At 51.0% G+C, this 279511-nt stretch overlaps 1 protein-coding gene, 1 long non-coding RNA gene and 1 pseudogene across 2 annotated transcripts; 2 read left to right on the plus strand and 1 right to left on the minus strand.

The window, feature by feature from the left end:
- The first annotated feature begins 1233 nt into the window (after window positions 1-1233).
- LOC133262204 (DNA polymerase iota-like) lies at window positions 1234-8763 on the plus strand (annotated as a pseudogene).
- A 39151-nt stretch (window positions 8764-47914) lies between these two features.
- Window positions 47915-209615, plus strand: LOC133262203 (uncharacterized). Its single transcript, XR_009741244.1, has 3 exons — window positions 47915-48037; window positions 49381-49494; window positions 209496-209615. It is a non-coding gene; the product is annotated as an uncharacterized LOC133262203 (long non-coding RNA).
- Window positions 209616-210016: 401 nt separating this feature from the next.
- LOC133262205 (serine/threonine-protein kinase pim-1-like) lies at window positions 210017-212676 on the minus strand. The gene is given in 8 exon segments (XM_061441164.1): window positions 210017-210080; window positions 210082-210172; window positions 210412-210588; window positions 210796-211162; window positions 211417-211467; window positions 211552-211653; window positions 211753-212020; window positions 212612-212676. Coding segments are annotated over 8 exon segments (1185 nt in total).
- Window positions 212677-279511: the final 66835 nt, after the last annotated feature.

Below are 279511 nucleotides of genomic sequence, written 5' to 3' on the forward strand. Positions count from 1 at the left end.
GGAGCAGCCCGTGTTTTCTTCGCTGACGGGGACCCGCTTGGCGAGCCGGAGGGGGGTCGGGGGGGGGGCGAAGGGGGGGGGCGAGGGCGCAGTCGCAGAGCGTCAGGCTGCCGAACGCTGCCCCTCCCTCCGCCCACCTGCTCCTGGGCGGTGCCGCTGTCTGGGGACTGGGGCCGCACCCAAGGCGCGGCGGGTCCGGAACGGCAGCGCGAAGGGAGGGGGAGGGGGAGGGGCAGCGGGAGGGGAGGAGGGGAGGGGCGTGCACCTGGCTCGCTCTCTCTCTCTCTCTGCGTCTGTTATGTATGCGCCGCTGGGGGGGGGGGTGGTGTTATAAAAATTTCGCCTTGACCATGATCTGATTTAATTAATTTTTAATTACAATTGATTAATACCGAGAGGCAATAAGCAAGCAGCGCTGGGTACGCCGGGGGGTCTCCGCTCCTCCCAAGACGCACACCGACATTTCTGGGGTACAGTCTCTTATACTCCTCGGTCTTGGGTTTCAGCCAATCCTGTCGTCTCCTTCACCCGAATATCGACGTGGGTCCTTTTCATTGTTCTCCTCCTGTTGCTGGGGTCTTGTCTTCGGGTGAAGAAACTTCTTAAAAGAGTTATTGAATTCCTTGGTAATGCAGTAACGGGGGATGTCTATCACAAGCTTAACCACCATCTTAGTCCCCCTAAATTCCATTTCTTATACAGTTAATACACAAGTTTCACCTCATCCTGTGACAGGATGGATCTCTCGATTACCTAACCCCCTTAAGGCATTCAAGCGCTTAAACAAAGTACCCCTTTAATTAGCAAAACGTTTTAGACATTCAAGTAGTTAAACGAAGTACCCCTTAAAGTAACAAAGCGTTTTGATTAAGAAGGATTATTCCTTTGTTTCTTCTTTTTCATCGTTGTACTGACAGGAAAATCTAATCCTTCTTCTACGTTCTACACACGAGGCGACGATTTCAAGGATTTCGGATTCCACCCAAAGCGCAACGATGACGAGGACTCCTAAGTCGCTGACACGATCCGTTCCTATAGATCTCACAGGGGGGGGGGGAGGAGGCGGGGGGGCGGGGGCGGGGGGCGGGGGGGGGTTGCTCCGCGAAGAGCGGGCGGGGCGGGGCGGCGCGGCGCGGCGCGGTGCAGCGCGGCATCGGCAGACCCGCAGGTGCGCCGGCTAGTGTGTTACAGTGTATCCCACGCTCGAGCGCGGGAGCTTGTAAGGGGAACGCGATGTTCGGTCCTCCCGGCCACCGCCCCTGCGGTAATCTGAGCATTTACTTGAGCGCGGACACTTTCTGTTACCGACTGCGTTTCTGTCTCGGTACGTCCCGGCGCAGAGGTGCCTTAGCGGCCGGCGTCTGTCTCTCGCTTGGGCTTGCCTAGGGCCCGGTGGTGGGGACGGGGTGGCCCGTGTCTCTGTTTCTTGGAGCTGTCCCTGCCGGGAGCTCCTGCTCTCTGCCCGACTCTGCTCCCTCTCGGTAGTCCTAGAGGCAAGGCGGCTTTTCCTTGCCGGCCAGGGGTTCTTGCTTCCCCCTCAGCTTCCTCGAGCACCTTGGGGAGCTCCCAGGCAGGCTGAGCGCTGACCGACCCTGGCAGGTGGAGGAGTCCCTGCCCCGGCACACGGCCCCTGGACTGCAGGGACCCTGCTCGCCAGGACACCGCTGGGCACCCCTGGCTGCACACCCACGTTCACACCCTGCAGCCAGCCCCGGAACGAGGGACCTGCCTTGTCCTCTCACTCCCGTGCTGCAGAGGCAAGCCCTGCTCTGCAGCACATCCTCCTCCTTACCTAAACAAGAGAAACTGGGGGGGGGGGGGGGGGGGGGGTGTGGTGGTGGAATGTATCAAAGACTGGCAATTAGAGTGACCACGGGAACTAGAGTAGGTAATTAAGAGTGACCTGTCCCTGACTGGTATTTGGAAGATGTTGGAACTGGCAAGGAACAAGGACGGCGGAACCGGAAAGGATGTCGATAGGAAAATCTGGTAGACCTTTCACCTGATGTAATCGCAAGGCAAACACAGAAGTGCTTGGCTAATTGCTTGGAAGCATATAAATATCGTGTCATCTGTTCAATAAACGATGATCCAGCTTGCACTCTACGTCTGGGTCCGTGCCTCCGTCCTCACACACGAGAACATCACTAGTGGGGTACCCTGTTTGGATGGTCACCAAGAGCAACATAATCCTCCCTTCTACCCTCAACCACGCTATCTTCATCTCTTCTCCGAAGTTTCAGACACATTTCCCCAAAACCACAACCAGAAGAACGTCTTTGCAATCTCTTCCCAGCCCGTTGCGGAGGGAGGAGGCTGGGGGAGGCGCCTCGGAGCGGGGTGGGGGGAGGAGGTGGTGGGCGCCGCGGCATCTGCAGAACCCCCGGGTGCCTCGGCTGCTGTATTTCAGCGCGTCCTGGGTTCAGCAGTCGCAGCCTATTTTCTCAGTAGCTGGTGCAGTGCCAGTGTCCGTCCGTCCCGTCCCGTCCCGTCCCGTCCCGTCTAAACAGAGAAACCAAGAGCCCTCCTGACATATCCCAATGACTGTCCGAGGCAGCAGCTTGAGGAGATCCTTCCAGGAGCTGCAGCTGCATTGCCCTGCACCCAGAGCCTTATCGCGCACGGCTCGGAACGTTTCTCCTGCAGAGACCTCTCGGCATCCTCCACTGCCGAGTGCCTTTAAGCTCTCCGAGGCTCGCAGGTCTCCCCCTGTGTGCCTGCAGGCAGTGCCCCAGCCCCGCTCCTGGGCAGAGAGGTCTCTGCAGCTCTGCCCGCTTGCCAGCATCTATCTACGTCCCAGGAGCCTGGCCCAGCTCAGCAGCAGCAGACGCCCAGCCCAAGGTGGCTCTGCCTCTGCCCCGCTGGGCTCCCTCCGGGGCTCCCTGGGGCTCCAGGGGAACACCACGGGAAAGAGCCTAAAGCCAGCACTGTTGTTCCTTCCCTCAGGTGGCAGACGCACTGCCTTCCTGCAGTGCCATTTCTCTGATGAGGGACAGAGCTGAGTCGAAAAAACTTTTCTTGGAATTGCACAATCGTTCAATTTGGAAAGGACCCTTGAGAACATTGCCAACCATTAACCTGTGCCTAACAACTCCACACACCATGAGAACACGTGGGGTACCCTGTTTGGATGGTCAGCAAGAGCAACCAGTGAATTTTACAATTTTACATCCTACCGTAATTTCAGAAACCTCCTTGCATAGACTGAAACACATTTAATAACTGAGTAAACCAACCAAACATTTCCCTCAAGTTATAACTGGAATTCAGCACTATGTTTGGAGGCAGAGACAAGAGGTGACCACACCACTCTGTGAGAAGGGTGGATTGAGGGAGACCCCTGCTCATGTTTCTCCTAGAACACGGGAGTAGAAAATGAAATATTACTTTTAATAACGTACATTCCAATTACCACTGAAGATATGGAAGAAGATGCTAAAGCCCAACAGGTTTTACCAGGAAGAACAAAAGTTCCCTCCTGTGCTGTTTCCTTTCCCAGCCCATGGATACTTTCCTCAGTAACTGGAAGGGTAATCTGTGTGTCTACTGCACATGAACAATTTTTTGGTGGTAGATCTGCAGTCAGATTTATCTCCAACCGAACCATGTACCAAGGAAACGCAATTTTCAGCTGTACCTGCAGTGCCCTGCTAGGAACTGCACAGCTGGTGACTCCAGAAATAGCTGGGACCTCTTCTCCCAAGGAATCCACCAGTGACAGGAAGGAAAAACACTTCTCTGTGACACCAGGGGTCACTGCTTCAGCTGAGCTCTATTCCCTTTTCAGAATCACGCCAACCAACTGCACAGTAGTTTTATCAAAAAAGCTTTTATCAAAACGTGACTTCCCTGGAACACTTCAGTTGTAGAGGCAGTAAATTTATGTACTGGGGTGGGAGGGACCTTAAAGCTCATCCAGTTCCAACCCCTGCCACAGGCAGGGACACCTTCCACTAGAGCAGCTTGCTCCAAGCCCGTGTCCAACCTGGCCTTGAATAGTGCCAGGGATGGGGCAGCCATAGCTTCTCTGGGCACCCTGTGCCAGGGCCTCAGCACAGGGGAGAACTTCTGCCTATGAGCTCATTTCGGTCTCCCATCTCCATGTTTAAAGCCATTCCCCCTGTCCTGTCCCTATAGGCCCTTGTAAAAAGCCCCTCTCCAGATTTCATGTAGGCCCTGTTTAGGTATGGGCTTAGTAAGGTCTCCCTGGAGCTTCTTCTCCAGGCTGGACACCCCTAGCTCAAAGACAAAGCCCCACTGACACAAAGTCTGTGGTTGACAAGTTGCATAGATACGTAAGTACCAGGGGATGAAAACTGACATGCCATTGAAGATAGCAATGTCAAGTGTAGACGTGCTCTGTCATGGACCTACACTTGGAGCCCTTTGCAGAGGACAGCAGGTATTGTATGGCTGTTGAAACAGTCACCAGCTAACTCAGAGCATCCTTGGGCTTCCTGAGGCTCCAGGGGAGCACCATGGGAAACAGCCTGAAGCAAGCACTGATGCTTCCTCCCTCAGCTGGGAGGCACACTGCCTTCCTGCAGTGTCATTTCTCTGATGAGAGACAGCTTGGTCTAAACAAGATTTTGTAGAATCATGGAACCATTTAGGTTGGAAAAGACCCTTAACATCGAGTCCACCATTAGCCCAACGCTGGCAAGTCAACACATTAACCATGTGCCTTAGAATTTGAATACCTCCAGGGGTGGTGACACAACCACTTCAGCAGGCAGCCTGTTTCTTGTCCCCTCATCAGACAGGACAGGCAGGCCAGGACGGGCTGGGATCTCCTTTACCCCTGCTGCAGGATGGGATTCAGCCTGGTTAGCTGAGGCATCTCACCCTGGGACTGTAGCCGTGGGGCTGGAAGGGGACTCACCTCCCTCCCATGAACACCACAAACCCACACAAGGTCTCACTTCCTCGAAAGGTGAAAATGTACCCATACATAGATGATGTCTTAATCAGAGGAGGTTGCCCCAAAGAACTGCAGCAACAGCAGTGTGGCAAGCACTGTGGTGCAGAAGTTGAAGTTCCACCTAAGGAATGACAGAAACCAAGCAGAAACCAGTCAAATCGGGGGGTACTTGGTGGATAGCAGCAGTGCAGTGATTGCTGCAGATACCTTCAGAAAAACAGAAAAAGAGCAGATGCCCCAGACTAGGAAGGAATTACAACAGCTTATGGGTCCTCCAGGATACTGGAGGAAACATGGACCTGGAGCTCCATCTATAGGGAGCCGTCAACCTCTTGGAATCAGTTCTCCCTCTTATCCTGGGTTGTCTTCTCCTCCTAGAGCTCCTGCGGGAATATTGTCCATTGGTGGAAAGACTTGGTTTGGATGAGAACTTCCTGGATATCACGGATGTGGTGGAGAAATGTGTAGGCCGCTTCCATCCAAGTGGATGGGCTGGGATCCGTGTCTCAGGCCATGTCTACAAGCACCAAGGTGAGTAGCCCGATCCACCTTGGCTTCAGAATAGCCAGAGAAGTGGACTTGGGAAAGTCCAGGTATCCTGGAATCATGGAATAGCTTGGAAAGGACCTTCAGGATCCATGGAGGCATCAGAGTGGCTTCAGTGCGCAAAGGGGCTCTGGAAAGGGCTTTGGATGAGGAGCTGGAGGGATGGGACCATGGGAAGCTTGGGATGGGATCTTGGGAAGTTCTTGGGATGGGATCTTGGGAAGTTCTTCCCCATGAAGCTGGTGGCACAATGGGGATCTTGGGAAGTTCTTGGGATGGGATCTTGGGAAGTTCTTCCCCATGAGGCTGGTGGGACAATGGGAATCTTGGGAAGTTCTTGGGATGGGATCTGGGGAAGTTTGTCCCCATGAGGCTGGTGGGACAATGGGAATCTTGGGAAGTTCTTGGGATGGGATCTGGGGAAGTTTGTCCCCATGAAGGTGGTGGGGCCATGGGAATCTTGGGAAGTTCTTGGGATGAGATCTTGGGAAGTTCTTCCCCGTGAGGCTGGTGGGACGATAGCATCTTGGGAAGTTCTTGGGATAGGATCTTGGGAAGTTCGTCCCCATGAGTCTGGTGGGACAGTGGGAGGTGGGAGATATCCCATCCCCAAGGCCAAGCTGGAGCAACCTGCTCCAGTGCAAGGTGGCCCTGGATGCACTTTAAGCTCCATCCATCCCATTCCATGATCTAGGAATGTGCTTCCACTTGATCCAGGAAACCAAACCCTCCTGCAGGACCGGAATGCCACCCCCTCACCACCACCCCCTGAAAAATCCATGGAATTTGGTTGACTCCCCACATCCTCCCCACTTCCTTCTCCTTCCCAGCCATCAACATGCAGGATCCAACCCATCGGAAGCTCGCCGTTGGATCCCAAGTGATGGAAGAGCTCCGGGAATGCCTTTACTCCACGTTGGGCCTCAGCAGCAGTGCTGGGGTGGCCACCACCAAGCTCTTGGCCAAGGTGGTCTCTGGGACCTTCAAGCCCAACCAACAAACCCTGCTTCTGCCTCACAGCACCCAGGAGCTGCTGAGGAACCTGGGACCCATCCGGAAGGTGCCAGGTAGGTTCTGGGGTCCCATCCAGGTGGGTGCTGGGGGCCCATCCAGAAGGTGCCAGGTAGGTGATGGGTCCCATCCAGGTAGGTGCTGGGGTCACATCCAGGAGGTGCCAGGTAGGTGCTGGGGTCCCATCCAGGTGGGTGCTGGGGGCCCATCTGGAAGGTGCCAGGTAGGTGATGGGTCCCATCCAGGTAGGTGCTGGGGTCCCATCCAGAAGGTGCAAGGTAGGTGCTGGGGTCACATCCAGGAGGTGCCAGGTAGGTGCTGGGGTCCCATCCAGGTGGGTGCTGGGGTCCCATCCAGAAGGTGCCAGGTAGGTGCTGGGTCCCATCCAGAAGGTGCCAGGTAGGTGCTGGGTCCCATCCACAAGGTGCCAGGTAGGTGCTGGGGTCCCATCCAGGTAGGCACTGGGGTCCCATCCAGAAGGTGCCAGGTAGGTGCTGGGGTCCCATCCAGGTAGGTGCTGTGGTCCCATCCAGAAGGTGCAAGGTAGGTGCTGGGGTCACATCCAGGAGGTGCCAGGTAGGTGCTGGGGTCCCATCCAGAAGGTGCCAGGTAGGTGCTGGGGTCCCATCCAGGTAGGTGCTGGGCACCACAGGGAATTCATTCTTGCATTAGACCCAATGCTTGCGGTTTCCTTTAGGAGGCCGGAAGGGCTGGGTTGAGTTGAAGGCACCACCAGTATGGATGGGTCGTCTCCCACTTCCCATTATCCCATCATTCCCACAAGCAAGAACTCCCTCAGCTCCCATCCCAAGGACCCCTCGGATAGGATAATGCCATTCCCATGTCCGTATCCTGACAGGCATCGGCTCCAGGACCGCGGAACGACTGGAAGCGTTGGGTGTGAAAACCGTGGTGGATCTCCAAAGGTTTTCCATCTACTGGCTTGGAGAAGGAGCTGGGAATTGCGCTTGCTCAACGGATCCGGAAGCTCAGCTATGGGCAGGATGAGGCCCCTGTGACACCATCAGGACCTCCTCAGGTAGGAGAATTCCTTTAAGGAATTCTCAAGGAAGTCCTTCCAGAAGGTTCTGAAGCTCCATGTGTCCACGATTCATTCCATATCTCCCTGCTTCTATTCCTCTTGGGAATCTGGGATAGAATCCAAGTGATGCGATTCCTTCTGCTCTTGGTCCTTTAGTGATGAAGATTCCTTCTGGAGGTGCTTCTCAGAGGCGGAAGTCCAGGAGAAACTGCGAACGATGCTTCCAAGCCTCTTGGAAAGGTGATTGTCTCCAGAGCTCTTCCCGGTGGAATCATGTTCCTCATGGAATGGCTTGGAAAGGGCCTTCTCCATGGAGTAAAGAGGGATATATGGGGGGGTTCATGGTGGCCTTGAAGGTCTTGTCCAAGCTCCCGATCCCATGATCCAGTGATCCATGATCCAATGCTGTGGCAGCTGCCATAGACTTGGAATAGCACTTATTCCTTGGTGCTCCATAGAATCCGCCAGGATGGCAGGCATAAGGTTGAACATCCGCCGCTTCTCCTCATCGGGAAAGGGGTTCCATCGGGAATGCTGTCAGAGCCCTATCCCACCGCATCTCCTTCCCAAATTTGGGAAGGTAAGCTTGGAATGGTCCACTTTGTGCTGCTACAATGGGATGCCTTTCTCCAATCCCATTATTTAAGGTCATCCCATTCTCAGCTCTTTAAGCTTTGGGAATCTTTTCCATTCCTTGATCCCAAGAAAAGGGGGGATCTTTGGAAGCTCTTCCCTATGGGGCTGCTGGGACAATGGAATGGGCTGGAAGAAGCTCCGGCCTCCTTTGCCTTTGCTTCATCTGCTCCATGCCCTTATGTTGAGGCTACCAGGACATGGATGGAGCATCCATGTGGGAATATCCATGAGGGCTGGAATCATCTCCCATTGGAATCGGGCTTAGGCGGACATAGAAGACATTGAGACCAGGATGCTCCAAACTTTACCCTTTCCTACTCAACTCGCTGTTATTCCATGCGTTCCTTGGGATCTGATCCCTGTTTCCCAAGGGTTTTCCCATCTTGTAGATCCCGGGAGCCTCCTCTCGCCCTTGGGGAGCATCCTAATGAAGCTCCTGCGGAAGATGATCCCGACGGAGCTCCCGTTCCACCTCACCCTCCTCAACATCTGCTTCTCCAGCCTCCAGGAGCTTCCCACCAGGAAGGGCTCCATTGGCTTCTACCTCAAGGGCAAGGGCCCAGCACCCCCTTCTGGCCAAGGAGGGAGTGGCAAGGTGTTTGTCTAGGGTGCTTATGGGTGCTATGGGTGCTGGGGTTCTATGGGTGCTGAGGGTTCTATGAGTGCTGTGGGTGCTAGGGTTCTGTGCATGTTGTGGGTGCTGAGGGTTCTGTGAGTGCTGTGGGTGCTAGGGGTGTTGTGAGTGCAAGGGTTCTGTGCGTGTTATGGGTGCTGGGGGTGCTGTAGCTGCTGGGGGTGCTGTGTTTGCTATGGCTGCTATGGGTGCTGGGAGTGTTGCTGGGGGTGTTATGAGTGCTGGGGGTGCTATGGGTGCTGGGGGTTCTGCAAGTGCTGGAGGTGTGGGTGGTGGTGGTGGTGGGGGTGTTACGGATGCTGTGCATGTTATGGGTGCTTGGGGTTCTATGGGTGTTGGGGGGTCTGGGAGTTCTAGGGGTGCTGGAGTTCTGTGGGTGCTGGGGGTGCTATGAGTGCTATGGGTACCGTGGGTGTTTTGGGTGCTGGGGGTGCTGTGGTTGCTATGAGTGCTATGGGTGCTCGGGGTGCTGTGTTTGGTATGGGTGTTATGAGTTCTTGGGATTCTGTGGGTGCTGGGGGTGCTATGCTTGCTGGGGGTTCTATGGGTGCTGGGGCTGGTATGGTTGCTGGGGGTCCTATGGGTGCTGGGGATGCTATGGGGGTGCTGTGGTTTCTATGGGTGCTGTGGGTGCTGGGGTTGCTATGGTGGTTGGGGTTCTATGGGTGTTGGGGATGCTGTGGGTGCTATGGGCATTGTTGGTGTTGTGGGTGCTGGCGGTGGTGTGCGTGCTATGGGTGCCTAGAGTTCTGGGGGTGCTGTGGGTGCTGAGGTGCTGCGGGTGCTGAGGGGTGCTATGTGTGCTGGGGGTGGTGGGGGTGCCTTCGGTGCTGGGAGTTCCGTGGGTGCTGAAGGTGTTGGGGGCACTGTGGATGCTGTGATTGCTATGGGTGCTGGGGTTCTGTGTGTGCTATGGGTGCTGGGAGTGCTGTGGTTGCTGTGGGTGCTGGAGTTCTATGGGTGCTATGAGTGCTGTGGGAGCCCTCTCCTGGCCTTTGTCCGCCTGGAGCAGGCTCCAAGGTGCCCTTGGCTGTGGCTCAGGCCGTGGCTGCTCCCTGGTTAGTGACCCCCAGGCTGCTCCTGCTTTGATCTCTGCTCTTTCCATAGGAAGCTGCAGCTTCCCAAGGGAAGGGGAGCGCCTCTTGCAGTGGAATTCCCAACATCAGGAAGCTTCCCCAGGGAGAGGAAAGCCCACAAAGACCCAGAGCAATTCCCTCTTTTCCTTCTATTGCCCAGGAAGTCCTTCCGGAAGCGCTTCAACAAGAACTCCCTTCGCAGCTGGAATTCCATGCTGGGAATGTTCTGGCTCAGCCCTCAGTGCCTTTTCCCAAAGAGATCCAAAACCCTTCCCAAAATCCAACAGGATTAAGCAGTGCTGCTTGCCCTGCAGGGTGTAGTAACTCTGTAGGAGCAACCCAGGCCTCTGAGTACCCCAGCAGGACATGGATCAGGATGGAGAAAGAGCCTCCAGAAGTTGGGATGATCCCGAGTGGGTCATGTGCTTCCAGCTGGGATAAGGAGGCCCCTGCAGCAGCATCGATGGAGCAAACCCATAGTAAAGACGTAGTAATTCCTCCTGATGTGGATACAGAGACCTTCTATGAGCTCCCTGTGGATGTGCAACGGGAATTGTTGGCCCAATGGAAGAGTGGATCCCAAGGGATGGATAAACCCTTGGGAAAGCCGAAGGCAAGGAAAAGGAGGAGGATGGAAGCGCCCTGCGGCTCCAACAGCTTGTAGAGATACCTTAAACCCCGGGGAGAAGGGGTCGGAAGGAGGGAAGCAGCTCTCGGAAGCGTTTTACGCCTGGAATGGGGTCAGAGTAAAGGGGATGCTCCAACTCCAGACATTCCCTTCCCAAAGAGGCCATAACCACAGTGTAAGCCTGTAGTAACCCCAGTGTAAACCTGTAAAAACCCCGCTGTAAACCTGTAGTAATCCCATTGTAAACCTGTAGTAACCCCATCCCAAAGCATTCCCCATGGCGTTCAGAGCGGGCGTTCCTGCCTCATTCCCACCCGGAGCAAAGCAGGAGTTGCTGTTTAACGCTTCCGCTTGGTGTGGATCCACCTCAACCCCAATGTAAATCCATTTCTCCTTGGATAGTGGATCCAAGGGGTTGAGAAGTGAATTCAAGGGCAAATTCCACGTGGATGCAGGGCTTGGGATGCTGCTTCTCTCCTTAAAGCACCTCAAGGCCATGGAATGCAAGGGATTACAAGAGATGGGAAAGCATCCTCTGGATGGGAATTCCTAAAGGTAAGGGTTACTCCAAGGTGGGTGAGTTACGCGCTCTTTACGCATCCTTTACCACCAGCCCTGGGGCTCGGAGCAGTGGGGTCGGAGGTGAGGACCCGTTAGGGTTTAGGTGCTGGTATGCCATGGGTGATTCCCATGGATCCAGGGAAGCCGTCAGTGGCTCCCGGTTGGAATCCCAAGGTATCCCATAGGTGATGCCCATGGCTGCAGGGCCCCGAGGAGCTCCCATCGCCACCCTGGAGGGAGGGCGCCGCCGCGGGGCATGATGGGAGTTGTGGTCCTCCTTAGCGCTGCAGCCAATGCCGCGCCTACATCTTCCCTAGTACCCTGCGCTTCGCCGCCATTCCGCCGCGAAGAACACTGGGAGTTGTAGGCTTGCTAGAGCCAGCTGTAAAACTGCGCCTACAACTCCCGTGAGGTACTGCGCGCAGGCTCTAGCCGACCGCGGGGCATGCCGGGAGTTGTAGTCCTCCCTAGCGGTGCAGTCTGCTAAGCCTACAGCTCCCAGGATGTCGTGCGCGCCGGCCGCCGTTCCGCAGCGGGGCATGATGGGAATCCTAGTCCTTGTTGGCGCAGCTCAATGCTGCGCCTACAACTCCCAGCATGCTCTGCGCGGCGCCATTTTGTGGCGGAGCGCGGCCCCTTCAAACACGCTCCGCGGGTTGAGGTGAGAGCTGTGGGGATGGAGGCGGATTCCCGGCGGGATGGGAATGGGGCGGGATGAGGCCCCTTTAAAGAGGTGCATTCTATGTGGTGACCGTGTCTTGTGAGGGAAAGGGGAGGGATAATGGCGGCCTGGTGGGGGGTAATGGCGGGGGGGAGGGTGGGAGGGTTGGTGACTATGTGGGGCTGATAGTGATGATGTGAAGCTGATGGTGACGATGTGGGGCTGATGAGGATGTGGGGCTGATGAGGATGTGGGGCTGATGGTGATGATGTGGGGCTGATGGTGATGATGTGGGGCTGATGGTGATGATGTGGGGCTCATGGTGACGATGTGGGGTGATGCGGATGATGTGAGGCTGATGCTGATGCTGTGGGGCTGATGGTGATGTGGGGATGATGGGGATGTGGGGCTGATGCTGATGATGTGGGGTGATGCAGATGATGTGAGGCTGATGCTGATGATGTGAGGCTGATGGTGATGCTGTGGGGCTGATGTTGATATGGGGCTCATGCTGTTGATATGGGGCTCATGCTGTTGATGTGGGGCTCATGCTGTTGATGTGGGGCTGATGGGGATGATGTGGGGCTGGTGCGGGGCTGCTGATGCTGATGCGGGGCTGATGGTGACGATGCGGGGCTGATGGTGATGATGTGGGGCTGATGGTGACGATGTGGGGCTGATGGTGACGATGTGGGGCTGATGCTGCTGTGGGGCTTATGTGGGGTTGATGGTGCTGAACATCCTCTCCTATATCCTTCCCCCCCTCCCCCCCATTCCCACTGTTATTCCAAATCCCATCTCTTCATTCCCTGCCTTGTGCTTCCCTTTGGATCCCAATGGTCATCCCAAAGGGACCCATCCTGCTTCATGTAATAGATGCTGAGTAACCCCTTTAGTGTACGTTATTCCTTGTCCTTTCCTTGTAGATGCATGGGGAAGATTCGCACATGGATCATGGCTGGAAAACCTGGATCAGCCCCTGCATCCCTGGTGTCCTCCCTCTTTACTCCCTGGAGCAGCCGTTGTTCCCAGCCCTGTTCCATCCTTTACAAGGAGCATCCCTACAGCTCCGCATCAGAAGCCTTGGAAGCCTACATTGAGGACTTCAACCTGAGCTAAGCATCTCCCTGTGGAAGAATGGGGAAGATCTGCATCCATGGGAGCATTCCTAAGGGAATCAGGCTTCCCAAGCGCTGTGCCAAGGAAAAACAAGGTAGTGATTGCTCCTTTTCCCCCCTCTTCTTCCCTTTCCGTTTTCCCTTTTCCTTTCACTTTTCCCTCTTCCCTTTTCCCTTTCCCTTTTTCCTTTCCCTTTCCCTTTTTCTTCTTCCTTTCCCTTTCCTTTTCCTTTTCCCTTTCCCTTCCCTTTTCCCTTTTCCTTTTCCCTTTTCCCCTTTCCCCAGTAGTCCATGCACTAAGGAATGATCTCGTTCTCCCTGTCTCTGTGTATATGTGGATGTAAGTATGTAAGAGTGATGATATATTGAAAATGTGGGATCTGAGCATGACGTGAATAGTATGGAATAAGGGGGGGATACTGTCCTGGGTTCAGCAGTAGCAGTCATTTTTCTCCTCCTTGGTAGCTGGTGCAGTGCTGTGTTTTGACGTTCGGCCTGGGAACAGAGCTGATAACAATGATGTTTTGGTCTGGCCAAGGACTTTGTGAGCTTCATGCTCTGCCAGGGAGGAGGGGAAGCCAGGAGGAAGCAGAGACAGGACACCTGACCCAAACTGACCAAAGAGGTATTCCATACCACAGCACGTCATGCCCAGGAGGTAACTGAGAGTTACCCGAAAGGGCTGGGAGACTGCGGGGTTGGACAACGTATCAGTCAGTGCTTGGTTGGGCGAGGTGGGGTGAGTTATCGGTCAGCGGGTGGTGAGGTGATGTATTCTCTTTCCTTGTTACTTCCTTTATCATTATTATTATTGGTGGTAGCAGTAGTGATTTGTGTTATACCTTAGTTACTAAACTGTTCTTATCTCAACCCGTGGGAGTTACATTCTTTTCATTCTCCTCCCCATCCCTCCAGGAGCGGGGGGGAGGAAAACGGGGGGAGTGAGAGAGCGACTGCATGATTTATGGCTGACTGGGTTTAAACCATGACACAGGGAAACAGCTTTAGCATCACACATCAATGATAAATGGTAGGGGGGAGTCCCAGGGAAGCCTCTCCACCCTAATGGCACATTGGAGCCAGACTCTTGTTTCATTGCAGCCATTGGAGTAGAAACAAGATGTCCTGCAAAGGGCTAAAGCAAGACAGCCGTTGTTTGAGCTTATCTCAGCTTATGTATGCATTAAGGATATACCTATCAAACAGGTGCCAAGAAGGACTTATCATCATTTGCATAGTCATTATCATGTCACACAATTCAAGAATGACAAATTGCATTTAGATACAATAACATTTTACGACACACAAAGATGTACTCCAGATCTTGAGAACTGATCCTCAGGGCCAGGAAACGTCTGCACTGCAGTGTTTCCTTCTGTGACCACCCCTTGAATCCCCCAGACACACCTTTTACCCTGGTCACCATCGCACACAGCGCTGATTCAGCGCGGCAGGGGTTCCGCAGTCCCTGCTCTGTCTGGGGCTGTGCCCATCTCCTTGCCTGGGTTGCCCACAGCAGTGGTTCAGGACTGGGGCAGTTCTCAGGCAAACTCTCTTGGGCTGCACACACACGGTGTGCACAGGATACACAAGGTGGGGGGATCAGATCTTTACCTGATGTGAAGGGGCAGTGAACAGCTCTCCTCAAGGAGCTGCCTGCTCTTGGCATCCCTGCACCAAAAGCTCATGACCTGGGTTCAGCCTCCTGAGAGCCCAGCCCTGGTGGGGCACAATGGTTCTGCCGCCATCCCCAGCCTGCCCAGCCCCTGCCCCAGCGTGGGCTCCAGCCCTGCCTGCGCTTCCCCTGCTGGGTCAGGTCCGTCTTCCCGTGCCCTCCTGGCACAGCCCAGCCCACCTCACCCCACTGCATCCCTGCTGTACCCCCTGCCCACCCTACTCCATCCCAACCCACAGCCCTGACCCCACCACTGCATCCCTGCTCCTGACCCCCTGTCCCCAGCTCAATCCCACCCCACATCCCTGCCCTTCCCATGCAATCCCTGCCACAGCACCGCTCACCCCACTTCTGCCTGGCTCCATCCTCCTTGATCCTGGCTCCATCCCAATTTAATCCTGGTTTGAACATGGCTCCATCCCACACCATCCCACTCGATACCATGGTGGCAGGGTAGGGAGAGGGGAAGCTGGAGCCGAAGGTTCCTGCCAAGAAACACCAAGTGCTGGAGCTCACCTGCGTCTGCCCCGGGAGCAGGGTCAGGCCCCACAGCTCTGCTCCTGCCAGCGCTGCCGAGCCCTGCACTCACTCGATGGTGCCATCGGAGCGCCCCACACAGCGCAGCACGGGCTGGGCCGTTGCTCTGGCTCCGGCAGAGGCACAACTGCCTCGGGAAGCTGCCAGCGAGCAACGAGAGCTGAGAAGCGGCTGCAGAAGGGCTCTGCTGTGGGGCTGAAAGCCAAGGGTGGTGCAGGGAAAGGAAAGGAAAGGGAAGGAGAGACTGCAGGGCCTCAGCTGTTGGGCTTCCTTCAGAGGAGGTGGCGGTGCTGTTCTCCAGGCCTGACCTGCCCTCAGGGGGCTGCAGGGGCCTCTGCCGAGGCCAGCAGCAGAGACAGGATGTTCTGCACAAATGTCTGCACCTGATCCTGGGCCTGACTCGGTGCTGAGAGCTCTTCTGCAGCCAAATGGGGATCGTGTTTTACAGTCACACAGTCACAGCCTGGTTTGCGGTGGAAGGGACCTTAAAGCTCACCCAGCCCCAACCCCTGGGTGCCCAGTGGCCATGGGCACGATGCTGCCGCCATCACAAAGCCTTGGCGGTCGCTGTGGATTTGCCCATCGTGACGGGGCCTCCAAGGTGAGCGTGGGCTATTTAAGGAGGGAGAGCCTTGCAGTAACCGGTGCAGAAGAGACCCCTCCCTCGGGAGGCTGCATCTCCTGGGGCTGTCCTGCGCATCCAGGTCTGTGTTCTTTGACTTTGCAATCCTGTTTTAGTGTTGGCTTGAAACACATTGTGGGCGCAAAGCAGGAGCCTTCTGTGTGCAGGAGCTGCTGGTGTCAGAGGAGATGAGAAGGTGTCAGGGCCCACCAGGCTTAAAAGCATTTATATTAGTGTGTATAATTTGTAATGATAATACATATGTTACCGTTAAAGTCATTCAGAAAAACTAAGACACACACACACGCACATATATATGTCTGAGCCCGTAATGCTGTGGCAGTTCTGTAAAGTCCACTTGCCAGTAGTCTTGTGGACAGTTGCCTTTGTTGTTCCAGGTGGGGGGCCTCTTAGCATCGTAAACAAGGTTCACACTTCTTTATAACACTTTTATAATTCCAGTCATTTGCATACTCAGAACTTGGAGCTTTAAAGCCTCAGTCATTGATTCTGTTCCCCCTTGTGTTGCCTGGTGGTTTTCTTCTCATAAGCGGTTGGGCAGCTATTACTTGCCTGTTTGGTGTAACCCACCATCCTTCATCGTGTTTCTTGGCTCCTATGACTAGGTAATTTTCCATCCTCTGTTTGATAACTTGGAACTTCATTATCCAAGCTCTGATACTGGTGAGGCAATATTAATGAAAGGTCCCCACCCACAGCTTCTTTGGCTGCTTTGTCAGCAATGTCATTACCGATATTCACTGGAGTGTTATCAAACTGATGTGCCTTAAAAGCAAATTTTGACTTTCTGACAATTTCAGAAGTCTCAGTAGCACCACCAGCTCAGCTTTCTGTGCTGATGTGTTGGGGGAGGAGGAATGCAGGGCTTTAGTGTCTGTTATGTTTGGTTTAGCTCTATTATGTTAAGGTCTGTAAACAGTTGTGAGTCAGCACTCCTGCTTCTGGATCTGTTGTCAAAACCGCTGCTGGTTCTAAAGGTTTGATACTTTCAACTCTACGTCCTCTTGTCATAGAAGCGCAGCCTGCCTGGGGAAAGCCACTGACTACTTTTCTGTTCCAGGATGGTTATTAGCATGTGAAGTACAAATACAGACCATTTTTGTCCCAGTGTATTCGATATTTTTTTTCTGTTAGAGGCTCTAGTCCTTTTCTTGCTTCCAGTTTTATAGGATACTGTTTCTGTCTTAGCAGTGTGATGTTTGGTTTTAGAAGAATAGTTACTGCTGCTGCATCTCGTGATTGTCCTGGTGCTCTGGCAGCCCATACTTGCAGATATACCCACTTCCTCTGGGATATCCGGCTCAGTACCTGGTTTCTGTAACATAAAAACTCGGGCCTCCACAGCCTTTTCATCAGGAACATGTACCTGAATTTTCTTTCTTTAACCCTAATTGCTGCATGTAATTTACTCAGTATATCTCTATCCAATAACAGCACAGGCCACTCAGGCATGCAAAGGAATTTATGGGTCAACATCTGTTTGCCAGTTTCTCAAATGCAAAGGAAGGCCGGGTTCCTGTCCACCTGGGGCACCAGTGCCTGAAGCTGTTTGTTTGCTTAATTGCCCTTTACAAGTATTTATAACAGAATAAGTAGTTTCTCTTTCTACAAGAACTTTTACCTTCTCATTCCCCAACCTAACTGTAGCCAGGGGCGCTGCTGGGGTGGGATTCAAATCTTCCCCGCTCCTCCTCAGTCTTCATCTAAAGTAATAATTCTTTTTGCCTGTCCTGACATTCCACTAAATCTCCGGTGTTTATTTTGATTCTGAGGGCATTTTCCCTTTGAGTGCAACCTGTGGAGTCTGTTCACAAACCTTTCCATGTAATCCTTGTTTCCTCTCCTCCCTTTCTTGGGGGATAGCTACAAGCAGCAATTTTTCTCTCTTTTCTTTCCCCTACAGATTCCAGTTTTACTCTGGAGCTTATCTTATGCTCCCGCATATATATTAACAAATTCCTAGTTGAAACCTGACACACTATAACCCACAAAACACAATATTGTATTATATTAATAATTATATTAATTCTATCAATAATATATATATTAATAATCAGGGACTGAAAGCCCTCCCCAGTACCACTGAACCATTTGAACCATTGCAGAGAACTTTCACCAGAGCAATATTGGTCCGATTGTGATAAGTCTCCAAAGCCACATCCATTATTTTTACCAACTCACGTTGGTCCTCCCCCTTAAGCTTTTGTACCTTTTTCCTTATGTCTTCCACAGATTGACTTTTTGTTAACTGGCCTAACTCTTTCCTTCCTTCCTCCGATTCAGGATCTATGTTAGTATATTTATGCATCACGTCTTTTAATCTTCCCATGAATCCAGCAGTTGATTCATTTACATCTTGCTTTATTTCATGTAGCTTAGACCAGCTCACTGCCTTGGGGACCGCATTCCTAGTACTGACTAAAATCTACCTCCGATATTGTTTCAAAGCTTGCCTGTCCCAGTTAGGATAGGGGGTAGGAATGTGAAGATTCACTGTACCTATCGCTGTGCCTGCTGTTATTTGTTGCTGTACTGCGGTCCGAGCCGTACGAATAATCATATTTCTGTCAACACTCTTGAAAGCAGGATGTGTAATTACCAGCCACTTGTTTCCAACTCTTCAAATCTATAATGGTAAAGGGAATCTTCATCATGAGCAGACCATCATTACGCACCGCTTGTCTTAAAGGTACAATCACAGTTTCCCCTCATTTTCCCCTAGTTTGCCTTGCTGTAAGGCAAAATCCTTCAGCGCGACCCCCCTATATCTCAGGTGCCTGTGCTGGTGCTTGTGCTTGATTCTCATTGTCAGCACCTTCAGCCCCATTATTCACAGTACCCCTTCTCCAGGGGCCTACCATCAAATTGAAATCCTCCTCCACATTCCTCAAATGTTTAGTGCATAACTGCCCTGTGGTGCACAAAGACCAATAGCATTTAAGCAAATTTTACTGTCTTTCTCCAAGGACAATACTGACAGGTCCTGGAGTGCAAAATGAAAATTGCAATCCTTTTGCTGTTCCAGATGATATCTCAAAGTGAAAAACATTTCTGCATAAGCTACTTCATCCCACTTTCCTTCTCGTCTCAAGAATAACATGTGACAGTATTCTACCAGAGTCTCCTGAGTAACCGAACCCCTCGGAGGTCCACGACTTTGTTCCAGTCTCCCGAGTGACTGAACTACGCAGGGGTTCACCGATTTGTTTCCAGTGTTGTGAAATGCAACCCAGTGGGGTTTTCCTCAAACCCCCCTTTGGAGGCAGTGGTACCCATGATCCTGACCTCCACCAAATACCAAAGTCCAGACAACCAAAACTATTCTGCCTTTTACCCACCGCGCAGGGCGTCCCTCTCTGCCTTATGTGGAAAGGGACCAAAAAGAATGCCTTTTTAAAGAAATTAAATTGGGGTCTCCCCGAGGTCCCGCGTTGGTCCTTCAGGCAAACTCCCCCGATGCCAGCGTGAAGGTCCCAGGGACTCCCCGGATCCATGGGAAACACGGCTGAGTGTCCCTGTTCAGGCGCCAAATTGTTACCCTAAAAGTCGGTCAGAGAAACTCTCTAAGGCTCAATTTGGACTTTCAGAAAGCAGCATTCTTTATTGCAGCGCTGGGCGCACACGAGTCCTTTCACAAAGGTGAGCACACCTGGTACTTGCCGACAGCAGCTCTGTATTTAACATACTCATGCATATTCACAGCTTTTCCAGCAACTAGTTCTAATATTTGCATCCTAATTATGCATGCGCTTTCTTGCTGAGTGGGGTCTTTGGTGGGCACCGATAGTCTTCCTCACTGTGTTTACTGAATGACCTCAGTGCTTGCTCAAGCTCGCAAGGTCCTAGTGCCCAGTTAGCAGTTGCTATGTCCTTGCTTCTGCTGTTCCAGTCTTGCCCCACGCTGGCCACCGCTCTGCTGTCTTGAAGGCTGGCATCCGTGGTCTTATTTACTGTCTCCTTAGGTGTTACCAGTCCCATGATGTTCCTTCCCCCATCAGCCAAACCTTCCTTCTCTCTACATGTTAGTAAGGTAGAACAATTTGGCCTATTCTCCTATGCCAAAGGCACACACACTGTTGTTAGTGTAAGATTTAAGGTTACAACGCAGTGACCACAGGGACACGCTGGGGACATGGGGACATGGTGACCGTAGGGACATGGTGGGTCACGTGGAGACCATGGGGACACAGACATCACAGTGACCATGGGGACATGGGGACCACAGGGGTGGCTGATTCTGGAACACCCCATGTTAAGGTGTGCAAGGCCACAGAACCGCTGCATCAACCCTGCACGGTGGCTCCAGGGTTTGTGGGGAGCTTCCAACCTCTGCCTGGGAGTCCCTGTTCCAGAGGCACCCACAGTTCCTCTGGTTGCTGCAGCCCTGGCTTGTCTTGGGAAGTGGAGCAGTTACTTGGTGTGAAGGGTTTCAAGGCTGCCTGGGCAGGCAGGGGGGCTGGTGCTGGCCTCAGGGCTGAGCTCCCATCCCCTGGTCAGGCAGCAGGGCTGGTGCTGGCCTCGGGGCTGAGCTCCCAGCCCCCTGGGTGGTGTTTTGGCTGGGATAGAATTAATTCTCTACCCTGTAGCTGGTGCAGTGCTGTGTTCTGGCTTTATTGTGGCAATTAACACTGGTAACACACTGATTGTTCAGTTGTTGCTCAGTAGCACTTACCCTGATCAAGGACTTTTCAGTCTCTCATGCTCTGCAGTGAGGAGGGGCACAAGAAGCTGGGAGAAGGCAGACAGGACACCTGACCCAGACTAGCCAAAGGGGTATTCCATCCCACAGCACGTCATGTCCAGTATAGAAACTACAGGGAATCACCCAGAAGGGATGGGATTGGGTCAGGCTGGGTATCGCTCAGTGGGTGCTGAGCAATTACATCGGGCGTCACTGCTGGTTAGCATTTTCCTTTCCCCTGTTTAGTTTTATGCTCTGTCCCTTTTAAACCACAACAGTTCTACAGGAGCAAAGTTTGCTGTACAGCTCTTAATAGTGATTTTAGTGATGGAAGATTTTACCTTTTCTGTTGTTGCTCCAGGTTTGGTTTTTCACTTATTTTCATGACTTTGTTCTTGTTTTTTTAAAGAGCTCTGGCTGGTGGGTGAGTTATTTCTCTCTTCATAATTCCTGCAGGTTTCTAACCCGTGCCTTGCTCCTTCAGCTGCTGATTGCCAGGTTTTCCATGTGGGTCCTTCCCTCCGTGTGTGTCCTGTGCCTGTCCCGGGTCCGCAGCGTTCTGTCCGCAGCCTGGCGGAGGTGCGGAGCGGTTCCTGCTCCTCAGCTCCCTGTGGCCGTAGTTGTGGTCACTGCTGTTTCCCTGCCATGGACAGATTCTCAACCTGCAGCTGAGGGTCGTTTTCCACAGGGTGGTCTTGTCTGGAGCTGGGGCACGGGGAGCTGGCCCAGACGGTCTGCACTGTCGGGTTGGGCCGTGGGACCGCATGTTGAATCGGTGGGATTTGTGCTCACAGTTAATAGTGCACAGTGTAGGGAACACAGGAATCTGGTTTGTTTTTCATGTGGATTGAAATAAAAGGAAGCACTTGATGGGATGGAGCCATCCCTTTATTGTGGGGTTGCGGGATGAAGAATGCTGCGAGCGTGCAGGGGAGCACAGTGTGGCTGGCTGCAGGGCCTGGAGGTTTTTCTCCCACTGAGACTGAGTCTGCGGCTCTGGCAGCAGAGAGCAGAGGCTGGTCCCCCCGCGGTGACTCCCGGAGCACCCCTGGGTGCCCAGTGCCATAGGCACAATGCTGCTGCCATCACAAAGCTGTGGCAGTCGCTGTGGAGACGCCCATTGTGATGGGGCCCCCACGGTGAGCGTGGGCTCTTTAAGGAGCGAGAGCCCTGCAGTAACCAGTGCAGAGGAGAGCCCTCCTTCGGGAGGCTGCATCTGCCGTGGCTGCCCTGCGCATCCAGGTCCGTGTTCTTTGACTTTGCAGTCCTGTTTTAGTGTTGGCTTGAAACACATTGTGGGTGCGTGCTGTGAAGGGAGGAGAAGCTGTCAGGAGATGAGCTGGTGCCATCCCAGCTGTAGGAGCAGGGGATGGGTGAGGAGGAGGCACTGGGTTTGTTCATGTGCTTGGAGCTCAGCTCTGCCTGAAGAGGTGCTGGGGGCGAAGCAGGAGCCTTCTGTGTGCAGGAGCTGCTGGTGTCAGAGGTGCTGAGAAGGTGTCGGGGCAGGAGCAGCCCCTGGGCAGTGCAGCTGCTGGTGCTGTCATTGGGAGCTCAGTACAAGGGGACCTGCCTGGCTCCTGCAATGCCCACGCAAGCCCACCGGGCATTGCGCGAGGTGGGAAGGAGCTGATGGGCTCTGGGCACACGTGCGCAATCCTGACTGGGGCAATGCCCGTGGGAGCCCCTGTGCTCCCCCAGCAACAGGGCCAGGACAGGAGCTGTTTCTGGGCCTCCCCTGCCCTTGGCAAGCACTGCCCCAGCCCCAGCCAGGACAGGGTCAGTGTTGAAACCCAGCCGGGAACTCAGCACCAGCAGCCGCTCGCTCAGCACCTGGGTGGGATGGGGAGGAGAATGGGAACAACGTAAAACCTGCGGGTGGAGATGAGAACAGATCAGGAACTGAAATCAAGTACAATACTGTAATATTAATAATAATACCAACAACACAAATAGTAATTATTATTGTTATTATTATTACTATTATTGGTAGTATTATTATTATTATGGGTCCCCCCAGATCTCCAGTTCCCCCTCCCCAGTGATCTGTAGGGTGGTTTCTGGTGGCTATAGCCCCTGTTTGAGGGCTCTGGTGGTCCCCAAATTACTCTCCCCCCCCGAGTTTGGGGACCTCCCCATGAGCACCCAAATTCCTCCCATTCACCTCCATTGGCCAACATGGGGCACCAAAGAGAGACACAGGGTGCCCTGGGACAGATGTACCCTTATTTTGGGACATGGAGGGGTCCCCCAAATCCCTTCACCCCCCTGGGGAGTTTTGGGGAGAAGCCCAGAATCCCCCCTGAGCCTCCAAATCCCTTCTGAACACCCAGGCTCTCTTCCTCCAACACATCTCCACCATTGGGGAACATGGGGCACCAAGGAGAGACTCGGGGTGCCGTGGGATGGATGTACACGACCATGTTGTGGAACATGGGGGGGTCTCCCAAATTACTGTGCTCGCTATGGGGATTTTTGGAGACCACCCATGAACCCTGAAATCTCCCATGAACCCCTAAATACCTCTGAAGCCCCAGGTTCCTCACATTTATGCAAAGGGACCACATGGGGCATCCAGTGATGCCCCAGGCAGCCTGGGACAGATATACTGTCCATTTTCAGGAGATGGGGGGTACCCCAAATCTGTGCACCCCCGGGACAGTCTTGGGGACCTCCCTGAACCCCAAAACTCCCCTGAATCCCCAAATCTTCCTCTGAACCCTCAAATTCCCTGCACTTACTGCCATGGGGAAGCACAGGGCATCTGGCGAGACTCAGGGTACTGAGGGACAAAGGTGCCTCTACTGAGGGACATGGGGGTCCCCCAGATTCCTGCCCCCTGGGAGCTTTGGCCCCTGCACCCCCCCGCAGAGGTGTCCCCGCAGTCACTGCAGGAGCTGCGGCAGCACGAGGCCAACGTGAAGCTGCTGCAGCAGCAGCGCTGGGACCTGAAGGAGCTGCACAAGAAGCACCTCCAGAGCCTCTTGGCTCTGCACAAGCACCTGGCAGCCAGGTGGGACCCCAGAACCCGGCACCCCCGAATCTGGCACCCCCTGCACCCCAAAATCCCAGCAGGGAGCCCCAAATCCCCCAAACCCAAACCCTGCAGCTCCAAATCCACCCCGGCTCAGTGCAGCGGCCAGAAGCCTCCTGAGAAAGGGGTGCTCTGAAAAGTGGGGTCCCCCCAGCACCTGCCCTGGGGTTCCCCAAAATGCTCTGAGACCTCAAATACACTGGGGGGACCCCAACATTGCTTTGGATGTTTCCAGGGCCCTTTGGTGAGGGGCAGTGTGGTTTTGGGGTGCCCCTTTATTGGGGTGACACTTTTGGAGGGTCCACTCCCTCTGGCCCACTGAATTCACTACTGAACACAAAGCAGTCGTGGTGCCCTCAAAATCCTGGGGTAACCCCAAAAGACTAGCAGGCAGGACCCCCAAATGGGGGGCCTGTAGCACCCGCAAAGTGAACTGCACTCTGCCATCACCAGAGGCCCCCCCAAATGAACCCAGAGACCCAAAATCCTGGAAGTCCCTCACCAAACAACCCTGCCCCAAACTGTGAGTGCCCCAAAAATCTGCTCCCCCCCCCCCCAAGCCACCCAGCCCCAAATTGTTCTTTGTTGCTCCCAAACCACACCTTATGGGGCACCCCAACGCCACCTCCCCCTCTGGCATCAGGGAGTTGGGGGGGAGGGTGGCCCCAGAGTAGCAGGGTGCCTAATTTGGGGTGTCCCCCCCAAAAGACCACCCCCAAGTAGGTCACGTGGGGGATGAGCAGGAGTACCTGCAGCAGGTACTGGAAGCTCTGTGAGGGACTGTGAAGGACTGCGAGGACTGGGAGCACCTGCAGCAGGTAGTGGGAGCACTGGGAGGGATTGGGAGTTGGGCACAGCCTCAAGCGGGAAGATGTGTGGCAGGGACTGGGAGCACTGGGATATTGAAACCCCAGCAGTATCTGGGGCCATAGTGGCCTATATTGGTCTGTACTGGTGCAAACTGGTCTGTACTGCTCCATACTGGGATGTGTAAATTTGCGGAAAACCCCAAGTTGGGTGTGAGTGTTGATCTGCTGGTTTCTACTTGGTTTCTGGCAGTGCTCAGATGGAACTTTGACATCATGTAGTGCTTCCCACACTGCTGGTGCTGCTTCCCCTGCCTCTGTGGGGGAATCTCCTCTGATTAAGACATCATCTACATAATGGTACATTTTCACCTTCTGAGGAAGTGAGACCTTGTGTGAGTTTGTGGTGGTCATGAGAGGGAGCTGAGTCCCCTTCCACCCCCAGGGCTACAATCCCAGGATGAGATGCCTCAACTGACCAGGGTGAATCCCTTCCTTCAGCAGGGGTAAAGGAGATCCCAGCCTGTCCTGGCCTGCCTGTCCTGTCTGATGAGGGGACAAGAAACAGGCTGCCTGCTGAAGTGGTTGTGTCACCACCCCTGGAGGTATTCAAAACACATTCTGAACAAGGGACATGGTTAATGTGTTGACTTGCCAGTGTTCGGTTAATGGTGAACTCGATGTTCTTAAGGGTCTTTTCCAACCTAAACGATTCCATGATTCTACAAAATCTTGTTGTTTAGACCAAACTGTCTCATCAGAGAAATGACACTGCAGGGAGGCAGTGTGTTTGCAGTCTGAGGGAGGGAACATCAGTGCTTGCTTCAGACTGTTTCCCATGGGGTTCACCTGGAGCCCCAGGGAGCCCAAGGATGCTCTGAGTTAGCTGGTGACTGGATGTGCTTCAGCAGCCATACACTGCCTGCTGTCCTCTGCAAAGGGATCCTAGTGTAGATCATGACAGACCATGTCTGTCTTTGCTGCTTTACAGCTGTTTTTCTTTCCCACTTGTGATGTTGCTGTCTTCAATGACGTGTTAGTTTTCATCCCCTGCTACTTCAGTATCTGCCCACCTTGTCTGACCCACAGACTTTTCGTCAGTGGGGATCTGTCATTGTCTTTGAGCTGGGGGTGTTCAGCCTGGAGAAGAGAAGGCTCCAGGGAGACCTTACTAAGCCCATACCTAAACAGGGCCTACATGAAACCTGGAGAGGGGCTTTCTACAAGGGCCTGTAGGGGCAGGACACGGGGAATGGCTTTAACCTGACAGAAGGGAGACTGAGATGAGCTCTTAGGCAGAAGCTCTTTCCTGTGAGGGTGCTGAGGCGTTGTGAGGGTGCTGAGGCGCTGGCACAGGGTGCCCAGAGAAGCTGTGGCTGCCCCATCCCTGGCAGTGTTCAAGGCTGGGTTGGACACAGGGGCTTAGAGCAAGCTGCTCTAGTGAAAGGTGTCTCTGCTTGTGGCAGGGGTTGGAGCTGGAGGAGCTCTAAGGTCCCTTCCACCCCTGTACATAAATACTTAGTGCCTCTACAACTGAAGTGTTCTAGGGAGGTCAGGTTTTGATAAAAGCTACTGGTGTGCTGAATGCGCAGTGGGTTGGTGTGATTCTGAACAGGGATTAGAGCTCAGCTGAAGCAGTGACCCCTGGTGTCACAGAGAAGAGCTTGTGTTTCCTTCCTGTCACGGGTGGATTTGTTGGGAGAAGAGGTCCCAGCTATTTCTGGAGTCCCCAGCTGTGCAGTTCCTAGCAGGGCACTGCAGGTACAGCTGAAAATTGCCTGCCTGTTTCCTTGGTACATGGTTCAGTTGCTTGGAAGGCAAATCTGACTCTAGGGCTCTAACAGCAAAAGGAATTGTTCACCTTCATGTGCAGTAGACGCACAGATCACTTGCTGTGTCACGTGCACTTGTCAGTTATTGAGGAAACTATGTATGGGCTGGGAAAGGAAACAGCACAGGAGGGAATTCTTAGTTAATTGTTGTTCTTCCTGTTAAAACCTGTTGGGCTTTAGCATCTTGTTCCGTATCTTCAATGGCAATAGGAATGTATTTTAGGTATTAAAGATAATATTTCATTTTCTACTCCCTGTGTTCTTGGATGTCGTGGTTTAAACCCAGTCAGGTAATTCGTTCGCTCACTTCCCCCCCTTTCTTGCCCTCCCCCTGCTCTCGGAGGGACGGAGAGGAGAATCGAAAAGAATGCAACTCCCACGGGTTGAGATAAGAACAGTTTAGTAACTAAGGTATAACACAAATCACTACTGCTACCACCAATGATAATAATGGTAAAGGAAATAACAAGGGAACAGAATACAACACCTCACCACCCGCTGACCGATAACTCGCCCCCCAAGCCCGACCAAGCTCCGACCGATACCTCCTCCAACCCTGCAGTCTCCCAGCCCTTCCGGCTAACTCCCAGTTACATCCTGGGCATGACGTGCTGTGGTATGGAATAGCTCTTTGGTCAGTTTGGGTCAGGTGTCCTGTCTCTGCTTCCTCCTGGCTTCCCCTCCTCCCTGGCAGAGCATGAGGCTCACAAAGTCCTTGGCCAAACCAAAACATCATTGTTATCAGCTCCGTTCCCAAGCCGAAAGTCAAAACACTGCACTGCACCAGCTACCAAGAAGGAGAAAAAATGACTGCTACTGCTGAACCCAGGACATTATCCACCCCTTATTCCATACCATTCACGTCATGCTCAGATCCCACATTTTCAATATACCATCACTCTTATCTTAGTGCATGGACAAGTCCCTATAAAGCTGCTGAGTCCATCTGGTCCATGTCAGGCTCCATCTCTTGTAACAGTCTTCCAGAGCAGGAGAGACTGTGTGCAGTGTTCACACTCATGAATAACCTGGGCAATAGTGTCCATTGTCAAGTCCACCCCTCGATCATGAGTCCATCTCTGTGTTGCATCTCTGCTCTGATGGCCTGAAGTGCCATGGGCCCACCAGGCTTAAAATAATTCACTGTCCCCTTCAGCAGTTTCTGCAGCTTGTTGCTGGGGACTCCATACAGCTGCCTTCCATCTCCAATGCTTCCAAAGCACTGGAGGGGCCCAGTGGACTAGATACTTGCCCATACTGTCCCACACACCCTGCCACTCATGACTCTCCAGCCTTGGGGAAAATCTCTTGGTCCCCCTATATTGTTGTCTAACCCCAGACAAGACCCAAACCTGACTCTGCTTAACTTTTGAGATCAGACAAAATGGTTGTGGGTAGAACACAGTCTGTGTGTGTGCCAACATGCTGATCCCCATCACGATCAGCAGGCAGGTCCCAAGGGTACCCAAAGGCCATTCAGAGCCTTCAGAACTCTCAAACCATGCTGCTGTACTTGTCACTGGGGCTGGTGTAGCTGCTGTACTTGTCGCTGGGGCTGGTGTAGCCGCTGTGCTTGCCGGCTCTCCCACCGCCAGCTTCTCTTTTCCTGAGTCCAGCTCTTCCTCCTCTGCCTTGCTGGGAAATGCTGCGTGGTCTCCTGCGTCCTCCTGGGGCTCGGCGGGCGGCTTCCGGGGGATGCTCTCGGCCGTCGCGGAGCTGGGCTCCGTCGCGGAGCTGGGCTCTTCCGCGGGGCTGGGCTCCTCCGCGGGGCTGGGCTCCTCCGCGGGGCTCGGCTCCTCCGCCGCCTTATCCCGCTGCTCGGCAGCCGCTTCCTTCTGCTCCTCGACCGCCCCGACCTCCTCCACCGGCAGCCGGCCCCGCGCGGCCTCCGGCCCCGCTCCCGCCGCCGCTTGGTCCCCGGGGCCGCTCTCCCGGGCCGGTTCGGCTGCCGCCGGCTCCCGGGGCCGCTCCCCCTCGGCTCCCCGCAGCCTCACGAAGATGGAGAGTAGGGTGAGGGCCAGGACGGTGAAGAGCAGCCGGACGGCCAGGTACAAGTCCACGGCCACGTCCGTCCCGCCCTGCTGCTGGAGCCCACCTGTATTACAAGCCATTGCCATAAAGCACAGTGAGACAAGAACCTTAGCCCAGGCCCCACACTTGATAAACACCAACACAGCAAATACCGGCTCTACGTAAGTTACAACGGTCTGAAGCTGTGAGATCAAGAAGAACAACTCTGATACCCAATAAATCAGCATTGTGACGAGTGACTATTAATCCAGTCAAATCTGTCGTTATCTCAACCCTTCGTGCCCCACGTTGGGCGCCAAAAAAGAACTGTCGTGGTTTAAACCCAGTCAGGTAATTCGTTCGCTCACTTCCCCCCCTTTCTTGCCCTCCCCCTGCTCTCGGAGGGACGGAGAGGAGAATCGAAAAGAATGCAACTCCCACGGGTTGAGATAAGAACAGTTTAGTAACTAAGGTATAACACAAATCACTACTGCTACCACCAATGATAATAATGGTAAAGGAAATAACAAGGGAACAGAATACAACACCTCACCACCCGCTGACCGATAACTCGCCCCCCAAGCCCGACCAAGCTCCGACCGATACCTCCTCCAACCCTGCAGTCTCCCAGCCCTTCCGGCTAACTCCCAGTTACATCCTGGGCATGATGTGCTGTGGTATGGAATAGCTCTTTGGTCAGTTTGGGTCAGGTGTCCTGTCTCTGCTTCCTCCTGGCTTCCCCTCCTCCCTGGCAGAGCATGAGGCTCACAAAGTCCTTGGCCAAACCAAAACATCATTGTTATCAGCTCCGTTCCCAAGCCGAAAGTCAAAACACTGCACTGCACCAGCTACCAAGAAGGAGAAAAAATGACTGCTACTGCTGAACCCAGGACATTGGAGAAAGAGCAAAAAGGGTCTCCCTCAATCCATCCTTCCCACAAAGTGGTGTGGTCATCTCTTGTCTCTGTGCTTCCAAACAGAGTAGTGCTGAATCACAGTTATAAATTGAGGGAAATGGTTGGTTTACTCAGTTGTAAACAGTTTCTTAAATGTGTTTTAGTCCCATGATCTATGCAAGGAGGTTTCTGCAATAACGCAACTTGTCCAGCTGATTTCCATGCTCTAATGTAGAGCAGAATATTTAACAAGAAACAGAACAGAATAGAAATGAGTGAAATTATGGTAGATTGTAAAAGTCAGCTTGGTTCCAGTTGCTGTTGGTGACCTTCCAGACAGGGTATCCCACAAGGATGTTGTCATGGTCAGCGTGTGGACTTGTTTGGCACAGGTTAATGGTTGGACTCGATGTTCTCAAGGGTCTTTTCAAATGAAATGATTCTGTGATTCTAAGAAAAGTTGATTTTTAGCCTTAACTCTGTCTCTCATCAGAGAAATGACACTGCAGGAAGGCAATGTGTCTGCCAGCTGAAGCAGGGAACATCAGGGCTTGCTTCAGGCTGTTTCACTTTGGTTGGTTTTTCCTCCCCTGTCTCAGGAGACTGGTCCCCCTGGGATGGCATCTTTGCTGCCTCTCGTCACCCTGTCACTGGCATTTGGGACCCCGGTCAGTGGGACCCCCAAGGCATGTTATGAAAATTCTCTTCCCCCCTAGCTACTAGATCAACCAGTCTTTCAAGTATGAATAGGTCTTTTATTTATATATGTGTGTACATATATGTACACTGTAATGTGATGAGGTAGTGGATTTTTCCTGCAAGCTTCAGCCTGGAACTAGGACTTTTCTTTGGGGTATCTTAGAGCTGTCTGTGAAGGAGAAAGGGTATTGCAGCACAGCAGAAATGATCCAGAATCCCAGCCTCTCCAGCATGTCTTTGAAACCCTCCCACTGTCACGCACACCATTCATCAGTATCTCCTGCAGAACAGGCTCCAGGGACATCTGCATCAATAGACAAGAGTAGCATGAGCACCTGGCAGAGTTTGACCAGGACTAGTAATTGGCAGTGAGGGTGCTAGTGCTTGGTCCAAGTGTGTGGTACATGACCGTTTGAAGGGTGTGAGAACCCTGTGTAAAACCACATTTGGGGTTCCCCATGTGACTGGGACACCCTTGTAATTCTCTGCTTTGCATCCCAGGCTCTGGGCGCAGTGGGCACGGGCCACTTGTGGATTGTGGTGGCAGTTCTTCAAGGCAGATGGGACACAGCCGACTGCCTGAGCCAGCGTCTTCCCAGAACCTGTGCCCCAGTGATCTGCACTGCGGGCTGGGGGTGAGTTCACCTGCAGACCCTGTGCTGTCAGGGAAGTAAGTTCTCCATACCTATACTGTGCTATCAGGGAAGTAGGTTCTCCATACCTATGCTGTGCTGTTGTGTGCTGTGCTACGCTGTGCTGTGCTGTGCTGTGCTATGCTACTCCATTTTAATCCCTGCACTGACCATTAGGCAAATGAGTGTGTTATTTGCCTGATATGTCAGATGGTTTTTCAGCTCCAGAATAAATTTTAAGGACACACAATGGTTCCAAGTGGAAACAGGATTTAATTTCATTTATTTCATTTAATTTAATTTCATTTTAAGAATATATTCCTCATGTTGAGAGTAGTGTGATAGTGGCAGACTCTTGCCCGGAGAAGCTGTGGCTGCTCCATCCCTGGCAGTGCTCCACCCGAGGTTGGACACAGGGGCTTGGAGTAAGCTGCTCTAGTGGAAGGTGTCCTTGCTCGTGGCAGGGGTTGGAGCTAGATGAGCTTTAAGGTCCCTTCCAGCCCAACCCAGTCTGGGATTCCATAATTCTCTACTTTGCGAATGTTGGTCACCCTCCACTGGCTGTAGGTGGCCGTGATGCCCTGTTCCATGGGCCAGGTTGAGCTGTGACCCTTCGCATGCTCCACCTCAGGACCAAAGGCACTGAAGAAGAGCAGCTTGTGAGGGACCTCCCCGACCCGGCTGGGCAGAAGCTGGTCCCCCCACAGCGACTCCCGGAGCACCCCTGGGTGCCCAGTGGCCATGGGCACGATGCTGCCACCATCACTAAGCTGTGGCAGTCACTGTGGGGCCCCCACGGTGAGCGTGGGCTCTTTAAGGAGCGAGAGCCCTGCAGTAACCAGTGCAGAGGAGAGCCCTCCTTCGGGAGGCTGCATCTCCCGGGGCTGCCCTGCGCATCCAGGTCCGTGTTCTTTGATTTTGCAATCCTGTTTTAGTGTTGGCTTGAAACACATTGTGGGTGCCTGCTGTGAAGGGAGGAGAAGCTGTCAGGAGATGAGCTGGTGCCATCCCAGCTGTAGGAGCAGGGGATGGGTGAGGAGGAGGCACTGGCCTTGTTCATGTGCTTGGAGTTCAGCTTTGCCTGCAGAGGTGCTGGGGGAAAAGCAGGAGCCTTCTGCGTGGAGGAGCTGCTGGTGTCAGAGGTGCTGAGAAGGTGTCGGGGCAGGAGAACTTCCATCTCCCTGTCAGAGCCTGGAGAAGCACAAGGGTCACCCCAGCTCCCAGAAACACCCGCTTAGTTGCATTCCCTGCCCCGGGCAAAGGGATGAGCTCATCACCAGCATTCTTATAGGTAAGATTTATGGGGAACCCTGCAGCTTCACCCCAAAAACATCTCTGGTGTTTATTTTGATTCTGAGGGCATTTTCCCTTTGAGTGCAACCTGTGGAGTCTGTTCACAAACCTTTCCATGTAATCCTTGTTTCCTCTCCTCCCTTTCTTGGGGGATAGCTACAGGCAGCAATTTTTCTCTCTTTTCTTTCCCCTAAAGATTCCAGTTTAACTCTGGAGCTTATCTTATGCTCCCGCATATATATTAACAAATTCCTAGTTGAAACCTGACACACTATAACCCACAAAACACAATATTGTATTATATTAATAATTGTATTAATTCTATCAATAATATATATATTAATAATCAGGGACTGAAAGCCCTCCCCAGTACCACTGAACCATTTGAACCATTGCAGAGGACTTGCACCAGAGCAATATTGGTCCGATTGTGGTAAGTCTCCAAAGCCACGTCCATTATTTTTACCAACTCACGTTGGTCCTCCCCCTTAAGCTTTTGTACCTTTTTCCTTATGTCTTCCACGGATTGACTTTTTGTTAACTGGCCTAACTCTTTCCTTCCTTCCTCCGATTCAGGATCTATATTAGTATATTTATGCATCACGTCTTTTAATCTTCCCGTGAATCCAGCAGGTGATTCATTTACATCTTGCTTTATTTCATGTAGCTTAGACCAGCTCACTGCCTTGGGGACCGCATTCCTAGTACTGACTAAAATCTACCTCCGATATTGTTTCAAAGCTTGCCTGTCCCAGTTAGGATAGGGGGTAGGAATGTGAAGATTCACTGTACCTATCGCTGTGCCTGCTGTTATTTGTTGCTGTACTGCGGTCCGAGCCGTACGAATAATCATATTTCTGTCAACACTCTCGAAAGCAGGATGTGTAATTACCAGCCACTTATTGCCAGCTATTCAAATCTATAGTGGTAAAGGGGACCTTCACCATGAGCAGACCATCATTACGCAACCCCGTATCTCTGGTGCCTGTGCTGGTGCTTGTGCTTGATTCTCATTTTCAGCACCTTCAGCCCCATTATCCACAATACCTCTTCTCCAGGGGGCTGCCCTCAAATCCATATCCTCCTCCACATTCCTCAGATGTTTAGTGCCCTATGGTGCAAGAAGGGCAACAGCGTTTAAGCAGATTTCACTGTCTTTCTCCAAGGACAACACTGACAGGTCCTGGAGTGCAAAATGAAAACTGCAATCCTTTTGCCGTTCCAGATGATATCTCAAAATGAAAACCATTTCTGCATAAGCTATTTCATCCCACCTTCCTTCTTGTCTCAAGAATAACATCCAGCAGTGATGGCAGTATTTTAGCAGAGTCTCCTGAGTAACCGAACCCCTCAGGGGTCCACCGCTTTGTTCCAAGGCCTCCCGAGTGACCGAATCCCCCGGGGCTTCACCGATTTGTTTCCAGTGTTGTGAAATGCAGCCCAGTGGGGATTTCTTCAACCCCCCTGTGGAGGCAGTGGTCCTGACCTCCACCCAGATTGCTGCAAAATGCAACCCAGTGGGGACCTTTCCAGGATCTCCCCCCTTGGAGGCAGTGGTACCCATGACCCTGACCTCCACCAAATACTGAAGTCCAGACAACCAAAACCAAACTACCATTGCCTGTGGGGAGAGGCTGGGGGAGCTGGGCTTGTCCAGTCCGGTGAAGGGAAGGCTGATGGGCACCTGAGATCTTGGGAAGGAAAGGCTGTTGGGGACTGGCTGCCTGTACCGGCAAGGAGGACATGGAGAATACAGAGCCAGGCTCCTCACCATGGTGCCTGGTGGGAGGACAAAAGGCAATGGGGGATAGTGACAGAGGAGAGGTTCAGGACTTAAGGAAACCTTGTTCCCGTGTGCTCAGGCAAGCGCTGCGTCAGGTCCCCCAGAGAGGCTGTGCAGTCTCTGGCCTTGGGGATTGCCAACTCGGCCTGGACCAAGCCTTGAACCACGAGCTCTGATCCTGTTCCTGACAGGTGGACTTGAGACCTCCCATTCCTCTGGAGCCCTCCCTTAGAGGACCTTGCTGAGGGATATTCACTGCTGAACTGACACTGTGCCAGCTGCCTGCAACTACTTGAAATGTGGCTTCAGAGATGACGGAGGTTTTCATGCTAGCGGGAACAGAAGGAAACCTCCACAAAAACTTTCATTCCCAGGATTTCAGGCTTTAATCCTAACGAGCTCCCTCTCAGCTCCGTCACGCCGCCCTCTTGTCTCCTTCCCCTTCTCCCTCCTCACGCCGCCATCTTCGCTCCTTCCCTGCCTTTCAAGCGGGAGCACACCCCATTGGCTGCCCGCTGCCGCTACTCCAGCTCCCATTGGCTGCCCCTCCCTAAGGCCCACCCTCGCCGCGGTCTGAATGACGGCGGGGCGGTGCTACCGAGTTGATAAAAGGGGGCGGCCGCGGTGCGGCCCTGCGCAGTGCAGTGAGGGTGCCACAGGCGGTAAGGGGGGGACCGAGCGCTTCAACCCCTTTTTTAACCCTAAATTCACCCTTTTAAACCCAATTCTGACTTCTTCTAACCTCTCTGAAGGGTTTTGAAGGGTTTGGGGCGTTTTGTCCCCGTTTAAATGAGTTTAAGTCTCGTTATATCGCGTTGAATTGATGATCTGTGGGGTTTAATTCATGTTGGATGGGGTTTAATTTGCGTTATGGAGAGTTGAATTCACGTTATATCGGGTTTAAGTTGCTTTCTGTCGGCTTTTACCGGCTTTATATCGAGTTTAAGTCACTTTATATCAATTCTAAGTCACTTTATATCGGGTTGTATTCATTCTATATCGAGTTTAATTTCTTTTATATCGACTTTTCCTCATTTTACACTCTTTCCCCCTCATTTAATCCCCTTTTGTCCCGTTTATTCGGCTTTCTTCACTTCTTTACTAACTTTGGATCGCTTTTGATTCGCTTTTAATTCAATTTATGCCGGATTTAATGGCTTCGATTCGGATTTATTCGGTTTTAATCTCTTCTTAATGGCTTTTATCCGCTATTTATTCACTTAAATAGTTTTTAACACACTTCTAACCGGGTTTTAATTCAGTTTTTAATCACATTCGTTTCAGTGGCGTTTTAGTCCCTTTTATGTGTATTTATTAAAATTTGTTAGCTTTTAATCATTTCTATTCACTTTTCAGTCAGTTTAATTCCATTTTATTTGCTTTAAGTCGTTATTTATTCATATTTATTAACGGAAATTCGATTTTAATCCACCCCTAATCCGTTCACATTGAATTTTAATCCATTCCAGTCCGCTTTTAATTCATTTTTCTTCAAGTCGGACTTTGTCCCTTTTTGTTCGTACTCACTTTCATTCGAGTTTTATTGCGGATTATTCGTATTTATATTTATCAGGTTTTTAGTAATTTTATCAACTGTAACTCGCTTTTAATTCCCTTTTATACGTTTTAATTTGAATTATTTTTTATTCATTTTAAGACTTTTAAATCGCTTTTCGCGTTTTTAGTTCATTTTAATTCACTTTTCATTTTATTTTTACTTCTAATTGGTTTTAAACAGCTTTTAATTCGTTTTAATTCACTTAATTCTAATCGGTTTTAATCCTCGTTTAATTCTCTATTACCCATTTTAATCGGTTTTAATCCACTTTTAATTCGTTTTAATCCAGGTTTTATTCATTTTAATCGTTTTTAATCCACTTTTATTTCGTTTTAATTCATTTTAATCGGTTCTAATCCACGTTTAATTTTCTATTACCCATTTTAATCGTCTTTAATCCACTTTTAATTCGTTCTAATTCATTTTAATCGGTTTTAATCCACTTTCAGTTCGTTTTAATCCAGTTTTAATTAATTTTAAACAGTTTGAATCCCCTTTTAATCCGTTTCCACCCGTTTTAATCTCCTGTTAACCCGTTCGATCGCGTTTTAACCCCAAACCAGCGCCCCCCCTTTCCTGCCAGCTTTTCCCGCGCTCCTTGGCCCCGCCCACCGCCGCCATGTTTTACTGCCCGGCTGTGCTCCAGCGCCACACGGGCTGCTTCGGCACCATCTGGTAACCACGGCAACGGGGTGAGGGGGAGCGTGGCTTCACCCGCGGGCCAATCAGATCGCGCCTCTCGCTCCGCTGCCGCCCTCTGATAGGCTGGCGGCCACGTGCAGCTCCCGCGTGCTGCCGCGGGAGTATCTCAGTGTGGACGTGCCGCGGCTTTGGTAACTGGGGGGGGGGGGGGGGGGGGGCGTGGCCTCAATTGGGGGGCGTGGCTACGGTGTGCGACCGCCCTCCGCCATTGGCTGCCGTCGTTGCAGCGCGGCGATGCGGGGCTAATGTGGGGCAATTAGGTGCTAATAAAAGTTAATTAGGGTTTAATATAGGGTAGTTAGGTGCTGGGGGCGGATGGGGCTCTGTAGGGTGGCTGTGTGGGTTATGGGGCCCGATAGGGTGGCTGTGGGGGTTATGGGGCTCTATAGGTTGGCTATGGGGGTTATGGGACTCTATAGGGTGGCTATGGAGGGTTATGGGGCTCTATAGGGTGGCTGTGGGGGGTTATGGGGCTCTATAGGGTGGCCATGTGTGTTATGGGGTTCTAAAGGGAGGCTATGGAGAGTTATGGGGATCTATAGTGTGGCTGGGGGGGGCTTATAGGGCTCTATAGGGTTGCTGGGGGGGGTTATGCGCCTGTATAGGGTGGCTATGGAGGGTTATGGGCCTCTATAGGGTGGCTGTGGGGGGTTATGGGGCTCTATAGGATGGCTGTGGGGTGTTATGGGGCTCCATAGGGTGGCTGTGGGGGTTTATGGGGCTCTATAGGGTCGCTATGGAGGGTTATTGGCCTTCATAGGTTGGCTATGGGGGTTATGGGGCTCTAAAGGTTAGTTATAGGGCTCTGTAGGGTGGCCATGAGCATTATGGGGTTCTGTAGGGTGGCTATGGAGGGTTATGGGGCTCCATAGGGTGGCTGTTGGGGCTTATGGGGCTCCATAGGGTGGCTATGGGGGTTATGGGGCTTCATAGGGTGGTTGTTGGGGTTTATTGGGCTCTATTGGGTGGCTATGGGGATTATGGGGCTCTGTAGGGTGGCTATGGAGGTTTGCGGGGCTCTATAGGGTGGCTGTGGAGGGTTATGGTGCTCTATAGGGTAGCTGTGGGGGGTTATGGGGCTCTGTAGGGTGGCTATGGAGGGTTGTGGGGCTCTATAGGAAGGCTGTGGAGAGTTATGGTGCTCTATAGGGTGGCTGTGGGGGGTTATGGGGCTCTATAGGGTGGCTGTTGGGGCTTATAGGGCTCTGTAGGGTAGCTGTGGGGGGTTATGGGGCTCCCTGTGGTGACTATGGGGGTTATGGGGGTCTATAGGGTGGCTGTGTAGGGTTATGAGCCTCTATAGGGTGGCTGTGGGGGGTTATGGGGCTCTATACGGTTGGCTGTGGGGGGTTATGGGGCTCTATATGGTGGCTATGGAGGGTTATGGAGCTCTATAGGGTGGCTGTAGTGGGTTATGGGTTTCTATAGGGTGGCTAGGGAGGGTTAGGGGGCTCTTTAGGATGGCTGTGGAGGGTTATGGGGCTTTATAGGGTAGCTGTGGGGGTTATGGGGCTCTGTACGGTGGCTGTAGGGCTCTGTAGAGTGGCTATGGAGGGTTGTGGGGCTCTGTAGAGTGGCTATGGAGGGTTGTGGGGCTCTATAGAGTGGCTATGGAGGGTTATGGGGCTGTATAGGGTGGCTGTGAGAGGTTATGAGACTGTAGGGTGGCTATGGGTGGTTATGTGGCTCTATAGGGTGGCGGTGGGGGGTTATGGGGCTCTGTAGGTAGGCTATGGGATTTATGGGGCTCTGTAGGGTGGCTGTGGGGAGTTATGGGGCTCTGTAGGGTGGCCATGAGCGTTATGGGGCTCTATAGGGTGGTTATGGTGGGTTATGGGGCTCTGTAGGGTAGCTGTGGAGGGTTTTGGGGCTCCATATGGTGGCTATGGGGGGTTATGGGGCTCTATAGGGTGGCTGTGTGGGGTTATGGGCCTTTATAGGGTGGCTGTGGGTGGTTATGGGGCTCTACAGGGTGGCTACGGAGGGTTGCGGGGCTCTATAGGGTGGCTTTGGAGGGCTGTGGGGCTCTATAGGGAAGCTATGGAGGGTTATGGTGTCCTATAGGGTAGCTGTGGGGGGTTATGGGGCTCCCTATGGTGGCTGTGGGGGGTTATAGGTCTCAATAGGGTGCCTATGGAGGGTTTTGGGCCTCTACAGGGTGGCTATGGAGGGTTGTGGGGCTCTGTAGGGTGGCTGTGGAGGGTTATGGGGCTCTATAGGGTGGTTGTGGGGCGTTATGGGGCTCTCTAGGGTGGCCATGTGCATTTTAGGGCTCTATAGGGAGGCTATGGAGGGTTATGGGCCTCCATAGGGTGTCTGTAGGGGGTTATGTGGTTCTATATAGTGGCTGTGGGGGGTTAATTGGGCTGTATAGGGTGGCTGTGGGGCTCTATAGAGTGGTTATGGAGGGTTATGGGATTCTATAATGTCGCTGTGGGGGGTTATGGGGCTCTGTAGGGTGGCTGTGGGGGGTTATGGGGCTCTATAGGGTGGCTATGGGGATTATAGTGCTCTATAGGTATGCTGTGGGGGTTTATGGGGCTCTGTAGGGTGGCCATGGGCATTATGGGGTTCTGTAGGGTGACTGTGGGGGTTTATTGGGCTCTATTGGGTGGCTATGGGGATTATGGGGCTCCATAGGGTGGCTGTCGGGGGCTATGGGGCTCCATAGGGTGGCTATGGGGGCTACGGGGCTTCATAGGGTGGCTGTGGTGGTTTATTTTGGTCTATTTGGTGGCTGTGGGGGATTATGGGGCTCTGCAGGCTGGCTATGGGGGTTGTGGGGCTCTATAGGGTGGCTATGGGGGTCTATGGGATTCTGTAGCGTGGCTATGGAGGGTTATGGGGCTTTATAGGGTGGCTGTGGGGGTTATGGGGCTCTATAGGGTGGCTATGGGGGGTTATGGGTCTCTGTAGGGGTGCTATGAGGGGTTATGTGGCTCTATAGGGTGGCTATGGAGGGTTATGGGGCTTTATAGGGTGGCTGTGGGGGTTATGGTGCTCTATAGGGTAGCTGTGGGGGGTTATGGGGCTTCCTATGGTGGCTATGGGGGGTTATGGGCCTGTATAGGGTGGCTGTGGGGGTTTATGGGCCTGTATATGGTGGCTATGGAGGGTTATGGGGCTCTATAGGGTGGCTATGGGGTGTTATGGGGCTCCATAGGGTGGCTGTGGGTGGCTATGGGGCTCTGTAGGGTGGCTATGGGGCTCTATAGAGTGGCTATGGAGGGTTATGGGGTCTTTAGGGTTGCTGTGGGGGGTTATGGGGCTCTATAGGGTGGCTGTGGGGGGTTATGGTGATCTGTAGGTAGGCTATGGGGCGTTATGGGGCTCTGTAAGTTAGGTACGGGGTCTGTAGGGTGGCCTTGGGCATTATGGGGTTCATTAAGGTGGCTATGGGGGTTTACTCAGCTCTATAGGGTGGCTATGGGGATTATGGCGCTCTATAGGGTCGGGGGTTATGGGTTTCCATGGGGTGGCTATGGGGGTTATGGGGCTTCATAGCGTGGCTGTTGGGGTTTATTGGGCTCTATAGGGTGGGTGTGGCGGTTATGGGGCTCTACAGGGTGGCTATGGAGGGTTATGGGGCTTTATAGGTTGGCTATGGGGTGTTAATGGGCTCTGTAGGGTGGCTGTGGGCATTATGGGGTTCTGTAGGTTAGTTATGGGGCTCCGTAGGGTGGCCATGGACATTATGGGCTTCTGTGGAGTAGGTGTGGGGGGTTATGGGGCTCTATAGGGTGACTGTCGAGGATTATGGGGCTCCTTAGGGTTGCTCTGGGGGTCATGGGGCTTCATAGGGTGGCTGTGGGCATTTGTTGGGCTCTGTAGGGTGGCTATGTAGGGTTGTGGGGCTCTATCGGGTGGCTGTGGGGGATTATGGGGCTCTCTTGTGTGGCCATGTGCGTTATGGGGCTCTATGGGGCGGCTATGGAGGGTTATGGGGCTCTATAGTGTGGCTGTGGGGGCTTATAGGGCTCTATAGGGTAGCTGTGGAGGGTTATGGGGCTCCATATTGTGGCTGGGGGGCGGTTATGGGCGTCTGTAGGGTGGCTGTGGTGGTTATGGGGCTCTATAGGGTGGCTATGGGGCTCTATAGAGTGGCTATGGAGGGTTATAGTGGTGTATAGGGTGGCTGTGGGGGGTTATGGGGTTCTCTAGGGTGGCTGTGGAGGTTTATGGGGCTTTATAGGTAGGCTATGGGGGTTATGGGGCTCTATAGGTTAGTTATGGGGCTCTGTAGGGTAGCCATGGGCATTATGGGGTTCTGTAGGGTGGCTGTGGAGGGTTATGGGGCTCTCTAGGTTGGCTGTTGATGTTTATTGGGCTCTATAGGGAGGCTATGGGGATTATGGGGCTCTATAGGGTGGCTGTGGAGGGTTATGGGGCTCTCTAGGTTGGCTGTTGATGTTTATTGGGCTCTATAGGGAGGCTATGGGGATTATGGGGCTCTGTGGGGTGGCTGTTGGAGTTATGGGCCTCTATAGGGTGGCTGTGGAGGGTTATGGGGCTCTCTAGTGTGGCTGTCGGGGGTTATGGGGCTCCATAGGTTGGCTATGGGGGTTATGGGGCTTTAGAGGGTGGCTGTTGTGTTTATTTTTCACATAGGGTGGCTATGGGGATTATTGGGCTCTATAGGGTGGCTGTGGGGGGTTGTGGGGCTCTATAGGGTGGCTATGGAGGGTTATGGGGCTTTATAGGTTGGCTGTGGTGTTATGGGTTTCAGTAGGGTGGCTGTGGGGGTTATGGGGCTCTGTAGGGTGGCTGTCGGGGATTATGGGGCTCCATAGGGTGGCTATGGGGGTTATGTGGTTTCATAGCTTGGCTGTGGGGGTTTATTGGGCTCTATAGGGTGGCTGTGGGGATTATGGGGCTCTGTAGGTTGGCTATGGAGCACTATAGGGTGGCTATGGAGGGTTGTGGGGCTCTATAGGTTGGCTATGGGGGGTTAGGGGGCTCCATAGTGTGGCTGTGGGGGGTTATGGGGCTCTATCGGGTGGCCATGTGCATTATGGGCCTCTATATGGTGGCTATCGAGGGTTATGGGTCTCTGTAATGTGGCTGTGTGGGCTTTTAGGGCTCTAGAGGGTTGCTGTGGAGGGTTATGGGGCTTCCTATGATGGCTATGGGGGCTTTTAGGGCTCTAGAGGGTTGCTGTGGAGGGTTATTGGGCTCCCTATGGTGGCTATGGGGGGTTATGGGCCTCTATAGTGTGGCTGGGGGGGGTTATGGGGTTTTATATGGTGGCTGTGGTAGGTTATTGGGCTCTATAGGGTGGCTGTGGGGGGTTATGGGGCTTTATAGGGTGGCTATGGTTGGTTATGGGGTTCTATAGGGTGGCTGTGTGGGTTATGGGGCTTCATTGGGTGTCTATGGGGGTTTATTGGGCTCTATAGGGTGGCTGTGGGGATTATAGAATCATAGAATAGTTCAGGTTGGAAAGGACCTTAAGATCATCCAGTTCCAACCTCCCTGCCATGGGCAGGGACACCTCACACTAAACCATGGCACCCACGGCCTCTTCCAACCTGGTCTTGAACACTGCCAGGGATGGAGCATTCACAGCTTCCCTGGGCAACCCATTCCAGTGCCTCAGCACCCTCACAGGAAAGAATTTCCTCCTTATATCCAATCTAACTTCCCCTGTTTAAGTTTTAACCCATTACCCCTTGTCCTGTCACTACAGTTCCTAATGAAGAGTCCCTCCCCAGCATCCCTATAGGCCCCCTTCAGATACTGGAAGCTGCTCTGAGGTCTCCACACAGCCTTCTCTTCTCCAGGCTGAACAGCCCAAACTTTCTCAGCCTGTCTTCATACGGGAGGTGCTCCAGCCCCTGATCATCCTCGTGGCCTCCTCTGGACTTGTTCCAACAGTTCCATGTCCTTTTTATGTTGAGGACACCAGAACTGCACACAATGCTCCAGCTGAGGTCTCACAAGAGCAGAGTAGAGGGGCAGGATCACTTCCTTCGACCTGGTGGTCACGCTCCTTTTGGTGCAGTCCAGGATACGATTGGCTTTCTGGGCTGCAAGCGCACACTGAAGCCGGCTCATGTTCATTTTCATCAGCCAACACCCTGGGATGCAACTTGTTACTGGACTCCAGCCGGACATTGAGCCATTGACCACAACTCTTTGCGTGCGGCCATCCAGACAGTTCTTTTCTCATCAGCCAACACCCCCAAGTCCTTCTCTGCAGAGCTGCTCTGAATCTCTTCTCTGTCCAACCTGTAGCTGTGCCTGGGATTGCTCCCACCCAGATGTAGGACCTTGCACTTGGCATGGTTGGCATCAGCCTACCTCACAAGTGTGTTGAGGTCCCTCTGGGTGGTATTCCTTCCCTCCAGGGTATCAACCGAACCACACAGCTCGGTGTCATCTGCAAACTTGCTGAGGGTGCACTCAATCCCACTGTCCATGTCAGCGACGAAGATGTTAAACAAGACCGGTCCCAACACCGATCCCTGAGGGACACCACTCGTTACTGGTCTCCAGCTGGACATTGAGCCATTGACCACAACTCTTTGTGTGCGGCCATCCAGCCAGTTCTTTATCCACCGAGTGGTCCATCCATCAAATTGATGTCTCTCCAATTTAGAGACAAGGATGTCATGAGGGACAGTGTTGAACGCTTTGCACAAGTCCAGGTAGACGACATCAGCTGCTCTACCCCTGTCCATCAGTTCCGTAGCCCCATCATAGAAGGCCACCAAATAGGTCAGGCAGGATTTCCCCCTAGTGAAACCCTGCTGGCTGTCACCAAGCACCAAGTTTAATTCTAACTGAGCCTTAGCTTTCCTAACCTGGTCCCTAGCTTCCCAGACAACATCCCTGTACTCTTCCCATGCCACCTGTCCTTGCTTCCACTTATTATAAGCCTCTTTTTTCAATTAAATTTTCCTCAGGAGCTCCTCATCCATCCAAGGAGGTCTCCTGGACCTCCTGCACTTCCTTCTGGTTGGGATGCAACACTCCTGAGCTTGCAGCAGGTGATCCTTGAATATCAACCAAGAGAGGGCCCCCCTGCCCTCTAGGGCTATATCCTATGGAACCTTACTAAGCAGGTTCCTGAAGAGGCTAAAGTCTGCTCTTTTGAAGTCCAGGGCAGTGAGCTTGCTGCATGCTGTCCTCACTGTCCTGAGGATCTCAAATTTGACCATCTCATGATCGCTGCATCCAAGGCTTGCCTGGAGCATCACATTTCCAATGAGCCCTTCCCTGTTGGTGAGCACGAGGTCAAGCATGGCACCTCTCCTTGTTGGCTCCTCTATTAGTTGCAGAAGGAAGTTTTCTTCCACACAATCGAGGAACCTGCTGGATTGCTTGTGCTGGGCTGTACCGTCCTTCCAACAGATGTCAGGGTGGTTGAAGTCACCCATGAGAACAAGGGCCTGTGAGCGTGAGGCTTTTCCTATCTGCCTATAGAGTGCTTCATCCGCAGGTTCTCCTTGATCAGGCGGTCTGTAACAGATCTCCACAGTAATGTCTCCCATAGCTATATTCCCTTTAACCCTGACCCACAGACTCTCTGTTAACTGCTCACCTGTCCCCAGACAGAGTTCCATACTCTCCAGCCTATCCCTAAGATAAAGGGCAACTCCCCCTCCCCGCCTGCCAGGCCTGTCTTTCCTAAAGAGCCTGTAACCTTCCATTCCAGCATTCCAGTGATAGGAGCCATCCCACCAGGTTTCTGTGATTCCCATTATATCATACCCCGTAGATGTGCACACATCCCTAATTCCTCTTCTTTGTTCCCCATGCTCCGGGCATTTGTATAGAGGCATTTGAGTCGAGCTCCACATGAAGCCGACTCATTGGCTGGAGTGGCTGGGATATCTCTACATTGCTCCAGGCATTTATTATAGGTTCTGGCAACTGACTGGGAGTGTTGGGATGGAATGATGCCCCCCTCCCCCAACACATCTAGTTTAAAGCCTCCTTGACCAGTCTGGCAAGCCTCCTACCAAAACTGCTCTTTCCCTTCTTTATCCAGACCAGCCCCCACTAGACCTGGCCTACAAACTTGGGTCCCGTGTTCAAGACACCCAAACCCCTGACTATGACACCACCCTTTTAAGCAGTTATTAACCTGGCTAATCCTCCTGGCTTTTTTTAGGTCCTCCCCTGTACCTTGGAGAATTGACAAAAAGACTGCCTGGGCTCCAGAGCCCCTAACCACCTCCCCCAGGGCTCTGTAGTCCTTCTTTATGTTCCTCAGGCTACTACTGTCTATATCCCTAGCACCCACATGTATCACCAGAAGTGGGTAATAGTCCATGGGACTTACTAGAGCAGGCAGCCTCTCTGCCACACCCCTGGTCCGTGCCCCCGGTAGGCAACACACCTCCCTTGAGATGGGGTCAGGCCAACAGACGAGTGCTTCTGTCCCTTTCAGTGTAGAGTCCCCTACTACTACGACCCGCTGCTTTTTCCTGGCAGCACCAGTAGAGATCTTCTTTACCAGTGCATCAGCCGGCTGTTTCTGGCTCGAGTGCGTTTCCTCATTAGTCCCCTGCAGGACAGCAGAGCGGTTCTGCGTGGGGACAGGGGATTTAGGGGGAAGCCCCTTGCTTTAGATTGTCCTTTTCCTTCTTTTTTTGTTGTTTTTTTTTGTCACTAATTCCCAGCTTCCCGGGTTAATGGCCTCCTTCTTTCATGAAGTAGAGGTGACGCTCGAGGCCCCTGCACAGTTTGGGCCGGGAGCAAGCATTCCTGCTTCCTCTCAGCTTCCCTGACATCTCGCAGTCTATTAACAGCATCCCTCAGCTCAGCCACCTCCTGCAGGAGGACGTCCACCAGGGAGCACCGAGTGCAGCCTTCCCCATTGTGCACCCTCCCCTCAGGAGACCAGCGCAGGCACTCTCTACACTCCGAGCTCTGCACTGCAGCCTCCCCTCTCATCGGCTCTTCTGGGTGCCTACGCTGCCAGCGCCGGGGCAGGCAGAGCAGAGCCCCCAGACGGGGCCCTGGTCATACGACGAGTGCTCACCATCCCGCTCGCCTGCCCACGCAAACTGCCTCGACCCGCTCCTGGTCGCTCGTGCTCCCTGGGGCAGGTTTTTACCCACTGAGGGCTGGTGCCACTGCTTCAGGCTCTGTCCCCTGTGAGTCCCTGCTGGCGTCAGCTGAGCTGCCGGCTCCCGGGCAGGTCCTGTTGAGGACTCAAGGCTCCCTCGGTGGCTCTCGCCGCTCTGAGTTGAGGCTCCTGGACGCTGATCTCCCCCTGCTCCAGTGTTGAAGGCATCCTCTCTCGAGCTACTCGCCTCACCTGGGGCTCTGTAGGTTGGCTATGGAGGGTTATGGGGCTTTATAGGTTGGCTATGGGGTTATGGGGCTCTATAGGGTGGCTGTGGGGGTTATGGGGCTTCATAGGGTGGATGTGGGGGTTTATTGGGCTCTATAGGATAGCTATGGGGATTATGGGGCTCTGTAGGTTGACTATGGAGGGTTGTGGGGCTCTATAGGTTGGCTCTGGGGGGCTATGGGGCTCCATAGGGTGGCTGTGGGGGGTTATGGGGCTCCATTTAGTGGCTCTGGGGGGTTATGGGCCTCTATAGGGTGGCTGTGGGGGGTTATGGGGTTTTATAGGGTGGCTGTGGGGGGTTATTGGGCTCTATCGGGTGGCTGTGGGGGGTTATGGGGCTTTATAGGGGGGCTGGGGGGGTTATGGGGCTCTGTAGGGTGGCTATGGGGTTCTATAGAGTGGCTATGGAGGGTTATGGGGCTCTACAGAGTGGCTGTGGAGGGTTATGGGGCTCTATAGGGTGGCTATGGGGGTTATGGTGCTCTATAGGTTAATTATGGGGCTCTGTAGGGTGTCCATGGGCATTATGGGGTTCTGTAGGGTGGCTGTGGGTGGTTATGGGGCTCTCCCGTGTGTCTGTCGGGGGTTATCCGGCTTCATAGGGTGGCTGTGGGGGTTTATTGGGCTCTATAGGGTGGCTGTGGAGGTTATGGGGCTCTGTAGGGTAGCTATGGAGGGTTATGGGGCTCTCTAGGGTGGTTGTTGGGGGTTATGGGGTTCCATAGGGTGGCTGTGGGGGTTTATTGGGCTCTATAGGTTGGCTGTGGGGGTTATGGTCCTCTATAGGGTGGCTCTGGAGGGTTATGGGCCTCTATAGGGTGGGCCTGGGCGTTACGGGTTTCTATAGGGTGGCTATGGGGTTTATGGGGCTCTCTAGGGTGGTTGTCGGGGGTTATGGGGCTTCATAGGGTGGCTGTGGGGATTTTTGGGGCTCTGTTGGTTGGCTGTTGGGATTATGGGGCTCTATAGGGTGGCTGTGGGGCTCTTTGGGGTTCCTATCGGTCTCTGTGGGGCTGAGACTGCTGTGGGTCACCCCTCAGAAGAGGCCGCACTCGTTCTGGAATGGCTGCACCGGGTCCAGGCCCCCCCCGCCCCATATGGAGCCCTATAGAGCCCCCGTAGAGACCTTACAGAGCCCCATAGAGCTCCCTGGAGACCTATAGACCCCCGTAGAGACTTGTAGAGCCCCATAGAGATCCTTAGAGCCCCCATAGAGACTCCATGGAGACCCTTAGGGCCCCTATAGATACCCCATAGAGCCCCCCGAGAGACTCCATAGTGCCCCATAGACCCTTAGAGACCCCACAGAGACCCTTAGAGGCCGTATAGAGACCCCATAGGGCCCCCATAGGTACCCCATAGAGACCCATAGAGAACATAAAAGGCTGCCCCATAGGGACCCCGTCGATATCTGTAGCAACCCATGGACCCCTATAGAGACCCCATAGAGCCCCACAGAGTGCCTCATAGCCACCCCATAGCCCCCTGTGTTCAGCCTGCAGGTGCTGGTGGATGCCTAGGCCCAGATGCTGGAGCTGCAACTGGCCCCGGACCCCTTCTTTGGGGTTATGGGGATGGAGCTGCCGAGCCCCATAGTCCTGCCCCAGGTACTGCCCCATAGAGCCTGCGCCATAGCGCTGCCCCAGGTACTGCCCCATGGAGCCTCCCTAATAGCACTGCCCAGGTACTACCCCATAGATCCTGCCGCTTAGCACTGCCCTAAGTACTGCCCCATAGAGTCTGACCCATGGATCCTGCCCCAGGTACTGCCACATAGAGCCTGCCCCATAGCACTGCCACAGGTACTGCCCCATAGATCCCACTGTATAGATCCTGCCCCATCAATCCCTGCCGTATAGATCCCACCCCATAGTGCCTGCTTTAATGCCCACCCCAGCCCCACAGATTGTCCCCTTCAGCCCTAGATCTCTCTCCTTTCAGCCTCATAGATGCCCCATTGAGCCCCATAGATCTCAGTCCCACAGATCCCCCTTTTAGCCCCACAGCTTCCCCCTTCAGCCCCATAGGTCCCCATTTACCCGCATCAGGTAAAGATCTGATCCCCCTACCTTGTGTGTCCCGTGCACACCGTGTGTGTGCAGCCCAAGAGAGTTTGCCTGAGAACTGCCCCAGTCCTGAACCACTGCTGTGGGCAACCCAGGCAAGGAGATGGGCACAGCCCCAGACAGAGCAGGGACTGCGGAACCCCTGCCGTGCTGAATCAGCGCTGTGTGCGATGGTGACCAGGGTAAAAGGTGTGTCTGGGGGATTCAAGGGGTGGTCACAGAAGGAAACACTGCAGTGCAGACGTTTCCTGGCCCTGAGGATCAGTTCCCAAGATCTGGAGTACATCTTTGTGTGCTGTAAAATGTTACTGTATCTAAATGCAATTTGTCATTCTTGAATTGTGTGACATGGTAATGACTATGGAAATGATGAAAAGTCAGGTTTGGCACCCGTTTGATAGGTATATCCTTAATGCATACATAAGCTGAGATAAGCTCAAACAACGGCTGTCTTGCTTTAGTCCTTTGCAGGACATCTTGTTTCTATTCAGGTGGCTGCAATGAAACGAGGCTGGCTCCAATGTGCCATCAGGGTGCAGAGGCTTCCCTGGGACTCCCTCCTGCCATGCATCATTGATGTGTGATGCTAAAGCTGTTTGCATAGAGCACATGGGAACCAGACCTGAGCAAGGAAGGTCAAAGTGAAGTGAAAGCAGCAGAGCTCATCTCAAGCTTTGTTCACAGTTCTGCAACAGGAGCATAAGTGGAAATTGGGATGGTTGTTAGGACCTTGCTCCTTTCCGATGTGAAAATTGTGCAATGAGGAATAACACTTTAAAGAATCTGGTGTTCTCTCTTGTAAGAGAAACAAATGAATCCAGGAATCCCATTCAAAGACCGTATCTCTCAGTGCATTGTTCTGCTCAGAAACATTATTGTCTGCGTTTTTGTTTTTCTTCTTTCCAGAGCTCTGTGGAGAAAGTGGTGGCTGGCTCTGTCTCCGTTCCTCAGGTGGTCCCATTTGGAATCCCTCTTCCAGGGAAGGCTAACCATGAAGGAGATACAAATGCTCTTGTAGAAATGAAATCAGGTCTGAGTAAGAGCTCTGAATCCAGGTAAAAACTTCTGTGTTCATGTGGAACATTGAGCCTCCAGACTTTGTTTGCATTTCATGATGATTTTTATGAGGGTGCATTTCATTAAGGAACTTAGAAAATTAACCACCATGTTTAAATACACCAACTCGACTTGCACTGAATTCTATGCATTCAAACAGTATTGCTGACATATGAGCTGTCTCATACATGGCAGCAGTCTCGATTGTTTTCAAGATCAAGTTCATAAGCCGTTGCATTTTGCTTTGACTGCAAAAACCAGTGTATGAAAGTACAGTATATTTGGTTAATTTCTCATCCACGTCCCCTTGTGCATCATTGGCCTTCACCCACAGCCCAGAGAGCTGGGCTTCCTCAGCCTGGAGAAGAAAAGGCTCCTTAAGGGGGGAGACCTCAGAGCAGCTCCCAGAGCCTAAAGGGGCTGCAGGAAACCTGGAGAAGGGCTTTGCACAAGGGCCTGTAGGGGCAGGACAAGGGGAATGGCTTGAACCTGCCAGAGGGGAGACTGAGATGAGCTCTTAGGCAGCAGTTCTTCCCTGTGAGGGTGCTGAGGCGCTGGCACAGGGTGCCCAGAGAAGCTGTGGCTGCCCCATCCCTGGCAGTGCTCAAGGCCAGGTTGGACACAGGGGCTTGGAGCAAGCTGCTCCAGTGGAAGGTGTCCCTGCCCATGGCAGGGGTTGGAACTGGATGAGCTTTAAAGTCCTTTCCAACACAAACCAGTCTGGGATTCTGTGACTTTGTTCAATACCTTTAGCACTGGATGTAATTCTTAAATGATGAGCAAAATGAACCATAGGTTCCTTCAAGTGCCAGATATGTTAGTAAGGCTAAGACTGGAAAAGTAAATTGTGTTTTCTTGGCAGTGTCAGGAAACCTGACCAAATTCAGGTTCCTCTTCATGCTGCAACAACAACCACTGCATCTTCAGGACCTGCGCATGCACCTTGTTCCAGTGCTAACTAGTGCGGTTAGTTAGTAATTACTGCTTGAGTCATAGCTATAGAATCATGCCTCAAACTTTGAACAGTGGCAGGCGTGGGCATATATGTAAGAGCACCACATTTGTACAGTGGTGCCTGTAACTGTCTTCTCTCTGGCTTTTTAATGTTACTGAAAACTAACTTAGTACCTTTCTGGCCTAGTTTTAGTTGTCAGTAACGTCACTCTTTCCAGTTGTCTTCCTGTTTTCTCAATAGCCTTTGAGCTGTAAGGATCGGTACCAGCAGCTGTGGCTATCAGCTTCAATGTTTCTAGTGACTTTGCTGCTTCAGACTCTAACCAGGAAAATACTGAAAACCTCTTGAGAGCCTTAATGACATGATGTGATGTGGCTTTTTCCTCAGATGGCACCATATCTTGAATGCAGACATCTGCTGCCAGTGACTACACCCGCTTGCATTGGATGGGAGTCACCAATAGCTCCACAGATGCAGCCCCAAACCAACATCTGCATAAAGGTAATTGAGAATAAATCTAACAAAAGAGCACTTTACCTCCATGCATGCATGTTTCTAACAGGTGACTTCTGTAAAAATAGTTTGATCCAGCTTGGGTTGCTCTAATTGCATTGTGAGAGCTTTAAGGGTTAGTAGGATTCAAACCACCTTGACTAGAAATAAGCATTAAAGGTAAACCGTGTAAGCTGAGGAAGGCATCTTGAAGAGCAAAGGAGTCAGTTGTGTGAAAGACAGGACACGTGCACTTGTGTTCAGTAGGGAGGTATTCTGTGATTCTGTCATTTACAGCCTTAATATTACTGATCATTTTAAGTTTCTTAAATATGTCCTCATTACTCTGCTTCCCTCAGTTGATTGTAAGTGCTTGGCACAGATGGGCTGGCAGGACTGGGGCAGTGGGGAGATGCCCAAAAGGCTCAAGCGCCCCAGTAGTGAGTGATCCAAAAGTGCTGGTGGGCCTAACTAGACAAAATCTGCCCTCCAGAATGCTCCTTACCCAAGGGTATTGGCCCAGGTAGAGGCTGTCCTTCACCCTTGCAGTCAGGGGAAAGGGTGTGAGAAGGAGTGAACTGATACTGCATGTCCACAACTGGTAGATTATAGGCACTGCCGCAGACTGGTGTTTTCTGGCAGTCCTGATGCAGGTGCAAAGGCAGGCCTGAACTATTTGGTGGCAACCATGAAAACAGCAGACTCATGATTCTCAGCTCTGGTGGAATCTGGCTTGTGAGATACAGTGACTGTGCATGGGCACCCTCATGGGGATAAGAACCGTTTTCCTTGCAGACACTGGACTTGCTGCTTTGTGTGAGTGCAGTGGCTAAGCAAACTGGCACTAGTCTATAGAAACATCTGGAGGTATTGATGCTGCATCTGCTGAGGGAACTGTACCGTAGTTTAAAATGAATTGTCAGCAGGATCCATGGATTTGTGATGGACAGGCACTATGGCCTAACTAGCACCTGAAGCCCACGGCACAGACTTGAAGGATCTCTTCTATCTGCAGGGGTGAATAAGCACAGCACTTTGTAAGATCAAGTCCTCTTCTTATTAGTGTTGTTGACAGTTTGCAGATACCATGTGAAATGCATTCTTTCTCTACTTAAAAGGGAATTTGTCAGGCCTGTGGCACAGGAAATCTTCACCATAAACACTGTGTGACTTGTGCAAGCAAGCTGCTTGAAGCACAGATGCTGAGGCTTCTTCCATCAGTCACAGTAGGGTTAATCAAATCAAAGCACAACATTCTTTTTCTCTGGAAAACTGAAGTCATAGCCCTGTGTCCCTGTTATAAAAGCAGAGATGCCCTCCCTCATGGGCTATTCAAGGCCCGTACTCCCACAGATCATCCATCACAAACGTCCAGCTAAACAGAAGCTTACGTTTGAGTTTCTCCTGTGGAATTCAGGATTGTTTGTGCCATTATGAAAGCTGAGAAGGCTCTTAGAAAATGGGTAGTCTTGGCTCCAAGGGAGTTTTTTTGTGTTCAGATTATTTTCTATTGCAGTAGAAAACTTGAGTGTCTACATCAGGAAGGCAATTTTTGTGGTTTTCAATTATTTTGTGAAAATATTTTTTCATACTATTCTTTTAATCTCCATTTGCATCTCCATCTCTACGTGCATACAGCTCCTCTACTTGGATTTGGCTGTGAGCGTGTAATGGATGGGAACCTCGCTGAGAATTGATTCCCTCTCATGACTAAGAGACATAACAGTGTGATTTTGTCACAGTGTGTTTCGCAGAGTGCATATGTATATGTTCATGGTGACTGTTTGTCAGAAAGAGGCAGGAAACCATGAGGGTGCAGCTGTTTTAAGAGCTTCCCACTTGGGCAGGCCGGGGCGCCTGGCCAATGCTCTGGGTGTGGCCAACACTGAGATGATGAGAAACTGCACGGCCCCACGAGTAAACAGTGACAGCTGGCATAAAGCCCCTTGTGTTTCTAAGGGCATAAAAGCAGGAGCCTCTTGGAGCCAAATCTGAGGCCTCACCTGTGGGTGGATGCGCCTTGTAGGAACTTTCCCTGTAACCTGCTCCCAGCATCAGCTGCAACAGGGCTTTCCAGCTGAAGTGTGGGCCTGGAGGATGGTTGGGTTCTGACTGCTGATGTGTTTCTTCAGTCTCTGTTCTCTCTATGCAGTACTGACGTGGTGCATTGCCAGTTGTCCTCTGTACTTTACTTATATTTTTATACACAATTTGTATTATTTTACTTATTTACTATACAGGGATATCTGCCCACTTTGCTTTAGTGTGCTTGTTTCATCCACTGCATGATACATAGCTAGGGTGTGATCGTTTTGTTGAGTACCCTGCCTGTCAGCAGAACACTTGTGTACCCAGCAACCTCCCTGCCTCTCTTACAGACACCAGGTCCTGCTGCTTTCCACAAGGTGGAGCTGGACATCTACGGAAAAGGACCTACCATGTATGTACACGACGGAACCAAAAGCAGCCTTGGAGGAGACAAAGCAGGGAAGCCAGGGCCAGCAGACTACCGCCCAGGAAAGGTAAGGCAGCCTGCCCACCTCTCCTCCTCTGCTTCGCAACTACCAGCCTTTGAGCATCCCCACCTTCTGTTGGGGCTTCTGAGAGCACACGACCACCTTAGCGCAGTGACCAGTCACAGGACAGCAGGCGTGCTCTCCTGTCTTGGCCCAAAGCTGAGCAGAGGGAGGCCAAGGAACACATCTTTGCCTCTCCACTAGCTCAGCTGTTAATTAATCTCAGCTATAAACATCATGCAGGCATGGGCTTAACTTTATTGATGTTTGCACATAGACCTGCAACAAAATAAAGTGATTGAAATTGAGTGAAGTTTCTGTCAAGTGACAGCAAAACATAAAATAAAGCAGTGTGAGGAGGGGCATCTGTAGCAAGGATGGATTTTATTGTTTAAGTGAAAATCGGATGTTATGGGCCAGTGGTGCCCTGTGGCAGCTTCTCACAGCTGCAGCTAAATGACAGCTGACACAAAGGGCTGTGAGCAGCTGTAGCCTGTTAGGAGCAAGTGGAAGTGAAGCCAGAGTTAGTGTATGTAAGGAATGGAAGGAGAGCAAAGACAACTCCTAATTCAAGGGTATTGCCAAAGGTTAATGTTGCTAATTCAGGCTGTGGCTGATGACAAAGGCCGTGGAAGCAGTCCTGGCTCAGCTGGAGGAGTTCACCGTTGATTGCTCACATGCATGGTGTGTTTGGGTCACTCCCAATGCTGTCTCTTGTAAAGCCAGTTTGCTTCAGATGTCAAAGGGAGGAATAGCAGAAATGTATGAGGACTTGAAAGGTGAACAGTGGAAGGGAGCTCAAATTATCTACCTGTGAAAAGGATGAAAAGGTAAATATTAAGATAACAAAAGATCCAAGTGATCTGAGTTTTTTTTCTTTCTCCACCTGTGTTTCTCTGAGAAAATAATATGCTCCCCAACATAGAGCTTTCAAAGAAGTGTGTTGGTTAACCGGTGCGTGGAACCAGCTGTGGAGTGTGGCAGACATGCAGATATGACTAGCATAAGCAACTGTGATTGCTCAGAGACCTTACTGTTTCTGTTGAGTCATTCTTCTGGGTACTGTGGACCCAGGTGTAGCAGGGATGCTTTATCAGAAATGAGTTGATATGAATCCACCCTACCAGTAGTTCAGTTTTATTAGAAATGAAGGTCACTGAACATTGGCTGGTCAAGGGAATATTAGCCTCGAACTTGTCCAGACCTTGAGAAAACTTCATAAGTAGTGATCACATTCTTGCCTGGTTCATCTTTGCATGACTGTACTGAACTCCCCAGCTGCAGGTCTGTCCATAAATTGCCCCCTGAGCTTTCTGTGATAATGAAATCAACACTTTAAATGTGGACTTTTTAACCATAACCTACTGATGTTGTCAGATCTGATACTCATACACAAAGTGGTTAGGACTTATCCTCTATTAATGGAAGTTTTTCCAAAATGTTTTGCTGGGTTTCTAGTGTAAGGAAAGCAATAGAAAACACTGTTGGCATATATTGCCCCTGCTCTGCAGCCCGTTGAACCCCGAGGCAACTCTTACATGTCAACAGCAATAGAAATTACTACTAGAAAAACAGCACTAAGGGCCAGGTACTGGTGTAGGAAACCCCCTTGCTTCCAGAAACTGGTGATGTTTTTTCAAAATTTTTACAGTTTTCAGCAAATGATTTATCAGATGCCACAAGTTTAGGAATAATAGTAAGGTAAATGTGAATTACTGGATCAGAGAACCTGGAGTGTCTTGCAGGGCATGGAGAACTTTAATTTTACATCCAAAAGGGATAGGAAGTTTTATATTTATTTTTCTTGAACTTTGATACAAATTGTTATTGTTACAGAGCTTTTTTCCGGATCATATGATACCTTTTCCAAGTGAGACCCATGCAGCTGTAAGCCACTCTGGGATATTACAGGTGTGTAATCTTTGAATGAAGATGAGCCAGCATAGCTTAGAATTTCTTATTGCCTGTTTTTTTTTTTTTGAGAGCATAATTCTTTGCCACTGTTGGATCTGTTCCTAGGTTATGAATATCTCAAAATATGGTTAATATTTTTTTCCTCATGAGATATGAAGTGGTGTGTCCCTGCCAGACAGTTACTGTATGACCGCAGTTGGGAACTTACGCATTCTTTCAGAATCACGGAGTGTCAAAACAGAAGATGAAGTAGAAATGGTTAATGCCTTTCTTGGGTATTTCAGGTGAAAGACCCTGTTTCCTTAAAAAGGTGGAGTGCTGCAGTACTTGGCATATAGTTAACAGCAGGCATTGGTAGGATAATGAGGAAATGGTAATGTGATACAACCGGCTATAAAAAAAGGCTTAAAAGGTTAAACTTAATGAGTAGAAAATTCAGACTGACTAGTGTGATTTGTTAGCTGGAAGGCTACTGTAGCCTTTGGGAAAAAATAAAAAACGGTAGATCACTCAGTGTTAGTCATCTTTAAGTGGACACAAGATTTTAACTTACAGTGGGAATAGATTCACAGAATGACCATATCAGGGATCATCGTCTTACTTCCCAAAGGGGTGAAAAATGAGTAATAAAGGTGGAAACATACTCATCACTCTTGCTTGCTTGTCACTAGAAAAATTAATAGAAGAACTTTCACTGGTCTTAAGACAACAAGCCTATGTGTGAGTTTTGGGGATAAAGACTGGAAAGGCAACATAAGAACACAAGATTTTAAAGGTAAAACTAAAATATTAAAGCTAGGTTGTTGAGCGTTTTTTTTAAATCATATAATAAATTCTACTCTAGCATCTGCCAGTAAAGGAAAAACATTGAACAACCAATTCTCAAGACATTCCTCTGTATTAAAAAGTTATATTCTCATAAAAATGGATATTTAGTCAGGAGGTTAAGCTAACCCCAAATGGATTAAAAATGTTTCAAATTAAATATAATTGACACATACAGAACTAGATTCTGTAAATAATTTTTACAAACCTAAATAAAAAGAATGAATTTCTACAGATGCTGCATATCTAATGAAAATTGGTTCACTTTTGCTACCCAAATATCAAGTAGATTTTGCAGTGTACCATAAACATTTGATTTAGATGCTCTTGCCCATATACGATATACAGCGAATGTGCAGAGCTTGTGGGTAAGATTAAGAATCATTCTAAATAGGCAGTGGTTACACCCCGTTTTGATAGATGGAAAAATCTGTTGTGAATGCTCCTCTGTTGCTGTTTTATGGTGCATTGTCTGTTTAATTGTATTTTGTTCAATAAGACTTAGGAGGCATGAGGCAGAGAATACCTTTGTGAATTGTGCAGTCCTCACGCACGTTTCAGCAGAAGCTGTTGGGTCAGTTGTTTACAGCCAGTCGCTATATCCTTGGAGACTTTCGTTAAGACAAGTTAACAGTCGTGGTTATTATTTGTGATGTGCTTGGTCAAGTATCAAGGGAGACATTAGTTTTAACAACTCAGTGCTTACAAGTGATTAAAAAATCACTTCTGATACTTTCATAGTTTTTTGTGGATTGAGCGGTGAGCGAGTAAAATATTTTTCAAGTATGTTTTTCTTGACTTTCATTGAAAGTGAGTATTTTGGCTGATGGCTTTAAGTCAGAACATCTGAATAGCCTCAGAACAAAAAAACAGTTTAACTGTCTGCTATCCATTTAGCATGTGCTAAGTGAAATTGCTAGGTCTGACCTATATCAAATGTGTGTGCCGAAGAGCGGTTTGACCTATAGCCTAAAAACAAAGTGTGACACTATTAGAATTAGAAGCCATATTTATTAGAATATGGTTTCTCTGAGACGGCACTGTGTATACATGTCTAGTGGTAGGCGGTGTGGGTCATCTGGAAGACTTGCTGTAGGCTATCGTTGCAAATCCGGTGCTTAAAAACATTTCAGAAAGGAAGGTAGCATGAAGCTCTTAATCTGAGGCCTCTCTCATTCATGACAGCATTTCCAATGAATGGACTGCACAGTCTAGAGTGTTGTCAGAACTGAGTCGTTAGTAGGTGATATCCTACCCTCACTGAAGTCAATAAGGTATTGGTGGTTTTTTTTTTTGATTTCCTTTGAAGGGTCAAAATTTTATCCTAGATTTCTTTCTTCCCCCCCCCCCCCCCCCCTTTTTTGGTTGGGTTGGGTTGGGTTGTTTTTTGTCTGTGAATAACATTTCTCCAATTTTTAATTTTGGAGTTTTTTATATTTAATTGTATTTGTAACATATTTTTTTTCACTATGCAGTATGTCAGTGTTTTAAATTTAACAGTGACACCTTCAAAAATAGAAGATTGAAATTACTTGGGTAATCACAGTTCTTTCTGGCTTTGTTTTTAAGAATAAACCTATTCCCCTCCCACTGCCCACTGCTTAATAGATGCAACTGATATTCAGGTTTGGTCGGTAGACTTGAGGTTCAGAGTTCTGTTGGCTGATTTCGCAGCTTCTTTCTAATAGCTTTTTACATGTAATGTGAATACGTTAGAAAAAACTATTGTAGACAGCACACGTCCAACCTATCTTCCAGAGGAATAAAAAGAACCTTGCACCTGGTGTAGGATATATTAAAGAAGGGAGCACATGCCTTTCCTAAATAAGCATAACAAAATAAATTTTATATATGCAAAAATCAAGTTAAAGACACAGCAGGGTTACCAAGACAGGCGCTCATCCTTTTGTGAAATGTAGAATTCCTGGTAGTGACTTTTCCTTTTGGCCTTCCCCATTGCCATCTCTTGCCCCACTCCCCCATGTTCTGAGTTGTTCTCATTCTCTGCCTTCACAGATTTGAGAGTTAAGCTTTGTTTCTCTAACCATTCTGCCACAGAAAGTCTCTCTGTCCCTGAGCAGTTTCCCATCTGATTCTGTTCCAGATTTCAGGCTGAAATAGCCGTGCACAGAACTTCAGTCTCTTGTCAATCTCCTCGGCATGTTCCAGTCTGCCTTTCCTCATTTTCCATTCTAGGTTTTTCTGGCCTTTCTGCCAGTCTAAAGCTCTCTGACTGACTGACGTCAACAGGAGACAATACTGAGAGTCAGTAACAGCTCTTCACTGGAACTGCTTGGGGCCCTAGAATTCGTCAGCAGGTTCAGGGGAAAATCCTGCTCATTCCCAGCAGCATTGGGCTGGATCATTGCCAACTGTCGTCACATCTTTGAAGAAATCAGTCATCAAATTCAAACTTGATTCACAGAGCCTTGGGAAAATGTTGGCTTCTTTGACTGTCAAAAATAGTGTGTAATGCTTGAGAAGCGTCCACCTTAGCAAATATTTTCCATGCTACTGCAACCTGTCTTTCATTCAAAATGTTGCAGATGCAGACAGATAAGGTTTCTGGTTATGAGTATGGCTCTCAAACTTCATTGCATTTAGTGACATCTAGAGTTTCTGATTTTTGTTATATTAATGTGAGACAGTGCAATGTTTTTTCCTATTCTGTTTTCTCACCTGTTGATCTGTTTTTTTACCAACAAAAGGCATTTATTTTGCTTTGGTTTTTGTTCAGATTGGTTTTAAGTTGGTTGGCTTTGCAGCTAAGCAAATCATAATTGAGTCCGTGGTGCTGTCATATGCTACTCTCGGAAAGACATGGTGACATTTGACACCAGCCTACAAATCATGTTATTTATTTCACTGCATGGGAGAGAGGGTGCAAGTTTGTTTCTGCGTACCATGTGACTGGTAATCCCTGCCTGCAGCATACCATCATTTAACTCCGCAATTCATCTTCCTGTACTGAGGACTTATCTTATTTTTCTGATATTAGTCATATATTGAGTATCTGTTTGAACAGGGATCCATTCCCCTAGTAATAAATTTGTACATAACTCCGTTAAGAAAAACAACCAACGAACAACCAAAAAAAAAAAAGAAAACCCTACTGTCGTGGTTTAAACCCAGTCAGGTAATTCGTTCGCTCACTTCCCCCCCCTTTCTTGCCCTCCCCCTGCTCTCGGAGGGAGGACGGAGAGGAGAATCGAAAAGAATGCAACTCCCACGGGTTGAGATAAGAACAGTTTAGTAACTAAGGTATAACACAAATCACTACTGCTACCACCAGTGATAATAATGGTAAAGGAAATAACAAGGGAAGAGAATACAACACCTCAGCACCAGCCGACCGATAACTTGCCCCCCTCAGCCCAACCAAGCACCGACCGATACCTCCTCCAACCCTGCAGTCCCCCAGCCCTTCCGGATAACTCCCAGTTACCTCCTGGGCATGACGTGCTGTGGTATGGAATACCTCTTTGGTCAGTTTGGGTCAGGTGTCCTGTCTCTACTTCCTCCTGGCTTCCCCTCCTCCCTGGCAGAGCATGAGGCTCACAAAGTCCTTGGCCAAACCAAAACATCGCTATCAGCTCTGTTCCCAGGCCGAAAGTCAAAACACAGCACTGCACCAGCTACCAAGAAGGAGAAAAATGACTGCTACTCCTGAACCCAGGACACCTACCAAAACCAAGCCAGAACAAAAATCCAAAAGAAGTGATCTTTTCTACTATCTTTAGTTCTAGGTGTTTATTGCATTCAGTTCTGACTCTGAAATATTTTTCCTGCACATTCCTTCTGACGTTTACTAGTTTAACTTCAGCTTGCTCAGGTTGTACTTTCTCATACAGTCCTCAGCTGTCCTAGAGAGGAAAGATGGATCTGGGATTGCGTTTTTCCTGGCATTATTGCTACTTTATTGTAATCGATAGCATGGGCACAATGATGACGGTTGAAGCTGAGCTTTGTATTTTGTATTCCACTTCGATCTGCTGAGTAAGAGAAGTGTTTTTCATGACAGCACTTGTGGTTTGAAGCTCTTACGACAGAATCATAGAATAGTTTGGGTTGGAAAGGACCTTAAGTTCATCTAGTTCCAACCCCCCTGCCATGAGAAGGGACACTTCACACTAAAGCATATCACCCACGGCCTCGTCCAGCCTGGTTTTGAACACTGCCAAAGATGGAGCATTCACAACCTCCCTGGGCAACCCATTCCAGTGCCTTACCACTCTACCAGGAAAGAATTTCCTCCTTATATCCAAACTAAACTTCTCCTGTTTAAGTTTTAACCTGTTATCCCTTGTCTTATCACTACAGTCCCTAATGAAGAGTCCATCCCCAGCATCCCTATAGCCCCCCTTCAGATACTGGAAGCTGCTCTGAGGTCTCCACGCAGCCTTCTCCAGGCTGAACAGCCCCAACTTGCTCAGCCTGTCTTCATTACAGGAGGTGCTCCAGTCCCCTCATCATCCTTGTGGCCCTCCTCTGGACTTGTTCCAACAGTTCCATGTCCTTTATATGTTGAGGACACCAGAACTGCACACAATATTCCAGGTGAGATCTCACAAGGGCAGAGTGGGGGGGCAGGATCACCTCCTTCGACCTGGTGGTCACGCTCCTTTTGGTGCAGCCCAGGATACGGTTGGCTTTCTGGGCTGCAAGTGTGCACTGCCTGCTCGTGTTCATTTTCTCATCAGCCATCACCCCACAGGGCTGCTCTGAATCTCTTCTTTGCCCAACCTGTAGCTGTGCCTGGGATTGCTCCCACCCAGGTGTGTAGGACCTTGCACTTGGCATGGTTAAACTTCGCAAGGTTGGCATCAGCCCACCTCACAAGTGTGTTGAGGTCCCTCTGGGTGGCATTACTTCCCTCCAGCATATCAACCAAACCACACAGCTCGGTGTCATTGGCAGACTTGCTGAGGAGGGCGCACTCAATCCCACTGTCCATGTCAGCGACGAAGATGTTAAACCCGGTCCCAACACCGATCCCTGAGGGATGCAACTTGTTACTGGTCTCCAGCCGGACATTGAGCCATTGACCACAACATTTTGCGTGAGGCCATCCAGCCAGTTCTTTATCCACTGAGTGGTCCATCCATCAAATTGATGTCTCTCCAATTTAGAGACAAGGATGTTGTGTGGGACAGTGTCAAACGCTTTGCACAAGTCCAGGTAGCTGACATCAACTGCTCTACCCCTGTCCATCAGTTCCGTAGCCCCATCATAGAAGGCCACTAAATTGGTCAGGCAGGATTTCCCCCTAGTGAAGCCCTGCTGGCTGTCACCAAGCACCTTGTTGATTTTCATGTGCCTTAGCATGACTTCCAGGAGAATCTGCTCCAAGATTTTGCCAGGCACAGAGGTGAGACTGACTGCTCTGTAATTCCCTGGTCATTCATTTTCCCCTTCTTGAAAATGGGGGTTATATTTCCCTTTTTCCAGTTGTCGGGAACTTCATCTGACTGCCATGATTTCTCAAATATGGTGGCCAGTGCCTTAGCAGCTTCATTCGCCAGCTCCTTCAGGACCCTCAGATGGATCTCATCAGGACCCATGGACTTGTGCCCATTCAGATTTTTAAGATGGTCTCGAACCAGATCCTCTCCTACAGTGGGCGCAAGGTCTTCATTCTCACAGTCCCTGCATCTGCCTTCCAAGACTTGGGTGGTTTGGTCAGAGCCTTTGCCAGTGAAGACAGAGGCAAAGAAGTCATTCAGAACCTCAGCCTTCTGCAAATCCTGTGTAGCCAGTTCTCCTGAGAGCTTCCTGAGGCGGCCTACGTTCTCCCTTGTCTGTTTTTTATTTGCTATGCACCTGTAGAATCCCTTCCTGTTATCTTTAACATCCCTAGCCAAGTTTAATTCTAACTGAGCCTTAGCTTTCCTAACCTGGTCCCTAGATTCTCGGACAACATCCCTGTACTCTTCCCATGCCACCTGTCCTTGCTTCCTCCTTTTATAAGCCTCTTTTTTCCTTCGAATTTTCCTCAGGAGCTCCTCATCTATCCAGGGAGGTCTCCTGGCCCTCCTGCTGCACTTCCTTCTAGTTGGGATGCAACACTCCTGAGCTTGCAGCAGGTGATCCTTGAATATCAACCAAGAGTCTTGGGCCCCCCTGCCCTCTAGGGCTATATCCCATGGAGCCTTACTAAGCAGGTTCTTGAAGAGGCTAAAGTCTGCTCTTTTGAAGTCCAGGGCAGTGAGCTTGCTGCACACCCTTCTCACTGTCCTGAGGATCTCACATTTGACCATCTCATGATCGCTGCATCCAAGGCTGCCCTGGAGCGTCACATTTCCAATGAGCCCTTCCCTGTTGGTGAGTACGAGGTCAAGCATGGCACCTCTCCGTGTCGGCTCCTCTATTAGTTGCAGAAGGAAGTTTTCTTCCACACAATCGAGGAACCTCCTGGATTGCTTGTGGCGGGATGTACCATGCTTTCAACAGATGTCAGGGTGGTGGAAGTCACCCATGAGAACAAGGGTCTGTGAGCGTGAGGCTTTTGCTATCTGCCTATAGTGTGCTTCATCCACAGGTTCTCCTTGATCAGGCGGTCTGTAACAGATCCCCACAGTAATGTCTCCCATAGCTATATTCCCTTTAACCCTGACCCCCAAACTCTCTGTTAACTGCTCACCTGTCCCCAGACAGAGTTCCATACTCTCCAGCCTATCCCTAAGATAAAGGGCAACTGCACCTCCCCGTCTGCCAGGCCTGTCTTTTCTAAGTAGCCTGTAACCTGATGCCCTCCTCCCCCAACACATCTAGTTTAAAGCCTCCTTGACCAGCCTGGCAAGCCTCCTACCAAAACTGCTCTTTCCCTTCTTGATCAGACCAGCTCCACCAGCCCCCACTACACCTGGCCTGCACATTTGGGTCCTGTGTTCTAGGCACCCAAACCCCTGACTATGACACCACCCTTTTAAGCAGTTATTAACCTGGCTAATCCTCCTGGCTTTTTTTAGGTCCTCCCCTGTATCCTGGAGAATGGACGAAAAGACCACCTGAGCTCCAGAGCCCCTAACCACCTCTCCCAGTGCTCTGTAATCCTTCTTTATGTTCCCCAGGCTACTACTGTCTGTATCCCTAGCCACCCACATGTATCACCAGGAGTGGGTAATAGTCCGTGGGACTTACTAGAGCAGGCAGCCTCTCTGCCACATCCCTGATCCGTGCCCCCGGTAGGCAACACACCTCCCTTGAGACGGGGTCAAGCCAACAGACGAGTGCTTCTGTCCCTTTCAAAGTAGAGTCCCCTACTGTTACACCTGCCACTTTTTCCTGGCAGCACCAGTAGAGATCTTTACCAGTGCATAAGCCAGCTGTTTCTGGCTTGAGTGCATTTCCTCATTACCCCCCTTCAGAACAGCAAAGCGGTTCTGCGTGGGGACAAGAGCTTTAGGAGGACGCCCCTTGCTTTTTGTTGTCCTCTTCTTCATTTTTTTGTTGTTCTTTTTTTGTCACTAATTCCCAGCTTCCCGGGTTAACGGTTTCCTTCTTTCCTTCATGAACTAGAGGGGACGCTTGAGGCCCCTGCACAGTTTGGGCCGGGAGCAAGCATTCCTGCTTACTCTCAGCTTCCCTGACATCTTGCAGCCTATTGAAGGCATCCCTCAGCTCAGCCACCTGCTGCAGAAGGACCTCGACCACGGAGCACCGAGTGCAGCCCTGCCCATTGTGCGCCATTCCCTCACAAGACCACTGCAGGTGCTCTCTACACTCCGAGCTCTGCACTGCAGCCTCCCCTGCCATCGGCTCTGTCTGGGTGCCTATGCTGGCCACCACCGGGGCAGGCAGAGCAGAGCTCTCGGTCCGGGCCCTGGTCATACGACGAGTGCTCACCATCCCGCTCGCCTACTCTGCCTCGACCCACTCTGCCTGCTGTGTTCACTGCATTCCTGGTCACTTGTGCACCCACTCAGGGCTGGTGCTGCTCCTCTTTTCTCCTCCCCCTGTGAGTCACCTGATCGCATCAGCTGAGCTGCTGGCTCCTTGGCAGGTCCTGTCGGACTTGAGGTTCCTTTAGTGGCTTTTGCCGCTCTGAGTTGAGGCCTCTGGACGCTGATCTCCCTTCTCCGGTGTTCAAGGCATCCTCTTTTGAGCTACTCACCTCAGCAGTTGAGATTGGCCTTGGCCAGTCTCAACACCTTGGTCAACCTCAACGCCCTGGCCAAGCTCAACGCTTTGGCCGACCTCAGTGCTTTCGTCCATCCTCAACACCTTGGCCACCCTCAGTGCCTCTGGCAACCTCAATGCCTCTGGCAACCTCAGCACTTTGGTCAACCATAACGCCTTGATGAACCTCAATGCCTTGGCCAACCTCAACAACTTGGTCAGCCTCTCAATGCCCTGGCCAACCTGAACGCTTTGGTCAACCTCAACGCCTTGGTCAACCTCAGTGCCTTGGCCTACCTCAGTGCCTTGACCAACCTGAATGCCTTGGCCATCCTTAATGCCTTGGCCAACTTGAAAGACCTGTCCAACCTCAACGCCTTGGTCAGCCCCAACACCTTGGCCGACCTCAGTGCCCTTAGGGGGATTGCCTCAGGGGCACTGCGACCCTGGTGCTGGAGGCAGTGGGAGGGCAATAGGACCCTGGGGCGAGGGGAAGCGGGCGGGCAGTAAAACCCTGGGGCGGGAGGCAGCGGGCGGGATCTAGGACCCTGTTACCGGAGCTATAGGGGTGAGCCCTGGGACCGGTCCCTGACAGGCAGGAGGCATCCGGCAAGCACTAGGACCCTGATTCGGGAGGCAGCGGGCGGGCACTAGGACCTTGATAACCGCGCTTTAGGCGCGGGCATCGGGACCGGTCCCTGCCAGGCAGGAGGCAGCGGGTAAGCGCTAGGACCCTTGGCGGGAAGCAGGGGGCGGGCTCTACAACCCTGATACCGGCGCTGTGGGGGGGGCACTAAGACCCTGATACCGGCGCTGCAGAAGCGGCCATCGGGACCAGTCCCTGCTAGGGAGGATGCAGCGGACGGGCGATAGGACCCTGGGCGGGAGGCAGCGGGGAGGAACTGGGACCCTGATAACGGCGCTATAGGGAGGGGCACTGGAACTGGTCTTTGGCAGGCAGGAGGCAGCGGGCGGGCACCAGCACCCTGATGCGGGAGGCAGTGGGCGGGATCTAGAACAGTGTTACGGGAGGCAGCGGGCGGGATCTAGGACACTGATGCGGGAGGCAGAGGGCGGGCACCCCGACCCTGATACCGCGCTATGGGAGGGGGGCCTGGGACCGGTCTTTGCCAGGCAGGAGGCATCCGGCGGGCATTAGGACCCTGATGCGGGAGGCAGCGGGGGGACACTAGGACCCTGATAACGGCGCTGTAGGGCGGGGCACTGCAACCGATCTTTGCCAGGCAGGAGGCAGCGGGCGGGCACTTGGACTCTTGGCGGGAGGCAGCCGGCGAGCGCTAGGACCCGGTTGCGGGAGGCAGCGGGCGGGCTGTAGGACCGTGTTACGGGAGGCAGCGGGCGGGATCTAGGACCCCGATACCGGAGCTATAGGGGTGGGCACTGGGACCGGTCCCTGCCAGGCAGAAGGCATCCGGCGGGCACTAGGACTCTGATTCGGGAGGCAGCGGGCGGGCACTAGAACCTTGATACCGGCGCTATAGGAAGGGCCACTGGAACCGGTCTTTGCCAGGAAGGAGGCAGCGTGCGGGCACTACGACCCCTATGAGGGAGGTAGTGGGCGGGCACTAGGATCCTGTTACCGGAGTTCTATAGGGGCGGCCATCGGGACCGGTGCCTGCCGGGCAGGAGGCAGCGGGTGCGCACTAGGACCCTGAGACGGGAGTCAGCGGGGAGGCACTAGGACCCTGGAATCGCAGCAATGGGGGGTGACTGGGACCCGTCCCTGTCCGGCACTAGGCAGCGGGCGGGCACTAGGAACCTGGGCGGGAGGCAGGGGGTGGGCTCTACAACCCTGATACCGGCGCTATGGGGGGGGCACTGGGACCTGTCCCTGCCAGGCAGGAGGCATCCGGCGGTCACTAGGACCCTAATACCGGAGCTATATGGTGCTGAGTATGCTGGGGTTTCTATCGGTGCCCTGGGGGTGTTATGGGGGCTGGGGCTGCTGGGGTGCAATGGATGCTGTGGGTTCTGTGGGTCCTGGAGGTGCTGGATCTGTTGTGGTGCTGGCAGTGGTGGGGGTGTTGCGGGTGCAGTTCATGCTATGGGTGCTGTGGGCTCTATGGGTCCTGTGGGTTCTATGGGTGCTGGTGGTGCAGTGGGTGCTGCGGGCTCTATAGGTGCTGCGGGTTCTGCCTGTGCCGGGGTTGCTATTGGTGCTCGGGTTCTATGGCTGCTGGGGGTTCAGTGGGGTTCTGTGGGTGCTGGGGCTCTGTGGGTACTGGTGATGCTGGGAGTTCTGGGGGTGCTGTAGTTGCTATGGGTGCTGGGGGCTCTATGAGCGCTGGGGGTTCTATGGGTGCTGTGAGCTGTATGGGTGCTGGGGGTTCTGTGGGTGCTAGGGGCTCTATGGGTGCTGTGGGCTCTATGGGTGCTGTGGGTTCTATGGGTGCTGGGGCTGCTATTGCTGCTTGGGTTCTATGGGTGCTGGTGGTTCTGTGGATGCTGTGGGCTGCTATTGTGCTGGGGTTCTATGGGTGCTCTATGTCCAGTTCTATGGGTGCTGTAAGGCAATGCCCTCCTTGTTGTAGGGGTGCAGCAGCACAAGTCCCTCGTGGTCACCTGTAACTACGAAGCCTGGCGCCATGGAGTGAAGAAGTCGATGTCCCTCAAGGAAGCCATGGAGAAGTGTCCTCACTTGGTGCTGGTCAACGGAGAAGATCTCACTTCCTATAGGGAGATGTCCTACAAGGTCATAGGTAGAGAGCAACCACTTTGGTACATCCCATAAGAGCAGCATTTGATGTTCTCCTCTAGAAGGATGTTTTCTACTAAAGGATGCTCCAAGCTGGCCTTGGGCCAGGGATGGAGCAGCTCCAGCTTCTCCATCCAACCCATCCCAATGTCCTACAAGGTCACAGGTAGAGTGCAACCACTGCGTTACATCCCATAATAGCTTCTGATACTCTCCTCCTTGAGCCCACCTTCTAAAGGGTGCTCCAAGCTGGCCTTGGATCAGGGATGGAGCAGCCCCAGCTTCTCCATCCAACCCATCCTGATCATCCCACCACCCTCACAGGGAAGAGCTCTGGACATAGGGGTGGGTTGGAGCACCCTTCCCTCATTGGTGGCCCTATTGGAGCTCCATCCATAGGGAGCCGTCAACCTCTTGGAATCAGTCGTGTCCCTCTTATCCCGGGGTTGTCTTCTCCTCCTGGAGCTCCCGCGGGAACATTGTCCGTTGGTGGGAAGACTTGGTTGGGATGAGAACTTCCTGGAGATCATGGATGGAGGCTGCTTCCATCCAAGCAGATGGGCTGGGATCCCTGTCTCAGGCCACATCTACAAGGAGCAAGGTGAGTAGCCCATGGTCCGCCTTGTCTTCAGAACAGCCAGAGAAGGGGTCTTGGGAATGTCCACGGATCCTGGAATAGCTTGGAGAGGACCTTCAGGGTCCATGGGGGCATCAGGAGGAGGAGGAGCTGGAGGGATGGGACCATGGGAAGCGTGGGATGGGATCTTGGGAAGTTCGTCCCCATGAGGCTGGTAGGACAATGGGAATCTTGGGATAGGATCTTGGGAAGTTCTTCCCCATGAGGCTGGTGGGACCACAGGAGGTGGGAGATGTCCCATCGCCAAGGCCAAGCTGGAGCAACCTGCTCCAGTGCAAGGTGGCCCTGGCTGCACTTTAAGCTCCATCCGTCCCGTTCCATGATCTAGGAATGTGCTTCCACTTGATCCAGGTGACCAAACCCTTCTGCAGGAGCGGAACGCCACCCCCTGGAAAACCCATGGAATTTAGGGTGCCAGGTGGGTGCTAGGGTCCCATCCAGGTGGGTGCTGGGGTCCCATCCAGGTGGGTGCTGGGCACCCAAGGACTTCATCCTTGCATTAGACCCAATGCTTGCGGTGTCCTTTAGGAGGCCGGCAGAGCTGGCTTGGGTTGACGGCACCACCAGCATGGATGGGATCTCTCCCGCTTCCCATTATCCCATCTTTCCCACAGGGAAGAGCTCCCATCCCAAGGACCCCTGGGATAGGTTCTGAAGCTCCATGTGTCCAAGGTTCATTCCGTATCTCCCTGCTTCAATTCCTGTTGGGAATCTGGGATAGAATCCAAGCGATGGGACCCCTTCTGCTCTTCGTTCTTTAGTGATGGAGATTCCTTCCCAGAAGCGTTCCTCGGAGGTGGATGTCCAGGAGAAACTGGGAACGATGCCTCCAAGCCTCTCGGAAAGGTCATGGTCGCTCTTCCCAATGGGAATGGCTTGGAAAGGGCCTTCCTCATGGAGTAAAGAGGGATAGAGGGGGGCTTCGTGGTGTCCTTGAGGGTCTTGTCCAAGCTCCTGATCCCATGATCCAATGATCCATGATCCACTGCTATGGCAGCTTCCATAGACCCGGAATAGCACTTACTTCTTGGTGCTCCATGGAATCCACCAGGATGGGAGGCAAGCCCGCGCTCCTTCAGGAATGCCGCCGCATCTCCTTCCCAGACTTGGGAAAGAGAAGCTTGGAATGCCCCCTCCAATCCTGTTCTTTGAGGTCATCCCATTTCCAACTCTTTAAGCTTTGGGGATCTTTCCCATTCCTTGATCCCATGGAAAAAGGGGAGATCTTCAGAAGCTCTTCCCTATGGGGCTGCTGGGACAATGGAATGGGGTGGAAGATGCTCCGACCTCCTTTGTCTTTGCTTCTGATGTGGAGGCTATGAGGACATGGCTGGAGCATCCATGTGGGAATGGCCCTGAGGGCTGGAATCATCTCCCATTGGAATCGGGCTTGAGTGGACATAGGAGGCACTGAAACCAGGATGCTGGTTGTTGTGGGTGCTGGGGGTTCTATGGGTGCTGGGGGATCTATGGGTGTGATGGGTGCTGGGGGTTCTGTGTGTGCTGGGGGTTCTATGGGTGTTATGGGTGATGGGGTTTTATGGGTGTTGGGGGCTCTATGGTGATTTGGAGAAAACTCCAGGAACAAACTTGCCAACAGAGTTTTCAAGCTGACAAGCAGGTATTCTTGATTGCGGCGCCAGGAGATACGGGCTCCTCCTAACGTGTGTCTCTCAATTGCCACGCAAGCCGTCCTTTTCTAGCCACTGGGCATACATACCTATTCACGAGGCTACGTATGGGTGACATAATTTTCCAGGAGGTTCCCCGCCTGCGTGCAGAATTGTGGTGGTGGTGGTGGTCTCTGAGGATCGTTTACTTCTTCCAATGATCTTCATCACTTCTGGCAGCCTTTGAAGCACGCGCAGTAGATGCTCACATCAGTTTAATTGGCTCGTTAGCACCAGAGACATAATAATCCTCCTATCCTCCTACTTATCAGGTAGTTGAACTGTAGCCCACCCTGGACACCTGGGGTTCCCAGATACTCCTTATCCCCGTGTCCTGTTCTTCTAGACTTTTTCTTACAACTACGTCAACTGCAACGATTTCTCTTGTGAGAATTCTCAGTATGTTTTCTAAGCTGTAGTCTATTTTTTTTCTCTCTGTGTCATGCACCTCAGTAATTTTCCATTGCTACTGTTACAAAGCCATCAAACTTAACATTACTTAAAACTAATTATAAGGGTTTCTATATTCCATTTTGTGATTTTGTGCCCCCTTGTTTCAATGGGTGCTGGGGGTGATGCGGGTTTAGTCTGTTTTTACCGGTTTCCATCCCTTTTTGTCCATTTCCATGCGGTTTTCCCCATTTCCCACTTTGGGAAACCCACTTTGAACCCATTCAAGCGCAGTTTAAGCCCAAACCCGGCCCCTCCCTTTCCCGCCCCCTTTCCCCACCCCCTCCCTTTCCCGCGCTCCTTGGCCCCGCCTCCTGCGCTGGCCCCGCCCCCCGGCCGTACCACAGCACCACCTGGTAGCATCCGGTAACCACGGCAACGGGAGGGGGGCGTGGCTGCAGCTGCGGGCCAATCAGATCGAGCCTGCCCCAGGTACTGCCCCATACAGCCTTCCCCATAGACCCTGCCTCATAAAACCTGTCCCATAGAGCAAGCCCTATAGAGCCAGCCCCATAGAGCCAGCCCCATGGAGCCTGTCCCATAGAGCCTGCCCAATAGAGGCAGCCCCATAGAGTCAGGCCCATAGAGCCTGCCACAGGTACTGTCCCGTAGAGCCTGCCCCATAGAGTCGGCCCCATAAAACCCATCCCATAGAGCCTCCCTGTCCTGGTTTAAACCCAGCTAGATGGCTTGTTCACTCACTTCCCCCCCTTCTTGCCCTCCCCCTGCTCCCAGAGGGACGGAAAGGAGAGTCAAAAAGAATGCAACTCCCATGGGTTGAGATAAGAACAGTTTAGTAACTAAGGTATAACACAAATCACTACTGCTACCACCAATAATGATAAAGGAAATAGAAGGGAAGAGAATACAACACCTCAGCACCAGCCAACCGATAACTCACTCCCCAGGCCCGAACAAGCACCGACCCATACCTCCTCCAACCCTGCAGTCTCCCAGCCCTTCCGGCTAACTCCCAGTTACATCCTGGGCATGACGTGCTGTGGTATGGAATACCTCTTTGGTCAGTTTGGGTCAGGCGTCCTGTCTCTGCTTCCTCCTGGCTTTCCCTCCTCCCTTGCAGAGCATGAGGCTCACAAAGTCCTTGGCCAAACCAAAACATCATTGTTATCAGCTCTGTTCCCAGGCCGAAAGTCAAAACACTGCACTGCACCAGCTACCAAGGAGGAGAAAAATGACTGCTACTGCTGAACCCACGACACTCCCCCATAGATCCTGCCCTATAGAGCCAGCCCCATACAGCCTGCCCCATAGAGCCTGCCCCATAGAGCCTGCCCCAGGTACTGCCCCACAGAGCCTGCCCCATAGAGCCTGTCCCATAGAGACTGTCCCATAGAGCCTGTCCCATAGAACCTGACCCATAGAGCCTGACCCATAGCTCTGCCCCAGGTACTGCCACATAGCACTGCCTCAGAGAGCACGCCCCAGAGAGCCAGCCCCAGAGAGCCTGTCCCATAGTGCCTGCCTGTCATGGTTTAAACCCAGCCAGACAGCTCAATCAGTGACTCCCAGTGAGAGGTGCCGGGCTGGAAGCAACCGAGGCCTGTGTCCCCCACCCCAGGGGCTCTCCCCTTCCCTGCTCCCGGAGGGATGTGGAGGATAATTGAAAGAGTGCAACTCCCATGGGTTGAGACAAGAAGAGTCCAGCAACCAACGTACAACACAAATCACCACCGCTACCACCAACGACAACAATGATAAGAGAAAATGACAAGGGAAGAGAACACGGTACCACCCGCTGAGAAACGAGTCCGACTCAGAAGACCCCGTGTCCTTCCAGATAACTCCCAGTTACCCCCCGGGCATGCCGTGCTGTGGTATGGAGTACCTCTCTGGCTAGCTTGGGTCAGGTGTCCTGTCTCTGCTTCCTCCTGGCTTCCCCTCCTCCCTGGCAGAGCATGAGGCTCACAAAGTCCTTGGCCAAACCAAAACATTGCTATCAGCTCTGTTCCCAGGCCGAAAATCAAAACACTGCACTGCACCAGCTACCAAGAAGGGGAAAAATGACTGCTACTGCTGAACCCAGGACAACATACCAGCAAAACCTTCATACCCATGCTCTTGAGCCAACAATAAAAACCAACAGCCGTTCTGTTCTGTAGTGAGCTGTGCCTCACAGAATCAACGTCTCAAAGCAGCCCTGGTGTCCAGTGGTTCCCTTTCCGGGCTTAAATGTTCCCAGTCTGTTCCCAGTGGCTGGAAAGCCTGGTTGCTCCCGCAAGGATACGCTCTCTGTTGACTGATTCTCCAAGAAGAGCCCGGTTAACTGGGCACAGTTCCCACGGGTTAACTTCAAACCGGCAGTGAATTGGCACCAATCTTCATTGGCAGCCGTCACTTGTATAAACGGACAGGTTCATCGTGTGGGGATCCGTCGGAGCCCTCGTTCTGTGCAGACACAAGCACAGCCTCTTGTGGAGACAGTGTTCTCCCAGGGGAATGGATATTTGGTGCATGAACTCTGACTAATCCCAAAAGATACAGCAAGGCCATGAGAGGCCCAAGGAAGCTTAAGCAAGCAAGATAAGAAGAATCTGGAATTCACTGAGTTATGAGAACTGTGGACTGTTGGCAAGCTTTTGAGGTCAAGTTCTCACACCTGTGCTTAACCAATTGGTTGTTAGTCACTAAGGGTGTTCAAGACATGTATCCAATCATAATACGCCAAATCCCTGTAAGTGCATGTAAGCAATAGTATATAAAGAGTTAAGGCTTTGCAATAAACGGCTTTGGTCTGATCAGATTGATCTCTGACTGAGTCCATATATTTTCTGCGGAAGGGTTCCTGGCTGGAAAGGCTTTAGAGGAGCTGTGGCAAAGTGAGTTGCTTTGAAAGCCTTCCTGAGCTGTCAGCTAGAGCACCATCAGCTGCTCTGGGTGTAGTGACATCCTGCAGGTGGTGTTGGGAGCGGGACACAAGGTCATGTGTGACCCTGAGGTACAAAGCTCCTCTCCCTGCTCACCACTGGGGAACCAAACCTCAGCCTTACATTGAGTTTCCTGCTTCAGGTGTACAACGAGCAGATCTATGACCTGCTGGAGCCCAAGGGACCTCTAGCTATCCGGGAGGATCCTGAGCGAGGAGCTGTGGTTCAGGGCCTCTCCTTCCACCAGGTAGGCATTAAAATGGGCACACCAGGTATAAGAATGGGCAATGTTGCACCTCCACCAGTTCTGAAAGCAGATGTGTCCTGGAGATAGGGGGTGTCTGAAGATAGGGGGGTGCCACCTGCACAACTCTTGGCTGGCAGCAAACATGAGCCTGAGCTGAAACGAGGCCCACGATGCTGCAGGATGCCAGAGCTGTTGGTGCTCTGTGTTGGGTTGTGTCTGTGCCTGCAGGTGGGGCACACTGGTATCATCCCTCTCCCTGTTCTGTCCCAGCCTGCATCAGCAGAGCGGCTCATGGAGATGTTGGCCAATGGCAACAGAAACCGGACGCAGCATCCCACTGATGCCAGTGCTGTCTCCTCCTGCTTGCATGCCATCTTCCAGGTGAGGGCTACTGGAGGCAGTGTCACTGGGGGTTTGTGCTTAAAAAGAGATGAGGAAGCAAGGCCATACCAGGACCGGGGTTCCTGCCACTGCTCCTCATGTGCCACGGGGTAAAGCAGAGCGGTTGTAGCCCTGCAAAGAGAGGTATGGGGCTGAACAGGGCCCTGGCCACGCTGCTGCAGGACGGGACGTACTGGTCACACTGGTAGCCACACCTCCTGGCCAGCTCCATGCTCTCAGCTTGGTGCTCTGCCCCTTGGGGCTGAAACTTCACTGTGTGCTTTTGACTCTTGTTGACTCAACGTGTGGCAGCTGTACCTAAAACTTGTCCCAGAGCAAAGGGGCTGGTTTGTGCTCGTGCCTTGAGCAGGCTGTCTCCTTCATCATGTCTTCCTTGGCGCTGAGCTGGGAATTACTCCCGCAGAGTAGTTCCTGAGAAAAATTCCCTCAGGGGCTCTGTAAATGGGCTCCCCAGTTTGGTGGTGCTCTCCTATGCACACCTGCCAGGTGATTTCAATTGCAGCCAGGCCCTCTCCTGAATGAGCAGGGCAGCCATGGCTGCGTGGGGAGACGGAGGGCTCTGACTGCAGTTTCAGTCTGAACCTGGTGTCTCATCCGTGGCTGCTTGCAGAGGGAAGTCCAGGTGTCTGGATGCTTTTCCAGGCGGCATCCCAGCTGGGTTTGTTGGTGGGTGCTGGATTCCTGCCTGCTGTGAATCCCTTCGCTGTGCTGGGAATGTGCCCTTCCCGCTGCCAGCTTTGCCTCCTGGCAGGCGAGCCACAGTCCGGTGAGGATGCAGGACCTGTTAGTGGGCTCCAGCAGTCCCATGGCACCTCCAGTCCATGCAGGTGTTGTTCCTAGGGGGCTGAGTGTGTTTTAAGGCTGTGGAGAAAGCATTTGCATTCTCCAGGGAGACCTTTAGGGATGCAGAACATGAAGTGACGGAGCGATGCTGCCTGACGAGTCTTGGTGACTGTGTCTCTCCTTGCCCACACCAGCTGGGATCTGGGCTCAGGACGGAAAGCCCTGGCTGATGCCTGCAAAGGGGCACAGAGAGCCACTGTCTTTTGGGGGCTTGTAGCCCCCCATTGGTGTCTTGAGTTTGACAAAATGCACTGGAGCTGGGGCTCTGGGTGGTGTTTGGCCCTCTGTGGACCCAGCCGGCTCTGCCCTGCTTGTGCACCAAGCATAGGAGATGCTGGTTATTTTCTATGGCTCTGTCACTTCCTGCAGGATCCCTTTCATGGTTTTGCTGCTTGTGTCATCACTGAGATTTTGGCTTGTCTTCTTGGCGTGCCAGGCTCCTCTCTGCCTCACAGCCCACACGATCCACTTGGCCATCCTGTTCCAAACATCACCCTCTTGCCCTGCTGTTGAGCCGCCTCCAATCGCCGACCCCATGTGCCTTGTCGAGCTGCAGCCTCACCCATCTCTGTCCTCACAGATCCACGTGAAGCAGCAGGACTGCACTGGCAGCCTCAGTCAGGGTCTGAAGGTGGCCAAGATGAGCCTGATGGACCTGGCAGGCTCAGAGCGAGCGTCGGTCGCCAACAGCAGGGGAGAGCGGCTGCGGGAGGGGGCCAACATCAACCGCTCACTGCTGGCCCTCATCAACGTCATCAACGCCTTGGCTGATGCAAAGGTAATGCTGTTTCCCACATGGCCCTGCTGGGCTCTGGCTCCCTGGGCTGGCTGAATGTGAGTGGTGTCCTCAAGTTTCAGTGCTGCTGGTGCTGTGGGGTGAGCGCATCCATCCCCTTGTGACTCAGGGGTAGGAGCTTAGTGCCCGGGGGCCAAAAGCTGAGCAGATCCTGGCTCTCTTGCTCCAGGGCAAGAAAAGCCACATCCTGTACCGGGACAGCAAGCTGACACGCCTGCTGAAGGACTGCCTGGGTGGCAACTGCCGCAGCATCATGGTGGCGGCAGTGAGCCCCTCTGTGCTGGCCTATGAGGACACCTACAACACGCTCAAGTATGCCAGCAGGGTCAAGGAGATCAAGCTGTTGGTGAGGAGCTCATGTGGTGGGGGTGATGTGTTTGTTGTGTGTGTTTGGGAGCTGCTACTGGATGGGAGGGAGTCTGCTGCATGCTGGGGTAGGTGAGTGGGAGCCTTCCTTCTCCAGCGTGAGTTTTCCAGCCCTGGGGGTGCTGCTCTGGGCAGAAAGCAGCTGATGGAGCTGCAGACAGTGTGTGCCCAGGCTTCTGCTAAAGCTCCCCAGCCCCAAGCCTAAAAAGGCTTGTGACTGTGGCAATAGGTCCCTGAAAACAGATTGTGTCTGCTGCAGCCAGCCCAGGGCTCCATGGGGACCCTGCATCCTGGAGGAGGCTGAAGAGCTGCCCTGCTCCGGTGTCAGGAGAGGGTATGTGCTGCCCCAGTGCTTCTTTAACCTCTGTCTCGTCCCTGTCTCTGCAGCTGAAGAGCAGCACGTGCAGCTCTGACTCCCACCTCTGTGGATATGTGGAGATGTGTGAGCAGCTGAAAGGGAAGGGGAGATGCTGGTGGGGAGGACAGGGCTCTGTCTTTAGCTGTGGTCTGTTTGGGATGCAAACCTCTGAGCTCCAGGGGTCATAAAACCATCTGAGCAACAGAAGATCCCTCCTTGCAGGTGGCAGAGCTGCGGGCAAAGCTTCGTGCTTATGAGGATGGTGCCCGAGTGGCGCAGAACCAGGCAGCAGGGCCACAGGCTCCTTCCAGCGTGAGCCCAGTGGAGCTGCCCAGGTGAGGCTGGGGTGAAAGGAGCAACAGAGCTTTTGTGTGTGACCTCCTGGTGTCCCCTGCAGGGTTTTAGTGCTGGTGAGAGCCTAGTGCCTGTCAGGAAGCAGAGGAGCTGCTGGTGTGCAGCATCATCTCAACTGCAGCTGGGTTCAGTTCTGAACCTGCTGGAGCAGAGCACACAAGCCCCAAGGGAAGCTGGGTTGCAAAGGCCCAATCTTGTGTTTGATCCATCCCAAGACTTCTCATGCAAAATGGTGCTTCAGCAGAGGATCTTCTCTGGCTCAGTGCCTGCTTCTCTGGCTTCTGTAGGTTGGAGGAAGCTGCGCCAAAGCCATGCTTGTCCCTTGATGATGAGGGGGAGGATGAGGGAGAGCAGCAGGAGCTGCAGGCTGGTTTTCCTGTTCAGATGCAGTTGGAATCGGAGGGCGAGGTGAGAGAAGGGATGGGCAGCACAGGAGGGCTTGGGGTGATGAGCAGGGCCCAGAAGAACCTGGGGCTCAACGGTGTCCTAGTGGCAGCCCGATGCCTCCCGCATCAGGGTCCTAGTGCCCCCCGCTGCCTCCTCCCTGTCAGGAGCCGGTCCCAGTGCCCGCCCCCCTATAGCGCCGGAATCAGGGTCCTAGTGCCCGCGCGCCGCCTCCCGCAACGGTGGCCTAGTGGCAGCCCGATGCCTCCCGCATCAGGGTCCTAGTGCCCGCCCGCTGCTTCCAGCAACAGGGTCCTAGTGCCCGCCCGCTGCCTCCTGCCTGGCAGGGACCGGTCCCAGTGCCCCCTCCCCAGTAGCTCCGGTATCTGGGTCCTAGTCCCCGCCAGCTGCCTCCCGCTTCATGGCCCTAGTGCTCGCCTGCTGCCTCCTGCCTGGCAGGGACCGGTACCCCCCCCCCCATAGCTCCGGTATCAGGACCCTAGCGCCAGCCCTCTGCCTCCTGCAACGGGGTCCTAGTGCCCGCCCGCTGCCTCCTGCCTGGCAGGGACCGGTCTCAGTGCCCCCCCCCGCCATAACTCCGTGCCACAGAAAATATATGTTCTCAGTGAGAGATCAATATGATCAGACAAAAGCCATTTTTTAAAAAGCCGTAACTCCTTTTGTAGTATTTCTTAAATGCACGTACAGTGATCTGGCATATTGTGATTGGATACATGTCTTGAAGACCCTTAGTGACTAACATATAATTGGTTAAGCACAGGTGTGAGAAATTGACCTCAAAAGCTTGCCAACAGTCCACAGTTCTTATTAACTCGGTGAATTCCAGCTTCGTCTTATCTTGCTTGTTTAGGCTTCCTCGGGCCTCTCATGGCTTTGCTGTATCTTTCAGGATTATTCAGAGTTTATGTACCAATTATTCATTCTCCTGTGAGAACACTGCCTCCACATCTCCCCCTTTTTGTTTTATATATGTTTTGGGTGACCCTACTTGAGCAGGGGATTTGCCCTAGATCATATCTCCAACATATGCCAACTACAGGCTGCTGGGCCTGCCCCTTTTTTCTGCTGTATGGCTCTCTGGTAACAGGGGATGCCATCCTTCACATCAAGGTCTGGCATGGCATGTGTCCCCACCTCCAACAGTGGAGCTAAAGGTTCTTCCTGGTGGCAAACACAGAGGCCAACCCAGCCTTGCCCTTGATTGTGGTAGCAGGCATTTGGTCAGCCTCAGTCCTTGCACCTTGTTGTCAACGCAGAGTTTCACCTGCTTCATCCAGTAACAAGTTGCTACTACTACAGCAAGGCACACACAAATTTACATTAGCAGAGTGCAGCAGCATGTTGATGATGTTGATGGCAGCGAGGGACTAGCCAAAGAAATTTCTTACCAGTGGAATTCTCCCACCCTCTTAATTTGTTCCATTACCTGCTTTATAACACTACCATTGTATTAAAATCTAGCTTTTGCCTTAGCATTTTCTAGCAGCTATTGCAAATTTGCATACTCTAACATCTCTTTTACAAGTGACAAATCCATGCAATACAAGGTGTAGTTTCTTATTAGCAACTGACTAGTAAATATAGGTGGTTTTATACACAAAATCACAACCTCTAATAATAGCTACTTTACAAGCACACATATTCAGGATGTTAGTTTTCAGTTGCCCCCAAGTGATGTTTTGCAGTCATTCGTTTTTCTCTTCCTCTATCTCATTCTGCTTGGGGTATTCACAGTCAGCTCCTGTAGCTGAGGCATCAGGTTTTTCCATTCGTCTGTCCAGCTCATGGCAAGGCTTGACAAACTTTGCAGGCAGTTGCCATGGACCTGTAGGCAGGAGGACACAAATATACCCCCTCCCCCAGGTTATCAGTTCTTGAGAAGTAGACAGGTTAAACTGCACATTGTTAACTGGCCAGGAGTTTGCTGCATCATTCATCATTGCTTTTTTTTTTTTTTAATCCAAAGTCGCTCACCCTACAAACGCCGGCCTGCTCGGCAGCAGCTACAGCAGCCTGCCTGCTTCAGCAGCAACCATTAATACCTCCCAGAAACAATGCACAGATTCTGTTCCTTCATTGTTAACTGACACGTTTCCATGACCTTTGGGAGTTCAAGTCGTGGATGGGACCCCACTCTGTAAGCTGGCAATAAATAAGGTATTACAAGGCCTTTTAGCAAATGGCAATAGAAGTTGTCTTCTCCAGAAGTCTTGGCTTTCTTCAGAGTACCTGGTAGGAGATTCAGTCCCCTCTTCCACCCAGCCTTTCTAGTACTAGCAAGTTAAGGAACAAGGCTTGCACAAGATCCAAGGTGCACACAGTTCAGGTTTGAAGCTTTTAGAGCACAGGATTAGAAGGGGTGCCAGTACCATTTTGATTTGATAATCCAATGCATTATGCTTCGACATTCCACACAGGGAGGAGCTGCCAGGCTCATTTCCCCCCTCAGGCACTTTAAAACCAGGATGAATTGCAAGGGCATATGTATTCAGAATAAGAGTATAAGTTGTGTTTCTTTCCGGAGGCGTTTGATACATTATACTGCTATACTTTGAAGGGTATCGTTTGTGATGCCTTCCCAGTGATGCCAGAAGCTTCCAAAACATATGCTTAGGTGCCCTTTTCAGTATTTCTTCTCATCTAAATCAATAATTCAATGTGCTGGGTCTTTCCTATCCACTAGGAGAAGATGCACAATCTGGTAGAAGCGCCTTTCTCAAGTTATTTGCAGTAAACAGTGTATATTTCCCCATCTGCATGCCTTCAGGCCTTCCTTCCTCATAAAGAAAAGGCAAATGACTTCCCAGAATGCTTAGACAGAAGTGTTCACCAGCAAACTATTTTCTAGGTGATGGATTTGCCGCTCTGCTGTAACAACCATCTGAACAGAAAGCCTTTTACTGAGGCTGAGATTGGCATGCACCCATTGAAAGCCTAAAGGAGAAGAGCATCATGGCTTGAGAGGTCCAAAAGCAGTACAGGAATTTAGGGGGAAAGCAGTGTTTCAGTTAGAGCCCATCACCCCTTGTCCTATCACTGCAGTCCCTGATGAAGAGTCCCTCTCCAGCATCCTTGTAGCCCCCTTCAGACACTGGAAGCTGCTATGAGGTCTCCACACAGCTTCTCTTCTCCAGGCTGAACAGCCCCAATGTTCACAGCCTCTGTCCCACATAAACATGCTAGAGCACAGAGTACTATAATACAAAGACCATACCAACCCAGCTACAGCCTTTCCCAGGTGTATCAGAGTACCTATCCCATGAGAGGTACACACCACCCCCCAGACCACCTAAACTACAACAAAAAGGTGTTTTGATCAGAGCTCTGTGGACTAGGATGAATTCAGGGTTAAGGGTGATGCTGCTTCCATGCATAGGCTGGCTGCTCCTGCCTCTTCCCAGAAGAGGAATGTGCTTCTCAGAACACTATTAGCAGCCTAAGGCAGCCCTTATCAAGCTTGGGTTTACATCCAGCGTGGGCATCCTCTAAGTCACACATACAAAGCTCCCTCCCTTTGCCATTCTCCCTTTTCCCCCGCACAAATGCACTTCTGTATACACATCATTTTGTGTCTCCCAGCCATCTCCCACTTGGAATGAGGGCTGCACTTCCACGCCAGCAATACTGTACAGTGTATTTACAGGGGAAATGATTATTAATGTCTATAGTTTGTTTCCCTATTGGCAGCTGGCACTTTAATTACAGAGGCAAAATGCAAACAAAACACTTGTTTGTGAAGAGGGAGACAAGAAGAAGTGTTTTGTCCCGAGGTTGATTAGATTCACTGTTTTAAAAACACCATTCAATTAGACCCATCGAGTGGAGGTTCGGGGAGGCAAAATCAATTACCCCCAGTGGAATGCAGCCAGGATGCTGCGCTTTGCTTTGTGACAGTCCCAAGGGCCCTGAGATCTGCAGTACCTACAGGTGGTCAAGGTCTCCTGCTGGTTCTCACTGAGAACGGACACTTTTAGGGGCAGCCCACCCCTGTTTCGTGATGTGTTTTAGGAAAGCTTCACACCATCTTGTTCTGCACCTGGCTCCCCACTGTGCCAGGGTTTTCCTTCGAGACCTTCCCTCTAGGAATGCAGAAAATTCACCCCTTGGTGTTCACGTTACTGATGATTATCTACGTTGTAGTTGATCTAGATTGGAAGAGAGAGCAGACTCCTCCCAAACCCCACACACAGTTGCTGGTAGTACATCTGTAGTTGTCATTGCACCCTTTTCTCTGCTGCGACTTGTCAAGTTCCATTACAAATGGGTATTGTACTCATACAGTGTTATATCCCATGTTCTATTTTATACCTGAGGCCAGACTAAATGTTCATCTTTCAGTTACCTGTGTTCAAGACCTCCATTCTTTCCTTTTTAACAGGATGTTATCCCAGTAAAAGCAGCAACCCTGCATTTTTGCAGGCCAGGACTCAAAATCCTAGAGGACTCCCTCAGCATCTTCCCTCTCCTCTGAGGATGCCGAAGCCCCACAGTAGCCAAAAGCTGGGAGTGGTGCTAGTTCTTACTAGGATTACCATCACACACAACATTAACTATGAAAACAAGCAGAGTTAATAAGTGAATTGCATTCAGATACTCAACCCACAGCCTTTTCGCCTGAATATGTCTCATATGCAGCTTCCTTCTTTCTGAAGGCCTCTTGGATGCAGGCCGGAGCACTGACCTGTTAGGTTATTCTGGTCACCCCCTCCATCCTAGCCTCTTTGAGGCTCCAATCCCATTACACTACAAGACATAGAATGCAAAATCACATCCTACATGCTGAGCTATGACAGCTACATACATATGCATCCCTAACTAAGTGTCACTCATCTGCCGCATAACTGGTGCCTTTGGTCATGCCTTTCCATCACTCAGTGCTGCACTGCACTCCTGTCACATACATGCTTAGTGTTAAACCTAAAAAGAACCTGCTTCTTAGTCATGCAACATAAGAGAGGCCAATTAAACACAGGGATAAACTGCTATCCAGGATGTCCCAGCCACTAGACACGTTATCAGTACTTCAGCAGTGCTAAAGACTCAGTCCAGTCAGTTCTGGCATCTTTGTGTAGTTCAGCACAATGTAGTCAACAAGAGGCAAAATACAGGTTTGGTTTTCACATGCAGGCTCAGCACAGACAGATTCAAGTCTTGGACTGCATCACCTTGACAAAGAGAGATGTGCAGAACTCATGATCCTGGTAACCAGAAAAAGGGCAAGAAAAGTACCCAAACAGTGCTTCCAGTTGCCTTGTGGTTATATCCCATCCTCACTGCTTTCTTCTGAGACCTACAGCACCTTAACATTGCTCCTCTATTGCCGAGCTCTTCGATCCATATAGAACCAGCAAAGCAGCTCCAAACAGACCTTCTTCTTCAACCATCAACTTCTTGTGCAGCTTCCTCACAGGCTCTGAAATCACAGCTGATCTTCAGCCTTCCTAATGTCCTCATGCAAGGCTATTCATTCCCTTGCTGTCTTCCAATTGCTTAAATGACCTTCACAGGGCTTTGGGCAGCTTAAACCTGTGCTCACCCTGCTCACCAGTCAAGTGTCCAGGCGTATAGCCCTGTACAATCCCAAAGGACTATATGCTTGGAAAATGCACCCGGAATGAGTGAGGAATGAGAATGACTTTTTCACCAGTGCTAATTTAAATGAGCACAGATCTATCCCTACCAGCTTCTCTGGTTGATGCTAAAGAGCCACCAACTCCTTTCAATAGTGTGGGCAGCAATGCATTAGGGAATCTTAGTTAAACTCAGAGTGAAAATGAGGGGTTTGATGAGGCCTTTTTGCCTCACTCCTCCTTAGGAGCATCTCAACCCATGTGAAAGCTTTTCTTAGCTAAGGGTAAATCCTATTTCCATCACCTTGAGAGCTCCTTCATTATTCCACTCCTTTCAGGCATGCGGATAGGAAGGGTTCCAATCCATTTGTGGTGCTGTCGTTTGTGACCAAGTCAGTGGGGCAGCACTATGGACCTGTCAAATTAAAGCACATTTTTCCCCTATTTCAGCTTGCTATGGATTGCAAAGCTGCAGATGTAACTCCCCAGGTAACTGACAGGAAAAACCCAGCATGAAGCTGGGGCTGTACCTTGCAAAGCTCTCTGGAATGAGACTCGTGGGGCTTTTAAAGTCAAAGAACATCTCGGCACTGGGCTGTAGTTGAGCTCATCTAAACAAAGGTCAAATGAGCTGACCCAGTGGCTGCTTGTGGTTTGTCTCAAGTCTCTCCTCAGTCATCTCGAGAATGCAGGAATCGGGATTTTTGGTCCTGTCTGGAGGCTGGCAAGAGCTCTAATTAGAAGCCAGGCCATGAGATGGTGGATTCTTGGGACTCCTTTCTAGTCCTGTCATTCTGAAATGGCCACTCTAAAATAATGCTGCCATAGTGATAAGAATAATGCTGCCATAGTGATAAGAATAATGCTTTTATTGTTGTCCTTATGGTATGTTTGCCCTTACAATTAGTGGGTATTTATGGATTAGTTACAGCTGAACATCACTAAAAAGAAGACAAAAGGACTCAAAAACCCCCAAAGAACTGAGCAATCTCATGGTTTTCTCCTGGCAACCCATGAGTCCAGATGAGAAGGCAAAAAGGGAAGAGATGTAGCACATCAACCACCTGTATGTGGGGCATCAGGACCTGCATTTCTGCCACCTCCTTCTCCTTTTCACCATCTATTAGAATAAAGGATTTAAAGCCCTTTCCATTCGCCATTCAGAATGCAACACTTCCAAAAATCAGGCTTATATATATATATAAGTATAGTATATAAGTATAAAGTATATAATATATATAGTATGATATAAAGTATATAACAAGTATATAATACAGTATGTAAGTATAAAGTAAGCATCCACCAGTCACAGGTTTGTCCTAAAGGAAAAGGCAAGTCTGAGATACAGAACTACTCTCTTTTATTCTAGATACGGTTCCTTTTGCCTTGTGAAGGGTTTAGACTGGTCATAGAAATACCTATGTTGCAGACATGAAGCTGAGCACAGATTGCACCTCAAGTGGTTCATGCTGATGACTGGAACAAGGGAATCAAAATGTGTCCCTAAATTTCAACTTCTGACAGTTTGGGTTCAGGTGGGAGACACCAAATCCTGGAACAGAAGAGGGAATTAGGTCTGGAATCTGCTCTGGTGGATAAGTCCCTGGGACAGTGCAGTAGCAGGAGGGAATTAGAACCAGAATGAGTCTGGTTTCTGAGCAACCTCAATTATCTGTTAATGGCCCAGCATTGCATGGGCAAATGTGCTCTAAATTAGTCCAAGTCCCTCTCCTGTAATATCAACCAAGCTCATCGGATGGGGGACATTTCCTGCAGGCAGGGTAAATAGTTGAAAATGCTGAAAGCTTTTTTTTGCCATCATTTCCCTCAAACTTCCAGGGCTCAGAGTGATAGCTTTAGTGCCAAACGATCCACTGCTGCAGCAGCCGGAGGTTACAGATGGCCTTGGTAAAAACCCTCATAAAGTCTATGGGCAACAGGCAAACAGGAGAGAGAAAGCACTTGCAGACAAACACTTCAGAGAGGATCCTGAATTAAAGCAGAGACGCCCGGGAGCAGGGCAAGGAAGCTTTTCACAGCCATTCATTAGTTACTCATTACTATCAACTATTAGTTGGATAGAGAATCACGCACATTCAGTTCCAAATGGGGTAGCTGAGTCAGCCCACTTGAAGTGCATCCATCAGAGCAGGGAAAGAGCTGAGCAGGCCCCAGAGGTGGCACAGAGGCAGATGTTGCTGCGTCACTGATGGACAATGAATGAGTGCCTGATCCTATTTTGAGTGCTTGATCCTATTTTTGCAGACATTCACCCTCAGTGCTCTGCTGCTGTCAGGCTGCTGCACTGCGTAACCTTTCTGCCCCCCGCAGGTCTGTGTTAATCCAGTTTGGATGAGGAACAGCACACGAGCCTCCAGCTATATGATTCCCAGCTCCCGCTTCCCACTGTTCCCTGCCCTCCATCCCTCATCCCCATCCCTCCCCATGGACCAGAAAAAGAGGTGAGCATGCAAAGCATCCTCTCTATGGGAAAATAAGGCAACTTTACTGAAGGTCAAGCCACCTGCAAGCAATGGCACTCCTCAAGTCTTCTCCCCCCTTAGAGCCTGCAGCAAGTCCTGCATCCGAGTGATGAATTCCAACAGCACCCGAACAGGGAAGTAGCAGAAGCCACTGATGCTCGAGGCCGTGGGCGCAGGCATTGTCTCCTGGACGGGGGTATGGGAGACGTGCTGGTGGCTCCATGTCGGGGGCATCGCGAAGGCGGCCGCGGAGCGGAATGTCCTCAGCTGGTAGAGGATCCACTCATGGAAGTGCTGCGTCGAGGTGTAGACCCCCGGTCTCTTGGCCCTGGCGCAGCCGCGGCCCCAGCTCGTCAGCCCCACAACCCAGTAGAAGTTGGCTCGCTTGTCCCGGCACATGAGGGGACCGCCGCTGTCACCCTATGGAGGAGAAGGAGCGGGGATGGGGATGGGTCGCCATGGCAATGCCGGAGGGGACCACCACTGTCAGCCTATGGGGATGGAAGGGTTCTCCTTCATCATTTGGGTGTGGAGAGGGATCTTCAGCATGAATTGGAGCCATAGGATGAGGGCTGATGGCATCCAACTGGAACAGGGGAGTTTGGGTTGGAGATAAAGAGAAGTTGTTCCATATGAGGGTGGTGGGACACTGGCATGGATAGGATGGAGAAGGATGGATGGGGCTTGGGGCAATCTGGTCTAATGGAAGGCGTCCCTGCCCCTTGCTTAGAACTGGATGCTTTAAGCTCCTTCCCAACCTAAGCCATTCCATGAATCCATGCTCATGACATGGTTTAGTGGTTGAATCTCAATGCTCTTAAAGCTCCAAGCTCTATGGTCCCTGCGTAGGGATGATGGACCAGGAGCTGGATGCTCTTCTGAAGCTGGGATAAAGGGGGATGCAGAGCAAGGCCCTGCAGATGGGAGAGGAGAAGGGAGCCCCAGTGGCACATCCCTACCTGGCAGGTGTCGATGCCACCCTGCGGGTACCCAGCACAGAGGTTGTGGCTCTTGAGGGCCCCTCGGTACCATTGGCTGCTATTGCAGAGCTTGACATCGATGAGGCGGACCTTGGCCTCCTGCAGGGCTGATGGGGACGATGCCCCTGCTGTGGGGAAACAAAGGGGGTCAGGATTAGGGGGACAAAGGATGGATTTGGGGGTATTGAAGGATGAGAAGCTCAATGGAAGCCATCAACAGCGCCCTATGGCCTGGGCTGCATCCCCTTTGCTCTGCATCCTCAACGTAAGGAGGACATGGAGGGACCTTCAGCGATGGGGCAAGGGGTGATGGATTCCAACTGAAGCAGGGATGCTCAGGTTGGAGAGAAGGAAACGGTGGGACACTGGGATGGGCTGGATGGAGAAGGCTGGCATACTCCATCCCCAGTCGGAGCAACCTCCAATAGACCTGGATGAGCTTTACCCTCCCTTCCATCCCATTCCATGAATCCATGACCCAGCATTCCAATGCCAATGGAGCCATCGGGCACTCACTTCTGGCTTCCCTCGCGCCCCATCCGCTGACGAAGCACTCGGAGAGCTGGGATTGCCTGAGCGTCGCATCGGGCAGGCAAGCGAGCTGCACTTGGTACCCGCACTGCACCGGCTGGTCCAGCTCCAGCAAGGCGATGTCAAAGCCACCAGAGATGCCGGCGTAATATTCATGGACCACAACGTGCCGGATCCCACGCTTCTGGGTCTCGGAATTGGCCCAAGCCAGGTCCGTGACTCCGACCATCACGAACCAATCCATGGTGAAGCTGGGAGAGAGTGGAAGAGCAGGGATTAGAGCCGGAGGACAAAGGGTGATGGGTTCCGACTGGGAATTGTAGGGTGGAGATAGGGAAGGAATTTTCTGTGAGGGCGCTGGGGCACTGGGATGGGATGGATTGGAGAAGGTTTGGATGCTCCACCCCTGGCAGTGCTCAAGGCCAGCTTGGAGCAAGCTGCTGTATGGACGGCATCCCTGCCCATGGCAAGGGCTTGGAAGTGGATGACCCCAAGCTCCTTTCCAACCCAACCCATTCCATGGTCCATTCCATTCCATCCCTTTCCATTCCATCTCATTCCATGCCATTCCATTCCATTCTATGGAGAAGAGGGGTGGGAAGGAGCAACATTCCTGCTGCTTCCCAAAGGAAAGAACTGCCCCAGCGCGCCTCAGGCTCAAGGGCTGTCAAGTTGGAAGCAGGCTTCTCCTGAGAGCTCTTCCCAGTGCATCCAGGATGGGGAAGGGGACGGGATCGGAGCTGCTCCTTGGCTGTTCCCTATGGCTGGAATCCCTTCTCCCCCTTACTTTTGCCCAACGAAGCAGTGAGCAGCTGTGAGGACCCATTGCGGGGTGATGAGGGACCCCCCGCAGATGTGTGAAGAGCCGCTGGCTGTGGGGACCTGGATGCTGACCATCCATGGCCAGGCGCCCTGCTGCGCATCCACGCCTCCGACGATGCGCGACATCCCGTAGTAATCAGCCATGGGACGGGTACCGCAGGTCCCTCTGGAAGCAGAAGCCCAACGTTTGATGGTTAGGGATGAAGGGCGAGCATTGTCCCACCCTATAGGGTGCTGCAGGGAAAAGGGACCCTATGGGGTGCCCCATAGCTGCACTGTGCCACTGCATGGGGTGATGGCAAGGAAGTGGTGATCCCCAATCCCACCACCCCATTGGTGTGACCATGGTTGGGAGCAGCAGTATCTCCCTATGGAATACCAGGAGCCCCGGAGCCTGGTGCTACTCACCCACAGCTGTCCCAGGAGCCATGCACCAGCCAGGCCAATGCCAGCAGGATGAGGACACGGAGCAAAGCCTTTGCTGCCATTGCTGCTAAGGGTGACACCAAGGAGCTGCCACCGAGGAGCTGCAACCAAGGAGCTGCAACCGAGGAGCTGCTACCAAGGAGCTGCTACCAAGGAGCTGCTACCAAGGAGCTGCTACCAAAGAGCTGCAACCGAGGAGCTGCTACCAAGGAGCTGCTACCAAGGAGCTGCTACCAAAGAGCTGCAACCGAGGAGCTGCTACCAAGGAGCTGCCACCAAGGAGCTGCAACCAAGGAGCTGCTACCAAGGAGCTGCCACCAAGGAGCTGCAACCAAGGAGCTGCAACCAAGGAGCTGCAACCACCACTGTGCCCAAAGTGCAACTGCCCCAGGGATACGGGTGCTGGATGCAGGTCCCTTGGTGCTGGGGCTGATGTCATAGAGATGCAGGTTCCATGGGGCAGGTTCCATAGCGGGGGGGGAGGTGGGTCCAACGCGGGGTCCATCAGGGGTTCAGTGACTGGGGCATGGGGACATGGGGGTGGTTCTGATGGGCTTGGGGTCATCTGAATCCTTATGAGATGCTCTGGAGCTCTGTGGAATGCTCTGGAGCCCTGTAGGATGCTCTGCTTGTGGGATGCTGTGAATCCCTGTGGGATGCTCTGAACCCCTATTGGATACTCTGCTTGCGGGATGCTTTGAATCCCTATTGGATACTCTGCTTGCGGGATGCTCTGAATCCCTATGGGACACTGGAGCTCTGTGGGATGCTCTGGAGCCCTCTTGGATTCTCTGAATCCCTATGGGATGCTCTGCTTGTGGGATGCTCTGGAGCTCCCTTGTGCCACTAGCTCCTTCCTAAGATCCATACACCAGAGAACATCCACACTGCAGCACAGAGGTGTGGGATCATGGATTCATGGAATCACAGAGTCATGGAATGGGTTAGGTTGAAGGCATCTTAAAGCTCATCCAGCTCCAATCCCTGCCATGGGCAGGGACACCTTCTATAGAGCAGGACGCTCCAAGCTGCATCCAACCATGCCCGCTTTCAGGAACACCCCACAAACCCCATTCCTTCTGCCCCAATCCCTTTCCAATCCCTTCTTTTCCCCAAACACCCCCCCTCCCCCCATGCCCCCCAAATTCCATGGATTTGGCACCATTTGAACTCCCAACTCCCCTCCAAAGCTGGCTTTTAACAATAACCTGGGCCCCATTCCACCTCTTCTTGGCCCAAAGCAGAGGCTGGGAAGCTGCTTCTGGGGCAGCAACCATGTCCTTGGATCCACGCCTGCACAGAGGCTCCTGCTGCCGGATCCCACTTCCAGGCTCTGCGATTTAAGGACAACCCCTTCACCGCTCCTTTCCCCCCAAAACCCGGGATTTTGGGTGCTTTCCAGGGGAAAAAAGTGGCGGTTTTGGGATCAATGTGGGATAAATCCTCACCAGGGAACTTGCTCACCAGGGAAAGTCGCTCACCCTACAAACGCCGGCCTGCTCGGCAGCAGCTACAGCAGCCTGCCTGCTTCAGCAGCAACCATTAATACCTCCCAGAAGCCGCACTTTTGCATTAACCCTTTCATGTCTGAAATGTTAAATTGCTACCCGTTAAAAACTTTTACATGAACCCGACAACAACAACAAAAAAATACACAGAACACCGTCTGCCCTCAACACACACACACACACGTATGGGATTCCACAAGCACGCTCAACACAACTACAATATTTGAAGTACAAAATCCAGACAATCGTTATTCCCACTACAGTCCCATGTACAGAACGTGGCACAAGGACCCTGTGGAGACTTAACAGCAAACCAGCTCCGAGAAACATCATTGCAGTGCGAGGTGGCAGGCTCAACCTTAGCCGGCATCCCTGCAGAGGCTCTGCCTCCCCCACAGCGCATGGGGCTTGGGCTTTCATACTGACCAAAATGCACACTCATTCTGACACAGGTGGCCAGCCTATGTTGGAAGAAGTGGCCAGCAATATCTATAAAGGTCTCCAAAGGTCAATAGAAACCTGGACGTACTTATATTTACCAACTTCTAGTACATGAGTATCACAGAGAAACTGTATTAAATGAGTTGTATATGGGCTCCCACATCCACGGTCCATCGCAGTATGCCCAATACCCCTGATAAGAGCATACGAGAGACCTTCCCACACCCAGAAATGCACACAATAAATCTGTATCCCACCCTGGTCTTGCTTCCCTGGAGGTTTGGGGCGGGGGGTGGTTTCTTTTTCTTTTTTTTTTTTTTTTTTTACTTTAACATAAAAAAGGTTGCTCCCTTCACTTTAAGGAGGACTGAAAACATCCATAAAATGAAAGCCCTAGGCTCAAATTTCAATTCATTCAATCACTGACAAGGGGGGGGTGCTGGGGCGGTGATGACTCTTTCCAGGGTTTCACCCGTCGAGCTGGCACTCACCACAGACCGGAATCTGTAATTACACACATATAACCTCGACCAGTTAGTTTTACTTCCACAGGACCTTTCCAAATGCCGGTTTCCAAATCCTTGTACTGGACCAGGATACCTGGAGTTTTAGTCATATAACCTGAACTTAATGTCTGACCATGTATTATAGCAGGGGGGGTCATTAAAGTCTCCTGTCAATAGCACAAAATTCATAACATTTACAGCTTTCTGCATATGTTATGAATTTCTGTATAGGGGGAGGGAAAGAAGGGGGGGTGAGTGAATGAGTTACCTGACTGGGTTTAAACCACGACACCTTGCTACCAGTGTACGTCCTTCTTCCCCCGTTTTTTGTTTTTTCCAACAACTGTTTCAAAGTTTGATGTGTTCATTCAATAATAGCTTGTCCTGTAAGAGAATAGTGTCAATAGTAACATGGACATATTTCAATTTCCCAGAAGAGGGTACATGAGTCACATCCATTTGCCAAAGCTGAATAGACTGGAGGCCTCGAGGGTTGATTCCAGGGCCTATACCTACTGCTTGGCCTTGACAATCGGGACAAGATTGCACAATGCCTCGGGCATCTGTTAGGGACAGTCCAAACTGTCAAACTAACATTTTTGCTGATTGATGGAAGAATGCATGGGATGCTTGAGCTTTTGAAAGATATTTACAGAGGGTCCTGCCCATGCTGGGGCAACTAATTTATCCACTTTGTTATTGCCTTCACTAAGGCTTCCTGGAAGGCCTGAATGACTGCGAATATGCGTCATAAAATATGTACATTTACGAGTATTCACAAGGTGTAATAATGTTTTTAACAAGATTCACAACCTGTGATTAGCAACTTCTTGTAAAATTGCCCTTTCTATGCATTGAACAATGCCTACAACATATAAAGAATGGCAGACAACATTAAGAGGGGTGTCAGGCCGTCGTTGAAATACTGCAATAACAGCACATAGCTCTAGTGTTTGTAGTGAATTCTAACTTTTTGAGGCCTAATTTCAGTTCCGGAAATGATCCACCCCAGATATTTCTAAGGGGCTTCACGTTGCACCTTGTCTGGTGCAATTATCAGTCCTGCTTTCGCTAATTCTGATTGTAGCAGGTAGAGGAGATGGTCCTTGTTTAAATCTTTGCCTGCAATTAGGATATCATCCATATAGTGATAGATAACCAGGAGCCTCAACTCAGAGTGACAAGAGCCACCAAGGGAGCCTCAAGTCCTCGACAGGACCCGCCCAGGAGCCGGCAGCTCAGCTGACACCAGCAGCTGACTCACAGGGGGCAGAGCCAGGAGGAACCACAGCAGATTTAAACCAGGCATCACCAACCATTGCCGGTCAATTGGTGAGGTGAGTAGCTCGAGAGAGGACGCCTTCAACAGCTGAGCGGGGGGGAGATCAGCATCCAGGAGCCTCAACTCAGAGCGACAAGAGCCACCGAGGGAGCCTCAAGTCCTTGACAGGACCCCCCAGGAGCTGGCAGCTCAGCTGATGCGAGCATCTGACTCAAAGGGGGCGGAGCCAGGAGGAACGGCACCAGCCCTGACTGGTTAAAATCCTGCCCCAGGGAACGCGAGCGACCAGGAGCGCAGAGAACAGAGAGGGCAAACAGTGCGGGTCGAGGTAGTTCACGCGGGCAGGCGAGCGGGATGGTGAGCACTCGTCGTATGACCAGGGCCTGGTCCAGGAGCTCTGCTCTGCCTGCCCCAGCGGTGGCCAGCACAGGCACCCAGACAGAGCCAATGAGAGGGGAGGCTGCAGTGCAGAGCTCGGGGTGTAGAGAGTGCCTGCACTGGTCTTGTGAGGGGAGGGTGCACAATGGGCAGAAGCGCACTCGGTGCTCCCTGGTGGAGGTCCTCCTGCAGGAGGTGGCTGAGCTGAGGGATGCTGTCAATAGGCGGCAAGATGTCAGGGCAGCTGAGAGTAAGCAGGAATGCTTGCTCCTGGCCCAAACTGTGCAGGGGCCTTGAGCTTCACCTCTACCTCATGAAGGAAAGAAGGAGGCCGTTAACCCGGGAAGCTGGGAATTAGTGACAAAAAAAAAACAACAAAAAGAAGAAGGAAAAGGACAAGGTGCTTCGCCCTAAATCCCCTGTCCCCATGCAGAACTGCTTTGATGTCCTGCAGGGGGCTAATGAGGAAATGCACTCGCACCATGAACAGCCGGCTAATGCCCTGGTAAAGAAGATCTCTACTGGTACTGCTAGGAAAAAGCAGCGGGTCATAATAGTAGGGAACTCTACACTGAAAGGGACAGAAGCTCTCATCTGCCTTTCAGACCCCGTCTCAAGGGAGGTGTGTTGCCTACCGGTGGCACAGATCAGGGATGTGGCAGAGAGGCTGCCTGCTCTAGTAAGTCCCATGGACTATTACCCACTTCTGGTGATACATGTGGGTGCTAGGGATATAGACAGTAGTAGCCTGGGGAACATAAAGAAGGACTACAGAGCCCTGGGGGAGGTGGTTAGGGGCTCTGGAGCCCAGGTAGTCTTTTTGTCAATTCTCCAGGATACAGGGGAGGACCTAAAAAAAGCTAGGAGGATTAGCCAGGTTAATAAATGGTTAAAAGGGTGGTGTCATAGTCAGGGGTTTGGGTGTCTTGAACACGGGACCCAAGTTTGTAGGCCAGGTCTAGTGGGGGCTGGTGGAGCTGGTCTGATGATAAAGAAGGGAAAGAATAGTTTTGGTAGGAGGCTTGCCAGGCTGGTCAAGGAGGCTTTAAACTAGATGTGTTGGGGGAGGGGGGCATCATTCCATCCCAACACACCCAGTCAGTTGCCAGAACCTATAATAAATGCTTGGAGCAATGTAGAGATGTCCCAGCCACTCCAGCCAGTGATCCGGCTTCATTTGGAGCTCAGCTCAGATGCCCCTATACAAACGCACGGAGCATAGGGAACAAACAAGAGGAGTTAGAGATGTGTGCACGTCTACGGGGGTATGATATAATGGGAATCACAGAAACATGGTGGGATGGCTCCTATGACTGGAGAGTTGGAATGGAAGGTTACAGGATTTTTAGAAAACACAGGCCTGGCAGGCGGGGAGGGGGAGTTGCCCTTTATGTTAGGGATAGGCTGGAGAGTATGGAACTCTGTCTGGGGACAGGTGAGCAGTCCACAGAGAGTTTGTGGGTCAGGGTTAAAGGGAATATAGCTATGGGAGACATTACTGTGGAGATCTGTTACAGACCACCTGATCAAGGAGAACCTGCGGATGAAGCACTCTATAGACAGATAGCAAAAGCCTCACACTCACAGGCCCTTGTTCTCATGGGTGACTTCAACCACCCTGACATCTGTTGGAAGGACGGTACAGCCCGGCACAAGCAATCCAGCAGGTTCCTCGATTGTGTAGAAGACAGCTTCCTTCTGCAATAGAGGAGCCAACAAGGAGAGGTGCCATGCTTGACCTCGTGCTCACCAACAGGGAAGGGCTCATTGGAAATGTGACGCTCCAGGGCAGCCTTGAATGCAGCGATCATGAGATGGTCAAATTTGAGATCCTCAGGACAGTGAGAAGAGTGTGCAGCAAGCTCACTGCCCTGGACTTCAAAAGAGCAGACTTTGGCCTCTTCAGGAACCTGCTTTAGTAAGGATCCATAGGATATAGCCCTAGAGGGCAGGGAGGCCCAAGACCGTTGGTTGATATTCAAGGATCACCTGCTACAAGCTCAGGAGTGTTGCAACCCGACCAGAAGGAGGTGCAGCAGGAAGGCCAGGAGGCCTGATTGGATGGATAAGGAGCTCCTGAGGAAAATTCAAATGAAAAAAAGAGGCTTTATAGTAAGTGGAAGCAAGGACAGGCGGCCTGGGAAGTGTACAGGGATGTTGTCTGGGAAGCTAGGGACCAGGTTAGGAAAGCAAAGGCTCAGTTAGAATTAAACTTAGCTAGGGGAATTACAGATAACAGGAAGGGATTCTACAGGTATGTATCAAATAAAAGACAGACTAGGGAGAATGTAGGCCGCCTCAGGAAGCTCTCAGGAGAACTGGCTACACAGGATTTGGAGAAGGCTGAGGTTCTGAACGACTTCTTTGCCTCGGTCTTCACTGGCAAAGGCTTTGACCACACCACCCAAGTCTTGGAAGGCAGATGCAGGGACTGTGAGAATGAAGACCTTGCGCCCACTGTAAGAGAGGAACTGGTTTGAGACCATCTTAAAAATCTGAACGTGCACAGGTCCATGTGTCCTGATGAGATCCATCTGAGGGTCCTGAAGGAGCTGGCGAATGAAGTTGTGAAGCCTCTGGACATCATATTTGAGAAATCATGGCAGTCAGGTGAAGTTCCCGACAACTGGAAAAAGGGAAATATAACCCCCATTTTCAAGAAGGGGAAAATGGATGACCCAGGGAATTACAGAGCAGACAGTCTCATCTCTGTGCCTGGCAAAATCTTGGAGCAGATTCTCCTGGAAGGCATGCTAAGGCACATGAAAATCAACAAGGTGCTTGGTGACAGCCAGCATGGCTTCACTAAGGGGAAATCCTGCCTGACCTATTTGGTGGCCTTCTATGATGGGGCTACAGAACTGATGGACAGGGGTAGAGCAGTTGACGTCATCTACCTGGACTTGTGCAAAGCGTTCGACACTGTCCTACACAACATCCTTGTCTCTAAATTGGAGAGACATCAATTTGATGGATGGACCACTCAGAGGATAAAGAACTGGCTGGATGGCCGCACGCAAAGAGTTGTGGTCAATGGCTCAATGTCCAGCTGGAGGCCAGTAATGAGTGGCATCCCTCAGGGATCGGTGTTGGGACCGGTCTTGTTTAACATCTTCATTGCTGACATGGACAGTGGGATTGAGTGCGCCCTCAGCAAGTTTGCCGATGACACCAAGCTGTGTGGTTCGGTTGATACCCTGGAGGGAAGGAATGCCATCCAGAGGAACCTTGACACGCTTGTGAGGTGGGCTGATGCCAACCTCATGAGGTTTAACCATTCCAAGTGAAAGGTCCTACATCTGGGTCGGAGCAATCCCAGGCACAGCTACAGGTTGGGCAGAGAAGAGATTCAGAGCAGCTCTGCAGAGAAGGACTTGGGGGTGTTGGTTGATGAGAAAATGAACATGGGCCGGCAGTGTGCGCTTGCAGCCCAGAAAGCCAACCATATAATGGGCTGCATCAAAAGGAGCGTGACCAGCAGGTCGATGGAGGTGATCCTGCCCCTGTACTCTGCTCTTGTGAGACCTCACCTGGATCATTGTGTGCAGTTCTGGAGTCCTCAACATAAAAAGGACATGGACCTGTTGGAACAAGTCCAGAGGAGGCCACGAGGATGATCAGGGGACTGGAGCACCTCCCGTATGAAGACAGGCTGAGGAAGTTAGGCCTGTTCACCCTGGAGAAGAGAAGGCTGCGTGGAGACCTCATAGCAGCCTTCCAGTATCTGAAGGGGGCCTATAGGGATGCTTGGGAGGGACTCTTCATTAGGGACTGTAGTGATAGGACAAGGGGTAACGGGTTAAAACTTAAACAGGGGAAGTTTACATCGGATATAAGGAGGAAATTCTTTCCTGTTAGGGTGGTGAGGCACTGGAATAGGTTGTGAATGCTCCATCCCTGGCAGTGTTCAAGACCAGGTTGGATGAGGCCTCGGGTGATATGGTTTAGTGTGAAGTGTTCCTGCCCATGGCACAGGGGTTGGAACTAGATGACCTTAAGGTCCTTTCCAACCCTAACTATTTTATGATTCTATGATTCTATAACAGATTTTTGCAGTTTTTGTCAGATCGGTTGCAATGCCCAGGCAACATAAAGTTGACAAATAACAGGAGAATTTTTCACACCTTGAGGTTAAACAACCCATTCATATCTCTTAGCAGGCTCTCCTTTGTTAATTTCTGGGACAGAGTAAGCAAATTTTTCATAATCGCTTGGGTTTAGAGGAATTGTGAAAAAACAGTCTTTAAAATCAATGATTATTAAATCCCAATCCTGAGGTATCATTGAAGGGCTAGGCAAGCCATGTTGCAAAGCAGAGACATTCAATTGTCTTGTGGCCAAATTTGTCACATTTAATACATTTATCTTCAAAACCAGTAACACCAGCCTGAGGGGGGCAGGTTGCTGAACTAATTTTCTTTACAGTACACTGTGGTTTATTAAATGTCCCATCCATCCACAATTATAACATCTCATACCTTTAGTACCCCCACAATCACCCTGACCTTGTTATAGAAGGGGGTTAACAGCAGTGGTGAAGGCAGTAGCCATGTATCCAGCCTTTTCCTCTGCTGTGCCCACTTTAGAACATGCATCCATCATCTCCTGAAGACCAGCAGATTTTGGCAAAACCTGCAAAATACGCTTACAAGCGGGGTTAGCATTTTCCATAGCCAGAGACACAAGCATCGAATCTGTAGCATTAGATGCCAGATCAATATACTTTCCAATAGCCTCTGTCAATCTGTCAATAAATTGCATATATGGCTCAGTGGGTCCCTGCTTTACTGACGTATGTGAAGGATTAGGTTTTCCCGCTTCTGGCACAGCTTTCAGAGCAGCTAAAGCCAATTGCTGTGCTAGCTGTAAAACTTCAGTTTTCACATGAGCTTGTACTCCATCAGGGTGAAATTGTCCCTTTCCCAATCACATTTCAGATGAAACACTGTGCAAAGGGTGATGAGGATTACACTCTGAATTCTCATCTGCAGCTCGTGCACCAAGCTCTTCAAACCCACTTTTAAAATGTAGGAGCTGCGAAGGAGTTAATAAAATTACAGCCGCTCTGAGACAATCATTTGGAGTTAGAACATTACTAGAAAAGAAAGCAGATAGCATTTGCTATGTATATGGGGAAGACAACCCATACTGAGTAATTGCTCCCTTAATTTCTTTCATAGCTTTCCAGTCCATAGGAGTCCAGACAGGCTGTCCCTGAGTATTTGTAATAACAGGGAATGCAGTGGGAACATCTATCAGTAAAATAGTACTGTCTGTGATTGCATCCTGAGTGCAGCCTCGCCATCTAATGGCACTCAGATTAACTTTATTAGATGTAGGAGTCAGTGGTAACGGCACATGAAACCGTGGAGCGACAGCAGTGATGATGACACTGTTGCAAAGCTGATTGTGTGCTGAAGATTCCCAGCACCAGCTTTCCCTCTTGGCTCTTCGGCGGTGGGATCAGAGGCCAAACGTTCGTGCTCTAAACACTGTGCTGCTGGGCAGAAGAGGGCAAGCTCTGTAGAGGTTGCCTTCAAATGCACTTTCTTGTATGAAAGTGAGCAGTGACAGCACTGATAGATGTCCCCTTGCAAACCTCACTGTGTGCTGAAGATCCCCAGCACCAGCTTTCTCTCTGGGCTCTTCAGCTGTGTGAGCAGAGGCCTAAAGTTCACGCCCTACGCACTGTGCTGCTGGGCAGCTGAGAGCGAGCTCCGGAGAGTTACGATTCAAGTAGTCTTTTCGGTATGAAACCAAGGATTGAGAGCAATGATGGCGACACCGTTGTAAAGCTGCCTGTGTGCTGAAGAGGCCCAGCACCAGCTTTCCCTCCTGCCTCTTCGGCTGTGGGAGCAGAGGCCAAACGTTTGTTCTCTACTCACTGTGCTGCTGGGGCCCCTAGAGCAAGCTCCGGAGAGGTTGCATACAAATGCACTTTCAGGTATGAAAGTGAGCAGTGACAGCAATGATGGTGGCACCGTTGAGAAGGTGACCGTACGCTTAAGGGGCCCAGCAGCAGCTTTCCCTCCTGGCTCTTTGGCTGTGAGAACAGAGGCCAAACGTTCATGCTCGACTCACTGCACTGCTTGGCAGCCAAAAGCAAGCTCTGGAGAGGTTGCATTCAAATGGACTTTTAGGTATGAAACCGAGGAACAACTGCAATGATGGTGACACCGTCACAAAGCTGACTATGTGCTGAAGTGGCCCAGCACCAGCTTTTGCTCCTGGCTCTTCGACTGTGGGAGCAGAGGGCAAACATTTGTGCTCTACTCAGTGTGCCACTGGGCAGCCGAGAGCGAGATCTGGAGAGGTTGCATTCAACTGCACTTTTAGGTTTGAAACTGAGGAGTAACATCAATGTTAGTGAGACCGCTGCAAAGATGACTGTGCTCTGAAGATGCCCAGCACCACCTTTCCCTCCTGGCTGTTCGGCTGTAGGAGCAGAGACCAAACGTTCGTGCTCTACTCACTGTGCCGCTGGGCAGCCGAGAGCGACCACCAGCGAAGTTGAATTCTAATGAACTTATAGGTATGAAACCGAGGAAAGACTGTGATGATGGAGCACAGTTTCAAAGCTGACTGTGTCCTGAAGATGCCAAGCACCAGCTTTCCCTCCTGGCTCTTCTGCTGTGGGAGCAGAATCAAAACGTTCCTGCTGTACTCACTGTGCTGGTGGGCAGCTGAGAGCGACCACCCGAGAATTCGTATTCAAATGGACTTTTAGGTTTGAAACCGAGGAGAGACTGCAATGATGGTGACACCGTTGCAAAGCTGACTGTGTGCTGAAGAGGCCCAGCACTAGCTTTCCCTCCTGGCTCTTCTGGTGTGGGAGCAGAGGCCAAATGTTCATTCTGTGCTGACTATGTTGCTGCGCAGCAGAGAGCAGGTCCGGAGAGATTGCATTCAAATGCTTTTCATGTATGACAGTGAGCCGTGAAAGCAATGATGGAGGCAGCTTTGCAAAGCTGACTGTGTGCTGAGGATCACTAGCACAAGTTTCCCTCCTGGCTCTTCGGCTGTGTGAGCAGAGGCCAAGCGATCATGCTCTGCTCACTTTTACATCCGGGCAGCAGATGGTCTGGATAGGTTGCATTCAAATGGACTTTTACGTATGAAACCGAGGAGCGACAGGATTGATGTTGAAAGAGTTGCAAAGCTGACTGTGTGCTGTAGATTCCCAGCACCAGCTTTCCCTCCTGGCTCTTCTGCTGTGGGAGTAAAGAACAAAAGTTCATGCTCTAATCACTGTGCTGCTGGGTAGGCGAGAGCAAGTTCCGCAGATGTTGCATTCAAATGCACTCTCAGATATGAAAGTGAGCAGCGAGAGCAATGATGGAGGCACCGTTGCAAAGCTGACTGTGTGCTGAAGATCACTCGCAACAGCTTCCCCTCCTGGCTCTTCAGCTTTGGAAGCAGAGGGCAAACATTCGTGCTCCCCTTGCTGTGCTGCTGGGCCCCCTAGAGCAAGCTCCGGAGAGGTACAATTCAAATGGACTTTTACGCATGAAAGTGAGCAGTGTCAGGAATGATGGTGACACCGTTGTAAAGCTGCCTGTGTGCTGAAGATCCCAGCACCAGCTTTCCTTCCTGGCTCTTCTGCTGTGGCAGTAAAGAATGACCGCTCCTGCTCTACTCACTGGGCTGCTGGGCAGCAGAGTGCAGGTTTCAGAGAGCTTGTATTCAAATGCTCTTTCAGGTATGAAAGGGAATGGTGACCACAATGATGGTGACACACTTGAAAGCTGACTGTGAGCTGAAGATTCCCAGCACCAGCTTTCCCTCGTGGCTCTTCAGCTGTGGGTGCAGAGGCCAAACATTCATGTTCTACTCAGTGTGTTGCTGGGCAGCAGAGTGCAGGCTCCGGAGAGGTTGCATTCAAATGCACTTTCATGTATGACAGTGAGCAGTGAAAGCAATGATAGAGGAACCGTTGCAAAGCTGCCTGTGTGCTGAAGAGGCCCAGCACCAGCTTTCCCTCCTGGCTCTTCTGCTGTGGGAGCAGAGGCCAAACGTTCGTGCTCTACTCACAGTGCTGCTGGGCAGCTGAGAGTGACCAACCGAGAACTTGTATTCAAATGGTCTTTTAGGTATGAAACCAAGGAGAGACTGCAATGATGGTGACACCGTTGCAAAGCTGACTGTGTGCTGAAGAGGCCCAGCACCAGCTTTCCCTGCTGGTCCTTCTGCTGTGGGAGCAGAGGCCAAACGTTCATTCTGTGCTGACTGTGTGCTGCGAAGCAGAGAGCAGGCTCTCGACTGATTGCATTCAAATACTTTTCGTGTATGAAAGTGGGCAGTGAAAGCAATGATGGAGGCACTGATGCAAAGCTGAGTGTGTGCTGAAGAGGCCCAGCATCAGCTTTACCTCCTGGCTCTTCTGCTGTGGAGCAGAAGACAAACGTTCGTGCTGTACTCACTGTCCTGCCTGGCAGCTGACGGCAACCACCCGAGAATTTGGATTCAAATGGACTTTTAGGTATGAAACCGAGGAGAGACTGCAATGATGGTGGCACCGTTGCAAAGCTGACTGTGTGCTGAAGAGGCCCAGCACTAGCTTTCCCTCCTGGCTCTTCTGGCGTGGGAGCAGAGGCCAAACGTTCGTGCTCTACTCACAGTGCTGCTGTGCAGCTGACAGCGACCACCTGATAATTTGTATTCAAATGGCCTTTTAGGTATGAAACCGAGGAGAGACTGCAATGATGGTGACACCATTGCAAAGCTGACTGTGTGCTGAAGAGGCCCAGCACCAGCTTTCCCTGCTGGCCCTTCTGCTGTGGGAGCAGATGCCAAACGTTCATTCTGTGCTGTGTTGCTGTGCAGCAGAGTGCAGGTTCTGGACTGATTCCATTCAAATGCTTTTCATGTATGAAAGTGAGCAGTGAAAGCAATGATGGAGGCACCGATGCAAAGGTGATTGTGTGCTGAACAGGCCCAGCACCAGCTTTCAATCCTGGCTCTTCTGCTGTGGGAGCAGAGGCCAAACGTTCGTGCTGTACTCACTGTGCTGCCTGGCAGCTGAGGGCAACCACCCGAGAATTTGTATTCAAATGGACTTTTAGGTATGAAACCGAGGAGAGACTGCAATGATGGTGACACCGTTGAAAATCTGACTGTGTGCTGAAGAGGCGCAGCACCAGATTTGCCTCCTGGCTCTTCTGCTGTGGGAGCAGAGGCCAAACGTTCATTCTGTGCTGACTGTGTTGCTGCGCAGCAGAGAGCAGGCTCCGGTGAGATTGCATTCAAATGCTTTTCATGTATGACAGTGAGCAGTGAAAACAATAATGGAAGCACCGATGCAAAGCTGACTGTGTGCTGAAGATGCCCAGCACCAGCTTTCCCTGCTGGCTCTTCTGCTGTGGGAGTAAAGAACAAAAGTTCATGTTCTACTCACTGTGCTGCTGGGTAGGCGAGAGCAAGCTCTGCAGATGTTGCATTCAAATGCACTCTCAGATATGAAAGTGAGCAGTGAGAGCAATGATGGAGGCACCGTTGCAAAGCTGACTGTGTGCTGAAGATCACTCGCAACAGCTTTCCCTCCTGGCTCTTCAGCTTTGGAAGCAGAGGGCAAACATTCGTGCTCTCCTCGCTGTGCTGCTGGGCCCCCTAGAGCAAGCTCCGGAGAGGTACAATTCAAATGGACTTTTACGCATGAAAGTGAGCAGTGTCAGGAATGATGGTGACACCGTTGTAAAGCTGCCTGTGTGCTGAAGATCCCAGCACCAGCTTTCCCTCCTGGCTCTTCTGCTGTGGCAGTAAAGAACGACCGCTCCTGCTCTACTCACTGGGCTGCTGGGCAGCAGAGTGCAGGTTTCAGAGAGCTTGTATTCAAATGCTCTTTCAGATATGAAAGTGAATGGCGACAGCAATGATGGTGACACACTTGAAAGCTGACTGTGTGCTGAAGAGGCCCAGCACCAGCTTTCCCTCGTGGCTCTTCAGCTGTGGGAGCAGAGGCCAAACATTCATGCTCTACTCAGTGTGTTGCTGGGTAGCAGAGTGCAGGCTCCGGAGAAGTTGCATTCAAATGCACTTTCATATATGGCAGTGAAAGCAATGATGGAGGCAACGTTGCAAAACTGCCTGTGTGCTGAAGAGGCCCAGCACCAGCTTTCCCTCCAGGCTCTTCTGCTGTGGGAGCAGAGGCCAAACGTTCGTGCTCTAATCGCTGTGCTCCTGGGCAGCTGAGAGCAAGCTCCGGAGAGGTTGCATTCAAATGGACTTTTAGGTATGAAACCGAGGAGCGACAGAAATGATGGAGGCACCGTTGCAAAGCTGACTGTGTGCTGAATATTCTGAGCACCAGCTTTCCCTCCTGGCTCTTCGGCTCTGGGAGCAGAGGCCAAACATTCGTGCTCTACTCACTGTGCTGCTGGGCAGCCGAGAGCAAGCTCCGGAGAGGTTGCATTCAAATGGAATTTAGGAATGAAACCGAGGAGCGACAGCAATGATGGAGGCACCGTTGCAAAGCTGACTGTGTGCTGAAGATGCCCAGCACATGCTTTCTCTCCTGGCTCTTCGGCTCTGGGAGCAGAGGCCAGACGTTTGTGCTCTAATCGCTGTGCTCCTGGGCAGCCGAGAGCAAGCTCCGGAGAGGTTGCATTCAAATGGAATTTAGGTATGAAACCGAGGAGCGACAGCGATGATGGTGACAGTGTTGCAAAGCTGACTGTGTGCTGAAGATGCCCAGCACATGCTTTCCCTCCTGGCTCTTCGGCTCTGGGAGCAGAGGCCAGACGTTCGTGCTCTACTCGCTGTGCTCCTGGGCAGCCGAGAACAAGCTCCGGAGAGGTTGTATTCAAGTGGACTTTTAGATATGAATCCGAGGAGCGACAGCAATGACGGAGGCACCGTTGCAAAGCTGACTGTATGCTGAAGATGCCCAGAACATGCTTTCCCTCCTGGCTCTTCAGCTCTGGGAGCAGAGTCCAGACATTCTTGTTCTACTCGCTGTGCAACTGGGCAGCCAAGAGCAACCACCAGAGAAGTTGGATTCAAATGGACTTCTAGGTATGAAACCAAGGAGTGACAGCAATGATGGAGGCACCGTTACAAAGCTGACTGTGTGCTGAAGATTCTGAGCACCAGCTTTCCCTGCTGGCTCTTCAGCTGTGGAAGCAGAGGCCAAACGTTCGCGCTCTACTCACTGTGATGCTGGGTAGCCGAGAGCAAGCTCTGGGGAGGCTGCATTCAAATGGACTTTTAGGAATGAAGCCAAGGAGCGACAGCAATGATGGTGACAGTGTTTCAAAGCTGACTGTGTGCTGAAGATTCTGAGCACCAGCTTTCCCTCCTGGCTCTTCGGCTCTGGGAGCAGAGGCCAAACATACGTGCTCTACTCACTGTGCTGCTGGGCAGCCGAGAGCAAGCTCCGGAGAGGTTGCATTCAAGTGGATTTTTAGGTATGAAAATGAGGAGCGACAGCGATGATGGTGACAGTGTTGCAAAGCTGACTGTGTGCTGAATATGCCCAGCACACGCTTTCCCTCCTGCCTCTTCGGCTCTGGGAGCAGAGGCCAGACGTTCGTGCTCTCCTCACTGTGCTGCTGGGCAGCCGAGAGCAACCAGCACAGAAGTTGGATTCAAATGGACTTCTAGGTATGAAAGTGAGGAGTGACAGCAATGATGGAGGCACCGTTGCAAAGCTGACTGTGTGCTGAAGATTCTGAGCACCAGCTTTCCCTCCTGGCTCTTCGGCTCTGGGAGCAGAGACCAAACCTTCGTGCTCTTCTCGCTGTGCTGCTCGGTAGCCGACTGCAAGCTCCGGAGAGGTTGCATTCAAGTGGACTTTTAGGTATGAAACCGAGGAGCGACAGCAATGATGGTGAGACTGTTGCAAAGCTGACTGTGTGCTGAAGATGCCCACCACATGCTTTCCCTCCTGCCTCTTTGACTCTGGGAGCAGAGGCCAGACATTCGTGCACTAATCACTGTGCTCCTCGGCAGCCGAGAGCAAGCTCCGTAGAGTTTGTATGCAAATGGACTTTTAGGTATGAAACCGAGGAGTGACTGCAATGATGGTGACACAGTTGCAAAGCTGACTGTGTGCTGAAGATTCTGAGCACCAGCTTTCCCTCCTGGCTCTTCGGCTCTGGGAGCAGAGGCCAGACGTTCGTGCTCTAATCGCTGTGCTCCTGGGCAGCCGAGAGCAAGCTGTGGAGATTTTGTATGCGAATGAACTTTTAAGTATGAAAGTGAGGAGTGACAGCAATGATGGAGGCACAGTTGCAAAGCTGACTCTATTCTGAATATGCCCAGCACATGGTTTCCCTCCTGGCTCTTCGGATGTGGGAGCAGAGGCCAGACGGTTGTGCTCTACTCGCTGTGCTGCTGGGCAGCCAAGGGCAACTTCCAGAGAAGTTGGATTCAAATGGACTTCTAGGTATGAAAGTTTGGAGCGACAGCAATGATATATTTAATACACATATTTAACACACTATTTACATATTCAATACACTCCAGCTCAGTGTATTTCAGACCAGGCCAGTTTTATCCTGTCCAGCTCAATATAATTCCAGTCCAGCTCATTTTAACTCATTCCAGACCAATTTAACCCAGTCCAGAACAGTTTAATCCAGTCCAGCTCAGTTTGATCCAGCCCAGCCCAGTTTAACCCAGTCCAGCCCAGTTTAATCCAGTCCAGAACAGTTCAATCCAGCCCAGCCCACTTTAACCCAGTACAGATATATTTAATACACTCCAGCTCAGTATAATCCAGAACAGCCCAGTTTAACCCAGTCCAGCCCAGTTTAACCCAGTCCGGCTCAGTTTGATCCAGCCCAGCCCAGTTTAACCCAGTCCAGACCACTTTAATCCAGTCCAGCTAAATTTAATCAAACCCATCCCAGTTTAACACAGTCCAGCCTAATTTTACCCTGTCCAGACCAGTTTAATTCAGTCCAGCTCAGTTTGATCCAGCCCAGCCCAGTTTGATTCACTCCAGCCCAGTTTAACCCAGTCCAGCCCAGTTTAATCCAGTCCAGCTCAGTTCAATCCAGCCCAGCCCAGGTTAGTTCACTCCAGCACAGTTTAACCCAGCCCAGCCCATTTTAACCCAGTCCAGCCCAGTTTAATCCAGTCCGGCTCAGTTTAATCCAGTCCAGCCCTGTTTAATCCAATCCAACCCAATTTAACCCGGTTCAGCCCAGTTTAATCCAGTCCAGCCCAGTTTAATCAAGTCCAGCTCAGTTTAACCCCATCCAGCCCAGTTTAATACAGCGTTAGAGTTAGGCCTCGTTTAGCCTAGCCTGCCTTAGATTACCCTAGCCTATCCTAGCTCTGCCTGGGTTAGATTAGATTAGGGGGTTAGGTTTTGGATTAGGTTTATGGTTAGGATTAGGGTAAGAGTTAGGGTCAGATTATTCTGGGCCGGATTAACCCCGGGTCAGATTATCCCGGGTCAGATTATTCCGGGTCAGATTATCCCGGGTCAGATTATCCCGGGTCAGATTAGATTAGCCTAGTCAAATTAGACTCCATTGAAATGCTAAGTTCTCCATTGAGACACTAAATTCTCCATTGAAATGCTTAGTTCTGCTTTGAAACGCTAAGTTCTCCAGTGAAACGCTAAACTCTCCATTGTAATGCTAGGTTCTGCATTGGAAGGCTAAGTTCTGCGTTGAAATGCTAAGTTCTGCAATACGAGACTAAGTTCTGCATTAAAACGCTAAATTCTGCAATAAGAGACTAAGTTCTGCATTGCAACACTAAAGTTCTCCATTGAAATGCTATGTTCTGCATTGAAATGCTAAGTTCTGCAATACGAGACTAAGTTCTCCTTTGATACACTAAAATACTCCATTGAAACACTAAGTACTTCATTGAAACGTTAAGTTCTGAAATGAAACAAGAACTTCTCTATTGAAACCCTCAGTTTTGCATTGAAACGGTAAGTTATCCATTGAAACGCTGAGTTCTGCAGTGAAATACTAAATTCTGCATTCAAACACTAGGATCTGCATTGAAATGCTATGTTCTGCTTTGAAACGCTACATTCTCCATTGAAACTATAACTTGTCCATTGAAATGCTACGTTCTCCAAGCACACACAAAGTTCTCCAGTTAGACGCAAGGACCACCAGTTAGACACTAGGATCACCAGTTAGACACTAGGATCACCAGTTAGACACTAAGTTCTCCTTTGAGACAATACGTTCTCCAATTAGACACTAATTTCTAAAAACTTTTAAGTTGTAAAAGCATCCAAATTCTAAAAAGAGTTTAAATTGACAACCCACGTTCAAGGCAAAGACAAAAGCCCAAAGCCTAGAACTGCCCACACACGCTTGCACGCATCTATATATGCTCACACACGTACCAAACTCATTCCCCTGCCGCCGGCCTCACGGGTCCAAAATCCACCTCCACTCTTCCCTTCCGACACCTACCCCTGCCTCGCTGAGAATAAATACACGGGCACCGCGCTCCTGGGAACATCCTAAACACCCTGCCTGCCAAAACCCCGTCCCTGCACCGAACATTGCTTAAACAGAAGCGTTGACAAATGTCACCTCGCAGACCAGACGGGATCGGGGAAAAAATCCCCTACCGGTAAAGGGAGAAAAACAACACCCCCAGTCTGCGATTTTTTGTTTCTAAATATCTCAAAATCTGAAAAGGGAAAACATTTTAAATCGACAACCCACGTCCCACCCATACACACAAGCCCTAAAAAGACAACAACCCACAAACTAACACTGACATGCATTCTAAAACTACCACCACCATTCAGAAACTAAGACCAGCATTCTAACACTAAGTCATGCATTCTAAGACTGATATGCACTCTAAGACTAACACCAGCATTCTAGCACTAAGACATTCATTCGAAGCCTAACAGCGGCATTCGAAGCCTAACAGCGGCATTCGAAGGCCAATACCAGTAACATTTACTAATTAACTAAGTTCATGTAAGGTCACATCATACACTTCATTTAAATGCATTTACATACATAAATGACATCATTCACATTTTACAATGCATCCTCAGACGCTTTACTACTTACACAAGATGCTCGACAGGTAGCATGCTTTGTCACATAACCATCATCAGACGTCCTTTACACACGGCAATGCAGCCTTCCATTTGACACGGACAGCTTTCCTGCCTCTGAAATCTTCTGCATGCTGCAAATTGCCATCAAGAAACAGAAGGAGCTCCTCTGCAATCTACAGGTCCTCAACACACTAACCTGCAGACAAAAATACATTTCTCTCAGTATCATTACAATATGACCTCTAAACATCCTACCCTCTCTTTATTTTTCTCTATATCTGCAAAGCTAACTATGTGCACCCAATAGACAACACTCACTGCACCAAAACATACTTAACCACCACCTCCAACCCTATATGAGACAGCAACTTAAGGGCTGCCACACCAACTCTCACATGTTCTTTCCTAATACAAAACAACACCCCCCCCAGCCTGGTGTCAGGAATTCTCAGCAACTAAATTCCCTGAAGCCTCAAAATTACCCTGCCTGAAAACCCCGTACCTGCACCGACCGCCACTCAACCATAGGCAGTGACGAACGTCACCTCCCAAACTGGCTGGAAGCAATAAAAAAAAAAAACAACTTGGGGAGGAAAAGAAAAAAAATCCCATGTCTGTGATTTTAGTTTCTAAACATCTAAAGACCTGGAAACGACAAATATTTTAAATGTACAACCCACGTCCCACACACACAAGCCCTAAGCCTAGAAACGCCCACACATGCTTCCACACATCAACATATTGTCACTCGCATGAAAACTGGCTGCTGACACCACAAAGTGACTCACTTGGTACCCTCACTCAGCTCAACCGTCCTCCATCAGCCTCTCACACGGGGCTAACCATTAAGCCATCTGCGAGAACAACCGGGCCTTCTTCACAGCAACGCCAAGCAAAAGCTTATTCTGCCTCTAAGTCTCAGCCCGAGCTCACACTGACCTGCAGGTTTGACAGGCATACACAGACTCTGATTCAGACAATCTCAACACAGACCCTCACACCCTCTGGCTCAGACACTCACTCGACATAGACTTTCACGCCCACTCCCAAGCAGACTCTCTGTCCCCTACTCATTAACTACAAGCTTATTCTCAGAGCTCTCCTGTCCATTCACCCAGCTCAGCAAGAGGAGAGAACCACACTGTCAATATAAAACCCCACCACCTACGTTCCACAGTTCAAGAATTCCAGCTGACAGAAAACCAGAGACAAGCAGAAAACTCACTGCTAGCTTATTAATACAGAAAACTATACAGATAGCAAAGCATGCTTCTCATGGTTCCTTATCTTACCAACCCCAAGGACCCCGGGAAGACCATCGGCAAACCAGCTCCAACAATCGTCATGGCAGTGCCAGGTGGCAGGCCCAACCTTAGCGGGCGTCCCCGCGCAGGCAACCTTCACCTGCCTGGGATGAGCTTCTGCCTCCCTCACACAGCATGAGGCTTGGGCTTTCATACTCACAAAAACGCACGCTCATTGCTACGCAGGGGGCCAGCCCACGTCGCAAGAAGCGGCCAACCGTATATAGGAAGGTCTCCCAGGGTCAGGACTACTCCAGGCGGTTCTAAAGCACAACTCTCTGGCTAGGAACCAAAGCTGGAATTTTTGAGGAGCACGCAAAGCAGAATACTTCAAGAAGGAGCCAAAGAGGACAAACAGTACTTTCTATCTTTGTGTGTTTCACCAAGGACCATTACCCATAGTCCCTGACATGACACCCCAGACTTGAGCGCCACAAACGGCACCTTTTCATCCTGGCATTTAAGTCTCAGGCACTACCTATGCTAAAACTGACCATTTCCCTCCCAGGCACCTCCAAGCATGTTCTCAGACATTCTGGCTCAAATACTACATTGGAATGCTACATCTCAAACCCTTCCTGCCATTCTGACATTGTCCCCCACCCCTTCGCCTCTTAAAGGAGTCACTCTACTAAGCGTCCATAGTTCCACGGGTCTCGAGGCAGCCTTCCTGCTCAGAATTCCCACGGCAGACACCAGCCATGTTTCAGCCACTGCCAAGTTCCTCTTCATCATGTGCCAGAAACAAAGAAATAATGGGTAACATGCTGCGCAGGCCGTCATCTCCACCACCCCAGCCATCGATGCCAGCCTCTTCTGTAACTCTACTTTGCCTTCTTAGTATTATGTTCACCTTCTACTAATCTACTACAAAATACTATGCTGGGCTTCTCCTCCCCTCCAGGACCTAGGAGTACTATAGAGAGAATCGACCATGGTGCTTGCAAAGAGTGATGGACCCCCAAAACCACTATTGTTACCTCTCTGCCTCACCTCAAACACTCATCTGACTTCAGAGATAGAAGGGAGGACCTGCAATAACAAACATAAGTACTGAACCCTTTGCCATGTTATTCTCTGCTCTGAGGCACCACTCACGCAGACAAGCCTTCTACCTTCTCCCAGCCCTCCGCAGTTGGCAGCTTGACCTCTCTCGAGTTACTTGTGGCACCTAAAAACAAAATTGAAACAAGCACACACAGAGAGAAAAATAGAAGCTGCAGCCGACCCTGAAATAAGTTACTACTTGAGTGTTTCAAGCATAGCTCACCTTGACTGAGTCCTCTGAATGTTAGTTTTCAGCTAGACAGTGAGAGTGAGTTTGAGCCAGGGAGCCTTATCCAAGTAGTTTGAACCAGAACTTCTGTGATACAGTCAGTAAGAGATTTATGTGGATGTATGAGCCAGTCAGTGTCAGACTGAGCCTAAGTGAGTGTGAGGCAAAATCTGAGCCAGAGTGTGTCTGTGCAATTTAAACGCGAGTATGAGTGTGAACCAGTCTGTGTGAGAAGGAACCTGCGTGGTCTCCGAGTCTTGAATGTGAGTTAAACCACAGAAAGAAAGCCAGAAAATGAAAGCTGGGGAGCAGCCAATGAACCAGAGGCAGGTAAAATAAGACCCAGCTGTGGATTGTTAGGGTGTTTTTATCCCAGCTGGGGGTTTGCCCCACCCCTAACTCAGGGCACTAAGGGAAGGGCTGTGGGGGACATTCTCACTCCATAACACAGTCAAGCTGTAGCAGCCCTACCCATGTAAGCTCATGCTGCAAAGTAACCCCCTGTCTTCCCCTCAGCCCCATGCTACACTTCAAACCCCTTCCTGCCCTCCTGACCTTGTCTCTCACTCTCCAGTCCCAAGCAGCAATCCTTCTACTTAACTTCCATAGTGCCATGGGTCTCATGGATGCTCAGGACACCCACATCAAAGTCTTGGGATCTTGCCCCAGCTCCAAGTTCCTCTGTCTAACCTGCAACAAACAAAGGAACCAACAGGAACACCCTGTGCTGGCTGCCATCATCATCACCACCACCCCACCCACCAGTACTGACCTAGTCTGTAACAGCCCTCTTCTTCCTTCAAAGCTCCTCAACATTATGTTTTCCTGTTCCAATCCCATAGTAGAGTCCAACACTGAGCCTCTCCTTCTCTCCAGGTCCTAGGAGTACAATAGAGACAAATGACCACAGTGCTTAGAAAAAGTGCCCAACCTCACAACCCTTCTCCTTGCCTCCCTGACTCACCTCAAGCACTCATCTGACTCCAATGGAAGAAGGCAGGCCCTGCAACACCAAATACAAATATTGAACCCCTTTGCCATGCTCTTCTCAAATCTAAATCACCAAACACACCCAGACAACCCCCTTACCTTCTCACAGCCCTCCTCAGTTTGCAGCTTCACCTCTCTGGAGTTATCTGCAATACCTACAAAAGAAATGGAAACAAGGACACACAAAGAAATATAGAAGCTGCACCCTTGCCTCAGCAACTATCATTTCTCTCTCCTGTCATTTCACTACTCATCCACTAAACTTCAAAGGTTTTCCATCCCTTTATTCCAACATGTACACCCCTTGGAAAACACTAACAAGAAGTAAAAAATACAGTTTTATGAAAATGACAAGACCATGAAATAAGTTGTTACTTGGGTGTTCTAAGCATGGCTGACCCTGGCTAAATAACCTCAATGTCTTTTTTCACTTAAAGTGTGAAAGCAAGTCTGAGCCAGGGAGTCTGTGTTAGTCTCAATGTATAACTTGTATGAATGTGTGAGTCAGTGAATGCCAGCTTGAGCCCAAGTCTCAGCTGGAGTGTCTGTGCAGTTTAAATACATGAGACTGAACCAGCCTGTGTGGAAAGAAACCCATGTGAATCTGAGCCCCAAAATCTGAGACAAAAAAAAAACTATGTGGTCTGAAACCAAATATAATTCAAAATCTAACAGAAAAAAAGTGAAGCTATGTAGTTTGCAAATTCTGAATGCAAATTTAAAGCAAAAAAATAAAGCCAAAAAAGTTCAAACCACAAAGCAACCAAGAAACAAAACCCACATTAAAAAGATCCAGCTGTACCTTGTCAGGCTGTTTTTATCCTAGCTGGTAATTTGCCCCACCCCTGAGCCAGGGAATTGAGGGAGGGGTTCTGGGTAGGGCCTGGGGTATATAAGGCGCAGCTTTGAATCAAAGGGGCTTTTTTAAAGTTGGGCTCTTGCCAAGGTAAGGTTTCTGGGGTGTTTTGTGTTTTTAAAGTTTTCTGTTTTGTTTTTGTAATTTTTTACAATTTTTTTTTTTAGGTCTAAGTTTTAAGCTGCCGGAATATTTAGGTGTGTATATGCTACTAAAGTCTTTTGTGCTGTGTTTTTCTTTGAGATGTAATTGGTGGTACTAAGCTAAGTGTTTTTTTTCTGTTGTTTTCAGCTACAGAAATAATTGCAGAAGTTGGTATTGGTTTATGTTCTCATTAATGGTAGATTGTTTCTGTGCTTTTTTGCATGTTGTGGTTACTGAATAAATATACAGGTTACATGACTAAGAGTTTTTATAAGAATGCTTTTGGGTCTGTGGTATTATAAAAGCTAAGTTCAATGCTTAGGTTTACAGAACACTAAAAGGGAATACTATTATTGTTTTGGGATGAGGCTCTTAAAGAAATGGTGGTATTTGGTAGAGAAAGGTCTAAGAATGGTTTATAGTCAGCTCTTTCATTATGTTAAAAGTCTAAAGCATAGGAGAGGCTGGTTCTTTACAGTCTGCATGTAGTTAAGATTTCAGAGTATTTCTCTTTATTTGTTTGCTTTTAAAATCTTATATGGCTACAATGTTGTTTTTATTTTTTCCTGTTCTTATGGCAGATGAGAGAAATGAATTGGGTGGATGCTGTAAACACTCAGGTGTCTAGTATGGGACCCCTGAGCAATAAGTATTATTTGAGACTTAGGTTGCTATAAAATCTAAGCAGAAAGACTACTTTTTGGCAGAAGAGGGATGGGGAACAGCATCAGAATAGCAGGAATAGGTCTGAAATGTGCCATAAAGATGACAAAAATGAAATGGGATTTTTTATAGCACCATCTCATAGTGGGCAGGGTAGTACAGCTTGACAGTTTCAATGAGTGCATTTGATTGTTATCTGTGTTGTCACTTCCACATCACTACTAAAACTAAACATGGTAAGCCTGTTGTTTGGACTTGTTCTTCATATTCTGATTGATTACATTGGCTATTTAAAAGTGGGCTATGTATTTCTTTTCAGTACTTACAAGAGTTCAGAAAAGAACAGATTTTGCTACAGACAACACAGCAACTGTCTTCTGGGGCACTGCTCCAGTGTCCTTTTCCGGTTCTGAAAAGGAGAGGGTTTGCTTTAGAGTGTGGTGACTCAGTGTTCAGAAGAACAGAGCAAAGGACTTCACTTTTGTGCTAGATATTGCAGGTCTTGCCCTGGACCTCTGGAGTCAGCTGAGAGCTTGTGGTGAGTCAGGGAGGTAAGGAGAGGGATTGTGGGCTCGGTGACTTTTGCAAGAATCGTGGCCATTGGATTTTTTTGCTCTTGTAGGGCATGGAGAGCAGGAGACGCTTGGAATCAGGCTTTGGGACAGGCGAGGCCAGTGTTGAGGAGCTTTGGAGGAGCCCGAGGGTTGGTAAGGAACAGGCCGGGCGGGATGGCTGGGGGGGTGGAGATGAGGGCCACCACAGGCTGTTCCCTGGTTTTGGTTTGTTTCTGGCAGATGACAAAGAGGAACTTGTCAAGGTCTGCAGCATGGCTGGCGTCTGCCGTGGGAGTTGTGAGCAGTGAGGTTGCCTCGAGACGCGTGGGACTATGCACGCTAAGTAGAGGGAGTCTTTGGCGAGGCGAGGGGCTGGGGCACAGTGTCAGAATGGCAGGAAGGGCTTTGAGACGTAGCCTTCCCGTGTAGTATGTGAAGCAGAATGTCTGAGAAGACGCTTGGGAGGTGCCTGAGAGGGGAATGGTCAGTTTCAGCGTAGGTAGTGCCTGGGAGTTAAATGCCAGGATGAGAAGGTGCCGTTAGTGGGGCTTAAGTCTGGGGTGTCGTGTCAGGAGCAGTAGGTAACGGTCCTTGGTGAACCAGGCAAGGGTGGGAAAGTAGTGTTTGTTGCCTTTGGCTCCTAGCAGAGAGTTGCGCTGTGGCTGCTTCAGGCGAAGTCCAGCTTTGGTTCCTAGCCTGAGAGTTGTGCTTTAGAACTGCCTGGAGAAGTCCTGACCCTGGGAGACCTTCCTAGATACGGTTGGCCGCTTCTTGCGACATGGGCTGGCCCCCTGCGTAGCAATGAGCGTGCGTTTTTGTGAGTATGAAAGCCCGAGCCTCATGCTGTGTGAGGGAGGCAGAAGCTCATCCCAGGCAGGTGAAGGTTGCCTGCGCGGGGACGCCCGCTAAGGTTGGGCCTGCCACCTCGCACTGCCATGACGATTGTTGGAGCTGGTTTGCCGATGGTCTTCCCGGGGTCCTTGGGGTTGGTAAGATAAGGAACCATGAGAAGCATGCTTTGCTATCTGTATAGTTTTCTGTATTGATAAGCTAGCTGTGAGTTTTCTGTTTGTCTCTGGTTTTCTGTCAGCTGGAATTCTTGAACTGTGGAACGTAGGTGGTGGGGTTTTATATTGACAGTGTGGTTCTCTCCTCTTGCTGAACTATGTGAATGGACAGGAGAGCTCTGAGAATAAGCTTGTAGTTAATGAGTCGGGGCCAGAGAGTCTGCTTGGGAGTGGGCGTGAAAGTCTATGTCGAGTGAGTGTCTGAGCCAGAGGGTGTGAGGGTCTGTGTTGAGATTGTCTGAATATGAGTCTGTGTATGCCTGTCAAACCTGCGGGTCGGCGTGAGCTTGGGCTGAGACTTAGAGGCAGAATAAGCTTTTGCTTGGCGTTGCTGTGAATAAGGCCTGGTTGTTCTCGCAGATGGCTTGGTGGTTAGCCCCGTGTGAGAGGCTGATGGAGGAGGGTTGAGCTGAGTGAGGGTACCAAGTGAGTCACTTTGTGGTGTCAGCAGCCAGTTCCAGTTGATTCTCCTGGGGGTGCTTATCTTATGCCTGGCTGTGTGTTTTTAAATCGGTAGGTGTGGAGCAAGGAGCGAAGCGGAGCTGGGTGCCCCAGAGCTGTCCTGCACTCAGTGAGTTCCGCTTAGCAGACTGCAGCAGCGAGTGAGTGAGTGAGCGTCTTGAAGCTTTTGTGAAATGAAAACCAGCTCTTCCTGTTGTGTTCTGCAGGCGGTGCGTGGGCTCAAAGAAGAGGAGGGAAGCAGAGCAAAGGCCAGCGGAGGAGTAGCAGAGCGACGGGAGAGGGGGCTTCCGGAGGGGAGGGTGTGACTTTGAACCCTCTCTCAGGGTTTGTCTGTTTGCCTTTGTGTTTCAGGTGCCGCAGGTAAGTCGGGAGAGGTGAAGGGGCCAAGTGGGGAGGGCTGTGAGGAAGTAAGGGTTTTGTGTGCGTGTGCGGTAGCTTAGAATTGAGAAGAAGGTGTTCAGTGCTTTTAGTATTTGTGTTTGGTATTGCAGGTCTTGCCCTGGACCTCTGGAGTCGGCTGAGAGCTTGTGGTGAGTCAGGGAGGTAAGGAGAAGGATTGCGGGCTCGGTGACTTTTGCAAGAATCGTGGCCATTGGATTTTTTTGCTCTTGTAGGGCATGGAGAGCAGGAGACACTTGGAATCAGAGTGTGGAATGGCTTTGGGACAGGCGAGGCCAGTGTTGAGGAGCTTTGGAGGAGCCCGAGGGTTGGTAAGGAACAGGCCGGGCGGGATGGCTGGGGGGGGTGGAGATGAGGGCCACCACAGGCTGTTCCCTGTTTTTGGTTTGTTTCTGGCAGATGACAAAGAGGAACTTGTCAAGGTCTGCAGCATGGCTGGCGTCTGCCGTGGGAGTTGTGAGCAGTGAGGTTGCCTCGAGACGCGTGGGACTATGCACGCTAAGTAGAGGGAGTCTTTGGCGAGGCGAGGGGCTGGGGCACAGTGTCAGAATTCAGGAAGGGCTTTGAGACGTAGCCTTCCCATGTAGTATGTGAAGCAGAATGTCTGAGAAGACACTTGGGAGGCGCCTGGGAGGGGAATGGTCAGTTTCAGCGTAGGTAGTGCCTGGGAGTTAAATGCCAGGATGAGAAGGTGCCGTTTGTGAGGCTTAAGTCTGGGGTGTCGTGTCAGGGGCAGTAGGTAACGATCCTTGGTGAACCAGGCAAGGGTGGGAAAGTAGTGTTTGTTGCCTTTGGCTCCTCGCAGAGAGTTGCTCTGTGGCTGCTTCAGGCGAAGTCCAGCTTTGGTTCCTAGCCTGAGAGTTGTGCTTTAGAACTGCCTGGAGAAGTCCTGACCCTGGGAGACCTTCCTAGATACGGTTGGCCGCTTCTTGCGACAAGGGCTGGCCCCCTGCATAGCAATGAGCGTGCGTTTTTGTGAGTATGAAAGCCCGAGCCTCATGCTGTGTGAGGGAGGCAGAAGCTCATCCCAGGCAGGTGAAGGTTGCCTGCGCGGGGACACCCGCTAAGGTTGGGCCTGCCACCTGGCACTGCCATGATGATTGTCGGAGCTGCTTTGCCGATGGTCTTCCCAGGGTCCTTGGAGTTGGTAAGATAAGCAAACATGAGAAATGTCCTTTACTGTATCCTTTGCTAGTTCCATCATTTCTGATATTATTAAGCTTGTGGAGTGTTCTATGTTTGTCTCTGGTTTTCTGTCCCCTGGAATTTTTGAACTCCGGAACATCTGTGGTGGTTTTTTATAATCACAGTGTAGTTTTCTACCTTTGATCATGTGTGTGACCGATAATATTTCTCATCGCCTATGTTTGAGCAACTGTCCGTGCAGGGACGTAGTTTTGGCAGCCAGGGTGTTTAGGATGTTCCTGGGAAGACAGTTCCCGCTGATTTATTCCAGCAAGGCAGAGGTAGGCTTGGCAGGGACGAGCGGAGGCAGAGTTTGGGCCAGTGTGAAAGGCATCAGGGTGTTTCATTTTTCATGCGAGTGACGATATGTAGATGTGTGGAAGCATGTGTGGGCGTTTCTAGGCTTAGGGCTTGTGTGTGTGCGTGGGACGTGGGTTGTACATTTAAAATATTTGTCGTTTCCAGGTCTTTAGATGTTTAGAAACTAAAATCGCAGACATGGGATTTTTTTTCTTTTCCTCCCCAAGTTGTTTTTTTTTTTTTTTATTGCTTCCAGCCAGTTTGGGAGGCGACGTTCGTCACTGCCTATGGTTGAGTGGCAGTCGGTGCAGGTACGGGGTTTTCAGGCAGGGTAATTTTGAGGCTTCAGGGAATTTAGTTGTTGAGAATTCCTGACACCAGGCTGGGGGGGGTGTTGTTTTGTATTGGGAAAGAACATGTGAGAGTTGGTGTGGCAGCCCTTAAGTTGCTGTCTCATATAGGGTTGGAGGTGGTGGTTAAGTATGTTTTGGTGCAGTGAGTGTTGTCTATTGGGTGCACATAGTTAGCTTTGCAGATATAGAGAAAAATAAAGAGAGGGTAGGATGTTTAGAGGTCATATTGTAATGATACTGAGAGAAATGTATTTTTGTCTGCAGGTTAGCGTGTTGAGGACCTGTAGATTGCAGAGGAGCTCCTTCTGTTTCTTGATGGCAATTTGCAGCATGTAGAAGATTTCAGAGGCAGGAAAGCTGTCCGTGTCAAATGGAAGGCTGCACTGCCATGTGTAAAGGACGTCTGATGATGGTTATGTGACAAAGCATGCTACCTGTCGAGCATCTTGTGTAAGCAGTAAAGCGTCTGAGGATGCATTGTAAAATGTGAATGATGTCATTTATGTATGTAAATGCATTTAAATGAAGTGTATGATGTGACCTTACATGAACTTAGTTAATTAGTAAATGTTACTGGTATTGGCCTTCGAATGCCGCTGTTAGGCTTCGAATGAATGTCTTAGTGCTAGAATGCTGGTGTTAGTCTTAGAGTGCATATCAGTCTTAGAATGCATGACTTAGTGTTAGAATGCTGGTCTTAGTCTCTGAATGGTGGTGGTAGTTTTAGAATGCATGTCAGTGTTAGTTTGTGGGTTGTTGTCTTTTTAGGGCTTGTGTGTATGGGTGGGACGTGGGTTGTCGATTTAAAATGTTTTCCCTTTTCAGATTTTGAGATATTTAGAAACAAAAAATCGCAGACTGGGGGTGTTTTTCTCCCTTTACCGGTAGGGGATTTTTTCCCCGATCCCGTCTGGTCTGCGAGGTGACATTTGTCAACGCTTATGTTTGAGCAATGTTCGGTGCAGGGACGGGGTTTTGGCAGGCAGGGTGTTTAGGATGTTCCCAGGAGCGCGGTGCCCGTGTATTTATTCTCAGCGAGGCAGGGGTAGGTGTCGGAAGGGAAGAGCGGAGGTGGATTTTGGACCCGTGAGGCCGGCGGCAGGGGAATGAGTTTGGTACGTGTGTGAGCATATATAGATGCGTGCAAGCGTGTGTGGGCAGTTCTAGGCTTTGGGCTTTTGTCTTTGCCTTGAATGTGGGTTGTCAATTTAAACTGTTTTTAGAATTTGGATGCTTTTACAACTTAAAAGTTTTTAGAAATTAGTGTCTAATTGGAGAACGTACTGTCTCAAAGGAGAACTTAGTGTCTAACTGGTGATCCTAGTGTCTAACTGGTGATCCTTGCGTCTAACTGGAGAACTTTGTGTGTGCTTGGAGAACGTAGCATTTCAATGGACAAGTTATAGTTTCAATGGAGAATGTAGCGTTTCAAAGCAGAACATAGCATTTCAATGCAGATCCTAGTGTTTGAATGCAGAATTTAGTATTTCACTGCAGAACTCAGCGTTTCAATGGATAACTTACCGTTTCAATGCAAAACTGAGGGTTTCAATAGAGAAGTTCTTGTTTCATTTCAGAACTTAACGTTTCAATGAAGTACTTAGTGTTTCAATGGAGTATTTTAGTGTATCAAAGGAGAACTTAGTCTCGTATTGCAGAACTTAGCATTTCAATGCAGAACATAGCATTTCAATGGAGAACTTTAGTGTTGCAATGCAGAACTTAGTCTCTTATTGCAGAATTTAGCGTTTTAATGCAGAACTTAGTCTCGTATTGCAGAACTTAGCATTTCAACGCAGAACTTAGCCTTCCAATGCAGAACCTAGCATTACAATGGAGAGTTTAGCGTTTCACTGGAGAACTTAGCGTTTCAAAGCAGAACTAAGCATTTCAATGGAGAATTTAGTGTCTCAATGGAGAATTTAGCATTTCAATGGAGTCTAATTTGGCTAGGCTAATCTAATCTGACCCGGGATAATCTGACCCGGGATAATCTGACCCGGAATAATCTGACCCGGGATAATCTGACCCGGAATAATCTGACCCGGGATAATCTGACCCGGGGTTAATCCGGCCCAGAATAATCTGACCCTAACTCTTACCCTAATCCTAACCATAAACCTAATCCAAAACCTAACCCCCTAATCTAATCTAACCCAGGCAGAGCTAGGATAGGCTAGGGTAATCTAAGGCAGGCTAGGCTAAACGAGGCCTAACTCTAACGCTGTATTAAACTGGGCTGGATGGGGTTAAACTGAGCTGGACTTGATTAAACTGGGCTGGACTGGATTAAACTGGGCTGAACCGGGTTAAATTGGGTTGGATTGGATTAAACAGGGCTGGACTGGATTAAACTGAGCCGGACTGGATTAAACTGGGCTGGACTGGGTTAAAATGGGCTGGGCTGGGTTAAACTGTGCTGGAGTGAACTAACCTGGGCTGGGCTGGATTGAACTGAGCTGGACTGGATTAAACTGGGCTGGACTGGGTTAAACTGGGCTGGAGTGAATCAAACTGGGCTGGGCTGGATCAAACTGAGCTGGACTGAATTAAACTGGTCTGGACAGGGTAAAATTAGGCTGGACTGTGTTAAACTGGGATGGGTTTGATTAAATTTAGCTGGACTGGATTAAAGTGGTCTGGACTGGGTTAAACTGGGCTGGGCTGGATCAAACTGAGCCGGACTGGGTTAAACTGGGCTGGACTGGGTTAAACTGGGCTGTTCTGGATTATACTGAGCTGGAGTGTATTAAATATATCTGTACTGGGTTAAAGTGGGCTGGGCTGGATTGAACTGTTCTGGACTGGATTAAACTGGGCTGGACTGGGTTAAACTGGGCTGGGCTGGATCAAACTGAGCTGGACTGGATTAAACTGTTCTGGACTGGGTTAAATTGGTCTGGAATGAGTTAAAATGAGCTGGACTGGAATTATATTGAGCTGGACAGGATAAAACTGGCCTGGTCTGAAATACACTGAGCTGGAGTGTATTGAATATGTAAATAGTGTGTTAAATATGTGTATTAAATATATCATTGCTGTCGCTCCAAACCTTCATACCTAGAAGTCCATTTGAATCCAACTTCTCTGGAAGTTGCCCTTGGCTGCCCAGCAGCACAGCGAGTAGAGCACAACCGTCTGGCCTCTGCTCCCACATCCGAAGAGCCAGGAGGGAAACCATGTGCTGGGCATATTCAGAATAGAGTCAGCTTTGCAACTGTGCCTCCATCATTGCTGTCACTCCTCACTTTCATACTTAAAAGTTCATTTGCATACAAAATCTCCACAGCTTGCTCTCGGCTGCCCAGGAGCACAGCGATTAGAGCACAAAAGTCTGGCCTCTGCTCCCAGAGCCGAAGAGCCAGGAGGGAAAGCTGGTGCTCAGAATCTTCAGCACACAGTCAGCTTTGCAACGGTGCCTCCATCATTGCTGTCGCTCCTCACTTTCATACCTAGAAGTCCATTTGAATCCAACTTCTCTGCTGGCTGCTCTTGGCTGCCCAGCAGCAAGGCGAGTAAAGCACGAACGTCTGGCCTCTGCTCCCAGAGCCGAAGAGCCTGGAGGGAAAGCTGGTGCTCAGAATCTTCAGCACACAGTCAGCTTTGCAACTGTGTCAACATCATTGCAGTCACTCCTCGGTTTCATACCTAAAAGTCCATTTGCATACAAACTCTACTGTTGGTGACCCCGGGAGTCGCGGGAGACAAGCCTCATGCTATCATGGTCAGCAAGTCTCGTTTATTTAGCGTGATACACTCATTTTTATAGCCCGCGGTGTTAGGTACATTGTCTGCCAGGATACAGCAAAATCATTGGTTAGTCGGTATTGACGCAGGGGTCTCTAAGTAACTGTAACCACTTCTTGTTTCAACTTGTTTTGACATATCCCAGCTTGCTCAAGCATTACCGTTGCGCTTATCTCAGCAAGATGTACATCCTGTTTCTTGAGCAACTCAGAATAAGCATCAACCACAAGATAACTGCGGCCTTGAGGCGCAGCCCTGAGGCCTATCTTTCCACCAGCTGCACAGTATCATGACCTCTGTTACTTAGCCATTCTGCTGTTAAGCTCTCTACACTTCCCCCGTTTTCTTTAGTAGCAAGCATAGCCATGTTATGATTAAAAGCATTCGATATCATTTTTTGCAAACACTGCATAATACATGGTAAAAGCAAAATCGCAAGCAAAATTATGGCCAACACCACAACAATTTTTTCTATCAAACTGATTAACCAGGGAGATAGTCCAAGGGACGCTAACCAGTTTGTGAAAGGATCATTTGTCTCTTGTAATTTTCGCATATTGTCTTTTAACAGTGCCAATTGTTTATGAATGGAATTAGAGTGATCAGAAAGATTCATACAACACATTCCATCAAACTCTTCACATCCATGTCCCTGTTCCAACAACAAAAGGTTCTGCAGTGTTGCATGTCTTACAGAGTCAACATTAAAACAAATCAGGAATTGCCTTCGATGTCACCTGCTTTATAACACTACCATTGTATTAAAATTTTTCTAGCTTTTGCCTTAGCATTTTCTAGCGGCTACTGCAAATTTCCATATTCTGACATCTCTTTTACAAGTGACAAATCTATACAATACAAGGTGCAGTTTCTTATTAGCAACTAGCTAGTAAATACAGGTGGTTTTATACACAAAATCACAACCTCTAATAATAGCTACTTTACAAGCACACATATTCAAGATGTTACTTTTCAGTTGCCCCCAAGTGATGTTTTGCAGTTATTTGTTCTTTCTCTTCCTCTATCTCATTGTGCTTGGGGTATTCACGGTCAGCTCCTGTAGCTGAGGCATCAGGTTTATCCATTCGTCTGTCCAGCTCATGGCAGGGCTTCACAAACTTTGCAGACAGTCACTCATGGACCTGTAGGCAGGAGGACACAAATATACCCCCTCCCCCAGGTTATCAGTTAAAGTTAAATATAACATCATTACTCTCTCTCTCTCCCCCTCTCTCTTTTTTTTTTTTTTTTTTTTTTTTTTTTTTTTTTTTTTTTTTTTTAGTCCCTGCAAAAGCCGGCCTGCTCGGCAGCAGCTATAGCGGCCTGCCTGCTTCAGCAGCAATCATAAATACCTGCCGGCAGCCGCACTTTTACATTAACTCTTTCATGCCTGAAATGTTAAACAGCTACCCCTTAAAAACTTTTACAATAAACCCAACAATACACAAAACACTGATTGCCCTATACACACACACACACACACACACATGCACGTGTGGGATCCCACAAGCACACTACACATAAGTTCAATATTTGAAACACAAAAAGACAATTATTACTCGCGCTACACAGTCCCACGTACAGAACAAGGACCCTGTGGAGACTAACAGCAAACCAGCTCCGAGAAGCATCATTGCAGTGCGAGGTGGCAGGCTCAACCTTAGCGGGCGTCCCCGCAGAGGCTCTGCCTCCCCCACATCGTATGAGGCTTGGGCTTTTATACTGAGAAAAATGCACACTCATTCCGACACAGGTGGCCAGCCTGTGCTGGAAGAAGTGGCCAGTAATATCTATAAAGGTCTCCAAGGGTTGATAGAAACCTGGACATACTTATATTTACCAACTTCTAGTACATGAGTATCACAGAGAAACTGTATGAGCTCCCCCTGTCAATTGCAAGAAAAAAAATCATAACATATACAGCTTGAGTATAAGAAGATTTTAACGCATACGTGGTCACTGTTTGTCAAGCCCCCTTAACTATTTTGAGATCAAGAGCTTCCCACTCTTTAGCCCCCTGCTGTGTAGTAAACATAGGATATGCAAAGATGCCCATTGCAGAAAATTCCCCAGTAATGTTCACATATTTGGTTACCCATTGTTACAACTGAGCGTCTCCAGGGCCAGTAAATCTGAGCAGACCCACCCGGGAGACGAAGAGTCAGGGTCTGGAAGCAGAGGATACAAATCTGGCTCGGATTCAGGGGATTCGGGGGCTGATCCTGCGCCGAACTCGGGGTCTCCGTTGCTCGCAGCTGTGTCTTTCTTATCAGGTGTATCTCGTTCGGTATGTAGCCGTCTGCAGACCTGGCTCCTCCGTGACTGAGTTAAAAACTTTTTCACTCTAGGGCGTAGTGGGCTGGAGAGGCTCGCGGTTCCTTTAAATCTCCCGCTCGCGCATGATCCCTATTTTCTACTGCGTGCTTCACAGTGGCGCCGCAATCGATCCGGCGCCGAGGCACCGCCCTCTTTCTTTCGGATTCCTCGACATTTATCATGCGTATCCCTTCTAATACACTTTCTCTGTCCTTTTCAAAGTCCCTACTTTCGAAACTCGGGTGGTGGGGGAGCAGGGGGGTTACACCTCCTCCGCGGCACCTTCTGATGGAGGGGGAGAAAAGGAAAGGGGGGGGTGCGGGGTGGGGGGGGTGGGAAACCCTGTGCTCCCGCGAGTTGGGGGGAGGGGGGGACGAATTGTAATCTTCCCCCGGTTTCAACCGACCGGGGACGTCTGTTCCTAGTTTCTCCGTTGCTACTGCGGCAGTTTTCTTTTCCGCCTTGTCTCTTTTTATACAGTTCATTACTTCTCTCTGTGGTTTACCGAGTTTCTTTGCTGTTTTATAATCATTAAGCACTGAGTCAAATAGTTCATCACCAAACTTTCGCCACTCACTCTCCTCAAATATTGTATTAGGATCTGCAAAAAATATTAGTCTTCCCTAGCCACTAGACCTGCTAGCTGCTTTAGAGTCTCAGGCTCAATTCCCCGCTTTTATAAAAAGCACTGTAATAAGTTCAGGGCTACCTCTCGGTCCATTTTCATGGCCAGCCTGGGCATCTGTTCGAGTATAATCACCATTTCCTAGTAATTCATTCATTGTTACTCCAAAAAGGGGGTCTCCTTGAGTACGGGGTAAAGCTACTGAAGCAGCAGCTTCTTCCCCCCATCGGGCATCAAATGTAAGTTTTTGGTGAGGGGTATAGATTAAAAGAGCGATACCCTTGATGTCTACAGGCAAGAGAATCATCGAATTAAATAAGTAATCAAGCATCTGTTTGGCCGGTTCACTGGTGACACCGAATTGAGCGACTGTGGCACGAAGTTGTGCCAATAACTTCCAATCAATTTGAGTAATCTCTGCCCTATAACCGCCGCCAGGCCGAGGGTGAAAAATGACAGGAAAAGCCATGGAAGTAGCAACATGGTCTTGTGCCGCATCGGCAAGGACCCTATCTCCGTTTTCGACTCCATGGCGTGCCAAAGCAGCCCAAGCTTCCCGTCTCTGACTTGCCATAGCCTCCGCGAGGTCCGAAAGGGCTCCGGGGAACGGCTCCGTGGCATTAAGAGACAAGGGAAGGGAGTTTTGAGGAGACTCAGGCGGTCCGTTTTCAGGAACGGGGGCAGACGGGGGAGACGGAAGAGAGGGGGGGGGGGAAGAAGAGGAGGAGGAGGAGGAGGAGGAGGGGGTATCTCGATTGACGAGACGGTCGGCGGATTAGGGGCTGAGGGATCATAGTGACGATTTTGATCTTGTGCCAAACGGGCACTTTCGGCCGCACGTTTCTCTGCCTGTACCATTAAGAGTTCGTTATGTATCAAACGCCATAATTTGGATAACTTTTTAGCAGTTTTATCATCATCTAATGTAAGATCCCATAATTTATCACCGTAGCGACGCCATTCCGATAACTGGTGGACTGAATGGGGATCATCAAAAATACCGAGAGACCGAGCATGGGAAAGAAGGGTAGGGAGGTCCTTATCTAAATCTAAGCCTTTTAGCCCCCGACGACGGAGGAAGGCAGTAAAAAGATCATACGCCGCTTGCCTGTCCATATTTACCGGATCCGTTGCACCCTCCAGGCGTCGGCAGCGCGTAGCAGCAGAGCCAGCCGATGCTGCACTCCGGGCCAAAGCAGAAAGCAAGCAGCACACCGATGTGTCACTGCTGTCCCGCAGAAGCCGTCTTTAAGTCGAGACCTGCACCCAACGCAACTCCTTTGGGTCCTTGTTCCGGTTGGTCCCAAGTCCCTGTTCGGGCGCCAATATGTTGGTGACCCCGGGAGTCGCGGGAGACAAGCCTCATGCTATCATGGTCAGCAAGTCTCGTTTATTTAGCGTGATACACTCATTTTTATAGCCCGCGGTGTTAGGTACATTGTCTGCCAGGATACAGCAAAATCATTGGTTAGTCGGTATTGACGCAGGGGTCTCTAAGTAACTGTAACCACTTCTTGTTTCAACTTGTTTTGACATATCCCAGCTTGCTCAAGCATTACCGTTGCGCTTATCTCAGCAAGATGTACATCCTGTTTCTTGAGCAACTCAGAATAAGCATCAACCACAAGATAACTGCGGCCTTGAGGCGCAGCCCTGAGGCCTATCTTTCCACCAGCTGCACAGTATCATGACCTCTGTTACTTAGCCATTCTGCTGTTAAGCTCTCTACACTCTACGGAGCTTGCTCTCGGCTACCGAGGAGCACAGTGATTAGTGCACGAATGTCTGGCCTCTGCTCCCAGAGTCAAAGAGGCAGGAGGGAAAGCATGTGGTGGGCATCTTCAGCACACAGTCAGCTTTGCAACGGTCTCACCATCATTGCTGTCGCTCCTCGGTTTCATACCTAAAAGTCCACTTGAATGCAACCTCTCCAGAGCTTGCACTTGGCTATCGAGCAGCATCACAGTGAGTAGAGCGCAAACGTTTGGCCTCTGCTCCCAGAGCCAAAGAGCCAGGAGGGAAAGCTGGTGTTCAGAATCTTCAGAACACAGTCAGCTTTGCGACAGTGCCTCCATCATTGCTGTCGCTCCTCACTTTCATACCTAGAAGTCCATTTGAATCCAGCTTCACTGCTGCTTGCTCCTGCCTACCGAGGAGCACAGCAATTAGTGCACAAACGTCTGGCCTCTGCTCCCAGCGCCGAAGAGGCAGGAGGGAAACCATGTGCTGGGCATCTTCAGCACACAGTCAGCTTTGCAACGGTGTCACCATCATTGCTGTCGCTCCTCGGTTTCATACGTAAAAGTCCACTTGAATACAACCTCTCCGGAGCTTGCACTTGGCTACTGAGCAGCACAGTGAGTAGAGCACGAATGTTTGGCCTCTGCTCCCAGAGCCGAAGACCCAGCAGGGAAAGCTGGTGCTCAGAATCTTCAGCACACAGTCAGCTTTGCAACAGTGCCTCCATCATTGCTGTCGCTCCACACTTTCATACCTAGAAGTCCATTTGAATCCAACTTCTCTGCTGGTTGCTCTTGGCTGCCCAATTGCACAGCGAGTCGAACAAGAACGTCTGGCCTCTGCTCCCAGAGCTGAAGAGCCAGGAGGGAAAGCATGTGCTGGGCATGTTCAGCATACAGTCAGCTTTGCAACAGTGCCTCCGTCATTGCTGTCGCTCCTCGGTTTCATACCTAAAAGTCCATTTGAATGCAACTTCTACGGAGTCTCCTCTCGGCTGCCCAGCAGCCCAGTGAGTAGAGCACGAACGTCTGGCCTCTTCTCCCAGAGCCGAAGAGCCAGGAGAGAAAGCATGTGCTGGGCATCTTCAGCACACAGTCAGCTTTGCAACGGTGCCTCCGTCATTGTGGTCGCTCCTCAGTTTCATACCTAAATTCCATTTGAATGCAACCTCTCCGGAGCTTGCTCTCGGCTGCCCAGCAGCACAGTGAGTAGAGCACGAATGTTTGGCCTCTGCTCCCAGAGCCAAAGAGCCAGGAGGGAAAGCTGGTGCTCAGAATCTTCAGCACACAGTCAGCTTTGCAACGGTGCCTCTATCATTTCTGTTGCTCCTCGGTTTCATACCTAAAAGTCCATTTAAATGCAACCTCTCCGGAGCTTGCTGTCAGCTGCCCAGGAGCACAGCGATTAGAGCACGAACGTTTGGCCTCTGCTCCCATAGCAGAAGAGCCAGGAGGGAAAGCTAGTGCTGGGCCTCTTCAGCACACAGGCAGCTTTGCAACGTTGCCTCCATCATTGCTTTCACTGCTCACTGTCATATATGAAAGTGCATTTGAATGCAACTTCTCCGGAGCCTGCACTCTGCTGCCCAGCAACACACTGAGTAGAGCATGAATGTTTGGCCTCTGCTCCCACAGCTGAAGAGCCACGAGGGAAAGCTGGTGCTGGGCCTCTTCAGCACACAGTCAGCTTTCAAGTGTGTCACCATCATTGCTGTCACCATTCACTTTCATATCTGAAAGAGCATTTGAATACAAGCTCTCTGAAACCTGCACTCTGCTGCCCAGCAGCCCAGTGAGTAGAGCAGGAGCGGTCGTTCTTTAAAGCCACAGCAGAAGAGCCAGGAGGGAAAGCTGGTGCTGGCATTCTTCAGCACACAGGCAGCTTTACGACGGTGTCACCATCATTCCTGACACTGCTCACTTTCATACCAGAAGTCCATTTGAATTGTACCTCTCCGGAGCTTGCTCTAGGGGGCCCAGCAGCGCAGCGAGGAGAGCACGAATGTTTGCCCTCTGCTTCCCAGGCTGAAGAGCCAGGAGGGAAAGCTGGTGTGAGTGATCTTCAGCACCCAGTCAGCTTTGCAACGGTGCCTCCATCATTGCTCTCACTGCTCACTTTCATATCTAAGAGTGCATTTGAATGCAACATCTGCGGAGCTTGCTCTCGCCTACCCAGCAGCACAGTGAGTAGAACATGAACTTTTGTTCTTTACTCCCACAGCAGAAGAGCCAGCAGGGAAAGCTGGTGCTGGGCATCTTCAGCACACAGTCAGCTTTGCATCGGTGCCTCCATCATTGCTTTCACTGCTCACTGTCATACATGAAAAGCATTTGAATGCAATCTCACCGGAGCCTGCTCTGCTGTTCAGCAACACAGTCAGCACAGAATGAACGTTTGGCCTCTGCTCCCACAGCAGAAGAGCCAGGAGGCAAATCTGGTGCTGGGCCTCTTCAGCACACAGTCAGCTTTTCAACGGTGTCACCATCATTGCAGTCTCTCCTCGGTTTCATACCTAAAAGTCCATTTGAATCCAAATTCTCGGGTGGTTGCCCTCAGCTGCCAGGCAGCACAGTGTGTATAGCATGAACGTTTGGCCTCTGCTCCCACAGCAGAAGAGCCAGGAGGGAAAGCTGGTGCTGGGATTCTTCAGCTCACAGTCAGCTTTCAAGTGTGTCTCCATCATTGCGGTCACCATTCCCTTTCATACCTGAAAGAGCATTTGAATACAAGCTCTCTGAAACCTGCACTCTGCTGCCCAGCAGCCCAGTGAGTAGAGCAAGACCGGTCATTCTTTACTGCCACAGCAGAAGAGCCAGGAGGGAAAGCTGGTGCTGGCATTCTTCAGCACACAGGCAGCTTTACAACGGTGTCACCATCATTCCTGACACTGCTCACTTTCATGCCAGAAGTCCATTTGAATTGTACCTCTCCGGAGCTTGCTCTAGGTGGCCCAGCAGCACAGCGAGGAGAGCATGAACGTTTGCCCTCTGCTTCCAAAGCTGAAGAGCCAGGAGGGAAAGCTGTTGCGAGTGATCTTCAGCACACAGTCAGCTTTGCAACGGTGCCTCCATCATTGCTCTCACTGCTCACTTTCATATCTAAGAGTGCATTTGAATGCAACATCTGCGGAGCTTGCTCTCGCCTACCCAGCAGCACAGTGAATAGAGCATGAACGTTTGTTCTTTACTCCCACAGCAGAAGAGCCAGGAGGGAAAGCTGGTGCTGGGAATCTACAGCACACAGTCAGCTTTGCAACTCTTTCAACATCAATCCTGTCGCTCCTCGGTTTCATACGTAAAAGTCCATTTGAATGCAACCTATCCAGACCATCTGCTGCCCGGATGTAAAAGTGAGCAGAGCATGATCGCTTGGCCTCTGCTCACACAGCCGAAGAGCCAGGAGGGAAACTTGTGCTAGTGATCCTCAGCACACAGTCAGCTTTGCAAAGCTGCCTCCATCATTGCTTTCACGGCTCACTGTCATACATGAAAAGCATTTGAATGCAATCTCTCCGGACCTGCTCTCTGCTGCGCAGCAACATAGTCAGCACAGAATGAACATTTGGCCTCTGCTCCCACACCAGAAGAGCCAGGAGGGAAAGCTAGTGCTGGGCCTCTTCAGCACACAGTCAGCTTTGCAACGGTGTCACCATCATTGCAGTCTCTCCTCGGTTTCATACCTAAAAGTCCATTTGAATCCAAATTCTCAGGTGGTCTCTCTCAGCTGCCCAGCAGCTCAGTGAGTACAGCACGAACGTTTTGATTCTGCTCCCACAGCAGAAGAGCCAGGAGGGAAAGCTGGTGCTTGGCATCTTCAGGACACAGTCAGCTTTGAAACTGTGCTCCATCATCACAGTCTTTCCTCGGTTTCATACCTATAAGTTCAATAGAATTCAACTTCGCTGGTGGTCGCTCTCGGCTGCCCAGCGGCACAGTGAGTAGAGCACGAACGTTTGGTCTCTGCTCCTACAGCCGAACAGCCAATAGGGAAAGGTGGTGCTGGGCATCTTCAGAGCACAGTCATCTTTGCAGCGGTCTCACTAACATTGATGTTACTCCTCAGTTTCAAACCTAAAAGTGCATTTGAATGCAACCTCTCCAGATCTCGCTCTCGGCTGCCCAGTGGCACACTGAGTAGAGCACAAATGTTTGCCCTCTGCTCCCACAGTCGAAGAGCCAGGAGCAAAAGCTGGTGCTGGGCCACTTCAGCACATAGTCAGCTTTGTGATGGTGTCACCATCATTGCAGTTGTTCCTCGGTTTCATACCTAAAAGTCCATTTGAATGCAACCTCTCCAGAGCTTGCTTTTGGCTGCCAAGCAGTGCAGTGAGTCGAGCATGAACGTTTGGCCTCTGTTCTCACAGCCAAAGAGCCAGGAGGGAAAGCTGCTGCTGGGCCCCTTAAGCGTACGGTCACCTTCTCAACGGTGCCACCATCATTGCTGTCACTGCTCACTTTCATACCTGAAAGTGCATTTGTATGCAACCTCTCCGGAGCTTGCTCTAGGGGCCCCAGCAGCACAGTGAGTAGAGAACAAACGTTTGGCCTCTGCTCCCACAGCCGAAGAGGCAGGAGGGAAAGCTGGTGCTGGGCCTCTTCAGCACACAGGCAGCTTTACAATGGTGTCGCCATCATTGCTCTCAATCCTTGGTTTCATACCGAAAAGACTACTTGAATCGTAACTCTCCGGAGCTCGCTCTCAGCTGCCCAGCAGCACAGTGCGTAGGGCGTGAACTTTAGGCCTCTGCTCACACAGCTGAAGAGCCCAGAGAGAAAGCTGGTGCTGGGGATCTTCAGCACACAGTGAGGTTTGCAAGGGGACATCTATCAGTGCTGTCACTGCTCACTTTCATACAAGAAAGTGCATTTGAAGGCAACCTCTACAGAGCTTGCCCTCTTCTGCCCAGCAGCACAGTGTTTAGAGCACGAACGTTTGGCCTCTGATCCCACCGCCGAAGAGCCAAGAGGGAAAGCTGGTGCTGGGAATCTTCAGCACACAATCAGCTTTGCAACAGTGTCATCATCACTGCTGTCGCTCCACGGTTTCATGTGCCGTTACCACTGACTCCTACATCTAATAAAGTTAATCTGAGTGCCATTAGATGGCGAGGCTGCACTCAGGATGCAATCACAGACAGTACTATTTTACTGATAGATGTTCCCACTGCATTCCCTGTTATTACAAATACTCAGGGACAGCCTGTCTGGACTCCTATGGACTGGAAAGCTATGAAAGAAATTAAGGGAGCAATTACTCAGTATGGGTTGTCTTCCCCATATACATAGCAAATGCTATCTGCTTTCTTTTCTAGTAATGTTCTAACTCCAAATGATTGTCTCAGAGCGGCTGTAATTTTATTAACTCCTTCGCAGCTCCTACATTTTAAAAGTGGGTTTGAAGAGCTTGGTGCACGAGCTGCAGATGAGAATTCAGAGTGTAATCCTCATCACCCTTTGCACAGTGTTTCATCTGAAATGTGATTGGGAAAGGGACAATTTCACCCTGATGGAGTACAAGCTCATGTGAAAACTGAAGTTTTACAGCTAGCACAGCAATTGGCTTTAGCTGCTCTGAAAGCTGTGCCAGAAGCGGGAAAACCTAATCCTTCACATACGTCAGTAAAGCAGGGACCCACTGAGCCATATATGCAATTTATTGACAGATTGACAGAGGCTATTGGAAAGTATATTGATCTGGCATCTAATGCTACAGATTCGATGCTTGTGTCTCTGGCTATGGAAAATGCTAACCCCGCTTGTAAGCGTATTTTGCAGGTTTTGCCAAAATCTGCTGGTCTTCAGGAGATGATGGATGCATGTTCTAAAGTGGGCACAGCAGAGGAAAAGGCTGGATACATGGCTACTGCCTTCACCACTGCTGTTAACCCCCTTCTATAACAAGGTCAGGGTGATTGTGGGGGTACTAAAGGTATGAGATGTTATAATTGTGGATGGATGGGACATTTAATAAACCACAGTGTACTGTAAAGAAAATTAGTTCAGCAACCTGCCCCCCTCAGGCTGGTGTTACTGGTTTTGAAGATAAATGTATTAAATGTGACAAATTTGGCCACAAGACAATTGAATGTCTCTGCTTTGCAACATGGCTTGCCTAGCCCTTCAATGATACCTCAGGATTGGGATTTAATAATCATTGATTTTAAAGACTGTTTTTTCACAATTCCTCTAAACCCAAGCGATTATGAAAAATTTGCTTACTCTGTCCCAGAAATTAACAAAGGAGAGCCTGCTAAGAGATATGAATGGGTTGTTTAACCTCAAGGTGTGAAAAATTCTCCTGTTATTTGTCAACTGTATGTTGCCTGGGCATTGCAACCGATCTGACAAAAACTGCAAAAATCTGTTATAGAATCATAGAATCATAAAATAGTTAGGGTTGGAAAGGACCTTAAGGTCATCTAGTTCCAACCCCTGTGCCATGGGCAGGAACACTTCACACTAAACCATATCACCCGAGGCCTCATCCAACCTGGTCTTGAACACTGCCAGGGATGGAGCATTCACAACCTATTCCAGTGCCTCACCACCCTAACAGGAAAGAATTTCCTCCTTATATCCGATGTAAACTTCCCCTGTTTAAGTTTTAACCCGTTACCCCTTGTCCTATCACTACAGTCCCTAATGAAGAGTCCCTCCCAAGCATCCCTATAGGCCCCCTTCAGATACTGGAAGGCTGCTATGAGGTCTCCACGCAGCCTTCTCTTCTCCAGGGTGAACAGGCCTAACTTCCTCAGCCTGTCTTCATACGGGAGGTGCTCCAGTCCCCTGATCATCCTCGTGGCCTCCTCTGGACTTGTTCCAACAGGTCCATGTCCTTTTTATGTTGAGGACTCCAGAACTGCACACAATGATCCAGGTGAGGTCTCACAAGAGCAGAGTACAGGGGCAGGATCACCTCCATCGACCTGCTGGTCACGCTCCTTTTGATGCAGCCCATTATATGGTTGGCTTTCTGGGCTGCAAGCGCACACTGCCGGCCCATGTTCATTTTCTCATCAACCAACACCCCCAAGTCCTTCTCTGCAGAGCTGCTCTGAATCTCTTCTCTGCCCAACCTGTAGCTGTGCCTGGGATTGCTCCGACCCAGATGTAGGACCTTTCACTTGGAATGGTTAAACCTCATGAGGTTGGCATCAGCCCACCTCACAAGCGTGTCAAGGTTCCTCTGGATGGCATTCCTTCCCTCCAGGGTATCAACCGAACCACACAGCTTGGTGTCATCGGCAAACTTGCTGAGGGCGCACTCAATCCCACTGTCCATGTCAGCAATGAAGATGTTAAACAAGACCGGTCCCAACACCGATCCCTGAGGGATGCCACTCATTACTGGCCTCCAGCTGGACATTGAGCCATTGACCACAACTCTTTGCGTGCGGCCATCCAGCCAGTTCTTTATCCTCTGAGTGGTCCATCCATCAAATTGATGTCTCTCCAATTTAGAGACAAGGATGTTGTGTAGGACAGTGTCGAACGCTTTGCACAAGTCCAGGTAGATGACGTCAACTGCTCTACCCCTGTCCATCAGTTCTGTAGCCCCATCATAGAAGGCCACCAAATAGGTCAGGCAGGATTTCCCCTTAGTGAAGCCATGCTGGCTGTCACCAAGCACCTTGTTGATTTTCATGTGCCTTAGCATGCCTTCCAGGAGAATCTGCTCCAAGATTTTGCCAGGCACAGAGATGAGACTGTCTGCTCTGTAATTCCCTGGGTCATCCATTTTCCCCTTCTTGAAAATGGGGGTTATATTTCCCTTTTTCCAGTTGTCGGGAACTTCACCTGACTGCCATGATTTCTCAAATATGATGTCCAGAGGCTTCACAACTTCATTCGCCAGCTCCTTCAGGACCCTCAGATGGATCTCATCAGGACACATGGACCTGTGCACGTTCAGATTTTTAAGATGGTCTCAAACCAGTTCCTCTCTTACAGTGGGCGCAAGGTCTTCATTCTCACAGTCCCTGCATCTGCCTTCCAAGACTTGGGTGGTGTGGTCAGAGCCTTTGCCAGTGAAGACCGAGGCAAAGAAGTCGTTCAGAACCTCAGCCTTCTCCAAATCCTGTGTAGCCAGTTCTCCTGAGAGCTTCCTGAGGCGGCCTACATTCTCCCTAGTCTGTCTTTTATTTGATACATACCTGTAGAATCCCTTCCTGTTATCTGTAATTCCCCTAGCTAAGTTTAATTCTAACTGAGCCTTTGCTTTCCTAACCTGGTCCCTAGCTTCCCAGACAACATCCCTGTACACTTCCCAGGCCGCCTGTCCTTGCTTCCACTTACTATAAAGCCTCTTTTTTTCATTTGAATTTTCCTCAGGAGCTCCTTATCCATCCAATCAGGCCTCCTGGCCTTCCTGCTGCACCTCCTTCTGGTCGGGTTGCAACACTCCTGAGCTTGTAGCAGGTGATCCTTGAATATCAACCAACGGTCTTGGGCCTCCCTGCCCTCTAGGGCTATATCCTATGGATCCTTACTAAAGCAGGTTCCTGAAGAGGCCAAAGTCTGCTCTTTTGAAGTCCAGGGCAGTGAGCTTGCTGCACACTCTTCTCACTGTCCTGAGGATCTCAAATTTGACCATCTCATGATCGCTGCATTCAAGGCTGCCCTGGAGCGTCACATTTCCAATGAGCCCTTCCCTGTTGGTGAGCACGAGGTCAAGCATGGCACCTCTCCTTGTTGGCTCCTCTATTGCAGAAGGAAGCTGTCTTCTACACAATCGAGGAACCTGCTGGATTGCTTGTGCCGGGCTGTACCGTCCTTCCAACAGATGTCAGGGTGGTTGAAGTCACCCATGAGAACAAGGGCCTGTGAGTGTGAGGCTTTTGCTATCTGCCTATAGAGTGCTTCATCCGCAGGTTCTCCTTGATCAGGTGGTCTGTAACAGATCTCCACAGTAATGTCTCCCATAGCTATATTCCCTTTAACCCTGACCCACAAACTCTCTGTGGACTGCTCACCTGTCCCCAGACAGAGTTCCATACTCTCCAGCCTATCCCTAACATAAAGGGCAACTCCCCCTCCCCGCCTGCCAGGCCTGTGTTTTCTAAAAATCCTGTAACCTTCCATTCCAACTCTCCAGTCATAGGAGCCATCCCACCATGTTTCTGTGATTCCCATTATATCATACCCCCGTAGACGTGCACACATCTCTAACTCCTCTTGTTTGTTCCCTATGCTCCGTGCGTTTGTATAGGGGCATCTGAGCTGAGCTCCAAATGAAGCCGGATCACTGGCTGGAGTGGCTGGGACATCTCTACATTGCTCCAAGCATTTATTATAGGTTCTGGCAACTGACTGGGTGTGTTGGGATGGAATGATGCCCCCCTCCCCCAACACATCTAGTTTAAAGCCTCCTTGACCAGCCTGGCAAGCCTCCTACCAAAACTATTCTTTCCCTTCTTTATCATCAGACCAGCTCCACCAGCCCCCACTAGACCTGGCCTACAAACTTGGGTCCCGTGTTCAAGACACCCAAACCCCTGACTATGACACCACCCTTTTAACCATTTATTAACCTGGCTAATCCTCCTAGCTTTTTTTAGGTCCTCCCCTGTATCCTGGAGAATTGACAAAAAGACTACCTGGGCTCCAGAGCCCCTAACCACCTCCCCCAGGGCTCTGTAGTCCTTCTTTATGTTCCCCAGGGTACTACTGTCTATATCCCTAGCACCCACATGTATCACCAGAAGTGGGTAATAGTCCATGGGACTTACTAGAGCAGGCAGCCTCTCTGCCACATCCCTGATCTGTGCCACCGGTAAGCAACACACCTCCCTTGAGACGGGGTCTGAAAGGCAGATGAGAGCTTCTGTCCCTTTCAGTGTAGAGTTCCCTACTATTATGACCCGCTGCTTTTTCCTAGCAGTACCAGTAGAGATCTTCTTTACCAGGGCATTAGCCGGCTGTTCATGGTGCGAGTGCATTTCCTCATTAGCCCCCTGCAGGACATCAAAGCAGTTCTGCATGGGGACAGGGGATTTAGGGCGAAGCACCTTGTCCTTTTCCTTCTTCTTTTTGTTGTTTTTTTTTTGTCACTAATTCCCAGCTTCCCGGGTTAACGGCCTCCTTCTTTCCTTCATGAGGTAGAGGTGAAGCTCAAGGCCCCTGCACAGTTTGGGCCAGGAGCAAGCATTCCTGCTTACTCTCAGCTGCCCTGACATCTTGCCGCCTATTGACAGCATCCCTCAGCTCAGCCACCTCCTGCAGGAGGACCTCCACCAGGGAGCACCGAGTGCGCTTCTGCCCATTGTGCACCCTCCCCTCACAAGACCAGTGCAGGCACTCTCTACACCCCGAGCTCTGCACTGCAGCCTCCCCTCTCATTGGCTCTGTCTGGGTGCCTGTGCTGGCCACCGCTGGGGCAGGCAGAGCAGAGCTCCTGGACCAGGCCCTGGTCATACGACGAGTGCTCACCATCCCGCTCGCCTGCCCGCGTGAACTACCTCGACCCGCACTGTTTGCCCTCTCTGTTCTCTGCGCTCCTGGTCGCTCGCGTTCCCTGGGGCAGGATTTTAACCAGTCAGGGCTGGTGCCGTTCCTCCTGGCTCCGCCCCCTTTGAGTCAGATGCTCGCATCAGCTGAGCTGCCAGCTCCTGGGGGGTCCTGTCAAGGACTTGAGGCTCCCTCGGTGGCTCTTGTCGCTCTGAGTTGAGGCTCCTGGATGCTGATCTCCCCCCCGCTCAGCTGTTGAAGGCGTCCTCTCTCGAGCTACTCACCTCACCAATTGACCGGCAATGGTTGGTGATGCCTGGTTTAAATCTGCTGTGGTTCCTCCTGGCTCTGCCCCCTGTGAGTCAGCTGCTGGTGTCAGCTGAGCTGCCGGCTCCTGGGCGGGTCCTGTCGAGGACTTGAGGCTCCCTTGGTGGCTCTTGTCACTCTGAGTTGAGGCTCCTGGTTATCTATCACTATATGGATGATATCCTAATTGCAGGCAAAGATTTAAACAAGGACCATCTCCTCTACCTGCTACAATCAGAATTAGCGAAAGCAGGACTGATAATTGCACCAGACAAGGTGCAACGTGAAGCCCCTTAGAAATATCTGGGGTGGATCATTTCCGGAACTGAAATTAGGCCTCAAAAAGTTAGAATTCACTACAAACACTAGAGCTATGTGCTGTTATTGCAGTATTTCAACGACGGCCTGACACCCCTCTTAATGTTGTCTGCCATTCTTTATATGTTGTAGGCATTGTTCAATGCATAGAAAGGGCAATTTTACAAGAAGTTGCTAATCACAGGTTGTGAATCTTGTTAAAAACATTATTACACCTTGTGAATACTCGTAAATGTACATATTTTATGACGCATATTCGCAGTCATTCAGGCCTTCCAGGAAGCCTTAGTGAAGGCAATAACAAAGTGGATAAATTAGTTGCCCCAGCATGGGCAGGACCCTCTGTAAATATCTTTCAAAAGCTCAAGCATCCCATGCATTCTTCCATCAATCAGCAAAAATGTTAGTTTGACAGTTTGGACTGTCCCTAACAGATGCCCGAGGCATTGTGCAATCTTGTCCCGATTGTCAAGGCCAAGCAGTAGGTATAGGCCCTGGAATCAACCCTCGAGGCCTCCAGTCTATTCAGCTTTGGCAAATGGATGTGACTCATGTACCCTCTTCTGGGAAATTGAAATATGTCCATGTTACTATTGACACTATTCTCTTACAGGACAAGCTATTATTGAATGAACACATCAAACTTTGAAACAGTTGTTGGAAAAAACAAAAAACGGGGGAAGAAGGACGTACACTGGTAGCAAGGTGTCGTGGTTTAAACCCAGTCAGGTAACTCATTCACTCACCCCCCCTTCTTTCCCTCCCCCTATACAGAAATTCATAACATATGCAGAAAGCTGTAAATGTTATGAATTTTGTGCTATTGACAGGAGACTTTAATGACCCCCCCTGCTATAATACATGGTCAGACATTAAGTTCAGGTTATATGACTAAAACTCCAGGTATCCTGGTCCAGTACAAGGATTTGGAAACCGGCATTTGGAAAGGTCCTGTGGAAGTAAAACTAACTGGTCGAGGTTATATGTGTGTAATTACAGATTCCGGTCTGTGGTGAGTGCCAGCTCGACGGGTGAAACCCTGGAAAGAGTCATCACCGCCCCAGCACCCCCCCCTTGTCAGTGATTGAATGAATTGAAATTTGAGCCTAGGGCTTTCATTTTATGGATGTTTTCAGTCCTCCTTAAAGTGAAGGGAGCAACCTTTTTTATGTTAAAGTAAAAAAAAAAAAAAAAAAAGAAAAAGAAACCACCCCCCGCCCCAAACCTCCAGGGAAGCAAGACCAGGGTGGGATACAGATTTATTGTGTGCATTTCTGGGCGTGGGAAGGTCTCTCGTATGCTCTTATCAGGGGTATTGGGCATACTGTGATGGACCGTGGATGTGGGAGCCCATATACAACTCATTTAATACAGTTTCTCTGTGATACTCATGTACTAGAAGTTGGTAAATATAAGTACGTCCAGGTTTCTATTGACCTTTGGAGACCTTTATAGATATTGCTGGCCACTTCTTCCAACATAGGCTGGCCACCTGTGTCAGAATGAGTGTGCATTTTGGTCAGTATGAAAGCCCAAGCCCCATGCGCTGTGGGGGAGGCAGAGCCTCTGCAGGGATGCCGGCTAAGGTTGAGCCTGCCACCTCGCACTGCAATGATGTTTCTCGGAGCTGGTTTGCTGTTAAGTCTCCACAGGGTCCTTGTGCCACGTTCTGTACATGGGACTGTAGTGGGAATAACGATTGTCTGGATTTTGTACTTCAAATATTGTAGTTGTGTTGAGCGTGCTTGTGGAATCCCATACGTGTGTGTGTGTGTGTTGAGGGCAGACGGTGTTCTGTGTATTTTTTTGTTGTTGTTGTCGGGTTCATGTAAAAGTTTTTAACGGGTAGCAATTTAACATTTCAGACATGAAAGGGTTAATGCAAAAGTGCGGCTTCTGGGAGGTATTAATGGTTGCTGCTGAAGCAGGCAGGCTGCTGTAGCTGCTGCCGAGCAGGCCGGCGTTTGTAGGGTGAGCGACTTTCCCTGGTGAGCAAGTTCCCTGGTGAGGATTTATCCCACATTGATCCCAAAACCGCCACTTTTTTCCCCTGGAAAGCACCCAAAATCCCGGGTTTTGGGGGGAAAGGAGCGGTGAAGGGGTTGTCCTTAAATCGCAGAGCCTGGAAGTGGGATCCGGCAGCAGGAGCCTCTGTGCAGGCGTGGATCCAAGGACATGGTTGCTGCCCCAGAAGCAGCTTCCCAGCCTCTGCTTTGGGCCAAGAAGAGGTGGAATGGGGCCCAGGTTATTGTTAAAAGCCAGCTTTGGAGGGGAGTTGGGAGTTCAAATGGTGCCAAATCCATGGAATTTGGGGGGCATGGGGGGAGGGGGGGTGTTTGGGGAAAAGAAGGGATTGGAAAGGGATTGGGGCAGAAGGAATGGGGTTTGTGGGGTGTTCCTGAAAGCGGGCATGGTTGGATGCAGCTTGGAGCGTCCTGCTCTATAGAAGGTGTCCCTGCCCATGGCAGGGATTGGAGCTGGATGAGCTTTAAGATGCCTTCAACCTAACCCATTCCATGACTCTGTGATTCCATGAATCCATGATCCCACACCTCTGTGCTGCAGTGTGGATGTTCTCTGGTGTATGGATCTTAGGAAGGAGCTAGTGGCACAAGGGAGCTCCAGAGCATCCCACAAGCAGAGCATCCCATAGGGATTCAGAGAATCCAAGAGGGCTCCAGAGCATCCCACAGAGCTCCAGTGTCCCATAGGGATTCAGAGCATCCCGCAAGCAGAGTATCCAATAGGGATTCAAAGCATCCCGCAAGCAGAGTATCCAATAGGGGTTCAGAGCATCCCACAGGGATTCACAGCATCCCACAAGCAGAGCATCCTACAGGGCTCCAGAGCATTCCACAGAGCTCCAGAGCATCTCATAAGGATTCAGATGACCCCAAGCCCATCAGAACCACCCCCATGTCCCCATGCCCCAGTCACTGAACCCCTGATGGACCCCGCGTTGGACCCACCTCCCCCCCCGCTATGGAACCTGCCCCATGGAACCTGCATCTCTATGACATCAGCCCCAGCACCAAGGGACCTGCATCCAGCACCCGTATCCCTGGGGCAGTTGCACTTTGGGCACAGTGGTGGTTGCAGCTCCTTGGTTGCAGCTCCTTGGTTGCAGCTCCTTGGTGGCAGCTCCTTGGTAGCAGCTCCTTGGTTGCAGCTCCTTGGTGGCAGCTCCTTGGTAGCAGCTCCTCGGTTGCAGCTCTTTGGTAGCAGCTCCTTGGTAGCAGCTCCTTGGTAGCAGCTCCTCGGTTGCAGCTCTTTGGTAGCAGCTCCTTGGTAGCAGCTCCTTGGTAGCAGCTCCTTGGTAGCAGCTCCTCGGTTGCAGCTCCTTGGTTGCAGCTCCTCGGTGGCAGCTCCTTGGTGTCACCCTTAGCAGCAATGGCAGCAAAGGCTTTGCTCCGTGTCCTCATCCTGCTGGCATTGGCCTGGCTGGTGCATGGCTCCTGGGACAGCTGTGGGTGAGTAGCACCAGGCTCCGGGGCTCCTGGTATTCCATAGGGAGATACTGCTGCTCCCAACCATGGTCACACCAATGGGGTGGTGGGATTGGGGATCACCACTTCCTTGCCATCACCCCATGCAGTGGCACAGTGCAGCTATGGGGCACCCCATAGGGTCCCTTTTCCCTGCAGCACCCTATAGGGTGGGACAATGCTCGCCCTTCATCCCTAACCATCAAACGTTGGGCTTCTGCTTCCAGAGGGACCTGCGGTACCCGTCCCATGGCTGATTACTACGGGATGTCGCGCATCGTCGGAGGCGTGGATGCGCAGCAGGGCGCCTGGCCATGGATGGTCAGCATCCAGGTCCCCACAGCCAGCGGCTCTTCACACATCTGCGGGGGGTCCCTCATCACCCCGCAATGGGTCCTCACAGCTGCTCACTGCTTCGTTGGGCAAAAGTAAGGGGGAGAAGGGATTCCAGCCATAGGGAACAGCCAAGGAGCAGCTCCGATCCCGTCCCCTTCCCCATCCTGGATGCACTGGGAAGAGCTCTCAGGAGAAGCCTGCTTCCAACTTGACAGCCCTTGAGCCTGAGGCGCGCTGGGGCAGTTCTTTCCTTTGGGAAGCAGCAGGAATGTTGCTCCTTCCCACCCCTCTTCTCCATAGAATGGAATGGAATGGCATGGAATGAGATGGAATGGAAAGGGATGGAATGGAATGGACCATGGAATGGGTTGGGTTGGAAAGGAGCTTGGGGTCATCCACTTCCAAGCCCTTGCCATGGGCAGGGATGCCGTCCATACAGCAGCTTGCTCCAAGCTGGCCTTGAGCACTGCCAGGGGTGGAGCATCCAAACCTTCTCCAATCCATCCCATCCCAGTGCCCCAGCGCCCTCACAGAAAATTCCTTCCCTATCTCCACCCTACAATTCCCAGTCGGAACCCATCACCCTTTGTCCTCCGGCTCTAATCCCTGCTCTTCCACTCTCTCCCAGCTTCACCATGGATTGGTTCGTGATGGTCGGAGTCACGGACCTGGCTTGGGCCAATTCCGAGACCCAGAAGCGTGGGATCCGGCACGTTGTGGTCCATGAATATTACGCCGGCATCTCTGGTGGCTTTGACATCGCCTTGCTGGAGCTGGACCAGCCGGTGCAGTGCGGGTACCAAGTGCAGCTCGCTTGCCTGCCCGATGCGACGCTCAGGCAATCCCAGCTCTCCGAGTGCTTCGTCAGCGGATGGGGCGCGAGGGAAGCCAGAAGTGAGTGCCCGATGGCTCCATTGGCATTGGAATGCTGGGTCATGGATTCATGGAATGGGATGGAAGGGAGGGTAAAGCTCATCCAGGTCTATTGGAGGTTGCTCCGACTGGGGATGGAGTATGCCAGCCTTCTCCATCCAGCCCATCCCAGTGTCCCACCGTTTCCTTCTCTCCAACCTGAGCATCCCTGCTTCAGTTGGAATCCATCACCCCTTGCCCCATCGCTGAAGGTCCCTCCATGTCCTCCTTACGTTGAGGATGCAGAGCAAAGGGGATGCAGCCCAGGCCATAGGGCGCTGTTGATGGCTTCCATTGAGCTTCTCATCCTTCAATACCCCCAAATCCATCCTTTGTCCCCCTAATCCTGACCCCCTTTGTTTCCCCACAGCAGGGGCATCGTCCCCATCAGCCCTGCAGGAGGCCAAGGTCCGCCTCATCGATGTCAAGCTCTGCAATAGCAGCCAATGGTACCGAGGGGCCCTCAAGAGCCACAACCTCTGTGCTGGGTACCCGCAGGGTGGCATCGACACCTGCCAGGTAGGGATGTGCCACTGGGGCTCCCTTCTCCTCTCCCATCTGCAGGGCCTTGCTCTGCATCCCCCTTTATCCCAGCTTCAGAAGAGCATCCAGCTCCTGGTCCATCATCCCTACGCAGGGACCATAGAGCTTGGAGCTTTAAGAGCATTGAGATTCAACCACTAAACCATGTCATGAGCATGGATTCATGGAATGGCTTAGGTTGGGAAGGAGCTTAAAGCATCCAGTTCTAAGCAAGGGGCAGGGACGCCTTCCATTAGACCAGATTGCCCCAAGCCCCATCCATCCTTCTCCATCCTATCCATGCCAGTGTCCCACCACCCTCATATGGAACAACTTCTCTTTATCTCCAACCCAAACTCCCCTGTTCCAGTTGGATGCCATCAGCCCTCATCCTATGGCTCCAATTCATGCTGAAGATCCCTCTCCACACCCAAATGATGAAGGAGAACCCTTCCATCCCCATAGGCTGACAGTGGTGGTCCCCTCCGGCATTGCCATGGCGACCCATCCCCATCCCCGCTCCTTCTCCTCCATAGGGTGACAGCGGCGGTCCCCTCATGTGCCGGGACAAGCGAGCCAACTTCTACTGGGTTGTGGGGCTGACGAGCTGGGGCCGCGGCTGCGCCAGGGCCAAGAGACCGGGGGTCTACACCTCGACGCAGCACTTCCATGAGTGGATCCTCTACCAGCTGAGGACATTCCGCTCCGCGGCCGCCTTCGCGATGCCCCCGACATGGAGCCACCAGCACGTCTCCCATACCCCCGTCCAGGAGACAATGCCTGCGCCCACGGCCTCGAGCATCAGTGGCTTCTGCTACTTCCCTGTTCGGGTGCTGTTGGAATTCATCACTCGGATGCAGGACTTGCTGCAGGCTCTAAGGGGGGAGAAGACTTGAGGAGTGCCATTGCTTGCAGGTGGCTTGACCTTCAGTAAAGTTGCCTTATTTTCCCATAGAGAGGATGCTTTGCATGCTCACCTCTTTTTCTGGTCCATGGGGAGGGATGGGGATGAGGGATGGAGGGCAGGGAACAGTGGGAAGCGGGAGCTGGGAATCATATAGCTGGAGGCTCGTGTGCTGTTCCTCATCCAAACTGGATTAACACAGACCTGCGGGGGGCAGAAAGGTTACGCAGTGCAGCAGCCTGACAGCAGCAGAGCACTGAGGGTGAATGTCTGCAAAAATAGGATCAAGCACTCAAAATAGGATCAGGCACTCATTCATTGTCCATCAGTGACGCAGCAACATCTGCCTCTGTGCCACCTCTGGGGCCTGCTCAGCTCTTTCCCTGCTCTGATGGATGCACTTCAAGTGGGCTGACTCAGCTACCCCATTTGGAACTGAATGTGCGTGATTCTCTATCCAACTAATAGTTGATAGTAATGAGTAACTAATGAATGGCTGTGAAAAGCTTCCTTGCCCTGCTCCCGGGCGTCTCTGCTTTAATTCAGGATCCTCTCTGAAGTGTTTGTCTGCAAGTGCTTTCTCTCTCCTGTTTGCCTGTTGCCCATAGACTTTATGAGGGTTTTTACCAAGGCCATCTGTAACCTCCGGCTGCTGCAGCAGTGGATCGTTTGGCACTAAAGCTATCACTCTGAGCCCTGGAAGTTTGAGGGAAATGATGGCAAAAAAAAGCTTTCAGCATTTTCAACTATTTACCCTGCCTGCAGGAAATGTCCCCCATCCGATGAGCTTGGTTGATATTACAGGAGAGGGACTTGGACTAATTTAGAGCACATTTGCCCATGCAATGCTGGGCCATTAACAGATAATTGAGGTTGCTCAGAAACCAGACTCATTCTGGTTCTAATTCCCTCCTGCTACTGCACTGTCCCAGGGACTTATCCACCAGAGCAGATTCCAGACCTAATTCCCTCTTCTGTTCCAGGATTTGGTGTCTCCCACCTGAACCCAAACTGTCAGAAGTTGAAATTTAGGGACACATTTTGATTCCCTTGTTCCAGTCATCAGCATGAACCACTTGAGGTGCAATCTGTGCTCAGCTTCATGTCTGCAACATAGGTATTTCTATGACCAGTCTAAACCCTTCACAAGGCAAAAGGAACCGTATCTAGAATAAAAGAGAGTAGTTCTGTATCTCAGACTTGCCTTTTCCTTTAGGACAAACCTGTGACTGGTGGATGCTTACTTTATACTTACATACTGTATTATATACTTGTTATATACTTTATATCATACTATATATATTATATACTTTATACTTATATACTATACTTATATATATATATAAGCCTGATTTTTGGAAGTGTTGCATTCTGAATGGCGAATGGAAAGGGCTTTAAATCCTTTATTCTAATAGATGGTGAAAAGGAGAAGGAGGTGGCAGAAATGCAGGTCCTGATGCCCCACATACAGGTGGTTGATGTGCTACATCTCTTCCCTTTTTGCCTTCTCATCTGGACTCATGGGTTGCCAGGAGAAAACCATGAGATTGCTCAGTTCTTTGGGGGTTTTTGAGTCCTTTTGTCTTCTTTTTAGTGATGTTCAGCTGTAACTAATCCATAAATACCCACTAATTGTAAGGGCAAACATACCATAAGGACAACAATAAAAGCATTATTCTTATCACTATGGCAGCATTATTCTTATCACTATGGCAGCATTATTTTAGAGTGGCCATTTCAGAATGACAGGACTAGAAAGGAGTCCCAAGAATCCACCATCTCATGGCCTGGCTTCTAATTAGAGCTCTTGCCAGCCTCCAGACAGGACCAAAAATCCCGATTCCTGCATTCTCGAGATGACTGAGGAGAGACTTGAGACAAACCACAAGCAGCCACTGGGTCAGCTCATTTGACCTTTGTTTAGATGAGCTCAACTACAGCCCAGTGCCGAGATGTTCTTTGACTTTAAAAGCCCCACGAGTCTCATTCCAGAGAGCTTTGCAAGGTACAGCCCCAGCTTCATGCTGGGTTTTTCCTGTCAGTTACCTGGGGAGTTACATCTGCAGCTTTGCAATCCATAGCAAGCTGAAATAGGGGAAAAATGTGCTTTAATTTGACAGGTCCATAGTGCTGCCCCACTGACTTGGTCACAAACGACAGCACCACAAATGGATTGGAACCCTTCCTATCCGCATGCCTGAAAGGAGTGGAATAATGAAGGAGCTCTCAAGGTGATGGAAATAGGATTTACCCTTAGCTAAGAAAAGCTTTCACATGGGTTGAGATGCTCCTAAGGAGGAGTGAGGCAAAAAGGCCTCATCAAACCCCTCATTTTCACTCTGAGTTTAACTAAGATTCCCTAATGCATTGCTGCCCACACTATTGAAAGGAGTTGGTGGCTCTTTAGCATCAACCAGAGAAGCTGGTAGGGATAGATCTGTGCTCATTTAAATTAGCACTGGTGAAAAAGTCATTCTCATTCCTCACTCATTCCGGGTGCATTTTCCAAGCATATAGTCCTTTGGGATTGTACAGGGCTATACGCCTGGACACTTGACTGGTGAGCAGGGTGAGCACAGGTTTAAGCTGCCCAAAGCCCTGTGAAGGTCATTTAAGCAATTGGAAGACAGCAAGGGAATGAATAGCCTTGCATGAGGACATTAGGAAGGCTGAAGATCAGCTGTGATTTCAGAGCCTGTGAGGAAGCTGCACAAGAAGTTGATGGTTGAAGAAGAAGGTCTGTTTGGAGCTGCTTTGCTGGTTCTATATGGATCGAAGAGCTCGGCAATAGAGGAGCAATGTTAAGGTGCTGTAGGTCTCAGAAGAAAGCAGTGAGGATGGGATATAACCACAAGGCAACTGGAAGCACTGTTTGGGTACTTTTCTTGCCCTTTTTCTGGTTACCAGGATCATGAGTTCTGCACATCTCTCTTTGTCAAGGTGATGCAGTCCAAGACTTGAATCTGTCTGTGCTGAGCCTGCATGTGAAAACCAAACCTGTATTTTGCCTCTTGTTGACTACATTGTGCTGAACTACACAAAGATGCCAGAACTGACTGGACTGAGTCTTTAGCACTGCTGAAGTACTGATAACGTGTCTAGTGGCTGGGACATCCTGGATAGCAGTTTATCCCTGTGTTTAATTGGCCTCTCTTATGTTGCATGACTAAGAAGCAGGTTCTTTTTAGGTTTAACACTAAGCATGTATGTGACAGGAGTGCAGTGCAGCACTGAGTGATGGAAAGGCATGACCAAAGGCACCAGTTATGCGGCAGATGAGTGACACTTAGTTAGGGATGCATATGTATGTAGCTGTCATAGCTCAGCATGTAGGATGTGATTTTGCATTCTATGTCTTGTAGTGTAATGGGATTGGAGCCTCAAAGAGGCTAGGATGGAGGGGGTGACCAGAATAACCTAACAGGTCAGTGCTCCGGCCTGCATCCAAGAGGCCTTCAGAAAGAAGGAAGCTGCATATGAGACATATTCAGGCGAAAAGGCTGTGGGTTGAGTATCTGAATGCAATTCACTTATTAACTCTGCTTGTTTTCATAGTTAATGTTGTGTGTGATGGTAATCCTAGTAAGAACTAGCACCACTCCCAGCTTTTGGCTACTGTGGGGCTTCGGCATCCTCAGAGGAGAGGGAAGATGCTGAGGGAGTCCTCTAGGATTTTGAGTCCTGGCCTGCAAAAATGCAGGGTTGCTGCTTTTACTGGGATAACATCCTGTTAAAAAGGAAAGAATGGAGGTCTTGAACACAGGTAACTGAAAGATGAACATTTAGTCTGGCCTCAGGTATAAAATAGAACATGGGATATAACACTGTATGAGTACAATACCCATTTGTAATGGAACTTGACAAGTCGCAGCAGAGAAAAGGGTGCAATGACAACTACAGATGTACTACCAGCAACTGTGTGTGGGGTTTGGGAGGAGTCTGCTCTCTCTTCCAATCTAGATCAACTACAACGTAGATAATCATCAGTAACGTGAACACCAAGGGGTGAATTTTCTGCATTCCTAGAGGGAAGGTCTCGAAGGAAAACCCTGGCACAGTGGGGAGCCAGGTGCAGAACAAGATGGTGTGAAGCTTTCCTAAAACACATCACGAAACAGGGGTGGGCTGCCCCTAAAAGTGTCCGTTCTCAGTGAGAACCAGCAGGAGACCTTGACCACCTGTAGGTACTGCAGATCTCAGGGCCCTTGGGACTGTCACAAAGCAAAGCGCAGCATCCTGGCTGCATTCCACTGGGGGTAATTGATTTTGCCTCCCCGAACCTCCACTCGATGGGTCTAATTGAATGGTGTTTTTAAAACAGTGAATCTAATCAACCTCGGGACAAAACACTTCTTCTTGTCTCCCTCTTCACAAACAAGTGTTTTGTTTGCATTTTGCCTCTGTAATTAAAGTGCCAGCTGCCAATAGGGAAACAAACTATAGACATTAATAATCATTTCCCCTGTAAATACACTGTACAGTATTGCTGGCGTGGAAGTGCAGCCCTCATTCCAAGTGGGAGATGGCTGGGAGACACAAAATGATGTGTATACAGAAGTGCATTTGTGCGGGGGAAAAGGGAGAATGGCAAAGGGAGGGAGCTTTGTATGTGTGACTTAGAGGATGCCCACGCTGGATGTAAACCCAAGCTTGATAAGGGCTGCCTTAGGCTGCTAATAGTGTTCTGAGAAGCACATTCCTCTTCTGGGAAGAGGCAGGAGCAGCCAGCCTATGCATGGAAGCAGCATCACCCTTAACCCTGAATTCATCCTAGTCCACAGAGCTCTGATCAAAACACCTTTTTGTTGTAGTTTAGGTGGTCTGGGGGGTGGTGTGTACCTCTCATGGGATAGGTACTCTGATACACCTGGGAAAGGCTGTAGCTGGGTTGGTATGGTCTTTGTATTATAGTACTCTGTGCTCTAGCATGTTTATGTGGGACAGAGGCTGTGAACATTGGGGCTGTTCAGCCTGGAGAAGAGAAGCTGTGTGGAGACCTCATAGCAGCTTCCAGTGTCTGAAGGGGGCTACAAGGATGCTGGAGAGGGACTCTTCATCAGGGACTGCAGTGATAGGACAAGGGGTGATGGGCTCTAACTGAAACACTGCTTTCCCCCTAAATTCCTGTACTGCTTTTGGACCTCTCAAGCCATGATGCTCTTCTCCTTTAGGCTTTCAATGGGTGCATGCCAATCTCAGCCTCAGTAAAAGGCTTTCTGTTCAGATGGTTGTTACAGCAGAGCGGCAAATCCATCACCTAGAAAATAGTTTGCTGGTGAACACTTCTGTCTAAGCATTCTGGGAAGTCATTTGCCTTTTCTTTATGAGGAAGGAAGGCCTGAAGGCATGCAGATGGGGAAATATACACTGTTTACTGCAAATAACTTGAGAAAGGCGCTTCTACCAGATTGTGCATCTTCTCCTAGTGGATAGGAAAGACCCAGCACATTGAATTATTGATTTAGATGAGAAGAAATACTGAAAAGGGCACCTAAGCATATGTTTTGGAAGCTTCTGGCATCACTGGGAAGGCATCACAAACGATACCCTTCAAAGTATAGCAGTATAATGTATCAAACGCCTCCGGAAAGAAACACAACTTATACTCTTATTCTGAATACATATGCCCTTGCAATTCATCCTGGTTTTAAAGTGCCTGAGGGGGGAAATGAGCCTGGCAGCTCCTCCCTGTGTGGAATGTCGAAGCATAATGCATTGGATTATCAAATCAAAATGGTACTGGCACCCCTTCTAATCCTGTGCTCTAAAAGCTTCAAACCTGAACTGTGTGCACCTTGGATCTTGTGCAAGCCTTGTTCCTTAACTTGCTAGTACTAGAAAGGCTGGGTGGAAGAGGGGGCTGAATCTCCTACCAGGTACTCTGAAGAAAGCCAAGACTTCTGGAGAAGACAACTTCTATTGCCATTTGCTAAAAGGCCTTGTAATACCGTATTTATTGCCAGCTTACAGAGTGGGGTCCCATCCACGACTTGAACTCCCAAAGGTCATGGAAACGTGTCAGTTAACAATGAAGGAACAGAATCTGTGCATTAAATATCAAGAACATCGTGTTGAAATGTTACCAAGGAGTTTTTCTTTGGTTGCTGAGCACGTTCATCTCTTTCCTCAGTCCTAGCATCACCATGTAATGAAACCAGTGCATCTGGTAAGATTTATTTCTCAGAAGCAAGGATATTCCTGGCTGTCATTAAAAAGGAGGCTCTTGGGTTCAATATCTTGGTCACTTGTTCTTGTGTTTCTTCCTTTAAAATTCCATGTTCAATGGAAGATGTTTGATTCTTCTGTGGCTTCATCAGCTACATTCCTCATCCAACATAACATTGTGAAGGACAACGAAACCCTTGACTGCTCTCCCTTACCCTGCTTCTCTCCTGCAGTGTTGTACCTACATAACAAATAAGATTGGTTTCCCATTAAGTGCCAATTAAGTGACAATTAAGTGCCAATTTTCCAATTAAGTGCCACACTTAATTACAGGTTTTCTCCATGCAAAGCCTCCAGATATTGGGCAGAGAAATCCTCTGGGATTAGACAAGTTTAAGGAAGTCTCTTTGCATCCCATGGAATCAATCTGCATTAGTAAGCACCTCTCACAGTTTGGCAGGTTACCGTTGGGGTGGACACTTCACTACACACCAAACTAGTTGCAAGGCATTCCTGTCATAAAATTGGAATGGGGAAGTGTTTTGTTTTAAAGCCATCTTGTACAGATTGCCTTCTTTTTATTGGAATTCTCTTGAATCTTGAAGCCACTGCATTCTTGTACTAAACGCTTGTAATAATAAGGGTAACTGGAACAGTCTTCTCTTAAATTCTGAGTGGTATATGGCTTCACCGGGTTTCTTGTTTGCTTTTGAAATGACCAAATCTGTAGCTTTTATGTAATAAAACTACAGGGATCATGAGCCATGCTGACATAAAATGCAGTAGTAATAGTATAATGTCTCCATATATAAACCACTATCTAAGGCCTCGTCAGCATCTAAAAAGCCAAGGAATTGCCTGGAGTCATTTCCTTGCGTCTTCCCCTTGTTATTTTTAAGACCACAGTGAATTTCATTTGACTGCCATAAAATAAATGGATGCACCCCATCCCTATCAACTGTTTCTCTTTTCCCTTTTTCTTTTAAAGGAAGATGTGGAATAGAAACTTCCAAAGAGGAAGAGCTTTCCACGTGAACCCAAACCAAAACCCCATCACAAACCAAGACACCTTCTCTACACGCTTCACAAACCAGGAGCAAAAGTTCTGCGTGTTAAGACTGATGTCCCAAGAAGCACCTTCGATGAGATAAGGTTCTTCCATTGCTTAACACACCGCCACCTCTTTTCTTGTGCTGGTTCCTGCCCTCAGGAACTCCCTCTAAATGGGATCATGTCCCTTTATGCTGTCAACTAGCTCCGAGGACAGGATTTGGGGAAGGTTTGGGAAATGTGAATCACTTCCCTAAGACGGGGCCAAGCCAGGAATAGAAATGAACAAGGCGAGGCAGGGACCCAAAGTACAAAGAGTTTCACCAATACATCATCTGCCTTTTAGACTGAAGAAACAAAGCTGGCAGAGCTATTATCTCCCCGCGTACAGGATTAGCACTTTACCCAATCCACGTGAGGTTAAGGTGTTTGTATCCTACACCTACCTGTATCCTTTCTGGAGGTTAATTCTCTGGTTGTTATCTGATGGTGGGGGTTTTTAATTGGTATTTGTAAGTGCTGGATTACAAGGAGTAAGTTGAAAATGATACAGCTCCCTTGGGAGCTTCAACAGCCATGGTCTACCCAAGTGGTCTACAAGCACTGTAGAATGCAGCTTTAAATAATTCAAAAACCCCAAACCAGCTCGTGCTGCAATTACCTTGGTTGGACTTGGTGATCCTAAAGGTCTTTTCCACCCTAACTGATTCTATGATTCTACCTTTAATCTCTCGATAAAGATAGGGTCCATATTGTACAAATGCTCCTATAATCTGAACTCACAGTGGTATATCATCACTGGTAATCTTTCTTCAGCATGGAACTAGAAATGGCACAGCAGGAATAGTGCTTAAAGAAAAAAGAAACCCCTGGTGACATAAGTGAGGCTGAAATCAAAGGATGATCAATCTGACACTTCTCTAGCTGGGAGTCGCCTTCTTGAATGCTGGAATTTGACCTGCCCATACTGCACTCCCTATCTGAATTCTTTCCCTTAATGTTGTTGGGGGTTTTCTTTGGCATTCAAACATTTCTCTTACCTATCGGTCTTACACATGCAGTTTATGATCCCTGCAAAATCTGATGTTTGCCTGATACTCCCTATTGCTGTAGATGGGCTCGTTAAATCTTTCAGCACTTAATAGCAAAGATCTTGTTTTAATCTCAGCCAAGCACCAGAAAATGATGGGTTTGGTTTTGATAATCTGCTTATTACATACCAGTACTGCGGTGAGCAAGCTAATGAGGAAATCTGAAGACTCCTTCTTGCTCAACCCCACTAGTACAGGGGAATCAGTTGAGAGGTGAATGTGGCAGAAGCTTCTCTCCAGTGTTTGATATCTCATGGGTCTCTCTCACCTGATTTTGTTTTAGCTTTGACCCATTTTTTCAGCCGTTCCTGATGAACAAACTTGAGGCTTCTCACACAGCCACATGGCTCTAGCAGTGCATTTGTGGGAGCACCTCCAGCAATCTGACAGATATGACACTGATCTCTTTCTCTTCTGAGTCTTCTGCCAGGAGACTATGAAGACAACAGAGGAAATCAAACACTGCTCTTGGCAAAGGCTGCCGTTGAATAATGGACAGTATCTTAGCATTGATGTTCTAGGATTTGGAGAGCCTTTTATTAAGGCTCTTTATCACATGATGGTGACCTGGAAGAATAATATCCAACAGTTTAGAGTTAATATGTTCCTTAAAGCTGATAAATGTTCATAGGAAAAGCCTTATAGTCTCTAAATCCCTTTTATGTGTTTGTGTAACCCAACGGTGAATCACACAGCTACTTCTCTTCTTGGAGAAGAATGAGTGTTTGAATACTGCCTACCAAAGATGAGAGAAGGGATCTGCTGAATACCCTCCCCTCCCAGCAGTGCTGGCATTGTCTGAGTTTGGAATCTTCATCCTGAGTGGCTTTCCTTCTAGAAACCTCTCTAGATCCATGGTGACACAGGGCAAGGGCATTTCTTGGTGAAGAGTGATTGTTTAACTGAACAGGAAACCAAAGAAGTGCTGCAAAACCTTTTAATGGCTTTATAGTCATGAGTGATGGATGAAAACATGCAAAGAGTATTTAATGATGTGAGCTAGTGCTTTTTGCATGGAATCTGATGAGCAGATCGGGTTCCTACTTAATAAATAGAATACTAACCATCAAAAGCATTGAACTTTGGATCAGACTCTAGGTTAACTCATACTGTAAAAGTGCGAAAATGAAAAAGCAGTTTGTGACTTCACCATTTCACACATCGAAAGCTTAACCGCACAGAGTTACATCTCCATCCTTGCTTTGCCTGCTAATCCCCGTGGGTGCTGCATATGTAACACCTCAGAAAACCACTCTTTTGCTTAACATGACCAGCAGGAGGTTGTTTCAGGTTTATTTTGTTGGGCTTCCCCCCCTTCCCATCCCCTTCTAGGCATGGTTTGGTTTGACCCTCCCTAGCCCCATAAGTGACCCATAGAAACCCCCAAGTGCTCCTTGTGCCCCATAAGTGCTCACGTGGGACCTCCACCACCTCTGGCACCTCAGGCACTTCCTCTTCTATGGGGCACAACCCAGGGTCGCTATGGGGCTGGGGAAGGTCAAGGCCTCTCTCCTGCCCTCCCAGCTCCATAAGTGACCCCTGACCCATACCTGGAGTCCCAGTTCAGCCTTAGCCTCTCTCAGCAGCTCCAGCTCCCTCAGGGTCACCTCAGGCAGCTCCTCCTCCTGTGCCCCACAGCACTATGGGGCTGCACCACAGAGCCCCCTAACCCTCTATGGGGCAGCTCCATAGCAAGCCCTAACCTCCTATAGGGCAGCCCTATTACCCCTATTGGGCAACCCAATAGCAGCCCCAAAACCTCTATGGGGCAGCCCGACAGCACCCCCGAACCCTCTATGGGGCAGCCCCATAGCACCCCATAGGGCTCTAGTAACGTAAAGGGACATCAGGTCAACCAACATTGGAGTCCATAGAGCCCCATAAGCCCCCATCCGACTCCTATGGGGCAGCCCCATAAGTGCCACTATGGGGCAGATCCACCTAGATGCTGGGCATCACCAGGGTCTCGGGCTCAGGCTCTCTCAGGGTGATGGCCTCAGGGGACAGGTCGGGGGGAGCCTGCAGTGGGGCAGCACTTGGTGGTCAGCCCCACAGACCCGCCCAGACATCCCATAGTGCCCCACAGACACCCCATAGACCCCCAGTAGAGCCCCACAGTTCCCCATACAAACCCCATAGACACCCCATAGCCCCCATACAGCCCATGGACACCCTATAGCCACCCCACAGACACCCATGCATCCCCCATAGCCCCCCCACTTATGCGGCAGAACTCACCTGGTGGTGGCGGCGGGATCTCCTCCAGCAACATCTATAGGGAATATAGGGTGGGCATTAAAGCAGGCACTATGGGGTGGGATATGTAGAGCAGGGATTGATGGGGTAAGATCTATAGGGTGGGACCTATGGGGCAGTACTTGTGGCAGCGCCATGGGGCAGGCTCTATGGGGCAGGATCTACGCAACAGTACCTGTGGCAGCACTATGGGGCAGGCTTTATGTGGCAGTACCTGGGACAGGATCTATGGGTCAGGCTCTATGCAGCAGTAGCTGGGGCAGCGCTATGGGGCAAGCTCTATGGGGCAGTACCTAGGGCAGTGCTAGGCAGCAGGCTCTATGGGGCAGTACCTGGGGCAGTGCTATTAGGGATGCTCTATGGGGCAGTACCTGGGGCAGCGCTATGGGGCAGGCTCTATGGGCAGTGCTATGGGGCTCAGCAGCTCCATCCCCATAACCCCAAAGAAGAGGTCCGGGGCCAGTTGCAGCTTCAGCATCTGGGCCTGGGCATCCACCAGCACCTGTGGGCTGCACACAGGGGGCTATGGGGTGGTTATGAGGCACTCTGTGGGGCTCTATGGGGTCTCAATAGGGGTCCATGGGTTGCTACAGGTATCTACGGGGTCTCTATGGGGCAGGTCTCTATGGGGAATCTATGAGGGTCCTATGGGGTCTCTATGCAGTCTCTAAGGGGCTCTATGGGGTCTCTAAGGGTCTCGGTGGGGTCTCTAAGGGTCTCTATGGGTCTATGAGGCACTATGGGGTCTCTGTGGGGCTCTATGGAGTCTCTATGGGGGCTCTATGGGGCTCTCTGGGATGCCTATAGGTCTCTATGGGGGCTCTAAGGGTCTCTATGGAGTCTCTATGGGGCTCTATAGGTCTCTATGGGGCTCTAGAGGTCTCTATGGCCTATAATTCCCATAGCCAACCTACAGAGCCCCATAACCCTCCATAGCCACCCTATAGAGCCCCATAACCCCTCCATAGCTACCCTATAGAGCCCCATAACCCTCCACAGCCACCCTATAGAGCCCCATCAGTCCCCAGATATCACCCCAAATCCTGCTGACCCCCACTGAGCACTACAGTGCCCCATAACCCCCCAGACAACCTGCATTTCCCCACATTAACCCCTAATTAGCTCATATTAACCCCCAGTTACCCCACATTAACCAGTAAATACCCCATACTAACACCTAATTCCTCATATTAATTCCTTTTTACCCTGTTAACCCACATTAAACCCTAATTACCCATTAACGACCCCCATTTACTGCCCTTATGAACTCTTTCAATAAACCCCCAGTGACCCCCCCCTTCACCCCCACATTATCCCATCAATTACCCCTATTTAGCCCCTAATAACCCCTTAATTAGTGCTAAGGAGGCCCCGTTACAGGCCATGGATGCACACAGCAGGCAGCAGCAGTGCCGCCCGTAGACCCGCGCCAGCAGCGCCACCAGGTACAGCGAGCACCGAGGGGGCCGGGCTCCGGCCGGCGGGGGCGGGGCCTTCCACCCACCTCTGCCACTCACGAACGCCGACACCGCCGCGCTGCAACAATGACAGCCAATGGGGGTGCACCGTAGCCACGCCCCCCCATTGAGGCCACACACCCCCAAAGTTACCAAAGCAGCGGCACATCCCCGCTGAGATACTCCCGCGGGAGCTGCACGTGGCCTCCAGCCTATCAGAGGGCGGCAGCGGTGTGAGAGGCGCGATCTGATTGGTCCGCGGGTGAAGCCCCCCCCCCCCCACGTTGCCGTGGTTACCAGATGGTGCCGAAGCAGCCTGTGTGTTGCAGGAGCACAGCCAGGTAGTAAGACATGGCGGCGGTGGGCGGGGCTTGCACAGGGGGCGGGGCCAAGGAAAGGAGGGGCACGGGTTTGGGGTTCAGGGGGTTAAAATGCGATTGAATGGGTTAACAGGAGATTAAAACAGGTGGAAAAGGATAAAAACTGTTTAAAATTAATTAAAACTGGATTTAAAAGAATTAAAAGTGGATTTAAAACAATTAAAATTACTTAAAACTGGATTAAAACAAATTAAAAAGCATATTAAAACCGATTAAAATGAATTAAAACTGGATTAAAAGGAATTAAAAGTGGATTAAGTGGTTTATAGCAAATTAAAAGTGGATTAAAACTGATTAAAATGGGTAATAGAGAATTAAACGTGGATTAAAACCGATTAGAATTAATGTGAATTAAAACCAATTAAAAGCTATTTAAAACCAATTAAAAGTAAAAATAAAATGAAAAGTTAATTAAAATGAATTAAAAACGCTAAAACCGATTTAAAAGTCTTAAAATGAATAAAAATATAGTGAATAAAACCAAATTCAAAATAAAATGTATAAAAAGGGAATTAAAAGTGAGTTACAGTTGATAAAATTATTAAAAAAAAGATAAATATAAATAAATTGGAATAAACCGGAATAAAACTCGAATGAAAATGAGTACGAATAAAAAGGGACAAAGTCCAACTTGAAGAAAAATGAATTAAAAACAGACTGGAATGGATTAAAATTCAATGTAAACGGATTAGGGGTGGATTAAAATAAAATTTCCTTGAATAAATATGAATAAATAACAACTTAAAGCCAAAAAAATGGAATTAAACTGAGTGAAAAATGAATAGACGTGATTAAAAGTGTATCAATATTAATAAGTACACATTAAAGGGACTAAAACGCCACTAAAAGTGAATGTGACTAAAAACTGAATTAAAACCCGGTTAAAAGTGAGTTAAAACTGATTTAAGTGAATAAATAGCAGATAAAAGCCGTTAAAAAGAGATTAAAAGAGAATAAATCCGAATCAAAGTCATTAAATCCGGCATAAACTGAATAAAAGCAAATCAAAAGCGATCCAAAGTTAGTAAAGAAGTGAAGAAAGCCGAATAAATGGGACAAAAGAGGATTAACTGAGGGGGGAAGAATGTAAAATGAGTAAAAGTCGATATAAAAGGAATTAAACTCGATAAAGAGTGAATAAAAATGACAAAATCTACATAAAGTGACTTAAACTCGATGTAAAGTTGATAAAAGCCGTCAGAAAGCAACTTAAACCCAATATAACATGAATTCAACTCTCCACAACGCGAATTAAAGCCCATCCAACATAAATTAAACCCCTGTCGTGGTTTAAACCCAGTCAGGTAACTTGTTCACTCACTCCCAGTGAGTGGTGCCGAGCTGACAACAATCGAGGTCCATGTCCCCTCCCCCACCGGGGTTCTCCGCTTCCCCACTCCCAGAGGAACGGGGAGGAGGATCGAAAAAGTGCAACTCCCACGGGTTGAGACAAGAACAGTCCAGCAACCAATGTACAACACAAATCACCACCGCTACTATCAACTACAACAATGATAAGGGAAAATAACAAGGGAAGAGAATACAATACCACCGGCCAAGAAAATGAGTTCCACCCGGAAACCCGTGTCCTTCCGGGTAACTACCAGTTACCCCCCACCCTGGGCATGACGTGCTGTGGTATGGAATACCTCCCTGGCTAGCCCGGGTCAGGCGCCCCGTGTCTGCTTCCTCCCGGCTTCCCCTCCTCCCTGGCAGAGCATGAGCCTCACAAAGTCCTTGGTCAGGGTAAACATCACTTAGCAACAACTGAAAACATCGACTTCACCAACACTGTTCTCAGGCTGGAAGTCAAAACACAGCACTGCACCAGTTACCACAAAGGAAAAAAAAAAAACATGACTGCTACTGCTGAACCCAGGACAACCCCACAGATCATCAATTCAACGCGATATAACGAGACTTAAACGCATTTAAACGGGGACAAAACACCCCAAACCCTTCAAAACCCTTCAGAGAGGTTAAAAGAAGTCAGAATTGGGTTTAAAAGGGTGAATTTAGGGTTAAAAAAGGGGTTGAAGCGCTTGGTCCCCCCCTTACCGCCTGTGGCACCCTGACGCTGCCCTCACTGCACTGCGCAGGGCCGCGCTGCGCCGCCCCCTTTTATCAACTTGGTAGCACCGCCCCCCCCGTCAATCAGACCGCTGCGAGGGTGGGCCTTAGGGAGGGACAGCCAATAGGAGCTGGAGTAGCGGCAGCGGGCAGCCAATGGGGCGTGCTCCCGCTTGAAAGGCGGGGAAGGAGCGAAGATGGCGGCGTGAGGAGGGAGAAGGGGAAGGAGACAAGATGGTGGTGTGAGGAAGGAGAAAGGGAAGGAGACAAGATGGCGGCGTGAAGAGAAGGAGACAAGATGGCGGCGTGACAGAGCTGAGAGGGAGCTCGTTAGGATTAAAGCCTGAAATCCTGGGAATGAAAGTTTTTGTGGAGGTTTCCTTCTGTTCCCGCTAGCATGAAAACCTCCGTCATCTCTGAAGCCACATTTCAAGTAGTTGCAGGCAGCTCGCACAGTGTCAGTTCAGCAGTGAATATCCCTCAGCAAGGTCCTCTAAGGGAGGGCTCCAGAGGAATGGGAGGTCTCAAGTCCACCTGTCAGGAACAGGATCAGAGCTCGTGGTTCAAGGCTTGGTCCAGGCCGAGTTGGCAATCCCCAAGGCCAGAGACTGCACAGCCTCTCTGGGGGACCTGACGCAGCGCTTGCCTGAGCACACGGGAACAAGGTTTCCTTAAGTCCTGAACCTCTCCTCTGTCACTATCCCCCATTGCCTTTTGTCCTCCCACCAGGCACCATGGTGAGGAGCCTGGCTCTGTATTCTCCATGTCCTCCTTGCCGGTACAGGCAGCCAGTCCCCAACAGCGTTTCCTTCCCAAGATCTCAGGTGCCCATCAGCCTTCCCTTCACCGGACTGGACAAGCCCAGCTCCCCCAGCCTCTCCCCACAGGCAATGGTAGTTTGGTTTTGGTTGTCTGGACTTCAGTATTTGGTGGAGGTCAGGGTCATGGGTACCACTGCCTCCAAGGGGGGAGATCCTGGAAAGGTCCCCACTGGGTTGCATTTTGCAGCAATCTGGGTGGAGGTCAGGACCACTGCCTCCACAGGGGGGTTGAAGAAATCCCCACTGGGCTGCATTTCACAACACTGGAAACAAATCGGTGAAGCCCCGGGGGGTTCGGTCACTCGGGAGGCTTTGGAACAAAGCGGTGGACCCCTGAGGGGTTCGGTTACTCAGGAGACTCTGCTAAAATACTGCCATCACTGCTGGATGTTATTCTTGAGACAAGAAGGAAGGTGGGATGAAGTAGTTTATGCAGAAATGTTTTTCATTTTGAGATATCATCTGGAACGGCAAAAGGATTGCAGTTTTAATTTCGCACTCCAGGACCTGTCAGTATTGTCCTTGGAGAAAGACCGTAAAATCTGCTTAAACGCTGTTGCTCTTTGTGCACTGTCACAAAAACCTAATATGCCAATCTGTTTTAATTGATTTTTATTATAATTAATAGAGAGTCAATAAGCAAGCAGCTCTGGGTGCGCCGCGGAGTCTCCGCTCCGCCTGAGGGGAACTTCTGGGGATAGTCTCTTATACTTTTTGGTCTTGGGTTTCAGCCAATCCTGTTGTCTTCTTTTCCCAGGCTTCTCCACCTATTGGGATCTTGTCTCCGGGTGAAGAAATATTGTGTCTATCACAAGTCTGACCGCCATCTTAGACCCCATAAATTCCACTCCTGATGTGTTTATTTGTTCAGTGCACAGATTTCACAACGTTCTGTAACAGGACATTACTCTAAGTTACCTACCCCCCCCCCCCCTTTTCTAAGAACATTCATGCAATTTAAACAATGAAGAAAACATTTCTTTGCACAATATTGCGGTTGACCCAGGGGAATTACTCCCTTGTTTCTTCTTCCTCCTCACTGTGGTATTGACAGGGACACTTATCATACCCTTTGCACATAGCACAATGATCACAAGGGATTCCACACAGTGCAATGATCACTAGGACCCCTGACTTGCTGACACGAATCACTCTGATGTAACTCACAGCACCATAGGGCACTAAACATCTGAGGAACGTGGAGGAGGATATGGATTTGATGGCAGCCCCCTGGGGAAGAGGTATTGTGGATAATGGGGCCAAAGGTGCTGAAAATGAGAATCAAGCACAAGCACCAGCGCAGGCACCAGAGATATGGGGAAGGGGGGGGGGGGGCTGAAGGATTTAGCTCTACAGCAGGGCAAAACAGGGGAAAACAAGGGGAAACTGTGACTGCACCTTTGAGTCAAGTGGTGCGTAATGATGGTCTGCTCATGATGAAGATCCCCTTTACCACTATAGATTTGAATAGCTGGAAACAAGTGTCTGGTAATTACACATCCTGCTTTCGAGAGTGTTGACACAAATATGATTATTCTTATGGCTCGGACCGCAGTACAGCAACAAATAACAGCAGGCACAGCAATAGGTACAGGAAATCTTCATGTACCCACCCCCAGTCCTAACTGGGACCCTAACTGGGACAGGCAAGCTTTGAAACAATATCGGAGGTGGATTTCATTCCGTATTAGGAATGCGGTCCCCAAGGCAGTGAGCTGGTCTAAGCTACATGAAATAAAGCAAGATGTAAATGAATCATCTGCTGGATTCATGGGAAGATTAAAAGAAGTGATGCATAAATATACTAATATAGATCCTGAATCGGAGGAAGGAAGGAAAGAGTTAGGCCAGTTAACAAAAAGTCAATCCATGGAAGACATAAGGAAAAAGGTACAAAAGCTTAAGGGGGAGGACCAATGTGAGTTGGTAAAAATAATGGACGTGGCCTTGAAGACCTATCACAATCGGACCAATATTACTCTGGTGCAAGTTCTCTGCAATGGTTCAAATGGTTCAGTGGTACTGGGAAGCAGTTTGAGCCCCTGATTATTAATATATATGTTATTAATAGAATATAACTATTAATGTAATGCAATATTGTGTTTTGTGGGTTATAGTGTGTCAGGTTTCAACTAGGAATTTGTTAATGTATGTGTGGGGTCGTAAGATAAGCTGCAGAGTAAAACTGAATCTTTAGGGGAAAAAAAAAAAGAGAAAAATTGCTGCCTGTAGTTATCCCACATGAAGCCAGGAAAGGGGGGAGTGGTCCAGGAGGAGAGGAAACAAGGATTACATGGAAAGGTTTGTGAAGAGACTCCACAGGCTGCACTCGAAGGGAAAATGCCAATGGCACCATCAAGGGACTGCAGGGCTCGGCAGCGCTGGCAGGAGCAGAGCTGTGAGGCCTGACCCTACTCCTTGGGCACACGCAGGTGAGCTCCAGCACCTGACAGGATCCTCCGCCTCCGCCTGCACTGCCGCCATGACACCAGGTGGCGCAGAGGATGACATCAGAGCCGGCACCATGGAGGGGAGGGCAAGAAGGGGCCGGACGTGCGGCACCTGTGGTAGCCTGGGGGGGCAGGATGTGGAAACGAAAGAGCGAGATGGAGCCGGGATGGGAGCAGGATGGGAGGGGGGTGGAGCCAGGATGGGAGTGGGATGAATCGGGGATCGAACCAGGATCGAACGGGATGGAGCCGGGATGGGAGTGGGGTGGAGCCAGGACAAGAGCGGGATGGAAATGGGATCAAAGCGGAATGAAGGTTGGATGTGAGCGGGATGGAGCCGGGATCAGAACGGTATGGAGCCAGGATGGGAGTGGGATGGAGCCGGGATGAGAGCGGGATGGAGAAGGGATGGGAGCTGGATGGAGAAGGGATGGGAACGGGATGGAGCTGGGATCGAGCCAGGATCGAATGGGATGGAGCCAGGATGGGAGCGAGATGGAGCCGAGATGGGAGCAGGGTGGAGCCGGGATGGGAGTGGGATGAAGCCGGGATAAAAGCAGAATGGAGCCAGGATCGAACCAGGATCAAATAGGATGGAGGCGGGATGGGAGTGGGTTGGAGCTGGGATGGGAGCGGGATGGAGCCGGTATCAGAGCAGGATGGAGCCAGGATCGAACTAGGATCAATTGGGATGGAGACAAAATGGGAAGGGGATGGAGTCAGGATGGGAGCAGGATGGAGCAGGGTTCAGAGCAGGATGGAGCCGGGATCAAACCGGGATCGAGCGGGATGAAGCTGGGATCAGAGTGGGATGGAGCCAAGATAAAACCGGGATTGAACGGGATGGAGCCAGGATGGGACTGGCATGGAGCCGAGATGGGAGCAGGATGAAGCCAGAAACGGAGCGGGATGGAGCGGGGAACGAACCAGGGTCAAGCGGGATAGAGCCGAGATGGGAGTGGGGTGGAGCCGGGATAGGAGCGGGATGGAGCCCTTATCAGTGCGGGATGGAGCTGGCATCGAACAAGGATTGAGCAGGATGGAGCAAGGATGGGAGTGTGATGGAGCCATGATGGGAGCGGGATGGAGGCGGGATCGGAGCGGGATGGAGCCAGGATGGGAGCGCGATGGAGCCGAGATCAGAGCGGGATGGATCTGGGATCGAACCAGGATCGAGGGGGATGGAGCTGTGATGGGAGTGGGATGGAGCCGAGATGGGAGCAGGATGAAGCAGGAAACGGAGTGGGATGGAGTGGGGATCGAGCCAGGGTCAAGCGGGATGGAGCCGAGATGGGAGCGGGATGGAGACGTGATGCGAGCAGGATGGATCCGGGATCAGTGAAGAATGGCAGCGGGACGGAGCCGGGATCAGAGCGGGATGGAGCTAGGATCGAAACAGGATCAAGAGGGATGGAGCCAGGATGGGAGCGGGATGGAGCCCTGATTGGATCGGGATAAAGCCAGGATCAGAGCGGGATGGAGCCGGGATTGAATCAAGATCGAATGGGATGGAGCCACGATGGGAGTGGGATGTAGCCGAGATGGGAGCGGGATGGAGCTGGGATGGGAGCGGGAAGGAGCTGGGATGGAGCCAGGATGGGAGCGGTATGGAGCTGAGATCAAACCAGGATCAAGCGGGATGGATCCGGGATGGGAGCGAGATGGATCTGGGATGGGAGCGTGATGAAGCCGAGTTGGGAGCGGGATGGAGCCGGGAACGAACCGGGATAGAACAGGATGGAGGTGGATGGAGCCGCGAAGGGAGCGGGATGGAACCAGGATGGGAGCGGGATGGAGCCAGGATCAAACCAGGATCAAGCGGAATGAAGCCGGGACAGGAGAAGGGTGCAGCTGGGATGGGAGCAGGATGGAACCGGGATCAGAGCGGGATGGAGCTGGGATCGAACTGAGATCGAACAGGATGTAGGCAGGATGGGAATGGGATGGAACCGAGATCGGGATGCAGCCAGGATGGGAGCGCAACGGAGCCGAGATCAGAGCCGGGATGGAGCCGGGATGGAACCAGGATTGAGCGGGATGGAGCCGGGATGGGAGTGGGATGGAGCGGGGATGGCAGCGGGGTCGTGCCGGGATCAAACCAGGATAGAATGGGATGGAGCCGAGATGGGAGCGGGATGGAGATGGGGTGCAAGCAGGATGGATCTGCGATCAGGGAAGAATGGGAGCAGGACGGAGCCAGGATCGAACCAGGATCGAGCGGGATGGAGCCAGGATGGGAGCGGGACGGAGCCAGGATGGGAGCACGATGGAGTCGGGATGGGAGCTGGATGGAACTGGGATGGAAAAGGGATGGAGGCGGGATGGAGCCAGAATCAAACCAGGATTGAGCGGGATGGAGCTGTGATGGGTGCGGGATGGAGCCAGGATGGGAGCAGGGTGGAGCCGGGGTGGGAGTGGGAGAGGAGTGGAATAGAGACGGGATGTGAGCACAATGGAGCCAGGATGGGAGCGTGACGGGAGCGGGATGGAGCCGGGATGAAAGAGGCATGGAGCCGAGATGGGAGTGGGATGGCAGAGGAATGGAGCCGGGATGGGAGTGGGATAGAACCGGGATCAGAGTGAGATGAAGCTGGGATCGAATCAGGATCGAGCAGGATGAAGCCAGACCAGAGCGGGATGCAGTCAGGATCGAACCAGGATCGAGCCGGGATGGGAGCGGGATAGAGCCGGGATCAGAGCGGGATGGAGCCAGGATCGAACCAGGATCAAGCGGGATGGAGCCAGGATGGAAGCGGGATGGAGCCAGGATGGGAGCGGGGTGGAGCCGGGGTGGGAGTGGGATGGGAGCAGAATAGAGACGGGATGTGAGCACAATGGAGCCGGGATGGGAGCGTGACGGGAGCGGGATGGAGCCGGGATGAAAGAGGCATGGAGCCGTGATGGGAGTGGGATGGCAGAGGAATGGAGCCGGGATGGGAGTGGGATGGAGCCAGGATGGGAGCGGGATAGAACGGGGATCAGAGCGAGATGAAGCAGGGATCGAACCAGGATCGAGAAGGATGAAGCCAGATCAGAGTGGGATGGACTCGGGATCGAACCAGGATCGAGCCGGGATGGGAGCGGGATGGAGCCGGGATCAGAGCGGAATGGAGCCAGGATCGAACCAGGATCGAGCGGGATGGAGCCAGGATGGTAGCGGGATGCGGACAGGATGGGAGCACGATGGAGTTGGGATGGGAGCGGGATGAGAGCGGGATGGGAGCAGGATGGAACCGGAATGGAAGCAGGTTGGAGTTGGGATAGGAGCGGGATGGGAGAGGAATGGAGCCGGGATGGGAGCAGGATGGATCCAGACTGCGAAAGGGATGGAGGCTGGATGGAGCAGGGATCGAACCAGGATTGAGAGGGATGGAGCGGGGATGGGAACGGGATGGAGCCGGGATGGGTGCAGGATGGGAGCGGCATGGATCCTGATGGAGCCATGATGGAAGCGGGATGGGAGCGGGATTGAGCCAGGATGGGAGCCTGATGGAGTCGAGATGGGAGTGAGATGGGAGCAGAATGGAGGCGGGATGCTAGCGGAATGGAGCCGGGATCGGAGCGGAATGGAGCCAGGATGGGAGAGTGATGGCAGCAGGATGGAGCCAGGATGGGAGAGGGATGAAGCCGGGATCAAACCAGGATCGAGCGGGATGGAGCCAGGATGGGAGCGGGATGGAGATAGGATGGAAGCACGATGGAGACGGGATGGGAGCGGAATGGAGCTGGGATGGGAGCGGGATGGGAGCGGGATGGGAGTGGGATGAAGCCGGCATGGGAGCAGGATGAAGCCAGGATGGGAAAGGGATGGAAGCGGTATGGAGCCGGGAACGGATCAGGATTGAGCAGCATGGAGCCGGGACGGGAACAGGATGGAGCCGGGATAGGAGTGGGATGGGAGCGGAATGGAGCCGGGATCGGAGCGGAATGGAGGCAGGATGTGAGAGTGATGGCAGCAGGATGGAGCCAGGATGGGAGAGGGATGAAGCTGAGGTGGGAGCGGGATGGGAGTGGGATGCAGCCGGGATGGCGCTGGGATGGGAGTGGGATGGAACCAGGATGGGAGCGGGATGGAGCCAGGATGGGAGTGGGATGGAGCCAGGATGGGATCGGGATGCAGCCAGGAAGGGAGTGGGATAAAGAGGGGATGGGAAAGGGATGGAGCCAGGACTGGAGAGGGATGGAGCCCGGATGAGAGCAGGATGGAGCTGGAGTGGGAGCGGGATGGGAGTGGGATGCAGCCGGCATGCAGCTGGGATGGGAGCGAAATGGAGATGGGGTGGGAGCAGGATGGAGCCAGGATGGGAGCGGGATGGAGCCGGGATCGGAGCGGGATGGAGCCAGGATGGGAACAAGATGGAGCCAAGAATGGAGCAGGACAGAGTCAAGATGGGAGCAGGATGGGAGCGGGATGAGAATGGGATGGAGCTGGGACAGGAGCGGCATAGAGCCGAGATGGGAGTGGGATGGGAGCGGGATGAAGCTTAAATGGGAGCGGGGCATAGCCGGGACGAGAAAGGGATGGAGCGGGAAGGGAGCAGGACGGAGCCGGGATGGGAGAAGGATGGAGCTGGGATGGGAAAGGGAGGGAGCTGGCATGGGAGTGGGATTGGAGCCAGAAGGAGCCAGGCTGGGAGTGGAATGGAGGCAGGATGGGAGCGGGATGGGAGCGGAATGGAGCCAGGATGGCAATGGGATGGAGCCGGGATGAGAAAGGGATGGAGCCGGGATGGGAGCGGGATGGAGCTGGGATGGGAGCAGGATGGAGCCAAGATGGGAAAAGAATGGAGACAAGATTCGAGCAGGATAAGGTCGGGATGGGAGCGGGATTGAGCCACGATCAGAGCTGGACGGAGCCAGGATGGGATTGCAATGGAGCCGGGATGGGAGCGGGATGGGAGCGGGTTTGAGACGGGATAGGAGCGGGATGGAGCTGGGATGGGAGCGAATGGGAGCAGAATGGAGCCGGGATGGGAGTGGGATAGAGCCGGGATGGAGCTGGGATGACAGTGGGTTGGAGCCGGGATGGGAGAGGGATGGAGTCAGGATTTCAGAAGGATGGAGTGGGATGGGAACAGAATGGAGCCAGGATGGGAGTGGGATGAAGCCAGCATGGGAGCAAGATGGAGCCAGTATCAGAGCTGGATGGAGCCGGTATCAAAGCGGGATGGAGCCGGGATGGGAGCTGGATGGGAGCGGGATGAAGTCAGGATGAGAGCGGGATGGACCCGGGATGGGAGGGAGATGGAGCCAGAATGGGAGCGAGATGGGAGTAGAATTGAGCTGGGATGGGAGCGGGATAGAGCCAGGATGGAGCTGGGATGGGAGCAGGATGGAGCTGGGATGGGAGCTGGATGGAGCTGGGATGGGAACGGAATGGAGCCAGGATGGGAGTGGGATGAATCTGGGATGGAAGCAAGATGGAGGCAGTATCAGAGCTGTATGGAGCAGGGATCAAAGCGGGATGGAGCCGGGATGGGAATGGGATGGGAGTGAAACGGAGTTGGGATGAGAGCGAGACGGAGGCAGGATGGGAGCAGATTGGAGCTGGGACAGAGCCGGGATCAAACCAGGATCGAGCAAGATGAAGCCGGGATGGGAGCGGGATTGAGCCAGGATCAGAGCAAGATGGAGCCGGGATGGGAGCTGGATGGGAGCGGGATGGACATGGGATGGAGCCGGTATGGAACCAGGATCGAGCAGGATGAACCTAGGATGGGAAAGGGATGGAGCCAGGATGGGAGCAGGATGGAGGCGGGATCGGAGAGGGATGGAGCTGGGATGCAGCCAGGATGGAACCAGAATCTAGCGGGATGAAGACAGTATAGGAGCAGGATGGAGCCGGGATCAGAGCGGGATGGAGCTGGCATGGGAGCACGATGGCAGAGGGATGGGAGCCAGATGGAGCTAGGATGGGAGCGGGCTGGAGCTGGGATGGGATAAGAATGGAGCCAGGATGGGAGCAGGATGGAGCCGGGATGGGAACGAAATGGAGCCAGGATTGGAGCAGGATGGAGCCGGGATGGGAACGAAATGGAGCCAGGATGGCAGCTGGATGAAGCCGGGATGGGCACGGGATGGGAGAGGAATGGAGCCGTGATGGGAGTGGGATGGAGACAGGATGGGAGAGGGATGGAGCCGGGATGGGAGAGGGATGGAGCCGGGATGGGAGTGGAATGGAGCTGGGATGGGAGCAGGATGGAGCAGGGATAGCAATGGAATGGAGCTGGAATGGGAGCCGGATGGAGTTGGGATGGGAGCGAGCTGGGAGCAAAATGGAGCCAGGATGGGAACGGAATAGAGCCAGGATGGAGCTGGGATGGGAGCGGGATGGAGCCGGGATGCGAGAGGGATGGATTTAGGATGGGAGCAGGATGGAGCTGGAATGGGAGCTGGATGGAGCTGGGATGGGAACAGAATGGAGCCAAGATGGGAGCGGGATGAATCTAGGATGGGAGCAAGATGGAGCCAATATCAGAGCTGGATGGAGCTGGGATCAAAGTGGGATGGAGCCAGAATGGGAGTGGGATGGGAGCGGGATGGAGTTGGGATGAGAGCGGGATGGACCCGGGAGCGGATTGGAGCTGGGATGGGAATGGGATGGAGTTGGGATGGGAGAGAGATGGAGCCGGGACGGAGCCGGGATCAAACCAGGATCGAGCGAGATGAAGCCGGGATGGGAGGGGGATTGAGCCAGGATCAGAGCGGGATGGAACCGGGATGGGAGCGGATTGGAGCTAGGATCGGAGCTGGATGGAGATGGCATGGTGCTGGGATGGAGCAGGGATGGAACCAGGATTGAGTGGGATGAAGCCCGGATGGAGTTGGGATCCAACCAGGATCGAGTGTGTTGAAGCCGGGATGGGAATGGGATGGAGCCGTGATGGGAGCAGGATGGAGGCGGGATCAGAGCGGGATGGAGCTGGGATGGGAGAGGAATGGAGCCGGGATGGGAGCGGGATGGAGCCAGTATGGGAGCGGGATGGAGCCAGGATGAGAACAAGATGGAGCCAAGATTAGAGAAGGATGGAGCCGTGATGGAGCTGGGATAGAACCAGGATCGAGCAGTATGAAGCTGGGATGGGAACGGGATGGAGCCGGGAACGGAGCAGGATAGAGCCGAGATGGGAGCGGGATGAGAGTGGGATGTAGCTAGGATGGGAGAGGGATGAAGACAGGATGGGAGATGGATGGGAGCAAGATGGGAGCAGGATGGAGCCGGGATCGAACCAGAATTGAGCAGGATGGAGCTGGGATGGGAGCGGGATGGAGCCGGGATGGGATAGGGATAGCGCTGGAATGGGAGCAGGATGGAGCTATGATGGGAGCGGGATCGAGCTAAAATCAAACCAGGATCAAGAGGGATGGAGCCAGGATGGGAATGGGATGGAGCCAGGTAGTGAGCGATATGGAGCTGGGATTGGAGCATGATAGGAGCGGAATGGAGTTGGGATCGTAGCGGGATGTAGCTAGGATGGGAGATGGATGGAGGCGGGATGGGAGTGGGATTTATCCGAGATGGGAGCGGAATGGAGCCGGGATCGGAGCTGGATAGAGATTGGATGGAGCTGGGATGGAGCCTGCATGGAACCAGTATTGAGCGGGATGTAGCCAGGATGGGAACGGGAGGGAGCCGGGATGGGAGCAGGATGGAGGCAGGATTGGAGCGGGACGGAGCTGGGATGGAGCCGGGATGGAACCAGCATCTAGGGGGATGAAGCTGGGATAGGAGTGGGATGGAGCCGGGATCAGAGCGGGATGGAGCCAGCATGGGAGAATGATGGGAGAGGGATGGGAGCCAGATGGAGCTTGGATGGGAGCGGGGATGAAGCTGGGATGGGAGAAGAATGGAGCCAGGATGGGAGCGGGATGGAGCTGGGATGGGAGCGGGATGGGGCCAGGATGGGAATGGAATGGAGCCAGGATGGGAGCGGGATGGAGCTGGGATGAGAGCAGGATGGAGCTGTGATGAAGCCGGGATAGAACCAGGATCGAGCAGGATAAAGCCATGATGGGAATGTGATGGAGACGGGAACAGAACAGCATAGATCCGAGATGGCAGCAGGATGAGACCAGGATTGAGCTGGGACGGGAGTGGGAGGCAGCCAGGATGGGAGAGGATGGAGCCAAGATGGAAGCGCATTGTAGCCGGGATGGAGTGGGGATCAGAACAGGACGGAGCTGGGATCGAACCCGGGATCAAGCAGGATGGAGCCAGGATGGGAGTGGGATGGAGACAGGATGGGAGCAGGATGAAGCCAGGATCAGAGCTGGATGGAGCCAGGATTGGAGAGTGTTGGAGCTGGGAATGGAGCGGGATGGGAGCCGGAGGGAGACAGAATGGGAGCGGGATGGAGCCAGGATCGAACCAGGATCGAGCGGAATGGAGCCGGGATGGGAGCAGGGTGGAGCCGGGATGGGAGCAGGGTGGAGCCGGGATGGGGAGTGGGATGAAGCCAGGATAAAAGCAGGATGGAGCCAGGATCGAACCAGGATCGAATAATGGAGGCAGGATGGGAGTGGGTTGGAGCTGGGATGGGAGCGGGATGGAGCTGGGATCAGAGCAGGATGGAGCCAGGATCGAACTAGGATCAATCGGGGAGGGAGACAAAATGGGAAGGGGATGGAGTCAGGATGGGAGCAGGGATGGAGCAGGGTTCAGAGCAGGATGGAGCCAGGATCAAACTGGGATCGAGCGGTATGAAGCTGGGATCAGAGTGGGAAGGAGCCGAGATCAAACCGGGATCGAACGGGATGGAGCCAGGATGGGACTGGCATGGAGCTGAGATGGGAACAGGATGAAGCTGGAAACGGAGCGTGATGGAGCGGGGATCGAACCAGGGTCGAGTGGGATAGAGCCGAGATGGGAGTGGGGTGGAACTGGGATGGGAGCGGGATGGAGCCTTTATCAGAGTGGGATGGAGCCAGGATAGAACCAGGATCGAGCAGGATGGAGCAAGGATGGGAGTGTGATGGAGCCACGATGGGAGCGGGATGGAGGCGGGATGGGAGGTGGGATCGGAGCGGGATGGAGCCAGGATGGGAGTGCAATGGAGCCGAGATCAGAGCAGGATGGAGCTAGGATCGAAGCAGGATCGAGGGGGATGGAGCTGCGATGGGAGTGGGATGGAGCCAGGATGGCAGCAGGATGGTGACTGTATCAAACCAGGATCGACCAGGATGGAGCCGAGATGGGAGCGGGATGGAGACGTGATGCGAGCAGGATGTATCCAGGATCAGTGAAGAATGGCAGCGGATGGAGCTGGGATCAGAGCGGGATGGAGCCTGTATCGAAACAGGATCGAGAGGGATGGAGCCAGGATGGGAGTGGGATGGAGAACTGATATGAGGGGGATAAAGCCGGGATCAGAGCGGGATGGAGCCGGGATGGGACCGTGATGAAGCCGAGTTGGGAGCAGGATGGAGCCGGATCGAACCCGGATAGAATGGGATGGAGGTGGGATGGGAGTGGGATGGAGCCGGGAAGGGAGCAGGATGGAGCCAGGATGGGAGCGGGATGGAGCCGGGATCAAGCCAGGATCAAGCAGCATGAAGCCAGGACAGGAGAAGGGTGCAGCCGGGATGGGAGCAGGATGGAACCGGGATCAGAGCGGGATAGAGCTGGGATCGAACCGAGATCGAGCGGGATGTAGGCAGGATGGGAGTGGGATGGAGCCGAGATGGGAGCAGGATAAAGCCGGGATTGGAGCGGGATGCAGCCAGGATGGGAGCGCAATGGAGCCAAGATCAGAGCCAGGATGGAGCCAGGATCGAACCAGGATTGAGCGGGATGGAGCAGGGATGGGAGTGGGATGGAGCCGGGATGGCAGCAGGGTGGTGCCGGGATCAAACCAGGATGGACTGGGATGGAGCCGAGATGGGAGCAGGATGGAGACGGGGTGCAAGCAGCATGGATCTGCGATCAGTGAAGAATGGGAGCAGGATGGAGCCAGGATCCAACCAGGATCGAGCAGGATGGAGCCAGGATGGGAGCGGGATGGAGACAGGATGAGAGCATGATGGAGATGGGATGGGAGCGGATGGAGCCGAAATGGGAGTGGGATGGGAGAGGGATAGGTGCGGGATGGAGCCGGGATGGGAGCAGGATGGAGCTGGAATGGGAGCAGGATGGGAGAGGGATGGAGCCGGGATGGGAGCTGGATGGAACTTGGACGGAAAAGGGATGAGGGCCGGATGGAGCCAGGATCGAACCAGGATTGAGCAGGATGGAGCCGGGATGGGAGAGGGGTGGAGCCGGGATGGGAGTGGGATGGGAGTGGAATAGAAACGGGATGGGAGCACAATGGAGCCGGGATGGGAGCTGAATGGAGCTGGGATGGGAGCACAATGGAGCCAGGATGGGAGCATGATGGGATCGGGATGGAGCCGGGATGAAATAGGCATGGAGCCGGGATGGGAGTGGGATGGAGCCGGGATGGGAGCAGGATAGAACCAGGATCAGAGCCAGGTGAAGCCGGGATAGAACCAGGATCGAGCAGGATGAAGCCAAGATCAGAGCAGGATGGAGCCGGGATCAAACCAGGATCGAGCAGGGATTGGAGCGGGATGGAGCCGGGATGGGAGAGGGATGGAGCCGAAATGGGATTGGGATGGGACTGGGACGGAGAAGGGATGGAGGCAGGATGGAGCCGGGATCGAACCAGGACTGAGCAGGATGGAGCCGGGATGGGAAGGGGATGGAAGCGGGATGGGAGCAAGATGGAGCCAGGATGGGAGTGGGATGGGAGCGGAATGGAGCCAGGATGGGAGTTGAATGGAGCTGGGATGGAAGCACAATGGAGCCGGGATGGGAGCATGACGGGAGCGGGATGGAGCCGGGATGAAAGAGGGATGGAGCCGAGATGGGAGTGGGACAGAGCCGGAATGGGAGTGGGATAGAACCTGGATCAGAATGAGATGAAGCCGGGATCGAACCAGGATCGAGCAGTATGAAACCGGTATCAGAGTGGAATGGAGCCGGGATTGAACCAGGATTGAGTGGGGATGGGAGCCGGAATGGGAGCGGGATGGGAGAGGGATGGAGCCAGGATGGGAGCAGGATGGAGCCGGGATGGGAAAGGGATGGAGCCGGTATAGAGCAGGGAACAAACCAGGATTGAGCGGCATGGAGCCAGGATAGGAACAGGATGGAGCCGGGATAGGACTGGGATGGGAGCGGAATGGAGCTGGGATCGGAAAGGAATGGAGCCAGGATGGGAGAGGGATGGAGCTGGGGTGGGAGCAGGATGAGAGTGGGATGCAGCCGGGATGGCGCTGGGATGGGAGAGAAATGGACCTGGGATGGGAGCGGGATGGAGCCAGGATGGGAACAAGATGGAGCCAAGAATGGAGCGGGACAGAGTCAAGATGGGAGTGGGATGGGAGCCGGGTTGAGAATGGGATGGAGCCGGGACAGGAGCGGCATTGAGCCAAGATGGGAGTGGGATGGGAGCGGGATGAAGCTTAAATGGGAGCGGGGCATAGCCAGGACGAGAGAGGGATGGAGCCGGGATGGGAGCAGAATGGGAGGGGGATGGGAGCAAGATGGAGCCAGGATGGGAGCGGGATGGAGGTGGGATCGGAGCGGGATGGAGCCGGGAGGGAGCCGGGATCAAACCAGTATCAAGACGGATGAAGCTGGGATGGGAATGGGACGGAGCCAGAAATGGAGCGGGATGGAGCTGAGATGGGAACGGGATGGGAGCGGGATGGGAGCTGGGACAGGAGCAGGATGGAGCCGGGACAGGAGCGGGATGGTGCTGGGATGGGAGCGGGATGGGAGCAGAATGGAGCCTGGATGGGAGAGGGATGGGAGCGGGATGGAGCCGGGATGGGAACGGGATAGAGCTGGCATGACAGTGGGATGAATCCGGGATGGGAGCGGGATGGAGCCAGAATCGGATCGGTATGGAGCCGGGATTGAACCAGGATCGAGTGGGATGGAACCGGGATCAGAGTGTGATGGACCCGGCATGGGAGGGGATGGAGCCAGGATCTTAGTGATATTGAGGCGCGAAGGGAGTGGGATGGAGTCAGGATTGGAGCCGGATGCAGCCGGAATGGAACCAGGATCGAGCGGGATGGAGCTGGGATTGAAGTGGGGTGAAGCCGGGATGGGAGCGGGATGGAGCCGGGATCAGAGCGGGATGCAGCCAGGTTCGAACCAGGATCAAGCGGTATGAAGCTGGGATCAGAGTGGGATGGAGCCGGGATTGAACCGGGATTGAACAAAATGGAGCCAGGATGGGAGTGGGACTGAGCCGGGATGGGAGGAGGATGGAGGCAGGATGGGAGGTGGATGGAGCCGGGATCGAACGAGGATCGAGCGGGATGGAGCCGGAATGGGACTGGGATTGACCCAGGATGAAAGCAGGATGGAGCCGGGATTAAACCAGGATCAAGTGGGATGGAGCCAGGATAGGAGCTGGATGGAGCTGGGATCGGCGCAGGATGGAGCTGAGATTGAACCAGGATCAAGCAGGATAAAGCTGGGATAGAAGCGGAATGGAGCCAGGATGGGAGAGTGATGGAGTCAGGATGGGATCAAGATGGAGCCAGGAATGGAGCGGTACAGAGCCAAGATGGTAGTGGGATGGAGACGGGATGGGAGCAAGATGGAGCCAAGATCTGAGCGGGCTGGAGCCGGGATGGATCCGGGATAGTACCAGGATCGACCAGGATGAAGCCGGGATGGGAATGGGATGAAGCCTGGAATGGACCAGGATAGAGCCAAGGTGGGAGCGGGATGAGAGCAGGATGGAGCTGGGACAGGATTGGGTTGAAGCCGGGATGGGAGACGGATGGAGCCAGTATGGGAGTGGGATGGAGCCGGGTTGGAGCAGGATGGGAGCAAGGTGGGATCAGGATGGAGCCGGGATCGAATCAGGATTGAGTGGGACAGAGCTGGGATGGGAGCGGGATGGAGCTGGGATGGTAGCGGGATGGCACCAGGATGGGAGCAGGATGGAGCCAGGATGGTAGCGGGATGTAGCTAGGATGGCTGAGGGATGGAGCCGGGATGATAGCGGGATGGGAGCAGGATTGGCACGGGATGGGAGCGAAATGGGAGCAGGATGGGAGCGGGATGGAGCCAGGACAGGAGCGGGATGGAGCCGGGATGGGAGCGGGATGGGAGCGGGATGGAGCCAGGATGGGTGAGGGATGGAGCCAGGATGATAGCGGGATGGAGCTGGGATGGGAGCATGATGGGAGTGGGGATCAAACCAGGATCAAGCGGGATTAAGCCGGGATGGGAAGGGGATGAGGCTGGCATGAGAGTGGGATGGAGCCGGAATGGGAGCGGGATGGAGCAGGGATCAAACCAGAATCGAGTGGGATGGAGCTGGGATGGGAGCGGGATGGAGCCAAGATGGAATGGGATGGAGCCGGGATAGGAGCGGGATGGGAGCGAAATGGAGCCGGGATGGTAGTAGGTTGGAGCCAGGATCAGAGAGGTATGGAGCAGGGATCAAACCAGGATCTAGCGGGATGGAGCTGAGATCGGAGCAGGATGGATCTGGGATTACAGCGGTATGAGCTGGGATCGAACGGGGATCGAACAGGATGGAGCCATAATGGGAGTGGGATGGAGGCGGGATGGGAGTGGGATGGAGCCAGGAATGGAGACGGATGGAGCCAGGATGGAACCAGGATCAAGCGGGATGGAGCTGGGATGGGAGTGGGGTGAATCCGGGATGGGAGCGGGATGCAGCTGGGATCAGAGTGGGATGCAGCCGGTGTCGAACCGGGGTTTAACAAAATGGAGACAGGATGGGAGTGGGACTGAGCCGGGATGGGAGGAGGATGGAGGGGTGGTGGGAGGTGGATGGAGCCGGGATCGAACGAGTATCGAGCAGGATGGATCCGGAATGGGAGCGATATGGAGCCGGGATTGAACCTGGATCGAGCGGGATTTAGCCAGGATGGGAGCAGGATGGAGCCGGGATAGAAATGAGATGGAACAGGATGGAGCCAGGATGGGAGTGGGATGGAGCCTGGATAGGAGAGACATGGAGCCGGGATCGGAGGGGGATGGAGCAGGGATGACAACAGGATGGAGTCGGGATTGAACCAGGATCGAATGTGATGGGAGCAGGATGGAGCCAAGATGGGAGCGGGATGAAGCCAGAAACAGAGTGGACGGAGCTGGGATTGGAGAGTGTTGGAGCTGGGAAGGGAGCGGGATGGGAGCCCAATGGAGACGGAATGGGAGTGGGATGGAACCAGGATGTGAGCGGGGTGGAGCTAGGATGGGAGCAGGATGCAGCCGGGATGGAAACGGAATGGAGCCGGGATGGGAGCGGGATGGAGCTAGGATGGGGCCTGGATGGAGCCAGTATCAGAGCTGGATGGAGCCGGGATTGAAGCTGGATGGAGAAAGGGTGGGTGTGGGATGGGAGCGGGATGGAGACGGGATGGGAGCAAGATGGAGTCGAGATGGGGGCGAGATGGGAGCAGAATGGACCCGGGATGGAGCCAGAATGGGAGCAAGATGGAGCCAGGATGGGAGCAGGATGGAGCCAGGATGGAGCGGGGATGGGAGCAGGATGGAGCCAGAATAGGAGAGGTAAAGAGCCTGGATGGGAGAGGGATGGAGCTGGGGTGGGACCGGGATGGGAGTGGGATACAGCTGGGATGGAGCTGGGATAGGAGCGAAATGGAGAAAGGGTGGGAGCGGGATGGAGCCGGGAAGGGAGCGGGATGGAGCCGGGATGGGAGCATGATGGAGCCAGGATGGAATCAAGATGGAGCCAGGAATGGAGCGGGACAGAGCCAAGATGGGAGTGGGATGGGAGCGGCATGAGAGCGGGATGGAGCCACGACAGGAGCAGCATAGCTCCGAGATGGGAGCGCGATGGGCGTGGGATGAAGCCTAAATGGAAGCGGGACATAGCCGAGGAGAGAGAGTGATGGAGCCAGGATGGGAGCAGAATGGGAGCGGGATGGGAGCAGGACGGAGCCGGGATGGGGGCGGGATGCAGCTGTGATGGAGCTGAGATCAACCAGGATTGAGCAGGATGAAGCCGGGATGGGAGCAGGATGGAGCAGGGATGGAAGCGAGATGGTGGTGGGAATGGAGCAGGATGGAACCGCGATGGAGCTCAGATCGAACCAGGATTGAGCGGGATGGAGTCGGGATGGGAACAAGATGGAGCCTGGATGGGAGCGGGATGGAGCCGCGATGGGATTGGAATGGGAGCAAGATGGAGCCGGGATTGGAGCAGGATGGAGCCGGAATGGGAGCATGATGGAAGCGGAATGGAGTGGGGATGGGAGCACAATGGAGCCGAGACGGGAGCGGGATGGAGCCGGGATGAAAGAGGGATGGAGACAGGATTGGAGTGGGATGGCAGAGGGATAGAGCCAGGATGGGAGCGGGATAGAACCAGGATCAGAGCGTGATGAAGCCGCGATCGAGCCAGGATCGAGCGGGGATTGGACCGGGATGGAGCCGGGATGGGAGAGGGATAAAGATGGGATTGAACCAAGATCGAGCGGGATGGAGCCAGGATGGAGCGGGATGGAGACAGGATGGGAGCACGATGGATTTGGGATGGGAGCAGGATGGAGATGAAATGGGAGCGGGATGGGAGCAGGATGGGAGTGGGATGGAACCGGGATGAGAGCAGGATGAATCTGGGATGGGAGCGGGATTGGAGAGAGATGGAGCCGGGATGGGAACAGGATGGAGCTGGGATAGGGGCAGGATGGAGGTAGGATGGAGCCGGGATCGAACCAGGATTGAACGGGATGGAGCCGGGATGGGAACGGGATGGAGCCGAGATAGGAGCAGGATGGAGCCAGGATGGGAGTGGGATGGGAGCAGGATGGAGCCAGGATTGGAGCAGGATGGAGCCAGAATGGGAGCTGGATGGGAGCAGAATGGAGCTGGGATGGGAGAGTGATAGCAGCAGGAGGGAGCCAGGATGGGAGAGGGATGGAGTCAGGATGGGAGTGGGATTGAGCTGTGGTGGGAGCGGGATGGGAGTGGGATGCGGCCGGGATGGGGCTGGGATGGGAGTGAAATGGAGCTGGGATGGGAGCGGGATGGAGCCAACATGGGAGAGGGATGGAGCCAGGACTGGATTGGGATAGAGCTCGGATGAGAACGGGATGGAGCTTGAGTGGGAGCAGGATGCGAGTGGGATGCAGCCGTCATGCAGCTGGGATGGGAGTGAAATGGAGACGGGGTATGAGCGGGATGGCGCCAGGATGGGAGCAGGATGGAGCCGGGATGGGATCAAGATGGAGCTAGGATGGGATCAAGATGGAGCCAGGAATGGAGCGGGACAGAGCCAAGATGGGAGTGGGATGGGAGCGGGATGAGAGCTGGATGGACCTGGGACAGGGGCGGCATAGAGCCGAGATGGGAGCGGGATGGGAGAGGGATGAAGCCGAAATGGGAGCGGGGCATAGCCGGGATGAGAGAGGGATGGAGCTGGGATGGGAGCAGAATGGGAGCGGGATGGGAGCAGGATGGAGCCAGGATGGGAGCAGGATGGAGCTGTGATGGAGCTGGGATCGAACCAGAATCGAGCAGGATGAATCTGGGATGGGAGCGGGATGGAGCAGGATGGATCCAGGATGGGAGTGGGATGGAGCCGAGATGGGAGTGGGATGGAGCCGGGATGGGAGCGGGATGGGTGCGGGATGGAGCCAGGACAGAAGCGGGATGGAGCCAGGATGGGTGAGCGATGGAGCCGGGATGATAGCGGGTTGGCGCTGAGATGGGATTAGAGTGGGGTGGAGCTGGGATGGGAGCGGGATGGAGCCGGGATTGGATCGATATGGAGCCGGGATCGAACCAGGATCAAGTGGGATGGAACCGGGATCAGAGCGGGATGGACCCGGCATGGGAGCGCAATGGAGCTGGGATCAGAGCAGGATGGAGCTGTGATCAAACCGGGATTGAGCAGGAAGGAGCCGGGATGGGAGTGGGGTCGAACCAGACTGGGAGCGGAATGAAGCCAGGATCAGAGCGGGATGGAGCAGGGATCAAACCAGGATCGAGTGGGATGGAGCCGGAATGGGAATGGGATGGAGCCAGGATGAAAGCAGGATGGAGCCGGGATTGAACCAGGATTGAGCGGGATGGAGCCGGAATGGGAATGGGATGGAGCCAGGATGGGAGCGGGATGAATCCGTGATGGGAGCAAGATGGAGCCAGTATCAGAGCTAGATGGAGCTGGGATCAAAGCAGGATGGAGCCGGGATGGGAGTGGGATGGGAGCGGGATGAAGTTGGGATGAGAGAGGGATGGACCCGGGATGGTAGCAGATTGGAGCTGGAATGGGAGTGGGATGGAGTCGGGATGGGAGAGAGATGGAGCCAGGACGGAGCCGGGATCAAACCAGGATCGAGCGAGATGAAGCTGGGATGGGAGCGGGATTGAGCCAGGATCAGAGCGGGATGGAGCCAGGATGGGAGCAGGATGGATACTGGGTGGGAGCGCGATGGAACTGGGATGGGAGCGGATTGGAGCCAGGATAGGAGCTGGATGGAGATGGCATGGAGTTGGGATGGAGCCGGGATGGAACCAGGATCGAGCGGGATGAAGCCGGGATGGAGTTGGGATCCAACCAGGATCGAGTGTGTTGAAGCTGGGGTGGGAACGGGATGGAGCCATGATGGGAGCAGGATGGAGGCGGGATCGGAGCGGGATGGAGCTGGGATGGGAGCGGGATGGAGCCAGGATGGGATAGGGATAGCGCTGGGATGGGAGCAGGATGGAGCTATGATGGGAGTGGGATCGAGCTAAGATCAAAACAGGATCAAACGGGATGGAGCCAGGTAGTGAGCAATATGGAGCCGGGATTGGAGCATGATAGGAGCAGAATGGAGTTGGGACGGTAGGAGGATGTAGCTAGGATGGGAGAGGGATGGAGCCGCGATGGGAGCGGGATTTATCCGAGATGGGAGCGGAATGGAGCTGGGATCAGAGCTGGATAGAGATTGGATGGAGCAAGAATGGAGCCTGCATGGAACCAGTATTGAGCGGGATGTAGCCAGGATGGGAGCGGGATGGAGCTGGGATGAGAGCAAGATGGAGCCAAGATTGGAGCAGGATGGAGCCGGGATGGGAACGCGATGGGGCCAGGAAAGGAACAGCATAGAGCAGAGATGGCAGCAGGATGAGAGCAGGATGGAGCTGGGACGGGAGTGGGATGCAGCCGGGATGGGAGACGGATGGAGCTGGGATGGAAGCGGAATGGAGCTGGGATGGAGCGGGGATCACAACAGGATGGAGCCAGGATCGAACCAGGATTGAGCGGGATGGAGACAGGATGGGAGTGGGATAGAGCCAAGATGGGAGCAGGATGAAGCCAGGATCAGAGCTGGATGGAGCCGGGACTGGAGAGTGTTGGAGCTGGGAAGGGAGCGGGATGGGAGCCGGAGGGAGAGAGAATGGGAGAGGGATGGAGCCGGGATGTGAGCGGATTGGAGCCGGGATGGGAGCTGAATGGAGCTGGGTTGGGAGGGAGATGGGAGCAGAATGGAGCCGGGATGGGAGCAGGACAGAGCCAGGATGGTGCCGGGATGGGAGCTGGATGGTGCCGGGATGGGAGAGGGATGGAGCTGGGATGGGAGAGGGATACAGCTGGGATGGGAGCGGGATGGAACAGGGATGGGAGAGGGATGGAGCAAGGATGGGGGCAGGATGGAGACAGGATGGGAATGGAATGGAGACGGGATGGGAGCTGGGATCGGACTATTATCGAGCAGGACGGAGCCAGGATTTGAGCAGGATGGAGACAGGATGGGAGCACGATGGAGTTGGGATGGGAGAGGGATGGAGCTGGGATGGGAGCGGGATGGGAGCAGAATGGAGCCGGGATAGGAGCGGGATGGAGCTGGGATGGGAAAGGGATGGAAGCTGGATGGAGCCGGGATTGAACCAGGATTGAGGGGGATGGAGCCGGGATGGGAACAGGATGGAGCATGAATGGGAGCGGGATGGGAGCGGGATGGAGCTGGGATGGGTGAGGGATGGAGCAGGGATGATAGCAGGATGGAGTCGGGATGGGAGTGGGATGGGAGCGGGATGAGAGCGGGATAGAGCCAGGACGGGAGCGGGATGGAGCCGGGATGGGAGCGGGATGGGAGCGGGATGGAGCCGGGATCAAGCCAGGATCGACCGGGATTAAGCCTGGATGGGAACAGGATGGAGCTAGCATGATAGGGGGATGGAGGCGGGATCGGAGTGGGATGAATCCGACATGGGAGCGCAATGGAGCTGGTACCAAAGCGGCATGGAGCTGTGATCAAACCGGGATTGAGCATGAAGGAGCCTGGATGGGAGTGGGGTGGAGCCGAGATCAGAGCGAGATGTAGCAGGGATCAAACCAGGATCAAGCAGGATGGAGCTGGGATGGGAGCAGGATAGAGCTGGGGTTAGAGCGGTATGAACTGGATTCGAACGGGGATCGAGTGGGATGAAGCCAGGATCAGAGCGGTATGGAGGTGGGATCGAACCGGGATCAAACAAGACGGAGCCAGGATGGGAGTGGGATGGAGCCAGGATCGGAGCTGGATGGAGCAGGGATTGGAGAGTGTTGGAGCTGGGAAGGGAGCGGAATGGTAGGCAGATGGAGACAGAATGGGAGAGGGATGGACCGGGATGGGAGCATGATAGAGCCAGGATGGAGCCTGGATGGGAGCGGGATGGAGACAGGATGGGAGCCAGATGGTGCCAGGATGGGAGAGGGATGGAGCTGGGATGGGAGCAGGATGCAGCCGGGATGGGAGCGGGATGGAGCCAGGATGGGAGCAGGATGGAGACAGGATGGGAACGGAATGGAGCTGGGATGGGAGCGGGATGGAGCCACGATCAGAGCTGGATGGAGCCAGAATTGGAGCCGGATGGAGCCAGGATGGGAGCGGGATGGAGAGGGGATGGGAGGAGAATGCAGCTGGGATGATAGCAGGATGGGAGCGGGATGGAGTCGGGATCAGAGCGGGATGCAGCTGTGATGGAGCCGGGACCGAACCAGGACGGAGCAGGATGAAGCCGGGATGGGAGCGGGATGGAGCTGTGATGGAGCCGGGATCGAAGCAGGACCGAGCAGGATGAAGCCGGGATGGGAGCCGGATGGAGCCGGGATCGAAGCAGGATCGAGCAGGGTAGAGATGGGATGGGAGCGGGATGGGAGCGGGATGGAACCGGGATGGAAGAGGGATGGTGGTGGGAAGGGAGCAAGATGGAGCCTAGATGGGGGCAGGATGGAGCTGGGATGGAGCTGGGATCGAACCAGGATTGAGCAGGATGGTGTCGGGATGGGAACAAGATGGAGCCGTGATGGGAGCAGGATGGAAGTGGGATGGAGCCAGGATGAAAGAGGGATGGAGCCGGGATGGGAGCGTGATGGAGCCGGGATGGAGCCGGGATGGGAGTGGGATGGAGCTGGGATGGGAGCGGGATAGAACCGGGATCAGAGTGACATGAAGCCGGGATCAAACCAGGGTCAAGCAGGATGAAGCCCGGATCAGAGCGGGATGGAGCCGGGACCGAACCAGGATTGAGCGGGATGGAGCCAGGATCAGAGCGGGATGGAGCCGAAATGGGAGCGGGTTGGGAGCGGGATGGGAGCGGGATAGATCCGGGATGGGAGTGGGATGGAACTGGGACAGGAGCGGGATCGGAGAGGGATGGAGCCAAGATGGGAATAGGATGGAGCTGGGATGAGGGCAGGATGGAGGCGGGATGGAGCCAGGATCAAACCAGGATTGAGGCGGATGAAGCCGGGATGTGAACGGGATGGAGACGGGATAGGAGCAGGATGGAGCCGGGATGGGAGTGGGATGGGAGCAGGATGGAGCCGGAATGGGAGAGTGATAGCAGCAGGATGGAGCCAGGATGGGAGTGCTGTTCAGCTGGGGTGGGCACGGGATGGGAGTGGGATGCAGCCAGCATGGAGCTGGGATGGGAGAGGGATGGAGCCAGCATGGGAGTGGGACAGAGCCAGGATGAAACCGGGATGGAGCTGGGATTGAACCAGGATCGAGTGGGATGGAGCCAGAAGGGGAGCGGGATGGAGTCAGGATCGGAGCAGGATAGAGCCAGGATCGAACCAGGATTGAGCAGGATGGAGGCAGGATAGGAGCAGAATGGAACCGGGATGGGAGCGGGATGGAGCCGGAATGGGAGCGGGATGGAGCCGGGATGGGAGTGGGATGGGAGCAAAATGGAGCCAGGATGGGAGCTGGAGAGAGCCGGGATAGGAGCAGGATGGGAGTAGGATAGGAGCGAAAAGGAGCTGTGATCAGAGCGGGATGGAGCCGGAATCAAACCAGGATCGAGCGTGATGGAGTCGGGGTGATAGCGGGATGGAGGCGGGATGGGAGCGTAATGGAGCCGGGGTGGGAGAGGGATGGGATCAAAATGAAGCTGGGATTGGAGTGGGATTGAGCCAGGATGGGAGAGGGATGGAGCCGGCACGGGAGCAGGATGGAGCCTGGATGGGAAAGAAATGGAGCCGGGATCGGAGTGTGATGGAGAGGGATGGAGCCGGGATGGAATCAGGATCTAGCGGGTTGAAGCCGGGATGGGAACTGGATGAGCAGGGATAGGAGCGAGATGAAGGCAGGATCAGAGCAGGATGGAGCCAGGATGGAGCCGGGATGGAGTCGGATGGAACCAGGATCGAGCGAGATGAAGCCGGGATGGGAACGGGATGGAGCAGGATGGAGCTGGGATGGGAGCAGGATGGGAGCGGAATGGAGATGGGATGTGAGCAGGATGGAGCCGGAATGGGAGAAGGATGGAGCTGGGACAGGAAAGGGGGGTAGCTTGGATGGGAGTGGGATTGGAGCCGAATGGAGCCTGGACGGGAGCCGAATGGAGCCGGGATGGGAGCGGAATGGGTGCATAATGGAGCCGGGATGGCAGTGGGATGGAGCCAGGATGGGAGAGGGATGGAGCCAGGATGGAAAAGGGATGGAGCCAGAATGGGAGCAGGATGGAGACAGGAGGGGAAAGGGATGGAGCTGGGATGGGAAAGGGATGGAGTCGGGATGGGAGAGGGATGGAGACGGGATGGGAGCGGGATGGAGCTGTGATGGAGCCGGGATCGAACCAGGACTGAGCAGGATGAAGCCGGGATGGGAGTGGGATGGAGCCGGGATCGAAGCAGGATTGAGCGGGATGGAGATGGGATGGAAGCAGGATGGAGCTGGGATGGAACCAGGATAGAGCAGGATGGAGCCGGAATGGGAGAAGGATGGAGCTGGGACAGGAAAGGGGGGTAGCTTGGATGGGAGTGGGATTGGAGCCGAATGGAGCCTGGACGGGAGCCGAATGGAGCTGGGATGGGAGCGGAATGGGTGCAGAATGGAGCCGGGATGGCAGTGGGATGGAGCAAGGATGGGAGAGGGATGGAGCCAGGATGGAAAAGGGATGGAGCCAGAATGGGAGCAGGATGGAGACAGGAGGGGAAAGGGATGGAGCTGGGATGGGAAAGGGATGGAGTCGGGATGGGAGAGGGATGGAGACGGGATGGGAGCGGGATGGAGCTGTGATGGAGCCGGGATCGAACCAGGACTGAGCAGGATGAAGCCGGGATGGGAGTGGGATGGAGCCGGGATCGAAGCAGGATTGAGCGGGATGGAGATGGGATGGAAGCAGGATGGAGCTGGGATGGAACCAGGATAGAGCAGGATGGAGACAGCATGGGAGTGGGATGGAGCCGGGATGGAAGAGGGATGGTGGTGGGAAGGGAGCAAGATGGAGCCAAGATGGGGGCAGGATCGAGCTGGGAGGCAGGTCAGATCCAACCAGGATTGAGCGGGATGGAGTCGGGATGGGAACAAGATAGTGTCTGGATGGGAGCAGGATGGAGCCAGGATGGGAAAGGGATGGAGCTGGGATGGGAGCGAGATGGAGCTGAGATGGAGCCAGGATAGGAGCGTGATGGAGCCGGGATGGGAGCAGGATGGGAGCGGCATGGAGCCGGGATGGCAGCAGATGGAGCAGAGATGGGAGAGGGATGGAGCCGGGATGGGAGCGGGATGGAGCTGAGATGGGAGCAGGATGGAGCCGAGATGGGAAAACAATGGAGACAAGATTCGAGTGGTATGGAGCCGGGGTCAAAGCGGGATGGACCCAGGATGGGAGCAGATTGGAGCCGGGATGAGAGTGGGATGGAGTCGGGATGGGAGTGGGATGGAGCCGAAATGGAAGCCAGATGGGAGCAGAATGGAGCTGGGATAGGAGCGGGATAGAGCCAGAATGGAGTCAGGATAGGACCGGGATGGAGCCAGGATGGGAGAGGGATGGAGTTGGGATGGGAGCAGGATGGAGCTGGAATGGGAGCTGGATGGAGCTGGGATGGGAACGGAATGGAGCCAGGATGGGAAGGGGATGAATCCGGGATGGAAGCAAGATGGAGGCAGTATCAGAGCTGGATGGAGCTGGGATGAAAGCAGGATGGAGCTGGGATGGGAGCGGGATGGAGCTGGGATGGGAGCAGGATGAGCCGGGATGGGAAAAGAATGGAGACAAGATTCAAGCAGGATGAAGTCAGGATGGGAGTGAGATGGAGCCACAATCAGAGCTGGATGGATCCGGGATCAAAGCGAGATGGAGCCGGGATGGGAGTGGGATAGAGCCAGGATGGAGCTGGGATAAGAGCGGGATGGAGCCGGGCTGGGAGAGGGATGGCGTTGGGATGGGAGCAGGTTGGAGCTGGAATGGGTGCGGGATGGAGCTGGGATGGGAATGGAATGGAGCCAGGATGGGCGTGGGATGAAGCCGGGATGGGAGCAAGATGGAGCCAAGATCTGAGCGGGATGGAGCCGGGATGAAAGCAGGATGGAGCCGGGATGGGAGTGGGATGGGAGAGGGATGGAGTCAGGATGGGATAGGGATGGCGCCAGAATGGGAGCAGGATGGACCTGGGATGGGAAAGGGATCGAGCCAAGATCGAACCAGGATCAAGTGGGATGGAGCCAGGATGGGAATGGGATGGAGCCGGGATGTGAGCGATATGCAGCTGTGATTGGAGCATGATAGGAGCAGAATGGAGTTGGGATGGTAGCGGGATGTAGCTAGGATCGGAGAGGGATTGAGCCAGGATGGGAGCAGGATGGAGAGGAAATGGGAGCGGAATGGAGCCAGGATCGGAGCTGGATAGAGATTGGAGCTGGGATGGAGACGGCATGGAACAAGGATCGAGCGGGATGAAGCCAGAATGGGAACGGGATGGAGCCGGGATGGGAGCAGGATGGAGTCAGGATTGGAGCGGGACTGAGCTGGGATGGAGCCAGAATGGAACCAGAATCTAGCGGGATGAAGCCGGGATAGGAGCGGGATGAAGCCGGGATCAGAGTGGCATGGAGCCGGGATCGAAGCAGGATTGAGCGGGATGGAGATGGGATGGAAGCAGGATGGAGCTGGGATGGAACCAGGATAGAGCAGGATGGAGACAGCATGGGAGTGGGATGGAGCCGGGATGGAAGAGGGATGGTGGTGGGAAGGGAGCAAGATGGAGCCAAGATGGGGGCAGGATCGAGCTGGGAGGCAGGTCAGATCCAACCAGGATTGAGCGGGATGGAGTCGGGATGGGAACAAGATAGAGTCTGGATGGGAGCAGGATGGAGCCAGGATGGGAAAGGGATGGAGCTGGGATGGGAGCGAGATGGAGCTGAGATGGAGCCAGGATAGGAGCGTGATGGAGCCGGGATGGGAGCAGGATGGGAGCGGCATGGAGCCGGGATGGCAGCAGATGGAGCAGAGATGGGAGAGGGATGGAGCCGGGATGGGAGCGGGATGGAGCTGAGATGGGAGCAGGATGGAGCCGAGATGGGAAAACAATGGAGACAAGATTCGAGTGGTATGGAGCCGGGGTCAAAGCGGGATGGACCCAGGATGGGAGCAGATTGGAGCCGGGATGGGAGTGGGATGGAGTCGGGATGGGAGTGGGATGGAGCCGAAATGGAAGCCAGATGGGAGCAGAATGGAGCTGGGATAGGAGCGGGATAGAGCCAGAATGGAGTCAGGATAGGACCGGGATGGAGCCAGGATGGGAGAGGGATGGAGTTGGGATGGGAGCAGGATGGAGCTGGAATGGGAGCTGGATGGAGCTGGGATGGGAACGGAATGGAGCCAGGATGGGAAGGGGATGAATCCGGGATGGAAGCAAGATGGAGGCAGTATCAGAGCTGGATGGAGCTGGGATGAAAGCAGGATGGAGCTGGGATGGGAGCGGGATGGAGCTGGGATGGGAGCAGGATGAGCCGGGATGGGAAAAGAATGGAGACAAGATTCAAGCAGGATGAAGTCAGGATGGGAGTGAGATGGAGCCACAATCAGAGCTGGATGGATCCGGGATCAAAGCGAGATGGAGCCGGGATGGGAGTGGGATAGAGCCAGGATGGAGCTGGGATAAGAGCGGGATGGAGCCGGGCTGGGAGAGGGATGGCGTTGGGATGGGAGCAGGTTGGAGCTGGAATGGGTGCGGGATGGAGCTGGGATGGGAATGGAATGGAGCCAGGATGGGCGTGGGATGAAGCCGGGATGGGAGCAAGATGGAGCCAAGATCTGAGCGGGATGGAGCCGGGATGAAAGCAGGATGGAGCCGGGATGGGAGTGGGATGGGAGAGGGATGGAGTCAGGATGGGATAGGGATGGCGCCAGAATGGGAGCAGGATGGACCTGGGATGGGAAAGGGATCGAGCCAAGATCGAACCAGGATCAAGTGGGATGGAGCCAGGATGGGAATGGGATGGAGCCGGGATGTGAGCGATATGCAGCTGTGATTGGAGCATGATAGGAGCAGAATGGAGTTGGGATGGTAGCGGGATGTAGCTAGGATCGGAGAGGGATTGAGCCAGGATGGGAGCAGGATGGAGAGGAAATGGGAGCGGAATGGAGCCAGGATCGGAGCTGGATAGAGATTGGAGCTGGGATGGAGACGGCATGGAACAAGGATCGAGCGGGATGAAGCCAGAATGGGAACGGGATGGAGCCGGGATGGGAGCAGGATGGAGTCAGGATTGGAGCGGGACGGAGCTGGGATGGAGCCAGAATGGAACCAGAATCTAGCGGGATGAAGCCGGGATAGGAGCGGGATGAAGCCGGGATCAGAGTGGCATGGAGCCGGGATCGAAGCAGGATTGAGCGGGATGGAGCTGGGATGGAACCAGGATAGAGCAGGATGGAGACAGCATGGGAGTGGGATGGAGCCGGGATGGAAGAGGGATGGTGGTGGGAAGGGAGCAAGATGGAGCCAAGATGGGGGCAGGATCGAGCTGGGAGGCAGGTCAGATCCAACCAGGATTGAGCGGGATGGAGTCGGGATGGGAACAAGATAGTGTCTGGATGGGAGCAGGATGGAGCCAGGATGGGAAAGGGATGGAGCTGGGATGGGAGCGAGATGGAGCTGAGATGGAGCCAGGATAGGAGCGTGATGGAGCCGGGATGGGAGCAGGATGGGAGCGGCATGGAGCCGGGATGGCAGCAGATGGAGCAGAGATGGGAGAGGGATGGAGCCGGGATGGGAGCGGGATGGAGCTGAGATGGGAGCAGGATGGAGCCGAGATGGGAAAACAATGGAGACAAGATTCGAGTGGTATGGAGCCGGGGTCAAAGCGGGATGGACCCAGGATGGGAGCAGATTGGAGCCGGGATGGGAGTGGGATGGAGTCGGGATGGGAGTGGGATGGAGCCGAAATGGAAGCCAGATGGGAGCAGAATGGAGCTGGGATAGGAGCGGGATAGAGCCAGAATGGAGTCAGGATAGGACCGGGATGGAGCCAGGATGGGAGAGGGATGGAGTTGGGATGGGAGCAGGATGGAGCTGGAATGGGAGCTGGATGGAGCTGGGATGGGAACGGAATGGAGCCAGGATGGGAAGGGGATGAATCCGGGATGGAAGCAAGATGGAGGCAGTATCAGAGCTGGATGGAGCTGGGATGAAAGCAGGATGGAGCTGGGATGGGAGCGGGATGGAGCTGGGATGGGAGCAGGATGAGCCGGGATGGGAAAAGAATGGAGACAAGATTCAAGCAGGATGAAGTCAGGATGGGAGTGAGATGGAGCCACAATCAGAGCTGGATGGATCCGGGATCAAAGCGAGATGGAGCCGGGATGGGAGTGGGATAGAGCCAGGATGGAGCTGGGATAAGAGCGGGATGGAGCCGGGCTGGGAGAGGGATGGCGTTGGGATGGGAGCAGGTTGGAGCTGGAATGGGTGCGGGATGGAGCTGGGATGGGAATGGAATGGAGCCAGGATGGGCGTGGGATGAAGCCGGGATGGGAGCAAGATGGAGCCAAGATCTGAGCGGGATGGAGCCGGGATGAAAGCAGGATGGAGCCGGGATGGGAGTGGGATGGGAGAGGGATGGAGTCAGGATGGGATAGGGATGGCGCCAGAATGGGAGCAGGATGGACCTGGGATGGGAAAGGGATCGAGCCAAGATCGAACCAGGATCAAGTGGGATGGAGCCAGGATGGGAATGGGATGGAGCCGGGATGTGAGCGATATGCAGCTGTGATTGGAGCATGATAGGAGCAGAATGGAGTTGGGATGGTAGCGGGATGTAGCTAGGATCGGAGAGGGATTGAGCCAGGATGGGAGCAGGATGGAGAGGAAATGGGAGCGGAATGGAGCCAGGATCGGAGCTGGATAGAGATTGGAGCTGGGATGGAGACGGCATGGAACAAGGATCGAGCGGGATGAAGCCAGAATGGGAACGGGATGGAGCCGGGATGGGAGTGGGATGGAGTCAGGATTGGAGCGGGACGGAGCTGGGATGGAGCCAGAATGGAACCAGAATCTAGCGGGATGAAGCCGGGATAGGAGCGGGATGAAGCCGGGATCAGAGTGGCATGGAGCCGGGATCGAAGCAGGATTGAGCGGGATGGAGATGGGATGGAAGCAGGATGGAGCTGGGATGGAACCAGGATAGAGCAGGATGGAGACAGCATGGGAGTGGGATGGAGCCGGGATGGAAGAGGGATGGTGGTGGGAAGGGAGCAAGATGGAGCCAAGATGGGGGCAGGATCGAGCTGGGAGGCAGGTCAGATCCAACCAGGATTGAGCGGGATGGAGTCGGGATGGGAACAAGATAGAGTCTGGATGGGAGCAGGATGGAGCCAGGATGGGAAAGGGATGGAGCTGGGATGGGAGCGAGATGGAGCTGAGATGGAGCCAGGATAGGAGCGTGATGGAGCCGGGATGGGAGCAGGATGGGAGCGGCATGGAGCCGGGATGGCAGCAGATGGAGCAGAGATGGGAGAGGGATGGAGCCGGGATGGGAGCGGGATGGAGCTGAGATGGGAGCAGGATGGAGCCGAGATGGGAAAACAATGGAGACAAGATTCGAGTGGTATGGAGCCGGGGTCAAAGCGGGATGGACCCAGGATGGGAGCAGATTGGAGCCGGGATGGGAGTGGGATGGAGTCGGGATGGGAGTGGGATGGAGCCGAAATGGAAGCCAGATGGGAGCAGAATGGAGCTGGGATAGGAGCGGGATAGAGCCAGAATGGAGTCAGGATAGGACCGGGATGGAGCCAGGATGGGAGAGGGATGGAGTTGGGATGGGAGCAGGATGGAGCTGGAATGGGAGCTGGATGGAGCTGGGATGGGAACGGAATGGAGCCAGGATGGGAAGGGGATGAATCCGGGATGGAAGCAAGATGGAGGCAGTATCAGAGCTGGATGGAGCTGGGATGAAAGCAGGATGGAGCTGGGATGGGAGCGGGATGGAGCTGGGATGGGAGCAGGATGAGCCGGGATGGGAAAAGAATGGAGACAAGATTCAAGCAGGATGAAGTCAGGATGGGAGTGAGATGGAGCCACAATCAGAGCTGGATGGATCCGGGATCAAAGCGAGATGGAGCCGGGATGGGAGTGGGATAGAGCCAGGATGGAGCTGGGATAAGAGCGGGATGGAGCCGGGCTGGGAGAGGGATGGCGTTGGGATGGGAGCAGGTTGGAGCTGGAATGGGTGCGGGATGGAGCTGGGATGGGAATGGAATGGAGCCAGGATGGGCGTGGGATGAAGCCGGGATGGGAGCAAGATGGAGCCAAGATCTGAGCGGGATGGAGCCGGGATGAAAGCAGGATGGAGCCGGGATGGGAGTGGGATGGGAGAGGGATGGAGTCAGGATGGGATAGGGATGGCGCCAGAATGGGAGCAGGATGGACCTGGGATGGGAAAGGGATCGAGCCAAGATCGAACCAGGATCAAGTGGGATGGAGCCAGGATGGGAATGGGATGGAGCCGGGATGTGAGCGATATGCAGCTGTGATTGGAGCATGATAGGAGCAGAATGGAGTTGGGATGGTAGCGGGATGTAGCTAGGATCGGAGAGGGATTGAGCCAGGATGGGAGCAGGATGGAGAGGAAATGGGAGCGGAATGGAGCCAGGATCGGAGCTGGATAGAGATTGGAGCTGGGATGGAGACGGCATGGAACAAGGATCGAGCGGGATGAAGCCAGAATGGGAACGGGATGGAGCCGGGATGGGAACAGGATGGAGTCAGGATTGGAGCGGGACGGAGCTGGGATGGAGCCAGAATGGAACCAGAATCTAGCGGGATGAAGCCGGGATAGGAGCGGGATGAAGCCGGGATCAGAGTGGGATGGAGCCAGCATGGGAGAATGATGGGAGAGGGATGGGAGCCGGATGGAGCTAGGATGGGAGTGGGGTGGAGCTGGGATGGGAGAAGAATGGAGCCAGGATGGGAGTGGGATGGAGCTGGGATGGGAGCAAGCTGGGAGCAGAATGGAGCCAGGATGGGAGGGGAATAGAGCCAGGATGGAGCTGGGATGGGAGCGTGATAGAGCCGGGATGGGAGCGGGATAGAGCCGGGATGAGAGCAAGATGGAGCCAAGATTGGAGCAGAATGGAGCCGGGATGGAGCTGGGATATAACCAGGATTGAGCAGGATGAAGCCGGGATAGGAACGCGATGGAGCCGGGAACGGAACATCATAGAGCCAAGGTGGGAGGAGGATGAGAGCAGGATGGAGATGGGACGGGAGTGGAATGAAGCCGGGATGGAAGACGGATGGAGCCGGGATGGAAGCATAATGTAGCCGGGATGGAGCTGGGATCAGAACAGGATAGAGCCAGGATCGAACCGGGATCGAGCGGGATGGAGCCGGGGTGGGAGTGGGATGGAGCCGAGATGGGAGCGGGATGAAGCCAGGATCAGAGCTGGATGAAGCCGGGATGGGAGATTATTGGAGCTGGGAAGGGAGCGGGATGGGAGACGGAGGGAGTCTGAATTTGAGAGGGATGGAGCCGGGATGGGAGCGGATTGGAGCTGGGATAGGAGCCGGATGGAGCTGGGATAGGAGGGAGATGGGAGCAGAATGGAGCCAGGATGGGAGCGGGATAGAGCCAGGATGGAGCAGGGATGGGAGCTGGATGGTGCCGGGATGGGAGAGGGATGGAGCTGGGATGGGAGCTGGGATGCAGCCGGGATGCAAGCAGGATGGAGCCGGGATGGGAGCCGTGATATGAATGGAATGGAGCCGTGATGGGAGCGGGATGGAGCCAGAATGGGAGCAGGATGGAGCTGGGATCGGACCAGGATCAAGCGGGACGGAGACAGGATGGGAGCGGAATGGAGACAGGGTGGGAGCACGATGGAGTCGGGATGGGAGAGGGATGGAGCTGGGATGGGAGCGGGATTTGAGAGGGATGGAGCCGGGATGGGAGCGGGTTGGAGCTTGGATGAGAAAGGGATGGAGGCGGGATGGAGCTGGGATTGAACCAGGATTGAGGGGGATGGAGCCGGGATGAGAGCAGGATGCAGCTGGGATGGGAGCGGGATGGAGTCAGGATGGGAGTGGGATAAAGAGGGGATGGGAGAGAGATGGAGCCAGGACTGGATTGGGATGGAGCCCGGATGAGAACGGGATGGAGCTGGAGTGGGAGCGGGATGGGAGTGGGATGGAGCCGGGATGGAGATGGGATGGGAGCGAAATGGAGCTGGGATGGGAGCGGGATGGGAGCAAGATGGGATCATGATGGAGCCAGGATCGGGCCAGGATTGAGTGGGACGTAGCTCTGATGGGAGCAGGATGGAGCCGAAATGGGATAGGGATGGCGCTGGGATGGGAGTCGGATGGAGCCGGGATGGGAGCGGGATGGAGCTGGGATGGAAGCAGGATGGGAGCAGGATGGAGATGGGATGGGTGAGGGATGGACCCGGGATGATAGCGGGATGGAGTTGGGATGGGAGCGGGATGGGAGCGGGATGGAAGCGGGATGTAGGTAGGATGGGAGAGGGATGGAAGCGGGATGGGAGCAGGATGGAGCCAGGACAGGAGCGGGATGGAGCTGTGATGGAGCTGGAATCGAACCAGGATCGAGCAGGATGAAGCCGGGATGGGAGCGGGATGGAGACGGGATCGAAGCAGGATGGAGCCAGTATCGACCCAAGATAGAGCAGGATGGAGATGGCATGGGAGCGGGATGGAGCCAGGATGGAAGAGAGATGGTGTTGGGAATGGAGCAGGATCAACCGGGATGGAGCTCAGATGGAACCAGGATTGAGAGGGATGGAGTCGGGATGGGAACAAGATGGAGTCGGGATGGGAGCGGGATGGAGCAAGATGAGAGCAGGATGGAGCCGGCTTCAAACTGGATTGAGCGGGATGGGGTTGGGATGGGAGCGGGATGGAGCCGGGTTCAAACCAGGATTGAGTGGGATGGGGTTGGGATGGGAGCGGGATGGGGTGGGGATGGGATAGGGATGACGCCGGGATGGGAACAGGATGGAGCTGGGATGGGAGCGGGGATGGATCTAAGATTGAACCAGGATCAAGCGGGATGAAGCTAGGATGGGAACGGGATGGAGCCCGGATGTAAGCGATACGGAGCTGGGATCGGAGCATGATAAGAGCGGAATGGAGTTGTGATGGTAGCAGGATGCAGCTAGGATGGGAGATGGATGGAGCCGGGATGGGAACCCGATGGAGCCGACATTGGAGCCAAATGGAGGCAGGATTGGAGAGGGATGGAGGTGGGATGGGGCCGGGATGGAACCAGAATCTAGCAGGATGAAGCCGGGATAGGAGCTGGGATGGAGCCGGAATCAGAGTGCGATGGAGGCAGCATGGGAGAATGATGGGAGAGGGATGGGAGCCGGATGAAGCCAGGATGGGAACTGGATGGAGCCGGGATGGGATACAGATGGAGCTGGGATGGGAGAGGGACGGAGCCAGGATGGGAGCGAGGTTCGAGATGAATGGAGCCGGGGGGGGAGTAAGATAGGCGGGAGGCAGCCGGGATGGCAGTGGGATGGAGCCGGGATGGGAGAGAGATGGGGCCTGGATGGGAGCAGGATGAAGCCGGGATGGGAGCAGGATGGAGCAAGGATGGGAGTAGGATGGAGCCAGGATGGGAGTAGGATGGAGCCGGGATGGGAGAGGGATGCAGCTGGGATGGGAGCGGGATGGAGCAAGGATGGGAGCAGGATGGAGCTGGGATGGGAACAGAATGGAGCCAGGATGGGAGCGGGATGGAGCCAGAATGGGAGCAGGATGGAGCTGGGATCGGACCAGGATCAAGCGGGATGGAGACAGGATGGGACCGGGATGGAGACGGGATGGAGACAGGATGGGGAGAACGATGGAGTCAGGATGAGAGAGGGATGGAGCTGGGATGGGAGCGGGATGGGAGAGGGATGGAGCCGGGATGGGAGCAGGATGGAGCCAAGATCGTACCAGGATCTAGAGGGATGGAACGAGGATGGGAATGGGATGGAGCCGGTATACGAGCGGAATGGAGCCATGATCGGAGGGGGATGGAGCCAGGATCAAACCAGGATTGAGTGGGATGGAGCCGGGATGGGAGCGGGATGGGTGCGGAATGGAGCTGGGATGGCAGTGGGATGGAGCTGGGATGGGAGAGGGATGGAGCCAGGATGGGAAAGGGATGGAGCCGGGATGGGAGAGGGATGGAGCCAGGATGGGAAAGGGATGGAGCCAGGATGGGAGTGGGATGGAGCTGGGATGGGAGCAGGATGGAGCCAGGATGGGAAAACAATGGAGACAAGATTCAAGCAGGATGAAGTATGGATGGGAGCGGGATGGAGCCACGATCCAGAGCTGGATGGAGCCTGGATCAAGCAGGATGGAGCCGGGATGGGAGCGGGATGGAGCTGGGTTGGGAGCCAGTTTGAGACGGGATGGGAGGGGGATGGGAGAGAGATGGGAGCAGAATGGAGCCGAATGGGAGCAGGATAGAGCTGGGATGGGAACAGAATGGAGCCAGGATGGGCGCAGGATGAAGCTGGGATGGGAGCAAGATGGAGCCAGTATCAGAGCTGGAAGGAGCCAGGATCAAAGCCGGATGGAGCCGGGATGGGAGCGGGATGGGAGGGGGATAGAGTCGGGATGAGAGCGGGATGGACCCGGGATGGGAGCAGATTGGAGCCAGGATGGGAGTGGGATGGAGTCGGGATGGGAACGGGATGGAGCCAGAATGGGAGCGAGATGGGATCAGAATGGAGCCGGGATGGGAGCGGGATAGAGCCGGGATGGAGCCGGGATGGGAGAGGCATGGAGCCGGGATCAGAGCGGGATGGAGCCGGCATGGGAGAAGAATGGAGCCAGGATGGGAGTGGGATGGAGTTGGGATGGGAGCAAGCTGAGAGCAGAATGGAGCCAGGATGGGAGCGGAATAGAGATAGGATGGAGCTGGGATGGGAGCGGGATGGAGCTGGGATGGGAGAAGAATGGAGACCGGATGGGAGCAGGATGGAGCTGGGATGGGCGCAGGATGGAGCCTGGATGGGAACAGAATGGAGCCAGGATGGAAGCTGGATGAAGCCAGGATGAGAGCAGGTTGGGAGCGGAATGGATCTGTGATGGGAACGGGATGGAGACAGGAGGGGAGAGGGGAGAGGGGAGCTGGGATGGGAAAGGGATGGAGTCGGGATGGGAGCAGGATGGATACAGGAGGGGAGAGGGATGGAGCTGGGATGGGAAAGGGATGGAGTTGGGATGGGAGCAGGATGGAGCTAGGATGGGAGCAGGATGGAGCCGGGATGGGAGTGGGATGGGAGCAGGATGGAGCCGGGATTGGAGCAGGATGGAGCCGGAATGGGAGCTGATGGGAGCAGAATGGAGCCGGCATGGGAGAGTGATAGCAGCAGGATGGAGCCAGGATGGGAGAGGGATGGAGTCAGGATGGGAGTGGGATTGAGCTGTGGTGGGAGCGGGATGGGAGTGGGATGCTGCCGGGATGGGGCTGAGACGGGAGTGAAATGGAGCCCAGATGAAAGCGGCATGGAGCCGGGATGGAGCTTGGATGGGCGCGAGCTGGAATGGGATCAAGATGGAGCCAGGAATGGAGCGGGACAGAGCTAAGATGGGAGCGGAATGGGAGCAGGATGAGAGTGGGATGGAGCCGGGACAGGAACGGCATAGAGCCGAGATGGGAGTGGGATGGGAGCGGGATGAAGCTGAAATGGGAGTGGGGCATAGACGGGATGAGAGAGGGATGGAGCCGGAATGGGAGTGCAATGGAGCCCGGATGGGAGTGGGATAGATCCGGGGTCAGAGTGGGATGGAGCCGGGAGGGAGCCGGGATCGAACCAGTATCGAGGGGGATGAAGCCAGGATGGGAATGGGATGGAGCCGGAAACAGAGTGGGATGGAGCCGAGATGGGAACGGTATGAGACCAGGATGGAGCTGGGATGGGAGTGGGGTGAAGCCGGGATGGGAGACGAATGGAGCCGGCATGGGAGCGGGATGGAGCCAGGAATGGAGAGGGACAGAGCCAAGGTGGGAGGGGGGTGGGAGCGGGATGGGAGCGGGATGGAGCTGAAATGGGAGCAGGACATAGCCGGGACGAGAGAGGGATGCAGCCGGGATGGGAGCAGAATGGGAGCAGGATGGGAGCAGGATGGAGCCGGGATGGGAACGGGATGGGAGCGGAATGGACCTGGGATGGCAGTTCGATGGAGCCAGGATGGAGCCGGGATGGGAAGGGGATGGAGCCGGGATGGGAGCAGGATGGAGCTGAGATGGGAGCAAAATGGAGCCGGGATAGGAGGGGGATAGAGCCGGGATGGAGCCGGGATGGGAGCGGGATGGAGCTGAGATGGGAGCAAAATGGAGCCGGGATAGAGCCAGGATGGAGCCAAGATAGGAGCGGGATGGAGTTGGGATGGGAGCAGGATGGAGCTGGAATGGGAGCTGGATGGAGGAGGGATGGGAACAGAATGGAGCCAGGATGGGAGCAGGATGCATCCGGGATGGGAACAAGATGGAGGCAGTAACAGAGCTGGATGGAGCTGGGATCGGAGCAGGATGGAGCTGGGATGGAAGAGGGATCGAGCCAAGATCGAACCAGGATCAAGCGGGATGGAGCCAGGATGGGAACGGGATGGAAACGGGATGTGAGCGATATGGAGCTGGGATTGGAGCATGATAGGAGCAGAATGGAGTTGGGATGGTAGCAGGATGTAGCTAGGATGGGAGATGGTTGGAGCCGGGATGGGAGCGGGATGGAGCTGAGATGGGAGCGGAATGGAGCCGGGATCGGAGATGGATAGAGATTCGAGCTGGGGTGGAGCCGGCATGGAACCAGGATAGAGCGGGATGAAGCCAGGATGGGAACGGGATGGAGCCGGGATGGGAGTAGGATAGAGGCAGGATTGGAGCGGGACGGAGCTGGGATGGAGCCAGGATGGAATCAGAATCTAGCTGGATGAAGCCAGGGTAGGAGCGGATGGAGCCGGGATCAGAGTGGGATGGAGCCAGCATGGGAGAATGATGGGAGAGGGATGGGAGCCGGATGGAGTTAGGATGGGAGCGGGATAGAGCTGGGATGGGAGAAGAATGGAGCCAGGATGGGAGTCGGATGCAGCTGGGATGGGAGCAAGCTGGGAGCAGAATGGAGCCGGGATGGGAGCAGAATAGAGCCAGGATGGAGCTGGGATGAGACCGTGATGGAGCCGGGATGGGAGCGGAATGTAGCCAGGATGGAAGCGGGATGGAGCCGGGATGAGAGCAAGATGGAGCCAAGATTGGAGCAGATGGAGCCGTAATGGAGCCGGGATAGAACCAGGATCAAGAAGTATGAAGCCGGGATGGGAACGCAATGGAGCCGGGAATGGAACAGCATAGAGCCGAGATGGGAGGAGGGAGAGCAGGATGGAGATGGGACGGGAGTCGGATAAAGCCGGGATGGGAGACGAATAGAGCCGAGATGGAAGCGGAATGGAGCCGGGATGGAGCTGGGATCAGAAGAGGATGTAGCCGGGATCGAACCAGGATTGAGCAGGATGGAGCCAGGATGGGAGTGGGATGGAGCCGAGATGGGAGCGGGATGAAGCCAGGATCAGAGCTGGATGAAGCCGGGATGGGAGAGTATTGGAGCTGGGAAGGGAGCTGGATGGAGCTGGGATGGAGTGAGATGGAGCAGAATGGAGCTGGGATGGGAGCGGGATAGAGCCAGGATGGAGCCAGGATGGGAGCTGGATGGTGCCACGATGGGAGAGGGATGGAGCTGGGATGGGAGCAGGATGAAGCCGGGGATGGGAGCAGGATGGAGCAAGGATGGGAGTAGGATGGAGCCAGGATGGGAGTAGGATGGAGCCGGGATGGGAGAGGATGCAGCTGGGATGGGAGCGGGATGGAGCAAGGATGGGAGCAGGATGGAGCTGGGATGGGAACAGAATGGAGCCAGGATGGGAGCGGGATGGAGCCAGAATGGGAGCAGGATGGAGCTGGGATCGGACCAGGATCAAGCGGGATGGAGACAGGATGGGACCGGGATGGAGACGGGGATGGAGACAGGATGGGAGAACGATGGAGTCAGGATGAGAGAGGGATGGAGCTGGGATGGGAGCGGGATGGGAGAGGGATGGAGCCGGGATGGGAGCGGGTTGGAGCTTGGATGGGAAAGGGATGGAGGCGGGATGGAGCCGTGATTAAAGCAGGACTGAGGGGGATGGAGCCGGGATGGGAGTGGGATGGAGCTGGGATGGGAGTGGGATGGAGCCGAGATTGGAGCAGGATGGAGCCAGAATGGGAGCGGGATGGGAGCGAAATGCAGCTGGGATGGGAGCGGGATGGAGCCAGGATGGGAGCGGGATGGGAGCGAAATGCAGCTGGGATGGGAGCGGGATGGAGCCAGGATGGGAGTGGGATAAAGAGGGGATGGGAGAGAGATGGAGCCAGGACTGGATTGGGATGGAGCCCGGATGAGAACGGGATGGAGCTGGAGCAGGAGCAGGATTGGAGTGTAATGGAGCCGGGATGGAGCTGGGATGGGAGCGAAATGGAGACAGGGTGGGAGCGGAATGGAGCGGTGATGGGAACAGGAGGGAGACCGGAGGTGAGAGGGAATGAGCTGGGATGGGAAAGGGATGGAGTCGGGATGGGAGTGGGATGGGAGCAACATGGGAGCAGGATGGAGCCTGGTTCAAACCAGGATTGAGCGGGATGGAGCTGGGATGGGAGCGGGATGGAGCAGGGATGCGATAGGGGTGGCACCGGGATGGGAGCAGGATGGACCTGGGATGGGAGCAGGATCGAGCTAAGTTCGAACCAGGATCAAGTGGGATGGAGCCAGGATGGGAGAGGGTTGGGACCGGGATGGGAGCGATATGGAGCCGGGATCGGAGCATGATAGGAACGGAATGGAGTTGGGATGGTAGCGGGATGTAGGTAGGATGGGAGAGGGATGGAGACGGGATGGGAGCGGGATGGAGCCAGTACTGGAGTGGGATGGAGCCGGGATGGAGTTGGGGTTGAACCAGGATTGAGCAGGATGAAGCCGGGATAGGAGCGGGATAGAGCCGAGATAGGAGCGGAATGGAGGCAGGATCGGAGAGGAATGGAGCTGGGATGGAGCCGGGATGGAACCAGAATCTAGCGGGATGAAGCCGGGATAGGATAGAGATGGAGCCGGGATCAGAGTGGGATGGAGCCGGCATGGGAGCACGATGGGAGAGGGATGGGAGCCACATGGAGCTAGGATGGGAGCGAGATGGAGCTGGGATGGGAGAAGAATGGAGCCAGGATGGGAGAGGGATGGGAGCAAGATGGAAACAGGATGGAGCCGGGATTGAACCATTATTGAGCGGGATGGAGCCAGGATGGGAGCGGGATGGATACGGGATGGGATAGGGATGGCGCTGGGATGGGAGCGGGATGGAGCCAAGATCGAAACAGGATTGAGCGGGATGGAGCCAGAATGGGAGCGGGATGGAGCCGGGATCAAGCGGGATGGAGCCGGCATGGGAGTGGGATGGCAGCAGGATGGGAGCTGGATGGAGCCGGGATGGGAGCAGCATCGAGCCAGGTAGGGAGCGCGATTGGAGCAGAATGGAGCAGGGATGGGAGCAGGATGGAGCCAGGATGGGAGAGGGATGGAGCTGGGATGGCAGAGGGATGGAGCCACGATGGGAGCGAGGTTCAAGATGAATGGAGCTGGGATCGGAGACGGATGGAGCTGGGATTGAACCAGGATCGAGCGGGATGGAGCTGGGATGGGCGCGGTATGAAGCCTGGATAGGAATGAAATGGAGCTGGGATGGGAGTGGGATGGAGCTGGGATGGGAGCGGGATGGAGCCTGGGTAGGAGCAAAATGGAGCTGGGATGGGAGCGGGGTGGAGCCAGGATGGAGCTGGGATAGAACCAGGATCAAGCGGGATGAAGCCAGAATGGGAAAGGTATGGAGCTGGGATCGGAGCAAGATGGAGGCGGGATCAGAGGGGGATGGAGCTGGGATGGAGCCTGGATGGAGCTGGGATGGAACTAGGATCGAGCGGGATGAAGCCGGGATGGGAAGTGGATGGAGCTAGGAGCAGAGCAGGATGGAGCCAGCATGGGAGCAGGATGGAGTCGTCATGGGAGCGGGATGGGAGCAGGATGGGAGCCGGATGGAGCTGGGATGGGAGCGGCGTGGAGCCGGGATGGGAGCGGGATTGGAGCAGAATGGAGCCGGGATGGGAGCGGGATGGAGGCGGGATGGGATAGGGATGGAGCTGGGATGGGAGAGGGACGGAGACAGGATGGGAGCGAGGTTCGAGATGAATGGAGCCAGGAGGGGAGCAAGATAGAGGCGTGATGGAGCCGGGATGGGAGCGGGATGGGAACAGGATGGAGCTGGGGTTGGGAGAGGTATGGCGCCGGGATGGGAGCAGGATGGAGCCAAGATTGTACCAGGATCTAGTGGGATGGAGTGAGGATGGGAATGGGATGGAGCCGGTATAGGAGCGGAATGGAGCCAGAATGGAAGCAGGATTGAGCGGGATGGAGCTGGGATGGCAGTGGGATGGAGCCAGGATGGGAGCGATATGGATCGGGAATCAGAGCGGGATGGGAGTGGAATGGAGCCGGCATGGTAGCAGGATGGAGCCAGGATGGGAGTGAGATGGAGCTGGGATCGGAGCGAAATGGAGCCAGGATGGAGCCAGGATTGAATGAGGATCTAGCGGGATGAGCCGGGATGGGAGCGCGATGGGAGTGGGATAGGAGCGAGATGGAGCCATGATCGGAGGGGGATGGAGACGGGATGGAACCAGGATCGAGTGGGATGGAGCCGGGATGGGAGTGGGATGGAGCTGGGATGGGAGCGAGATGGAGCATGGATGGGAGCAGGATGGGAGCGGATTGGAGCCGGGATGGGAGCAGGATGGAGCTGGGATGGGAGCAGGATGGGAGCGGGATGGAACCGGGATGGGAGTGGGATGGGAGCGGGATGGAGCCGGGATGGGAGCAGGATGGAGCTGGGATGGGAGCGGGATGGAGCCGGTTTGGAGCAAGATGGGAGGGGAACGAAGCCGGGATGGGAGCAGGATGGAGCCGGGATAGGAGTGGGATGGAGCCGGGATGGGAGCGGGATGGAGCCAAAATTGAACCAGGATTGAGCGGGATGGAGCCGGGATGGGAGTGGGATGGAGCCAGCATGGGAGTGGGATGGAGCCAGGATGGGAGCGGGATTGTGCCAGGATAGAACCAGGATCGAACGGGATGGGAGCGAATGGAGCAGGATGGAGCCGGGATGGGAGCAGGATGGAGCCGGGATGGAAGGGGATGGAGCCAGGATGGGAGTGGGATGGAGCCAGGATGGGAGCGGGATGGGAGCAGAATGGAGCCGAAATGGGAGCCAGATGTAGCCGGGATGGGAGCGGGATGGAGCCGGGATGGAGCCAGGATGGGAGCAGGATGGAGCTGGGATGGGAGGGGGGTGGAGCCAGGATGGAGCCGGGATCAGAGAGGGGTGGAGCCGGGATCGAAACAGGATCGAGTGGGATGAAGGCTGGATAGGAGTGGGATGGAGCCGGGATCGAACCGGGAGCGAACGGGATGGATCCGGGATGGGAGTGGGATGGAGTCGGGATTGGAGTGGGCCTGAGACGGGAACGGAGCGGGATGGGGAAGAGATCAAACCAGGAATGAGCGGGATGGAGCCAGGATGGGAGTGGGATGGAGCTGAGATGGGTGGGGGATGGGAGCGGGATGTGAGGGGGATGGGAGCGGGACGGGAGCGGGATAGAGCCAGGATGGAGCTGGGATGGGAGCCGGGATGGGAGAGGGATGGGAGTGGAATGGAGCTGTGATGGGAGCGGGATGGGAGCAGAATGGAGCCGAAATGGGTGCCAGATGTAGCCGGGATGGGAGCGGGATGGAGCCAGTATGGGAGCGGGATGGAGCCAGGATGGAGCCGTGATGGGAGTGGGATGGAGCTGGGATGGGAGCAGGATGGGAGCGGAATGGAGCCAGGATGGGAGCAGGATGGAGTTGGGATGGGAGCGGAATGGAGCCGGGATGGTAACGGAATGGAGCCGGGATGGGAGAGGGATGGAGTTGGGATCTGAGCAGGATGGGAGCAGTGTTCAAGGCAAGGTTGAACACAGGGGCTTGGAGCAAGCTGCTCCAGTTTAAGGTGTCCCTGCTCGTTGCTGACGTTTGGAACTGGATGAGCTTTAACATCCCTTCAACCCAAACCAGTCTGGATTTCTGGGATGTTGTTCAGTACCTTTAGCACTGGATCTAATTCTAGACACTGCCCCACGCTGGGTGTTTTCTGGCAGTCCTGATGCAGGTGCAAAGGCAGTCCGGAACTATTTGGTGGCAGCCATCAAAACAGCAGACTCATGATTCTCAGCTCTGGTGGAATCTGGCTTGTGAGATACAGTGACTGTGCATGGGCACCCTCATGGGGATAAGAACCGTTTTCCTTGCAGACAGTGGACTTGCTGCTTTGTGTGAGTGCAGTGGCTAAGCAAACTGGCACTAGTCTGTAGAAACATCTGGAGGTATTGATGCTGCATCTGCTGAGGGAACTGTACCGTAGTTTAAAATGAATTGTCAGCAGGATCCATGGATTTGTGATGGACAGGCACTATGGCCTAACTAGCACCTGAAGCCCACGGCACAGACTTGAAGGATCTCTTCTATCTGCAGGACTGAATAAGCACAGCACTTTGTAAGATCAAGTCCTCTTCTTATTAGTGTTGTTGACAGTTTGCAGATACCATGTGAAATGCATTCTTTCTCTACTTAAAAGGGAATTTGTCAGGCCTGTGGCACAGGAAATCTTCACCATAAACACTGTGTGACTTGTGCAAGCAAGCTGCTTGAAACACAGGTGCTGAGGCTTCTTCCATCAGTCACAGCAGGGTTGATCAAATCAAAGCACAACATTCCTTTTCTCTGGAAAACTGAAGTCTTAGCCCTGTGTCCCTGCACCTCTTTCTGTTACACAGCTGATCTGTTCATTTGGGTTTAACAGCTCAGCAACAAGCTGGGTCTTTTGCTTCGCTGAGATGAGTGAAAGAAATAATTCTAAAAATCTTCTTGACCATTTTGCCCCGTTTCCTTTGGAAGCAGCACTTAAAGGCTGGCGATCAGATTCATTCTGAGCCGTGTTTGCACAGGAAGCCTTCTTGTGGAATAAATCCGAGTGCCTTGGAGTCCTTCCCACGATTCCGTTTCTGTTTCCTTCCATTTATGCTTACAAAGCATTAAGTCTGTTAAGGAGGGAGCATCTGCCTTTTACCCCTCACCTCATCAGAATCGGCACTTCTGCAGAGTGCAAAGCTCTGTCTCTGCACACAAAGATCTTGACTTCAGACTGATCCAAGAGGCAAACTAAACCAACCCATCCTTCTGACTAGGCAAAAGTCACTGCAGTTTCCTAACACAGCAAAGCAGCTGCAAATCCAGTGCCTGAGCAGTATGGCCTGAGTGGTCTCTTTCAGGTCACTTGGGGGGCAGTTGTGGGTCCGAGGAGGGTCTCTTGTGGGGTAGTTGTGGGTCTGGGTGGTCACTGGGGGGATATTTGTGGGTATGGGTGCTCAGTTGGAGATCACTTGGAGGGCAGTTGTGGGTCTGTGCAGTCACGAGGGGGGTCACTTGGGGGGCAGTTGTGGGTATGGGGAGTCACCAGGGGCCAGTTTTGGATCTGAAGGGTCACTTGGGGGCAGTTGTGGGTCTGAGGGTTTAACTGGGGGCACTTGGAGGGCAGTTATGGTTTTGGGGAATCACTTGGGGATAACTTGGAGGGCTGCTGTGCGCTTCACTTGGGGGGCAGCTGTGGTTTTGGGGAATCACTTGGGGATAACTTGGAGGGCAGTTGTACGCTTCACTTGGGGGCAGCTGTGGGTCTGGGGGGTGACTGGCGAGGAAGTGTTGGTTCTGCGGGCGTAACTTGGTGGACAGCTGTGGGTCTTGGGAGTCATTAAGAGGGCACTTTGGGGGAAGTTGAGGCTCGATGGTGGTAACTTGAAGGGCAGCTGTGGGTCTGAGGGGTCAGCTGGGGGTCACTTGTGGTGCAGTTGTGGGTCCGGGGGGTCACATGCTGGGCAGTTGTGGATCTGGTGTGTCAGGAGGGGTGTCAGTTGTGGGTCTGAGTGGGGACTTTGGGAGCAGCTGTGGGTCCAGGGGTCACTGGAGGGCAGTTTTGGGTCTGGAGGTTCACCTGGGGGGGACATTTCGGGTCTAGGAATTTACTTGTGAGTCACTTGAGGGGCAGTTGTGGGTGTTGGGGATCAAATGGGGGGCACATGGTGCAGTTGTGGGTGTGGGAATTCATTCGGGGGTCACTTGAGGAACTACTGTGGGTCTGGGGCTCACTGGGGTGTCACTTGGGGGTCAGCTGTAGGTCAGGGAGATCACTTGTGAGGAAGTTGTGGGTCTGGGGAGTCACTTGGGGGTCACTTGGGAGGCAGGTTTGGGTCTGGGGAATCACTGGGGGGGGTCATTTGGGAGGCAGTTGTGGGTCTGAGTGGTTACTTGGGAGCCAGTTGTGGGGCTGGGAGGTCACTTGGGGGCAGTTGTGGCTCTTGGGGGTCATTTGGAGGGCAGTTGTGGGTCTGGGATTTCATTTGGGGACACTTGGGGAACTGTTGTGCACCTGGGGGTCACTAAGGGGTCACTTGGGAGGCAGCTGTAGGTCAGGGGAGTCACTTGTGGGGCTGCTGTGGGGCTGGGGAGATAAGGGGAAGTCATTTGTGGGCAGTTGTGGGTCTGGGGAGATAAGGGGGGTCATTTGGGGGGCAGTTGTAAGTCAGGGGAGTCACTTCTGGGGAAGTTGGATGTCTGGAGGGAAACTTTGGGTCACATGGCAGGCAGTTGTGGGTCTGAGTGGTCTCTTTGAGGTCATTTCGGGGGTATTTGTGGGTCTGGGGGATCACTTGGGAGTAACTTAGGGGGCAGTCCTTGGTGTGGGAGGTCACTTGGGGGCAGCTGTGGGTACAGGGAGACACTGTGGGGCACTTCTGGGTCTTACGGTTCTTTTTGGGGTCACTTGGAGGGCAGTTGTGGGTCTGAGTGGTCACCTGGTGTCAGTTGTGGGTCTGGGGTTTCACTTCTGGGTCACTTAGGGGGCAGTTGTGTGTCTGAGTCGTCACTGTGGGGTCACTTGGAGGCACTTGTGGGTCTGCAGGGTCACTTGGAGGGCAGTTGTAGGTCTGGGTTATCATTTGGGGGCAGTTGTAGGTCTCAGGGTTCACCTTGGGGTCACTGGGGGGCTGTGGTTGGTCTGGGTCAGTCACTTTGGGAGCAGTTGTGGGTCTGGGGGTCACTGGAGTGCAGTTGTGGGTCTGGGGGATCACCTGGGGGGACGTTTTGGGTCTAGGAATTTACTTGTGAGTCACTTGAGGGGCAGTTGTGGGTGTTGGGGATCACTTCGGGGGCACATGGGGCAGTTGTGGGTCTGGGAATTCATTTGGGGGTCACTTGAGGAACTACTGTGGGTCTGGGGCTCACTGGGGTGTCACTTGGGGGGCAGTTGTAGGTCAGGGAGATCACTTGTGGGGAAGTTGTGGGACTGGGGAGTCACTTGGGGGTCATTTGGGAAGCAGCTTTGGGTCTGAGGAATCACTGGGGGGTCATTTGGGGGGCAGTTGTGGGTCCGGGGGGCCACTAGGGGGGCAGTTGTAGGGCTGAGGGGATCATGTGGGGGCAGTTATGGCTCTGTAGGTCACTGGGTGAACACTTGGGGGGCAGAGGTAGGTCTGTGGGCTGTCTTGGGGGGCAGTTGTGGGTCTGTGGGGTCACTTGGGGGCACTTGTGTGTCTGTGGGGTTACTTGGGGGGCAGTTGTGGGTCTGGGAGGTCACTTGGGGGCACTTGTGTGTCTGTGGGGTTACTTGGGGGGCAGTTGTGGGTCTGGGAGGTCACTTGGGGGCAGTTGTGGGACTGAGTGGTCACTTGGGGGCACTTGTGGGGCTGTTGTATGTCTGGGGGCTGACTGGAGGGAAGTTGTGGGTCTTGGGGGTCACTTGGAGGGCAGTTGTGGGTCTGGGATTTCATTTGGGGGACATTTGGGGAACTGTTGTGCGCCTGGGGGTCACTAGGGGTCACTTGGGAGGAGTTCTGGGTCTAGGATGTTACTTGAGGGTTACCTGGGGGGCAGTTGTGGGTATGGGGGCTCACTTGGGGGTCACTTGGGAGGCAGCTGTGGGTCAGGGGAGTCACCTGTGGGGCAGTTGTAAGTCTGGGGAGATAAGGGGGGGTCAGTTGGGGGGCAGTTGTAGGTAAGGGGAGTTGCTTGTGGGGAAGCTGGGGGGTCAGAGGGGTCACTTTGGGGTCATTTGGCAGACAGTTGTGGGTCTGAGTGGTCTCTTTGAGGTCATTTGGGGGGGATTTGTGGGTCTGAGGAATCACTTGGGACTAACTTAGGGGGCAGTCTTTGGTGTGGGAGGTCACTTGGGGGGCAGCTGTGGGTCCGGGGAGTCACTGTGGAGCAGTTGTGGGTCTTAGGGTTGCCTTTGGGCTCACTTGGATGGCAGTTGTGGGTCTGAGTGGTCACCTGGCGGCAGCTGTGGGTCTGGGGTTTCACTTCTGGGTCACTTAGGGGCAGTTGTGGGTCTGAGGAGTCACTTTGGGGGTCACTTGGGGGCACTTGTGGAACAGGGTCACTTGGAGGGCAGTTGTAGGTCTGGAGTATCATTTGGGGGGCAGTTGTAGGTCTCAGGGTTCACTTTGGGGTCACTGGGGGGCTGTGGTTGGTCTGGGTCAGTCACTTTGGGAGCAGTTGTGGGTCTGGGGGTCACTGGAGTGCAGTTGTGGGTCTGGGGGATCACCTGGGGGGACGTTTTGGGTCTAGGAATTTACTTGTGAGTCACTTGAGGGGCAGTTGTGGGTGTTGGGGATCACTTGGGGAGCACATGGGGCAGTTGTGGGTCTGGGAATTCATGTGGGGGTCACCTGAGGAACAGTTGTAGGTCAGGGAGATCTCCTGTGGGGAAGTTGTGCGTCAGGGGAGTCAATTTGGGGGTCACTTGGGAGGCAGGTTTGGGTCTGGGGAATCACTGGGGGGTCATTTGGGAGGAAGTTATGGGTCCGGGGGGCCACTAGGGACGCAGTTGTAGGGCTGAGGGGATCATGTGGGGGCAGTTATGGCTCTGGGGGTCACTTGGTGAACACCTGTGGGGCAGAGGTAGGCCTGTGGGCTCTCTTAGGGGGCAGTTGTGGGTCTGTGGGGTCACTTGGGGGCAGTTGCAATTTTGGGAGATCACTTGGAGGGCAGTTGTGGGTCTGAGTGGTCACTTGGGGGGCAATTGTGGGGCTGTTGTAGGTCTGGGGGCTGACTGGAGCGAAGTTGTGGGTCTTGGGAGGCACTTGGAGGGCAGTTGTGGGTCTGTGATTTCATTTGGGGGACATTTGGGGAACTGTTGTGTGCCTGGGGGTCACTAGGGGTCACTTGGGAGGAGTTTTTGGTCTAGGATGTTACTTCAGGGTCACCTGTGGGGCAGTTGTGGGTATGGGGGCTCACTTGGGGGTCACTTGGGAGGCAGCTGTAGGTCAGGGGAGTCACTCGTGGGGCTGCTGTGGGGCTGGGGAGATAAGGGGAGTCACTTGTGGGGCAGCTGTATGTCTGAGGGGTCACTTCCGGGTCACTTGGCAGACAGTTGTGGGTCTGAGTGGTCTCTTTGAGGTCATTTCGGGGGTATTTGTGGGTCTGGGGGATCACTTGGGAGTAACTGAGGGGGCAGTCTTTGGTCTGGGAGGTCACTTGGGGGGCAGCTCTGTGTCTGGGGAGTCACTGTGGGGCAGTTGTGGGTCTGAGGGTTCCTTTTGGGCTCACTTGGAGGGCAGTTGTGGGTCTGGGGTATCATTTGGTGGGCAGTTGTAGGTCTCTGGGCTCATTTTGTGGTCACTGGGGGGCTGTGGTTGGTCTGGGTCAGCCACGTTGGGAGCAGTTGTGGGTCTGGGGGTCACTGGAGTGCAGTTGTGGGTCTGGGGGATCACCTGGGGGGACGTTTTGGGTCTAGGAATTTACTTGTGAGTCACTTGAGGGGCAGTTGTGGGTGTTGGGGATCACTTCGGGGGCACATGGGGCAGTTGTGAGTCTGGGAATTCATTTGGGGGTCACTTGAGGAACTACTGTGGGTCTGGGGCTCACTGGGGTGTCACTTGGGGGGCAGTTGTAGGTCAGGGAGATCACTTGTGGGGAAGTTGTGGGACTGGGGAGTCACTTGGGTGTCATTTGAGAGGCAGGTTTGGGTCTGAGGAATCACTGCGGGGGTCATTTGGGGGGCAGTTGTGGGTCCATGGGGCCACTAGTGGGGCAGTTTTAGGGCTGAGGGGATCATGTGGGGGCAGTTATGGCTCTGGGGGTCACTTGGTTAACACTTGGGGGGCAGAGGTAGGTATGTGGGTTGTCTTGGGGGGCAGTTGTGGGTCTGTGGTGTCAGTTGGGGCAGTTGTGTGTCTGGGGGGGTCACTTGGGGGGTAGCTGTGGGTCTGGGAGGTCACTTGGATGGCAGTTGTGGGTCTGAGTGGTTACTCAGGGGGGCAGTTGTGGGGCTGTTGTATGTTTGGGAGATGACTGGAGGGTAGTTTTGGGTCTTGGGGGTCACTTGGAGGGCAGTTGTGGGTCTGGGATTTCATTTGGGGGACACTTGGGGAACTGTTGTGCGCCTGGGGGTCACTAGGGGTCACTTGGGAGCAGTTTTGGGTCTAGGATGTTACTTGAGGGTTACCTGGGGGCAGTTGTAGGTCAGGGGAGACACATGTGGGGCTGCTGTGAGGCTGGCGTGATAAGGGGAAGTCATTTGTGGGCAGTTGTGGGTCTGGGGAGATAAGGGGGGTCAGTTGGGGGGCAGTTGTAGGTAAGGGGAGTCACTTGTGGGGCAGTTGGGGGTCTGGGAGGAAACTTTGGGGTCACTTGGCAGACAGCTGTGGGTCTGAGTGGTCTCTTTGAGGTCATTTGGGGGGGATTTGTGGGTCTGGGGGATCACTTGGGAGTAACTGAGGGGGCAGTCTTTGGTGTGGGAGGTCACTTGGGGGGCAGCTGTGGGTCCAGGGAGTCACTGTGGAGCAGTTGTGGATCATAGGGATGCCTTTGGGGTCACTTGGAGGGCAGTTGTGGGTCTGAATGATCACCTGGCGGGAGTTGTGGGTCTGGGGGTTCACTTCTGGATCACTTAGAGAGCAGTTGTGGGTCTGAGGAGTCACTCTGGGGTCACTTGGGGGCACTTGTGGGTCTGCAGGGTCACTTGGAGGGCAGTTGTAGGTCTGGGATATCATTTGGGGGGCAGTTGTAGGTCTCAGGGTTCACTTTGGGGTCACTGGGGGGCTGTGGTTGGTCTGGGTCAGTCACTTTGGGAACAGTTGTGGGTCTGGGGGTCACTGGAGTGCAGTTGTGGGTCTGGGGGATCACCTGGGGGGACGTTTTGGGTCTAGGAATTTACTTGTGAGTCACTTGAGGGGCAGTTGTGGGTGTTGGGGATCACTTGGGGAGCACATGGTGCAGTTGTGGGTCTGGGAATTCATGTGGGGGTCACCTGAGGAACAGTTGTAGGTGAGAGAGATCTCTTGTGGGGAAGTTGTGGGTCTGGGGAGTCACTTGGGGATCACTTGGGAAGCAGCTTTGTGACTGTGGAATCACTGGGGGGGCATTTGGGGGGCAGTTATGGGTACGGGGAGGGCCTAGGTGGGCAGTTGTAGGGCTGAGGGGATCATGTGGGGGCAGTTATTACTCTGGGGGTCACTGGGTGAACACTTGGGGGGCAGAGGTAGGTCTGTGGGGTCTCTTGGGGGGCAGTTGTGTGTCTGGGGGTTCACACGGGGGCAGTTGTGGTTCTGGGAGATCACTTGGAGGGCAGTTGTGGGTCTGAGTGGTCACTTGGGGGGCAGTTGTGGGGCTGTTGTAGGTCTGGGGGCTGACTGGAGGGAAGTTGTGGGTCTTGGGGGTCACTTGGAGGGCAGTTGTGGGTCTGGGATTTCATTTGGGGGACACTTGGGGAACTGTTGTGCGCCTGGGGGTCACTAGGGGTCACTTGGGAGCAGTTTTGGGTCTAGGATGTTACTTGAGGGTCACCTCGGGGGCAGTTGTGGGTATGGGGGCTCACTTGGGGGTCACTTGGGAGGCAGTTGTAGGTCATGGGACTCACTTGTGGGGCAGTTGGGGGTCTGAGGGGTCACTTCCGGGTCACTTGGCAGACAGTTGTGGGTCTGAGTGGTCTCTTTGAGGTCATTTCGGGGGTATTTGTCAGTCTGAGGAACCACTTGGGAGTAACTTAGGGGGCAGTCTTTGGTGTGGGAGGTCACTTGGGGGGCAGCTGTGGTTCTGGGAAGTCACTGTGGAGCAGTTGTGGGTCATAGGGTTGCCTTTGGGGTCACTTGGAGGGCAGTTGTGGGTTTGAGTGTTCACCTGGTGGCAGTTGTGGGTCTGGGGCTTCACTTCTGGGTCACTTAGGGGGCAGTTGTGGGTCTGAGGAGTCACCTTGGGGTCACTTGGGGGCACTTGTGGGTCCGGAGGGTCACTTGGAGGGCAGTTGTAGGTCTGGGGTATCATCTGGGGGGCAGTTGTAGGTCTCGGGGTTCACTTTGGGGTCACTGGGGGGCTGTGGTTGGTCTGGGTCAGTCACTTTGGGAGGAGTTGTGGATCTGGGGGTCACTGGAGTGCAGTTGTGGGTCTGGGGAGTCACTTTGGGGGCACTTGGGGGCACTTGTGGGTCTGGAGGGTCACTTGGAGGGCGGTTGTAGGTCCGGGTTATCATTTGGGGGGGAGTTGTAGGTCTCAGGATTCACTTTGGGGTCACTGGGGGGCTGTGGTTGGTCTGGGTCAGTCACTTTGGGAGCAGTTGTGGGTCTGAGTGGTCACCTGGCGGCAGCTGTGGGCCTGGGGTTTCACTTCTGGGTCACTTAGGGGCAGTTGTGGGTCTGAGGAGTCACTTTGGGGTCACTTGGGGGCACTTGTGGGTCTGGAGGGTCACTTGGAGGGCGGTTGTAGGTCTGGGGTATCATTTGGGGGGCAGTTGTAGGTCTCAGGGTTCAGTTGGACACTTGGGGAACTGTTGTGTGCCTGGGTGTCACTAGGTGTCACTTTGGAGGAGTTTTTGGTCTAGGATGTTACTTGAGGGTCACCTGGGGGGCAGTTGTGGGTATGGGGGCTCACTTTGGGGTCACTTGGGGGCACTTGTGGGTCTGCAGGGTCACTTGGAGGGCAGTTGTAGGTCTGGGGTATCATTTGGGGGCAGTTGTAGGTCTCAGGGTTCACTCTGGGGTCACTGGGGGGCTGTGGTTGGTCTGGGTCAGTCACTTTGGGAGCAGTTGTGGGTCTGGGGGTCACTGGAGTGCAGTTGTGGGTCTGGGGGATCACCTGGGGGGACGTTTTGGGTCTAGGAATTTACTTGTGAGTCACTTGAGGGGCAGTTGTGGGTGTTGGGGATCACTTCGGGGGCACATGGTGCAGTTGTGAGTCTGGGAATTCATTTGGGGGTCACTTGAGGAACTACTGTGGGTCTGGGGCTCACTGGGGTGTCACTTGGGGGGCAGTTGTAGGTCAGGGAGATCACTTGTGGGGAAGTTGTGGGACTGGGGAGTCACTTGGGGGTCATTTGGGAGGCAGCTTTGGGTCTGGGGAATCACTGGGGGGGTCATTTGGGAGGCAGCTTTGGGTCTGGGGAATCACTGGGGGGGTCATTTAGGAGGCAGTTGTGGATCCACGGAGCCACTAGGGGGGCAGTTGTAGGGCTGAGGGGATCATGTGGGGGCAGTTATGGCTCTGGGGGTCACTGGGTGAACACTTGGGGGGCAGAGGTAGGTCTGTGGGCTCTCTTGGGGGGCAGTTGTGGGTCTGTGGGGTCAGTTGGGGGCCGTTGTGTGTCTGGGAGGTCACTCGGGGGGCAGTTGTGGTTCTGGGAGGTCACTTGGGGGGCTGTGGTGGGTCTGGGAGGTCACCTGGGGCGCTGTTGTGCGTCTGAGTTGTTACTCGGGGGGCAGTTGTGGGGCTGTTGTAGGTCTGGGGGCTGACTGGAGGGCAGTTGTGGGTCTTGGGGGTCACTTGGAGGGCAGTTGTGGGTCTGGGATTTCATTTGGGTGACACTTGGGGAACGTTTGTGCGCCTGGGCGTCACTAGGGGGTCGCCTGGGAGCAGTTTTGGGTCTAGGATGTTACTTGAGGGTGACCTGGGGGGCAGCTGTGGGTATGGGGAGTGCCCGCAGAGCGGGAGGCTCGCACCGGAGCAGCCTCAGTGCTTGTTGATGCGGTTGGAATACCTGCAGTGCCTGTCTTCGGAGCTGCAGCAGCCACAGCGCCTGTCCTTGGCATTGGAGTAGCCCATGTGCCTGCTGCCATGGTTGCAGTAGGCACAGTTCTCAGGGCCTGGGGTGGAGAAGCCTCACTGCTTGTCGATGGGGCTGCAGGAGCAGCAGTGTGTGTCACTGGTGTTGGAGAGGCTGCAGTGGTTGTGGCTTGCACTGGAGTAGCCGCAGTGTTTGTGGCTGGGGTTGACGTAGCCACTGCATACATAGCAGGCCTTAGAGTAGCGCCATTGCTCCTTCCCAGAGATAGAGGAGCTGCAGAGCTTAAAACTGGTGGTGGAGTAACTGCAGTCCTTGTGCCTGGGGCTGGATTAACTGCAGGGCATGTTGAATTGGGTCGCACCAGCCACAGTGCCTGTCCTTGGCCGATGTGTCTGTCGCTGTACTTGCAGTACCTGCAGTGCTTGTGGCTTGGGTTTGAGAAGCCTCACTGCTTGTCACTGAGTTTGGAGTAGCCACACTGCTTTTTTTTGCCCCGGTTGGAATAGCAGCAGTGCATGTTGCTGGAGTTGTAGCTGTAGTGGCAGTCCTTGCCATTGGAGTAGCCACGGTGCCTGTTGCCATTGTTGGTGTCACCGCAGTGGTTGTGGCTGGTGTTGGAGTAGCTGCAGTGCTCGTGGCTGGTGTTGGAGTAGCCGCATTGTCTGCTGCTTTGCTGTTAGGTCTTGTCTCTCCTCACTGCAGAGCATGAGAGACTGAATCAGCCTTGCTCAGGGTAAGTGCTAATCAGAAACCACTATACAATCGGTGTGTTACCAGCGTTATCCTCAGACTAAAGCCCGACCTCACCACTGCCCCAGCTACAAGGAGGAGAATTAACTCTTATGAGGCGTCCCTCTGAGACCTATTGCTCTCCAAGGAACCCAGAATCCAATCCCCACAAGCCCCCCAATAACTGCAAAAGTCCCACAAAACACCCAATCCCCCAAACACCCCCCGAAAGTCCCCCCGAAACACCCAACCTCACCAAACTCCCAAAACCCCCAAACACCCAAAACCACCAGCTCTCCGCAAAACCGACAAAGTCCCCCCCAAAAAACAACCCCCAAAACCTCAAAGTCTCCAAAAAATCCCCACAGGCCCCCAGTATCCATCCCAACCTCCCAAGAGCCCAAATCCCCACCAAAATACCCAACCTGCCAAACCCCCAAACCCCACGCTCCCCCCAAGAGGCACCCCCAGCTTACTTGCCCAGCTGCTGGCTCAGGCTGTGAGGGTGGAGGGCGGCTGTCTCCTGGGGCAGTGGATGTTTGCAGCCAAGGGTGGTTGAACACATCGTCCAGGGATGGCCTGTCGCGAGCTCTCATGGACAAGCACCACCTGATGAGGTGCTGGCATTCTGGGGAGAATCCGGGAATGCCGCTCAGTTGCAGGAGGCTCCTGCCTACCTTGTGCCACCGTCCGCAGCGCCCAGGCCTGGGTGCGCTCAGAGCTGCACCCAGACCTCCTGCTCCATGACTCGGTTTGGAGGAGAGCAGGATGGCAGGACACGGGCCACCTCCTCCAGCTGACCAAGGGAGATCAGCTGCCACCCCTAAACCCCGACCTTCCCCTGCTGCTGCGAAGCCAGGTACCTACCGACAGAGATCCGGCGCTGGAAGAAGAGCTGCCCGCTGACGATGTCCTCGCAGCACCGGAAGGGGAGGACCCCGCACACCATCTCATACAGCAGCACGCCCAGGGACCAGATCGCCGCCGGACGGCCGTGGTAGCAGTGCCAGCGGAACCACTCCGGCGGGTAGTACAAAGGTGTTCCTACAACAGGATACGGGCGCACCTCATTAGGCAGATGCCGCCTGCTCCTGGATTCTCGCCCGCGGATCCGCAGGGATGCAGGGGCCGCACCGGTGGCGCCACGGACGTGGGGACGCACACTCGGTGTGACCCGCCACCTCGTCATCAGCACGTGACTCTTGTTCACAAACCGCCCGGTACCGGAAGCACCCTGGGCTGTGGGCTCACCGCTAAATTTGGTGTAGACCGTGTCCCTGAGGAGGGTGCTGCAACCAAAGTCAGCAAGCTTGACCTCTCTGGTGGCCAAGTTGATGATGATGTTCTTGGGCTTGATATCCCTGTGCAGGACACCGCGGCTGTGGCAGTGCCGCGCAGCCACCAGCACCTGGAGGAAAATGCCCCGCGCCGGATCCTTGGGCAGGAACCTCCGTTTTTTGATGAAGTCGGAGAGGTCCTGCGATGGCTCCGGACGCTCCAGAACCAGCACAAAGGAGTGGGGCAGCTCAAACCAACTGAGGAGCTGGATGATGGCACTGCAGCCGGAGCGCACCTTCCTCAACATGGCTATCTCCATGGGAATGCGAGTGCCGCTGGGCTGCAGGGGGACCACGGCACCGTCAGCAGGGCCGATGCTGGCCCGGGGCTCCTGTGCCTCCCTGCCTGGGATGCTCTGATGCCCTCCTGCAGGTGCCCCCCGCAATCCCCAGGGATGCTCTGGTGCACCCCTACCCGGCCCGTGTCCCCTGGTGACTCCACACCCACTCCCCTCTCGCTGTCCCACTTTCCCCCCCCACCGGCTCACCCCCACCCGCTCTGCCCCGCACTGTCCCGGTGGCCCCGCGCACTCACCCGCTCGCCCCACGAGGAGATGCGCTCCCGAGCCACTTGTTTGATCGCCACCTGCGAGCCAAGGGCAGCGCTGGGCTGAGCTGAGCTGAGCCGAGCCCCGCCGCCTCCCCGGCCCGCCGCCGGCCCCGCCCTTACCGGGCTGTTGTCACACAGGCGGAGCCCCGAGTACACGGACGCGAAGCCGCCTCTCCCCAGCAGCGGTCCCACGCGGTAAAGCCGCTCGAAGCTCTCCTTGTCGTGCCCCGTGCGACAGACGCGGCCGCTGTCGCTGCGCGCGGGGTCCCCGCCGGCCCCCACCGGGCGCTCCGGGCCGAGCGGAGCCGCATCATTCCCGGCCTTTCCCGGCCGAGGCTCCGCGGCGCGCCGCTCCCCGCCGGTCCCGGAGCGCAGATAGGCCGACGGGTCAACGCGGGTCAGGAGGAGCACGGGCACCTTGCCCGACCGCGCTGCCGGTGACGGCACCCCCGCAGCAGCACCGCGCTCCGGGGTCCCGGGGGTCGCGGCTGCCGGGAGGCCGCGGCGCCCGGAGGGAGAGGCCGCGGAGCCGCCGGTCCGCGCCGCGCCGGGCTCCTGCGTGTGGCGGCGGCCCCAGGCGGGGCGGGGCCTGGGGGCGGGCCGGGGAGCGCCAGGGGCCGGCGCTGCCTCGGCAGACCCAGACCCAGCGGCGGCTCGGCCGGCGCCGGCGCTGCCAGTACCGGGAGAGGGGAGCGGTGCCGCGAGCCCCTGCGGGGGGACGCTGGGGGGACGGGGGAGGCACCATCGCGGGGAGCGGCGGAGGGCGGGCTCCGGGCCGCCGAGAGCTGCCGCCGCCGCCTCACCTGGTGCTGCTGCCGCTGCTCCTGCCCAAGCCGCTGCCGCTCAGAAGCCGCTGCCGAAGCCGCTGCTGCTCAAAAGCCGCTCAGAAGCCGCTCAGAAGCCGCTGCTGCCGTTGCCGCCGCCGCCTGGCTCTCAACGGCTCTGTCCACGCGCGCCCCGGGCTGGGCAGGGCCCGCTCTGTCTCGCGGCCGCGGGAGCCCGGGGAAGGGCGGAGCGGGCCCTGCCCAGCCCCGCGGCCGGGCTCGTGCGCCCCCCGCCCGGCAGCAGCATCCCCGCGGCCGAGCCTTTGGAAACTGAACCTGAGCCTCGGGACCCTGCGAACGAGGCTTTAGAACTGAAACCGGAGGCTTTGGGAAGTCACAAGGAGGCTGCGATTTACTGCGTATTTTGTCCCCTTTTTCCTTTCCGCAGAGGTGGATTGAGAGGAGACTGCGATGAACACATCGATGCGTTGGCTTTCTCCAGTCATAGGTGTGCTCACGTGCGGGATATAACCGCACGGGTTTACAGTAACAAACAAAGCACGCTAAAGATACCAGAGCAGACAGGAAGTTAAAAAGGTTCAGATCTCTTGATCTAAACGGAGTCACACAGCAAGAGAGCTTGTAAAGGCGGAGGAGCCGTGGCTGCCCCGTCCCTGGCAGCGTTGGAGGCCGGGTTGGACACAGGGCTCGGAGCAAGCTGCTCCTTCCAGTGGAAGGTGTCCCTGCCCGTGGCAGGGCCTGGAGCTGGAGGAGCTTTAAGGTCCCTTCACCCCAGCCCATCCGGTGCCTCTGGGATCCCCTGAGGGGCGGCTCCTCCATGAGGAAAGGCCCCGCCCCCCCTTCGCCGTCCCGTGCGCATGTGCCGGAGCCCGGACTACAGCTCCCAGCGTGCCCCGCGCGGGGGAGCCGTGCGCTGATTGGCTTTGCGCGGCAATGGCGGCGGCAGAGCGGGAGGAGGTGAGGGTGAGCGGGCGCGGCGCGGGTCTGGGGGGCGCTGCGGAGCCCGGGGAGCGGGGCTGGGGGTCTGCGGCCCCCCGAGGCTCTGGGCAGTGGGGCCGGGGGAATGCGGGGGGCGGGTGCGAGCGCTGGGCAGTGGGGCTGCGAGATGGCTGGGAGTGTGGGGTGCTGCGAAGCCGGGGCATGGGGGGCTGGGAGCTGTGGGGGTCCCGCAGCTTTCCGGCCCTGGGGATGGAGCGGGGCTGTTGTGGGGGGCCCTGGGGGCTGTTTCCCCCCGGGGGGGAGGTGCTGCTGGGGCAGCCGATCCCCGGCACCCGGGGGGGGTCAATTCACTGGCTCTTTTCACCCCAAATCAGATCTCCTTCAGGTACTTCCCCACCCTCCCGCAATACCCACCAAATGCCCCCAGCTCTTTGAGCAAAAGCGATCCCACGAGCGGGTTTCCTTTTGCCTGAATGGGCAATAACCCAGACTGGTTGCCCCAGCGCATCCTTTATGTGCACCCCAGGAACTTCATCCCCCTCTATGGTATGTAAAATCTGTAATTGGGCTGGGTCAGCCTTGTTGGCAGATCCTCTGGTGTTGACCAAGCGGGTGGCCTTTGCTAAGTGTATCCCAGTGTTTGAAAGTCCCACCACCCGTTGCTCTCAGTGTGGTTTTCAGCAGCCCATTGTACCATTTCCATTTCAAGTCTCAGTGTGTTGAGAAGGGCCAGAACCTTTATTTGCCCTGCTGCTGATTTGCCCTGGTCATCAAGATGAAGGCTTTAGATGTGGGAGCAGTTGATCTAGGGCTTGTTCATGTAATTTTATGCCATCTAAAAACTAAACGGAGTTTCTCTCATTAAAGCTCTACAAATGCCCTTTAAATCCTAGTGCTTTTAATGTATGAGATAGCTGTGGATGGCCCGGTACACAGGCTACGCGTACAGCACCCTGCAGTACAAAATATGTATGACCTTCCTGGTCAGTGCGTGCGGCTGAAAATGAGTGTGGTGTCACAGGAGGTTATTTGAGGATGAACTGAAAGTGTTCCAGGACTTGTTTCTGGGGAAGTCTCTCGTTCCCAGGTTGTCCTGGTGCTCTGTGGACAGGCTCCTGGCCATGGGTTGTCTGTGCAGGTGTCCGGGAGGCTCCGTGCTTCGTCACGGAGTCGCGTCCTGCCCTGAGGTGACTCTTAGTTACTGCCGTAGCTCAAGCACAGGCCCTCGCTAACGGCTGCAGTCGCTGTGAGTGCTGGTTTTTGTAAGCACGTTTTTTTGCAGGGGATTGTCTCTTCTGTGAAACGTTTGCATGGGATTTCTGTAGTTAAAAAAATACACAACTGCTTTGTTTTCCCCCTCTGCTTGCCTGTGGAGAGTAGGAAGGAGAAGGAGAATGCCTGGCAGAGATGGGTAAAGAAGAGAAAGGGGAAGAAACAAGCCCAGAGAAGCAGTGAGGAAGATGCCAGTGAAGAGCAGGGAGAAGAGAAGCAGCAGCCTCCAGCAGGTCAGGCGAGAAAGTGCCCCTCCCAGAGCAGCGTACCAGAAAAAGGAAGGCGGCGAGAAGTTGGAGTCTCAGGTGAGCTCCTGCTGAGGGAATGGGTCGTGGGTTTTGGTGTCTGATAAGTTGAAGGGTGAGAAGCAGTCTCTAGGTTCAGGCAGGCCTCGGTCAGACACAGCAGTGAAGCAGCCATTTATTTAACGTTTGTGCACAAACGGGTGTCCTGGCAAGCAGGCACACACAGCAAAGGCAGAACTTTGATTCGTATTTCCTTTCCCATCCTCAAGTTCCCTCCCTTGTTACCCCATTGGTTGGGGACTCCAAGGTTTACAGTCTATCCGACATGTATAATCTACGTGCTAACTGTCCCGCCTCTGGTTACACCTCCCCTTACTCAGTTTCGTACACCCCTTCCTCTTACTTCTTTCTTTCTCTCCTTTTAGGGTTTGATTTCATAACTCTCTGGCAGGCACACGGTACCCCAACTTACTGCTTAACTACAGCAGCAGTTTGCACCGGCTTAGCTTCATAGGCTGTACAAAGATAGCGTTCTTTTGCACCACAGAGCGTGTCTGTTGCCCAAAGATGCCGTTGTCTTTAAGCACAGAGTGTGCCTGTTTAAGTCACGGTATTTCAAACCCTATGTTTTGTTCCCTGAGTAACTTAGCCCCAGCCCCAATATTGCAAAGTCTTAGTATTACAAAGCCTTAATATTGCAAAGCCTCATCACAGATATGCAAACCCAACAGTGCTTCTCTCTCATGCATGATTTTTCCCCGTAGGGAGCCTGCCATTTTCTTTTCACAGAATCATAGAATGGTTTGGGTTAGAAAGGACCTTAAGATCATCCACTTCCAATTCCCCTGCCGCAGGCTGGGACACCACACGCTAGGCCGTGTCATCCAAGACTCTGTCCAGCCTGGCCTTAAACACTGCCAGGCATGGAGCATCCCCAGCCTCTCTGGGCAACCTGTTCCAGGGCCTCCCCACCCTCACAGTAAATGCAGTTGTTTTCATCATTCAGAGAATCTTTTTGGTAAAAGATCAGCGCAGCTTACAGATGGCATCACTAATGGCACAGCTTCTAACTACCCGAGTTTGGATCATTAATTCTTTTATCCACCTTGGAGCAAGAGTAGTCCTAAAGCATTGCTGCCTGGTTCTTAGTTGTTCTCAACATGCGCCAAGTAACAGAAAAGATGAGAAGGAGAAGCTCTTGGGGTTTTATTTCTGGTGTTTAGGCAGTGCCAGTAGAGAGGAGACCGAGAGGTCTGGGAGCAGGCAGCTGTAAGCACACCTTCCTGGGATACCTGCCGAGCAGCTTGCTTTGCTTATCTCTGTTTCCCAGTGGTTTTAAATCCTGAATTGTGAGAGTTAAATGAATCCATTGATCTCAACAGAGCACTTCTGCATGGAAATAGCTGCTCAGGAAGGAAAGGTGTCGCATCGATGTTTCCTCTGGAAAATCGAAGTGCTTTATGAAACAGAATTGTAAAGACAGTTTGTTTTTCTCCCCTCTACTTCTCCCTTTTAAAAAGTAAGTATTAGGCACCCTTTATGCCCTTGTCACTGACAGGAAGCTGGAGGCTCTGCAGGAAGCAAGCCAGAAGCTAGTGTTTGGTAACAGCTCTCTGCTTCTTTCTTTTCCCATTTAGTTTACTAATGGGGAGAAAACGTGAGGATGCCTCTGTCCAAAGGGCATTCCGAAGGGAAGGAGCAGGAGATGGGGAGTGGAACAGAGGCCGAGCTAGGACTTCATATCCTCCCAAGTTTTTGTTACAGGGGAAACAGACTAAATGGTGTAAGAAGACCTGTTCCACCCACCGAGATTCTTCACATCAGGTTTTGGAGAGGCCAACTTCCTGAAGAGTTAAGACTAGGAGCAAAAGTTGTGTTGGGTGTTCCCCTCACTGCACCCCTTCTCTGCTCCCCTTTCACCCCCAGTTTGCCCTTGTGCCCTCTGAGATCAGTACAAAGCAGTGGGCAGGTGGGTTTGGGAGCCTCAGACCCACAGTGTCCGTGCACTGTGCGGTGTGTAGCCAGACGTGCGGCTCTGTTATCATCCACTCCCATTCCTTTTCCTGCGTTGTTACACTCCCATTCCTTCTTTCTCTTTGTTAATCAAGACTTCCCTTTGGTTGTTTTATACAATGTGATTTCCAGTTCCTATCCGCAAATGTCCCTCCATCTATATGATTGCTGGAGAATAGTACAGCTGCTGAGACTGCATTTTGGCACTTCCTGGCTATGTTGAGGAGTTTCTCACAAAAATATAAGCCAAAAGAGACATAACGCAACCTCCTGGGAAAGCAGGAGTGTTGGTGGCAGTAGGCCAGGAGGCCCCTCTGAACAAGTCCCTCCGGTCCCTGAAAGCGGAGGTGTGGGATGTGCTCATGATGCCTTCACTGCTGCCATTGTCAGGGTTTTCTGATGTCCTGAAAGTAAGCGCTGTGAAAGGCTAACCCAGGACTATGGTTTTCCTGAGTCTCTAAGGCTTTAGTCTGAGAAGTTTTCCTTGGAAAGTGATCACAGTCTCTGTGTTTTGAGTCTTGTACTTGGAGGAAGCATTGGCAGCAGTGTCACTGAGGAGTAGTCATGAGCACTGTCAAGAAGCTGTTGAAGAGCAATGACATTTCAGTCCAAAAGTGTACTCTGTGGATTTGAAGAAATCACAGCGAATGTTAGTGAAACTGGTTTTGCCAGGATGTGTGGTTTGTTACCAGTGCACCGTAGAACGGACCTTGGTGAAAACAATTTAACCTTGTAAAATGTGGGGCAGTTGAGCTAACCCCAGTTTTAAAGGGAACTTGAATGTGCAGTGAAATTCCAGAAACTGTCAAGTGTGAGGATCTGGGGTGCAAACTCCTCAGACTGTCCCTTCTTTACATCACAGGAGGTTTGTCAGGGGTAGGAGCAGATGCTATTATTATCGTTCTGTTTCCTGGCCAGCTGCTTTAAGTTTTCAGCCGTAAAAAGCTTGTGGTTGATTTTGGTGCCTCCTTCTGACCAGCCAGAAACAGGCAGCTTTCACAGTGCAGCATTTACCGATAGTGATTTGGCATGCAGCGTGCTGTGTGCTCAGTGCAAGCAGAAGAGCCACAGAGTTTTTGCAGGGGCATTTTACAGACCTCACTTCTCGGAAGCAGGACTACAGATGCCTGTAACAGTGCCTGGGTTGTTTCAGCTTAAAACCGTGCTGTGAAAACACCTTCTCAAAAGTTAGCGTTCTTTAGCTATCATAGTTCTTTAGACCAAATGCTTCTGGTTTCAGAGATGCCTTGGCATGAAACACCCAGGGTCTGCTTGGGATTTGGTTGGTTGGTTTTCTTGTTTTGCTTTGTTTTGTGTTTGCAGTGTCACCAATCACAGTATTAGAACTTAAATATCAATACATGCTGTGAGGTTTTGAATGGTAGGATGTACAAGCACCCTTAATCATCACATTACTTATGTCCACTTTCATAGGAACAAGACCATTTTGTTTCACGTCAAGATTCTGGAATGTGTCAGCCCCATAGTGTTAATAAACCTACAGTGCCCTATAGCACAGGTGAGTGAAATACTGAGATTGCCTCTTAGTCATGGTGCTTAAGAACTAGACATACATTTGTTTGATTTAAAAATTCATATCCTTCAAAATGCACTCGCAAGTGCATTGTGTCCTTTTCCAAATGCTGCAGTAAACATTACTGAAGGCAATTCCATAAAACAGGGCAGTTTTGAGGTGGCCTTTTTTGTTGCTTTTTGATTGCACTGATTTTCCTTACCCTTCTCTACCCCCAGTGTCCCTTCTTTTCTTGCAGCTTTGTGTCTCAAAGTGCCCAGGCAGGTGACCTACGTTGATGTTCAGGCTTCCTACAGATACAAACCCGATCAGTGGAATTACTTGAAGCAGTTCTGCCGACCTGGTTTTAAGAGTCCTCACAAGGTCTGTGTGTGTACCAGGAGGTGATGGAATACATGTTTTTTCTTCAAGCAATGTGTAATACGCATGATTTTACTGAGCTACAGCAAAGCTTTGAATTGTTCTGATTTCACCGTATAAGGAGTTGTCCCATACATACACTTTGACAGTGATTTGGTCAGGGATGAAGGTCTTGTATGCACATCCCATCCCTAACTCTTTCAGTGATTACTGTTTCCTTAAAGAGTATCTGCAGCTACCCATGTGGTTGCGGTACTGTGAGAAGTATCCTTTAGTACTTAAGTACCCCCCAGCAGTCCAGCAGAGTGTCTCAAACCAGTTCTTAAGGCTCCTGAGTTATGTAGAGCTCCTCAGTAATTTAGCTAGGCAAAGAAGTCTGTCTTTCATGGAACTGATTTTGGACTCAAATGTACGGTGTTATTTCTCCCATCTCTAAACCGCCTTGCACTAAAGCTCTGTTGGTTGTGTTAAATTCTTACTCTTCTTTAGGAGAAAAGTAAGGGGGAGGCAAGGAGCGATCGCCCAGTCATTGCTGCCTTACCTGCCAATCCAAAGTGAAGAGGTCTTTCCTTTTTTGTCACTGGAAAAGTAAAGAATAGTCTTTTCCCAAATCACGTTGAGAGGCTGGATTCTCACATCATGAATGTGTCTTGCAGCTCCAGCAGTCAAGTCTGGGGAGGAGACTACAGAGTCCAGTTTGGGGCATTTTCTCAGAGTGGGTGGGAAACAAAACCCACGTAGTTAATTCTGCTATGTATTCAGCATTCCTGGTTTTCCCCTTTTTAGTCTGTTGCTCAAGCCCTACATGATGAAGATTGTCCTTTGATGATCATCACAGGCAGGCCTTGTGAGTGGTTCTATTTCTTACACACATCTTAGCAGACTGTAAGCGTTCACATGAAATCACAACTCCAGTCTGAAAAGTGTTCTGTGGCAAGACCACGAGGAGCTGGCTCTTACCTGGCAGTGGCCTCCATTCAGTTTTAAACAGTTTGAAAGTATGAAGCTGCATCATCATTTTTTCTAGACAGCCATCCATGGACACTTGGAGTGTGATTGTGTCAAGCTGAGCTCTTTCTTGCTCTTGAATCATTACTGATAAGAAGTGGTTTACGGTGCAAACTGTTCCTTCCAAAACATGTGGGCACCCAACCGAACCCAAGCCAACCTGTTGGCAGGAAGGAAATGCCACGACTGTAGGAAAGCTCATCTGGGCAGCTGTTGAAGTTCAGGTGGTGCTTGAGCCCAGTTAACCGGGCAGCTTGCTTTTCAGTGCTGCACATAGTGCTGCCTATGGAGGGCGGCAGAGGAATTAAGGGGACAAAAAGCTGGTTTTGTCACTGTGGTCAGCAGGTGCTTTTGAGTAGACAGGCAGAGGTCTCAGAGCTCAAGAGTATCTGTCACTGACCTAGAAGCTCATGCAAATAAGGACGTGCTGTTATTTTTTTCCATGCTTTAAAATAGAGATTGTGTAAAGCAGGCACAGGCTGTCAAGAAGAGAAAATAATGGATGAAGAAATAAAGAATTAAAAATCTGTATGAAAAATTATGTACTGGCCCAAAAGACAGAAAATCATTTGCAAAGAAGTTCTTACCTTCTTTTTGACTACAGCCAGAGGTGAAGATCAGAGAGGGAAGAAAAGAGACGTGTTAGTTAATTATTTCCTGAGAATAACTGGGGGAGTAGATATTGCAGACTGAATATTGAGCCCAGGCATCAGTGCTTATTGGAACCTGATAAGGAAGGTGCAGGACCAGTAGATAAAGGTGATGTACAGCTGTGTAGGAGGGCTGACCTACTCTTCCCTTTGGAATGAAAACAAGGATTCGGTGCAGCAAAGAGCAGGGCAACATAAATGAGTGTGTGAACATCTGTCTTTGTCTCTCTCTTTTATAAACTCCTCCTCCCTCTGTCTTACCCATAGTTTCTGTCTTTTTTCCATTGCTTCCTTTTTTCATTGCCTTCCATTTCTGCTTTCTTTTGGTATTTTGAATAGTTCTTAAGAGATGCTTGCTGGACTTCTCCACGAAGAATGGTGTGCTAGCATGTGGCAAATCAGACTACCTTCAAAGATGGGAGAGGGAAAACAAGAAACATAACCGACCTCAGGGGAGCTGGAAAGTAGGTTTTACCCTTCTTAAGTGCTTGTGTGTTGGATTCTGAGACTGTGAAATAATTTAGGAATTGAAAAACAAAGATCAGAATCTGTTGTACGAAATGGCTGAGGGTACCCAGACAAGACTTCCTGGTAGATGGTTTCTGTGCCTGAGCACTTGCAAAGTTCCAGTAGGGAAAACCAGCACTGTGGTATGCAGAAATGAACAAGGAGCCGAAAGCTTTAGTGTGCCTCAGAATGACTGTCAGTTTTTAAAACATTTCACTTGGTTTTTCTAGCCAAAATTAATACCAAGGAAAGTTAAAGGAGGTTCAAATTGAAGTCTTCATGCAGCAGGCCTCGGGCCAGCCAGTGATGGCCTCAGCTCTTCCTTCCTACAGCAGCCTTCCTAGTACTGTGGATTGTCCTAGCACTTTTACATCTCACCTCATCAGCATGCTCCTGTTTTTAGCACACGTCTGAAGGTCAAAAGGCAACGTCCTGGGCTCTGATGCCAGACAGCACCTCCCTTGCAGATGGACAGCAAGCATCTCCAATCCTGGGTAGCAACCAGCTACTCCATCCTCAGCCTGTCTGGAGCACAGGGGTACCTTTTCTTACCTCTCCATCTGAGGCTGCCACATTCTAGCACCTTCCCAGCAGTGCTAGCACCCGCACCTTAGGAAGTTTCCTTCTTCTGGCATCTACAACTACATTGTTTGTCCTTTGACAAGATGATTCTTCATTTCTTCTTAGGAAACGTTAATATGGGCAAGCACTTTGCAGGATAGGAAAACAACTCCAAGAAGTCCTCCTTTTGCTTCACTGAGCAGTTTTCTGCTTCTCTGCTATTAGCAGTCTTGTCTTTTCTCAGCAGCATCAGTAATATCCTGGATGCAAGATCAAGTGGAGTAAAAAGTTTTGAAGACTATGCTATTTCTTGGTAGTGGATTCTAATGGATAATTTTATGTTTTTCCAAACTCACTATGGAATGTGTAGGGAATTGAAAAGTTGATCACGTACGTGTTTGTTACCAAACCTACTTTTAAACTCTGCCATAATGTTGTTATGGTTCTGTACATGAGGTGAGGATAGCACAGCGTACATGCGTACAGTATGGTCTGGAGTAGCTTTTTAATATCCTACCAGGCAGAAACCCAAGAGGTGCTGCTGTCTTCTGTTGCAGGACCCATCTGCGTAGTAATTCCAAACCTAAAAATTCTTGATTAAGAGACTTTCAAACCAATTGCAGTTGCTAAATGTCATGAGTATCTATATAAAACACATCCCAATTTCCAAATTGATACTAGCAACATGTAGTTAAATTCATTGTAATACACAAATCCAGTGCAGCAGGAAAAGCAACTTAAAGAACAAAAACTACTGAACAGAGTTAGCTTTATCTTGCAATTATTACTCAATAATGAGCAATTAGTAAAAATGCAGCACCAAAACAAAAGAAGCAGCTATTTTGCTGAAGCAAATTTGTGAGTATATATGCCTACATGGCTGTTCTCTCTAGATCTGTTATTGAAATCAGACTTACGGTGCAGATTCTCTCAAAGGAGATACTGCTCAACAGATGGGCTGGAGAGAGAATTGACCATTTTCTGAGCGGACTTTCTCCATACTGAAGCCAGTTTCCACATTTCAAATAGGATACTTTTATAAGGGATTGTTGTTACTTTTAAAGTAGTTGGGTAGAATTTTCCTCACACTTTTCACCAAATGACAGCATGCATCCAGTGATTTCTGGGCAAACATTAAAGTGCCGGAGTTTGGGTGATGAGAGTGAAGGCCTGATGGTGAAAGGAGGTGGGATTAAAAATCTAATATGGAATTTCTCTGTTCTTTTTATCCTACTCCCAAAGAACTGCTGCTTTCAAGGCTCAGTTTAAGGGAAGCACTCTATTAATGACAGTTGTTACCATGTATTCATTCAGTTTTGGTGTTACTAGAGCAAACCTGAAGCTAACCATAGATAAAGGTATCTTACTGCCTTGAAGAACAGATTCAGGAACTCCAAAATGACAGTGCTTTTTTTGAGGAATACATTCCGAATTTCAAACGAGCCATTCAGAAAGGGAACACGCATCATGCTGGGAAGCCTCTAAGGGGCTAGGACTTAAGACCAGTTTACAAAGGCTTAACTAAATAAACTGATGTTCTTTTTCTTGTCCCTCTGCCCGTCTGGCTTAGTTTGCCCAAGACATCCGGTTTTGATTGTTTGTGGTCAGGCTGACCCGTTTGTTATCTTTAGTCACTGGCTAAATAAACTGGGAACGTTCAGAAGAGAAGTTCCTGACCACAGGGAAGAAAAGGGTTTCATTTCTTTTGAGTCTGTTCTAACACAAAATTCTGATGTAACACCTCAAAGTGCTAGAGAAATGAAATGTTCTGTGAAACGTCTGAGCTGGATCTTTGTTGGATGGAACCGTTCACACTGCTTTATTTGTATTGCTTTAGAAGAAACCCACTGAGTAAAGGCCTTTTGCAGTCATTCTTTCCTTTCTGATTTGCTTTCTGGGAGTGAAATGAAAGCAAATGTTTCCTTAGCACAGACTTGCTAAAGACACTGGAGATGTCCATCCTAGGGGTCCCACTGATGGCTCTGAACAGGTTCTTTTTATGCATCACTATGCCCTGATCATTTTCTTCTCCGATGGGTAGAAAGGATCACTGTTTTTCCTCCTAAAATGAATTCTTTTTTTTCTAGGAAAGCTCCTCAAATGTTACTTTCCTAATATTGTTTCTGTGCAAGCAGGGATTTTAAATGGAGGACATAAACCAGTAACCTCCCCACACACAGGTATTTCTCCCATTTAACTTTGTGTGCTGTAGACTAGGCCATGGCCTGGAAAAGGCAGTGAGTTGGTCAGCCAGTGTAAATGGCCAAACCAGACCTGTGCTGGTCCCATTCAGACGCCCTGAGAACTCGGTGTACGCAGACAATTCTGGCTGTGTCCAGATCATCATATATAATCTGTCTGTTTCTAACAGCAGAGAGCAGTGAGGAAATATTTCATAAGGAAGATTTTGAAATACATTTTTGCAAACCGTTCTCCTACACGAGATGAAGTGACCCTCATTTGGAGTAAGAGGCATGCAAGAAAGATGCTTACACTTGTTCTCCCTCGGTTTCTGTTTCTTGTCTTTCTAGTGGGCTGTTCGTTGCAGTGATTGTGAGTCTGCTCTTCCTTGTGTTATTGAGGTTCACAGCTGGGATTCTCTTCTGAATTTTCATCATTGGCATGACTGGAATTATAGGTTATGGTAGGTGTAATCCTCCAGCCTCTGAGGCTGTTTTTTCTTATTGCTTAATTTTGGGCAAGGAAAGTAAGTGATTACATCAGTTAAATGCTGTAGTTGGGAGAACTAGTGCCTAGGTTTAGACTCCAGTAAATGAGAAGGGCCTAAATGGCAGCGAAATTTAGTAAGAATCCAGCTGTGCTGATACTTAGCCCCAGATATAGTAACCTGAACTATCTACCCCCAGTGTACTTAGTCCACTTTCACTTGTACTGATCTGTCTTATCTGTAGATGTGATGTTATAGCTGGCTAGTCTCACAGTAATGCGTGTTTAGTTTTGCTTCCCTGACATGCTGAGGACAAAACGCTTCACTTGTCAAAGATTTAAATAACCCCAACCTTGTCTTGGCACTCTTCAAAAACGCTCATTTGATATTGATTGATTTTTAACAGGCATCTGGCATTGTCGCTGGGAGTACGACCATCTTAAAGGAATACCTGGATCTGAGCTCACTGTTTCTGGTACTGGATTCCAGACAGACTTCAGAGTGAGCAGCTGAGGCAAACATGGTTAGCATTTAGTAAGTGCCCTTTAAACTTGGTATCCGTTAACGGATGTTCAGAAGATTCAGTCGCTGTCTTGCTACAGTTTCTGCTTTGTTAAATCTCCTCCTCTACATATGTTGCTCGTAGAAGTAATCAGAATTCTCTTTCTTTGTATAGTACAAAAATCTACTTTTTCTGCAAAGCGACTAGCGTACGTGTAAGGGGCCAGAATGCAGTCGCACTAGTGATGAGAGTGAAAAAGGCTTGTGTTACTAGCATTCTACTTCCCGTGTGTTCAGTCTTCACAACGGGGAAGCAGAAGGCAAGAACTAAGTCCCGATGAAGATAAGGAGGGGCATTTTTGTCTCTCAGTCTGTTTATGCCCCCTCCTGGAGGGCCCCAGAAATGAGACGATTAACTCTGTGCATCTTTTGTAGACCTGTTTACATTCAGGTCACTGCATTTTCTTGGAGGCTGTCCTGCGGCTGTGTCATCACATTTGCCATCACAAATGTCATCACTTCTGGTTTTCAGAAGTGCTTCACTGCTTTCTCTTACAAGGGCAGTGTATTTAAAACAATCCTACTGGAACAAGACAAGGAGGGGCACAAGAGAGAACAAATACCTGTCAAATACTATTTGTGCTGCTCTTACTACTCTATTAGCAGGCACTAACTGATGATGAATGGCACATAGCCTAAAACACTGCTTCTCCCTATTGGTAGCTAAATTAATAGAGCAGTAGTTTACTCCTTTAGTCTGCTTTCTCTGCTTTGTGTCTTCAAGTAACTGTGTTGGATCATTGAGCTCACGAGCATCTTTGCATATTGTTGAGGCAGAACTTTTTAGCATGCTGGCCCTAGAGAATATTAGGATTTTATTACATCTTTTCGTGTAAGTCCCCTGCCTGATTCTTAGCAGCCAATGTACAGTTTATCCAGGGGTCAGTGTCACTTTCAGATGAGTGAATTGAGATACTACTAATGGGGACAAGCTACGTTAACTTAAGAGATCTGAACTGGACTGAGACCAACTGCAAAGCAACCTGCCTATGTATTCCTTCATGGAGAGCCATAGCAAAAATAGATGCTGAAATGTGTGTAACAAAACCTTTGTTCTGAAGAAAGTCTGTGGCTCTGAGCACCACAGGGGTCACTTGCCATGTGCAGTTCTGATGGCTAGGGGTACTGCTATCAGTACTCGGGATCGCAACTGAACATCATCTCTGACTATCTGGGTCTGGATTCTGAGGCTGTGTCAAAGCTGTGGGACCTGAAGCCAATTCCCCTGTCCCTGTGCAAACTCCAGATGCCACGGCTGAGGGATACCTTCCCTTTGTCTTCCTCTCCCTCCACAGAACTCTTGGTTTCAGCTGGAGGAGACAAGGCCTGCTGTGTGTAACCATCCACCACCGCTGGGCTGGTTTAATTGTTGTCTAACCCTCTGTGGCACCCAGAATTAAGGGATGTGTCTCAGGGTGAGAGGAGGTGTGCTTCAGGCATTTAAGACTCTGCCTTCTTGAGGTGGAGTCCAGAGAATTCTTTTGCTTCCTATTGCAGCAGTAGGATTTGAAGGACACAAATAGAAATCAGAGAGAAGCCAACTCTTTAAACAAGATCTGGGTTATGAATCAAACACTGCTCACAACTAAGAGAGGAAATGTTTTGGGACATGGTGCTCTCAGCTCTCTAACCTTAGAGCAAGTTTGTGTGATTCCAGCATCACAGCTGGAAGGTGAAAATCATTTGACCAAAACTGGACAAAAAAAAAAACCAAAGCCCCTTTGTTTTCAGAAGTGCTTCACAAAGCCTCTTTGTTTTTTTTTTGACACAAATGAGGGGAAAGGAGCTCACGCCAAGCTAATGCTCAGACAAGCCTGTTGATTTAAGTACACGTAAATGTTAGAGGAGTATGTATCAGAAAACTGCACTCAAAAGTTAGAGGAGTATGTATCAGAAAACTGCACTCTTCAGGAAAAGTTGACTCTTTATCTCCTTTTTATTTGTTGTATCTAAATACTACAGATGAGCAGCATTAGAGTATAAACATGCAAAATGCTTGTTATGAAAAGCAGCATTTGTTAGGGGTGAACTGGCAGGGTCGTGCCCATTCTGACAAACTCTGGGCATATAGAATTTCCCCCCATAAAGATGTGAAATGGGCTTGAAGATTGGCAGCTGCAGTGAGAGAAGGAAAGAGGTGCTCCAGCAGGGAATTCTGTCGAGTTCACGAACAATAGTGCAAAACACAAGGGGCAGGGAGAGGGGGGAATTACAGAGGCAGCCTATTGGTTCGGTTCTTCATAAACCTAACTTTTGTGTGTTTCCAGTGGTAATACTTTGTGGTGCTGAGGTCATAATCATACTGATGCTGATCTTCCTAAGGAATTGGATCCTGATTGCCATTGCATTGTGCTTATAAGAGCTTTCTCATTTGCAGTAAGACATTTCTTATCTCCCAGCTCCCTGCCTTAAGAGTACAGACGCTGTTAGCGGCACCATGTATCCTGGGTGTAAGGAGGTGTGTGCCAAGTGTGGGGTACTGTTAATAGGAGCCTAAGAGCTACAGCTGCCAGCTTTGCTCTGTCATTGGATTGTCTCCAGAGGGACATATACTAGTGGTAGAGGAGTGGTGTTGTTTTGGCTGGGGCTTTTAATTTAGGAAAGACCTTTTTTCTGGAAATGCATAAGTCTGCAGAGGGAAAAGGAGAATTCCACGACCAGACATTGTAATGTGGTGTGGTCCAAGGCTCTTCTTTTCAGCTCTGCTTACAAAGGAAAGCAGAGCAGGATGTGAGAGTTGGGAGGCCTCTTCATTTTGTGTTTTCTGAAATCTGGATAGGCTTTATTCACAGTGGTTCCTGGTTTATCCAGTGCCAACTCTTAGTTGTGGTTTGAGTTTGGCTTGTTTTAATGGGAATATGACAGGAGAAATGGACTTAACACACCCTTGGATTTAATTGCAAATAGGCTAAGGCCTTGAGGGCCTCGGAAGTAGGGCTCTGTTAGAGCACATGGAGTTAGCTCTGAGTTTATCTGTGTGCACTTGCTTGTAGTTTTCTGCCCTCTCTGTTGATGTTATGGTTCTCAGGAGTCAGGGTTTAGGATTTTTGTAATGGGATTAGGAAATGCTGAGGTTCTGCATTCAGCCAGGTACCTGTTTCCTGTCTTATGCTACTGTGCAGTTAAAGCATTGCAATTAATTTTGGCAGGGCTGAATTTTCCTCTTTAGTTCCTGTTCATGACAATGCAGGAACACTGTTAACGCTCAGCAGCACTTTTGTTCACAACCTTGACAGGTAGAAGGATTTCAGGAAGTTCATAAACTTCCTGCTGGGAAGTGCTAACATTCTGTAGTTTTTCAGCAGCAGGGAAAGGTCACTCGAGGGTGATGGTTTTACTCTTCTGCGTAATGCATGAGGTGAAGCTCTGTGTGCAATTCCTGGAAACCTAACAGCCCATGCCCTTTGTTCGGGAAGGTGCAAACCGAGCTGCTAACGACTGGAAACCAAATTGCATTTTTCAATGCCTTTTAACTACTCTTTCAAAAATACTGCAATTGTCTTGAAATCCATAGGGGCAAACAGTTAACAGTCCTTACTCCGTCCATGGTGTCTGTGGAAACCAAGGGGCCTGTCGTGAACTGCTGTGCGCTGCTAGTACGTAGTGACTGTTTCTGCTGTGTGCCTCTACTGGACTTCTGCATCTCTAGACTCAGACAGAAATCGATGTGTTGCTCTTCAGCTCCTGATTGCACATGAGGGTTCCCTTGCGCTCTCCCAGCATTTACTAGTTTAGCAGCAGGAATTGGGTAACTTTGTCTGCTTTTACATTTTGGAAACTGCCTCCTGGCAAACACATAGCATCAGAAATGCCACAAGTCAATCCTGCAGGAAATACTAGGAGACAGAAAGGCTTGTGATAAGCTTACAGGGTCACTGGAGAGAAAATTTAGAGTAACAGAAGAGGCAGGTGGCCAGAATGTGAAGAGAAACAACCTGTAAGCTTGAATGAACAAACCCCTGTTCTCTGCAATCCCATCCCATGAGATAACCCAGCTGGAGGCGCTCACCTCTGAGGTCGCTGTGTCCGGTTTACCCAGCGGGGCTGTATCCACTCACTCGCTTGCAGAGAGGAGTCCCTGGAGGAGTAGGAGCCGACGCGCTCAGGTTCCTGCCACCAGTGAAAGGCCATTCTTCTTTCTGCCTGCCAGCAGCCAAAGGCAGGCACCATTCGTTTAGGGCACATGCAAGGAAAGTCACATAGTCCAGGAAGGTGTTAGCATGTCCTGGCATTACGAAGACAAACTGAATGTCATGCCCCAAAATAGTCAGTACTTAAGGCAGGCAAGGGCCTGGGGACAGAGGCCTCAAATGCAAAGTAGCAAGAGGTAATTTCAGGTGTGTAGGAGCCGAGGGAAGAGCATATGAACTGAGCAGCGTGGGACAAGGAAATAAAGGGTCATTACTGCAGCAAGAAGATGTGATTGAAATGGGTTTGTGGCGTGGAAAGATCTGGATCTGTGAAGCAGTAATGGAGAAGGAGGAAGTAGAAGACAGGCTGGAACATGGCAAATTGATAATGTTGATTGTAGTGCTGCTGATAAAAGTGAGTGGTAGAAATAGCAAAGTGAAGATGTAAAGACATCTGAAGAAAGAGCCTGCAGTATTCTGAGATCCCAGCTGTAGATTATGCTGCCACTATCAACGAGCAGCTCAGAGTAAAAAGGGTGATGCTAGAAGAGGACTGAAAAAAAAAGCTTGTTTCTTAAATTGCTGCAGCTTACTGACATGTTTTGTTTCTTTCCCAGGTCTGCTGGCTATATAATGTCTGTGTTGTTCTACCCAATCGTCACCTTCGTACTCATTGCCTTTTGTATTTCCTACGAGGCTGTGACAGCTGTGTATCCTTCTATCTGTGTACCTCTCTGGAGGAACAGTCTTCTGGTCTACAAGACCGGATAAGTCTCTGCTTTCACCTTAGCCAAACCAGCGTTAAAAGGGCTATTTGGTCACTTGGCACTTGCTGCACCGGTGCACTCTTCCTCACTGGGCATTTGCGTGTGATGTACCAACTGGACAGCGAATTCAATGTCATTAGAAAGAACTGGACTAAAACCCATACCAAGGTAGAGGATCATACAAGGTCTTTTATACAACATAAGGTTGGCTTCAAGGGGTGAAAAAGGAACCTCAGCAAAGAGTGACTGTGACCTTTCTTGGCTGTATGCTTTGTAAACCTGATGTTAATGGTCGCTTAGTTAGCTTGGGTGGGCTCCACGTGTGTTTTGTACAGAATAATGTAGGGGAGGAGTGAGAGAGCACAGAGCGCCCGGAGTCCTCTAAATTGCCTGACAGCAGCCATTGTCTGTCCCTGGAAAGGCAAGGCTTTGGCAAAGTGTCAGAAAGGGGACAGTCATGTTTTGCAAACAAATTGTTCTTTGTCATGCAAAGAGGGCCATGGCATACAGCTCTGGGATGAAGTCTGCCTTAGTTCTGTAAGTAACGAAAGTATTCAGTCTTGTCTGTGGCCCTTCATACACATCTCTGCATAGCAAGAGCGTTTTTCTGTGAGCGGCACAAGTGTTTTAGAGCTTGTGGTTACCCCCTGCAGACTCCTGAGTTGCTCAAAGCCCACAGCTCTGTGATTCCTCCTTGAAAAACCTCATGCATTTTTCTGGCTACATCAGGAGAACCTGTGTATAAAGTAATGGCTAATCAAACACCATGTAAGCATGCAAAGCTGACTTGTGACCCAGAGGGAGGTGTTACAAATACTTCCCTGCTGTGAGAGCTATCCTAATTGTATTTCTTAATCGCTGTTAAATGCAATGTGAGAAAATGTGCATATCTTAAGTAATGATTCCTCATGTTATATCTGAAAATAGTGCTTCGTGTTCAGCTAAGACTCCTTTGTTCAAAGCAATTTAGAGCTATGAAGCATTTTCTTTCCGCAGTGTCCTGTGAGCAGGTGAGTATCAACCAGCCTCATTTTCTGGGTGAGAAAAGAAGACTCAGAAATACAGGTTTATTTGGAAAAGTGTTCCTGAGTTCATGAGGATTTCTGTTTTTGTGGTTCTCAAAAGGCAGTGGAAGAATTTGAAAGCTGTGCCTCAGACTTGCCCGAAGAGCAGCCAGGTTTCAAAGCAGAGGCTTGGCTGCTTTTGCACAGTGATGACCTTTATGAAGCTCCAGAAATACTTGTCTTTTGACTTGAGTGTGGGGTTTAATTGAAGTGTTTCTTGAAAACTAGAATTATTTATCCAATGTTATATCAAGGTTATTTTCAGGTGTTTAAATGTCAATGTACTGCTGTGGTTAGGTACATCCCAGACAATTCCCCAACATCCTGATACCCGAACACTAAAAAGAAAGGGATTAGGAACTGACTGGTTTTATTTAATGCCCAAACTGAGCAAACGCATGAATTGAACAACAGAAGTAAGGAAGAGTAATTTCATATAAAGACTGCTCCTGTTTTAATACGGTGAGATGGGTAAGGGAAGCTGTGGCAGCTTGTACAGAATGGCGCAGCTCAGTTGATTTCAGCTCGGTTGTGGTGATTTGCACAAGCCTCTGGTTTTGACTTACCCTCTGGTTTTCAATTGTTCTTATTTCCTCACTATTACTTTTTATGTGAGCAGCTTTTCTTTAATGAAATGGAAGCGTTTGTGTATCTTAAAAGTATATTTCTGACATTCAAATTCCGTATCTCTAGGTTTCAGTCGTGTGGTAAGCAGCCCTGTTTGCCAACCGTATAGTTTAAAGTTAAACACCTGCACAGGACATGAGTCCTTATATATGCAAACATATATAGTTTGCATATATAAGTATGCAAACTTACATGTTTGCATATATAAGTACTGGAGTGCAGAGTTGAATGATCTATTGAGACATCAAGCAGAATGATGTGATTTGTATGAAGCTGCTAAATTTCAGAGCCTGTGAACACAGGATTCAGTGCTTATCATTTTGGTGTTGATTTTTCTTCCTGTACAGGCTTCTAGCACAACCAAGGTGACTAAACTGTGTGCAGGTGCTCAGCGTACTTTTGCTTTTTATGGAGGAGAGAGCCCGTACCTAAGTACCTCTTCATCTTCCAGGTAGCCGATGCCTTTGTCTTTCTCTGGCTGGTGAACTGTGCAGTTGCACTGGGTCCATGGACCCTTGCTGGTGCCTTTGCCTCTTGTTCCTGGGCCTCTGGCAAACCAGCTGATGTTCCACTATGGCCACTCTTCATTGGAACAAGCAATGCGGTGAGACTGTGGGGCTGGACGTGAGCCCTGTCACATATCCAGCAAGTGCAGGTTTTACATGTAGGGAAGCCATTCTGCAGATGCTGCAGCCCCCCCCCCACCCAACTGCCACCCCCGCAGCACGCGCACACACATGTGTGCACCTATGGTCTGAGGTGTCATGAGCCCAGAGGGCTGAAAAGCATTTATCTTAGACTGTATGATTTATAATGGTAATAGAGATATATAAGCATTTCTATTATTATTATGGATAATTTTAATTATGTATATTTTTATATAATTGTATATATTCTATAATTATATAACCTTACTTACGTGTTCATGTGAAACTTTGAGCCTTGAGACTTTCGTTTGCATTTCATGATTTTTATGAGGTCACATTTCATTAAGGAGCCAACCCAAACCAGACTGGGATTCTGAGATTCTGTGATTTTGTTCCATACCTTTAGCACTGGATGTAATTCTTAAATAATGGGCAAAATGAACCACAGATTCCTTCAAGTGCCAGATATGTTAGTAGGGGTAAGACTGGAAAAGTAAATTGTGTTTTCTTCACCAGTGTCAGGAAACATGACCAAATTCAGGTTCCTCTTCATGCTGCAACAACAACCACTGCGTCTTCAGGACCTGCGCATACATCTTATTCCAGTGCTAACTAGTGCAGTTAGTTAGTAACTACTGCTTGTGTCATAGCTACAGAAGATCCATCATGCCTCAAACCCTAAATGGTGGCAGGTGTGGGCATATATGTAAGAGCACCACATTTTTACAGTGGTGCCTGTAACTGTCTTCTCTCTGGCTTTTTCATTTTACTGAAAACTAACTTAGTACCTTTCTGGCCTAGTTTCAGTTGTCAGTAAAGTCACTCTTTCCAGTTGTCTTCCTATTTTCTCAGTAGCCTTTGATCTGTAAGGATCCGTACCAGCAGCTGTGGCTATCAGCTTCAATGTTTCTAGTGACTTTGCTGCTGCAGACTCTAACCAGGAAAATACTGAAAACCTCTTGATAGCCTTCATGACATGATGTGATGTGGCTTGTTCTTCAGGTGGCACCATGTCTTGAATGCAGACATCTGCTGCCAGTGACTACACCCACTTGCATTGGATGGGAGTCACCAATAGCTCCACAGGTGCAGCCCCAAACCAACATCTGCATAAAGGTAATTGAGAATAAATCTAACAAAAGAGCAATTTACCTCCATGCATGCCTGTTTCTAACAGGTGACTTCTGTAAAAATAGTTTGATCCAGCTTGGGTTGCTCTAATTGCATTGTGAGAGCTTTAAGGGTTAGTAGGATTCAAACCACCTTGACTAGAAATAAACATTAAAGGTAAACCATGTAAGCTGAGGAAGGCATCTTGAAGAGCACAGGAGGCAGTTGTGTGAAAGACAGGACACGTGCACTTGTGTTCAGTAGGGAGGTATTCTGTGATTCTATCATTTATGGCCTTAGTAGTACTGAGCATTTCATTAAATACGTCCTCATTACTCTGCTTCCCTCAGTTGATTGTAAGTCCTTAGCACAGATGGGCTGGCAGGACTGGGGCAGTGGGGAGATGCCCAAAAGGCTCAAGCGCCACAGTAGTCAGTGATCCAAAAGTGCTGGTGGGCTTAACTAGACAAAATCTACCCTCCAGAATGCTCCTTACCCAAGGGTATTGGCCCAGGTAGAGGCTGTCCTTCACCCTTGCAGTCAGGGGAAAGGGTGTGAGAAGGAGTGAACTGATACTGCATGTCCACAACTGGTAGATTATAGGCACTGCCGCAGACTGGTGTTTTCTGGCAGTCCTGATGCAGGTGCAAAGGCAGTCCTGAACTATTTGGTGGCAACCATCAAAACAGCAGACTCATGATTCTCAGCTCTGGTGGAATCTGGCTTGTGAGATACAGTGACTGTGCTCGGGCACCCTCATGGGGATATGAATCATTTTCCTTGCAGACAGTGGACTTGCTGCTTTGTGTGAGTGCAGTGGCTAAGCGAACTGGCACTAGTCTATAGAAACACCTGGAGGTATTGATGCTGGATCTGCTGAGGGAACTGTACCATAGCTTAAAATGAATTGTCAGCAGGATCCATGGATTTGTGATGGGCAGGCACTATGGCCTAACTAAAACTGAAGCCCACAGCACAGGCTGGAAAGATCTCTTCTATCTGCAGGGGTGAATAAGCACAGCACTTTGTAAGATCAAGTCCTCTTCTTATTAGTGTTGTTGACAGTTTGCAGATACCATGTGAAATGCATTCTTTCTCTACTTAAAAGGGCAAAGTAATTTGTCAGGCATGTGGCACAGGAAATCTTCACCATAAACACTGTGACTTGTGCAAGCAAGCTGCCTGAAATACAGACGTTGAGGCTTCTTGCATCAATCACTGTAGGGTTAATCAAATGAAAGCACAACATTCTTTTTCTCTGGAAAACTGAAGTCATAGCCCTGTGTCCCTGTTATAAAAGCAGAGATGCCCTCCCTCATGGGCTATTCAAGGCCCGTACTCCCACAGATCATCCATCACAAATGTCCAGCTCAACAGAAGCGTACCTTTGAGTTCCTCCTGTGGAAGTCAGGACTGTGTGTGCCACTGTGAAAGCTGAGAAGGCTCTTAGAAAATGGGTAGTCTTGGCTCCAAGAGAGTTTTGTTTTGTTCAGATTATTTTCAATTGCAGTAGAAAACTTGAGTGTCTGTATCAGGAAGACAATTTTGGTTGTTTTCCATTATTCTGTGAAAAGAAAATATTCTTTTACATTATTTTTCGTATCTCCATTTTCATCTCCATCTCTATGTGCACACCGCTCCTGTGCTTGGATTTGGCTGTGACTGTAACGGATGGGAACCTCACTGAGAGTTGATTCCCTCTCCTGACTGAGAGACAACACAGTGTGGGTTTTTCACAGTGTATTTGGCAGAGCCCATGTGTGTTCATAGTGACTGTTTGTCGGAAAGAGGCAGGAAACCATGAGGATGCAGCTGTTCTATGAGCTTCCTACTTGGGCACGCTGGGCCACCTGGCCAATGCTGTCAGTGCAGTGCTGCCAGCGCTGAGATGATGAGGAACTTCATGGGCCCATGAGTAAACAGTGACAGAGCTGGCATAAAGCCCCTTGTGTTTCTAAGGGTATAGAAGCCGGAGCCTTTTGTAATCAAATCCAGGGCCTTCCCTGTGGGTGGATGGACCTCATAGGAACTTTCCCATTTACCTGAGACCGCCAGTATCAGCTGCAAGGGGCCTTCCCTGCTGAAGTGTGTGCTGGGAGGATGGTTCGGTGGTGACTAGTGATGTCTTTCTTCTTAATCTCCGTTCTGCCTATGCAGTAGTGATTTGATGCATTGGTAATTGTCCTCTGTGCTTATTTACTGTATAGAAATATCTACCCAGTTCACTTTACTGTGCTTTTTTGCTTTAGTGTGCATGTTTAATCCACTGTGCATGTTGTACAGCGAGTGTGTGATCGTTTTGTTGAGTACCCTGCCTGTCAGCAGAACACTTATGTACCCAGCAACGTCCCTGCCTCTCTTACAGACGCCAGGTCCTGCTGCTTTTCCCAAGGTGGAACTGGACTTCTACGGAAAAGGGGCTCCCATGTACACGATGGAACCAAAAGCAGCCTTGGAGGAGACAAAACAGCAAAGCCAGGGCCAGCAGACTACCGCCCAGGCAAGGTAAGGCAGCCTGCCTGTTAGCGTAAGAACTGACACATAACCACTGGAATGGTTATATGAGGTGCTTTATTGAGGCGCCGGGAACCAGGGGTACGCACCCAAATCTGGTTCCTACTCCTGTCACATCGCGTTCGCAATTTATACACTAAAAATTTTGTAACTAATACATACTCAACACAGATTACATCATTTACTAATACATATGCATCAAAGATTGCTACATCAATCTATTACGACATCAGCCTCTTGTGCGCTTGCGCAGCCCCCTCTGGTGGTCGCCCTGATGAAGTAAGGAGTCTTCCTCAGATGAAGTAAGAAGTCTTCCTCAGGTTGTCCTCTTCACCTTTTCTCTACTTGGCTAGGTCCTAATCGTCTTGTGGACGTTAGCATTCTCTTATCTTCACCAGGATGTTTCTGGTATGCCCTTTTTGGCTATCTTAAACTTAAGTTCTGCTTGGGTAGAGTTTTACAATACATACACCCATACTCCCCTCACCATATACAGTTATGTTAGCTCTTGCTACCAAGACTACCATTGTATCATTTAGTTACAGAGTAACTATGATACAAAACGGCAAAGTTACGTCTTCTAATATACAAAGCCTCACTATTGATTTATAAATTTCTCAAATATAATCTTAACTATTTTATATGATTATTTTGTGGTAAAAACTTCACCCTCTCTAACATGCCCATCTCTCCTCTTCTGCTTTGCAACTACCAGCCTTTGAGCATCCCCACTTTCTTCTGGGGCTTCTGAGAACACATGACCACCTTAGTGGAGTGACCAGCGACAGGACAGCAGGCCTGCTCCCCTGCCTTGGCCCAAAGCAGAGCAGAGGGAGGCCAAGCAACACATCTTTGCCTTTCCACTAGCTCAGCTATTAATTAATCTCAGGTATAAACATATGCAGACATGGACTTCACTTTATTGAAGTTTGCAAATAGACCTGCAACAAAATAAAGTTATTGAGATTGAATGAAGTTTCTATCGAGTGATTACAAAACATAAAATGAAGCAGTGTGAGGAGGGGCATCTGTAGCAAAGATGGATTTTATTGGTAAAGTGAAAATCGAATGTTATGGGCCGGTGCTGCCCAATGGCAGCTTCTCACAGCTGTAGTTAAACGACAGCTGACACAAAAGTCTGTGAGCAGCTGTAACCTATTACAAGTTAGTGGAAGTGAAGCCAGAGTTAGTGTATGTAAGGAAGGGAAGGAGAGCAGAGACAACTCGTAACTCAAGGATGTGGCCAAAGGTTAATGTTTCTGGTTCAGATCGTGGATGATGACGAAGGCTGTGGAAGCAGGCCTGGCTCAGCTGGAGGAGTTCACCATCTGATTGTTCAAATGCATGTTGTATTTGGGTCACTCCTAATGCTGTCTCTTGTAAAGCCAGCTTGTTTCAGATGTCAAAGGGAGAAATAGAAATGTATGAGGACTTGAAAGGTGAAAAGTGGAAGGGAACTCAAATTCTCTACCTGTGAAAAAGATGAAAAGGTAAATATTAAGATAACAAAAGATCCAAGAGATCTGAGGTGTTTTTCTTTCTCCACCTGTGTTTCTCTGGGCAAATCGTGTACTCCCCAATATGGAGATGTCATTGCACCAGTGAAAAAGTCTAAGCCTGAGACAGTCAATGGTTAGTTGAGAAGCTTTCAAAGAAGTGTGTTGGTTAACCAGTGCTTGGAACCAGCTGTGGAGTGTGGCAGACATGCAAATATGAATAGCATAAGCAACTGTGGTTGATCAGAGAGTTTACTATTTCTGTTGAGTCATTCTTCTGGGTACTGTGAACCCAGGTGTAGCAGGGATGCTTTGTTGATATGCATCAACCCTACCAGTAGTTAAGTTTCATGAAAAATGAAGGTCACTGGACACTTGATGGTCAAGGGAATATTAGCTTCAAACTTGTCCCGACTTTGAGAAAACTTAGAATCATACAATCATAGAATAGTTAGGGTTGGAAAGGACGTTAACATCATCTAGTTCCAACCCCCCTGCCATGGGCGGGGACACCTCACACTAAACCATTCCACCCAAGGGTTCATCCAGCCTGGCCTTGAACACTGCCAGGGATGGAGCATTCACAGCTTCCCTGGGCAACCCATTCAAGGCCCTCACCTGGAATTTCTTCCTTATATCCAGTCTAAATTTTCCTGTTTAAGTTTGAACCTGTTACCTCTTGTCCTATCGTTACAATTCCTACTGAAGAGTCCCTCCCCAGCATCCCTATAGGCCTCCTTCAGATACTGGAAGGCTGCTATGAGGTCTCCATGCAGCCTTCTCTTCTCCAGGCTGAACAGCCCCAACTTTCTCAGCCTGTCTTCATACAGGAGGTGCTCCAGTCCCCTGATCATCCTTGTGGCCTCCTCTGGACTTGTTCCAACAGTTCCATGTCCTTTTTATGTTGAGGACACCAGAACTGCACACAATACTCCAAGTGAGGTCTCACGAGAGCAGAGTAGAGGGGCAGGATCACCTCCTTCGACTTGCTGGTCACGCTCCTTTTGATGCAGCCCAGGGTACAGTTGGCTTTCTGGGCTGGGAGTGCACACTGAAGCCGGCTCATGTTCATTTTCTCATTGACCAACACCCCCAAGTCCTTCTCCACAGGGCTGCTCTGAATCTCTTCTCTGCCCAACCTGTAGCTGTGCCTTTACGTCATAAGTAATGATCAAATTCTTGGCTGGTTCATATTCGCATGACTGTATTGAACTCCCCAGCTGCAGGTCTATCCATAAATCACCCCTTGAGCTTTCCTTGATAATGAAATCAACGCTTTAAATGTGGACTTTTTAACCATGCCATATTGATGTTGTCAGATCTAACTGATATTTGTACCCAAAGTGGGTAGTTAGATAAAAACTGAGAGGACTTTTTCTCTATTACTGGCAGTTTTTCCAGAAAAGGTTTGCTGGGTTTCTAGTGTAAGGAAAGCAATAGAAAACACTGTTGGCATATATTGCCCCTACTTTGCAGCCCATTGAACCCCAAGGCAACTCTTACATCTCAACAGCAATAGAAATTACTACTAGAAAAACAGCACTAAGAGCCAAGTACTGGTGTAGGAAACCCTCTTGATTCCAGAAACTGGTGATGTTTTTTCAAAATTTTTAAGGTTTTCAGCAAATAATATATCAGATACCACAAATTTAGGAATGATAGTAAGGTAAATGTGAATTACTGGATCAGAGAACCTGCAGTGTCTTGCAGGGCATGGAGAACTTTAATTTTGCATCCAAAAGGGATAGGAATTTTTATACTTATTTTTCTTGAACTTTGATACAAATTGTTATTGTTACAGAGCTTTTTTCCAGATCATACGATACCTTTTCCAAGTGAGACCCATGAAGCTGCAAGGCACTCTGGGATATTACAGGTGTGTAATCTTTGAATGAAGATGAGCCAGCATAGCTTAGAATTTCCCATTGCCTGTTTTTTTTTTGTGAGCATAATTCTTTGCCACTGTTGGATCTGTTCCTAGTTTTTGAATAACTTAAAATACAGTTAATATTTTTTTCCTTATGAGATATGAAGTGGTGTGTCCCTGCCAGACAGTTACTGTATGACCGCAGTTGGGAACTTACGCATTCTTTCAGAATCACGGAGTGTCAAAACAGAAGATGAAGTAGAAATGGTTAATGCCTTTCTTGGGTATTTCAGGTGAAAGACCCTGTTTCCTTAAAAAGGTGGAGTGCTGCAGTACTTGGCATATAGTTAACAGCAGGCATTGGTAGGATAATGAGGAAATGGTAATGTGATACAACCGGCTATAAAAAAAGGCTTAAAAGGTTAAACTTAATGAGTAGAAAATTCAGACTGACTAGTATGATTTGTTAGCTGGAAGGCTACTGTAGCCTTTGGGGAAAAAAAAAAGGTAGGTCACTCAGTGTTAGTCATCTTTTAAGTGGACACAAGATTTTAGTTTACAGTGGGAATAATTTCACAGAATGACCATATCATGGTCTTACTTCCCAAAGGGGTGAAAAATGAGTAATAAAGGTGGAAACATACTCATCACTCTTGCTTGCTTGTCACTAGAAAAATTAATTAATAGAAGAACTTTCACTGGTCTTAAGACAACAAGCCTATGTGTGAGTTTTGGAGATAAAAGACTGATTGGAAAGGCCACATAAGAACACAAGATTTTAAAGGTAAAACTAAAAGCAATATTAAAGCTAGGTTGTTGAGGGGTTTTTTAATTATATAATAAATTCTACTTTAGCATCTGCCAGTAAATGAAAAACATTAAACAAGTAATTCTCAAAACATTCTTCTGTATTAAAAAGTTATATCCGTATAAAAATGGATGTTTAGTCAGGAGGTTAAGCTAACCCCAAATGGATTAAAAATGTTTCAAATTAAATATAATTGACACATACAGAACTAGATTCTGTAAATAATTTTTACAAACTTAAATAAAAAGAATTGATTTCTACCGATGCTGCATATCTAATGAAAATTGGTTCACTTTTGCTACCCAAATAGCAAATAGATTTTGCAGTGTACCATAAACATTTGATTTGGATGCTCTTGCCCATATACGATACACAGCGAATGTGCAGAGCTTGTGGAAGATTAAGAATCATTCTAAATAGGCAATGGTTACACCCCATTTTGATAGATGAAAAAATCTGTTGTGAACGCTCCTCTGTTGCTGTTTTATGGTGCATTGTCTGTTTAATTGTATTTTGTTCAATAAGACTTAGGAGGCATGAGGCAGAGAATACCTTTGTGAATTGTGCAGTCCTCACACACGTTTCAGCAGAAGCTGTTGGGTCAGTTGTTCACAGCCAGTCGCTATATCCTTGGAGACTTTCGTTAAGACAAGTTAACAGTCGTGGCTATTATTTGTGATGTGCTTGGTCAAGTATCAAGAGAGACATTAGTTTTAACAACTCTCTGCTTACAAGTGATGAAAAAATCACTTCTGATACTTTCATAGTTTTTTGTGGATTGAGCGGTGAGCGAGTAAAATATTTTTCAAGTATGTTTTTCTTGACTTTCATTGAAAGTGAGTATTTTGGCTGGTGACTTTAAGTCAGAACATCTGAGTAGCCTCAAAATAAAACACCCCCCCCAGTTTACCTGTCTGCTATCCATTTAGCATGTGCTAAGTGAAATTACTAGGTCTGACCTACACCAAATGTCTGTGTGTGCCGAAGAGCGGTTTGACCTATAGCCTAAAAACAAAGTGTGACACTATTAGAATTAGAAGCCATATTTATTAGGATATGGTTTCTCTGAGACAACACTGTATATACATGTCTAGAGGTAGGTAGTGTAGATCATCTGGAAGACTTGCTGTAGGCTACTGTTGCAAATTGGATGCTTAAAAACATTTCAGAAAGGAAGGCAGCATGAAGCTCTTAATCTGAGGCCTCTCTTACTCATGACAGCATTTCCAATGAATGGACTGCACAGCATAGAGTGTTGTCAGAACTGAGTGGTTAGTAGGTGATATCCTACCCTCACTGACGTCAATAAGGTGTTGTTTTTTTTCTAAATTCCTTTAAAGGGTTAAAATTTTATCCTAGATTTCTTTCTTTTTTTTTCTCCCCCCCCCCCCCCTTTTTTTTTTTGTTTTGCTTTGGGTTGTGTTTTGTCTGTGAATAACATTTATCCATTTTTTAACTTTGAAGGTTTTTTATATTTAATTGTATTTGTAACAGATTTTTTTTCACTATGCAGTATGTCAGTATTTTAAATTTAACAGTGACACCTTCAAAAATAGAAGATTGAAATTACTTGGGTAATCACAGTTCTTTCTAGTTTTGTTTTTAAGAATAGACCTATTCCCCTCCCACCCCCTACTGCTTAATAGATGCAATTGATATTCAGGTTTGGTTGGTAGACTTAAAGTTCAGAGTCCTGTTGGCCAATTCCACTGCTTCTTTCTAATAGCTTTTTATATGTAATGTGAATACGTTAGAAAAACCTATTGTAGACAGCACACATCCAGCCTATCTTCCAGAGGAATAAAAAGAACCTTGCACCTGATGTAGAATATGTTAAAGAAGAGAGCATATGCCTTTCCTAAATAATCGTAACAAAATAAATTTTATATATGCAAAAATTAAGTTAAAGACGCAGCAGGATTACCAAGACAGGCACTCATCCTTTTGTGAAAGGTAGAATTCCTGGTAGTGACTTTTCCTTTTGGCCTTCCCCATTGCCATCTCTTGCCCCACTCCCCCATGTTCTGAGTTGTTCTCATTCTCTGCCTTCACAGATTTCAGAGTTAAGCTTTCTTTCTCTAACCATTCTGCCACAGAAAGTCTCTCTGTCCCTGAGCAGTTTCCTATCTGATTCTGTTCCAGATTTCAGGTTGAAATAGCTGTGCACAGAACTTCAGTCTCTTGTCAATCTCCTCGGCATGTTCCAGTCTGCCTTTCCTCATTTTCCCTTCTAGGTTTTTCTGGCCTTTCTGCCAGTCTAAAACTCTCTGACTGACTGAAGTCAATAGGGGACAATACTGAGAGTCAGTAACAGCTCTTCACGGGCACTGCTTGGGGCCCTAGAATTTGTCAGCAGGTTCAGGGGAAAATCCTGCTCATTCCCAGCAGCATTGGGCTGGATCACTGCCAACTGTCGTCACATCTTTGAAGAAATCAGTCATCAAATTCAAACTTGATTCACAGAGCGTTGGGAAAATGTTGGCTTCTTTGACTGTCAAAAATAGTGTGTAATGCTTGAGAAGCGTCCACCTTAGCAAATATTTTCCATGCTACTGCAACCTGTCTTTCATTCAAAATGTTGCAGATGCAGACAGATAAGGTTTCTAGTTATGAGTATGGCTCTCAAACTTCATTGCATTTAATGACATCTCGAATTTCTGATTTTTGTTATTATTATATTAATCTGAGACAGTGCAATGCTTTTCCTCTTCTGTTTTTTCACCTGTTGATTGATTTGGTTTTTTTACCAACAAAAGGCATTCATTTTGCTTTGGTTTTTGTTCACACTGGTTTTAAATTGGTTGGTTTTACAGTTAAGCAAATCATAATTGAGTCCTTGGTGCTGTCATATGTTACTGTGTGAAAGACATGGTGACATTTGATACCACCCTACAAATCATATTATAAATTTCACTGCACGGGAGGGAGGGCGCAAGCTTATTTCTGCGTATCATGTGACGGGTAATCCCTGCCTGCAGCATACCATCATTTAACTCCGCAATTCATCTTCCTATTTTAAGGACTTACTTTTCTTATATTAGTCATATATTGATTATCTGTTTGAACAGGGATCCATTCCCCCAGTAATAAATTTGCATGTACCTCCATTAAAAAAAAACTAACAACCAACAAACAACCAAAACAACAACAGAAAACCCTACCAAAACCAAGCCAGAACAAAAATCCAGAAGAAGTGATCTTTTCTACTATCTTTAGTTCTAGGTGTTTATTGCATTCAGTTCTGACTCTGAAATAGTTTTACTGCGCATTCCTTCTGACGTTTACTAGTTTAACTTCAGCTTGCTCAGGTTGTACTTTCTCACACAGTCCTCAGCTGTCTTAGAAAGAAAAAGATGGATCTGGGATTGCGTTTTTCCTAGCATTATTGCTACTTTATTTTAATTGATAGCATGGGCACAACGATGACTGTTGAAGCTGAGCTTTGTATTTTGTATTCCACTTTGGTCTGCTGAGTAAGAGAAGTGTTCTTCATGACAGCACTTCTGGTTTGAAGCTCTTATGGCAGAAATCCTGGGAAAGACACTTGTGCAGGCTGCGAGCCAAGCACTCCTTTCGTGTTAAGCAGAGATACTAAAACCTAAAAAGATGCTGTTCTTTTTTTACATAGGTTGACTCATTTAGATTTTCCTAAAGCTTCCATTTGACATTGTTTATGGAGTTAAAATACTTCTTCAACTCAGCCTTTATATTTGCTACCCGTGAACCTGTTCATTCGTGGCAAATGGGGAGATTAACAGGCTGGAACACCTACCAGAACCTACCCTTCTGCTTCAGTGTGACTGAAATAGCTTAAACTGCATTTGCACACAGCTGTGTGCCAGCAGCACTGTAGACAGATGTACCTAGTCTTACTGTAATGTAACTATTCAGGTGACTAGCAGTGAAGCTATGCATAATGCATTCTTTGTTGTGGGCTAGGACACTCCCCTGTCAAGTGAAGCCTGCCCATGTTACTGCATTCACACCAGCTGAATTTAGACTGCAAGACAGGAGAACAATAGAAGTGAAAGCAACCTTGTGTTTCTTGGTTGAACTGCATTATTTAGTGTCTGAAGAACTTGGTGTGCTTCCAAAATCACATTCATTTCTTTATTTTGCTGCAGTCCTGTACTGGCCATTCTGTCTCTTGCCTGGTCAACTTTTGCTTTGTGTCCTCAAATCAGATTTTCTGGAAGTGGCAGTGGACAGGAGGAAAATGCAGTAGTGGAAACTGCAGATATCAACCCGAAAACCCTTTGTTGCCTATCTCTGTATAAGTCTAGATAGAATTGATAATACTACAGACCAGCCTGGGGCAATTTTCCTTTAAGAGCTTAGTAATGACATTGGTTCCTTTGCGTATATGGAGATTGAAGGATTCTAGGTTAGTATGCTTAGATGTGAGTCATTGTTCTGAGCAGTTTTATTGGAAGAAGAGGAATAAAAATGAATAATGCATTTCATGGAATTAGCATAAAGTTAATGTGGTTGCCAGCTTTTAATGGGTACTTCTGCAGTTTTGTTCTGCAGACTGAGTAGAACCGTGTACTTGCTCTTTGCTAAGACAACAGTGTTGCGCTCTGACAATGTCTGGTTGAAATGGCTAAAGCAAAACCATTGAATATCTTGAGCAGCTGTCTCGATGATTGGCCCAGCTTCTGGTTTTGGCTCCTAAAGCTCCTGCTCAGGCACCCCTTCAGGTGGCTCCTTTGTCTCCTTTTGAAAATGGTAACATCTACCTGACCTGCATGGGTTTGTGATTCAGTTTTTGTGATTTCTTTGCTGAATTAATTTTAGCTCAGATCGGTTCCTTTATCTGGTTTGTAACAGAGGAGGAAGGAGAGGTAGCTTTGTGTTGTTTCTTCTTCATCTGTTGGTAGCATTCATTTGCGGTTTTATATACGTAGGATCTGAGGCATGGGATCAGAACTTCTTAACACCGGTTTTGTTGCTGAAGTCAACATATTGCATAACTAATGCTCTCATTTCAAACCATATGTTCTATATAACTATGTAACTTGCTTAGCATACCTTGGAGTTGTGTAATATTCTACACATCTTAAGTCAGAAGTACTCTTAATGGGATTAGATACAATCATAATTGAATTACTGTGGTGTGATACTGGATTTAGGGGTTTATTCCCCTTAGTTCTGTCTATGTTAGTGAAATAGAAAGCTGGTTTCAGGTGGAAGGAGAAATGCATATCTGATGTTTTCTTTCAGATGTTCCTAAGCTCCAGCACATCTCCTGAGATTCACAGTTATTTGCATGCAAAGGAGCAGGGAGAAAAATCCCGGAAAGAACTGTACTTTCTTTTGAGAAGATCTGGCCTTTTTTTTTCCACTAAAGGTACATCTGAGGTAAAGGAAAATAAAAAAGGGAGAACATAATAACATAACAAAGTTAGAGCAAAGGTGTATGTATTTAAAATCTGTTCTAATAAGAAAAATTTGAATTTCAACTTCCAACGATAAAAAGGAAAAAAATATTTATTATAGATAAAATGTAGAGCGATATAAAATTGGAAAAGTATTGTCTTAGAGTAATTTCCTTTTGCCTAACTTTACTTCATTCTGATCAATATTTTTCCAGTCAGTTAACAGAGTACTCTTCTAAAATGAATTTTCAACTGGTAGTTAAAATGCTGAAGTGTAAGTAGGCGCTTTGAAAAGGGGTTGTCTTACTTCATTATGTAAAATAAAAAACCCTGTGTATAAAGGGATTTTACAGGAAGATTTTGCGAGTTCTCACGTTCTGTCACTGTACAGTTTTCCATTTTACTACTTCAACTTTTTGGTGGCAGTTCTTGAAACCTGATAATGTTTAACAGGATACCCTGGAGTTGAGACACCTTTTACGTAAAGCACTTAAAGATTTTTCTTGTTCTGAATTTTCTGTGCTAACTGCCAGAGTAATCATTGAGCTGCTTTTGTATCCTTCAGCAAACCTCTTTTGTTTTCTTCCTTAACTTGGTTCATCTTAGAGGATGGAGAGAATGGTTAGAAAGAGTAGTGGACAGTTTTCAGGTTATGAAAGTACCTTTTATTTTGATGTTTGAAATGCATACAGCTCTCAAAACGTGACTCCTACTGTAATATTATTGTGGCTTGAATTTAGCGGATGCTTTCCCAGAAGTGTCATCACTTGTACTTCGGTTTTTCTCCCTCTCTGGCAGAATGAACTCTTTGACTAGTTTGATGTGGTTTTTCTCTGCGTTATGAAATTGATTCTGAGTTGTCTCTTTCTAGATTTCACAATGTCAGAGTTAAAAGTACAGTATGTTAAGACTATTTTGGACCAGGCTAACTACTACATCTCCTGAGTTTCTTCTCTGGAGGGGCTGGCTAAAAATAGTCTAACTATAGTACATTGCTCTTCTTTTTAGGAGCCAAGGCATCTGCAGTTTTTCTGTGAATTCAGCCTTAGTGATATGTACATGTCTTTGACAGGCAAAAAGATTTCTGGAGCACCAACAAACCATGGATTCTGCTTTAAGGTACAAGCTTATTATTCGGATACATATTAAAGTAAACCACAATTTTTAGGTAAGCTGAAGATTCTTTAAGGTTTCTGAAAACAATATTCAGCTGTCTCTTATACAATAGGAGAATTAGTGGCTTTTATTTCAACAGGTATTGTGTCCAAGATATGCATTAATGCTAAAAAAATGTGCCGTGCCTGACTAGCCTAACAAATCAGGAGGAAACCGAGACCTGAAACAGCTCTGTGCAGATGCGGAACAAACTAGGACCTGTTGGATGACAGCAATTTGGTTGCTTAAGGTATTTTTTCTGTGTGGAGTTAGCTTCTTGCTTAAGTTTACTCTGTGAAATTTTGCTGTTGTGTGGTAGAGGAGTATCTAGGTTCCCATGCAATCGCAATCTCAACTTTTGTCATGGTTTAAAACCCAGTCAGCCGCGCAGTCTCGCTCGCTCACCTCCCCTGCCTCCTTCTTCCCCCGCCCCCCGCTCCTGGAAGGATGGGGAGGAGAATCAAAAGAATGTACCTCCCATGGGTTGAGATAAGAACAGTCCAGTAACTAAGGTGTAACACAAATCACTGCTGCTACACCAATAATAATAATGATAAAGGAAATAACAAGGGAAGAGAACACGATACCACCCGCCGACTGAGCAGTGAGTGCCCTTCCGGGTAACTCTGAGTTACATCCCGGGCATGACGTGCTGCGGTATGGAATACCTCTTTGGCTAGCTTGGGTCAGGTGTCCTGTCTCTGCTTACTCCTGGCTTCCTCTCCTCCCTGGCAGAGCGTGAGACTCACAAAGTCCTTGGTCAGGGTAAACGTTTGAGCAGCAACTAAAACCATCGGTGTTATCAGCGCTGTTCCCAGGCTTAAAGTCAAAAACTCAGCGCTGCACCAGCTACCAAGAGGGAGAAAAAAATGACTGCTACTCCTGAACCCAAGATAGATGCCCTGCTTGTGGGATGCTCTGAACACCTGTGGGATGCTCTGAACACCTGTGGGATGCTCTGCTTGTGGGATGCTGTGCATCCCTATGGGATGCTCTGCTTGTGGGATGATCTGAATGCCTATGGGATGCTCTGCTTGTAAGATGCTCTGAATCCCTATGGGATGCTGTGAATCCCTATGGGATGCTCTGCTTGTGGCATGCTCTGGAGCTCCCTTGTGTCACCAGCTCCTTCTGAAGATCCCTGCACTGGGGAACATCCACACTGCAGCACAGAGGTGTGGGATCATGGAGTCATGGAATGATGGAATGGGTTGGGTTGAAGGCACCTTAAAGCTCATCCAGCTCCAACCCCTGCCATGGGTAGGGGCACCTTCCATGGAGCAGGATGCTCCAAGCCCCATCCAACCGTGCCCGCTTCCAGGAATACCACACAAGCCCCATTCCTTCTGCACCAATCCCTTTCCAATCCCTTATTTTCCCCATCCACCCCCTCCCGGGCAAATTCCCTGGATTTGGCACCATATCAACTCCCCCCCCCCCCCCAAGCTAGCTTTTAACAACAACCTGGGCCCCATTACACCTCTTTTTGGCCCAAAGCAGAAGCTGGGAAGGTGCCTCTGGGGCAGCAGCTGTGTCCTTGGATCCACGCCTGCACAGAGGCTCCTGCTGCCAGATCCCACTTCCAGGCTCTGGGATGTAAGGACAACCCCTTCACCACTCCTTGCCCACCAAATCCCAGGATTTTGGGTGCTTTTGAGGGGCAAACCGGTGGTTTTGTGATCAATGTGGGATAAATCCTCACCAGGGACCTTGCTCCATGGGGATGCTGCTTCTGCCCCCTGCATCCCTCATCCTTGTGGTTCCTTGGGCACCTTCCTGGTCCTTTTGGGGGGCTCCCATGTGCTTGTTTGAGCCTTTGGGTGCCCCCATCTGCTTCCATTGCCGTTTGGCATGCCCCCCATCCATCTTTGGGTGCCCCCCATTTGCTTCCAGCTTTTGCATCCCACAGAGCTCCAGAGCATCCCAATAGGGATTCAAATCATCCCAAGCCCATCAGACCATCTCCATCTCCCCATGGAACCTCCCATGGAATCCCTCATGGCCGCCCCCCATGGAATCCCCCATTCCCCCCCCCCCATGAAACCTGCCTCTCTATACACATCAGCCCCAGCACCAAGGGACCTGTATCCAGCACCCGTATCCCTGGGGCAGTTGCGCTTTGGGTGCAGTGGTAGTTGCAGCTCCTTGGTGGCACTCCTTGGTAGCAGCTCCTTGGTGGCAGCTCCTTGGTTGCAGCTCCTTGGTTGCAGCTCCTTGGTGGCAGCTCCTTGGTGGCATCATCTCGGTGTCACCCTTGGTGGTGGTGGCAGCACCTTGGTGGCACCTTGGGGTCACCCTCAGCGGTGATGGCAGTGATGGCTTTGCTCCATGTCTTCATCCTGCTGGCATTGGCCTGGCTGGTGCATGGCTCCTGGGACAGCTGTGGGTGAGTGGCACCAGGCTCCGGGGCTCCTGGTATTCCATAGGGAGATGCTGATGCTCCCAACCATGGTCACACCAGTGGGGTGGTGGGACTGGGAGAGCCCCGCTTCCTCGCCATCACCCCGTGCGGTGGCACAGCGCAGCTATGGGGCACCCCATAGGGTCCGTTGTCCCTGCAGCACCCTATGGGGTGGAATGATGCTCATCTGTGAGACACCCCATAGGGTCCCTTGTCCCTGCATCACCCAGTGGGGTGGGACGATGCTTGCCCTTCATCCCTAACCATCCAGTGTTGGGCTTCTGCTTCCAGAGGGACCTGCGGTATCCGTCCCATGGCTGATTACTATGGGGTCCTTGTTTAAATCTTTTCCTGCAATTAGGATATCATCCATATAGTGATAGATAACCAGGAGCCTCAACTCAGAGTGACAAGAGCCACCAAGGGAGCCTCAAGTCCTCGACAGGACCCGCCCAGGAGTCGGCAGCTCAGCTGACACCAGCAGCTGACTCACAGGGGGCAGAGCCAGGAGGAACAGCGGCAGATTTAAACCAGGCATCACCAACCATTGCCGGTCAATTGCTGAGGTGAGCAGCTCGAGAGAGGACGCCTTCAACAGCTGAGCGGGGGGGAGATCAGCATCCAGGAGCCTCAACTCAGAGCGACAAGAGCCACCGAGGGAGCCTCAAGTCCTTGACAGGACCCCCCAGGAGCTGGCAGCTCAGCTGATGCGAGCATCTGACTCAAAGGGGGCGGAGCCAGGAGCAACGGCACCAGCTCTGACTGGTTAAAATCCTGCCCCAGGGAGCGCGAGCGACCAGGAGCGCAGAGAACAGAGAGGGCAAACAGTACGGGTCGAGGTAGTTCACGCGGGCAGGCGAGCGGGATGGTGAGCACTCGTCGTATGACCAGGGCCTGGTCCAGGAGCTCTGCTCTGCCTGCCCCAGCGGTGGCCAGCACAGGCACCCAGACAGAGCCAATGAGAGGGGAGGCTGCAGTGCAGAGCTCGGGGTGTAGAGAGTGCCTGCGCTGGTCTTGTGAGGGGAGGGTGCACAGTGGGCAGGGGCGCACTCGGTGCTCCCTGGTGGAGGTCCTCCTGCAGGAGGTGGCTGAGCTGAGGGATGCTGTTAATAGACTGCAAGATGTCAGGGAAGCTGAGAGGAAGCAGGAATGCTTGCTCCTGGCCCAAACTGTGCAGGGGCCTCAAGCTTCCCCTCTAGCTCATGAAGGAAAGAAGCAGGCCGTTAACCCGGGAAGCTGGGAATTAGTGACAAAAAAACAAAAAAACAACAAAAAAAAACAACAAAAAAAAGGAGGAAAAAGACAACCAAAAGCAAGGGGCTTCCTCCTAAGTCTGTTGTCCCCATGCAGAATTGCTTTGCTGTCCTGCAGGGGGCTAATGAGTAAACCCACTCAAGCCAGAAACAGCCGGCTGATAACCTGGTAAAGATCTCTCCTGGTGCTGCCAGGAAAAAGCAGTGGGTCGTAGTAGTAGGGGACTCTACGTTGAAAGGGACAGAAGCACTCGTCTGTTGGCCTGACCCGGTCTCAAGGGAGGTGTGCTGCCTACCAGGGGCACAGATCAGGGATGTGGCAGAGAGGCTGCCTGCTCTAGTAAGTCCCATGGACTATTACCCACTTCTGGTGATACATGTGGGTGCTAGGGATATAGACAGTAGTAGCCTGGGGAACATAAAGAAGGACTACAGAGCCCTGGGGGAGGTGGTTAGGGGCTCTGGAGCTCAGGTAGTCTTTTTGTCAATTCTCCAGGATACAGGGGAGGACCTAAAAAAAGCTAGGATGATCAGCCAGGTTAATAAATGGTTAAAAGGGTGGTGTCATAGTCAGGGATTTGGGTGCCTTGAACACAGGACCCAAGCTTGTAGGCCAGGTCTAGTGGGGGCTGGTGGAGCTGGTCTGATGATAAGGGAAAGAATAGTTTTGGTAGGAGGCTTGCCAGACTGGTCAAGGAGGCTTTAAACTAGATGTGTTGGGGGAGGGGGGCATCATTCCATTCCAACACACCCAGTCAGTTGCCAGAACGTATAATAAATGCTTGGAGCAATGTAGAGATATCCTAGCCACTCCAGACAATGATCGGGTTTCATTTGGAGCTTGGCTCAGACGCCTCTATACAAATGCCCGTAGCATGGGGAACAAAGAAGAGGAATTAGAGATCTGTGCACGTCTACAGGGTATGATATAATAGGCATTGCAGAAACTTGGTGGGATGGCTCCTATGACTGGAGTGTTGGAATGAAAGGTTACAGGCTTTTTAGAAAACAGGCCTGGCAGGCGGGGAGGGGGGACTGCCCTTTATGTTAGGGATAGGCTGGAGATTATGGAACTCTGTCTGGGGACAGGTGAGCAGTCCACAGAGAGTTTGTGGGTCAGGGTTAAAGGGAATATAGCTATGGGAGACATTACTGTGGGGATCTGTTACAGACCACCTGATCAAGGAGAACCTGTGGATGAAGCACTCTATAGACAGATAGAAAAAGCCTCACGCTCACAGGCCCTTGTTCTCATGGGTGACTTCAATCACCCTGACATCTGTTGGAAGGACGGTACGGCCCGGCACAAGCAATCCAGGAGGTTCCTCGATTGTGTAGAAGACAGCTTCCTTCTGCAAGTAATAGAGGAGCCGACAAGGAGAGGTGCCATGCTTGACCTCGTGCTCACCAACAGGGAAGGGCTCATTGGAAATGTGACGCTCCAGGGCAGCCTTGGATGCAGCAATCATGAGATGGTCGAATTTGAGATCCTCAGGACAGTGAGAAGAGCGTGCAACAAGCTCACTGCCCTGGACTTCAAAAGAGCAGACTTTGGCCTCTTCAGGACCCTGCTTAGTAAGGTTCCATGGGATACAGCCCTAGAGGGCAGGGGGGCCCAAGACTCTTGGTTGATATTCAAGGGTCACCTGCTACAAGCTCAGGAGAGTTGCATCCCAGCTAGAAGGAAGTGCAGCAGGAGGGCCAGGAGACCTGATTGGATGGATAAGGAGCTCCTGAGGAAAATTCAAATGAAAAAAGAGGCTTATAATAAGTGGAAGCAAGGACAGGCAGCCTGGGAAGAGTCTTGTTGTCTGAGAAGCTAGGGACCAGGTTAGGAAAGCTAAGGCTCAGTTAGAATTAAACTTGGCTAGGGGTATTAAGGATAACAGGAAGGTATTCTACAGGTACATAGCAAATAAAAAACAGACAAGGGAGAACGTAGGCCCCCTCAGACAGCTCTTGGGAGAACTAGCTACACAGGATTTGGAGAAGGCTGAGGTTCTGAATGACTTCTTTGCCTCAGTCTTCACTGGCAAAGGCTCTGACCACACCACCCAAGTCTTGGAAGGCAGATGCAGGGACTGTGAGAATGAAGACTTTGTTGCCCACTGTAGGAGAGGATTTGGTTCGAGACCATCTGTCCTGGGTTCAGCAGTAGCAGTCATGTTTCTCCTCCTTGGTAGCTGGTGCAGTGCAGTGTTTTGACTTTCGGCTCGGGAACAGAGCTGATAGAGATGTTTTGGTTTGGCCAAGGACTTTGTGAGCCTCATGCTCTGCCAGGGAGGAGGGGAAGCTGGGAGGAAGCAGAGACAGGACACCTGACCCAAACTGACCAAAGAGCTATTCCATACCACAGCACGTCATGCCCAGGATGTAACTGGGAGTTAGCCGAAAGGGCTGGGAGACTGCAGGGTTGGAGGAGGTATCAGTTGGAGCTTGGTCGGGCTTGGGGGGCGAGTTATCGGTCAGCTGGTGCTGAGGTGTTGTATTCTGTTCCCTTGTTATTTCCTTTATCATTATTATCATTGGTGGTAGCAGTAGTGATTTGTGTTATACCTTAGTTACTAAACTGTTCTTATCTCAACCCGTGGGAGTTGCATTCTTTTGATTCTCCTCTCCGTCCCTCCGAGAGCAGGGGGAGGGCAAGAAAGGAGGGGGAGTGAGCGAACGAATTACCTGACTGGGTTTAAACCACGACACCATCTTAAAAATCTGAATGTGCACAAGTCCATGGGTCCTGATGAGATCCATCCGCGGGTCCTGAAGGAGCTGGTGAATGAAGTTGCTAAGCCACTGGCCATCATATTTGAGAAATCATGGCAGTCAGGTGAAGTTCCTGACGAATGGAGAAAGGGAAATATAACCCCCATTTTCAAGAAGGGGAAAATGGATGACCCAGGGAATTACAGAGCAGTCAGTCTCACCTCTGTGCCTGGCAAAATCTTGGGGCAGATTCTCCTGGAAGGCATGCTAAGGAGCATGAAAATCAACAAGGTGCTTGGTGACAGCCAGCAGGGTTTCACTAAGGGGAAATCCTGCCTGACCAATTTGGTGGCCTTCTATGATGGGGCTACAGAACTGATGAGCAGTTGATGTCATCTACCTGGACTTGTGTAAAGCGTTCGACACTGTCCTACACAACATCCTTTTCTCTAAATTGGAGAGACATCAATTTGACAGATGGACCACTCGGTGGATAAAGAACTGGCTGGATGGCCGCATGCAAAGAGTTGTGGTCAATGGCTCAAGGTCCAGCTGGAGGCCAGTAACGAGTGGTGTCCCTCAGGAATCGGTGTTGGGACCGGTCTTGTTTAACATCTTCATTGCTGACATGGACAGTGGGATTGAGTGCGCCCTCAGCAAGTTTGCCGATGACACCAAGCTGTGTGGTTCAGTTGATACGCTGGAGGGAAGGAATGCCATCCAGAGGGACCTCAACACACTTGTGAGGTGGGCTGATGCCAACCTCATGAAATTTAAGCATGCCAAGTGCAAGGTCCTACACCTGGGTGGGAGCAATCCCAAGTACAGCTACAGGTTGGGCAGAGAAGAGATTCAGAGCAGCCCTGCAGAGAAAGACTTGGGGGTGTTGGTTCATCAGAAAATGAACATGAGCAGGCAGCGTGCGCTTGCACCCAGGAAAGCCAACCATATAATGGGCTGCACCAAAAGGAGCGTGACCAGCAGGTCGAAGGAGGTGATCCTGCCCCTTTGCTCTTGAGAGACCTCACCTGGAGTATTGTGTGCAGTTCTGGAGTCCTCAACCTAAAAAAGGACATAGAACTATTGGAACAAGTCCAGAGGAGGCCACGAGGATGATCAGGGGACTGGAGCACCTCCCGTATGAAGACAGGCTGAGAAAGTTGGGTCTGTTCAGCCTGCAGAAGAGAAAGCTGCATGGAGACCTCATAGCAGCCTTCCGGTGTCTAAAGGGGGCCTATAGGGATGCTTGGGAGGGACTTTTCATTAGGGACTGTAGTGATAGGACAAGGGGTAATGGGTTAAAACTTAAACAGGGGAAGTTTACATTGGATATAAGGAGGAAATTTTTTGCTGTTAGGGTGGTGAGGCCCTGGAATAGGTTGCCCAGGGAGGTTGTGAATGCTCCACCCCTGGCAGTGTTCAAGACCAGGTTGGATGAGGCCTTGGGTGGAATGGTTTAGTGTGAGGTGTCCCTGCCCATGGCAGGGGGGTTGGAACTAGATGATCTTAAGGTCCTTTCCAACCCTAACTATTTTATGATTCTATGATTCTTTAACACATTTTTTCAGTTTTTGTCAGATCGGTTGCAATGCCCAGGCAACATACAGTTGACAAATAACAGGAAAATTTTTCATACCTTGAGGTAAAACAACTCATTCATACCTCTTAGCAGGCTCTCCTTTGTTAATTTCTGGGACAGAGAAAGCAAACTTTTCACAATCGCTTGGGTGTAGAGGAATTGTGAAAAAAACAGTCTTTTAAATCAATGATTATTAAATCCCAATCCTGAGGTATCATTGAAGGGCTAGGCAAGTCAGGTTGCAAAGCTGGCTTGCAAAGACATTCAATTGTCTTGTGGCCAAATTTGTCACATTTAATACATTTATCTTCAAAACCAGTAACACCAGCCTGAGGGGGGGCAGGTTGCTGAACTCATTTTCTTTACAGTACGCTGTGGTTTTTAAATGTCCCATCCATCCACAATTATAACATCTCATACCTTTAGTACCCCCACAATCACCCTGACCTTGTTATAGAAGGGGGTTAACAGCAGTGGTGAAGGCAGTAGCCATGTATCCAGCCTTTTCCTCTGCTGTGCCCACTTTAGAACATGCATCCATCATGTCTTGAAGACCAGCAGATTTTGGCAAAACCTGCAAAATAGGCTTACAAGCTGGGTTAGCATTTTCCATAGCCAGAGACATAAGCATCAATTCTTTAGCATTAGATGCCAGATCAATATTCTTTTCAATAGCCTCTGTCAATCTGTCAATAAATTGCATATATGGCTCAGCGGGTCCCTGCTTTACTGACGTATGTGAAGGATTCGGTTTTCCCGCTTCTGGCACAGCTTTCAGAGCAGCTAAAGCCAATTGCTGTGCTTGCTGTAAAACTTCAGTTTTCACATGAGCTTGTACTCCATCAGGGTGAAATTGTCCCTTTCCCAGTCACATTTCAGATGAAACACTGTGCAAAGGGTGATGAGGATTACACTCTGAATTCTCATCTGCAGCTCTTGCAGAAAGCTCTTCAAACCCACTTTTAAAATGTAGGAGCTGTGAAGGAGTTAATAAAATTACAGCCACTCTGAGACAATCATTTGGAGTTAGAACATTACTAGAAAAGAAAGCAGATAGAATTTCTGTGTCTATGGGGAAGACAACCCATACTGAGTAATTGCTCCCTTAATTTCTTTCATAGCTTTCCAGTCCATAGGAGTCCAGACAGGCTGTCCCTGAGTATTTATAATAACAGGAAATTCAGTGGGAACATCTATTGGTAAAATAGTACCGTCTATGATTGCATCCTGAATGCAGCCTCGCCATCACATGGCACTCGGATTAACTTTATTAGATGTAGGAGTCGGTGGTAACGGCACATCACAAGGACTGATCTTGCCTGGTTTTTCCAGTTTTCCTGGGGATTGCTCCCTCTCCTCTCCCAATTTGCCCAGACAGTCCCGCAAGTCCTGCAATTGTTTATCCAAGGATTTTGTCCGTTGTCCCCAGTTCCGCTCATTTTGCGGCTCCGGTGGGAGTGATGCAAGCTGTGGTGTAGGTGGCGGAGGTGGGCATTTATTCGGAGTTACACTCTCCTCCTTAGGAGACTCCCACCCCGGCAAAAAATCTTGGAGATTAAGTTTAGGGGCAGTAGCAGCACGAAAAGGGTTAACATCAGTTTGTTTCGGTTGCTCAGTAGCCGCTACTGGCTCCCGAGTATCAGCTGGAGCTACCGCCGATAAAGGCGTTGTCCACACAGGACAGGAGAAAGGTGCAGGGTCCTCAACTGCACCATACTGCTCGCCAGTTTTTGGCCAGAATGTTTTATGCCCAAAACCGACGACACTACCATGGCTGTAGCACCGCGTGCTGAATTTAATGTAGGTGCCGAGCCCTGCTGTTGTGAAGGTGTCGTGGTTTAAACCCAGTCAGGTAACTTGTTCACTCACTCCCAGTGAGTGGTGCCAAGCTGACAACAATCAAGGTCCGTGTTCGTCTCCCCCCCCCTCCCTGCACCGGGGCTCTCCCCTTCCCCGCTCCCGGAGGAACGGGGAGGAGGATCGAGAGAGTGCAACTCCTACGGGTTGAGACAAGAACAGTCCAGCAACAAATCACCACCGCTACTATCAGCTAAAACAATGATAAGGGAAAATAACAAGGGAAGAGAATACGATACCACCGGCCAAGAAAACGAGTTCCACCCGGAAGCCCCTGTCCTTCCGGGCAACTCCCAGTTACCCCCCACCCCGGGCATGACGTGCTGTGGTATGGAATACCTCCCCGGCTAGCCCGGGTCAGGCGCCCCGTCTCTGCTTCCTCACAGCTTCCCCTCCTCCCTGGCAGAGCATGAGCCTCACAAAGTCCTTGGTCAGGGTAAACATCACTTAGCAACAACCGAAAACATCGGCTTCACCAACGCTGTTCTCAAAACTAGAAGTCAAAACACAGCACTGCACCAGTTAACACAAAGGAAAAAACATGACTGCTACTGCTGAACCCAGGACATTATCCACCCCTTATTCCATACCATTCACGTCGTGCTCAGATCCCACATTTTCAATACACCATCGCTCTCCCACATATATACATCCATATACATACAGACCAAGAGGAAAAAAAATCATTTTCTTAGTGCATGGACCAATCCCTATAATGCTGCCGAGTCCATTCGGTCCATGATGTTCCAAGTTCATTCTCTGTTGGGATGATGGCTGGAGGGAAGTCAGGGCCAGTCGCTGGTGACCTGGAGACATCTAGTTGATGGGCTATAAAAGCATTACACAGCAGGCAACAGCATACAATTGAGTTCACTGGCTGTTTTCCCCTAATATCAAATCCCCTTGAGGTATACATCGGACTTCCCCATCTTCCCGCATTACCCACCAAGTATATCCAGGTCCCTGAGCAAAAGCAATCCCACGAGTGGGTTTGCCTTTACCTGAAGCAGGAATAACCCAGACTGTCTTCCCCAGCAAATTCTTCATATGCACCACGGGAACTCTGTCCCCCTCTACAATATGTAAAAGTTCTGACTGGGCTGGGCCAGCCCTGTTGGCAGATCCTCTGGTGTTGACCAACCAGGTGGCCTTTGGTAAATGTGTATCCCAATGCTTGAAAGTTCCCCCACCCATCGCTCTCAGTGTAGTTTTTAACAGCCCATTGTACCGTTCGATTTTCCCAGAGGCTGGTGCATGGTAGGGGATGTGATATACCCACTCAATGCCATGCTCTTTGGCCCAAATATCTATAAGGTTATTCCGGAAATGAGTCCCATTGTCTGACTCAATTCTCTCTGGGGTGCCGTGTCGCCACAAAATCTGTTTCTCAAGGCCCAGGATGGTGTTCCGGGCAGTGGCATGGGGCACAGCGTATGTTTCCAGCCACCCGGTGGTTGCTTCCACCATGGTAAGCACATGGCGCTTGCCTTGGCGGGTTGGTGGCAGTGTGATATAGTCAATCTGCCAGGCCTCCCCATATTTATACTTCAACCATCGTCCTCCATACCAAAGAGGCTTTAACCGCTTGGCTTGTTTAATTGCAGCACATGTTTCACACTCATGAATAACCTGGGCAATAGTGTCCATTGTTAAGTCCACCCCTCGGTCACGGGCCCATCTATATGTTGCATCTCTGCCCTGATGGCCTGAAGTGTCATGGGCCCACCGGGCCAAAAATAATTCACCTTTATGTTGCCAATCTAAGTCCATCTGAGCCACTTCAATCTTAGCCGCTTTATCCACTTGTTGGTTGTTCTGGTGTTCCTCAGTGGCCCGACTCTTGGGTACATGGGCATCTACATGACGTACCTTCACCACCAGATTCTGCACCCGGGCAGCAATATCTTTCCACAGTGCAGCAGCCCAGATGGGTTTACCTCTGCGTTGCCAGTTGCTCTGCTTCCATTGCTTCAACCACCCCCACAGGGCATTTGCCACCATCCATGAGTCAGTATAGAGATAAAGTACTGGCCACTTTTCTCGTTCAGCAATGTCCAGGGCCAGCTGGATGGCTTTCACCTCGGCAAATTGACTCGATTCACCCTCTCCTTCAGCAGTTTCTGCAACTTGTCGTCCAGGACTCCATACAGCTGCCTTCCATCTCCGATGCTTTCCCACAATACGGCAAGAGCCATCAGTAAACAAGGCATACTGCTTTTCACTTTCTGACAGTTTATTATATGGTGGGGCCTCTTCAGCACGCACCACCTCCTCCTCTGGTGACATTCCGAAATCTTTGCCCTCTGGCCAGTCCATGATGACTTCTAGAATGCCTGGACGACTGGGATTTCCTATTCGAGTTCGTTGTGTAATTAGTGCAGCCCATTTACTCCATGTAGCATCAGTTGCATGATGTGTAGAGGAGACCCTGCCTTTGAACATCCAGCCCAGCACGGGCAGCCGGGGTGCCAGGAGGAGCTGTGCTTCAGTGCCAATCACTTCCGAAGCAGCTCGAACCCCTTCATAGGCTGCCAGTATCTCTTTCTCAGTTGGGGTATAGCTGGCCTCAGATCCTTTGTATCCCCGACTCCAAAAGCCGAGGGGTCGACCTCGAGTCTCCCCTGGAGCTTTCTGCCAGAGGCTCCAGGTAGGACCGTTCTCCCCAGCTGCAGTGTACAGCACATTTTTTACATCTGGTCCGGTTCGGACTGGTCCAAGGGCTACTGCATGAACTATCTCGCGTTTAATTTGCTCAAAGGCTTGTTGCTGCTCAGGGCCCCATTTAAAATCATTCTTCTTCCGGGTCACATGATAGAGAGGGCTTACAATCGAACTGTAATTTGGGATGTGCATTCTCCAGAACCCCACTGCACCCAAGAAAGCTTGCGTTTCTTTCTTATTAGTTGGTGGAGACATTGCTGTTATCTTGTTGATCACATCTGTGGGGATCTGTCTACGTCCATCTTGCCATTTTATTCCCAAAAATTGAATCTCCTGTGCAGGTCCCTTGACCTTACTCCGTTTTATGGCAAAACCGGCTTTCAGCAGGATTTGGATTATTTTCCTCCCTTTCTCAAAGACTTCTTCCGCTGTATCGCCCCACACAATAATGTCATCAATGTATTGCAGGTGTTCTGGAGCTTGCCCCTGTTCCAGTGCAGTCTGGATCAGTCCATGGCAAATGGTAGGGCTGTGTTTCCACCCCTGGGGCAGTCGGTTCCAAGTGAACTGGACACCCCTCCAAGTAAAAGCAAACTGTGGCCTGCACTCTGCTGCCAAAGGAATGGAGAAAAATGCATTGGCAATATCAATCGTGGCATACCACTTGGCTGCTTTTGACTCTAGTTCATACTGAAGTTCTAGCATGTCCGGTACGGCAGCACTCAATGGTGGTGTGACTTCATTCAGGCCACGATAGTCTACTGTTAGTCTCCATTCTCCATTAGACTTTCGCACTGGCCATATGGGGCTATTGAAGGGTGAGCGGGTCCTGCTGATCACCCCCTGACTCTCCAGTCTACGGATCAGCTGATGGATGGGAATCAGGGAGTCTCGGTTGGTGCGATATTGCCGCCGGTGCACTGTTGTGGTCGCAATTGGCACTTGTTGTTCTTCAACTTTCAGCAACCCCACAGCAGAGGGATCTTCTGAGAGACCAGGCAAGGTGGACAGCTGCTCAATTTCCTCAGTCTCCAAAGCAGCAATACCAAAAGCCCACCGGTACCCTTTTGGGTCTTTGAAGTACCCTCTCTTGAGGTAGTCTATGCCGAGGATGCATGGAGCCTCTGGACCAGTCACAATAGGGTGCTTTTGCCACTCCCTCCCAGTCAGGCTGATTTCAGCCTCCAGCACAGTCAACTCTTGGGATCCTCCTGTTACTCCAGAAATATAGATGGGTTCCACCCCTTGACAGCTTGATGGCATCAGGGTACACTGTGCACCGGTATCTACTAGAGCCTTATACTTCTGTGGGACTGATGTGCCAGGCCATCTGATCCACACAGTCCAGTAAATCCGATTGTCCCCTACCTCCACCTGGCTGGAGGCAGGGCCCCTCTAATGGTCGTCACAGCATTGGACACTTAAGTCGTGTTGAAAGGGATTATTCTTCGTTATCACAGGAGCTGGAGTAAAATCAGCTCTTCCACTCCATCTGGGAAACTGCTCACCAGAGACTGAAGCCGTAGCTCTCATGGGACGATCAGTCTTGGCCCTTGCTCCCCTCTTCAGTTCACTCACCCGTTCCTCCAAAGCTGAAGTAGGTTTTCCATCCCACTTTGTCATGTCTTCTCCTTGATCCAGCAGGTAAAACCATAGGGTACCCCGTGGCGTATACCTTCTGTATCTCCTCTCTTGAACAATAGGACGTCTTTTGTTAATAGCTGAGACGCGTGTTGGTACACGTGAGGAGCTGGATAAATCAGATACATCGTCCCTCAATTTGTCGAGGTCCTGGGACAGTTTTTTCACAGCTGAGATGATGGAAGGAGTGAGATTGTCTTCGAACTCTCGGAGTTTATGAACCATTTCATCCACTGTTAGTGGTACTATGTCATTCCAGGTCACTGTTGCCAATGAATGGGCATATGATGACGGTGCATTCCGTGTAAGTTTTCGCCACATGGGTCGTGTACATTCAACTTCATCTGGATCTATAGGTGTATCCCCGTTATTCGGCTTGATGTGATAGATCATCTCTACGATGGCCGATTCCCTCAGAGACTGGATGCCTTTGTCTATAGTAGTCCACTTGGCCGAACGACTCGTAACATCGTCCTTGTACGGAAACCTTTCTTTCACAGCTGCCAAGAGCCTCCTCCAAAGGCTGAGGGACTTTTTCTCTCTTGCAATTGCTTTGTCAATTCCCCCTTCTCTAGCAAGTGATCCCAGCTGCTTGGCTTCTGTACCTTCTAGTTCGTGACCATCGGCCCCATTGTCCCAGCATCGGAGTAACCAGGTGATGATGTGCTCCCCTGGTTGACGGGTAAAATCTTTTCGCATATTCCGCAGCTCGGTTGAGGTCCGAGGTCGAGAAGTTACCTCTTCTTCTTCTTCTTCGTCATGTGAGGATGACTCCTGATCAGATTCTGGACCGGGTGGTGAATTCATTGGTTCTTCATCTCGCTTCACCCTTTTTGCCTCCTTTTTGCTTGTTCTCTTGCGTACAGGGGCAACTGATATTGGTACGACTTGGTCCTCTGGTTTGGCTGCAGTGATTATCACTGTGGTTTGAGTAGCGACTGTACTTGTTGCTGGGGGTGGTGTAGCTACCGTGCTTGGAGCTGGGGTAACCGCGCTGTCTGTTGCAGTTGAAGTTTGAGCAGCTGCTGTACTTGCCACTGGGGTAGCTGCGCAGTTCATTGCAGCCAAAGTTTGAGTAGCGACTGTCACTTTGCCCTCAAATCCGCCGACATTCTTTTCCTTTTGAAGGTGCTGAATAGTGTTGAACAAGGCCCTGTAAGCATAGGCCAAGCCCCAGCACGTTGCCGTGATTTGTCCATCTCTGGTATGGCCAGAATGACCACACACCTCATTTAAGTGTTTTACTAATTCTTCTGGATTTTGCAGTTGTTCGGTAGTGAAATTCCAAAATACTGGAGGGGCCCACTGACCTAGATACTTGCCCATACTATCCCACACACCCTGCCACTCATGGCTGTCCAGCCTCTGGGAAAATCTCTCGGTCCTCCTACATCGTCGTTTGACCCCACACAAGACCCAAACCTGAATCTGCTTAACTCTTGAAATCAGTAGTGGGCAAAACACACTCTGTATGCGTGTTAGCATGGTGATTCCCATCACCATCAGCAAACAAGTCTCAAGAGCATTAAAAGGCCATTTAAAAAATTCAAAACTCTCAAATGTAAATGGTCTGGGGGGACGACTAGGAGGGTAAAAGGATGTCTCCTTCACAGGTTGAGCACCTGAGAAGGAGAAAAAAGATGTGTAATTGCTAAGCACCTCCATCATATACCTCCCAAAGTATAAAGGTGGTGACCACACTGGGAACATAAACCAGATCAGTTTCATGATCAATGATTCTATTGTATTACAAGTCATTACCATAAAGTACAATGGGATAAAAACCTTAGCCCAAGCCCCACACTTGAAAAACACTAATACAGCCAATACCGGATGGACGTAAGATATGGTATACTGAAACTGTGAGATCAAGAGGAAAAACCTTGAGAGCCAATAAATCAGCATTGTGACGAGTGACTATCAATCCAGTCAGATCTGTTCTTATCTCAACCCCTCGAGCCCCACGTTGGGCGCCAAAAAGAACTGTCGTGGTTTAAACCCAGTCAGGTAACTTGTTCACTCACTCCCAGTGAGTGGTGCCAAGCTGACAACAATCAAGGTCCGTGTTCGTCTCCCCCCCCCTCCCTGCACCGGGGCTCTCCCCTTCCCCGCTCCCGGAGGAACGGGGAGGAGGATCGAGAGAGTGCAACTCCTACGGGTTGAGACAAGAACAGTCCAGCAACAAATCACCACCGCTACTATCAGCTAAAACAATGATAAGGGAAAATAACAAGGGAAGAGAATACGATACCACCGGCCAAGAAAACGAGTTCCACCCGGAAGCCCCTGTCCTTCCGGGCAACTCCCAGTTACCCCCCACCCCGGGCATGACGTGCTGTGGTATGGAATACCTCCCCGGCTAGCCCGGGTCAGGCGCCCCGTCTCTGCTTCCTCACAGCTTCCCCTCCTCCCTGGCAGAGCATGAGCCTCACAAAGTCCTTGGTCAGGGTAAACATCACTTAGCAACAACCGAAAACATCGGCTTCACCAACGCTGTTCTCAAAACTAGAAGTCAAAACACAGCACTGCACCAGTTAAAGGAAAAAAACATGACTGCTACTGCTGAACCCAGGACAGAAGGCGAGTCAGAGAGAGCTGTAAAAGCGGATTTTGCCGCCTGTTTCTCAGCCTTCATTGCGGCTAGTGTCTCTTTCAGTAGTAGCCAGGGGTCAGCAAGAGTCTTCGTCTCCTAAGAACCACAAGTAACTTGATCCCACAGGCATGCCCCATTTTTTTTCCCCAAGTCCGAAGATCAAATGCTTCATTAACCCTCTTGATCAGCTCTTTTCCTTTACTCTAGAGCAATAGTCTTTTTAACAGATTATCACCATATTCTATCCCTCTCACTGAGAGGACATGCTGGAAGAGCTTAAGGATGACCATTTCTTGTTTACTTAATTGATTCCCCATCCTAACCCTCTTCCAGACCCGTTGGCTGTTACCTTTTTTGCACTGCGCAGTGTCTTCCGGGCTCACAAGGCTCCGTTCTGAGGCGTCTAGCTCCTGATTCTGGTCCTGCCCGATCAAACCCAGCCGATGTCCCTGCGGCTCCTCATTTTCCACTTTCTTCGGTGCCATGAACTTTAATTCCTTCAGTTTCAACATGAAAAATAGGGGGGGTCCCTGTTTGGGCACCATTTGCTGCAGAAAATATATGGACTTAGTGAGAGATAAATATGATCAGACAAAAGCCTTTTATTACAAAACCTTAACTCCTTATATACTATTTCTTCATGCACTTACAGTGATCTGGCATATTATGATTGGATACATGTCTTGAAGACCCTTAGTGGCTAACATATAATTGGTTAAGCACAAGTATGAGAACTTGACCTCGAAAGCTTGCCAACAGTCCACAGTTCTCATTAACTCGGTGAAATCCAGCTGCTTCTTATTTTGTTTGTTTAGGCTTCCATAGGCCTCTCACGGCCTTGCTGTATCTTTCAGGATTACTCAGAATTTATGTACCAATTATCCACTCTCCTGTGAGAACACTGCCTCCACAATTCCCAGCCCCAGCTTACCCTCCTGGCTCTTTGGCTGTGGGAGCAGAGGCCAAAAGTTTGTGCTCTACTAAGGGTGCTGCTGGGCAGCGGAGAGCTAGCTCAGGAGAGGTACCATTCAAATGCATTTTCAGGTATGAAAGTGAGTAGCGACAGCAATGATAGAGGCACCGTTGCAAAGCTGACTGTGTGCTGAAGATTCCTAGCACTAGCTTTCCTTCCTGGCTCTTTGCCTGTGGGAGCAGAGGCCAAACGTTCGTGCTCTACTAACTGTGCTGCTGGGCAACCGAGAGCAAGCTCCGGAGAGGCTGCATTCAAATGCACTTTTAGGTATGAAAGTGAGGAGCGACAGGAATGATGGAGACACCATTGCAAAGCTGACTGTGTGCTGAAGATTCCCAGCACTAGCTTTCCCTCCTGTCTCTTGAGCTGTGGGAGCAGAGGCCAAATGTTTGTGCTCTACTAACTGTGCTGCTGGGCAGCCGAGGGCAGGCTCCAGGGAGGTTGCTTTCAAATGGACTTCTGTTATGAAAGTGAGGAGTGGCAGCAATGATGGAGGCACCATTAAAGATCTGAATGTATTCTGAAGATTCCCAGCCCCAGCTTTCCCTCCTGGCTCCTGGTCTGTGGGAGCAGAGGCCAGACATTCGTGCTCTACTCACTGTGGTGCTGGGCAGCCGAGAGGAAGCCCCGGAGAAGCTGCATTCAAATGGACTTTTAGGTATGAAACCAAGGAGCGACAGCACTGATGGTGACACCATTGCTAAGCTGACTCTGTGCTGAAGAGTCCTAGCACCAGCTTTCCCTCCTGGCTCTTTGGCTGTGGGAGCAGAGGCCAGATGTTCGTGCACTAATCGCTGTGCTCCTGGGCAGCCAAGAGCAAGCTCCAGAGAGATTGCATTCAAATGATATTTTAGGTATGACATCGACAAGCGACTGCAACGATGGTGGAACCGCTGGAAAGCTGACTCTGTGCTGAAGATTCCAGTGCAAGATTTCCCTCCTGGGTCTTTGGCTGTGGGAGGAGAGGCCAAACGTTCGTGCTCTACTCACTGTGCTGCTGGGCAGAAGAGAGCAAGCTCCGGAGAGGTTGCGTTCAAATGCACTTTTAGGTATGAAACCGAGGAGCGACAGGAATGATGGTGACACCGTTGCAAAGCTGACTCTGTGCTGAGGAGTCCTAGAACCAGCTTTCCCTCCTGGCTTTTTGGCTTTGGGAGCAGAGGCCAAACGTTCGTGCTGTACTCACTGTGCTGCTGGGCCCCCTAGAGCAAGTTCCCGACAGGTACGAATCAAATGGACTTTTGTTATGAAAATGTAGCCAATCTGTTTTAATTCATTTTTATTATAATTAATATCGAGAGACATTAAGCAAGCAGCGCTGGATGCACCAGGGTGCCTCCCCTCAGCCCGAGACGCACACGGGGAACTTCTGGGGATAGTCTCTCCTACTTTTTGGTTTCCCGTGCTTCTTGGGTTTTAGCCAATCCTTTTGTTTTCTTTTCTCAGGCTTCTTGGTTTTCAGGCAATCTTGTTGTCTTCTTTTCCCGAGCTTCTTCAGCTAATCCTGTTTTCTGCTTTTCCCGGGCTTCTTCAGCCCATCCTGATGTTTTCTTTTCCCAGGCTTCTTCAGCCAATCCTGTTATTTTCTTTTCCTGGGCTTCTTCAGGCGATCATATTGTCTTCTTTTATGCGGCTTCTCCACCTGTTGTTGGGGTCTTGTCTCCGGGTGAAGAAATATTATGTCTGTCACAAGTCTGACCCCATCTTAGCCCCCATAAATTCCACTCCTTATGTGTTTATTTGTTCGGTGTACAGATTTCACAATGTTCTGTAACAAGACATATCTCTAACTTACCTAACCCTCACTTTCTAAGAACATTCATGCAATTTAAACAATGAACAAAACATTTATTTGCACAAAATTGCAGTTGGCCCAGAGGAATTATTCGTTGTTTCTTCTTCCTCCTCACTGTGGTATTGACTGGGACACTTATCATACCCTTTGCACATAGCACAAGGATCACAAGGGATTCCATCTTCACACAAAGTGCAGAGATCACTTAGACGACTGAGTTGATGACACGAATCACTCTGATTTAATTCACAGTGCTGAAGATGCCCAGCACCAGCTTTCCCTCCTGGCTCTTGGGTTGTGGGAGGAGAGGCCAAATGTTTGTGCTCTACTCACTGTTCTGCTGGGCAGCCGAGAGCATGCACAAGACAAGCTGGATTAAAATAAACTTTAAGGTATGAAAGTGAGCTGTGACAGCAATGATAGAGGCAGCCTTGCAAAACTGACTGTGTGCTGAAGATCACTAGCACCAGCTTTCCCTCCTGGCTCCTTGGCTGTGGGAGCAGAGGCCAAACGTTCATGCTCTACTCACTGTGCTGCTGGGCAGAAGAGAGGGAGATAAAGAGAGGTACGATTCAAAAAGACGTTTAGGTATCAAAGTGAGCAGTGACAGCAGTGATGGTGAACCATTGCAAAACTGACTGCTGGCTGAAGAACACTAGCACCAGCTTTCCCTCTTAGATCTTCGACTGTGGGAGCAGAGGCCAAACATTTGTGCTCTACTCACTGTGCTTCTGGGCAGCGGAGAGCAAGCTCCAGAGAGTTTGCATTCAAATGCACTTCTAGGCATATAAGTGAGGAGCGATAGAAATGATGGTGGCACCGTTTCAAAGCTTACTGTGTGCTTAAGATTCCCAGCACCAGCTTTCCCTGCTGGCACTTCAGCTATGGGATCAGATGCCAAACATTTGTGCTCTACTCACTGTGCTGGTGGGCCCACTTGACCAAGATCCGGATAGGTATGATTCAAATGGACTATTAGGTATGAAAGTAAGCAGTGACAGCAATGATGGTGACACCGTTGCAAAGCTGACTGTGTGATGAAGAGGCCCAGCACCAGCTTTTCCTCCTGGCTCTTTGGCTGTGGGAGCAGATGCCAAACGTTTGTGCTCTACGCACTGTGCTGCCTGGCAGCTGAGAGCAAGCTCTGGATGGGTTGCATTCAAATGCACTTTCAGGTATTAAAGAGTGACAGCAATGATGGAGGCAGCCTTGCAAATCTGACTGTGGGCTGAAGTTCCCCAGCACCAGCTTTCCCTACTGGATCCTGGGCTGTGGGAGAAGAGGCCAAACGTTCGTGAACTACTCACTGTGCTGATGGGGAGCTGAGAGCGACCACCAGAGAATTTTGATTCAAATGCAATTTGGGGCATGAAAGTGAGGAGCGACAGGAATGATGGAGACACCATTGCAAAGCTGACTGTGTGCTGAAGAGTCCTAGCACCAGCATTCCCAGCTGGCTCTTCGGCTGTGGGAGCAGAGGCCGAACGTTCGTGCTGTACTCACTGTGCTGCTGGTGTTAGGGTTAAAGTTAGGGTTAGGTTTAGAAGTTAGGGTTAGGGTTTTGGTTAGGGCTGAGAACCTATCTGGGTCGTTAGAATGCTCTTTTTGCTCACAGTGTTACGTTTATCACGTTTTCCTATGAATATATATAGTATTACACTCACTTTGTTACGATTACAGTAGGAGAAATGGGTTAGGGTTAGGGTTTTCTTTCGATCAAGCTTAGGGTTAGTCTTAGCGGTTACGGCTAGGGTTTTTCTTAGGGTTAGGCTTAGGGTTAGTGTTAGGGTTACTCTTAGGTTTAGGCTTAGGGGTTAGGGTTAGGGTTAGGGTTAGGGTTGAGAACCTCTGTGGGTCATTAGAATGCTATTGAACATGCCTTATTTTGCTCACTTTGTTACGTTTACTGTGTTTTCCTATATATCTATATATATAGTTTTGCACTCACTTTGTTACAGTTACAGGGGAGAAGTGGGTTAGGGTTAGGGTTAGGGTTAGGGTTAGGGTTGAGAACCTCTGTGGGTCATTAGAATGCTCTTGAACATGCTTTATTTTGCTCACTTTGTTACGTTTACTGTGTTTTCCTATATATCTATATATATAGTATTACACTCTGTTGCAGTTACAGGGGAGGAATGGGTTAGGGTTAGGGTTAGGGTTAGGGTTAGGGTTAGGGTTAGGGTTAGGGTTAGGGTTAGGGTTGAGAACCTCTGTGGGTCATTAGAATGCTCTTGAACATACTTTATTTTGCTCACTTTGTTACGTTTACTGTGTTTTCCTATATATCTATATATATAGTATTACACTCACTTTGTTGCAGTTACAGGGGAGGAATGGGTTAGGGTTAGGGTTAGGGTTAGGGTTAGGGTTAGGGTTAGGGTTGAGAACCTCTGTGGGTCATTAGAATGCTCTTGAACATGCTTTATTTTGCTCACTTTGTTACGTTTACTGTGTTTTCCTATATATCTATATATATAGTATTACACTCACTTTGTTGCAGTTACAGGGGAGGAATGGGTTAGGGTTAGGGTTAGGGTTAGGGTTAGGGTTAGGGTTAGGGTTGAGAACCTCTGTGGGTCATTAGAATGCTCTTGAACATGCTTTATTTTGCTCACTTTGTTACGTTTACTGTGTTTTCCTATATATCTATATATATAGTATTACACTCACTTTGTTGCAGTTACAGGGGATTAATGGGTTAGGGTTAGGGTTAGGGTTAGGGTTAGGGTTAGGGTTATGGTTGAGAACCTCTGTGGGTCATTAGAATGCTCTTGAACATGCTTTATTTTGCTCACTTTGTTACGTTTACTGTGTTTTCCTATATATCTATATATATAGGATTACACTCACTTTGTTGCAGTTACAGGGGAGGAATGGGTTAGGGTTAGGGTTAGCGTTAGGGTTAGGGTTAGGGTTAGGGTTAGGGTTGAGAACCTCTGTGGGTCATTAGAATGCTCTTGAACATGCTTTATTTTGCTCACTTTGTTACGTTTACTGTGTTTTCCTATATATCTATATATATAGTATTACACTCACTTTGTTGCAGTTACAGGGGAGGAATGGGTTAGGGTTAGGGTTAGGGTTAGGGTTAGGGTTAGGGTTAGGGTTAGGGTTAGGGTTGAGAACCTCTGTGGGTCATTAGAATGCTCTTGAACATGCTTTATTTTGCTCACTTTGTTACGTTTACTGTGTTTTCCTATATATCTATATATATAGTATTACACTCACTTTGTTGCAGTTACAGGGGAGGAATGGGTTAGGGTTAGGGTTAGGGTTAGGGTTAGGGTTGAGAACCTCTGAGGGTCATTAGAATTCTCTTGAACATGCTTTATTTTGCTCACTTTGTTACGTTTACTGTGTTTTCCTATATATCTATATATATAGTATTACACTCACTTTGTTGCAGTTACAGGGGAGGAATGGGTTAGGGTTAGGGTTAGGGTTAGGGTTAGGGTTAGGGTTAGGGTTGAGAACCTCTGTGGGTCATTAGAATGCTCTTGAACATGCTTTATTTTGCTCACTTTGTTACGTTTACTGTGTTTTCCTATATATCTATATATATAGTATTACACTCACTTTGTTGCAGTTACAGGGGAGGAATGGGTTAGGGTTAGGGTTAGGGTTAGGGTTAGGGTTAGGGTTAGGGTTAGGGTTGAGAACCTCTGTGGGTCATTAGAATGCTCTTGAACATGCTTTATTTTGCTCACTTTGTTACGTTTACTGTGTTTTCCTGTATATCTATATATATAGTATTACACTCACTTTGTTGCAGTTACAGGGGAGGAATGGGTTAGGGTTAGGGTTAGGGTTAGGGTTAGGGTTAGGGTTAGGGTTAGGGTTAGGGTTGAGAACCTCTGTGGGTCATTAGAATGCTCTTGAACATGCTTTATTTTGCTCACTTTGTTACGTTTACTGTGTTTTCCTATATATCTATATATATAGTATTACACTCACTTTGTTGCAGTTACAGGGGAGGAATGGGTTAGGGTTAGGGTTAGGGTTAGGGTTAGGGTTGAGAACCTCTGAGGGTCATTAGAATTCTCTTGAACATGCTTTATTTTGCTCACTTTGTTACGTTTACTGTGTTTTCCTATATATCTATATATATAGTATTACACTCACTTTGTTGCAGTTACAGGGGAGGAATGGGTTAGGGTTAGGGTTAGGGTTAGGGTTAGGGTTAGGGTTAGGGTTAGGGTTGAGAACCTCTGTGGGTCATTAGAATGCTCTTGAACATGCTTTATTTTGCTCACTTTGTTACGTTTACTGTGTTTTCCTATATATCTATATATATAGTATTACACTCACTTTGTTGCAGTTACAGGGGAGGAATGGGTTAGGGTTAGGGTTAGGGTTAGGGTTAGGGTTAGGGTTAGGGTTAGGGTTGAGAACCTCTGTGGGTCATTAGAATGCTCTTGAACATGCTTTATTTTGCTCACTTTGTTACGTTTACTGTGTTTTCCTGTATATCTATATATATAGTATTACACTCACTTTGTTGCAGTTACAGGGGAGGAATGGGTTAGGGTTAGGGTTAGGGTTAGGGTTAGGGTTAGGGTTAGGGTTAGGGTTAGGGTTAGGGTTAGGGTTGAGAACCTCTGTGGGTCATTAGAATGCTCTTGAACATGGTTTATTTTGCTCACTTTGTTACGTTTACTGTGTTTTCCTATATATCTATATATATAGTATTACACTCACTTTGTTGCAGTTACAGGGGAGGAATGGGTTAGGGTTAGGGTTAGGGTTAGGGTTAGGGTTAGGGTTATGGTTGAGAACCTCTGTGGGTCATTAGAATGCTCTTAAACATGCTTTATTTTGCTCACTTTGTTACGTTTACTGTGTTTTCCTATATATCTATATATATAGTATTACACTCACTTTGTTGTAGTTACAGGGGAGGAATGGGTTAGGGTTAGGGTTAGGGTTAGGGTTAGGGTTGAGAACCTCTGTGGGTCATTAGAATTCTCTTGAACATGCTTTATTTTGCTCACTTTGTTACGTTTACTGTGTTTTCCTATATATCTATATATATAGTATTACACTCACTTTGTTGCAGTTACAGGGGAGGAATGGGTTAGGGTTAGGGTTAGGGTTAGGGTTAGGGTTAGGGTTAGGGTTAGGGTTGAGAACCTCTGTGGGTCATTAGAATGCTCTTGAACATGCTTTATTTTGCTCACTTTGTTACGTTTACTGTGTTTTCCTATATATCTATGTATATAGTATTACACACACTTTGTTGCAGTTACAGGGGAGGAATGGGTTAGGGTTAGGGTTAGGGTTAGGGTTAGGGTTAGGGTTAGGGTTAGGGTTGAGAACCTCTGTGGGTCATTAGAATGCTCTTGAACATGCTTTATTTTGCTCACTTTGTTACGTTTACTGTGTTTTCCTATATATCTATATATATAGTATTACACTCACTTTGTTGCAGTTACAGGGGAGGAATGGGTTAGGGTTAGGGTTAGGGTTACGGTTAGGGTTAGGGTTAGGGTTAGGGTTGAGAACCTCTGTGGGTCATTAGAATGCTCTTGAACATGCTTTATTTTGCTCACTTTGTTACGTTTACTGTGTTTTCCTATATATCTATATATACAGTATTACACTCACTTTGTTGCAGTTACAGGGGAGGAATGGGTTAGGGTTAGGGTTAGGGTTAGGGTTAGGGTTAGGGTTAGGGTTGAGAACCTCTGGGTCATTAGAATGCTCTTGAACATGCTTTATTTTGCTCACTTTGTTACGTTTACTGTGTTTTCCTATATATCTATATATATAGGATTACACTCACTTTGTTGCAGTTACAGGGGAGGAATGGGTTAGGGTTAGGGTTAGCGTTAGGGTTAGGGTTAGGGTTAGGGTTAGGGTTAGGGTTGAGAACCTCTGTGGGTCATTAGAATGCTCTTGAACATGCTTTATTTTGCTCACTTTGTTACGTTTACTGTGTTTTCCTATATATCTATATATATAGTATTACACTCACTTTGTTGCAGTTACAGGGGAGGAATGGGTTAGGGTTAGGGTTAGGGCTAGGGTTAGGGTTAGGGTTAGGGTTAGGGTTAGGGTTGAGAACCTCTGGGTCATTAGAATGCTCTTGAACATGCTTTATTTTGCTCACTTTGTTACGTTTACTGTGTTTTCCTATATATCTATATATATAGGATTACACTCACTTTGTTGCAGTTACAGGGGAGGAATGGGTTAGGGTTAGGGTTAGCGTTAGGGTTAGGGTTAGGGTTAGGGTTAGGGTTAGGGTTGAGAACCTCTGTGGGTCATTAGAATGCTCTTGAACATGCTTTATTTTGCTCACTTTGTTACGTTTACTGTGTTTTCCTATATATCTATATATATAGTATTACACTCACTTTGTTGCAGTTACAGGGGAGGAATGGGTTGGGTTAGGGTTAGGGTTAGGGTTAGGGTTAGGGTTAGGGTTAGGGTTAGGGTTGAGAACCTCTGTGGGTCATTAGAATGCTCTTGAACATGCTTTATTTTGCTCACTTTGTTACGTTTACTGTGTTTTCCTATATATCTATATATATAGTATTACACTCACTTTGTTGCAGTTACAGGGGAGGAATGGGTTAGGGTTAGGGTTAGGGTTAGGGTTAGGGTTAGGGTTAGGGTTAGGGTTAGGGTTAGGGTTGAGAACCTCTGTGGGTCATTAGAATGCTCTTGAACATGCTTTATTTTGCTCACTTTGTTACGTTTACTGTGTTTTCCTATATATCTATATATATAGTATTACACTCACTTTGTTGCAGTTACAGGGGAGGAATGGGTTAGGGTTAGGGTTAGGGTTAGGGTTAGGGTTAGGGTTGAGAACCTCTGTGGGTCATTAGAATGCTCTTGAACATGCTTTATTTTGCTCACTTTGTTACGTTTACTGTGTTTTCCTATATATCTATATATATAGTATTACACTCACTTTGTTGCAGTTACAGGGGAGGAATGGGTTAGGGTTAGGGTTAGGGTTAGGGTTAGGGTTAGGGTTAGGGTTAGGGTTAGGGTTGAGAAACTCTGTGGGTCATTAGAATGCTCTTGAACATGCTTTATTTTGCTCACTTTGTTACGTTTACTGTGTTTTCCTATATATCTATATATATAGTATTACACTCACTTTGTTGCAGTTACAGGGGAGGAATGGGTTAGGGTTAGGGTTAGGGTTAGGGTTAGGGTTAGGGTTAGGTTTAGGGTTGAGAACCTCTGTGGGTCATTAGAATGCTCTTGAACATGCTTTATTTTGCTCACTTTGTTACGTTTACTGTGTTTTCCTATATATCTATATATATAGTATTACACTCACTTTGTTGCAGTTACAGGGAAGGAATGGGTTAGGGTTAGGGTTAGGGTTACGGTTAGGGTTAGGGTTAGGGTTAGGGTTAGGGTTGAGAACCTCTGTGGGTCATTAGAATGCTCTTGAACATGCTTTATTTTGCTCACTTTGTTACGTTTACTGTGTTTTCCTATATATCTATATATATAGTATTACACTCACTTTGTTGCAGTTACAGGGGAGGAATGGGTTAGGGTTAGGGTTAGGGTTAGGGTTAGGGTTAGGGTTAGGGTTAGGGTTGAGAACCTCTGGGTCATTAGAATGCTCTTGAACATGCTTTATTTTGCTCACTTTGTTACGTTTACTGTGTTTTCCTATATATCTATATATATAGGATTACACTCACTTTGTTGCAGTTACAGGGGAGGAATGGGTTAGGGTTAGGGTTAGCGTTAGGGTTAGGGTTAGGGTTAGGGTTAGGGTTAGGGTTGAGAACCTCTGTGGGTCATTAGAATGCTCTTGAACATGCTTTATTTTGCTCACTTTGTTACGTTTACTGTGTTTTCCTATATATCTATATATATAGTATTACACTCACTTTGTTGCAGTTACAGGGGAGGAATGGGTTAGGGTTAGGGTTAGGGTTAGGGTTAGGGTTAGGGTTAGGGTTAGGGTTGAGAACCTCTGTGGGTCATTAGAATGCTCTTGAACATGCTTTATTTTGCTCACTTTGTTACGTTTACTGTGTTTTCCTATATATCTATATATATAGTATTACACTCACTTTGTTGCAGTTACAGGGGAGGAATGGGTTAGGGTTAGGGTTAGGGTTACGGTTAGGGTTAGGGTTAGGGTTAGGGTTAGGGTTAGGGTTGAGAACCTCTGTGGGTCATTAGAATGCTCTTGAACATGCTTTATTTTGCTCACTTTGTTACGTTTACTGTGTTTTCCTATATATCTATATATATAGTATTACACTCACTTTGTTGCAGTTACAGGGGAGGAATGGGTTAGGGTTAGGGTTAGGGTTAGGGTTAGGGTTAGGGTTAGGGTTGAGAACCTCTGTGGGTCATTAGAATGCTCTTGAACATGCTTTATTTTGCTCACTTTGTTACGTTTACTGTGTTTTCCTATATATCTATATATATAGTATTACACTCACTTTGTTGCAGTTACAGGGGATTAATGGGTTAGGGTTAGGGTTAGGGTTAGGGTTAGGGTTAGGGTTATGGTTGAGAACCTCTGTGGGTCATTAGAATGCTCTTGAACATGCTTTATTTTGCTCACTTTGTTACGTTTACTGTGTTTTCCTATATATCTATATATATAGGATTACACTCACTTTGTTGCAGTTACAGGGGAGGAATGGGTTAGGGTTAGGGTTAGCGTTAGGGTTAGGGTTAGGGTTAGGGTTAGGGTTGAGAACCTCTGTGGGTCATTAGAATGCTCTTGAACATGCTTTATTTTGCTCACTTTGTTACGTTTACTGTGTTTTCCTATATATCTATATATAGAGTATTACACTCACTTTGTTGCAGTTACAGGGGAGGAATGGGTTAGGGTTAGGGTTAGGGTTAGGGTTAGGGTTAGGGTTAGGGTTAGGGTTAGGGTTAGGGTTGAGAACCTCTGTGGGTCATTAGAATGCTCTTGAACATGCTTTATTTTGCTCACTTTGTTACGTTTACTGTGTTTTCCTATATATCTATATATATAGTATTACACTCACTTTGTTGCAGTTACAGGGGAGGAATGGGTTAGGGTTAGGGTTAGGGTTAGGGTTAGGGTTGAGAACCTCTGAGGGTCATTAGAATTCTCTTGAACATGCTTTATTTTGCTCACTTTGTTACGTTTACTGTGTTTTCCTATATATCTATATATATAGTATTACACTCACTTTGTTGCAGTTACAGGGGAGGAATGGGTTAGGGTTAGGGTTAGGGTTAGGGTTAGGGTTAGGGTTAGGGTTAGGGTTGAGAACCTCTGTGGGTCATTAGAATGCTCTTGAACATGCTTTATTTTGCTCACTTTGTTACGTTTACTGTGTTTTCCTATATATCTATATATATAGTATTACACTCACTTTGTTGCAGTTACAGGGGAGGAATGGGTTAGGGTTAGGGTTAGGGTTAGGGTTAGGGTTAGGGTTAGGGTTAGGGTTGAGAACCTCTGTGGGTCATTAGAATGCTCTTGAACATGCTTTATTTTGCTCACTTTGTTACGTTTACTGTGTTTTCCTGTATATCTATATATATAGTATTACACTCACTTTGTTGCAGTTACAGGGGAGGAATGGGTTAGGGTTAGGGTTAGGGTTAGGGTTAGGGTTAGGGTTAGGGTTAGGGTTAGGGTTGAGAACCTCTGTGGGTCATTAGAATGCTCTTGAACATGCTTTATTTTGCTCACTTTGTTACGTTTACTGTGTTTTCCTATATATCTATATATATAGTATTACACTCACTTTGTTGCAGTTACAGGGGAGGAATGGGTTAGGGTTAGGGTTAGGGTTAGGGTTAGGGTTGAGAACCTCTGAGGGTCATTAGAATTCTCTTGAACATGCTTTATTTTGCTCACTTTGTTACGTTTACTGTGTTTTCCTATATATCTATATATATAGTATTACACTCACTTTGTTGCAGTTACAGGGGAGGAATGGGTTAGGGTTAGGGTTAGGGTTAGGGTTAGGGTTAGGGTTAGGGTTGAGAACCTCTGTGGGTCATTAGAATGCTCTTGAACATGCTTTATTTTGCTCACTTTGTTACGTTTACTGTGTTTTCCTATATATCTATATATATAGTATTACACTCACTTTGTTGCAGTTACAGGGGAGGAATGGGTTAGGGTTAGGGTTAGGGTTAGGGTTAGGGTTAGGGTTAGGGTTAGGGTTGAGAACCTCTGTGGGTCATTAGAATGCTCTTGAACATGCTTTATTTTGCTCACTTTGTTACGTTTACTGTGTTTTCCTGTATATCTATATATATAGTATTACACTCACTTTGTTGCAGTTACAGGGGAGGAATGGGTTAGGGTTAGGGTTAGGGTTAGGGTTAGGGTTAGGGTTAGGGTTAGGGTTAGGGTTAGGGTTAGGGTTGAGAACCTCTGTGGGTCATTAGAATGCTCTTGAACATGGTTTATTTTGCTCACTTTGTTACGTTTACTGTGTTTTCCTATATATCTATATATATAGTATTACACTCACTTTGTTGCAGTTACAGGGGAGGAATGGGTTAGGGTTAGGGTTAGGGTTAGGGTTAGGGTTAGGGTTATGGTTGAGAACCTCTGTGGGTCATTAGAATGCTCTTAAACATGCTTTATTTTGCTCACTTTGTTACGTTTACTGTGTTTTCCTATATATCTATATATATAGTATTACACTCACTTTGTTGTAGTTACAGGGGAGGAATGGGTTAGGGTTAGGGTTAGGGTTAGGGTTAGGGTTGAGAACCTCTGTGGGTCATTAGAATTCTCTTGAACATGCTTTATTTTGCTCACTTTGTTACGTTTACTGTGTTTTCCTATATATCTATATATATAGTATTACACTCACTTTGTTGCAGTTACAGGGGAGGAATGGGTTAGGGTTAGGGTTAGGGTTAGGGTTAGGGTTAGGGTTAGGGTTAGGGTTGAGAACCTCTGTGGGTCATTAGAATGCTCTTGAACATGCTTTATTTTGCTCACTTTGTTACGTTTACTGTGTTTTCCTATATATCTATGTATATAGTATTACACACACTTTGTTGCAGTTACAGGGGAGGAATGGGTTAGGGTTAGGGTTAGGGTTAGGGTTAGGGTTAGGGTTAGGGTTAGGGTTAGGGTTAGGGTTGAGAACCTCTGTGGGTCATTAGAATGCTCTTGAACATGCTTTATTTTGCTCACTTTGTTACGTTTACTGTGTTTTCCTATATATCTATATATATAGTATTACACTCACTTTGTTGCAGTTACAGGGGAGGAATGGGTTAGGGTTAGGGTTAGGGTTACGGTTAGGGTTAGGGTTAGGGTTAGGGTTGAGAACCTCTGTGGGTCATTAGAATGCTCTTGAACATGCTTTATTTTGCTCACTTTGTTACGTTTACTGTGTTTTCCTATATATCTATATATACAGTATTACACTCACTTTGTTGCAGTTACAGGGGAGGAATGGGTTAGGGTTAGGGTTAGGGTTAGGGTTAGGGTTAGGGTTAGGGTTGAGAACCTCTGGGTCATTAGAATGCTCTTGAACATGCTTTATTTTGCTCACTTTGTTACGTTTACTGTGTTTTCCTATATATCTATATATATAGGATTACACTCACTTTGTTGCAGTTACAGGGGAGGAATGGGTTAGGGTTAGGGTTAGCGTTAGGGTTAGGGTTAGGGTTAGGGTTAGGGTTAGGGTTGAGAACCTCTGTGGGTCATTAGAATGCTCTTGAACATGCTTTATTTTGCTCACTTTGTTACGTTTACTGTGTTTTCCTATATATCTATATATATAGTATTACACTCACTTTGTTGCAGTTACAGGGGAGGAATGGGTTAGGGTTAGGGTTAGGGCTAGGGTTAGGGTTAGGGTTAGGGTTAGGGTTAGGGTTGAGAACCTCTGGGTCATTAGAATGCTCTTGAACATGCTTTATTTTGCTCACTTTGTTACGTTTACTGTGTTTTCCTATATATCTATATATATAGGATTACACTCACTTTGTTGCAGTTACAGGGGAGGAATGGGTTAGGGTTAGGGTTAGCGTTAGGGTTAGGGTTAGGGTTAGGGTTAGGGTTAGGGTTGAGAACCTCTGTGGGTCATTAGAATGCTCTTGAACATGCTTTATTTTGCTCACTTTGTTACGTTTACTGTGTTTTCCTATATATCTATATATATAGTATTACACTCACTTTGTTGCAGTTACAGGGGAGGAATGGGTTGGGTTAGGGTTAGGGTTAGGGTTAGGGTTAGGGTTAGGGTTAGGGTTAGGGTTGAGAACCTCTGTGGGTCATTAGAATGCTCTTGAACATGCTTTATTTTGCTCACTTTGTTACGTTTACTGTGTTTTCCTATATATCTATATATATAGTATTACACTCACTTTGTTGCAGTTACAGGGGAGGAATGGGTTAGGGTTAGGGTTAGGGTTAGGGTTAGGGTTAGGGTTAGGGTTAGGGTTAGGGTTAGGGTTAGGGTTGAGAACCTCTGTGGGTCATTAGAATGCTCTTGAACATGCTTTATTTTGCTCACTTTGTTACGTTTACTGTGTTTTCCTATATATCTATATATATAGTATTACACTCACTTTGTTGCAGTTACAGGGGAGGAATGGGTTAGGGTTAGGGTTAGGGTTAGGGTTAGGGTTAGGGTTTTGAGAACCTCTGTGGGTCATTAGAATGCTCTTGAACATGCTTTATTTTGCTCACTTTGTTACGTTTACTGTGTTTTCCTATATATCTATATATATAGTATTACACTCACTTTGTTGCAGTTACAGGGGAGGAATGGGTTAGGGTTAGGGTTAGGGTTAGGGTTAGGGTTAGGGTTAGGGTTAGGGTTAGGGTTGAGAACCTCTGTGGGTCATTAGAATGCTCTTGAACATGCTTTATTTTGCTCACTTTGTTACGTTTACTGTGTTTTCCTATATATCTATATATATAGTATTACACTCACTTTGTTGCAGTTACAGGGGAGGAATGGGTTAGGGTTAGGGTTTAGGGTTAGGGTTAGGGTTAGGGTTAGGGTTAGGGTTGAGAACCTCTGTGGGTCATTAGAATGCTCTTGAACATGCTTTATTTTGCTCACTTTGTTACGTTTACTGTGTTTTCCTATATATCTATATATATAGTATTACACTCACTTTGTTGCAGTTACAGGGAAGGAATGGGTTAGGGTTAGGGTTAGGGTTACGGTTAGGGTTAGGGTTAGGGTTAGGGTTAGGGTTGAGAACCTCTGTGGGTCATTAGAATGCTCTTGAACATGCTTTATTTTGCTCACTTTGTTACGTTTACTGTGTTTTCCTATATATCTATATATATAGTATTACACTCACTTTGTTGCAGTTACAGGGGAGGAATGGGTTAGGGTTAGGGTTAGGGTTAGGGTTAGGGTTAGGGTTAGGGTTAGGGTTGAGAACCTCTGGGTCATTAGAATGCTCTTGAACATGCTTTATTTTGCTCACTTTGTTACGTTTACTGTGTTTTCCTATATATCTATATATATAGGATTACACTCACTTTGTTGCAGTTACAGGGGAGGAATGGGTTAGGGTTAGGGTTAGCGTTTACCGGTTAGGGTTAGGGTTAGGGGTTAGGGTTAGGGTTGAGAACCTCTGTGGGTCATTAGAATGCTCTTGAACATGCTTTATTTTGCTCACTTTGTTACGTTTACTGTGTTTTCCTATATATCTATATATATAGTATTACACTCACTTTGTTGCAGTTACAGGGGAGGAATGGGTTAGGGTTAGGGTTAGGGTTAGGGTTAGGGTTAGGGTTAGGGTTAGGGTTAGGGTTGAGAACCTCTGTGAAGAGACTGGGTATTAGAATGCTCTTGAACATGCTTTATTTTGCTCACTTTGTTACGTTTACTGTGTTTTCCTATATATCTATATATATAGTATTACACTCACTTTGTTGCAGTTACAGGGGAGGAATGGGTTAGGGTTAGGGTTAGGGTTACGGTTAGGGTTAGGGTTAGGGTTAGGGTTAGGGTTAGGGTTGAGAACCTCTGTGA

The sequence above is a fragment of the Pezoporus flaviventris genome, unplaced genomic scaffold (assembly GCF_033815535.1).
Source record: "Pezoporus flaviventris isolate CSIRO_AGI_PZ_B2104156 unplaced genomic scaffold, CSIRO_AGI_Pfla_v1 ptg000196l, whole genome shotgun sequence".
In the NCBI taxonomy this organism is placed as follows: domain Eukaryota; kingdom Metazoa; phylum Chordata; class Aves; order Psittaciformes; family Psittacidae; genus Pezoporus; species Pezoporus flaviventris.